Raw genomic sequence first — 254,656 nt, forward strand, 5'->3', positions numbered from 1 at the left:
TTCAATGTTCCGCATCCATTTCATGGTAGTGAATGCCTGTGATCTCAGCACTTGGGGAGTGGAGGCAGGAGGATCAGAAGTTCGTTGTCCCCTGCTGCACATCATTCGTTCCAGGCCAGCCTAGACCCTGTGTCCGAAACAAAAACGCGAGCGATGGGCTCTTTAGGGGACCTGGGGGCGTGGCTTGGCGAAGCGGGTGTATCAAAACTTGCTTTGTGCCGCTCTCTTTGTGCCAATTGTGGGTGGGACCTACGGGAGGTAGACCAATCTGGAGAGTTCCAGCGGAAACCGCTGACTTCTCTGAGAACAGAGGAGTGTGGGCAGAGCTCTCGGGAGAAGCTGGGGGGTTCCAGAGCGTGGGATTCTGGAGAGATCATACTTGCAGACCCCTGGGAGTCGTATCTCCGGGTGCAGAGGCCGCTGGGAGTTCAGCAGATTGGAGATGGCTGCTTCAGGTCAGGACATAGTCGGATGGCTTCTGTGGAACTTGCTTTTCTAAATCCAGTGAGATCCAGGAAAACAAGATTCTCCAACTCCTACAGGCAGGCCGGAGCTGCCACAATCCCTTCCCTGTGCCCACGTGCTGCGTGGGAGTCCAGAGAAGCTGCAGACTTGTAAAATCACACAGGCCCAGAACCTCTTAACGCAAAACCGGGAAAATGGAACGGGTGTCTCGGGATACATTTGTAGGTAAAATTAATGAAGAGGGGTGAAGAGAAGGCTGAATCTCCTGAAAGATGTGTGGTCCCTGCACTTAGGAGGCGGAGGGAGGAGGAATGCTACCAGTTTGAGGCCAGCCTGGGCTACAGACTAGATAACCAGAAACCTGATAATCCCAAATGTGCTAGCACACGCCTATAATCCCAGCACTCGGGAGGCAGAGGCAGACGGATCTCTGTCTCTGTGAGTTTGAGGTCCACCTGATCTCCATAGGGAGTTCCAGGACATAGAGAAACCCTGTCTCAAACAGAGCAGTAGATGACAGGCCAGGTTTGGTGGCACAAAGCCTTTCAGCCCCAGCGCTCAGGAGGTAGAAGCAGGAAGAACAGGACTTCAGAGTCCTCTTCAGCTACATAAGGAGTCTGAGGCTAGCCCAGGCTATGTGGGGCCATCGTAAAACAAAAATAGAATAAAATAAAATAAAAAACAAATAAATAGCTCGGTGCCGAGGAGAAGGCTCAGTTGGCAAAAATACATGAAGACCTGATTTAGGTGGACAGCAGCACTCTTAGGAGAGCTGCCTGCCCGAGACCCCGCACCCGGCCTTTGCCTCCTGTTTGCCGGTATGAAGGAGGCATGGCACAACACGGACACACCCACACGTGAACATTTTCTGGTTTTAATTTTTATTTAGTTGTCTGTGTCATGGACTTCTGGAAGGCTAGAGGTTCGCTCCTTCCACCCAGGATTTTGAGGCAGGGTATCTTATTTCTGCTGCTGCTCTTCCCCTATTCCAGGTTAGCTGACCAGTGAGCCAGCAAGTTTCCAGAAGATTCTCGTATCTCTTTCATCCTGGTGTAGGATTTCTGGGAGTACAGATGCATGCCATCAGTTTTTGTTGCTGTTGTTTTGGTTTGTTTGTTTGTCTGTTTTGCTTTTTTGTTTGTTTTGCTTTTTGTATGATGATCAAACTCAGGTCATGGAGACAGGGCCTCTCTACATGTCTTCATAGACCTGGTTGTCCTGGACCTCACTATGTAGAACAGGCCATTCTCAGACTCAGAGATCCGCCAGCCTCTGCCTCCCGAGTGCCTGTTTAAAGACCTCTGCCACCAAGTCAAGGCTCTTTTGCCTTTTCAAACCCAGTATTTCTCCTTCTAAATGGTTTTCAAATGGTCTGAGGACATCTGCCCTGGAGTCCTCAGCCTAGCAGGTACACAGCCACGCCCAGCCTGACCCGATGGGTGCGTCTCTATCGCCACCTGGCGGCTGCTATGAGCATAGCAACCCATCCAGGAGCTAGGCATTCCAGATCTAGGTTACCTGGGATTCAAGAGTAGGAGCCTCGCTTCTTCAGTCTCTATGAAGGAGCAACGCTGGAGTTGACCCCCCGCCTGTAGCTGTCCTCCTGGCAATAGTGGACATCTTCCCTAAGGAGGACAAGTTAGATTCGGGACCTAGGAGGGTCATTTATTTCCGATGAGCGCCACACCAAATGCTCAGCCTACCAATTCAACAAGAATCATTCTTGGGGTTGTTAAGCCCGTTCTGTGCGTGCGGACTGAGGCTGAACAGGGGCAATTGGCACCGCTACGCTGGTCCAGTGCTCTCAGGTCTTAAGGCATGCCTCGCCCCAGCCTGGGCTACTAGTACCCTCATTACCCACTAATAACGCCATAACTGATGCCCGAGGACCCCTTCCTCCTCTCTGACCAACGGCTGCCTTTATTTGGAGGGAGAGAGTTAGGATCGTCTTGCTTGCCCAGACCTCTGCCTAGGCTCCAGATTGAAAGTGGAGTCAGACCCCAGCCCTAGGCCACACTCATAGATGGGAGTTCGCAGGGGACAGGGTGGAATCCCCACCTCAACGACAAGGAACTCTCCTCTCCCACGCTAGGCCCTCATGTGACATCCCCCTGCAGAGGTCTTGGGGAGGAGAGACCCCGAGGCGGTCAGTCTGGACTCCTGTTCCCTGGCGCTACCCACCTCTACCACCCGTCTCCCAGGAAACAGCTGCAGAGTCACGTCCGAAGCCCCACAGCTGCAGCTGTGGGAACAATAAACATCTTCTAGGACATTAGGCTGCATGCTCACCCACTGGGAAATGCTTGGTCAATGACCTAGGAAGCTAAGCTAACCATGTTCCCTACTGACTTCCCTCAGACCGGCAACCAAAGCCAGCTGCCACACAGGACCTTTGTACCAGCTGTACTCTGCATCCGGTGCACCTGCAAGCCAAGGCATCTGTTCACTGTCACAGCCAAAGTCCCTGGTCCAGCAAAGGGACATCTACAAGCCCATACGGCGCGGATGGCTGGTCAGATGGGCAACATTGTCCGGGTACAAACTCAAAGTGTCCAGATGTGGGGTGGTGCTAATGGGCAGCTTTGTGCCCAGAGCCGTGTGACTGGGCAGCATAGGGACTGTTAGGCCCAGAGTAAACTGTCCCTGATGGCCTGTTGTTAGCCCCAGAGCTATTGGCTCCCAGCTCCTCACCCACTAATCTCTGGACCACAGGATCTGACAACAAACTACATCTCCCAGAGTGCCAGGCAGCAGCTTCCTGTTAAAGTTGGAGGCACCAGAGCTCAACCTGTCTGTAGCTGACCTCCCTATGGGTCAATTCTGAGGGCTCCTACACAGAAGCATGCTCTGAAACAACGAATAAACAAACATAAATAATGCTAAACACGGTGACACACACGCTTTCAATCCCAGCCCTGGGGGATTTTGAGTTTCAGTTTTCAAAACTGAAAATCTGAGTTTCAGGCCACCCAGGGCTACATAGTGACACCCAGTTTCTAAACAAGAATAGACATGATAGTTATTCCCTGAAAGAGTTACTGTGTACCTGTCGTCCCAGCACTTGGGGAGTGGAGGCAGGAGGATCAAAGTGAAAGACTAAACTGGGCATGTACTCGGAAGGTAGAGGGAGGCGGATCTCTGTGAGTTCGAGGCCAGCCTGGTCTACAGAGCGAGGTCCAAGACAGCCAGAGCTATTACACAGAGAAATCCTGTCTTGAGAAAAAGAAGGAGGAGGAGGAGGAGGAGAAGAAGAAAGAAGAAGTGGTGTCAGACGTGGTGGTGCGTGCATAATGAATGCCAGCACTAGGAGGCAGAGATTCTGCTGAGTTCAAGATTGCCTGTTCCGCATGGGGAGCTGCAGGCCAGCCAAGGCTACACACTTAGACCCTTAATTATTTCTTTTAAAAAATAATATATATGTTGTTGATTGTTTTCTGGCTGTTTTTTACTCTTTGGCTTTTTACTCTTTTGGGGAGCCCACCACACAGCTCCCAAACATACATGGAGGTTTATTATTACTTATAAAAGCCTGGCCTAGCTTGGCTTGTTTCTAGCCAACTTTGCTTAAATTATCTCGTCTACCTGCTGCCTCTGGGTTTTTTCCTTTTCTCACTTCTGTAATCTGGCTTTCACTCTTACTCTGTGGCCGGCTGGGTGGGTGGCTGGGTGGGTGGCCCCTAGCGTCCTCCTCTCCTTGTTCTTCTTTCTTTTCGCCCAGATTTCTCCTTCTATTTATTCTCTTTTCCCACCAGCCCCATCTATCCTTCCTCCTGCTTCACTATTGGTTCTTCAGCTCTTTATTAGACTATCGGGTGGTTTAGACAAAGATTCACAGCTTCGTCAGGCAGTGGTGGTGCACGCCTTTAATCCCAGCACTCAGGAGGCAGAGGCAGGTGGATCTCTGTGAGTTCGAGGCCAGCCTGGTCTACAACAGCAAGTTCCAGGACAGACTCTAAAGCTACAGAGAAACCTTGTCTTGGAGAAAAAAAAGAATCAGCTTCACAGAGTTAAACAAATATAACATAAGAGAATACAACACATCTTATATATAATTTTATGTTTTTATTATATATTTATATATTGTATATATATTTTTTAGTGGGTGGCTTCAAGACAGGGTTTCTCTGTGCAGCCCTGGCTGTCCTGAAAATCACTCTATAGACCAGGCTACCCTCAAATTTGGGGATCTGCCTGCCTCTGCCTTCTGAGTCCTGGGATGAAAGGCGTGTGCCACCACTATTGGCGGAGGGGGGGGGTGGGGAGACTTATTTTATCTGTAATTACCTGTACCTGTTTCGGTTTGTGTGGATGAGTGCAGACGCCCACAGAGGCCAGGATGTCAGATCCCCTTCCTTATAGGTGATGGTGCATCCCTCAGTGGGGTGCTGGGAACTGAAGTTGGGTCTCTGCAAGAGCAGCAATACATGCTTCTTCAATACATGCCATTGAACCATCTCTCTGGCCCCAATTTTTATTTCTTTATTTGGAGACAGGGTCTGACTATGTAACCCAGCCTAGCCTGACTCCCATTCCTGAATCAGCTTCCAGAATGTTAAGACACAGGAATGTGCCACCACGCTTTGCTAGAAATACTTCCTACAAAACTGTCTGCACTGAACATACTGACATCTTTCTCTGGTCAAGAAGTATAGTAACACTTTGCATATCGTTTTCGTCTTATATATATTCCAAGTCACTTACAAATGGGTGGGTTTTTTAAATTACTTTTATGTACTTCCTGTGTGTGTGAACCAAAGTACTTACGAAGAGGTCACAGTGCTACTACAGGAGCCAATTGTCCCCTTTCACTACGTGGGTGCCAGGAGCTGAACCAGGTCATCAGGCTTGAAAGCAAGCGCCTTGACCTGCTGAGCCATCTCGTCAGCCCACGTTTTGTTTTGTTTCGTTTTGGTTTTTCGAGACAGGGTTTCTCTGTGTAGCTTTGGAGCCTGTCCTGGCACTTGCTCTTGTAGAGTAGGTTGGCCTCGAACTCACAGAGATCCGCCTGCCTCTGCCTCCCAAGTGCTGGGGTTAAAGGTGTGTGCCACCACTGCCCAGTCTGATTTTGTCTTTTTGAAAAAGGGTCTCATGCTGTAGTTCTGGATATCCTGAACTCACTGTGTAGCCCAGGCTGACCTTGAATTCACAAGGATCCTTCACCCTCCTCTGCTGGGATTACAGGGGTGAGCCACCAAGGCTGGCTCCGCTTGGTCCTTAATGCATCTGGTAGGGAAATCACTGTCTCCAGCTCCCCTAACAGGGAGTTGACTAGAGAGAAGATCCCCACTAGATGGCGCCCGAGAGGAGCCTCTGGCCTACAAGTCTTGCCCTGACTCAGCCCTACGCAGTTTCTGTGCTGACCGCCTCTTCCTTCAACCATTTGCCTTCACTTTCCATTCTGCTCCTAACCAAGCCTCAGCTGCCCCAGGTCTGTCCCCAGGTCTGCCCCCACCCCATTAGTTATTTCTGACCAAGCTGTTCAAATCTCCCTGCACTCGGGGGAAGACTCGGAGCTGGAGAGAAGGTTCAGTGGGTAAGAGCACTGACGGCTCCTCCAGAAACCACACCATAGGCTCACAACCACGTGGAATTGCAGTTCTAGGGGAGCCAATGCTCTTTTCTGACCCGCAAGGGTATCAGGTGCATAGATATCCATGCGGGCAAACAGACATATGCGTGTAAAAATGAAAATGAAATTTTGACCAGGCGTTGGTGGCACACGCCCTTTACTCCCAGTACTCAGGAGGAAGAGGTAGGAACATCTGAGTTCTAGGCTAGCCTGGGATAGTGAAACGCTGTCTCAATTTTTATTCATTTTATAGTGTGTGCGTGTGTGTGTGCAGGCACACATATGGGAAGCACACATGTGGCGGTCAGAAGACAGCTTTGGAGACTCTTTGCGTCTCTTCTGCCATGGGTTCCGGCCATTGAACTCAGGACTTCAGACTTGCACATCGCTCCCTAAGCCATCTTGCTCGCCCTGGCCTGGAACTTTCTGAACTCTTGACCTTAGCCTCCTGAGTCCTGGAATTCCAGGCATGTGCCACCAGGCTTGTTCCCTTTGCTCTTCTCTTGACTCTGGAGCCTTTCATCATTCCCACATTCTCCTTTCCACCCGAGGGGTTCTCTGAACACCGCACCTGTCCCAAGATGTCTTCAGTGCCCAAACAGGCTGCTGAGGTTCCGACACCTGGAACTGGAGTCTAAGTGACCTGGCCAACTGGGTTCGTGCTAAGTGCGCTGGCCTTGAGACTTACCTGGGGTGACCTCAGGCTGAGGGACAAGGACAGGATAAGACAGGAAAGGACTGGACAGACAGGGCCTGGGATTGGCTGACCCCATTCCTTAGAAACATAAGCCTTTCCAGCTAGCCATAAACTAGCCACGGTGAATTGTGAGCCACCTTAACAAATCTTGAGGCACCCCAGAGGGGCGGAGGCAAAGGGGAGCCTAATACAACAGCCTCCTTTGCAGAGCACCTACTGTGTAGATGGGAGCCATGCTCAGGTCTCTGTGTGTCAGAGCTTCATAATGAACGGCCCCCAGGGCAGCAGCTCTCAACCCTGGGGTCGGACGGACCTTTCCCGGGGGCCGCATATCAGCTATCCTGCATATCAGATATTTGCATTATGATTTATAACAATAGCAACATTACAGTTATGAAGTAGTAACGAACATCATTGTATGATTGGAGGTCACCACAACATGAGGAGCTGTATTAAAGGGTCATAGCATCAGTAAGGTTGAGAACCACTGCTTTAGGGAGACCAGTGCCTTGTGGCCCTACAAGAAACAGAGGGTCCAAGAGGTTGCTCATTAAGGTCAGTAAAGCCATTTTATCTTTTTTCCCCTCTCGTTTCTAGCAAGCGTGAAACGTCTCTTTTCTTGAGACAGGGTCTCCCTGTTGCAAATCGAATGACCTTGAACTCAACTCCAGCCTCCCCGCTCCCCTGGTGCCAGGATTATAGGTGCAGGTGCGCAGGACCACACCAGGTAAGATGTTTCCAATCTATGGAGAGGAACCTGAAGGAACCAAACTATGGCTCCCACAAACTAACAGATTCATCTCATGTTTGTTCAGCTCTTTTCTCAAAGAAAAGTGAGCTGTCCCCTTCGCCCAGCCTGGTGTTGCAGTGATCCCAGAAGGACCGGAAGTTCGGTGCTTGGGTCTGGGGAACTCCGTGGGTAAGGACACTGGCTACTCTTCTAGACTAGGGTTCGCTTCCGGTTCCGGGGCCTTCTGGCCTCCACAGGCACTGGACACACGTGGTCCACAGACATTCATGCAGGTAAAACATCTGTGCCTGTAAAAAATAAATATTTTTAAAAAAAAGTCCCCCACAATCACTTGCTGCAGTGTGGCTTGCTGCAGTCTTTTTTTCAACAGACGCTGAGGAAAAAGATGTCCTGTAAGATAAAGATTGGTTTGAATTCGGAAAAAAAAAACCCAAAAAGTCGGGCAGTGGGGCGCACACCTTTAATTCCAGCACTCCAGAGGCAGAGGTAGGCGCATCTCTCTGAGCTCCAAGTTTGAGCCCAGCTTTGTCTACAGAGGAAGTTGGGGACAGGCTCCAAAGCTACACAGAGAAACTCTGACTCAAAAAGAAAAAAAAAAAAAAACAATGCCTACCTGGATACAGAATGAGTTCAGGCCAGGCTCCAAAGCTTCAAAGCTACACAGAGAAACTCTGACTCAAAAAAAAGAAAAAGAAAAAGAAAAAAAAAATCAATGCCCAACTGCCAGCCTGGGCAACTTCTGTCTCAGCCAGACACCAGCACTTGAGAGGCAGAGGCAGGTGGATTTCTGTGAGTTGGAAGTCAGCCTGGTCTGCAAGTGCTAGTTCCAGGACAGGCCCCAAAGCTACAGGTCTCAAAAAAAAAAAAAAAAGAAAAAAAGAAAGAAAGAAAAAAGATCCTGTCCTGTCTCATTATTATAAATGGTTAAGAAATGAAAATAAGCCATGCATTATGGATCAGACCTTTAATCCCAGCACTTAGGAGGCATAGGCCGGCATATCTCTGTATGTCTAAGGCCAGCCTGGTCTACAGAGGGAGTTCTCGGCCAGTTAGAGCTGCATACGGAAACCCTGTCTTAAAATAGAGAAAGAAAATAAAACAAAAGTATGGTTGCAAACATCTTCACCCCAGCTTTCCGTGGAGAATCATCCCAGCACTCCAGAGGCAGGTGAATTTGAAGCGAGTCTAGTCTATATAGTTTGTTCCAAACCAGCCAAGGAAGCATAGTGAGACCCTGTCTCGAAACAAAAAACAAGAGTGAAGGCCAGCCTGGGTCGCATGAGACCCTGTTTCAAAGACATATACTATCTAGAACATTCAGAGGGGAACACTGACCTAGCATGTGAGGCACCAGCTTCTACCAGCAGCACTGGAAAAAAAAACAAAAACGAACAAACAATGCCCCCTCCTGACCTTCCTATCCCAGCTCCCTCCCTCCTCCAGGAGAACAGCTGGGCCTCCTGGAAACCCTTCGTGCATTCCTAAACCCAGAGTAATGGCTCACTCTTGTGATCCCAACACTCTCAGGCTGAAGCAGGCCAGCTTGGGCTATACAGAGCGCGACCCCAGCCCCCACTCTCTCCAACACAAGCCCGGGTGTGCGCCTGCAGACCCTCCGCGGTCCCCTCTACAGCGCAGGAGCCAGGCATCGCGGGTCCCCAGCGACCCGCAGGTCCCCATAGGGGAATCAGGGCCCATTTCGAAAGGCAGGACCACACCTTGCATCCCCTGCGGGCTCCGCTCTCGAAACGGGAAGTCGGCGGAGGAAGTCGCGCGGGCAGCCGCCGGCCGCCGCCGCATGACTAAGTTTGGCGCGACCTGCGCTCCTTGCCTTTTATGGACGACTCGTGGGCAGCGGCCGCGGGCGGGGACCACAAGGACGGGACTCTCCAGCCCCCCAACCCCGCCAAACCCCTGACCCTCCTTCTACTCAGCTGCTCACCACCCTCCCCCATATGCAGGCCAAGCCCCGCCCTCCTTGAAGTACAGAAAGGGAAACTGAGGCCCTGAGCTAGGTGGCGAGCAGCCCAGGTTTCTGCCCAGTACTTAAAACCAAAGGACACCCAAGGACTGAGCTCTCCAGCCCCTTGGCCTGATGGATGACTGACATTCCCAAAGGGGGTGGGGAAGTGGGCAGGGCTGCACTTTAGGGAATTGAACCCAGGGCCTAGAACATTCCAAGGAGCCATAGCCACAGCTTTCCTTTTTCTTTTCTTTTTAAAAACAGTATTTGTGGCCAGGTATGGTGACACTGGCCTATCAACACTGAAGAAGGCAGAAGCAGGCTGATCTCTGTGAATTAAAGGCCAGCCTTGTCATAGAGAGTCCCAGGTTAGTCAGGGCTACATAGTGATGAGACCCTCTCTCAAAAACACCAAGAATTTTCAGCACTCTGAGACAGAGGCAGATGGATCTCTGAGTTTGAGGCCAACCTGGTTTACAGCGAGTTCCAGGACAGCCAGGGCTACACAAAAAAACCCTGTCTCCAAAAACAAACAAACAAACAAACAAACAAAAAAAACCCCACAAAAACCAACACAGTTTCACTGTGCAGCCTTGACTGGCCGGGAACTTCATCCATAGATGAGGCTGGTCTCGAACTCACAGAGATCCGCCTGCCTCTGCCTCCCAAATACTGGGATTAAAGCCCTGCGCCACCACTCCCAGCTAAGATTTGTTTCTTTATCTGGTGGGTGGGAGTGGAAACAAGGTCTCCTGTAGACCTGGTTGGCCCGGAACTCTGTGAGTACAAGGCACCGTCAGCAAAAGTGTGTGCTGTGGGGTGTCAATGCACTTCTGGCAATTTATTTTGTTTGGTTCTGTGTATGTGTGTGCCCTTAGAGACTAGACACATGGGATCCCCTGGAACTCGAGTTATAGGCAGTTGTTGGGAGCTACCTGACATGGAAGCCAAGACCCAAACTCAGGTTCTCTGCAAGAACAGTTAGCGCTCTTAAGCGCTGAGGTGGCTCTCCAGCCGCTATTATTTGTTTTTGAGATGGGGCTCCACATAGCTCTGGCTATCCTACGTAGGCAAGAATGGCTTGCTACTTTCCGGTTCTTCGGCCGTTGCCTCCCAAGTCCTGGCATTATGGACAGGCATCATCACAGCTAGTTTATTCCACGGCGCACGCGCACACACACACACACACACACACAGAGAAGCCAGGCATGGCAACACTCGCCTGTAGACACAGTGCTTTGCAGGCATAGCCAAGAGGATCACTACAAGTGTGGGGCCAGTCTGATCTATACAGCAAGTTCTAGGCTAGCCACGGCTATGTAGCTAGCTCTTGCCTCAAATAAAAGCAAGAGCCAGGCAGTGGTGGTGCACACCTTTAATCCCAGCACTCGGGATGCAGACACAGGTGGATCTCTGTGAGTTCGAGGCTAGCCTGGTCTATGAGAGCTAGTTCCAGGACAGGCCCCAAAACTACAGAGAAACCTTGTCCCAAAAAACAAAAACAAAACAAACAAACAAAAAACAAAAACAACAGCCGAACCCCATCTGGGCCTGGTGGCACAAGCCTATCATTTCAGTTCTCACTGAGGCAGGAGGATTGACGTTCAAAGCCGACCCTGGAAACCGAGTGTGACTCTGTCCCAAGACAAAAAGGGGAAAGAGACCCAGGGACATTGCTCAGTGGGATAGAAACCCTGGTATGTGCAAGACCCTGGGTTCAATCTTTATTGTTTTAAAAAAGAGGGGGTTAAAAGTTTTCCTAAGGTAGCCCCTTGGGGTCCCAGGACATCTGCTGTCTGTCCTAGGCCCTGCCTGTGACACCCCAACCACAGCTCCACTGCCCAGGCCTGGCCACCCTGGGGCCTCAATATCTTCTTCAAAGGCACAGTTTGGGATGGAGAGAAGAGATAAAGAGAGAAATGACCTCAAGGTCCTGTGCAGGAGCCTGGAGTCGGGGCCCAGACAGGGATTTCATGGACCCCAGCAGCTGGGGTCGTATCCTGTTTCCCCAGCGGGGTCCACTGCTCCCTCGGGGTAGAGGGGACAGCTGCTTTGAGGTTCCAGCACCCCCCTCCCTACTCTTCTCCCAAACTTAGCCTTTTAAGGAGAGGAAGTTAGGCCAAGTGGGCTGGGCCAGCTGAGGGGGTGGGGTAGGGACTGGCCTGGGCCTGCAGGGAGCCTGGGCTAGGCTGTGCTGGACAGGGACAGGCAGGGGGCTGATGGCCTTATCGCCAGAACTGAGATAGCCCTAGGACTGAGATAACTAGGGGACATTCAGAAGGCGCCAAGCCAAGCCAGGCCCGCCTGAGCTTAGCATCTGATAAAAGGGAATCACCTGCCCCAAAGCCCTGGCCCTGTGCTACTGAGTCAGTGAATCCCAACCTAAACCCCTGTTCCTGGGCTCAGAAATAATTAAACAAACAAATAAATAAAAAAGAATAACACTGACAGCAAAATTTCCATTCCGGCTGAGCCTGGTGGCCAAAGCCTGTCATCACAGTTACTACTGAGGCAGGAGGACTGGAAGTTCAAAGTCGGCTTCGGAAACTTAGTGTGACTCTGTCTTGAGAGAAAAAAGGGGAACTCCTTCCACTGGGGTTCTTCCGTCCCCTCATAGCCTCAGGACCCTCCTTGACTCCCATCAAGAGTCCTTCTCAGCCTGGCAGAGGTGGCTCACACCTTTAATCCCAGCAGTCGGGTTGCAGAGACAGGTAGATCTCTGAGTTCGAGGCCAGCCTTGTCTACAGAGTGAATTCCAGGACAGGCTCTAAAGCTACAGAGAAACCCTGTCTCAGAAACAAACAAAAATCATTCTCTATATTTTGGAAAAAAAAAAGTCATTCTCTGTATTGCAATGCAACTCCCCTGTCATCCTGGGGACGGGTGGGGGTGCTCTCTGAGGCCAGACCCTCCATTACCCGTTTTGTGGGGAGTCCCAGGGCCGAGATGGCAGAGCACAGGCCCTGAAGGAAAGGAAGGGGTGGTGGTTGTCTCTGAAGTGTGGGGTGTGGGTCCCTGACAACTATCCACGCTGGAATTACTGTCCTGAGGACTCCCAGCAAGGATCCCCATGGGTGGCCAGAGGGTTAAGAGATGGCCAGGGCCTCTAGCAAAGGACACAGAGCCACACCCGAGGTCGAGGTCCCCGGCTGTGCTGTCTCAGGAGACAGTCCCCCAATCCCGCCCGGTTCCACACCCAGAAACTGTCTGCAGGCTGCTGTAGGACTCCAGCTGCCTTCTCTCCTGCTGAGTGGGGTTCCCAGGGCCTGTCTGACCCCCCTCCCCCCCCCAGCAATCTCAGCCCTCTCAGTCTGAAAGCTGTTGGAACTGGTTTTGGAAAGGTTATTTGGTTTTTGTTTTGTTTTATTTTTCCTTTGGTTTTCCGAGACAGGGTTTCTCTGTGTAGCCCTGGCTGTCCTGGGAACTCGCTTTGTAGACCAGGTTGGCCTCGAACTCACAAAGACCTGCTTGCCTCTGCCTACCAAGATTTAATCTCTACTGGGATTGAAGGCGTGCGCCGCTACCACTGGCCTGTTATTTAAGTTTTGAGATAGGGTCTCTTGGAGCCCACGCTGACCCCCAACTTTTGCTATGGAGCCAAAGTTGCTTTTCTGATCCCCTGGCTTCAGCCTCTCAGATGTTGAAAACTGGAAGCACGATGTCTCTACTTTAGCTGTTCCCTTCTATCCTGCCCGCGCTGTGCTGCTGTGTCGTAGGTGGATGCTGATGTCTTCCTGGCTCCCCTTCCAGTTCCTCTTTTCTCTGACTCCAGGCCTGGGGTCACAGGTGCTGAACAGCCAAACTCAGGTTCTTACTGGTGTTCTGCAAGGACCTGACCCACCAAGCTGTCTCCCTAGCGCCTGTTTTATTATTTTTTATTATTTTTTATTTTTGGAGACAGGGTCTCAGGTAGTCCAGCATCTGACCTCAAACTCGTTAAGCAGCAGAAGTGACTGAACCCACTTCCACATCACCAGAGCTGGGGCGGGGGCGGGGTCACAGGCTTGTGCCATCATGCCTAAACTTAACTAACTTTATTTGTTTTTATTTTTTTAAGTTTTGTTTATTTGAGACAGGGTCTCTCTGTGTCGCTCTGGCTATCTTGGAACTCAGTCGGTAAACCAGACTGTTCTCGAACTCACAGAGATCCACTTAACTTTTGCCTCCTGAGTTCTGGGATTGAAGGCATGCACCATCATCACCTAGCTAACTAATCTTACTTATTACAGTATTTTCTTTCTTGAGACTTGTTCTCTGTACCCTTGTCAGATACGGAACTCCCTTGGTAATTCCTGCTGAACTTTACCCCCCAGCCATCCTACTGCCTCAGCTTTTGACTATGCCAAAATTACAACAAAACAAAAATTCTGCGCCTGGCCTTTCTGAGACTCTTAGCAAATATCTGTTTCCAGCCCCCAGGGCCTGAGTGACTGGGGTAGGGAGGGGGGGGAGCAAGAAGTAGAGAGCTCAGCTGGCGGCTGGCGCCACACCTGGCACACCCGCAGGGGGAGGGGGAGCGGGGAAGGGAGACTATCAGCGCAGGCAACACCCAGCAGTCCTTGGATGATAGGCGGAGGCTGCCTTGTGTCCCAACCCTTCACCCTTTGCTCTCTGCCCTGGGCCACCCTTTGCTCAGGGGCCCCTGGCTCTGGATTATCTATCGCCTAACCAGGAAATTTAGCTCATCAGGTGACCCCTGAACACTCTTTTCCCTCCTGCCTTTGCCCCTGCTTCCAGGCAGATGGCCTGGGCTCCTCCCAGGAATGAGCAGTAATCAAATAGCTTAAAGTTTCTGAGGTTTTGCTGGCAGCTAGCTTTGGGGATGGAATCCAGGAACAGAGAAATGCTAGGCAGGTGCTCCGCCACTGAGCCACACCCCAGCCCTGCACTGGGGATTCTAGGCAGGTGCTCTACTACTAAACCACACCCCAATTCCTCACTAGGGGAGTCTAGGCAGGTGCCCCACCACTGAGTCAAACCTCAGCCCCTCACTGGGGGATTCAAGGCCTGTGTTCTGCTACTGAGCTACACCCCAACCCTCTTTTTACTCTTAATTTTGAGACAGGAATCTCACTAAGTACCCAGACTGCCCTGGAACTCATTGTGTAACGCTGAACTTTTGGTCTTCCTGCCTCAGCCTCCCTCGTAGTCAGGATGACAGGCTTGTGCCTCCAGGCCCAGCCCTTGACAACCCTCAGAGGTATCCGGCCAGCTGCCAAGGGACAGAGGCTCAGAACCTCCTCACCTCATCCAGGTGAACACAGCCACACCCATCACTCCAGAGAGGTCCCAGACCTCCATGGTGGAGCAAAGTGCCCACACCCTAAAATCCCTGCACCGGCTACCTCTGAGGTTTCCATGGATACCTGCTAAATTACAAAGTATGCCAAAAGTGAAAAGACTTCATAAGATACACAGGTGGTTCTTCCGGGAACTGCAGGGGTTTGAATACTAACAACCCAGCCAGCGCAAAACCTAAAATCCAAGGTACCCTGGGGCTCAGCATTTGGGAGTCATGGCTGCTCTCACAGATGGCCTGGGTTTAGTTCCCAGTTCCCACATGGCTGCTCATATCTGCCTATAACTCCAGTTCCAGGAAATGGGCACCTCTTTTGTATACACACACACACACACAACCAAAAAATAAAAATAAAAACAAATCCTCTTAACTGCTGAACTATCTCTCCAAACCATCATTTTTCATTTTTTTTCCCCAAATCAAGGTTTCCTGTAACTTTGGAGCCTATCCTTTTCTTTTCTGTTCTGTTTGTTTTTGTTTTTGTTTTTCAAGACAGGGTTTCTCTGTAGCTATGGAGCCTGTCCTGGAACTTTCTCTGTAAACCAGGCTGGCCTCAAACTCACAGAGACCCATCTGCCTCTGCCTCCCGAGTGCTGGGATTAAAGGCGTGCGCCACCACCACCAGGCCATCATTGTCTTAAAAATCCAAAGTTCCTGCGATTTCTTCGACCCTATTAATCCTTTTCTTCTCATTATTATTATTATTATTTTCTTATCTTGCAAACCCAGGCCTTCCCGTGCTAAGCCCGGGCTCTCCCGCTGAGTTCAATGCCCTGTCCTCTTAGGTCTTTTATTGCACTTATCCACCGTTTTTATTGTAGGCATGAGCTGTGCGTATGCTGACACACATGCGCAGGCAAGGCCGCCGTGCAGACATGGCGTTCCCTTCTTCTGCCATGCGGGTTCTGCGGTTCTCCACTCAGTTCACTCAGTTCTTCCTTTTGTTTTCCCTTGGGACTTTTATAATGTTGACCCATCTTCCGGACCACTACCCCTGCCCCTTTCCTCCTCAAGCACTCTCAGCGGGCCCCTATTACCCTCCAAGAGCAAAGTCCCAGTTGCAGAGAGGCCTGACCAGCCCTGGGACCAAAGAACACCCTTGGCCCAGGCCTTTGAGGACACCAGCAAGTCTCCAGCCTGCTAGAGTGCTTTATCATCACCTGGCTGGGTTCCCAAGGCACATTCTGCTGTGTGGCCCTATGTGACAATCTATCCTGCGGGGGTGTGGGTGTGGGTTCTGGAGGCCAAGGCACACGTGTGGAGGGCAGAGGACACCTCCCGGGAGTCAGTTCTCTCCTTCCGCTCTGTGTGTTCTGGGGCTCAAGCTGAAGTCCTCGGGCTTTGCGGCGGGTACTCTTACTTAGTGAGCCATCTTGTCATTCGGTCTTCCTTTCTTTCTCTGTCCTGGAGCATGGTTTCCAGTTTCGACCAAGTTCTTTATTTTTGAGACAGGGTCTCAGGTAGCCTAGGTTAACCTCAAACCTTCGACCTTGATCTTTCGATCCTCCTTTCTCTGCCTCCCCAAGGCTAACATTACAGTGATATGGAAGCTAGAACCCAGGGCCTACTGACTGTAGGGCAAGCACTCTACCAATTGAGCCATCGCTGACCCTCTGCTAAGTTCCTGAGGCACTGGGTCCACCTGTATCGGAGTGTCTAACCCCAGGGGAGTCCCACCTCTTGTTTCTGATATTCTGTATGGGTAGATGTTTGCCTTCACGCGTGTCTGGCACCACTTGCATGCTTGGTGCCTGTAGAGGCCAGAAGATGCTGCTAGGTCCCTTAGAACCAGAGTTACATACGTGTAAGCTGCCACGATGGTGCTGGGACTCGAACCCAGGTTCTCTGGAACCAGTGTTCCTATCCTGATGAGCCATCTCTCCAGCCACACCTCACTCTTACCCCTGTGATGTCTAGAGCCCAAGATGTCCTGAGCAAAGATGTGGGAGCCTCCACTTCCCTGCCAGATAACAGAACCTCAACATGAAGGTCAGCACATCCCACGGCGCCAAGGGCATGATGTCTCTCCTGACCTTCCTCTCCCAAGCTGTGTCCTAGAAAGGCGAGGAGCAGTGCTGTGAGGGCTCCCCAGCAAGCCCTCACAGCCACCCAGCCCTCAGCTGACTGAACCTTCAACCTTCATGGATATGGACAGCATGGGTGTTGGCCAACACAAGAATAGTATTGCACCCACTCCATCTCGGGGAAAGCCCCTCGAGACTCTTCCTAAAGTGTCAGGAGCTCGTAGTTTCCCAACATGCCTTTCTGTCAACCCCTCTTCCAAGCCCACTCCTAGGTGGACTCCTATTCAGACTACAAAACCCACTCTCAAAGACTTCAGACCTTTAGAAAGGCTCCCTCCCAGCTACACAGTCTGGGCTGGCCCCTCCCACAGTCTGAGCTATCAGACTTCATGGCTTTCCCTGGGGGCCCCTGCGGAGCAAGGCTGGAGTCTGAACTGTGTGTGAGTCCTGTGGGTGAGTCAGTGGCCGCTCACTGAGCTCAGGACTTCCTGTGACACGCCCCTGTTCCCTGCCGCCAGCATCCACTGTGGGGTGGAAGTACCATGCTAGCTCACTTCTTTCCTCCCTGTGCGTCGTCCTGCATCACACGCACTCCCTGCCAGGACGGTGTCACACCCTGAATAGGGACACCTCCCCAGCCAGTCACCACACAGCCTCACCTTGTCCCGCCCCTTTTGATACCACACTGAATCAGTTCCTCCTCCCGCCTTCCTTCCCTCTTTTGCTTGTCTTTCCTTTCCCTTCCCATTTTCCTCCCTTCCTCCCTTTCTTCTTCCTTTCTTTCTTCCTTCCTTCCTGCTGTCCTTTCAAACCAAAACACAAAATAAAAAAGATGCTGCCTGGTCATGTGGGGAGCCTACAGGTGACAGGGTCTAACCATGTCAGGAGTGTGGTCTCATTCCTGAGGACACAGGGACAGACAAAGGAGCTTTTATTTACTTATTTTAACTATATAATCATTTTTATTGTATTAGTACACATTTATGCTTTTAGTATATATTAATTTTTACTATTTTTAAATTGTATTTTTTGTGTGTGAGTGCTTTGTCTGTGTGGATGTCCGTGTGCCTCATGTATGCCTGGTGCCAGAGCTCGTGGAGGCCAAAAGAGGTCACTGTAGCCCCTGGAACTAGAGTTCTACATGGTTGTGAGCTGCCACGTGGGTGCTGGGACTCTCATCTGGGTCCTCTGAAAGAGCAGCCAGCCAGGGCTTTTAACCACTGAGCCTTCCAATAATGGGAGTGTCTTAGTTGGTCTTACTATTGCTGTGATGAAACACCAGCACCCAAAGCAAAGTGGGGAGGAGAGGGTTTGTTTGGCTTCTGCATCCACACTGAAGGAAATCAGGACAGGAACTCAAGCAGGGCAGGAACTTGGAGGCAGGAGCTGATGCAGAGACCGTGGCTTGCTCCCTGGTTTTCTTATAGAGCCCAGGACCACCAGCTCAGGGATGGCACCATCCACAATGGCCTGGGTCCTCCCTCATCAACCACTAATTAAGCAAATGTCCTCCAGGCTTGCCGACAGCACGATGTTCTGGAGGCATTTTCTCAGCGGGGCTCCCTCCTCTCAGATGACTTTAGCTTGTGTTAAGTTCACATAGGAGCTGTCCAGCTGTCCAGCCCAACTGACCCCTTGTCTGCCTGACACACAAAGCCAGCACCGTCAAGTCACAGCCTTTCCTTTCTTGTTCATCCCCAAGATCACACATTATTGTCAACATGACAATATAAAACACTTACAAACTTAAAAAGTTCCAGAGCCTTAAAAATTAAAATGTGTTAAAAATTCAATCTCTGGTGGTGGTGTATGCCTTTAATATACCTCTTAGGAGGTAGAGACAGGCTGATCTCTGAGTTTGAGGCAAGTCTGGTCTACAGAGTGAATTCCAGGACAGGCAGGGCTACAGAGGAACCCTGTCTTAACAAACCAGAAAGAAGAAAGAAAGAAAGGAAGGAAGAAAGAAAGAAAGAAAAAGAAAATTCAGTCTCTTAAAAACAAGCAAACAAAAAATGCAAAACTCCAAAACTTCTTTTAAAAATTCAAGTCTCTCAACTGCGGGTTCTGATAAAATAAAATATAAGTTAAATACTTCCTACTTCAAAAGGGAAGAACCAGCCGGGCAGTGGTGGCACATGCCTTTAATCCCAGCACTCAGGAGGCAGAGGCAGGTGGATCTCTGTGAGTTCGAGGCCAGCCTGGTCTACAAGAGCTAGTTCCAGGACAGACTCCAAAGCTACAAAGAAACCCTGTCTCGAGGGAAAAGAGAGAGAGAAGAGCCAGGCTATCATCACAATCGAATCAAACCGAATTCCAACTGCATAAATAAATGTGCCGTGTCTGGGATTCACTCAGGATCTCCTGGGCTCCTTCAAAGGGCTTGGATGCCTTCTTTGGCTCTGCCCTCTGCAGCACATACAGCTTGTCCTCTAGGCTCTGGCTGGCTCCACTCCACAGCCCCGCTGTTCTTGGGGGTCCTTGTACTGGCACACCAAAATGCTGGGATCTCTTGCTGCAACTGGGCCACACTTTCACCAATAGCCTCTCCTGGACACTCTTCAGGCACTGTGATGAAACATCACGATCCCCCCCACCCCAAAAAACCCTAGAGTTTACAAGTGACTTTCCAAGGACATCCAGACCCTGGTGACATCAGCGGGTGACACAGCTGAATCCTTGACACAAAGCCTGAGGTGGCTCCTAGGGAGGAAGGCCAGGATCCACCGGATCCACCGGATCTACCGTGGACTAGTCTGTGAGACCTTCAGTGGGAGGGACGGAGGAAACAGATGTTTTCCCGGCTACTCTGAGCTTTCTGGGATGATCAAGGCAAAGATTCTGGCCCCTGGCAATGTGCAAAATGGGTTTGCCACCAAGTCCAAAGTGGGCCTGGATCATTTCTTCAGCCTGGTCCCTCTATGAACTGGTCCCCAGCCTCAGGTACCTCCGGGCCCCTGCCTGTGCTACACAGCTGAGTGGTGCTAGTTGGTTTTGATGTTTTGGTTTTTTTTTGTTTGATTTTGGTCTTTTTGAGACAGGATTTCTCTGTGTAGCCCTGGCTGTCCCAGAACTCACTTTGTAGACCCAGGCTAGCCTCAAACTCACAGAGATCCATTTGCCATTACCTCCCAAGGGTTAGAATTAAAGGCATGCGCCACCACCGCCCAGTGCAAATTGGCAAATTGGTTTTTTAATCCTAGTACTTGGGAGGCAGAGGCAAGCATATCTGTGAGTTTGAGGCCACCCTGGTCTACCGAATGAGTCCCAGACCAACCAGAATAACAAGACTCCGTCTCAAAAAGGCACATGCCTTTAATCCCAGCACTCGGAAGGCAGAAGTAGGGGGATCTCTGTGAGTTTGAGGCTAGCCTGGTCTGCAGAGTGAGTTCCAGGACAGTCAAGGTTATACCGAGAAACCCTGTCTTGAAAAAAACAAAACAACAACAACAAAACAAACAAGCAAGCAAACAACAACAAGCCCCTCCGAAGCCAAGATTGAACTCTACTAAGCAGTGTATTACTGCTTGTCCCCAGTAGGACGTAGTGTATACCGGTAGCATGATGATCCCCAACAGCTGGCGTGGGGCCAGACATTCTGAGAGCCTGGATAGCTGGGCCAAGCCGGTTCTCCATCAGGCGGCTCCAGTTCCTGGCCAGCCCAGAAAGAGGCTGAGATTTCTGGCTGGGAAAAGCCTAGTTACAAGGTGACCTGCCTGCAGCTGATCAAGTTTCCAAACTTGGGCCAGGCTCAGGCCCTGTAGCTGCGGAAGCCAGGGCTCGCAGAGCCTCTGTGTGCCCGTTGAACTGGGCCTCGAAAACAGCAGCACCCCCAAAATCCAGGGCTCTGTGAAGGGCCCAAAGCCCTCCTACGATACTGTGCTAGGTCACAGACAATTGTGTTCTGGTCCATTCTGGTGATGGGCAGATTGTGTTGTTACTTTATTTTATTGCTTTTTGTTTTTTTAAAGGAGTTTGTTTTATTCTGTGTTCATGGGTGTTTTCTCTGCATATGTGTCTGTGTATCATATGTGTGCCCAGTACCGTCCGAGGCTAGAAGAAGGTTCTGGATCCCCTAGGACTGAAGTTACAGACAATTTTGAGCTATCACGTGAGTGCTCTTGACCACTGAGGCCTCGCTGCAGCTCTTTGTCCTGGTTCTGGTTTGTGTTTGTTTGGTCTTTGGAGACAGGGTTTCTCTATGGAGTCCTGGCTGTCCTGGAACTCTCTCTGCAAAGCAGGCTGGCATCAAATTCACAAAGATCCGCCTGCCTCTGTCTCCTGAGTACTGGGATTAAAGGTGTGGGCCACCACCATCCAGCTTTGTTTTTTTAATAGTTTATTGATCTTTAATTTTATGTGCATTGGTGTTTTGCATGCACGTGTGTCTGTGTGAGGGTGTTGGAGTCCCTGGAACTGGAGTGACAGACCATTGTGAACTGCCATGTGGATGTTGGGCGCTGGGTCTTCTGGAAGTGCAGCCAGTGGCCTTAGCCATCAGAGCCTTCTCTCTAGTTCCTAGCTTTGGGTTTTTGTTTGTTTGTTTGTATTTGGTTTTTTTGGTCAGAAGCTCTCAAGTAGCACATACTGTCCTCAAACTAGGATTTAAGCACAGGGCCCTTACATGCTAGGCAAGTGCTCTACCACTGAGCAAACTTTCCACCATCTTAAATTTTTGTTTTCTAAATCAGGCATAGTGGTGCAGGTCTTTAATCCCAGCACACAGGAGACAGAGGCAAGCAGACCTCCATGAGTTCAAGGCCGGCCTGGTCTACACAGAGAGTTCCAAGCTGGTCACTTCTACAAAGTGAGAACCTGTTGTCCTAAAGATGTTTCTATTTAAATTTAAAGTCGTATTGATAGTGTGTGTGATGTGTGTGTGGCCGCAGACACAGACCTGTGGTGGCAAGCACACTGAGGGAGGAGGACGGCTTTTGTGACTTCCGGCTAGCCAGCCCAGGCTGCCAGGTCTGCTGGTTCAGGATCTTTGTCTGCTTGGGCCTGCTCGCTGGTCCTACCGCACTTTCTGTTGTTAACATATTCATTTATTTGAAACAGGACTTCATGGAGCCCAGACTGGCCTGGAACTCTGTATGTGTTTGAAAGTGACTTTTCTCCAATTCTCCTGTCTCTGCCTTCCAAATACTCAGATTACAGGTGAGTACCACCATGCCTGTTTTACGTAGCGTTGTCGAAGGAACCCTGAGCTTTGTGCTTGTTAGGCAAGCACTCCACCAACCCAGCCATGAACCAGCCCTTGCTTTTGTGTTTCTGAGATGGTGTCTGGTTCTATAGCCTAGCTTGACCTGAAGCTCAACACATAGCCCCCATGGTCTCTGAGCAATCCTCCTGTGTCATTCTTCCAAGTGATTGGTTTACAAGAATGAACCAACATGACTAATTTGCCAGCCCTTTTTATTTACTTACTTTTTTGTTTGTTTGTTTTTTGTTTTTCGAGACAGGGTTTCTCTATAGCTGTGGAGCCTGTCCTGGAACTAGCTCTTGTAGACCAGGCTGGCCTCGAACTCACAGAGATCCGCCTGCCTCTGCCTCCCAAGTGCTGGGATTAGAGATGCGTGTCACTACCGCCCGGCGCAACAAATGCTCTTAACCACTGCCATATTGCCATCTCTCCACACCCTTATTTATTTATTTTAATAGAATATATATGTTTTTTGAGACAGGGTTTTTTTTATGTAGCCATGGCTGTTGTCCTGGAACTTGCTCTTTAGATCAGGTTGGCTTCAAACTCACAGAGCTCCACCTGCCTCTGCCTTCTGAGTACTAGGATTAAAGGCATGAACCATCATGCCTAGTTAAGTTTTGTTTTGTTTTGTGTTTTAGATGTCTAGCCTCCAGTTCTCCCAATCATCCTGCCTCAGCTCCTGGGATAACTGGACGGATAGGTCTATGCCACCATATTTGGTCCTACACTGTCTCATTTGTTCATCGAAGGAATGGGGAGATTCCAGCTGACTGGGTAGGGGTGTGGTAAGCTAGGGGTAGCAGGCAATACCCTGTAGGCACTCAGCAGGTTGGGAGGCCAGGACTGAAGCCCAGGCTGACCCCTGGGGCTCAGTTTATGAGTCAACTGTGGCCAGACACACCTACATCTGCCCAACACTCCCTCCCAATCCCACTTCCTCCAAGGCTGGCATCCCCCTTGGTAAAAACTCTACTTCTCCACTTGTGAGGGGCATTTCCAAACAGAGTCCTCCCCAAATCTCAGGCAAGCAGCGTTCTCCACTTGTGAAGGGCATTTCCAAACAGAGTCCTCCCCCAAATCTCGGGCAAGCAGGGTTTTTTTTTTGTTGGTTTGTCTGTTTGTTTTTTGAGACAGGGTCTCACCATGTAGCTTTGACTGTCCTGGAGCAGGTTGGCCTCCAACACACAGAGATCCCCCTGCCTCTGCCTCCTCAGTGCTGGGATTAATGGCATGTACCATCACACTGGTTAGGCAGAACATTGTTAAGGCTAAATCCTCTCTACCAGGAAGGGAGCAAGCCCCTCATATTGAGCACAGGACCCAGCAAGGGCCTGACCTTCAGACTGTGACTCCCTATACATTCCAGATTACCTACCTATTTTATTGTTTTTTTATTGGGCTGGGAATGGAACCCAAGATTTTGGATGTGTTAGGGACCACTCTTTGTTTTATTTTTCAAGACAGGGTTTCTCTGTGTAACAACCCTTGCTGTTGTCCTTGAACTCACTTTGTAGACCAGGCTAGCCTCGAACTCACAGAGATCCACCTGCCTCTGCCTCCTGAGTGCTAGGATTAAACACCTGGATCACAGCGCCCAATGTAAGTTAGGGATCATACTTTACTGAGCTACACATTCCAGCACCTCAATTTGAGATTTTAGGTAGGTATTTCACCACTGAGGCGCACCCCAGCCCCTCACTGGGGATTCTAGGCAGGTGCTCTACCACTGAGTCACACCTCAGCCCCTCACTGGGGATTTTAGGCAGGTGCTCTACCACTGAGTCACACCTCAGCCCCTCACTGGGGATTCTAGGCAGGTGCTCTACCACTGAGCCACACCCCAGCCCCTCACTGGGGATTCTAGGCAGGTGCTCTACCAAGCTCTTCTAACTCTTTTTGAGACAGGCTTTTTATACACCTTAGGCAGGCCTTGAACTGGTGATCATCCTGATTGAGCATTCTAAATACCTGGACAACCTGTTGAGACCAAGGCCCCCAGGAATGCCTTAGCCTTCTGGTGACAAGCTGGTGGCCACACCCTTGCAGGCTGTTAATTTGAATCCAGGATTTAGTGGATACCCTAGCTTCCCTCCATCCCTCTGACTGCCTTTCCACTGAACACTGGGTGGTCTCTCCATCTGGAAGGAGGGACTGGAGTCCTGCTCACCCTGGGACAGCAAAAGGGCTCAACTGGTGTGTGTGTGTGTGTACAGGGGAAGGAAGACCTGGAAGTTTCTCTTCTGTTTCTGAATAAATCACTTTGAATTTGCAAGTCTGGGAACTCCCCAGAAGGGCGCGGCAGTTTTTCCTGGTGCCCTTGGGGACTAAGACAGAAGGTAGTTTTTAAAAGGATTTTTTAAAACTCTCCCAAGAAGCCTAAGAAGTTCCCCAATTCCTGGTTTAGGGCAGTGGAGCATGCTTCTAATCTTGACACTGGGCTGTGAGTTCGAGGCCAGGATATACTATAGTATGAGACTTTGCCTTAGAGAAAAGCAAACGTGAGATGGAGAGACGACTCAGGGGCTAAGAGCACTGATTCCTCTTCCAGAGGACCCGGGTTCAATTCCCAGCACCTGCATGGCAGCTCATAACTGTCTGTAACTCCAGTTCCAGGGGACTCGATACCCTCACACCGACATCCATGCAGGCAAAATACCAATGCACATAAATGAATAAATTATTTTAAATAAGAAAAGCAAACATGGCCCGGTGAGTTGTCTCAGTGGGTAAAGAAGCTTGCCACCACTAGCTGGGCGGTGGTGGCGCACGCCTTTAATCTCAGCACTCCGGAGGCAGAGGCAGGTGGATCTCTGTGAGTCCGAGGCCAGCCTGGTCTACAAGAGCTAGTCCCAGGACAGGCTCCAAAGCTACAAAGAAACCCTGTCTCTAAAAACCACACACACACACACACACATACAAAGAAGCTTGCCACCAAGCCTGAGTTCAATCCCCAGCAATCCATCAATTCATGCAGAGGGACCTGACTCTTTTATCTCAGGGAGTGCATCACACACACACACACACACACACACACACACACACACAGAGTTTATCAACCAATCCTATGGAGACTGAGTGTGAGAACATTTAACTGTTCTTTTAGAAGACCTTGCTTTGGCTCACAACTGCCTATAACTACAGTTCCAAAAAAAAAAAAAAAGGGAGAGTGAGTTCAAGGTCATTGTCCTCCCTTCACAGCTGATTCGGGTCAGCTTTGTGAGACTGTTTCAAAACAAAAACAACAGCTGGGCATGGTGAGGCATGTATGTGTCATCCAGTGGGATTCAAAGCCAGTCCAGACTATGAGAGACTGTGTAAAACAAGGAAAAAGACAAAAAGCCTAATGAGGTAGCTAAGGGGGTTCCAGCTCTTGACCTAGGTGGTAGGAGAGAGCCACCTCCCCAAGCTGTCTTCTGATCTTCACAGGTCCGCTGTGGCACACACACCACACACACAAATGAATGAACGTAATATAAATGACAAAGTTTTAAAAAGCACTCTCAGCATGTGCCCTTCCTAAGGAAACCTTACTGATTGATTAATTGATGCGTTGATTGAGACAGGGTCTCTGGACATAGTCCTAGCTATCCTGGAACTGACTCTGTAAACCAGCTTACCTTGAACTCACAGAGATCTTTGCCTGCCTCTACTTTGCTGAGATTAAGGCATGTGCCACCCTGCCTGGTGAAAACCTTTTAAAAAAAAAAAACTTTTTTTTGAGGCCGGAGAGGTGTTTTTGTTTTTGTTTTTTGTTTTTTCGAGACAGGGTTTCTCTGTAGCTTTGAAGCATGTCCTGGAACTAGTTCTTGTAGATCAGGCTGGCCTCGAACTTACAGAGATCTACCTGCCTCTGCCTTCCGAGTGCTGGGATTAAAGGCGTGCGCCACCACTACCCAGCCATGAGGTGGCTTTCAACTGTCTGGCATCTGCATTCACATGATGCCCATAAATTCCTGCAGGAACACAGACATACATATACATAAATAAAAGTAATAAATAAATCTTTTAAAAATACTTTAGATCCGGAGCATGGTGGCACACACTTTTAATCCCAGTCCCAGCATTTGGGAGGCAGAGGCAGGTGGAGCTCAGTGAGTTTGAGACCAGCTTAGTCTACATAGCAAGTTCTACTTGGAGCTACACAGTGAGACAAAGAAAATTAGCCAAAAAAAAAAAAAAAGGAAAAAAGAAAAGAAAGAAAGAAAGAAAGAAAAAGAAAAGAAAACCCTACATTTATTTACGTCTAGGGGAGCATGCACAGTGCGGTTCTGACGCAGAGGTCAGGCAACAGCTTGAGGGAGTCTCTCTCCTTCATCATTTGGGTTCCAGAGATTGAACTCAGGTAGTGCCTCTACCCACTATGCTACCTAGCCAGCCTTAAAGAAATTTTTTGCAGCTGGGCGTGGTGGTGCACGCCTTTAGTCCCATCACTTGGGAAGCAGAGACAGGCAGATCTCTGTGAATTCGAGGTCAGCCTGGTCTACAAGAGCTAGTTCCAGGACTGGCTCCAAAAACTACAGAGAAACCCTGTCTCAAAAAAAAAGAAAAAAAGAAAAAGAAAAAAGAGAAGAAAAAAAAAAAGAAACCTTTTGCTTTCCTTCTTGGCACCAGCAAGCATTCTCTTATTTGAGGGCCAACTCAAAGTATCTACATTATTCCTACTGCTCCAATCAGGGCCTGATCTGATAAAGCACCCCCTCCCCCTCCGCCCCCACCTGGTGCCTCCCCGCTCCTGGAGCGGCAGAGTAGGCAGTAGGTACCGCAACACTGTAACTCAGCAACTGCCTGGGAGGAAAGGTCTCTCTTTGACCCCAGGCTATTCCTTTTCTGGGTCATATTGTTACCTGGATCTCTTGCCCTTTCTGGGCCTGGAAAGGGCAGCCTGAAGCTGGCCCCAAAGGCTGACAAGTTAGAGGAACCCCATACCCTTATTCTAAAAAATCCCTGACGGACTCAGAATTGTCGGAGCGAGGTTGGGGAGGACCCTGCCCGCGGGTTTCCAGGAGACTCTTCCAGTGGTACCTTGGGACCAGGAGCCTTCGGCTTGCCCCCATGGAACCCCAGGAGTTAGAAATATGTACTAAGGAGGGGGTGGGGCCAGGAATTTCAGCTTCAGAGCGGTCTTTGGACCCAGTTCCCGGGGACATTCCAGAGGTCACTTTACCCAGGGAGGGGCCCTGAGTACAGAGGCCTATGACTAGATTTCAAGGCACTGGGCAGTGATCAGTCCCACCTCAGTTTCCTAGTCTGTAAAAAAGGGGTTGTTTTCTGGAACACTCCGGGCCCTGCCTCATTCATTTAGTCAATGTCTCACTGATAACTGACATCCTGCTGTCTCCAGGAACCCGCCCTCTTGGACAGAACCCTTGCCAGTGTAACAGGAAGTTCCCTTCTTCCTCAATTTCTTTTCTAAAAATGTGTAGCTTAGGGTCTTCCTGGATAGTTGGGCTCCAAAGTCCCCAGCAGAAGTGACACGTGGCTTCTGAGTGAAGGACCAGGGAGCAGGTCTTGAATGAGACTGTAAAAATTCTTTTGTCCCAAGGTCTTTCAGGACAGGGGGACTCTTGAAGACAAAAAAATGTACTCAAGTTACAGGTGTCAAGCATCGGCTGGGTCAGCCTTTGACTGCCAGCTGGGTAACTGCCTGACAGTGACAGCTCTCTGTGAGGGCAAAGTTCTCCAGAGACCAGCTTCACTTCCTCTGCTTTTCCCTTCCTCCACTTCCTCTTTCTCCCCACCCCCACCCTGTTTTCTGTGATCAGTGTCTCCTGTCTACACCCCAAACTCAATAGCACAGGCCCCCCTCCTGCCCTGCGGTCCTCTCAGGGTCCTCCCCTCCTTCAGGCCTGAGAACACCCAGGCCAGGCAGCCTCTTATTCATCTGACAGAACAGAACCCCTCAGTGTGTGTGTCGTGGGAGGAAGTGGGGGTGATGGAGCCCCTCAAAGGGCTGACTTGTTTGATGCTGTGGGGGTTGGGGATGGTGCTGAAGTATTAAGACTAGCCTGGCCAGGCACCCTGACTGGCTTCCTAGCTCCTCAGGAAGCTGAGGCAGGAGGATCAGGAGTTTGAGGACAGCCTGGGCTATATAGGGAGACACTTGTTACAAACAAACAGGAGAAGCTGGGCATGGTGGCACATGCTTGGAATCACAGCACTCAGGAAGTGGAGGCAGGAGGATCAGGAGTTCAAGCTTACTTGGCTACACAGTGAATTTGAGGCCAGTCTAGGCCCTGTCAAAAAAACAACCCTCCACACACACACACACACAAACACACAAAATTTCCAACAAACCAAGAGAATCAATTTCTCTTCCTCTCTCTCTCAAGAATGTGTAAGAGAACACTAGAAAATAGCCATTGCAGACAAGACAGAACCATAAGTCAGTGGCATAGATCAGAACTTCAGAACTGTTCCAGAGGTCGGGTGGGGCCCGAGTGCCTGCCCCTTAACTGGCCCCAGGACCAAGGGGTGACAGAGTGGCAACACAGGTCCTGCCTGCCTGGGAATCTGGTCTGTTCCTTCCTAGTAAAGCTGCCTGGTGTCACACAGAGGTTCCCACCTCATCCTGCACCCCGGTGGGAGGTGGCATGTTCTCCCCTGCAGCTCGCCAGGGCTCCTCTGGGAACACTCAGGCAGTCTTCATTGACCGGCGGTATTCGCCATGCCCCACCCCCACCTGTGAATTTCAGGGCTGGCAGGTCCTTAGGCAGCTGGCTACCTGCCCGAACAATTGAGAGACACAGGGCCAGGGCCAGGGCAGTCCCGTCCCCCGGAGGCAGGGAGGGGACAGGCTGGGAAAGTTCTCTCAGACCCAGGGCTGGTGAGTGCAGAAGACTTTTGTCAAATCTCTTGGGTAGCTCTGAAGCTGGGGGCGTGCTTCCAGGACATGCTGGGGTCACCCTTCCACCCCGAAGGCCTAGGCGACGTCAAAGTGCGCGGCTACCCGCGGAGCACAAGGAAGTCGGTCCAGCCTCCATGCAGGGCCACTGCTCGAGTCCATATATGGACGAAGGCTTTCTGGTTTCAACACCTACACTCAGCGAGCTCCTACCATGCATGTGCAAAGCCATGACAGGCTCAGAGCATCTCACCTGAAGCACCGCTCTCTCCTCAACTCAGTTTTCTGTCACCTTCTCCCGGGAAGTGTGTGTCCCTCTAAACGAAGTCAGGGCTCCTTCAACCCCGATCCCTTGTGTGCAGATATCAGCTGAATAACTTCCTGAGCAGAACACTCTTGGTGCCTAAGTTTTTGCCTGAAGTTTGATACACAGAGCCACGCTGAGGAGAACAGGGGGGAAATCTTCTCGAGTGGGGGCTCCAGGCACCACCAACGCCTCCCTGAGAGCGCTGTCACTCCCAGAGCCCCCCAGCCTCCAGCTGGACTGGAGCACAGTTCAGCTGTGGTTGCACATAACAGAGGATAGATGGTGGGCCCCAGCCCAACGGTGCCTGGCAGTCACCCAGCGCCACCAGCTAACGGCCCGGGCTTAGTCTTTCCTGGGTGTGATCAGGCAGCCCTCCAAAAGTGCCTGACTCCATGACAAGGTTTGCTTGTTCTATAGAGCGCAGTTCCTTTGTAGGTCTGGGGCAGGGGACATCCGGAGACATCTTCCTGCTCCAGCGTCAGTCACTGGACCACCAGGCTTGCCCTGGTCTGTGGAGTGTGGCCCTGAGTCTCCTGAGTGGCCAAAACCCTCCCACTACAGTTCTGCTCCTAAATCGTACCCTAACGCACCTAGCAAATTGGAACCCCACCAGAAGTCCTCCAGATTTGGCTTTCGGGCTATTGCTAGCTAAAGGGGAGTGACTTCCTGCCCATTCAATCCAGGCCCCGCGTGTCCCTCAAACAAGAGACCACATAAACATGGCCCAGGCCTCCATGCTGACCCTTGCCCACTGAGGTACTCAACGTTCACGTGACATCCACACCCAAAGGGTCCTGGGGTGGGTGGGTGACCCCGACCCCGACCCCGACCCCAGAATGCAGTCTAATAGCCGAGACCCTGAATCGGGCAGTGTCCACATAGGCGGAGGCTATTCGTGCATGTCCGGCCTATGGGGCCAGCACCTATCGCCAAAACTCTCCATCCTCTTCCTCAATCTCGCTTTCTCTCTCTCTTTCTCTCTCTCTCTTTTTTTTTTTTTTTTGCAAAAGTAGGGGAGGGGGGGTAAAAAAAAAATGCTGCACTGTGCGGCGAGGCCGGTGAGTGAGCGGCGCGGAGCCAATCAGCGCTCGCCGTTCCGAAAGTTGCCTTTTATGGCTCGAGTGGCCGCTGTGGCGTCCTATAAAACCCGGCGGCGCAACGCGCAGCCACTGTCGAGTCCGCGTCCACCCGCGAGCGCAGGCCTTTCGCAGCTCTTTCTTCGCCGCTCCACACCCGCCACCAGGTAAGCAGGGACACCAGGCCCAGCCAGCTATAGATCTCCGGTGGGCAGTCACCTCGGAGCAGGGTCATGGGAGACACTCAGGACGGACACCGGGCAAGGGTGGAGGGTGGTGTCCGGCCACGGAGCGGACACTTGCAGAACCAACTTTCCGCCCAGGGTGGCGGCCCTTTGCAGCCGCATTGCCACGATGTAGACACCGCTGGGGCGTCTCTGGCTCAGAGCACGCGGCGTGGGGACCCACTTGGGTCGCAGTGTGGGCGCTAGGAGAACTAATGCGGTTCTTGGGGGTTGAACCCTCTCTGCCCACCTTGAGGGGACACAGTGTTGGGAACCAAACGCTACGATCACGCCTTGGTGGTCCAGGAGTCTTTGTCCAAACCGGTTTGCCCATTTGGCTTGCCGGGCTGGCTGGCGGGCGGGCGCGGCGCGGCCGGCTCGGCCGGGTGGGGGCTGGGATGCCACTGCGCTTGCGCGCTATGTCTCTGGGTATTGGGGCGCGTGCACGCTGGGGAGGGAGCCCTTCCTCTTACCCCCACTTCCAAGTTAAGCTTGGGCGTGCGTTTGAGACTTGGAGCGCGGCCACCCGGGGCTGGGCGAGGGCGGGGCCGTTGTCCGGAAGGGGCGGGGCCGCAGCGGCACCGGGGTGCCTGCTCGCGCTTCCTGCTGGGTGTGGTCGCCTCCCGCGCGCTCCAGCGGCCCGCCGGCGGGGCGAAGGCGGGGCTTGCGCCCGTTTGGGGAGGGGGCGGAGGCCTGGCTTCCTGCCGTGGGGCCGCCTCCGGACCAGCGTTTGCCTTTTATGGTAATAACGCGGCCGGCCTGGGCTTCCTTTGTCCCCTGAGCTTGGGCGCGCGCCCCCTGGCGGCCCGAGGCCGCGGTGTGCCGGAAGTGGGCAGGGCAGTGGCGGCTGCGCCTGGTGGCCCCGCGGTGACCGCGGCCCTCTTTTGTGTCCCGATAGTTCGCCATGGATGACGATATCGCTGCGCTCGTTGTCGACAACGGCTCCGGCATGTGCAAAGCCGGCTTCGCGGGCGACGATGCTCCCCGGGCCGTCTTCCCCTCCATCGTGGGCCGCCCTAGGCACCAGGTAGGTGACCTTTCCCTTTTCGGGTGGCGATGCTGGGGTTTTCCAGGTGGGAGGTGGCCGTACTGAGAGCACCGTTCCCCTCCGCAGGGCGTAATGGTGGGCATGGGCCAGAAGGACTCCTACGTGGGCGACGAGGCCCAGAGCAAGAGAGGCATTCTGACCCTGAAGTACCCTATTGAACACGGCATTGTCACCAACTGGGACGACATGGAGAAGATCTGGCACCACACCTTCTACAACGAGCTGCGTGTGGCCCCCGAGGAGCACCCTGTGCTGCTCACCGAGGCCCCCCTGAACCCCAAGGCCAACCGTGAAAAGATGACCCAGGTCAGCAGCCGCTGTGGCCACCTCCGCCTTTGCCAACTTCTCAGCCACGCCCTTTCTCAATTGTCTTTCTTCTGCCATTCTCCCATAGGACTCTCTTCTATGAGCTGAGTCTTCTCCCTTGGAACTTTGCAGTTTCTGCTCTTTCCCGATGAGGTCTTTTTTTTCTCTCGATTGCCTTTCTGACTAGGTGTTTAAAACCCTACAGTGCTGTGGGTGTAGGTACTAACAATGGCTCGTGTGGCAAAGCTAATGAGGCTGGTGATCAGTGCCTGGAGTGTGTATTCAGTAGATGGCACAGTACGTCTAAATGGAGCCCCTGTCCTGAGACTCCCAGCACACTTAACCTATCTGTGTTCTTGCACTCTGCATGTTCCAAATCTGTCCTGACAGTCCCACCTTCTTGGACTATTTGCGGTTTTAGTAGTTTGACAAAGCCCTGTTTCTCCCTACAGATCATGTTCGAGACCTTCAACACTCCAGCCATGTACGTAGCCATCCAGGCCGTGCTGTCCCTGTATGCCTCTGGTCGTACCACTGGCATTGTGATGGACTCCGGAGACGGGGTCACCCACACTGTGCCCATCTATGAGGGCTATGCTCTCCCTCATGCCATCCTGCGTCTGGACCTGGCTGGCCGGGACCTGACAGACTACCTCATGAAGATCCTGACCGAGCGTGGCTACAGCTTCACCACCACAGCCGAGAGGGAAATCGTGCGTGACATCAAAGAGAAGCTGTGCTATGTTGCCCTGGACTTCGAGCAAGAGATGGCCACTGCTGCATCCTCTTCCTCCCTGGAGAAGAGCTATGAGCTGCCTGATGGTCAGGTCATCACTATTGGCAACGAGCGGTTCCGTGCCCCTGAGGCTCTTTTCCAGCCTTCCTTCCTGGGTGAGTTGACTGACCTAGTTTCTTCATCTAATGGTGACCAACTCTTGAGGCCACACTAATAATAAGTCTACTATCTCACCCTTTCCCCTCAGGTATGGAATCTTCTGGCATCCACGAAACTACATTCAATTCCATCATGAAGTGTGACGTCGACATCCGCAAAGACCTCTATGCCAACACAGTGCTGTCTGGTGGCACCACCATGTACCCAGGCATTGCTGACAGGATGCAGAAGGAGATCACTGCTCTGGCTCCTAGCACCATGAAGATCAAGGTGAGCTAAGTATCCTTAAGCCTGGACCCATGATGAGGTGTAGGCCCTGCGGTTGGCAGAGCTTGACTGCAGGTAAGGCAGCTATCCAGAATGCTCACCATCACTGTCTTGCTTTTTCTTCAGATCATTGCTCCTCCCGAGCGCAAATACTCTGTGTGGATCGGTGGCTCCATCCTGGCCTCCCTGTCCACCTTCCAACAGATGTGGATCAGCAAGCAGGAGTACGATGAGTCTGGCCCCTCCATCGTGCACCGCAAATGCTTCTAGGCAGACTGTGACTGAGCTGCGTTTTACACCCTTTCTTTGACAAAACCTAACTTGCGCAGAAAAAAAATGAGACATCATTGGCATGGCTTTATTTGTTTTTTGTTTTTTTTTTTAAATTTTTTTTAAAGAGTTTGTTTTGTTTTGGCGCTTTTGACTCAGGATTTAAAAACTGGAACGGTGAAGGCGACAGCAGTCGGTTGGAGCAAGCATCCCCCAAAGTTCTACAATGTGGCTGAGGACTTTGATTGTACATTTTTTTCTTTTTTTTTTCTTTTTTTTTTTTACCTTTTTTAATAGTCATTCCAAGTATCCATGAGATATGGCTACAGGAAGTCCCTCACCCTCCCAAAGGCCACGCCCATTCCCGCAGGGGAGGATGGCTGAGTCCACGCCCTGAGTCCACACCAGGGAGGTGACAGCATTGCTTCTGTGTAAATTATGTACTGCAAAAATTTTTTTAAATCTTCCGCCTTAATACTTTTTTGTTTTTTTTATTTTTGAATGGTCAGCCATCATGGCCCTCCTTTTTTTGTCCCCCCAACTTGATGTATGAAGGCTTTGGTCTCCCTGGGAGTGGGTTGAGGTGTTGAGGCAGCCAGGGCTTGCCTGTACACTGACTTGAGATCGGTTTAATAAAAGTGCACACCTTACAAACACCGCTTGTGCTTCTGTGGCTTTGTCTGGTGGAGGAGTTGGGGAGGGTGGGGCAAGGGGACCTGTGGTGGCCTGGGCCTTGCCCATAGTAGTTTTTAGTGGGAGGGCATAGGGACCATGACCTGTGACCACTAGTTCTGCAGACCTAATGTATCTTAAGAGTGGAGGTTGGGAAGGCAATCCTTTCTGAATTTGGAGTCCCATTGCCCCTCCTTGGGTCATGCTGGGCACCTGCATCATAAACACAACCCTGTTCTAGCAGGCTCTGTCTAGAGTACTCTTAACCGATGCCAAGGGAGGTCACCTGGGAAGGGGGGATGGGGGAATCAGTGTTCTGACTGGAGGGCAGCTCTATTGCCTATAGCTGCATGTCTTAAGGCCTCTATTTCTGTGCTGGAAGCCTTTGAGTTGTGCAGTGGGAAGTTGAAGCAGTCTTGGCTGCTCTTCCTTTACTAGAGCTGTGAGTGACACCAGAAAGTTCAAGGGTAAGACTCACCAGGCCCCGGTATCTTCCTCTTGGGGAAGAGCCTTGAGTTAAAGAACACCCTTGAAGTTGCTAGAAAGAGATCCCTTTGGGGTGGGCAGTCTTCAGGAAGTGCCCTCCCGGCTGTGCTGCTGCAGGGAGGGACCTTAACCTGGACCACTTGTTCACGCTTGTAGGGAAAACCATCTGCCCATCCATTTGCCACCCTATTCCTACTGCTACCAACCCATACATTAGCCATTCACCACCCTCATTCACCAAGCAACCACTTGGGTAATAGGGTAGAAGGCAAACCAGATGTGCCCCCCACACAGTCTCAAGGTTCTGGGCTGGAGAGATGGTTTAGCTCTTAAAGGCTAAAAAGCTCAAGACCGATAATTGGAGAGCAGAGGCCATACTAAAGAGCATGGAAATAGAATTCTCTCTGATGTGGTCTCGCTAGTGTAGACATCAAAATTCAGCTGCCAGGTGTAGACACCTGTCATCCCAGCTCTGAGGCTGACAAGCCTGAGACCGGCTTGGGCGATATAATGAGACCCTGTCTTAAGGCAATGAATCTCATAAATCTTATTTCAGAGGTGAAGGCAGGAGGCCATCCCTAGTTACACATTGAGTTTGAAGCCAGCCTGGGGTACATGAGACACTGCCTCAAACAAAAGTCCCTAAACCAAACCCTAAAACAAACTTACCTCAGGAGAACCAAACCTATGAAATTTATTTTTTTTCTCCTCCAAACAGGCTGGGCATGATGGTGCACACCTTTAATTCCAGTAGTCTGGAAGCAGAGGTAGGTGGATGTATGAGTTTGAGGTCAGCCTGGTTTACATAGTAAGTTCCGGGACAGATGGAACTGCGTACTGAGACCTTGAAAAAGAGACCAAAGGAAAGGTAATAAGAGGCTCACGCATAGACCCTGGCAGAGAGTGACCAAGGCACACAGCACAAGTGTGGATGGAATCTAGGGTTGACTGGGGACAAAGCTGGGAGACAAAACACTACCCTCAGGACAGAACAGGACGCAGCTTGGTTGCCAAGTCGCCATTTGAGAAATGGGCACACCAGTAGCAGCTGATGCTCCTTCAATCTTTGCCATTAAAGGATCCAAAGTGTAGCCTCCAAAGTATCCACTGTATCCTCTGGCCCCGCCCCTTTCCTCCCTGCCGTAGCAGGCGAACTGGCTATTCAAGGCCAGGTTCACAACAAAGGCCTGTCACTGCGTGCTCCCCCTCCCCGCCAGTGCAGAACATCACCAGAGAAGTCTATCTGTCTCCAACCTTTTCCTGTCCTCCTGCCTCCAGCTCCTGAATGCTTCCCCTAACCCCTCCAGTACTGCAACAACAATAACAGCAACAATAACAGCTATAGCTCAGTTGACAGAGTGCTTGCCTAGCATACACAAAGCCCTGGATTTGATCCCCAGCAAGAGGATCAGTAGTCCAAGGTCATCCTTGGCTACGTAGTGAATTAGAGGCCAGCCTGGGCAACTTGAGACCCCCGTTTCAAAACAAAAAAAAAAAAGGAAAAAAAAAAACTAAGTGGGAGTCAGTCGTCTGAAAGGCAAAAGTTTCTGCTCCTGAACCTTAGCTTCCTAGAAATATGAAGACTTTGCCCTACAAGGATCTAGCAAGGCAGTGGTGGTGCACACCTTTAATCTCAGCACTCAGGAGGTAGAGGCAGGCAGATCTCTAAGTGTGAGGCCAGCCTGGTCTACAGAGTGAGTTCCAGGACAATCAGGACTACACAGAGAAACCCTGTCTTGAAAAACCAAAGAGAGACAGAGAGAGGGAAGGAAGAAGGGAAGGAAGGAGGGAGGGAGGGAGGGAAGGAGGTTCTACTCTGAGCGCTCTCCTTCCACTGCAACAGGGCAGTTTCACCTCTGCAGACTCCACCCCTCCCTAGGACAGTTGGCTCTGTTCTTTTTCAGGTCACTGGCTCCCCCATGAGGTAGCTCTGACCCGAATAGATTAGTCACCTGTGCCAACTTGAATCCCACTCTCCTCCCACAGGCCACCCAGGTCCTGCCCCTACACAGGTGGGAGGGTTGGAGTTCCGGGTCTTCTTTCATGGAGCCCCATAGAGAGAGAGGGAATCCTGCTCATGATCACACTACTGTTTAAAGGGTGGTCATCTTACCTGTGGAGAAACTGAGGCAGCTCTGGGGAGACAGAGGAAGGGCTTGAACACATGCCAGGCTGGGGTGGCCCTTCCAGAGTTCACTGCATCAGGCTAGCTGGCAGTCACCCGACAGGGACAGGAACCATCACAGCCCACACTGACTGGACTCTTCATTCAGTCATTTACTGCCCAACAAAATGTGTGTGTGTGTGTGTGTGTGTGTGTGTGTGTGTGTGTGTGTGTGTGTGTGTGATAGAGCCTCCTGTAGCATAATCTGGTAGTAAATTCAGCATGTAGCTGAGACTGGTTTGGACAGGATGGTACACGGCTGTTACTTCAGCTTCTGGGTGGTAGGAAGGAAGATCAGAAGTTCAAATTCAACCTTGGATACTTGAGACTCTGTCACAAAGGAACAAAAAATAAAACAGACAGAAAATAGGCAAAGTCTCACTGTGTGGTCCTGGATGGCCCACAACTATGAAAATCAGGCAAGCCCCTCTCTGGCAGGTGCTACATTCCCAGCCCCTCACTGGAGGGTTCTAGATGAGCATTCTGCCACTAAGCCACATCTCCCACCGGCGAAACTTATTCTTGCTGTTCAGTTCAATTCTATGTGTGATTTGAGTTTATTTAAATTTAAATTTAGTACAACGAAGAATTCAGTTCTTTAGCCACACAAACCGCCTTGCAAGTATACAACAAGCAGCAGCTGCCGGGCTGGGGAAATAACTTAGTGGGTAAAGTGTTCCCTGCACAACTGCAAGAAACTGAGTCTCAACAGTCTTAGGGTTTCTATTGCTGCAACGAGACGCCACAGTTAAAAGTAAGTTAGGTAGAAAAGGGTTTATTTGGCTTACTTATACTTCCACAGCACTGTTAATCACTGAAGGAAGTCAGAACAGGAACTCAAACAAGGTAGGAGCTAAGCCAGAGGCACTGGAGGGGGTGCTGCTTACTGACTTACTTCCCCTGGCTTGCTCAGCCTGTTTTCTTACAGAACCCAGGACCTCCAGGCCAGGGATGGCAGCACCCACCATGGGCTGGGCCCTTGTCCGTCAATCACTAATTGAGAAAATGGCTTTCAGATGGATTTCACGGAGGCATTTCCTCAACTGAGGCTCCTTCCTCGCTGATGATTCTAGCATGTGTCAAGTTGACACAAAACCAGCCAGTACAGACACCCAGACATGTCAAGCTAGACATAGTGCACATCTGTAGTCCCAGCACTGCAAATGCAGGATGGGTTGTAGGGTCAGGGGACTCCCTGGAAGCCCGGGTCGACTGTCAGGTTTTACACAGCAGTAAAGAACAAAGAAAGCCTACCTTGAGCAGGGTGAAAAGTGTGAACCCCTCCAATATCTATGGTCCCCCACGATTTAAAAAAAAAATCAATTAACTGTGTATGTGCAGTCCAATGCCAAAGCACTTTCTTAGCTACAAAAATCTGTACCCAGCACAGGGAAAAAGAAATTAATATTCTTTAGAGCAGTTTTTGGGCTCACAGTGAGCTCCAAGGGAAAGCACTGAGAGTTCCCGTGTGATGCCTGTCTTCATCCACCCACAGCCGCCCCCACTGCCAACATGGGAAAGCTGGGTGCTCCATTTGTTACAAGCAATGAGTCTATCTCCACACCTCCTTGCTTGCCGGCAGTGCTGAGGCTGCAGTGAGCACCGGGGTTTCCTTTTGATGCTGTGCCCCTGTTGGTCTGCACACTTGAACTGACCACTGTCGTAAGTGATGGCACTTGGTCCTGCAGTGAAAACACTCTGGGGGTTGGGCTGGGAGCGATGGCCCAGCAGTTATAAGCACTCTGCTTTAGGAAAGGATGGCAGCTCACAACTGTCTGTAATTCCAGTCACACAGGATCTGACATCCGTGGGTACAGCATGCATGTGGTACACAGATACACATGCAGGCAAGACACCACTCACACCCATGTAAATGTTTGTCTGTGTGTGTTTATGCACATGTATGTGCCAGTGCCTGAGGAGGCCAGAAGGGGGTGTCAGGTCCTCTGAAGCTGGTGTTACAGGTGATTTCAAGTGCTGGGAACCAAACTCAGGTCCTCTGAAGATCAGTACACACCCTTTTTGTTTATTTGTTTGCTTGTTTTGGTTTTTTTTTTTTTGCCTCAAACTCACAGAGATCCACCTGCCTCTGCCTCATAAGTGCAGGGATTAAAGGCATGTGCCACCACCACCACCGCCTGGCCAGCACACACTCTTAATTACTGAGCCATCTCTTTAGCCTCTTGAAAGTATTTTTAAAAAAAAAATATTTATTTTTTTTATTATGCATACAATATCTGCCTACATGTATGCCTGCAGGTCAGAAGAGGGCACCAGACCTCATTACAGATGGTTGTGAGCTACCATGTGGTTGCTGGGAATTGAACTCAGGACCTTTGGAAGAGCTGGCAATGCTCTTAACCGCTGAACCATCTCTCCAGCCCCCTGAAAGTAATTTTTTAAAGTAATTTTTATCTATCTATCTATCTATCTATCTATCTATCTATCTATCTATCTATCTACCTATCTATCTATTCATCCATCTATCAATCTATTTGGTTTTTTGAGACAGGGTTTCTCTCTGTGTTGCAGCCCTAGCTGTCCTGGAACTAGCTCTTGTAGACCAGGTTGGCCTTGAACTCACAGAGATCTGCCTGCTCCTGCCTCCACCTCCCAAGTGCTGAGATTAAAGATGTGTGCTACCACACCTGGTCTCTATCCAGGCCAGTCATATCTTCATCACATACTACTGACTTGCCTTTTCTCAGAATGTCCTGAAGTTGGAATGCCACAAAATTGCTGGGTAGTGATGTCGCACACCTTTAATCCCAGCACTTTTAAGGCAGACACAGGTGGATCTCCATGAGTGATCAGACGGATCTGAGTGTGTTCAAGGCCAACGTGGTCTACCAAGTGAGTTCCAGGACAGGCTTCAGAGACAGCTACAGAGAAACCCTGTCTCTAAAACCCTAAAGAAAAAGAAAGAAAGAAAGAAAGGAAGGAAGGAAGGAAGAAAGAAAGAAAGAAAGAAAGAAAGAAACTATTGGGTATCTCCAAAGGTGGAGACAGGAACCCCATTTGTGGTAGTCTGATTGGCACAGGGGGCTGGGAGATCAGGCTTTCTCACTGGACTCCACCTAAGCCCTGTTCCAGGCTCTACCCACCCCGTCCTCCCAATGCTCCTGGAGTTTTCTTCTCTCTGTAGTAGTTGACAATGCTGAACTGGAGGGCTTAACCAGGAGATTGAAACCCAGCTTTTCTGTTGTGTTCAATAATAATAATAAATATTATTATTTATTTACTTATTTATTTATTGTTTTTTGAGACAAGTTTTTCTGTGTAATAGTCCTGACTGTCCTGGAACTCGCTTTGTAGTCCAGGCTGGCCTTGAACTCACTCAGATCTGTCTGCTTCTGCCTTAAAAGTGCTGGGATTAAAGGTGTGCACCACCAACACCTGGCCTGCTTCCACCTCTTGAATGCTGAAATTGTCTCTGTTTGGTTTGGTTCATATAGTGTTGGGGACAGAATCCCGGATTACATGCCGGCTAGTAGTTGGCTACTCAACTGAACTATATCCTCCTAGCTCCTTCTAAACTATTACCCTAATTAATTTTTTTTCTGTCCTTTCTTCCTTTCTCCATGTGCACTTGGGCAAGGGCATGTGTACATGGCAAAGTGCAGGCGCAGGTCCAAGGACAGCTTTCAGAAGTTTTTTTTCTCCTTCTACCATATGGGTCTTGTTCAGGTGGTCAGTCGGGGGCAAGTCCTTTTTCCTGATGAGCCATTTCACCAGCTCTAGTAAACCACTTTTAACTGCAAATTCTGTGAGGAGAGTCATTATTCATTTATTCAACAAATATTTATTCAATGTTTCGGCGTGCAAAGAACAATTCTGACTAGAGTCTTGCCTAGTTATGTGGGAAGGATACTGGCAGAGCACTTGCTTAACATGAATGAGGCCTTAGGTTCAATCTTCAGCAGTGGTAAAAAACAAAAACAAAAACAAAAAAACCATAAGACATAGTGGCCTAGGTATAGAGGGGAGGTAGACGCAGGCGGATCTCTCTGACTTCGAGGCCAGCCTGGTTTGCATAGCTAATTCCAGGGCAGCCAGGTCTACGCATTGGGACCTTGTCTTAAAGCAAACAAAACAAGGTATAGTAAGTCAGATGCTGCAGAGAGCTACTGAGAGTTATAACACAAGAGAGGGGTAAGTTCAGGTAGGATGACTGAGTGCTGTGATAGGTGGCTTGGAACGCAGTGTGCAGCACTAAAGATCGGGATCTGGACGCGAGCTGGAGTGACAGCAGGACACTGCCGACATAGGTTTAGGGACCAATCATCTGTGACCTTCTGGGTGCCGCTTGGTCACACCCAATATGGCGGCAGCACCCGGTCCATTCGGGCGCCAGAGGAAGTACGTATAGAGGGGCGCCGGAAGTGAGACGCAGCCACGCCCCTTGCCGGGGTTTCTGTGGAGCTGTGGCGGTGCCGGCTTCGAGCATCCCTGCCCTGGCAGGCTGGGGGACTGCGAGGCTGCAGCTCCGGCGGTCAGCTCCGGAGAGGTATGACCCGCGCTTCTCCCGCCCCGGCGGCTGGGGTCCCCTTGGTGCTCCCTGCCGACCCTGGCCTTTCTCCGAGGCCCCTTCTTGGCTTCTCCTACCCTTCTCTCAGGCCCCATCCTATTCCCAGGCTCACAATCCCGATGGTCAGAATGGACATTTTCACTTTGCCTCCTGAGTTTCTAGGCCTTTCCCCCATCTCCCTGGGCGTTGACTCCGCTCTCGCAGCTCTGGGACGTTGTCCTTTCTCTCCTGTTTTCTTGCTTATTTTACTCTGTACCCCAGACTTGCCTGGAACTCAGTGTGCAGCCCAGGCTAATCTTGAATTTACAGCGGTTCTCCTGTGTTAGCCTCTGTAATGCTGGGATTACAGGTGTGTATCCCCACGCCGGGTTTTATGTCATGCTGAGGATGGAACCAGGGCTTTGTGCATGCTAGGCAAGCACTCTGCCAACTCAGCCACATCCCCAGCCCCCGCTTCTTTTTTTCTGTCAGCGTAAGTGCAGCCCACTTCTTTCTGGAGCCTGATTGTGGTGTGGGGGAGGGTGATAGGGCTTCGGTTTGACCCCGAAACTCTGATCTAGGCCCTCTGGAGAGCCCACTGCCTTCTGTTATATGAGCGTACAGTATTTTCTCTGCAGACAACAGTACAGGGGAAGGGTGGAAGATCTGGCTGCTTCCCTGTTGCTGCTTGCCCATCTGAGTTTTATATTTGTTCTTTCTTAGGACTCTGCCTGTGGGTGCACTTTATTTATTTTATTAGTGTGTATGTGTGTGTATGAGTTCATGGCATGGCATGCATGCAGACTTCAGAGAGGACCACTTTCAGGAGTTGGTTCTTGCCTTTCACCTGTTTCGATTACTTTTATTAATTATGTGTATGAATGTATAAGTGTGTGTGGGTGTGTGTGTGCACATGAGTGCAGGTACCTGAGGAGGACAGAGGGATCACATGCACCTGGAGGAGGGGTTATAGTTGTTATCACCCCCCCCACACACACACGTGGGTGCTGGGAACCGAACTCGGGTCCTCTGAAAGAGCAGTGGTTGCCTCTAACCACTAAGCCTTCTCTCCAGCTTCTGCTGTCCTCTTTGTTGTTTCCACTATGGTGCATGCTCCAGAGTAGCTGGCTTCTGAGCTTCCGGCTGATCCTCCTGTCTCCTCCTGTCTGGGGACCGCTGCATCCAACATTTTATGTGAGTTCCGGCGTTTGAACTCAGGTCATCAGGTTGGTGTGGCTCTGGGCACACTCCTCCCCTCCCTCCGAGACAGGGTTTGTCTGTGTAACAGCTCTCTCTGACTGTCTTGGAACCCCGTATGTAGATCAGACCTCAAACTCACAGAGTTCTGCCGGCCTCTGCCTCCTGAGTGCATGCGCCACCACTGTCCACCATTTAAGTCTTAGGAGTTTCCTTATGTTTATCCAGTGAGACTTTCAAGTGTTTTCCAGAGTAGATAAACATGGGAATGAGAACCATGACTGGGGTCTGTTGGATGCTTCCCTTTTGAAGAAAACTGGACCCAGAAATGTCTCCTCAATGGACAGGGAAGAATGTGGTCCAGCTGCAGATGAACGAGGAGGTGTGAGATGCTAGAAGGTCTGTCTCAGCAAGAAGAGTTCCAGGGTAGCATTGCCGTATTCGCAGCTCTTGATGAGTGGTATGGGCAGGCATTAGGCGTGTCTGGTCATGTGGTCCTATGGAGTCCAGACTCAAAAGCCCCTCCCTTCCATGAGTGGGCAACATAGCCAGCCAGTAAGATTTGAGCCATTGAAATTAGATCTTGTGGTGTTGCCCAGGCTGCTGTCAAACTTAACAGGTTCAAGTCACCTTCCTGTCTTAGCCTCCTAAGTAGGAGGGACAATAGATACACAATACTGTGTCTGGCTTAATTGTGTCTGTGTATGTCAGTCTGTCTGTCTGTGCACGTGTGGGTGCATGTGGAGGCCAGAGGTCAATGTTAGGTGTCTTCCACTCGCTACCTTAAATTTTTTTCTTTTTTTTTCTTCTTTTTTTCTTTTTTTTGGGGGGGTTTTTAGAGACAGGATTTCCTTATGTAGTTTTGTAGCCTGTCCTGGAACTTGCTCTGTAGACCACGCTGGTCTTGAACTCACAGAGATCCACTTGCCTCTACCTCCCAAATGCTGGGATTAAAGGCATATCCCATGACTGCCTGACCAAAAAAAAAAAAAAAAATAGGCCAGGAGCGGTGGTGCCTGCCTTTAATCTCAGTATACAGGAGGCAGAGACCCTTTGTCACACAGCTAAACCCTATCTCAAAAAAAAGTAAGTAAATAAGTATTATTAATTTGGTTTTTCAAGACAGAGTTTCTTTGTGTAACAGTCCTGGATGTCCTAGAAATCACTTTGTAGACCACACTGGCCTCAAACTCACAGAGATTCTCCTGCTTCTGCCTTCTGAGTGCTGGGATTAAAGTGCTGACTTTAATTATTTTTGAGATAGGGTCTCGTTATGTAGATCATGGATGGCCTAAATTTACCTCATAGAGATCCTCCTGCCTCTGCCTCACAAGTGCTAGGATTAAAGATATGTGCTACCACACCCAGCCCCCCTTTTAATGTGTATGTGTATTTGCTTGCCTGTGTGTTTATGTACCTTGTGCATGCAGTGCCCACAGAAGTCAGAAGAGGTTGTTGGATCCCCTGGAACCAGAGTTATAGGTGATTGTCAGCCACCAACATGTGGGCGCTGAGAACTGGACCTGGGTTCTCTCTGTGAGAGTAGCAAATGCCCTTAACAGCTGAGCCGTCTTCTCTCCAGAACTCAGGACCTCTGGAAGAGCAGCCAGTGCTCTTAACCTCTGAGCCATCTCTCCAGCCCAAGAGTAGTTCTTTTTCTTTTCTCTTTCCTTTTTGATTTTTGTTGGGACAGGTGTGGTCAAAGCTCGCCTTTATAATCCTGCCTCCTTCTCCTAGGAGTTAGGACTACAGGTGTGTGCCACACACAGATACATGGGGTAGTTCTTTTTTTTTTTAAAAAAAAATATATATATATATATATATTTATTATGTAGACCATATTCTGTCTGTGTGTATGCCTGCATGCCAGAAGAGGACACCAGACCCCATTACAGATGGTTGTGAGCCACCATGTGGTTGCTGGGAATTGAACTCAGGACCTTTGGAAGAGCAGGTAATGCTCTTAACCTCTGAGCCATCTCTCCAGCCCCCACGGGGTAGTTCTTAAAGCGTCGTTTTTTGCTCTGAGACAACATGGGGTCCGATGAGGAAGAAAATGGCTGGTGATGACAGCACTGGGCACATGGAGAAAGAACTATTGGGAAGCATAGAATCAGTGTGTCCTGGGCCAGTGCCTGAGTCAGCCTGGTGAGCCATGAGGCCACTTCTTGACAGCCAAGCCCTTTTTAATTTTTTTCAAGTTTTTTTTTTCTTTCAGTTTTCCTGTGTTTGCTTGTATGTATGCACATGCCTGTAGGATTTCAGGAGTCCACCACCATGCTTGGCTTTTCGAATTCTCTAGCCAGTTTTGGAGTGTTCTAAGTCAATTACATTCCAGTTAAGTTGCCGCAATAGCAGCCTGCTGTCTGAAGGGAAGGCGGCCCTGGCGCAGAACGACTCATGCGGTGGCGAGTTAGCCTGGTTCTGTGTTTCTTGTTTGTTTGTTTGTTTGTTTTCTCTTAGGCAGTAAAAAGTAATCCCTAATCTAGGGAGCTGGCTCCGTTGGCAGAGTGCTGGCTGTGCAGACGTGTGGGCCCGAGTCTGCATCTCCAGCCCACATAAAGCAAAGCAGGTGGTGTGCGTCTGTGTCTAACCCTGTGTAAGTGGGGCAAGACAGCTGGAATGTCTCAAGATGCTTCTGGAGACTATGATAGAGACGTAGGAAGACGCTCCCTGTCCACCTGGGCTCCCTACACACACTCTCATCATCACATACGTGTTGGACATGTTGTTACATTACGTAACAATGTCACACACTCACAGCAACAGTGTAAACAAGGAAACCCTTCTGCACAATGGGAGTGGTGTTGCATACCTGTAATCCTAGCTCTTAGGAAGCCAAGGTTAGAAGGTGGGGCGTTCCAGGCCTGCTAGCTCCATAGTGACATCAGAAAACTGCACAAGATATTTCATCTCCTTCACCAAGTGCCCACCCTGAGTGTGGGGAGCTGGCCCTGAAGGTGGCATCTGGAGTCATGCTCCCAGACCCTGGCTATGGTGTGTTCTGTCTGTCTTTCTTCTCTTCCTCCTTCCCTCCCTCCTTCCCTCTCTCCCTTTTTTCTTTGCTTGAGAAGGGTGTGTCTGTTTAGCCCGGGCTATCCTGGAACTTGCTCTGTAGACCAGGCTAGCCTCGAACTCAGAGATTCACCTGCTTTTGCCTCCTGAAGGCTGGGATTAAAGGCGTGCGTCATCACCACTTGGCTATTATTATGATGATGATGATGTATATTTGTGTGTGTCTCTTTTGGGGTGTATGCGTGTAGTTGCCCACAGAAACCATGAGATTCCCTGGAACTGGGATTACAGGCAGTCAGGAGCCACCCAACATGGGTGCTGGGAGCTGAACTCTGGTCCTTAGCAAGAACAGTATGCTCTTGTAACCTCTGAGCCATCTCTCCAGCCATGACAACCTTAGTTTTATGAGACCTCCATAGTGAACGAGAGAACTGACTTTACACACCTTTACAAATTGGCTTCCACAAGCACTTGTGCACCAACACACACACGCTTTCTCTCTCTCTCTCTCTTCCACTGTTCTTTGACTTAACATAGGCCCTTGTGCACCAACATTCTCTCACACACAGACACACACACACAGACACACACACACACAATTAGATATATAAATGTAAAAAAGAGGGAAAATTCAGTATAGTATGCACCTATGAAAATTACTGAGCGTCTTGTGTAAATTTTTGCTCCTGCTTGAGTAGATGTGCCTGGGAAGCAGAGTGGGAGAGGGTAGACTGTGGCTCAGGGGCCTGTGTGCACTGCACGCTGTTCACTGGGAAAGGCTGTGGAGGGCTGGCATGTGGCTCAGCTAGAGTACAAGCTCGCCTAGCATGCGTGAAGCCCTGGGTTCCAGACCCAGCACTGGATAGACTGGGCCTGGTGGTGCGTTCCTGTGATCCCAGCACTTGGGAGGTTGTGATCCAGAGTCCAAGGTCAGCCTTGGCCAGTTTGTGGTCAGTTTGGGCTACGTGAGCCACTGTCAGGAAGGAAGGTAGGGAGAGAGAGAGGAAGGAAGGGAGGAAAGAAGGAAGGAAGGGAATAGAAGTGATTGTTGGGAGCCATGTGTGATGGTATATGTGTATATTGCCAGGACCATGTTCTAGCTCAGGCTGGGCTACATAGTGAGTTCAAGGCCAGCCTGGGCTATATGGCAAGCTGTCTTAATACCTAGGAAAAGCCAGAACATCCAGGATTTGGTTGACGGTGGCCGTCAGAGGTTCCTTCTCACTTTGTCTCCTGGTGTGTAGTTCTAAGAGGAGATTCTGGGGAACTCTGTGTTCTTCACCCTTCAGTGAAGAGTTAGTAAGGTTTTTCTGCTGTGGGGGCAGGATCCTCCTGTTTGTGCATCCTCAGCATTGGAATTCCAGACATATGCCACCTTGCATGGCTTTTTCTATGTGAGTGCTGGGGATCCAAACTTAGATCCTCTCCTTGTCCAGCTAGCATCTAATGACTGACTCGCCCCCTCCCTCTACTGTCCCTGACTTCCAGGACATGTCCAATGACGATGATGCTGCCCCCACAGCTGCAGAGGCAGCAGGTGACATACACCTGCTGGGTTTCTCGGACGAGATCCTCCTGCATATCCTGAGCCATGTTCCCAGCACAGACCTGGTTCTCAATGTGCGGCGCACCTGCCGGAAGCTCTCGGTCCTGTGCCTGGACAAGAGCCTGGTGCACACTGTGCTGCTACAGAAGGACTACCAGGTGAGGCAGGCGTGGGCGGGAAGTCAGCGTCAACCAGGGTGCCAGCCTGTGTTTGCACAGAAGACTGTGTAGCTGGGAATGGTCGGTCACACATTAGGATACAGTGACAGGGCCAGGGTAGAAAAGGGTAGGTGGGTATCCCATGGCAGGAGGGCACAGAGCCTGTGGATGTAGTTACAGGGATCAGCGGGAGGCCTCCATCCCCAAAGGTACCCTGGGGTGGAGTTACTACACCACAAGACAGATTGTAGAAGGTCCTTGTGAAGTGCCATGGTGGGTGGCGCAGTTGACATTGCTGCAGAAGGGCTGAAGGGCTGTCGTCCCCGTCCGTCCCCATCCGTCCTGTGTCCTGCTACCCTCCCCCCTTGCTCAGGGCTGAAGTGTCTGATTAACCTGAGACATGAGCCCACTGTGGTAGAATACACGTATATAGTCCCAGCACTCAGAGACTGAGGCAGGATGCTCACAGCTTCACAGCTCAGGCCTATTCAGTAAGACCTTGTCTCAAAGAAAAACAAACAGCCCAGATAAATGTGCCTGATGGCATAGGTCTGTAATCCTAGCATTCAGGAGCTGAGGCCGGATCTGCAAGTTCAAGGCAATGGTGGTGCATGCCTTTAATCTCAGCACTTAGGAGGCAGAGGCAGACAGATCCTCTATGAGTTCAAGGCCAGTTTGGGCTACAGAGTGAGTTCTAGGACAGCCAAGGCTGAGAAACCCTGTCACACAAACAAAACAAAACAAACAAAACGCAACAACAGTTTAAAAAGAGAGACAGCAAAAGAAAAAAGTACAGCTTAAAAAGATTATTTTTAAGTGTATGCGTGTACCCTTGTGAGTGCTTGCCCCCAGAGGCCAGAGGTATCGAACTCCCCTGGAGCTGCAGTTACAGGCGGTTGTGATCCACCTGAGAGTGGTACTCAGGCCCTCTGGAAGAGCAGCTCTTACCACTGAACCGTCTCTCCTTTCCCAGTTAGAGCTTTCAGCAAGCTACTGTTTTTCTTTTTGAAATAAGAGTCTTGCTATGTGCAGATTGGTGTTAAATTTGTAATGTTCCTGCCTCAGCCTCCCATGTGCTAAGATGACAGGTGTATGCCACCAGGCCTGGGTAGCAAACATCCTTTTTTTTTTTTTTCCTCCTTTCTTTTTTTTGGTTTTTCGAGGCAGGGTTTCTCTGTAGCTTTGGTGCCTGTCCTGGAACTCACTCTATAGACCAAGCTGGTCTTAGCCTCCCAGAGATTTCATCTGTCTCTGCCTCCCGAGTGCTGGGATTAAAGGCATGCACCATCACGCCCAGTGGTAGCGAACATCTTTCTACTTTTTCTTCCTGGGTATGGGTTTCTTCACTGCTGGCAGCGTGAAGCTTTCCTTTCCTCTGAGCAGAAGTGGGGAGTAGCCCTGGACACCTGTCTCCTGCCCTGTCCCCATTCTGCAGGCCAGTGAGGACAAGGTGAAGCAGCTGGTGAAGGAGATTGGTCGGGAGATCCAGCAGTTGAACATGGCAGGCTGCTATTGGTTGTCTGGCTCTACCATCGAGCACGTGGCCCGCTGTCACAGTCTGGTAAAGGTGAACCTGTCAGGCTGCCACCTCACCTCCCTGCGACTGTCCAAGGTGCTTTCAGCCCTGCAGCACCTGCGCTCGCTGGCCATTGATGTGAGTCCTGGCTTTGATGCCAGCCAGCTGAGCAGTGAGTGCAAGGCCACCCTGAGTCGTGTCAGGGAACTCAAGCAGACACTTTTCACACCGTCCTACGGTGTGGTGCCATGCTGTGCCAGCCTGCAGAAGCTGCTGCTGTACTTCGAGATCCTGGACCGCACACGTGAGGGTGCTGTCCTCTCAGGCCAGCTCATGGTGGGTCAGAGCAATGTCCCCCATTACCAGAACCTGCGTGTCTTCTATGCCCGCCTGGCCCCTGGCTACATCAACCAGGAGGTGGTGCGACTCTACCTCGCTGTGCTTAGTGACCGCACGCCCGAGAACCTGCATGCCTTTCTCATCTCTGTCCCTGGCAGCTTCGCGGAGAGTGGGGCCACCAAGAACCTGCTGGAATCCATGGCTCGCAACGTGGCCTTGGATGCCCTGCAGCTGCCGAAGTCATGGCTGAATGGCTCCACCCTCCTCCAGCATATGAAATTCAACAATCCCTTCTACTTCAGCTTTAGCCGGTGTACGCTGTCAGGTGGTCACCTGATCCAGCGGGTCATCAATGGGGGGAAGGACCTGCGCAGCTTGGCCAGCCTCAACCTCAGTGGCTGTGTGCATTGCCTGTCTGCAGACTCGTTGCTCCGTAAGGCAGAGGACGACATTGACAGCAGCATCCTGGAGACGCTGGTGGAGTCCTGCTGTAACCTGCACCACCTCAACCTCTCAGCTGCCCACCACCATAGCTCCGATGGCCTGGGCCGCCACCTCTGCCAGCTCCTGGCCCGCCTCTGCCACCTGCGTTCCCTCTCCTTGCCCGTCTGCTCCGTGGCTGACTCAGCACCCAGGCCTGACCGTGCGCCTGCCCCGCCGGCAATGCATGCAGTGCCCTGTGGCTTTGGCAAGAAGGTGCGCATTGGGGTGCAGACCTTTCCCAGTCCCTTCCTGGGCCAGTCGTCCGCCCAGCCTGCCTCTGTGTTCTGGTCTCTGCTGAAGAAGCTCCCTTTCCTAGAGCATCTGGAACTGATAGGGTCCAATTTCTCCTCAGCCATGCCCCGCAATGAGCCTGCCATCCGCAACTCCCTCCCGCCCTGCAGTCGGTCACAGAACGTCGGGGACTCAGAGGTGGCTGCCATTGGCCAGCTGGCCTTCCTGCGGCATCTGACACTAGCGCAGCTGCCAGGCATGCTGACAGGCTCTGGACTGGTGAGCATTGGCCTACAGTGCCAGCAGCTTCAGTCTCTGTCGTTGGCCAACCTGGGCATGATGGGGAAGGTGGTGTACATGCCTGCTCTTGCTGACATGCTGAAGCACTGCAAGCGGCTGAAGGACCTGAGGTGAGGGGCTGCGGTTGGAGGGAGCAAAGTAAGGGGAGAGGACCTGAGGTGTGAGGGACTGAGGTGGAAAATCTGAGGGGTGAGGGGCAGAGAACCTGAAGTGTGAGGGGCAGAGAATGTGAAGTGTGAGGGACTGAGGACCTGAGGGGAGGGACAGAGAGTCTGAGGTGTGAGGACCTGAGGTGACAGCGTCTCGTCTGCCACCACTCTCACAGGAACTCGGCCCTGCCCATTGTCCCACACAGTGCTACTTCAGTCACAGCCTCACCACATTAAAAGGTGTTTAGATTTATTTACTTTAATTTTTACATGTGTGTGTTTTGTCTGTGTGCATGTTTGTGGTACTACCTATGTGCAGTACCTGTGGAGGCCAGAAGAGGATGTAGGATCACCTGAAACTGGAGTTACAGAAGGTTGTGAGCCACCATGTGGGTCCTCAGGAACAGCAGCCAGTGCTAGTCCCGTTTCCCGCACTCCCACACCCCCATCTTTGGAGACAAGGTCTCACTATGTGGCTCTGGCTGGCCTGGGACTTCTGTAGCCCATGCTGGCCTTAAATTCAGAAATCCTCCTATTTCTGCCTCCTGAATGCTGGGCTTAAAGGAGTGTTCTGCTATACTCAGCCCCAAATTGTATTGTTATTATTATCATCAGTGTGTGTGTGTGTGTGTGTGTGTGTGTGTGTGTGTGTGTGTGTGTAATGTGTGTATGATACATTGCCAGAGTGCACACGTGGAGTTGGTAATGTCCTTCCACCTTTCTATGGGTTCTGAGGATTGAATGTCAGTCATTAGACATTTACAGCAAGTGCTTTTACCCTCTGAACCATCTTGTTGTCCATAGCTTATTTCTTCAGAAAAGGTATCTCACTGAAACTGGCCAGGGAGTTCCTGGGGGTTACAGACATGTGTTGCCTACCTGGGTTTTACATGGTTGCTGGGAATTTGAACTCAGAACTCAGTTTCTTTTTGCTTGTTTGTCTGTTTTTTGTTTTTCGAGACAAGGTTTCTCTGTGTAGCTTTGGGGCCTGTCCTGGAGCTCGCTCTGTAGACCAGGCTGGCCTCAAACTCACAGAGATCCTCCTGTCTCTGTCTCCTAAGTGCTGGCATGAAAAGTGTGTGCCCCTACTGCCCAGTTGAACTCAGTTTCTAATATTTGCTAGCAAGCACTATTTTTTATAAAATTTATTTTATGTGCATTGATGTGAGGTTGTCAGTCTCCTAGAACTGGAGTTACATACAGACAGTTTGTGAGGTGCCATGTAGGTGCTGGGAATTGAACCCGGATCCTATTGGAAGAATGTCCAGTGGACTAAATAATCTTTCCAGCCCACTAGCAAGTGCTATTACCAATTGAACTGTCCCAAACCTCTCGTAGTGATTCTTGGATCGTGTGTCACAGTTGGCTAGGGGCTTCAGACTAAGGTAGAGGGGATGTCTGATAGCATGTGCACTCACACCTGCAGTCCTGGCATCCCAGCGTCCAGAAGGCTGAGGTAGAACTGACCTGAGTTCCAGGGCAGCTTGGGTTGTATTAGCAAGACCCTTTCTCACCAAAGCCAGAAGCAGAGAACAGGTGACAGTGCCCTCAAACCTCCTCGACTCAGAGCAGCCAGACCACTGCAGGAGGAGGGGAGAGGGAGATGGGGCAGGAGGGTAGGCACAGGAGCGCTGGAGAACTAAGGCTGGAGCTGCTACTGGTGCCCGGTGGGGACAAGAGCAGGCAGGATGGAGACACAGATCGTCTCGGGGAGAACTCAGATTTCTGGGAGTGGTGGCCTTGAGGAGGATGGCAGGACCCATCCTGGAAAGTGGGAGGAAATAGAGCACACAGCCCTCAGATGGCCCTGCCATGGGCCTTGTCCTTGAGAGTGAGTCTGAGCCCAGCCTGGGCAACTTGGAATAAAATATTTTTTTTAAAAGATTTATTTATTTATTACATATACAGTGTTCTGCTTGCATGTATACTTGCAGGTCAGAAGAGGGCACCAGACCTCATTACAGATGGTTGTGAGCCACCATGTGGTTGTTGGGAATTGAACTCAGGACCTCTGGAAGAACAGCCAGTGATCTTAACCCCTGAGCCATCTCTCCAGCCCCTTGGAATAAAATATTGACGTAAGGGTTGAGGACACCACTCAGTGGTGGAGCCCTTAGCATGCTCAAGACTCTGGGTTAAACTCCTAGGACAAAGATGACTAGTGTTTCCAGAGCCAAGCTTGGGCTGCATTCACACTGAAATACTGAAGTGAAGGGTATTTTTGTCATCATCCAACATTTAAAGGATAAGGGTTCTGTTGTATCCCAACCCTACTCAGGAGGTGGGGGCGGGTGGAGCTCAGTGAGCTGGAGTCCAGTTTGGTCTATAAAGAGAGTACTAGGACAGTCAGGGCTAGTTAGTGAGACCCTGTGTATTTAAAAAAAGTGTTTTTTTTTTTGTGCTGTAAATAGAACATAGAACAAAGGTCTTGTTCCTCTCCCGCTGAGCCACACCCCAGCCCCTCACTGGGAGATTCTAGGCAGGGGCTCTACACTGAGTCACACCCCAGCCCCTCACTGGGGGATTCTAGGCAGGGGCTCTACCACTGAGCCATACTTCTTAGTCCTTGAAGTTTTGGCTTTTTGTTTGTTTGTTTGTGTTTTTATAACAAGGTTTCTTTGTGTACTTTGTGGAGCACTGGCTGTCCTAGAACTCACTCTGTAGACCAGGCTGGCCTCAAACTCAGAGATCTGCCTGCTTCTGCTTCCCAAGTGCTAGGATTAAAGGTGTGCTCCACTATGCCTGGCTAGTCCTTGAATTTTTGAGATAGGTTCTGTCTAGCCCTATGGTGTCTAGCCCTATGGTGTCTCTACCTATGGTGTCACTCCATCTGGAAATACAGGCCTGCACCCGCATGAACAGTGAGGGCCTTGCGCATTCCAGGGAAGTACTCTACCACTGATCTGTCTCCAGCTCTCATTTTACTTTGTCTTAAGCAAGTTGTTTAGGCTTGTTTTGAATGCACTGCTGTCACCCAGGAAGGTCTTTAACTCAGATCCTCCTGCCCTCACCTCTGCCCATCATGCTTCAGTTGTAAGCGTTCCTTTGCCTTCTGGGACAGGGTCTCTTGTGTCCTAGACTGGCCTCCTTTCTGTGCATCTGAGGATGACTGAGGCTTCTGATTGTCCTGCCTCTGCCCCTCTAGTACTGGGATTATTCTATGCCCCACCACTCTAGGTTCATGTGGGACACACCGTGTAGTGAAGTCCCTGGTTCTGGGCAGGTAAAAGGGGCAGGACTTGAAGACTCCGCCAGTCCATAGCTGCTGGTGGGTGGGTGGAAGCATCATGGGGCCACAAAGTCATGTCAGCCTAAAGGGACTTGTACGTGGCTGTCACTCTCTAGTACAGTTAGTTACTGCTTCTTTGGTGCCTGTCTCAGGGTTTCTATTGCTGTGATGACAGCTTGAAGAGGAAAGGGTTATCTGGCTTACACTCCTGTCAGGACAGGACTCAAACAGGGCAGGAACCTGGAGGCAGGAGCTGATGTAGAGGCCATGGAGGGGTGCTGCTTACTGGCTTGCTCCTTATGGCTTGTTCAGCCTGCTTTCTTATAGAGCCACCACCTTCCATGAGCTGGGCTCTCCCGCATCAAAACTAATTTTAAAAAAGTGCCCTACAGGGGGCTGGAGAGATGGCTCAGTGGTTAAGAGCACTGGCTGTTCTTCTAGAGGACCTGGGTTCAATTCCCAGCACCCACATGACAGCGAGCAACTGTCTATAACTCCAGTTTCTGGGGATCTGATACTTTCACACCAATCCACATAAAATAAAGTTAAATAAAAAAAAAAGTGCCCTACAGGTTTATCTGCCCACAGCCTGGTCTTATGGAAGCGTTTTCTCAACTGAGGCTCCCTCCTGTCAGATAACTCTTAGCTTGACATAAAACCAGCCAGCACAGGAACTGTGCTGTGAGCAGGCGCAAAGCTGACCTTTCCCTCACAGCTTCCATGGAGGCTGATGTCAGATCTGAAGCAGGAAGCCTCTTGACTATCAATCTAAGCCAGAGCTTCATTTGGCCTCAGGACTCACAAGGGAGGACACGGGGAGGACAGGGTGTGTTCTTTGCCTTGCTCCCCTCCTAGCAAGGGGAAGTCAGCAGGTCCTGTGTTGCTAACGGCCCAGAACCTTCCAGAGCTGCTTGGCCAAGCTGTGAGCTCTACTTCCTGTCCTCCTTGGAACCAAGCCATGCTGTGGCTGTCTGGGTTTGAAGCCTCTGTCTTTTCTGGTCACTTGCCCTGCTGCTCCAGCTTGATCCTCAGCTGAGTAGAGCTACAGCCCAGGAGGTCTCTGGACAGCTGGTATCCATGCCTGGGTGTCCATGTCCATGGGTCCTCTGTCTTCTGGCTATACTGGCTTTGGGAACCCGCCTGTGGGCTTTCTTACACCCCCTGTCTAGAAGTCCCAGTCAGTTGTTTGTGGTGACGGAGGCTAAGGCTGGAGGATTGCCTTGAGTCAAGGTCAGCCTGGACTAGAGCGAAACCTTGTCTTCAAAGGCAACAGCACCCCGCACCACCACCCCCAGACACACACAAAAGAATCAGATATTGTGACTGTACGCCAGCACCATTCCAGCTCTCCGAGGTGGAGCCTGGAGCTCAAGGTCAGCCTTGGCTCCACAGTGAATTTGAAGCCAGCCTGGGCTACCCAGACCCTATTGGAACAACAAAAACAAGACAAAGTTAATGTGAGCCTTGGGCTCTCTCTGCCTTAAGAACAAACTCTGTAGCTGTAGCGGGAAAGTCTGCTACAGCCGCCGCCCCTCCTCCCTCTCCCACAGCTGCCTTTGCCTCTCGCAGGCGCACAGATGGATGCCTTCCTCCTCGGCTGCATCTGTGGCTCGCTGTAGTTTCCTTACTGCTTCCTTTGTGGAGTCGCTCACACTTGTGTCTTCCTGTGCCCGTCCTGTCACACCCTGGCTTTTCCTGTAGCCACAGTCAGGGCAAATGTATCACAGATACAGGCTGGGGACGCAGCTCAGTCAACAAAGAGCTCGCCTGACAGATAAAAACAAAGTCTGGGGATCCAACCTCAGTGCCATACAAACTGGGTGTGAGGACACACCTGCAAAACCAGCATGGGAGGGAGAAGGATCAGAGATTCAAGGTCATCCTTAGCTACATAGTTTGGGCCAGCCTGGGCTACATGAGACTGTCTCAAGAAAATGAAAGAAAGATGGATCAGAGAGTATATTTGATGTATAACCCCTCTGCTGGGCCACTGCTGTTGATTTCCTTCCGTGATCAGGACCATTTCCTAAATCCAAGGGTACCAGGTGAGCCTTTGAATCTTTCAGAGCCAAGGTCTTTCTAGATTTTTTTTCATCTTGCTGTCAGTGTTTGTTTTCTGCCGGTCCACCAAGCCTTGTGTTTTTGCAGTAGGTGCAATGGTTCACACCTGTTGTGCAGGGAGGCTGAGTCAGGGGGATTGAGAATTCCAAGCCACCCAGAGCTGTATGTTGGTTTGTCCCTGGGACCTGGCATCCTCTCCAGAGGCAGGACCTGTCGGACTGGGGATAAATTTGTCTTGTAGACTCCCAAGAGCTTGATCACAGTTCATAGTGGCATCTCTACCCAGGCTCCAGCCTGTGCCCACAGCCACAGAACTGTCTGCTGTGTGAGGTACTGCCTGTTCTGAACAAACACAGGCTTCTAGAACAGCCAAATGGCGCCATTCCTCTGGATCACTGCCTTCTGAGGCAGGCGAGCCCAGAGATGATGCAGCAGGTGGCAGGAGCTAGTATAGGCTCCAGAGTCTTTGCTCGCCCGGGAGTTGCTTCCTAGGGTTGCAGGGGCTGCATGCAGCACCCACATTTTCTTGGGGAGTGTTCTGATCGCAGCCCTGGGACTCCCAGGCTCACCTGCTGCCGCCTCCACCACAGTCTGCCATGAACCCGAGCTGGTACCAGCCTGGCTCCCTGTGGGGTGGAGGTGCCACAGGGACAGGTTGTTCTGGCTGTGGGTTTGGGGCGCACCCCTGTGGTGAGAGGATCACGTGTCAGGCAGAAAAGGGTGCCACCTTTCCCACGGCTGGAGGCGGGGTGTTAACCTGAGTCACCCTCCGCTGCCTGGGCGGAAACAAGAGAGTCTCTTGAGCCGGGGCTGGCACGGTCTCAGGAGCAGCTCTCAGCTGTCAGTCTCCTTCATCCCGCTTGGCTCAGAGTGCAGCGTCAGCCCCGTAAGCCGGAGGGGATGGGCACATTCACCCCGGAGAGCTGAATGGCAAGGGAGGTCTGGTCCTTGCTGGCTGGTGGTTTGAGCCGGTTGGGAAGGGTCAGAGTTAAGATGAGGTCTGGTCTGGGTGAATCCCATTTCCTTGTTCCCTGTCTACCCTCAGGTGCCTCAGATGGTACCTCCTTTAGGTCAGTTCTCCAGCCGCCCTGGGTGCTGACCAGTCTTGTGCACAGAGGAGAGGGTAAGGGTGCATTGGCCCCACAGTTGGAGAATGAGAGAGATAGGATATTCACAGTAGGCTGAACACTGACAGATGCGTTCTTTCAGGGCAAGGTTCTGTGAGTGGCTAATTGGAAAAGGTTTAAAAGTATGTACGGGACACATTGCCGCTGTGAGTCAGATGGCCTGGGGACACCTGGGCTTGTAGTGCAAGTCCATGCTGCCACCTACTGGTAGGTAGAGGTGATGGCTGCTGCCTGGCATTGGGATTCCATATTCCATCCCCTACTGTTGATGAAGGGAGGGTCAGGGACACACACACACACACACACACACACACACACACACACACTGCTACTGGTAACTTCAAGGTTTCCAGGGGCCCTGCACCCTGCTTCCTAGCACTTTCACACCCTATAAGGAAGCACTTGGGAAGCTGAGGCAGGAGGACCACTGAATTCAAGGCTAGCCTTGGCAGCAGAGTGAGACCCTGCCTCAAAATAGAAATTATTGAGGGGTGAAAATGACCGATTTACATGATGTGCATATGCAAAACTGTGAAAGAATAAAACAAGGTTTAAAAACTAAAGGACCGGGCGTATGGGTCAGTGAAGGAATGCTTGCCTAGCCTAGCGTGTCTGAGGCCTAAGCTCAGTTCCCAACACCGTGGAAAGCCAGGCGGTGATGGTGGTGCACACCTGTAATAGCAGCACTTGAGAGGCATAGGTAGGAGGATCTCTGAATTGGTAGAGTGAGTTCAAGGCCAGCCAGGGCTGCACAGAAACCCTGTCTTGAGAGTAAAAAAAATCAGTTAAAATTAGAAAAGAAAATGTGAAGGGCTGAGGTTGTGGCTCAGCCATAGAGCCTGGCTGGCACACTCGAGTGCCTGAGTTCAGTCCATGGCATCACGCTAACAAAAATGGAAAAAAGGGGGGTGGAGGGGCATGGAGAATTGGCTCAGTGGTTAAGAGCGTATTCTTGTAGAGGACCTGGAATCAGTTCCCAGAAACAGGTGGCCCACAACCACTGGTAGCTCTGTTTCTAGGGGTTCTAATGCCTCTTCTGCCCTCCTGGGGTACAAGGCACAAACACACGGTACACATTCATGCAGAAATTCACACACATATCTATAAAATATAAATAACTATACTTTTTTATTTAAAAGGTAGTGGAAATCAAAATTCCAATGTGAGTGTGTGTCACTTGGGGCTCTATAGATGATGTAGGTGACTGTGGTATCCTTGGTGAAGGGGAAAAGCCATTTGGCCACCTCCGTGGCCTAAAGAAGCTTGTTCATTGTGTCTGAGAACAACAGTAACCCTTTCATGGAACCTGTGTGGTGGGGCTTGTGCTCTGGGATGATGGTGAGGGGCTTTCTTCCTTTTCTGCCCCTTTCCCACCCACTCTAGCCTGCTGGACCCTTACTTTCTCCCGCCTTTGTCAGCTGGTTTGTCTCTGCCGTCAGACTGACTCCCCAAGGCTGCGTCATGTGTGAATCCTCCTAAGGCCAGCAGGTGTGACAGTATGGGGATGGGACAGCTTGCTGAGGAAGGAAGGCAGATGGCCTTGAGCCAGTGCGTGCTGGCAGGGTCTGCAGACACAGTGACTAGCCGCGTCTCATCCTGGGAGTCAGGATCTCCTCAGAGAGCCAAGTCCCTGGCACTCACACCCTTCTCTCCGCAGGCTGGAGCAGCCCTATTTCAATGCCAACGCACAGTTCTTCCAGGCACTGGGCCAGTGTTCATCTCTGCAGCGCCTGTGCCTGGTGTCTCGAAGTGGTACCGTGCAGCCGGATGCCGTGCTGGCCTTTATGGCCCGTTGCCTGCATGTTGTCGTGTGTCACATGTTCACTGGAGAATCCCTCACCACCTGCAAGAGCCTGCAGCAGTCACTCCTCCGGAGGTGAGTGGCATGGCCTGGCATGGTCTGTTGGTGTGGCTGGGAGGTCTTGGACAGCACCAGTGTCCCCAGGTCCCGGTGTCCCCAGCCCAGTAGCCACTTTTGGGAGATGGAGTACCAGATCCTAGCAGCAAGATCAGAGAGCCTGATCTCCTCAGGGCACTAGTTCTATAGACGGTCTCTGGTCTCAGCCACTTGGAAGGCTGATACACAAGGATCCTGGGAGTTCAGGGCTAGCCTTAGCTACAGAGTTTATCCTGGGTTCTGGAGGCAAAGTCTTACTTAGTTCACTGTGTTTCATATGGGTCCAGGGAGGACTTCTTGATCCTGCCCTCATCGTTGCGAAGGCTCTGCCTTCAGACCTCCCGAAGCTCCACCTTCTGTTGTTGAGACAGGGCCTCGCTGTATCTCAGGGTAGATTGGAATCACTGTGCAAGCCAGGTTCCCTCGAACTTGTGGCTCCTTCCGCCTCTGCCTCTGGAGTGCTGGGATCTCAAGCCGAGTCACTGTGCCTGGCTTGTCCCTTTTGCTAGTAGCTAGCGTGCTTTCAGCACGAGGACTTCGGGGCACAGCGTGCATTGCCTGATCATTGGTGATGGTCTTGTGTCCTGTCTTGGCCTTTCTTCACTCACTGAAATGCCACCACGAGAGACCTGCTCCTGGCTCCCCTGGTTTATCCATGGTTTTGGCCATGTTATCAGGTACCAGATGAACTTAGAGTATTTAAATTTTGTATTCCATTTATACATTTGTTTATTTTGTGTATGTTTGTGGGACAGATGTGCAGGTCACAGCATGTGTGGAGAGGTCAGAGGTCAGCTTTCAGGACTTAGCTCTCCTTCCACCACAGGGGTCCTGAGAAATGGCTGTAGTAACTGCAGCTTACAGATGAGGGTACTGAGGCAGGAAGCACTGGACCAGTTGGCAGCATACAGGACGGAACTGCACATTGGGATGGAGAGAGAAGCTAGGCTTGGTGCTGCAAACCTGGAATCCCAGTGCTGAGAAGGCTGAGACAGAATAGGGTGTTTGCGTCGGCCTGGGCTACATAGTGAGTTCAAGGCCAGCTTGGGGTATACAACAAGACCATTTCAAAGACAAGTAAGGGACAGAGAGCTTAGCTTAGTTGGTAGCGTGCCTGCCTGGCAGCCACCAAACCCTGGATTCGGTTCTTGCAGCGTGGAGCTGGAGAGATGACTCAGCAGTTAGGAGTGCTCACGGCTCCTGCCGAGGGCCCGCAGCTGCAGCTGCCTGCAGCACTAGTTCCAGGGCACTCCATGGACACCTGGCCACTCTGGGCACCTGGGCACATGTGATGCCCGTAAACATGTGGACTAACATACATACACGAACTTAAATTTAAATGAATAAATCAAGCTCAGTCTTGCTAGTCCCACAGACGAGCTGCCACATGCTTGTAATCTCAGCTCTTGACTGGTGGAGGCAGGATTCGGAGTCATCCTCTGCTACAAAGTGAGTTTGAGGCTAACCTAGGCTACATGACACTGTGTCTTAAGAAAATGTAAATGGGGGGGGTGCTGTGCTGCTGGTGTGAGAAGCCCTTCAGGGTAAGTCTTGACCTGGGCCAGCACAAATCCTTTTCCTGGATTGCTGACAGCCTCAGGCTGCAGCAGAGCCCTCGAGACTGGCAGAAGAGCTGTTCCAGGGATGCCTCTGCTGCACCCTTGCCATCTGCAGGGTCCCCTGCCCCAGCGTGGCACCAGCCTCTCCAGGTGCCTCTTGGGCTCCTGAGGTAGTCATTCCTGGGTCCTCTGGGAGCCCAGTTGTGCAGGGCGCTCTGCTGCAGTGCTCCAGCAGGTGGCAGTGTTGCTCCCAGCAGGCAGCACTCAGTGTCCAGGGTGTTTGTGAAAAGCAGCGAGGGCGGCTGTCCTCTTTCTTGATGCTGTTGTTTGTTTGGTTTAAAAACTTTTTTTTACACAGGGTTTTTGTAGTTCAGGCTGGCCTTGAGATCACTACGTAGCTGAGAATGACCTTCAGCTTCTCAACCTGCTGCCCCCATCTACCTCCCAAGTGCTGAGATTATAGGCGTGTTATACCACTTTTGTGGGTAGCCCAAGCTGACCTTAAATCTCCTGCCTCAGCTACACGGAGCAGCCCCCAGTGCTCTTCTTTTCCTGCCTGGATCGCTCAGGGAAGCACTGAACTTGTACTCCTGAACTCCCCAACCCCCTCTGCTGTTGTGTGCTTAGTGACCCTCTCCCCAGGCAGCATGGGGGTCTCTTTCTCCCTGCCACTGTAACTGAGAAGTGTCACCCTTTGTGTCTGTCCCCATGCGGGCTGCTTGTGTGCTTGTGTGCCTCCGCTCCTAGGCAATGGCTTCTTTCTTACCCTCCTGTGTTTGGCTTTTTTGTTTTTGATGCCCTTCATGTTTTGGGGTTTGAATCTGGATTCTCCCCAACTCACAGGAAGCAACTGGACTTAGGTTACCCTCTATCCAGTGCCATACACAGTGACTCCGCTTGTTCTCCATGTTTTGTGCCCCCCCTTTTTGAGATAAGATCTCATGTAGCCCAGGCTAGCCTCTAATGCAGTAGGATAACCTTAACCTTCTGATCCTCCCCTCTCTACTTCTCAAGTTTTGGCATTGCAGGGGTATGCTGCCACCCTAGATTTGTGCTGTGCTAGGACCTGCGCATGTCAGGTAAATATTCTGCGGGTGAGCCATGTCCCAGCCTTGGGATTTTGCATCCAGTGCTGTTCTGGGGATTGACATCTTACCCTCCCCAGTGCTGGGATGGCGTGCGGTACCATGCCATCTCCTTCTCCCACCTTTTGCACCGTGCAGCCCCACTGGATGTTGGATCGTGTTCTTCTCATGTCCTTCTTCTATTTGGACCTCTTTGGCCCCATATGAGGTCTGAATTCAGTGTCTGGGTACCTGACTCAGTGACAGATTACTCATGGACCCTGGGGGCTTGTGGCCTCCCAGGGTGAAGGGGAGAGGTGTGCTTGCCCAGCTTATCCTAGTTCCTGCCAGTGCCATGGACCTTCCACCTGCTCCTGGCCGCAGGCACACACACCTGCCCAGCACTGCCCTGCCCCCATCCATATTACTGTCTTTCCTATAAACTTGTTCCGCACTTCTGTGTGTGTCTGCCTGCAGCACTGTGACATCAGGGTCCGGGCCCTGGCATATGGTCGTCGGCTGAACCCACCCTGAACTCCTCTTTTTGACCTCTATTTCTTAGACCTGGCAAACAAGAAGGTCCTGTAAGTCCCTGCTTCCCTGGGCTCTCCCACCTGGGCTTGTTCCTTATCAGCCCTGGGGATGGGGGACCTCGTGTCCCCTGGTCACTTGGCGCTACTGATGTCCCGCCTGCACCATGTCTCACCAGCCCCGAGATCCTGTGAGCCTCTCCTGACTTTATCTCTGGGGAGCAGCATCTTCAGCCACAGCCAGAACCATTTAGTGATAGACCAGCTCCATGGCCACCGTGATGAGCTGAGATGTGGGTGCAATTGCCAACCATCCCACCCAGTGCCATTTCCCCGGCTTTCTTCCTCACGTTCTGCCCACTATAGGCTCTTCATAGCACCTCCACATGGCCCAGGCATGCTGGCCTGAACTCTCTTCTCTGCAGCAGGGCCTGAGCTTAGGGGCATGCGTGTTAGCCCCTGGCACAGCTGTGGCCAGTAGCCAGGCCAGTGAAGGTGAGCAGAGCCAGTGCTTCCCTGGAGCAGTAGAGACCTCCATCCTAAAGACTCAGGAATCCAAAATTTGCATGGGAGGCACTGTTCTCCAGTTCCTCTCAGGCTGGTGGCAGAGGTCTGCCGCCCCATGTGGTGGCCATGCCATTTTCTCTGGAGGCCCAGTTGGCACTGCCTTCCCACGTGGGGTCTTAAAGTGTGTTTGTGGCCTGTTGCTGTATGTTGGGGCATATGGCCCTGAAGGCCGACTGACTGCCCCAGCCCCTGCCGTGTCCCCTATAGACACAGGGGCATTCTTCTAGCTTGCCAGGACCATGGTTACCAGCTCGGTCTCTGCTCTTGGCCTCTGCTGATGCGTTCTGGCAAGCTCTGCCTAAAGCAGCCCTGGGGGCTGCGCTCGAGACTGAGTGCACAGATGTGGCTCTCCGTGCCAGGAAAAACGGCTTGATCTGTGTCTGGTCTGCAAAGAAGAGAGTGTTCTCAGGTGGAAACGGGGATTGCTTAAGTCTGGCCAACGCCGAGAGCCTTAGACTCGGGCATCAGTTTTCAGAGTGGATTAGGGACTGGGGATGTGGCTTGGTTGGTCTGATGCTCGCCTCGCATGCACAGAGCCCTGGGTTCCATCCCGCCATGGTACAAACTGGGCCCAGTGGTACAGGTTTATAGTCCCAGTGCTTGAGAGATGGGGGCAGGAGGATCTGAAGTTTAGCGTCATCCTCAACTGCTTAGCAAGTCTGAGGCCAACCTGGGAAACATGAAATGTGAATTTCTGTCTCAAAAAATTAAAAAAGAAAGCTGACCATGGTGGGCGGCACTTGCCTTTAATCCCAGCACTTGGGAGGCAGATGCAGACGGATCTCTGCAAGTTTCAGGCCCGCCTGGTCTACAGAGTGAGTTACAGGGCAGCCGGGTCTACACAGAGAAACCCTGTCTTGGGGAGAGAAGGAAGGGAGGGAGGGAAAAAGAGTGGGCTTTGCACTGCTTGAAGCCCGCACAGCTTCGCTACGAGGCCCGTGGTGTCTGGAAAGTGTCTGGCTCAACACTACTTCATGGTAGTACTAGAGCAGGCTGTTGGGACGCTCCCACCTGGCAAGATGGCCGACTCAGTTGGGAGAACTGTGACCTGGTTACTGAGCTGGTGACTGCTAAATTCCAGCTCCAGGAGCTGTGAACTGTGTAGCCTGGAGAAGATGGCCAAGGAGCCTGGGCCCCACCATAGCATTGGCAGCACACAAGGGTCAGTGAGGGACATGAAGGAGCCTGCCTGGGGCTACAGGCTATTTCTGATCGGAAAACGTTTGGTGTTTCCGTCTGGGGGTGGAGCCTGAGGTGGTGTGACCTGGGGATTCTATTCTTATTCCAGAGCCTCCAGTTGTTTTTTATGTGCTATGTGTCTGTGTGTGTACATGTGGGTCCAGTTACCTGCAGAGGCCAGTAGGGAGTACTGCATCCTCTAGAGCTGCGGTTTCAGACAGCTGTGCACTGCCGTGGGGTGCTGGGAATCCAGTGCAGGTCCTCTGCAAGAGCAGCCCATGCCTTTAGCCACCGAGCTGTGTTTCCAGTCCTCCCAGAGCCTCCAGCTTTCCGGATGAGTAGAGTCAGGTCCCTTCGCCGCTGGGTCAGCCAGCGCTGGTTTGAGAGTGGCTGGGTTGTGTGGTACGGGCGCCATCAATTGTCTGTAGCAGCTCAGTGAAGAATGGCATGGGGTGTGTCTTCCTCCACTGCTGACCCTGTGCCCTCCTCAGCTTTGGTGTGAGCCCCGCCTTTTCTGATGTCTCTAAGGAAACAGTGCAAGGGAATGTTTAAGAACAGTGGGGTGAGGGCTGGAGGATTGGCTCAGCGGTTAAGAGCACTGCCTGCTCTTCCAGAGGTCCTGAGTTCAATTCCCAGCAACCACATGGTGGCTCACAACCATCTGTAATGAGGTCTGGTGCCCTCTTCTGGCCTGCAGACAGAATATTGTAAAATAAATAAATATAAATATTTAAAAAAAAAAAAAAAAAAAAAAAAAAGAACAGTGGGGTGAGGTGTGTCCAGCTTTTGGGCTCCGGAGGCTGCAGACAGGAGCTCTATGGGCAGAGAGGGGGTGACTTGAACATCAGGCCAAGCAGAGCATTTTGCCATCCCTGCCCCTCCTCTCACTCCAAGTGAGTTTTGTTTTGTTTCCTCTGAGACAGGGTCTCCCTATGTGGTCTTTGTTAGCCTGGAATTCACTGTGTGGATCAGACTGGCTTCAAGCTAACAGTTTGATCCTCCTGCCTCTGATTCCTGAGTGCTGGGATTAAACGTTTGCATCACCAATGCCCGGCTTGTTTTTTATTTTGAAACAGGGTTTTTGGGGCTGGAGAGATGGCTCGGTGGTTAAGAGCTTCGGCTGCTCTTCCAAAGGTCCTGAGTTCAATTCCCAGCAACCACATGGTGGCTCACAACCAGAGATACATGCAGGCAGAACACTGTATACATAATGAATAAATAAACAAACAATTAATTAATTAATTAATAATAAAGAAAAAAGAGACAGGGTTTTTCAAAGTAACCCAGGTTGGCATCAAACCTAGTATGTAGCTGAGGATGACCTGAACCTCTGACCCCTTGCCTCTGTCTACTGAGTGCTGGGGACTGAACCAGGGCTTCAGGGATATGAGGCAGGCACTCTATCCACGGAGCATGGCCAGCCTGCAGGAACTGTTTCCTCTTTTTCCTTTAGATTTATTATATATTTGTTTTATGTGCATCAGTGTTTTGCCTTCATATACGTCTGTGCATCATGTGTGTGTCTGATGCCTGCAGAAGTCAGAAGAAGGTGTTGGATCCCCTGGGACTGGAGTTACAGACAGCTGTGAGCCACTATGTGGATGCTGGGAAGTGAACCTGGGTTTTCTGACAAGGTTTCTCTGTGTGGCTCTGGCTGTCCTGGAACTCGCTCTGTAGACCAGGCTGACGAACTCACAGAGTTCCACCTGCCTTGCCTCCTGAGTGCTGGGATTAAAAGTGTGCTCCACCACTGCCCAGTTATAGCCAGTGCTCTTAACTGCTGAGCCATCTCCAGCCTGTCGCTGTGCTCAGTGTGTGCTCGTCACTGCTCTGTCCTTGAGCCCATCATGCTCCAGACAGAGGCTCCACGTGTGTTAGACACTGACTGTCCGGCCCCAGCCCAGCCACAACCCCTGGCTCCTTCCATTTTGCTTTCTGGCTCTAGGATCTGATGTGCGCTGGAGACTGAACTCAGGGTCTCCTGTGGCTCCCCGAGCCCTTCCCTTTCTGAGCTGCATGCTCAGCCCACACAGCCCCATTAATGGCTGGTCTCTGGTTCAGTTTCCAGGCTGAGAGGCCCGCATTGAACGTCGTCATCTTCCCCCTGCTCCACGAGGGCCTGACAGATGTCATCCGAGACGTCCCCATGGTGCACCTGGACGAGATCACCTTATTTAAAAGCAGAGTGGCTGAGGAGCCACCGAACTTGTGGTGGTGAGAGGGCTGTCTGGCCCCAGCCCGCCACTCCTGCCAGCAGAGCCTCTTCCTGTCTGAGTCTCCACAAGGGTCCAAGAAACCAGGAGAGTGGGTCCTTGTTTTGTGACAGGAAGAAAGAGTTTGCGGTTGTTCCGAGACATTCACGCCAGTCCCCCAGGTTCCCTCTCCCTCTCAGGGGTGTGCTTGGGCATGGTGACTAGTGATCAGGTGACCATGACTGATAGCACTGGACGAGCCATCCTGGCCTTCAGGGCCTGGCCACACTCCCAGGGGCTATGTGGGCTGCAGACCCCAGTCCCCCCACTTACTGCAGTCTGGGGACTGTCCCTCTGGCCCTTTGTCCATGGTCATCTACAGTTGAGCTCAGTCATGTGACTGTGTCCACATGGGGTCAGTGTGGACCGGGCTGTCACTGTGACCTCCCCACAATGACATCTGTGAGCCTTTGGCTCCTATCCTATTGACACATTAGGGCGCGGTCTAATGTGTGTGTGAGGCCCTGGGTTCCATCCCCACCCCCAAAAAAAAATGTTTTAACCCAATGATGTCTCTGGGATGTTTTCAGCCTAATGAAGCCTGTGCCAGAGGTCCCCTGGGGCGGGAACTGTGGGACGGCTCCATTCCTGAGCCTGAGGAGCTGGGCCTGTGTCTTGCAAGTGCTCGCTTCTCCCCTCCGTTCATGGGCTTCGGCTTAAAAACTCGAGGTGCTGTGGAGGTCTGAACGCTTCCTGGGAAGCCCCCAACCTCTGGCCTCAACAGAATAGCTAAAAACAGTGAAAGCCAGAGTGGGCCTAGGAGGCTGGAGCAGGGAGCACACACCTGCTCAGTCCTTACAGAGATTCATTGAGAGCCGTGGGTGTGACTTTGAGTTAGAAGGTGTGCACAGACCCCGGTTTCTGTCCCCAGCACCTTCATGGTGGCTCACACCTGTAATCACAGCATTCAGGGTAGAGGCTAGCATGGCTACTTAAGACCCTGTCTTAATCTTGATAAACAAACCAAAAAAAAAAAAAAAGAAAGGAAAGAAGAGGGAGGACCCAGTGTTTGTGGCCTTGCCCCGTTCCTCACACTAGTGAGACTAAGAGTCAGTAACCCTACAGGGAACTCGTGAGAGCCTGTGGTTGGATTCGTTCAACTAGACTCCTGCCTGGGCCTCTCTTGGTGAAGGGTCACCAGTATGCTGTGGGCATTGATCCAGGTAGCTTCCAGTCGGGACCTCAGTCCACGCAGGCCCCGCAGGCCTCGCTTGCTGCTGTGACCTTCACAGACCCAGTCTGCCCTCACCTTCCCCCTTCTTGGCAACTGGTCCTCCAAAGCTGTGGTCTCCTTGGCAACTGGTCCTCTGAAGCTGTGGTCTACTCAGCTTCCCTTCTTGGTAAGGAGCAGAGTGAACTGGCCTCTGGGCGCGTGCCCTGTGGTCTCAGGCAGGCTGTGCCTGGCAGCTGGAGCCTGGGGAGGCCTGGGGGCTTCTGACCTGACTCTGGGTACAGCATTAGGGAAACAGCCCTCAGGCCCAGGCTCTGCCTGTCCCCTGCTGTTCTAGCTCCAGTGTTTAATGTGGTCTGCAGTGCCAAGTCCTCCCTTCTCATCCAGTCTCTTGCCTGAGGGAATCCTCCCTCTCTCCCAGAGGGATCCTTCTGTTTTCTGTCTGCAGACTGATCGCAGGGGATACCCACCCCATCCCCGCAGCCCTTGTCTTCACAGACCTAACGTGCTTTCTGAGAGCTGTGAGGCTGTCCTGCCTTTTCCTGGCATTCCAGGCCATGAGACCGGCTGCCAAGTTTCCAGGGCGGACTGAGGGCCCACACCTCTGTAGACAAGGGTCCCAGAGGTGGTGGAACTCCTTCTCCGGTTTTTGGGTGTGTCTTTAAAGCATTAAGCTGACACCTGAAGGCTGCCATGTAGGCTGTCCAGGACCAACTGCTGCTTGTCCTTAAAATGAGACAAGCTGGTCACAGCCTATGAGGGAGGCAGGTTGCTTGGAGGTATCAGGTCCCAAGAGTCCTTGTGACTTCTTCCTTTAAAGGAAGTTTCACTCAGCTGGGTGTGGTGATGCAGGCTTTAATCCCAGCACTTGGGAGGCAGAGACAGGTGAGTTTGAGGCCAGCCTGGTCTACATCATGAGTTCTAGACCAGCCGGAAACCCTATCTCAAACAACAACAACAATAAAAACAACACAACAAAACAACAAACGGCAGCCCTGTTCAGACAGGACATTACCTTTCTGCTGGGATTGTCTTCCAAAGGCCAGAGCTGTCCTGTCAATCCTGTGGCTAGGCAGTTCTTGGGAGCCAGCAGTTTTAGCTAGTGGCCATCATTTGTGTCCAGAAACTGGGCTACCGGGAGGGGCCTGGCTACAGGAGGCTGGAGTGCAGACTGCCTGAGGAAGCACCCTCAATAGTAGGCCTTGTATTCTTAGCATCTCTTGCAATAGTCCTTTGACTTCAAGTGAGAATTTTCTCTCCTTTTCCACTGGGGACAGGATCCACCAGATGTCAATAGCATGCTTATTTTTGCTAAGTGCTATTTTGGCACCGGTGTTAATCGCAATTTATAGCCTGCAGCATTTGACGCTGGGAAAAGAACCTACCCTAATGGTCCCCGATTGGCAGGACTCGGCTGTTAAGTGGCAGACCATATGCTGCCTGCCGAGAAGACAGTGAGATGGTGAGTGCTCATGCCTACGTACGGGTGTCTACGTGCTGGTGCGTGTGTGTGTGTGTGTGTGTGAGCGTGTACACGTGTATGAGCGTGCATGTGTGTGCACGTGCATGTGTGTGCACATGTACCTACCTGTAGGTGTGTGTGTGCATGTATGCGCGTGTGTGAGTGTACATGTGTGTGTGTGTGTGCATGCACACAGGCTTGCTTCTTCTGGTGTGTGTTCTCTGTGTTGGAGTGAGAAGGTAGAGAGGAGGGAGATGCTTTTGTAAACAGAAATCCTCAGGCCTCCACAGCTGCCTGTTTCCCTGCCTCCTCCCATCCCTGACTGCTCCTGCCTCCACCTCCTGCCCAGGTGTTGTTCATTGATTTGTTCATTTTGTTTTTCAAGACAGGGTTTCATTGTGTAGCTCTGGCTGTCCTGTAATTTACTCTGTAGACGACCAGGCTGGCCTCTAACTCACAGAAATCCTCCTGCCTCTGCTTCCTAACTGTTACGATTAAAGGTGTGTGCCACCACTGGCCAGCTAGTCCTTGTGTTTTATGTCCTGTCTTTGATGCCATATCTCCCAACCTTGTGGCTTGGCACATACCAGCAAGCCATACTGGGCTCACTGAGTGGCTTTTCTCATTTTCTCTCCTCTAAAATTCTACGTACACCTGCATGTGTGTATGTGTGTGGCAGGTCTGTGTGTGCCCCCGCTCATGTGTAGAGGGCAGAGGACAATCTTGGGTGTCCCTTTTCACCCTTCACCTTGTTTGCTGCTGTGGACACTAGGCTAGCCCGCCTATGAACTTCCCATCTCCATCTCCCATCTTGTGATGGGAGTTCTGTGATGATCCATGTGCAACATCACGTCTAGGGATCTGAACTCACGTCCTCACGCAACAAGTACTTTACCCACTGAGCCATCTCCCCAACCTGCTTTTCTGATTCTCATAGGGAGGAATTTTATCGCCCAGAGTGAGGAGTGTTTTGCTCTTATATGACAGGATCAGGCTTTGTCCTCCAATTGGCCCTTGGAGGCCCTGTAACAAGGCCTCGAGGTCCAGGCCTAGTCTGGACCCAGGCTGTGGCCAGCGGAGGACTGGGCCCAGACACAATCCACTGGGTGTCTCTCACATGGGCATTCAGGGTAGATTCAGTGTCTGTCTAATGCATCAGACCCAGAGTTAAAAGCTTAGTTCTTAGCAAGATGACGGGAGTTGGACTGGACTAGGCCCAGAGGCTGTGGGAAAGATGGGCCCAAGCAGTAGAGCAGTGAGTGCCAAAGGCCTCTTTGAGCCAAGGCTGGACCCTCAAGGAGGATGGACAGACACCCTAATACCCCTTCTGAGAGGTGCCAATATGCTACCTCTTCTCCAGCCTTTGCTGTGACCTGCCCTTTGAAGAGGTGGAAATTGCTGAACTCTTACAAGGGAAAAAGAGAGAGAAGCCAAGTGTGATGGGGAATACGAGGTGGAAGCAGGAGAATCGGGAGTTCAAAGCCAGCTTCACCTATATAATGAATTTGAAACCAGCCCAGGCTACATGAGACTCTATGCTTGTAGATATGAGGGAGGGAGAAAGAAAGGAAGGGGAGAGAGACAGAGAGACAAAGAGAGAGAGAAATTTTGAGTGAGGTATGAAGTGTGACTGCAGGCCATGGGTCCTATATGCTGACCTCTTCCTGTGGATGTGACCAGTTCATTGGTAATTATTATTATTATTATTATTATTTTGGTTTGAGACAGGGTTTCTCTGTAGCTTTGGGTCCTGTCCTGAACTAGCTCTTGTAGACCAGGTTGGCCTCAAACTCAGAGAGATCCGCCTGCCTCTGCCTCCCAAGTGCTGGGATTAAAAGGTGTGCGCCACCACCGCCCGGCCTGGTACTCACAGTTATTAGCAGCACCCACTGCACTATTGTAGGCTTTGTGACTGGTCTCATCTGCATTTGGGCCTGCAGGGTACAGTAGAAATTGCTAGGCTCTGTGTTACCACTGCATGGGAGTCTAAACCAGCATGGGTCCTATGCTGGCTGCTCAGTGGTCACACGTACATCTCTTTGGAGGACCACCAGTGGGGGGTGCTTTTCTTTGAAAGCTCAGACCAGGAGCTTGCTTGGCTGCACCTGCCCCGCCCTAGCCAGGCCTGGCAGGCTGCCACAGGGCTGCCAGCAGTGCTGTTCAGGGAGGCCAGTGCTGCTGCAAATGCTGGCCTGGGATCTGCCTCAACCTGGGGGTGCAGATGGGGCAGGCTCAGCTCCAGCCAAAGCCCTGACCTCTGTGCTGGAGAGGTATCCATGGGTTGCTGTGCAAGGAATGTGTGTACAAACAAAGGTTTCCATAGCCATAGCAGAAGTGTGCATGCACCTGTAGGTGTGTCTGGTGTATGCACACACAAGAGCACGTGTCTAGGAAATACCACTTCTGACCATGACGCATTGTGTGTGACTTTACCTGGCACCGCCTGAGTTGAGTGTTATTGTTTCGGGGCATGGAGGGCCTTGTGACCAGGTGCTAAGTGACCATTCCCCCTTTTTGGTGACTGACTGCCCGGACTCCTGTCTAGCTGGGAGAACTGCCTGTGTGTTGGTAGATGTCACTGTGGTGCTGACACACTACATTCTGAATGGCTGTTTTTATGTAAATTTGTGGCATGTAGAAATCTCAAATAAAATGAACTTGATTTAGAAAGCCAGGCAGCTGTGTGGCCCTTCCACCAGCGCTCTTGACTGTCCATGTGTGATCTTCACAGGTTCAAGTGGGGAGGAGGGTCCTTCATTCTTTTATGTGCATTGGTGTTTGGCTTTACCTGTGGAAGGGTACAGTAGTTACAGACAGTCGTGAGCCACCGTGTGGGTGTTGGGAATTGACCCTGGGTCCTCTGCAAGAGCAGTCAGTGTTCTTAACCATCCTCCTTCGTTCTTCTTTGAGACAGGATCTCAAGTGGCTGAAGCTGGCTTCAGATTTTATATGTAGACAAGGCTGGCCTTGAACTCCCAATCCTGTTTCTGCCTCCCTGGTGCTGGATTACAAGCGTGTACCCACCATTCCTATCCATGGATATTAGTGTTGACCTTGACTTCTTCAGAACCTGTGGCGTGTGGCCTCCTCTGGGCTAGTTGGGCTTCTTTATAACATGGCTGCCAAACGGAAGCACAAGTATCCCCAGAAAACATGCAAGATCTGTTCAGCTTTGGCTCTCTCTGTCCTTGTTACCTCCACACTTGACGGGCAGTCCCTGGAGTCCACCACATTTGACAGAAGTGCCCTCCCCCCAGTACCCAGGGGCTGTGGGCGGTCTCCTCACAGAAGACCTGGCGGGGCAGGAGGTGCCCATGTTAGGAAGGGATCTCTGTACCCTGGGCGGTTTAGCTCAGCAAGGCAGGGACTGTGGCCTATGTACATGGCCTCTGTACATGGGGGAGCCTTGCCTCATTTTGAAGAGGGCTGACATTAGTACATGCCTCCCTTAGCCAGTGTCTGTCTGTGGGGCCCACTCTCTGGCAGCCAAGGGGCCGTGGGCTCTTAGGAGCACTACTCTGAGGTAGGCTACCCTTAGAACTGGCTAGTGGGCAAAGCCACCTGACTTCTGGAGAGCGAAAAAGCCAGTAGTGCACGGGAGGCAGAGGCAGGCAAACCTCTGAGCTGGAGTCCAGCCTGCTCTACAAAGGGAGTTCCTGTTACACAGAGAACCCTGTCTAGGCAGGAGAGTTGGCCCAGTTTTTAAGATTACTGGCTGTTCTTCCAGAGGACCAGAGTTCGATTCCCAGCACCCACGTGGGGACTCACTGTCATCTGTAACTTCAGTTCCAAGGGATCCAATTCCCTCTTCCAGCCTCTTCAGGCAGTGCATACATGTAGTGTATAGATATACATACAGGCATACTCATGTCCATATGCAGTCACACAGACAGCACACGTAAATGAGGGTTGGGCTGGAGAGATGGCCCGTGGTTAAATGGCCTTGTTGCTCTGGCGGAGGACCTGGGTTTGGTTCCCAGCACCCAGCACCGTCATCTGTAAGTCCAGTTCTAGGTTCTTTGATGCTCTCTTCTCAGTTCTCTGGGCACTAAACATACATGTGGTACACAGGCATGCCTGCAGGCAAACACTCATACACACAAAATAAGACAAACTATAAAAATAATAAATCTTGGGGAAGGGGAAAGCTGAGTGTGTTGTGATAACATGAACTCCCACAGAGTCTCTGCCAGAATCACAGCCTTCATAAAGAAGCTTCAGATATCCGGTTCAAGGACATCCATCTGATATGTGTAGCTTTGGACGAGCATAACCAGAGTTATCCCTGTGATCAGAAACAACTGTGTTTAAATAATTTGTGTGCCCTCATTTTACCTTTAAAGGTCTCCCTTTAGTACTGGGCATCGTTGATCCACTCAGCCCACTGTGGGTGGTGGCGTTCCCTAGGCAGTGACCCTCCTGAACTGGAACTATAAGGATAAAAGAAGGTCAGCCGGGGGCTGGAGAGATGGCTCAGTGGTTAAGAGCATTGCCTGCTCTTCCTAAGGTCCTGAGTTCAATTCCCAACAACCACATGGTGGCTCACAACCGTCTGTAATGAGGTATGGTGCCCTCTTCTGGCCTTCAGGCATACACGCAGACAGAATATTGTATACATAATAAAAATAAATTTAAAAAAAACAAAAAAAAAAGGTCAGGCGGTGGTGACACATGCGTCTTATCCCAGCACTCGGGAGGCAGCGAGTGGCAGAGGCAGGCAGATCTCTGTGAATTTGAGGCCGCCTGGTCTACAGAACAAGTTCCAGGACAGGTACCAAAGCTACACAGTGCTGGGATTACAGGCTTGCGCCACCACTGCCTGGTGGCAAGGGCTCGCCTTTCCTTTCTGTGCTGGGTGTTTGGTCACAGCGACAGACATGAGGTTGTAACAGTGGTGCGCCCTGTCTCAGGACTCAGGAGGTGGATGGAAGGGGATCAGGAGGTCAAGGGTAGTCAATCGGAGACTAGCCTGTACTATACAAAACTCCAAGTAACAAGACAAAACAAAATAGATGATTTCATTTACTGTCTTGGATGCACTCATGGTTTTTATGTTGTGTATTCTACAAGCAATCTTTCCTTCTTCATTTCCAGATAAATATTATAACTTTGTTTTTGTGTGTTGTATGTGTTAGCTCCACCCTCAGCCCCTCACTGGAGAATTCTAGGCAGGGGCTCTACCACTGAGCCACACCCCTGCCCCTCACTGGAGAATTCTAGGCAGGGGCTCTACCACTGAGCCACACCCCTGCCCCTCACTGGGGGTCTCTAGGCAGGGGCTCTACCACTGAGCCACACCCCAGCCATCAGCTGAGAATCCTGTTTATTCAAAGACGTTTTCTTCTCACTCTTCAGTGCTCTGTTCTGCATGTATGTGTGTCCTCTGCCCACTTCTCTAAGGCATCTGACTTTAGGTTTGTGGAGTTCCAGGAAAGTCCCCATATGTGCACACACCCAGGGCCTTCTAATAGAGCCGCAATCAGAGGCTGACCAGTGCCAAGCTAGTAATACCAGGACAGATAACAAGGACAATGGATTTATTTATTGAGCACCTACTGAGTGCAGGGTGCTATACCGAATACTTCTCATCATTAGCCTACCCTATAAAGAAAAAAACAAAAGCATTTATGTGCCAAGGACTGAGACAAGAAGTTAATAATGATCAGGCCCCTAGACCATCCCACCCCAGGCTAGATGCTGTCTGCCCCTCAAAAGCGTGTCTCAAACAAGTAAAGGCAAATACTACTTATGTGAGCATGCTCGGGCTGGAGAGATGGCTCAGCTGTTAAAGCCTAGGCTCACAACCAAAATAAGAGCATGCTTGGGAAATCACAGTATTAGCTCCTCATCACCTGTGAAAGTGGTAAATTAAAACGTTAGGACGTGGAGAGATGGTTCTGTCAGTGAAGTGATTGCCATGTGAGCGTGAGAACCTGAGTTCCAAGCCAGGTGGTGGTGGCACATGCCTTTAATCCCAGCACTTGGGAGATAGAGGCAGGAAGATCTCTGTGAGTTCGAGGCCAGCTTGCTCTCCAGAGCTAGTTTCAGGACAGCCAGAGCGGAAACACAAAGAAACCCTATCTCGAAAAACGAAAGAAAAAGAAGGCAGGACACAAGATAGGACGATCTACACTTTAAATCCTGGCACTCAGGAGGCAGAGATTGATGGATCTTTGTGAGTTTGAGACCAGCCTTATCTACATAGTAAGTTCCAGGCTAGCCAAGGCTATATCATGCTACCGTGTCACAAAAACAGAAAAGAAAAGGACTGGAGAGCTGACTCAGTGGGTAAGAGCACTGGCTGCTTTTGTACAAGGCCAGGTTTGATTCCCAGCACCTGCGTGGTGGCTCCCACCATCTGTAACTTCAGGGCATCTGATAGCCTCCTCTGACTTCAGTAGCACCAGGCATGCACATCCATGCAGGCAAAAAGGATGGAGAGCAACTGAGGAAGATGCCAGATATCACTGTCTGACCTCAAACATACAATTACATGTGCATGCACATATATGAACACACAAAGAAACACGCACCTCCAGACACACACAAAGGAGAACGCCTTCTGTTGACAAGTCTGTGAGGGGAACAGAGATGGGAATGTCAGTGGGCTCTGCTAAGTCGTGTGGAGGACACTGAGCTGCCGTTACTGAGTTTATGAACTCGTGTCTATTTGATCCAGCCATGCCACCCCAGGATTATTTCACAGCCCATTGAACAAGCACAAAGTGACAGATATATAATGTTCATTATCACCATCCCATGTAATTTGCCAAAGTCTGAAAGTATTCTAAATGTCCAACCACAGGGGCGGGTTAAATAAATTATCACACGCTCATCCAGCTGCAAAGTATGATTGAGGAGATGAATAAAAAAATGGCGAACAGAAAAACTTCGAGGGCTGCAGCAGGCTCAGTGGGAGACCACAGACCCTGAGTTTTATCCCCAGCACTATCAAGAAAAGCTAAATAAGTCTTAAAAATTCAGCAGTCGCCGGGCGCTGGTGGTGCACGCCTTTAATCCCAGCACTTGGGAGGCAGAGGCAGGTGGATCTCTGTGAGTTTGAGGCCAGCCTGGTCTACAAGAGCTAGTGCCAGGACAGCTCCAAAGCTACAGAGAAACCCTGTCTCAAAACAAACAAACAAAAAAAAAACAAACAAAAAAGAAAGAAAGGAAGAAAGAAAAAAATTCAGCAGTTAAGAGCATTGACTGCTCTTCCAGAGGTCCTGAGTTCAGTTCCCAGCAACGACTTGGTGGCTCACAACCATCTGAAGTAAGATTAGTACCCTCTTCTGGCCTGCAGACATACATGCAGACAGAACACTGTATACATAATAATTCTTAAAAAAAAATATTCACCCTCCGGGCTGTTGAGATGAATTGGTAGGTAAAGACACTTGCTACCAATCCTGACATCCTGAGTTCAGTTCCTGGGACTTACGTGGAGAAAATCAATTCTGAAAAGTTGTCCTTGGAACCCCACACACATGCCAGAATTCAAGGCCAACTCAGGGTACAGTGTGAAGTCCTGTCAATAAACTAAGCCATTGCCAGGCAGCGGTGTGACACACCTTTGATCCCAGCACTCGGGGCAGAGGCAGGAGGATCTCTGTGAGTTCGAGGGCAGCCTGGTCTACATAGCAAGTTCCACAACAACCAGGAATGTTACACAGAGAAACCTTGTCTTGAAAACAACAAAAATTAAGCCATTGAAAAGAATAGCCAGGGATTGCGTGTGTATCCTGAAAAATCTGTCTCTCTCTCTGCCTATCTGTTTGTCTCTGACGTCTCACTAGGTAGCCCTGAGTAGCCTGGAGCGCACAGACATCTTCCTGTCTCTATCTCCCAAGCACTAGGATTAAAGGAGCACACCACCATGCCTTGCCCCTTTTAGCAGAGCAAACGCAGCGTTATTATAAACAGAGAAAGAGTTCCTGAGAGGAGGGGCTCCACCATCTTCCCACGCTCAAGCTCTCTTCCTGGACCCCAAACACCGTGAGCAAAAAGGCCCCGGGAAGCTGCCTTCCTCCCGGGAAACTGCACAAGGAATCTGGGGCCCTTCTCCCCAGAATGCGCCTTGCTCTGTTGCTCTGGCAACAGTAAGTACCTCCTTATCAAGCTGCGGAGAAATCCTGAAGGCCCCACCTGTTTTTCAGTTTGTGATTTAGGGCTCTGGGTGTTTTTAATTGTAGGAAGTGAAATGAACAGTGCTCGCTCCCTCTGCAGGGGAGAGATAAAGCCAGAATCCGCCAGAGCGCGCGCTGTCTGCTGGGAAGAAATCTCTTTCAACTCGCGGGCAGTTTGCCAGTGAGGCTCCGGTGGCAGTGAGGGAGCTGGCAGTACACGTGGTGACAGACTCGGATGGAGGAGCTGCCATTTCATGGGGGGTCCTCTCCCCATCAGGGAAGGCTGGGTCCTGGCCAGCCAGCATTCTGTCAGGCTGCGGACTTAGAGATCAAGGGACTGAGGCTAAAGCCCATGTGTCCCCTGCCCCAACCTTTTTTCTCCGCACTCTACTGGGCACTGCAAGTCTGGGGCTTGAACAGGATGGGGCAGTACAGGTCTTTAACCTCAGCATCCAAGAGGCAGAAACAGATAGATCTCTGTGAGTTCAAGACCAACCTGTTCAACATAGTGAGTTCCAGCCAAGACTAAATTGTGAGACTCTGTCATCATATAAAATACAGTTCAAGGGCCAGTGGGATGGCTTTGCAGGTAAAGGCAACGGCCACCAAGACTGAGAGACCCTTGGGACCCACATGACTTCTTTTGTTCTCTGACCTCCACACATGGACACATGCACATGCACCCCACATCCACACATACACACACTCATTGTAATAATAATAAAAATGCAGTTTGGCCCACTCTGACCCGGGTCCTCTAGCTTCCTTCCATCTGAAAACTGTCTCATCTGGTTCCTGAAGTGGTCTGCTTGCTGTTGGAGTCTTGGAGTCAACTCCCGTCCCCTGCATCAGAATGTATTTGTTAGCAAAATACAGAAAGTCTAGCTCAAAAGTTTGATAGGAGGTTTAGTTGGTAGGATGCTTGCCCAACCACCTGTAACCCCAGCTCCAAGGGATCCAGTGCCCTCTCTGGCCTCTGTGGGAAACTACACCCATGTGAACACACATATGCGCGCGCACATACACACACACACACACACACACACACTCACAAAATCTAGAGAGATGGCTCATAAGAGTACTAACTATTCTTCCAGGGACCTGGTTCAGTTCCCACATGGTGGCTCATCACTGGCTGTTACTCCAGTTCCATGAGGATCCAGCGCCCTCTTCTGGCCGCCATGAGCACTGCACGCACACAGTTCACAGACATACATGCAGGCCAATCACGGATACACATAAAATGGAAATAATTAAACCTGGCTGGGCATGATGGTGCACACCTTTTGTTTGTTTGTTTTATTTTGTTTTTCTTCTTTTTTTTTTTTGAGACAGGGTTTCTCTGTGTAACAGATCTGGCTGTCCTGGACCTCGCTCTGTAGACCAGGCCAGCCTCGAACTCACAGAGATCCACCTGTCTTTGCCTCCCAAGTGCTGGGATTGAAGGCATGAGCCACCACCGCCTGGCTTGTTTTGTTTTTAGAGACAAGATTTCTCTGTGTAGCTCTGGCTGTTCTGGAACTCCTTCAGCAGACCAGGCTGGCCTCGAACTCACAGAGATCCACCAGCCTCTTCCTCCCAAATGTTAGGATTAAAGGTGTGCGCCACCACCAGCCGGCCAAACTTTATTATTTTTATGTATGGGAGTGTTTTGCCTGCATGTATGTCTGTGTATCATGTGTGTACAATGTCCACAGAGGCCTGAAGAGGGTGCTAGACCTCTTCTGAAGCTATAGACCATTGTGAGCCACCATGTGGTGCTGGGAATTGAACCCAGGTCCACTGAGAAAGCAGCCAGTGCTCTTAACCATTGAGCTTTGCCCCAGCCCCGGGCCGGCCAGTTTTGGCAGATGAGGTCCTGATGCTTTCACCTTCCCCACAGCCTCTTGCTGCTTTCTTAGGGACCCCTCAGGAGCAGCCCCACGCCCTGGGGAGTGAACTGGGGTCAGAGAGTTTGGTTCTGCTCCCCAAGACTCAGTGTGGACAGTGGTGTGTAGGAGACAGCTGTCCAAAGAGCCAACCTCCTGGGCCTGGGTGGCAGACTGGGGGTAAGCAGGTGGCCGTGGTGATGGAATGTCAGATAGACTGCCTTCCTGCAGGTTATCAGGGCAGAAATCAGACTGCAGAGACAGGCAGAAACCCCGGGACATGGTGATTGGCGTGTGGGCTGGAGCTCTTGGTGGTGTTGCTATGCATGAAGCATGAAGGAGTGAGACAGGGAGGGAGCCACTGGACACTGTGGGAGCTCCGGGTGCACAAGCTCAAGACTGGGAGCCTATCCCTGCCTGTGTGATGTTATCTTGATGAGCAGGGGCTGGAGGGCGGGGCTGGGGAAGCTCCTTCTGATGCCAGACATGCCAGTAGTAGGCAGGGAGACTAAGGTGAGTGCTCCCTACTAGAACCTCAGACTGTTCCCCGAACACCTGGTACCTGACATTTTATCCCAGTAATACCCAAGACTGTTTCCCAATGGTATGGACACAGGAGTGCTCCCCAGTAGTAGTGTGTACCCTCCAGAAGTGTACTCTGATAGTATGAGCACTCTTAAGTAGTACCAGAAGGCATACCCTGAGAGTACCCCAGTAGTTCTGGAGTATATTTTCCAAAAAAGCACCCCAGTAATCCTATAATATACTTCCAGAGAATGCTCCTCTATAGTACCAGGAATGCTCCCCAGTCATAGCAGAATGTATTCCCTGAATGTACCCCTCGTAGTACTGAGGAGGACTCCCCAGGAGTATTGAATACTCTCTAAGAGTGCTCCCCTATAGTACTGGTTACTCCCCGAGAGTACTCCCCAAGAGTGATCTCACATAGCTGGTCCCGAAGAGTGTTCTTTGGTGGCATTTGCTAGAACCCTCCAGTAGAACCCCTCTGTAGCTTCCCAGCGTGCTTCTCAGAAAGACTCAAGGGTACTTCCCCCCAGTACCTGAGAGTACTCCCCAAGAATGCCACCCACTAAAAGTACTTCCTGTTACAGTCCCCAGTGGGCCTCTACTGCTGTTGTGCTGCTGTGTGGACGAGACACACATGCACAATTGCCTTCTGAGAACTACGTATCTGTTCCTAGATGACAGCTGCTGTCAGCTTTGGTCAGAGAAGCATCTCTTTGGCAGTGGGCAGCAGGAACTGCAGAGACCCAAACTGCTCCATACCACAGTTCACATTTACATCAACGTGTCTCTCCCCCCCGCCCCCCGCCAAGGCTCGGGCAGAAAGATCTAAGTGCCAGCGGATGGGGTGAAGTGCTGTGGGATGCTGACTTCCTTCCGGCTGATGTGGTACTGTGTTACCTGTGCAAGAACTGGATGGGAAACAGAGTCACGGAGTGGGAGGGGCTGATGAGGGCCTCCCCTTTCAGTAGACAGTTCAGTTCATAGTTGTGGAGGCGGTGAGACAAGTTTGCAAAGGTGTAGCCCTTCACTCCTGCCCTGGTAAACAGCTCTAGTGAGATTCTCTAGATCTCTCTCCCTCTCTCTCTCACACACACATGCACATGCACACATACATGCATATGCACACACGTGTGCATACACTCTCACACAGGCATGCACATATGTTTGTGCATATGCACGCAGGGCATGAAAACAGGAGGAGGACATGTTGGGAAGACTAAGGTGGGACTCAGTGGGAGGAGGGGGGGACAAGAAAAGGTGGAGTAACTATAATCAAAACACATTATATGTGGATGAAATGTCATAGTGAAATCCATTATGTATGGTTCAAACACCAATCACATGAGAGGGCTCCCCAACAGTACCTGAGGGTACCCTGCATCAGCACCTGTGCGCACTCCCCAAAAGTGCTCCCCAAAGAGGAAGCCAGAACATCTGAGCTTTGGCAGCCCCTTCCCCCATGGCAGAGGGAAGCAGATCTTCCACAAGGGTGAAGAGCCACGCCCCTCAGGACTGCTTGCCAGCCTGTCTCAGAAGACACCAAAAGGCAACAGCTTCACAAGCCCCGCCCTGTGGCCTCTCACCAGCAGGTGAGGGGCAGGAAGGAGGGCGGGTTCCTGGGGCACCAGAGTGACTCCACAGTAGTGAGAGTACCCCATGGGATCCAGTGCCGCTGGGCCTGTGGGGTTCAAGGGCAGGCCTCTCCCCAGCCTGGCTCCATTGTTCTTGCTGTGTGACCTTCAGCAGCTTCCTCAGCCCCTCTGAGCTGCACTTGGGTGCTCACATTGGAGCACAGAAGGTACACACACAAACTTGGGTCTTCCTCACGTAAACAGAGACTGCTTGTTTGTTTCCTGGCCACTCAGACCCAGCTAATCACACAAAACTGTATTAATTACAACACAGCTTGGCCAACAGCTTAGGCATATTCCTGGCTAACTCTTACATCTTAAACGAACCCATTTCTATTCATCTGTGTATCACCACGAGGCTGTGGCCTACCGGTAAGGTTCCAGTGTATCCTTCTCTTTCGCCAGCTACTTGGTGTCTCTTTGACTCTGCCCACTCTCTCTCTATATATATCCCTTCCAACCTGGCTTTACTCTGCTAAGCCATTGGCCCACACAGCTTTATTCATCAACCAATAAAAGCAACACATATACAGAAGGACCTCCCACATCATCCTCAGACCTCAGTTTCCCCATCTGTGAAGTGGAGTGGCACAGGGGCTGCCGTGAGAGCCATGGGGAGGAAACGGGCACAGCAGTGCTGGGAGCCCTGCCCAGCAGGAAGTAGGACAGCACTCACTAAGTGCTCTGTACAGAGTAGGCCCTCGGCACACAATGGACACTGTGATGCTGTGCTCGGTTGTCAGGGCGACCACATCTGGAATTAACTAAAACCCAAATGCCCAAATGACAGGGCACACCAGCGAGGGGTTTCCTTTTCTTTTTCAAAAAAAAAAAAATTTACTTAGTTTTATGTTATGTGCATTGGTGTTTTGCCTGCATGTACGTCTGTGTGAAGGTGTCAGATCCTCAGGAACTGGAGTCACAGGCAGTTATGAGCTGCCGTGTAGGTGCTGGGAATTGAACTCAGGTCCTCTGGAAAAGCAGCTGGTGCTCTTAACTGCTGAGCCACCTCTCCAGCCCTGGGAATTTTTTTTCTTTCTTCCTTCCTTTCATTCATTCTTTCTCCCTCTCTTTTTTTCTTTCTTTTCCTGAGGCAGGGTTTCTCTGTGTTAACAGCCCTGACTGTCCTAGAACTCTCTGTAGACCAGGTTGGTCTCAAACTCACAGAGATCCAACTGCCTCAGCCTCCCAAGTGCTGGCATTAAAGGTGTGCGCCACCACCACCTGGCATTTTTCTTAATTAAATCGTTTGAAGTGGGAAGACCTTAAGATTCTAATCTGAATCTTTGAGGCAGGGAGAGCTACCTCTGTTCTGGACCACACCTTCTGCTGGCAGCCTAGATAAAAGACACGGAAGGAGGAAGTTGGTTCTCTCTCTGCCTGCTTGCTCTTGCTCTCACTAGCATGCCCATTCCCTCAATGGCATTAGAGCCTACTGCTTCCGGATTCCAGCGTACACCAGAGACCTGCTGAGACACCCAGCCTGGTAGACTGAACAGCTACTGGATTCTTTGACCTTCCGTTCCTAGGCAGCCATTGCCGCACTAGCTGGACTACAGCCTGTAAGCCACTTTAATAAACAATGAAAAAAATACATATATAGCTGCTGGTGGTGGCACACGCCTTTAAACCCAGCCTTTGGGAAGCAGAAGAAGGTGGATCTCTGTGAGTTCGAGGCCAGCCTGGTCTATAGAGCGAGTTCTAGGACAGGCTCCAAAGCTACAGAGACCTAAACCTTGTCTCGAAAAACCTAAAAAATAAAAACTAGCTAAATAAATAAATTATAGATTCTATAAATTCTGTACTTCTAGAGAACCCTGACTAGTACAGATACCAAGCACATAGTAGGCGCCTAGAACCAGTTAATTCGCAGTATCCAGTAGGTTCTGTGTGCTTGGCAAGCCCCCACCCCCAGGAGGACATGGTTTCTCTCCGGAGGCAGGTCAGTGGAGCAGAGGCGCCAGGCCTCTTGAACTGCCTTGGGTCATGGAGGTCAGCGGCTAAGTGGCTCTGAAGATGAGCAGGGCTAATCCTTCTGAGATGGGCGTGTGGCTTAAGAAGATTGGAGTAAAAACACAGACCCACAAACTCCACCTCAGATTAGAGGCCAGAGACTCCCGGAGGCGGGGCTGTGGAGACGACAGAGCTGACCCCGCCCCCACCACAGGACCACAGGATTGCTTCATCCTTGCTACCCGAATGGCCAAGACTCCTGTTCTATTGGACGTGATAAGAAGGGCTGAAAGACCAAGCATGTCAGTGTACACCTGTGATTCCAACCCCCAAGAGATGGAGATGGGGGGGTGTAGGTCATCCTCAACTATATAGTGAGGCTAACCTGGACTAAATAAGACCCTTTATCAAAAATGAAACAAACAAACAAGAAAAAAAAAAAGCAACAAAACAAAACAAAACAAAAGAATGAGGCTCCAGAACCTGTGAGGTCACTTCAAGGACTTCCGGGAGAAATGGCCGTGCACGGCTCCTCAGGCCCTGTGGAAAGCAGGCTGTACAGCCGGCCAGCCCTGCGTCACCATGGGAGATGGACCGATACAGCTAATCTCTTCCTTCGGAAGCCATGCCCCCCCCCCGCCCCCCCCCCGTGAGTCTCTTTATCTGTCCCTTGGAAACATGAACCTATCTGCTCCACGCACAAAGCTTATTTTTTTCTTTGAAATAGGGGTATGATTGTATAATTACATATTTCCCCCTTTTCTTTCTTCCTCCCAACCCTTCCTGCCCTGTACATCTCCCCTGCTCTCAAATTCATGTCTTTAATTTCTTAAATTGTTGTGATATGGATGTGTGTGTGTCGGGGGGTGAGTTCAGTACAAATAATGTTATTTGTATGTATATGATTTCAGGGCTTATCACTTGGTATTGGATAACTAATTTGGGGGTTCTTCCCCGTGGAAGACTATTCTTCCAGCTCCCGTGTATGTGTATATAATTTTTGTTTTCAGTGCCAGAGAAGAAAGCCAGGGGCTCATGTGCACTAGACAAGAGCCCCTCACTGGGGGATTCTAGGCAGGTGCTCTACCACTGATCCACACCCCAGCCCCTCACTGGGGAATTCTAGACAGGTGCTCTACCACTGAGTCACACACCCCAGCCCCTCACTGGAGGATTCTAGGCAGGTGCTCTACAGCAGAGCCTCCAGCCTTTAACCTTCTTGCAAACTATGGGTAACACACATACCATCCCGTTCTGACCTTGACCACCAAGTGCGTGTCAGACAATGTGTGTGGTGCGGCCATCACTACCACTCACTTCCAGACGTTTTTCTACTTTCAAACTGTAAACCTGTCCCTATTAAACACTGACTCTTCCTCTCTCCCCAGCTCTGGGACCCAGCGGTTGATTTTCTGTGCACATGAATTGGAGGATTCCAGGGCTCTCGGATGAGAGGAATCATTTGTCTCGTGTATGTATTATTTCACCTAGCAATGTGTCCCGAAGACTCACTTGACAGAATATGTCGAAACTGTCAAGGTCATCCTCAGCTACCTAGTGAGGCTGCCCTGGATTATATGAGACCCTGTCTCAAAAACAAATGGCAAAAAACAAAACAAAACAAAAAACCAAACCAAAACAAAAAAGAGATGTGTGAGCCTTCTGAGGAAGGTGGCCACGCCACTGGCCCCTCAACCCCTGGATAGCAGGCTGCTATGGTGGCGCACACCTTTAATCTCAGCACTCTGGAGGCAGAGGCAGGTGGATCTTTTTGAATTCGAGGCCAGCCTGCTCTACATACCCAGTTCCAGGCCAGCCAAAGCTACATACTGAGATTTGTCTCAAGCCCTCCCCCAAAATAAATGGGTGGGGGCTGGACAGACAGATCGGGGATTAAAAGCACCGACTGCTCTTCCAGAGGACCTGGGTGTGATTCCCAGGACAAGGCAGCTCACACCTGTGTGTAACTCCAGTTCCAGGGGATCCAACATCCTCTTCTGGTCTCTTCAGGCACCAGGCACTTGTGTGGTACAGAAGCATGCATGCAGATAAAACATAAAGAAAAAAAAAGGGGAAAAAAGATCAAACTAAAAATAAAATATTTTTTCATTCTTTCTTTCTTTCTTTTTTTTTTTTTTTTTTGAGACAGGGTTTCTCTGTAGCTTTGGGCCTGTCCTTGGAACTAGCTCTTGTAGACCAGGCTGGCCTCAAACTCACAGAGCTCTGTCTGCCTCTGACTCTGACTTCTGGGATTAAAGGCATGCACTATCACTGCCTGGCTGGAATTTTTTTTCTTTTTAATAGCGGAAGGGCATTACATCATGTATAGGTACACATTTTTGTTAGTTTGTTTTTATGTGTATGTATGTGTGCTTCTGTGAGTTTATGTGCCCCTTATGTATCCCAGAACTATGGAGCAGTGGGGACCTAATAGATAGTTGTAAACTGCCCTGTTGGTGCTGGGACCCGAACCTGTGTCCTCTGGAAGAGCAGCCAGTGCTCTTAACCACCGAGAGCCCCTCTTGGTCCCTTGTTTTGTTTTGGAAACATGGTCTCATGTATTGCATACTGGCCTAGAGCTCACTATGTAGCCAAGGATCACCTTCAACTCTGGACCCTCCTGCCTCCACCTCCCAAGGGCCGGATGAGAGGCCTACACCCCTCCGACACACAGAACCTCAAGCCTTGCTCTTAAACTGTGTGCAAAGCTGCATGTCATGTTTGTCCCCCTGCAGGGCCCCTGCAGGAACCTCCCAGGCCGGCAGAGCATCGGGTATGGGGTGGAACCTTCTGTGTACACTGTGGGGGGTTATGCAGTTGAGTGCCAAGGAAGAGGCTGGAGCTGGAGGCTGAGGGGACAGCCATGGTCTGGGAAGACGGCATGTCTGCAAAGTGCTTGCCTTACAAGCATGAAGACTTCAAAACGAAAGAAATTGCCAGTAGTGGTGGATCTCTGTGCGTTCGAGGCCAGCCTGGTTTAAAGAGCGAGTTCCAGAACAGCCAAAGCTACACACAAAGACCCCATCTTGAAAAACCAAAACAAAACAGGCATGAAGATTTGAGATTGATTCCCAGACCCCATGTAAGAGAGCTGCACACTGTGGCGTGTGCTTGCGGACTGGAGGCTCTCAGAGGATCCCTGGAGAGCCTAATCGGTGAGTTTAAGGCCAGGGATGAAAGGCGTGCGCCACAACTGCTGCGGGACCCAGTCCTAGAGGAGTGGCCGACACACAAACAGAAACGCATGTGTGCATCCACATCTACACACAAGATACACAGAGATAGGCGCGGACAGGTGGCTGGAGAGATGGTTCTTCCGGAGATCCAGAGTTCAATTCCCAGCAACCACATAAGGGGATCTGATGACCTCTTCTGGAATAGAGTACCAGATATATAAAATAAAAATGTATCTTAAAAATTTTTATTGTGGGGCTGGAGAGATGGCTCAGTGGTTAAGAGCATTGCCTACTCTTCCAAAGGTCCTGAGTTCAATTCCCAGCAACCACATAGTGGCTCGCAACCATCTGTAATGAGGTCTGGTGCCCTCTTCTGGCCTCCAGACATACAAGCAGACAGAATAATGTATACATAATAAATAAACAAATATTAAAAAATTTTTTTGATTGTTGCCGGACGGTGGGGGTGCACGCCTTTAATCCTGGCACTTGGGAGGCAGAGGCAGGTGGATCTCTGTGAGTATGAGGCCAGCCTGGTCTACAAGAGCTAGTTCCAGGACAGCTAGGACTGTTACACAGGGAAACCCTGTCTCAAAAAAAAATGTTTTTTTGATTGTTAAAAAAAGATACACACACACACACACACCCCAAGAGAGAAAGAGAGAGAGAGAGAGAGAGAGATGCCGCCAAGGCAGCTCTGGATGTTTTGTGCAGGGTTCCTGAATTCTGTGCTGGCATGGACACTGGAGATTTCCACATGGTCCACAGAGCTGTGGGGCTCAGTGGTAGAAAACTTGGTCGCTTGGATACAACTGTGGCTTTTATCCCCAGCACCGCCCAAAGGAGAACAATAACAGTACTCAACTAATCAACCAAAGAGAGAAGCAGGTGGCCAGAAAGAGAACGAGAACAGGCGGAAAGCCCCGTTTGGTGGTGTGCTCCTCACGCCCCGTACTTGGTGGGAGGAGAGATGCGACACCCGCAGGTTGTCCTGGCTTTGGCATGTGTTCAGAGACACTTAAGGACACGCACGCATACTTGCACAGACGTTAAAAAATGTAATTTTAAAAAACAGGTGATGGGCATGGTGGCACGTGTTGAATCCCAGCACTTGGGAGAGGCAGGAGGAGGTTGAAGGTGGGTCTCTGTAAGTTCAAGGCCAACCTGGTCCACAGAGTGAACTCTAGAGTAGCCAGAGCTATCTAGAGAGACTCTGTGTCTCAAAACAGCAACAGCAACAATAAAACCAGAAAGATGAGAAATGGTACCCAGCATGGCATTCAGTAGCTTACCAGCCCCTGGGTGCCTCTTGAGGAACATGGTCACTATGTGACCCTATCTAGATGTGACCCAGCTTCCTCCCACCCTGGACCTCTCTGGGGGAAGGGTGAGTGGGGGAAGGTCTGTCACCTGTGGAGAGTTCAGTGGCTGAGGCCCTGATGCAGCTGTTAATGCCACAGGTGAGCCTAGGACAGGCAGAGAGGAGGCTGGGCTTTAGCCTCTGTACCCTTTTCCCCACCCCTCAAGAGAGCCACAGGTTCATAACTAGCTAGCTTCTGCTTCAAAGGTAAAGTCTCATATAGCCCAGGCTGGCCTTGAACTCACTATGTAGTCAAGGATGACCTTGAACTTCTAATTTTCCTGCCTCGACTTCCCAAGTGCAGGAATCATGGGGGTACACCACTGTGAATGGTTTACGGGGTGCTGTGCACCTAATCCAGGACTCGTGCATGCTAAGTAAGCAATTTATCAATTGAGCTCTTCTGGACTCTCTCTCTCTCTCTCTCTCTCTCTCTCTCTCTCTCTCTCTCTCTCTCTCTCTCTCTCTCTGTAATGGAGGATCAAGGCAGCAGGGGACAGACACAGGAATCGATTCCAGAAGAAGCCTGGTACTGTGACCCCTCACCCTTTCTACTACCAATCACCTAGGCGATCCTTCTCCATCACAGCTTTATGAAGTTGCTGGGAGCCTCTGCTGTGGTTGCCATAGAGATGGGGCAAGTGGCCAGCAGGTGTCACCAAAGCCTGCAGAATCCAGAGAAGCCACAAAGATGGTGGGGGGCACCAGGGGTCTCCACAGGCCTCTTCTAGCTGTATGCTAAGAGGAATCAACCCAGGCTGCTAAAACTCCATCTCTTGGGGCCAGCAACCTGCCATCGGGAACACAGCCCAGGATGGCAGAGAGAAATGTCTCTCTGTCTTCTGTAGCTATGGAGAGTTCACACCCACAGGGTTCAAGGGAACATGATTTGATGGAGCCTGTTTCCCTTATGAAAGTTTGCCTAGCGCTGGCCTGGAGCAGGCGCAACACAGAGACTGCGCTTGGTTTTTTTCTTTTTGTTTTTGTTTCTCTGTGTGGCTGTCCTGAAACTTACTCTGTAGACCAGACTGGCCTCGAACTCAAAGATCTGCCTGCCTCTGCTTCCCAGGTGTTGGAATTAAAGACTAAAGACGTACGTATGTCACCACCACCTGCCTCAGGGGCTGCTCTTGTTTTTCAGGTCAGAAGCCACTTCACTCTGGGTTTTTTGTTTTTTTTTTTTTTTTTTTGAGACAGAGTCTCTCTGTAGCTTTGGAACCTGTCCTGGAACTAGCTCTTGAACTCTTGTAGTCCAGGTTGACCTCGAACTCACAGAGCTACAACTGCCTCTGCCTCCCGAGTGCTGGGATTAAAGGCGTGCGCCACCACCGCCTGGCTACCACTTCACTCGGGTAGCCAGACACAGGGAGGCTCTGTCTTGTAGCCACCACCCATCCACACAGAGACAGACCCCTACCTTTCTTCTGGGCCACACAGCCTCCTGACATGGCCCTGGACTCGGAGCTCTGCGTCTACAACACACATATTTTTGGTACTTAGTCACCATGGCCCTGAGGGAGGCCAGAAGGCCCAGCCCACACTGGGTTCTCTCTCTCTCTCTCTCTCTCTCTCTCTCTCTCTCTCTCTCTCTCTCTCTCCTTATTCATCTCCCTGAGAAGTCGGTGGGTTCCTGGCCTGGGGACTCAGTGCAAAGTCTTTCTCAGCCCCCCCAGGAATGACTTAGACCTACCCCCCAGTTGGCAGAGCACCTCCCTAGCATTCGCAAAGCCATGGGCTCCATCCCCAGCACTGCACACACGAGTGCGAGGCCCACGCTGCTCTTAAGTGAACTTTCAGCCATGCCATAACCTTCTTTGCCATAGGGAGCAAAGCCAAGAGGTCGCAGTAAGTGGTATTGTGGATCACAAGGGCAGCTTCGACTCCGTCCCTGGACCTTCTAGGGCAAGTACACCTGCTACGGTCCCTGGGATTCCATCTGAAGCAGGGAGGACCCTAAGCACAGAGCCTTGGGAAGAAGCCTACCTCAGCCACAGAGAAGATTAGACACTTTTATACTTGTATAAATAGACATAGGGATGCATGCCTATAATCCGAGTACTTAGAAGGTGCAGGCAGGAGAATGAGAAGTTTGAGGCTATCCTAAGCTACATGAGATCTTGTCTCAGAAAGCAAAGCCAAACCACTGTACCTCTTCTGGTTAAGAACTCAATACTTGGGGCTGGAGAGATGTCTCAGCGATTAAGAGCACTGGCTATTCTTCTAGAGAACCTAGGTTCAATTTCCAGCAGCCACAGAGCAATTCACAACTATCTGCAACTCCAGTTCCAGGGGACCCAACACCCTCACACAGATATCCATGCAGGCAAAACACCAATGCACATAAAATAAAAACACATAAATTGGGCGGTGGTGGCACACGCCTTTAATCCCAGCACTTGGGAGGCAGAGGCAGGCAGATCTCTGTGATTTTGAGGCCAGCCTGGTCTACAGAGCGAGTTCCAGGACAGTCAGGGCTACACAGAGAAACTCTATCTTGAAAAAAATAAAATAAAAACCCAGCAGCCACCCTTTCTCTCTGTTGTCATCACACCAAGACCCACTGGGTGTGGAGAGAGGGCCCACAGGGAAGCTGTGGTCCAGGCAAGGCCCAGGAAAGCCAGGTGGCTCTCACCTGACCCCCCATGAGGCTGCAGTGTTGAGGTTTCCTGGACTGTCTCGGTCCAATTGGGGAGTGACTTGCAGAGCAGGATAGGGGCAGAGAGAACATCCACACATCCATCCATGCATCTGTCCATCTGTCTACCCATCAATCCATTCCCCTGCCTATATATCTATCCATCATCTGTCCATCCATCCACCAAACCACCCATCATCTATCCATTCATTCATCCCCATCCGTCTGTCCATCTACTTACTATATATCCATCTGACTGCCCACCCATCTCACTCACCATCCATCCATTTTCAAGCTCCTGGAATTCATGTATCCTCTCTCTCCCCTATCTCCCCATCTATTGATCCATGCAGCCATCCCTCCATCCCAGTGAAGGCTTCCTTCCAGCCAGGCCCTAGCAAAGAAGGACACAGTCAGCTGAGTATGGTAGGTCATATCTGTCACTCCAGCAGCTGTGAGGCTGAGGCAGGAGAATTGACACAAGGTTAAGGCCAGCCTGAGCTATACAGGGAGACTATCTCGGCAAGATGGCTCAGTAAGTAAGAGGGACTTGTTGCCAAGCTTGACAGCCTGCGTTTCATGCCCAGGATCCGCAGGATGGAGGGAAGCTCAAATGTACATGAGCACACACAAATGTACCATAATAATAAATAAAATGTCATAAAGATTAACCTCCCCCCAAGAATGAAAAATCAGTGCCGGTAAAAAAAAAAAAGCACAAAACACTAAGGAATGAGGAGTAAACTCTCTGCCTCGCCTGCTCTGCGCGCCTCCAGCCTGCACACCCTCTCCCGGACCCCTTTCTTGGCTGAGGAAATGAAGTTAAGTTCAAACAAATACTGCATCCACCTAGGTCCCCAAAGGGGACAAGTACTGAAGAGCTGCAAGCTGAAGCTCAAGGTCAGGTGGTTCAAGGTCAAGTCAGCTCTGTTCTCAGAGAGCAGCCTGACGTCCCAAGGGATGCTGTGGAGGAAGGGGCCACACCTGAGAGGCTTTGGGCATTGGTAATTGAGTGTCTCAAACTCACTCTGTAGACCAGGCTGGCCTCAAACACACAGAGGTCTGCCTGCCTCTGTCTCCTGAGTGCTGGGATTAAAGTTGGGTTTAAATGTGCACCACACGCCTGACTTTTTCTTTGAGACAGGGTCGCATGTAGCCTAGGCTGGCCTCTAACTTATTATGTAGCTGAGGATGACCTTGAATTTCTGATCTCCAGCCTCTACCTCCTGAGTGTTCTGGTTACAGGAGTGGATAGGTCACCTTGCCTGGTGCGTGTGGTGATGGGGATGGAACCAGGACCCCTCGTGCATGCTACGCCAGTGCTCTACCAACGGAGCCACATCTCTAGACCTGCAAAGATCACTTTTGGGGGCTCCTGGAAGACTCTTTTCCAAGCCTGGGTTCGTGATTGTTTACTCTGCCTCTGCTGTTGGCATTGGGCCTCCCCCTAAGTACCGTGTTGTGTTTATATCTCATGGATGATCAGTCTTCATAGAATGGCTCCATCTGGAGATCCTTGGCCAAGGATGTTGACAAAGATTCTTGCAAACCAAGCTTTACTGGGAAGTTCCAGGTGGACATGGTTTTTCCAGGACACCATCTGTTTTCTGGCTATGTCCTCTTTCAAGGAGGAGAGCATCTCTTTAAGATTCAGGAAGTGGGGCCTGGAGAGGTGGCTCAGCGGTTAAAAGCACTGGCTGCTCTTCTAGGTCCTGGGTTCGATTCCCAACACCCACGGCAGCTCACAACTGTCTGTAATTCCAATTCCAAGGGATGTCACACCAATGCACATAAAAAAAAGTTAAATAAATTATTTAAGGGGGGAAAAAGATTCAGGCAGTGGGGGCTGGGTGGGAAGATGGCTTTGCATTTAGAGCACTCATTGCTTCTCCAGGGGACTGTTCAGTCCCAGTGCCCACCCCAGAGGGTTCACAACCACCTGTAACTCCAGCGCCAGGGATCCAATGCTCTCTTCTGGCTTACCTGGGCATCTACACTTTAAGTGTACAAATCTCCTCCTCCACAAATGTACACACACATAAAAATGATAAAAATAAGTCTTAGGCCTAGTTTGGTAGCACACACCTTTAGTCCTAGCCCTCCTGAGTCAGAAGCAGAGGCAGGAGGATATCTGTGAGTTACAGGCCAGTCAAGTGCTACATAGTGAGATCCCATCTTAAAAACAAGAAGAAGAAATTGTAGGCTGGTGACGGCTCACACCTTTAATCCCAGCACTCAGGAGGCAGAGGCAGGCCGATCTTAGAGTTCAAGACCAGCCTGATGTGAGTTTCAGGACAGCCAGAGACTACCCAGAGAAAGCCTGTCTCAAAAAACAAACAAAAAAAAATTGAAAACAAAACAAAAAAATTAAGAATGAAGTGTGATAGTATATTCCAGTAAACCCAGCACTCAAAAGGCTGAAGCAGGAGGCAAGAGGATTATCAGGTTCTGTCTCCAAAAGAAAAGAAAGAAAAACAAATAAATCCACTGGGTAAGAGAAGGCAGGCCGGCCTTGCCTTCTGCCAAAAACTAAGGCAAGGCTGCTTAAAGCAAGCCTCAGGCCAGTGCTGCGTTGGCCCCAGGCTCTGTCCGAAATGCTGGGGTGGGGGGTGGGGGTGGGGGTAGCTGAGCCAGTGTTTTGGGGTCACAGGAGTTGGAAGGGGGTGCTCAGAAAGAAGCTGCTTGCCCACAGACCTGTCCCAGTTTCCTCCAGGACCCTGCAGTGGCTCCTCTTTCCTAGGACCTAGACCAGCTCCGGCCGGTGGGAGTGGACCCTCCCAGTTGTGACTAAGGAAAAGGTAAAAGGTAAAAGGTAGTCTTATCTTGACCCACGCCACTGCTCCTGCCTCCCAAGGCTTGGGATCACAGGCATTTGAACAGCCCTGCAGCCAAGGCTGACTTTGAAGTTCTGATTCTCCTGTCTTTCCCTCCTGAGTGCTGTACATTTTTTTATTATTATTGTTTATTCATTTATTTGTTCATTTGCTTGTTTATTATGAGACCTCTTACCTTGATCAAAGTCTGAAATTTCAGAGAAACGTTTCGGGGGGAGGGGGTGTTTTTTTTGTTTGTTTGTTTGTTTTTGTTTTTTGAGAGAGAATCTCACTGTATAACTCTGGCTGGCCTAAAACTCCCTCTGTAGACCAGGCTGACCTGTAACTCAGAGATCCGCCTGCCTCTGCCCCCCCCACCTCCTGAGTGCTGGGATGAAAGACGTGTGCCACACCTGTCTTCCATCTCCATTTTTAAAGTGTGTGCTCCTCTTCCCTGCCTAGGCCGTGGATTTTCTTTTCTTTTTTTCTCCTCTTCCTTCTCCTTCCTCCTCTTTCTCCTTCTCTCCTTCATCCTCCTTCTTTTGGTTGTTCAAGACAGGGTTTCTCTGTACTGTCCTGGCTATCCTGGAACTCACTCTGTAGACCAGGCTGGCCTCGAACTTAGAGATTCACCTGTCTCTGCCTCCCGAGTGCTGAGATTGAAGGTGTGTGCCACCGCCACCCAGCCATGGATTTTCTTTCAGCCGTCCATGCATGATGTATGTTACTTTCCCCTTAGCCACTTAGTAACTACCTTAGTTCTGAAACTTGGGCTGGCATAGCAAAGAAGGACCTGAACTTTTCCATTCTCTACCTCTGCAGTGATGGTATCACAGACACTCGCTTTATAGCAGGAATGTGTCTTAGTGTAGGCAGATTTGTCCCAACAGCTAGCTCCTAAATCACAACATGGAGATTTCCTGTTAATTATGGAAGCTTGGCTGATAGCTTAGGCTTGTTCCTTACTAGGTTTCTCTCTCTGTCTCTCTGTCTCTCTCTCTCTCTTTCTTTCTTTCTTTTTTTGACAGAGTTTCTCTGTAGCTTTGGAGCCTGTCCTGGAACTTACTTTGTAGACCAGGCTGGCCTTGAACTCACAGAGATCTGCCTGTCTCTGCCTCCTGAGTGCTGGGATTAAAGTTGTGCGCTAGCTAGTTCTAACTAGTTCTTATAACTTAAATTAACCCATATATATTTTTTAATGTGACTCGGTTACATTTACTCTGTACTCCTCATCCTGTTTCCTCTCCATCTGGCTGGCGACTCCTCCTCCTTATTTCAGAAGCTCTTCCTGTCCAAAAGTCCTACCTATACCTCTTGCCTAGCTATTGGCTGTTTAGCTTTTTATGAAACTAATCACAGTGACATATATTTACACAGTGTTGAGGAATATTCCACAATATCTTAGGGTTTCTATTTATGTGAATAGACAACACATATAAAGGAAAACATTTAATTGGGGCTGGGTTACAGTTTCAGAGATTTAGTCTGTTATCATCATGGTGGGAAGCATGGCAGACATGGTGCTGGAGAAGGAGCTGAGAGAGCTACATCTTGATCCACAGACAACAGGAAGTGAACTATGTCCCACACTGGGTGTACTTGAGCATATGAGACCTCAAAGCCCACCTCCACAGTGACACACTTCCTCCAACAAGGCCACACCTCCTAATAGTGTCACTCCATATGGGCCAAGCATTCAAACACATGAGGGGCCATACCTATTCAAACCAGCACAGAGTGTCGAAGAATTTTGAGGTCATAGTCTCAGAACTAAGGTACATCCCAGGATTAGGGGAGGCTAGGCTCCAGGCAAGCTCAGGCTTCTGCAACAAAGTCCCTTTGTTAGACAGCAACCCACACACTCTTTTCCCGGGGAGGACTGCAGAGGGTACTCATGAGCCCAGGTTCACACAGGCATGGATGAAGTGATATGATCTTCCACACACCACACACACACACACACACACACACCCGTACATGTGCACGCACACAGAACCCATTTTTCAGATGAGAAGACCGAGTGAAGAGTCCACAGGGTGCTTGACCAAGGTCTTGGGTAAGAGACTCAGGTGGGATTTGTCTCTAGTCCTCGCTTCTTACCCATTTTTCCTTCCTTGATCCATTCGGGCCCCACCCCCTCCTGCCAGCACTGACCTCTCAGGGGTTCCCACAGCTACAGCTGATCAGGGGTGCTGTGGGCTGCCATTTAGTACCCCGAAGAAGAATGGCTGTTGACTGAAGAGAGGCGGAAGCATCCGTGAATAATTCTTTCACATTAACAAAAACGCAAATAAGATGAAAGTTTGAAGGAATACTAATCAAACCAGCCAGCTGTGGAGGGAAAGCCGACGCCTACATTATTCAAGCTGGGCTCCTATGCAAGAGCCTAGGGGCCCCTGGCTCAGTGTGCAGGGCTGTGTTGATGTCCTGAGCCACCGCTGTCTGTGATGGTGGACAATTAGTTCTCCTACCTGGCTTCAATGCAGCCACCTTCTCAGATCCTGCGTCCGAACTGTGAGCCAGGCAGGCCCTGTCCCTTCAGCTAGCAATGCCCTTCTGAGTCTGCCCGACATGTCTATTCATATGTGAAGCCCCTACCATGTTCACTGAAATCTGCTGGGTTTTTCCATGGGAATGAGTGATGACAGCCAAGGGCGGGGCTAGGTGATGTCCCCTGCAAATCCCTATGTTCACATCCTAAACCCCACGGGGAATCGTTCGTGAATTCCCATGCGTGGCTGTGGTAAAATACCTGGTAACTTGCGGGAAAGGAGATTTGTTTGCGTTCTTGGGTTCAGAGGAATTCAATTCAGCACGGTAGAGCCTTCAAGGACGAACAGGAGTTTGTTAGGCAGAGGAGACACAGGAACTGGAAGGACAGGCCCCCGGATGGCTCACAGGTTAAATATTAGGCCTGAGGCATGATAGCTAGGCCCAGGGCCCTTTCACTCAGAGATAAAACCTTTGCTAGTCAGGAAACTGCCTCACCAGGCACCGGTGTCCCCTCGAACTTGGGCTGGCCATGTGAGGCTCGGGGACTCAGTTTCCCTGGGCTATGGAAAGGCACTATTTCCCTACTCCAGTCAGTCTCGCGGGAGGGCTGTGTTGATTGGATCCTGGAGTGCAGCAATTTCTTCCCCGTGGAAAGCGTCTATCCCGGAGGGGAGGCTCCTTGGGACTCAGGAAACAAGCAGGGAGTTTGAAATTTACCAGAAGCACAAGGCCCCTCCCTCCCCGAGGTTACGCAAGAGGGAAGGATGGGCTGCGGCAGAGTTTAGACTCGCGGAGCCACCGGGCAGTGGGGACTGGGGCAGTCCCTGGAGAGCTCACACCTTCAGCGTCCCTGGACTCAGTGATGCAGCTGCCTTGAGTTCTCCATGCTCCTGTAAGTGACCCCAGGACACTCCCTGGGTTGCTAAGTTGGACTCTGATAGACCCGTTGCTTTGGTTCCCTGTCTGGGATTTCTAACTGGAGGGAACGGAGCACTTACTCCCCACGTCATTCAGATTCTCTGTTATGGTTTGAGTCTGAAATGCGCCCCCGCCCCCGCCCCCAGGCTCATGGGTTGGGACACTTGGTCCTCAGTTGGGGGCATTGGTTTTGGGAAATTGAATCTTCCGGAAGTATGGCCTAGCTGGTGACAGTTCACTGGGGGTGAGGGTGGGGTTGGCAGTTACATTTGCCCCCATTCCAGTGGGCTCTCTGTTTCTTAGCGAGTGCCATTTGCCTCCACCATACACGGCCATGACTGCCCAGCTCTCCTAACTACCGCGGACTGTACTTATCACTTAATTTAGCCAGGTATTTTGCCGTAACCATGAGAAAAACAGCTGATATGGTCTCTCCTTCTGCATCCTGAGCAGGCTGGGGGTCCTTCTGTTATCCTTCCTTCTTACCCGCCCTTATATCTATTTTTAAGGTTTTATTTTTACACTTGGGAAGCAGAGGCAGGAGGATCTCTGTGAGTTCCAGGCCAGCTAGAGCTGGCTATACAGTGAGAAGAAAAAAATTATTTTATTTTTGGTTTTTCGAGACAGGATTTCTCTGTGTATCCTTGGCTGTCCTGAAACTCGCTCTGTAGACCAGCTGACTTCGAACTCAGAGATCCACCTCCCTCTTCCTCCCAAGTGCCGGGATTAAAAGCATGTTCTGCTACTACGTGGCTAGAAAAATACTTTTATTGTTTAAAATATTGTGTGTTCATGTGTGTGTGTGTGTGTGTGTGTGTGTGCTGGTGGGTGCATGGGTGAAGTAATTGAGGAGAGGAGCTGGAGTTAGCGATGGTTGTGAGCCGAGATGTGGGTTCTTAGAATCCAACTCCGGTCCTCTAGAAGAGCACCGTGAACTTTGAACCTCCGAGCCATCTCTGTTTCTCCTTCTTCCTTCTCGTCTGCTTTTTTCTTTTGGAGACAGGCTCTTTCTGTGTAGCGCTGGCTAGCCTGGAACTTGTTATGTAGACCAGGTTGACTTAACTGACAAAGATCTGCCTGCCTTTGTCCCAAGCGCTGGGATTCCTGCACCACCAGGTAGTGACAAGCCCCTGCTTGGCTTGCTTCTGTGTACCCTGGAGAGACGCCCTTTGCTTCGGGGGCTGGCTCACTTCTATTCCTGGCGCGTTGTCGGATGGAACTCCTGTGCCTGACCCCTCCTTGCCGCATGCGCTTCCCCAGAGCAAGGCAGCCTCAGCTGTCCGACGGCTTCCCGGTGGCTTCAACATGTGAAAGCTGCCCTGGAGGCCGAGGCCAAGCCTGACTGTCCCTTCTGCCATGCTTTGGAAGTCACACCGTGTTGTTGGTTACGAGATGCACGAGGGAGCGTTGAGGGCATATTGTCATTGACGAAAGGGACGTTGTGTGGCCGCCATCTGAAAACAGTGGGTCACAAGAGCTGCTTGGGAAGGCTGGCCTCATTGCCATGGGAGGACTCTTTATTTATTCATATTTGTATGTGTATGTGTGAGTGTGTGTCTCTGTGCCCGCCACAGGCTGGCAGGAGCTGGTGGAGGTCAAAAGAGGGCATTGGAACACCAGGGCCCCTGTGAAGGGTGGGAGGATAGACAGGAGGCAGGAGCCTGAGAAAGGAAGAGGAGAATAGAGAGAAAATGGGAAAGATGAAGGGGGAGGGAGTAGAAAGGACAGGAGGAGGGAGAATGGGGGAAAGGGGAGGAAACAGGAGGGTGGGGGGGAGTCCCTGCCCTGCATTCTGGATTTGTGACCCAGACACATCCGGAGACAGATCTGGCCTCCTGGACATGACCACATGGTGACCCTCTTGCCTCAGAGGTCTTTGGGTCTTTAGGTCAATCCCTGCCTTCGGCAGACCTGCTGGCAATATGGCTTTGGGGAGCTCTCCACCCCTTCCTTGCTGTAAATCTGAGATTGACCATGTCCTAAACATATAGAGGACCCCCTCCTCCCCTCTACAGGAGAGAAGGGCTGCTGGGAAGGGAAACTGATGGAGACAGGGACAGCAGCCAGTAGGGTGTGGCCTAGATCCAATCACTCTAAGGTGGACTTGGTGGTTGTTTGTAAGAGTCAGAATTTGTTTCATTTTGTTTATTGAGACAGGGTTTCTCTGTGTAGCCTTGGCTTTCCTGGAACTCACTCGGAAGACTAGGCTGGCCTCAAACTCAGAAATCTACCTGCCTGTGCCTCCCAAGTTCTGGGATTAAAGGCATGTGCCATCCTCACTTTGTTTTCTTTTTATTTATTTATTTATTTATTTATTTATTATATATACAATATTCTGTCTGCGTGTATACCTGCAGACCAGAAGAGGGCACCAGACTTTATTACAGATGGTTGTGAGCCACCATGTGGTTGCTGGGAATTGAACTCAGGACCTTTGGAAGAGGAGGCAATGCTCTTAACCGCTGAGCCATCTCTCCAGCCCCCCCCCCTTTTTCACTTTGTTTTCTTTTGGCAGAACCTCAGGTGTGACAGACAAGTGCTCTGCCACTGAGCTACATATACTGACCCCCTTCCCAGTTTTTATTTGGCGACCCATCTCATGTATCCCAGTCGGGACCCAAACTCACTAAGTAGCTTAGGCTGGCTTTGAACTCTTGATCCTCATGCCTACACATTTCAAGAGCTGGGAATATGGGCCTACACTGCATTATGCTCAACTTCTGTAACTCATTTAAAAATTAATTTATCTTAAAATTTTATTTGCCGGGCTGTGGTGGCACACGCCTTTAATCCTAGCACTTGGGAGGCAGAGACAGGCGGATCTTTGTGAGTTCGAGACCAGCCTGGTCTACAAGAGTTAGTTCCAGGACAGGCTCCAAAGCTACAGAGAAACCCTGTCTCGAAAAACAAAAAAAAACAAAACAAAAAAAAATTGTGATTATGTGTGTGCATGAGTTAATGGCAAGTGAGTGCAGTGCTTACAGAGGCCAGAAGAGGGCGTCAGATCCCTTGGAGTGAGCATTACAGACAGTTGTGGGCCACTCCATTGTGGTTGCTAGGAACTCGACTCTAAACCACTAAACTATCTCTCCAGCCTTTAAACGATTTTAAAATTACATTTATTTGCTCATGCCTCAACTGTGTGAAGAGCTCAGTGGACAATTTTCGGGACTGGGCTCTCTCTCTCTCCAACCACGTGCGTCCTGGAGAGTGAGCTCCACGTCAGGCTTGGCGGCAGTCACTTTTGCATGCTGGGCCACCTTGCCAGCCCCTGGTGACTTTTATTTAAGACAGTGTAAGCTAGGCATGGTGATACACAATTTGTAATCCTAGCATTGAGGAGACTGAGGCAGGAGGATTGCCATTTTTACAGGTCAGCCTGGGCTACATCGTGAGACTCTGTTTCAGAAAGGAATGGTTGGCAGGGTGGCTCAAACCTGTAATCCCTGCACTGGAGAGGGTGAGGCAGGAGGATTGAGAATGTGAAGTCAGCCAGGGATACTGCTTAGGGAGATCTTGTATCAAAAACTGAGAAAGAGGAGTGGGCAAGATGGCTTATGGGTTAGGAGGCACTGGCTGCTCTTCCAGGGCCTCTGACACGCTCACACAGTCATACGTGCAGGCGAAATACCAGTGCACATAAAATGCAAATAAAACCGCTAAACCCTGCCTCATAAGGTGAAAGTCAAAGACTCACGCCTGAGGCTGTCCTCTGACCTCCACATTCACACACACAGGGAAGCACGCGTACACAGGAATCACACACACAGGAAACAAACATATGTGGGGCTGGAGAGATGGCTCAATGGTTAGAGGCACTGACTGCTCTTCCAGAGGACCCGGGTTTGGTTCTCAGAACCCACATGTGGCTCACACCCATTAGTAACTCCAATTTTAGGGGCTCCGACACCCACCTCTGAACTCCGTGGCATCATGCATGCATGTGGTACACAGGTATATACGTCCAGGCGAATGTTCATCCGCATAAAATACAATGAAAAAAATTAAGCTCTGTTTTTCGAGACAGGGTTTCTCTCTGTAACCCTGGGTGTCCTGGAACTCACTCTGTGGGCACTGACCTCAAACTGCCTCTTTCCTCCTGAGTGCTAGGATTAAAAGCATGCGCCCGCCATTGCCACCAGGCTAAATTTAAATTTAATTTTTAAAAATAATTATGTCTGAAATTCATTCGTTTGGGTACAAATAAAAATTTAAAATTATCACCTACTCCCCAAAGCATTTGTTGATTGATTGATTGAGACACAGGATCTCACTGTACAAACCAGGCTGGCCTCGAACTCACAGAGATCCAATTGCTTCTGCCTTCCAAGAGCTGGGATTAAAGATGTGTTGCTACTATGCCTGACCCAATTACCAGTATTTTCTTTTATGTTAGTTCAAAGCTTGTCATCCCCTCTCCGGGGATCCTCCTTTCTCGCTCCCCATTGTTACTAAAGCAAGTGTTTTATTCTGCTTACTTTAGCAGTGTGTATACACCTATGTCTGTGTGTGTGGACAGGGACAAGCACAGGCACTCCCTGAAGCAAGAAGATCCCCTGCAGCTGGAATTTCAAGGATTCATGAGCTGCCTGAGGTAGGTGCTGGGAACTGAAATCAGGTTCTCTGCAAGAGCTGTATGTGTTCTCTGGACAACCCCGACTGTCCTGGCACTCGCTTCTTAGACCAGGCTAGCTGTGAACTCACAGAGATCCACCTGCCTCTACCTCCCGTGTGCTGCGATTAAAGGAGGGCAGCACCAGTCCCTAGCTTTTTTGTTTGTTTGTTTGTTTCTGTTTTTGTTGTGAGACAGATGCTCACTATGTAGACCGTCTAGCCTGGCTTCAAACTCATGGTTCTCCTGCCTCTGTCTCTCAGATAGAGAATTGCGTTGTAAATCGGCTTCTCTTTGGTATTCAGTAACAGCCACACAGGACAGACTAAGACAGCATGCAGGAACAGATGACCAAATGAACACAATGTAGTCAATTTACACAGCAGAGTATTACCTACACTTAAAAAGGACATTTTGAGAGACGCTTCAATACGGGTGAGCCTAGGAACATCACACTGAGTGAAGTAAGCCAGTCGGGGAAGAACATAGGCAGCCATTGACATGACTCGGTGGGAGAAAGTGCTTTCTGCAGGGATAACCCCAGGACTCACCCAGTAGGAGAGAACTGACTCCCCAAAGTTGTCCTCTGAGATCTTATACATGTCATGGCATGTACACACACACACACACACACACACATACACACACACACACACATACACACACACGGTCTCAACAAAATAAACCAAAACTAAACCAGAGCAGTAAGTAGGTGACAAGGCTGGAGAAGGGACTGGGGAGCTGTATGTAATGGGGACAGAGGTTCAGCTGGGGAGGAGGAAAGGGTTCTGTGGATGGATACTTGTGATGGCTTTATGGTACTATGCACGCAGTTAGCATGTAGGCCTACAGAGATGACTCAGCAGGTAAGAGCGCTTGGAGATTTTACTGTTCAGTCCCCAGCACCCATGGCAGGTGTGTCATAACCCCCTGTAAATCCAGCTCCGGGGAAACCAATGCCCTCTTCTGGCCTGCTAGAGTACTGCATCATATGCACAGATACACACACCCATACACACTGTGGGGTGCACAAAATTAAAACAAAAATAAAATATTTTGGAAATGGTTAAAGTGGCAGGCCAGTGACATGTCTCCACCTTTAGTATTTGTCACCAAGCCTGATAGAATTTGACACTAAGTGACCACATGATAGAAGGGAAGAACCAACTCCTGCAAGTTGTCCTGTTGCATTCCAAGTTGCACTGTGGAATGAGCGTGCTCTGTACACACACACACACACACACACACACCATATAAGTAATTACAAATAAAACTAGTTAAGCTGGGTGTAGTGGTACAGATCTTCAATCCCAGAATTTGAGAGGCAGAGGCAAGAGTTCAAGGCCAGCCTGGTCTACATAGTGAGACCCTGTCTCAACAACCCCCTCCAACCCTCCTCTCCCTCCAAAAACAAACCCAAGCAAACAACATGGTTGAAATAGGCCCTAGTGTGAAGACCAGAGTTTGAATGCCCAGATGCACGTGTGGCAGCTGCCAGTAATGCCGGCATTCAGAAGGCAGACGATTCCTGGGGCAAGACAGTGAGCTGAGCGCAGAACCACCCAGCTCCGGGCTCAGTGAGAGAGCCTGCCTTGATAGAGCAAGGAGAGAGAGAGAGAGAGAGAGAGAGAGAGAGAGAGAGAGAGCGCTCAACAAAGACACTTGACGCCAGCTTCGAGTCACCACACATGTACACATCTTTGCACACACAGAAGGTTAAAATGGTAATTTTGTTTCCCGAGGCAGTCTCCCCATGCAGCGCAGGTTTGTCTTGACTTTGAGCCTCTTGTGTGCTCAGATGACAGGCCCATGCCCTGGAAAGCTCCCATCTCCATATAAGGTCATTGTGAAGTATTGTTGCTCTAAAGGTGAAGTTAACTTTTCCCAGGTCGAACCCTGACAATGGGTCAAAGTAACTATCCCAGGAGCCGGAGCCAGTGGGGGTAAGAGGATTTGCTGAGCAAGCAAGAGGGCTTGACACTTGGAACCTTTGTTCTAGGGCTTGGGGGGGGGGTGGGTATGGACACCAGAGGATTGCTGGGGCTCCCAAGCAGCCAGTCTAGCTCTCTGTTCAGTAGCAGACCCTGTCTCAAGGGAAGAGGGTGGAGAGCAATAGAGCCAGTAGCTCCAGACACCCTGCACACACGCTACACCCCCCCCACCTCACCCCTACACACAAAGCACCAATTGCCTTGAAGTCCAACTTGGTGAACCAAGGAGTTTACTGGACTGACGTATAGGGGCTACTCACAGGAGTGTGGGTGACCCTCAAACAGCCCGGTGGATTACTACTCATGTAACCTTGGGAAGGCTCTGACTGCTGTAAGAATTTTTATTTGTCTTTACTTGATGTGTCTGAGAGCCCATGGCTTCCCTCTACAATAGGCTGTTTGCAATTTTGAGGAGATTGCTTCCACACACAGGAATTAGGGGTGGGAGTGTCCTTCAGTCCGTAACAGAGCCCCCAAGAAGAGGGCGCTGTACCAGGGGAACAGAGTCTTGCAAGGGGCATCCTGGAGGAGAATCAAGGTTTCCAGCAAAAATAATCAAGAGGGCAGATCTTTTTGGCCAGAGCAGTTCTAGAAGTTTCTTGGAAGATAACGTACCACTGAACCTGGGCACACGCAGGTGTTGGTGGGGTGCCCCTGCCTCCTCTCTGGGGAGGGAACACAGAGGTGTACTGCCCTGAAGCTCTGAAGAGTGTGCGCCTGTCAGGTTTAATCTTGGTGGGTTTGTTTTTGACTCTCAGTCGATGGGAAGGGATTGAAGTGGGAGTGGGCGCCGGCTGGCACGGAGAGGAGAGAGCGGGTTTCAAAGCTGTAGCCATGGGAAATGTTTTTCTATCCTGCTTGAAAGAAAATGCATGCCAACGAAAGATAAAAGGGAAAAGGCAGCGTGTGTGTGTGTGTGTGTGTGTGTGTGTGTGTGTAGAGGGAGAGGGAGGGAGGGAGAGAGAGAGAGAGAGAGAGAGAGAGAGAGAGCAGACAGACAGACAGACAGAAGCATGGGGGGAGAGAGATACTGGCTCAGATTTGGTCAGGGTCAACCCACCTCTCTCTCTTTCCTTACTTAGACTGCCCCCATTTCCCTGGGTTTTAGGGCCCTGCTTGATGAGGTGTCTCTGCCTGGTAAGGATGCCAGACAGCAGCATGTAACCGACAGAGGGAATGGGTGAGAAATCCTAAGGTTCAAGGGGAGAGGGGAGTTGTGATTCTCCAGGTGTGTGGACTTCCAAATCTGTACTGAGGTCCGTGGATGTGCACAGGAGGAGCACCCACCTTTCTACCACACCCACCCCTGTCCACCAGAGACTCTTCTTGATTTTTGTGGTTTAAAAAAATGTATACTTAAAAAAAACCATTATCTATTGTGTGTATACTGGGCATGTCTGCAAGTCTATTCTCTTTCTGCCGTCTGGGTTCCTCCAGGGATGGCCCTCAGACCTGGGCAAGTGCCTTTATCTGCTGAGTCATCTTGCTGGCCCTCTTGATGAATTTTTGAGAGAGGGAGAGTCAGTCTCTAGATGTAGGTAGGTCTCGATCAGTCAAACGGCGGAGGATGACCTTGAACTCCTGTCCCCCTAACTTCCACTCTCAGGGTCTGGGGTTATAACTAGGCACCATTATAAGTAACTGGAAAAGAAAATGAAGACTAGAATTTTATTTATATTTTCCTTCTTATGGAACGAGGTCTCACTATGTTGCCTTGGCTGGCCGGTGTAGATTCACGGAAAACCACCAGCTTCCGGCTTCAGAGCGCTGGGACTGAAGGCCCCTATGGCTGGCTTGGGGTGTAGCCTACAGGGACCGAAGGCCCCTATGGCTGGCTTGGGGTGTAGCCTACAGGTAGACTAGGGAGTGGTTGGTCACAGCACTACAAGGGAAATAAAAGTCCGATGAGACCCCGAACTCCCAGCCCAAGCAACTTCTTAGCTGAGCGGCTGTGACCTACCTCCGGCATCTCCTCCATGAATTCTTTTAAGACAAACTTAGACCAGAGTTCTGAGTCGGCAGTGGCTACCCTGAGCAACGTAGAAGAAGCTGGGAGGGCTCAGTCACAGAGGGTGGGACAGCCCCAATTTGGAAGCGACCAGCCCAGATTTGGAGGCACCACGTGGGTTAGGGAGGCGGGAGGCCAGGAGCTGCCTCTGGGCGCCAGGCATGCTGTGGAATTTGCGCCACGGCTCCCTAGCATGCTCGGGCCTGCCAGCCAGCCCCGCAGAGGCCCAAACAAAGCTGGGAGCCAGGAGAAAGGGGGAGGGGAGGGAACTTCTGAGATCAGGCAGCCCCCTCCTGGGGCACCGAGTCCCCACCTAGGTGCAGCGCCCCTCCCCAAACACACGTGCTGCCAAGCCCTCCATTAGTCACCCCGGCACTCACACACATAAATCCGATTAGTCACACCCCGCACAGACTCGCTGCGGAACACACCCGGTCACACCCAGACAAAGACCCGAGGTCCCCAAAGAGGCCTAGTTTGTCCATCGCGGTTTGTTACCCATTCCCCAGGGACTAGCATGGCGTTTTGCGGGAGAGGGCACCGCATTCTGGGGTTCACAGGCGTTTTCGCAGCAGCCAACTCCCCCTTACAGGGCATAGCACTCCTTAAATAACCACAGTACCCCTTAAGCTCCTTCCAAGCTCCCCTTGGGGCATATATGCCACAATATACACCCACCAGTGTCCTTGGCCACCCACTCTTCCGTCTCTCTGGGGGTGCGTGGGTTGACACTGGGCCCCCTCCCCCACGCCAGTCCTGGGACAGGTCTAGCAGGAAAACATTCCCCCCAAGGTCACCGCAGCTCTAAAGCGGGCGGCCGGGGAGCTGATTTATTTGCAGTAACGCTATCTCTCTGATTCCGGAGAGGGAGGGGGAAAAAAAAAAAGAAAGAAAAAGAAAAACGCTTGCGGTGGAGTTTAACCTTGGATGAAACTGGCGGCGCTTTTTTTTTTTTTTTTTTCCGAAGCACTTCGATGGGGCCTTGCACGGACTGCTTGGCCCGGAATGTGGATCTGCAGCCTCTGGCTGCTAGGCTACCACCCGGTCAGTTCTCATATTTCTCTGCGCCCAGCCCAAATCCCCTGGCCCCCCTAAAAGTGCTTTTGAGACATCGTAGGGAACCCAAGAGTTCCGTGAGTGAGAGCAAGGTTTCCACGTCCCTGCACCCCACATCTGACACACTGATATGTATGGGGGGGGGGGTTGAATGCTTGCCCCCACTGTTGCTGACCCCACCCTAAGCCCCATGCACTCAAGGAGACCAGCATAATGGTCTGTTGCCTGCCCCTTTGCAAAGAAAATTCTTGTGGCATTATTAACCAACCGCAAAAGCATTCACTTTGGTAGTTCCTCCCTTAGGGGTAACCGTCACCCTATGGCCGCCACCACCAGATGACCAATGCCTGTTTTCCGGGTGGTTCAGTTCTGGGTATCAGAGGCGGGTGGTGGACTTGGGAAAAATCAGACCCGAAGGAGATGCTTCGGGGTGTCCTTGGCAAGGAGTCAAGGGAAGTCTAGGAGGTCCTGCCTCCAAATACCATGCCTGTAGCCACCTCGGTCGGTTCTTGGATGCTCCCCTTCCCCCCCCCCCCCAAATAAATCCCGTGTAAAGGCCTGGTATTAATATGGAATCCAGAGCTCCCTCCTTGGCATAAATGACCACCCACCCACCCACTCATCGAACTTTCCTACATGAAGTGCCCGGGCCCAGACACCCCTACCCCAGATCGTGATCTGTGAGGCCCGACACTCGCGGTGCTGGCACCGAGTGGGTGAGGCAGCTCTTGGCGAATGGGGAAGCTCCTGGCTTGATTCCCTGCGTGGTCTCGGGGTCTCCAGGCCGTGACCAAGGAGAGAAGAGTGCCTGGCCATGCCTCGGGGAGGAGGGCCAGAGCGCAGATTTATGACCCTACCCGGTCCCCGCGCTCCAAAAGCAGCTAGCCAGACAGTGGAATGTAAGACCCGACCTGGGCCAGAGGAGGAGGCCAGGGTCGGAGGCGGGGCTGAGAGAAGCAGAAATCCGAAGTGGCCGGGTGCCACCGCCCCGGGGTTACCGGTTGCGCGCCGGGGTCTGGGTGGCGTGCGAGGCTCTGGCACCACATCTTTGGTCTTGCTGGTGGGCCTGGGCTGCCCTTGGCTGGATGAACCTCTTCAGGATACCCAGCTGCTGATGGGCCAGCCGCAGCGAGAGATTGCGAGCGTGGCTGGGCCCGGCGCGGCCTCTCCGGGTTTTAGCGGCGCCCGGGCCGGGAGCTCTTGGGTAGCCGGATTTAGGATCTACTGGATACACGCGCATTAGACTACTGTGGCATCTCCACGGGAGGCACAACACAGATTTCTCTTGGGGTCCCCTTAAGTCTCCAGTGGAGTTCCACTCCTTGGGAGAGCTGGATCGGGGCAGGGGATAGAAGGTGGTTTGGGTGTCCTCTCTGAGAAATGGAAACTACCTTTGTTTCTTTTTCCTTCTTCCCCTTTTGGAGGAGTATGGGTGGAAACCTCTCCACATCGATAGCAACACCGGAATTGTGGAAGATGAGGGGTCAACCTTTCGTGGGGCAGAAATGAGGGAAGCGCGGGGTTCCCTGGAGCTGGACAAAGGCGCACCGCAGGGGAGGCAGCCGCGCTCAAGGTTGGCCTGTCCTCTGGTTTTACAACAAAGAGCTTTCAGTTTGGTCCGTGGAGGATTCGTTCAGAGCGTCCAGACCGGGATCTGGAAGAACACACTAAAATCCTCAGGAGTGGCCGGGGACAAACATGCCGGACCAGACAGGCCAGCCCGGGTCTGTTGTCCGGGAACTGTGCCCTGGGTCTGCGTGGAGGTCCCCCACCCCCAGCTGATTTTCCATCCAGTCAAGTACAACACACACACACACACACACACACACACACACACACACTGCGTCAACACAGTTTTTCTGGCCACGGATCCCGCCGGGTAAACAAGCGGGAAAGATGGGGGGGGGATGGGGCGCTGAAGATGGCGCCTGGACCCGTGGTCCGTACGGTTGTCACCAGCTCCGTTTTAGGACGAGTATACCAGGCTTTTGTAGTTGAGTGTGGCTCAGCCCGGCCTGGAGGTCATTTCCCCAGACCCGGAGGCTCTCTGGAGTGGTGGTGGCGGTGCAACCTCTGCTTTTCTGGAAGTCCCCACGCCCCAACATGGCTCCCGGCCGCTGTTAAATGTGGGGGGACACGGGCGCGGAGACCGGGGCCCTCCGCAGACTTGTACTTGGCTGCGTGGAGAGGTGCGGGAGGGACTCAACCTGTGTTCCCCTGCCCGGGGGCTGGGAATCCGGCGCCACCGGTTCCCCAGGTCCAACGCACCGGTGGCCCGAGGGCCGAGTGGCAGGTCGAGAGGGGACCCCGGGCGCCGCACATTCCAGAGGGGAGAGGGCCACGTTCCACACCAGCCAAGGCCCTAATGAAACTCTGGGTCGGTATGCCATGCCGACAGGGCGCACGCTTGAAAAATGCAAACGCCATCGGCAAATCGGAATAATTTTTTATTAGCAGCTAAATGATTTATGGCACAATACCCCGCCGTCACAATTACGGCGTCTTGGAGCATCCAGGGGTGAAAACATTAAACATTTATAAAAATAGGCCTTTGTTTTTTTCCAACCCCGCAAGCCTTCTGCTCAATCCCCCACCCCATCTCTCTCTCAAGATACGTATTTTTTCTTGAGCTGTATTAAAATAAGGAAAACATTCTGGATCCCGGGAGGGATGAGGGGGTTGGGGGAAGATCAGGGCCTGCGTTCTGAATATCGGAGGGCGATGGGGGTGGGGGAACGCGTAGGGATTGAGGCGTGGGAGGGCTTAACTGGGAACCCACAAAGGCCTCTGGATAAGGCTCAAGGGCACTAGACGCCCCCCACCCCCTCAGTCCGTTCCTCTCTTGTTTCCAGCAGCCCGCGCAGTTTAACGGCATTTATTTTATTTCTTACCATCAACCTCCCCCCCTCCCCTAAGGCACACAGACACAATACCTCCTTTCTCTAACCCCCCTTTCTCCGTCTTTGCTCCTGGCCGTCCCCGGGCTGCACCGGGCGTCTCCGGTCGCCCCTGGCTGCCACTGAGACCCGTACGCCCAGCTCCAAGCGCGCGGACACCGCCGCTAAGTTCCCCTTGGCTCGGGCTATTTTCGTTCTTTTCTCTCCTTCTCACTCCTCCCTCCTCCCCCCCCCCCCCCACCGAGCTCCAGCTTCCAAAAGAGGGCAGCCTAGAAACCAGCGCAGGAAGCTCCAGGAAGGGCAACTTGAAACTGCCCTCAAGAGGCCGAATTTTTTTTTCCCTTCAAATTTATCCTGGAATTAAATTAGACACCCCCAGTTCTCTCTCGAATCTTCCCCCCTCTTTTTTTTCTTTCTAAAAGTGGAGAAAAGAAAATAGAACGGATGAGCGCTAACTAGCTCATTAAAAAAAAACCTCAGAAAATTTGCCTTAAAAATGGATTTTCTTTAAAAAAAAAAAAACAGCAGCAGCGCGAAAACGCTGAGTCCGCAGAGCAGGGCGAAAGAGCGGGCTCCTTTTGTTTTAATTAAAATCCTATAACCACGGTTGCTCTCGAGGCAGGATCTGCAAGCTCTCTGCCTTCCCAAGCTTCTTTTCCAGGGTAGGTAATGCCTAGCTGGGCTCGGGCTCCTGTGGGGCTTGCGGAGAGGGTGCGGGGGCCCCGCCACCCCCACTTAGGACCCGTCCCTTTGGCGAGGACCACATTCCCTGCGTCCCCAGCCAGGTAGATCTGCCATACGCAGTTCCCGGCCACTCAGTCCCGAAAGTTTTTTTTTTTTTTTTTGCTGAAGGAGCAAAATTAAAAGTACAAAGTCTGGGGGATTGGGGCCCCCCTCCCTCTCTGGCCGCCGTGGCCAGCCAAGCACTTTTGGGCTTGGCTTGCTTCCTCTGAGCTCAACAGATTTTTTTTTTTCTTCTTTTCCCGGTCTCGCCCTCCCTGGAGGGGGCGCGGCGGATGGAAGGCGAGAGAGGCCCCCAGCCAAGAGGTTTTTAATATTACACCTTAATAGGTTTCAGAAGGCCCCGTGGAGAAATGCTAATAGGGCTGAAATGTCAGAACCGAGAGGGATTCAGCTCGCGCTCCGCCGATCTAATCCTTTTTTCTGCTCTGGTTTTTCTTGGGGGATGGAGTGGAGGAGGAAGGAGGGGCGCCCACGCCAAAAGGGGCTTTGGGGAGGGGCGCGCGCTGCGCACTCAGCCGCAGAGCCCCACAGCCCGGGTTTCTATAGGAACCCTTTTTATAAGATGCAACTCACCGCTGCCGGCCGCCGCGGCCTGTCCAAAATATTAAATAGTAAAGCCTTCTGCCACCGCGTTTCAGGGAGGGGACCCGCAGGCTGGGGCAACAGGAAAAAAAAAAAGCAAAAAAAAGGCCTTGTCGCCTGGCCACCCCACCCGACCGCGACTGCTGGGGGGGGGGGACAAGGAATGAATCGCTGCTTTATTTTAAAAGAAAAAAGAGAGAAAAAAAGCAGCCCTTGTTATTTCCGCGTCTGAACTGCGCGCTTTGGAGTGGCACCCTGGAGAGAGAGCACTGGGCGCGGGGCGCAAAGAGCAGCCCGCCAGCTCCCGGCCTTTCCCGGCTAGCTTGTCACCTCCTCCCGCTGGAGGAAGCTGACAGGAGGCCTTGCAGAGCCCGGGATTGCGGCGACAACCATCTTCCTCTATTTTGATCACTCAGCCCAGACGCAGGAGGAGGGGCTGGGATGGGGGGGGAGAAAAGGGAGAAGAAGGAGAAGGGGGGGCTGCTGGAGCTGGTGAGGGGGAGGGCTGCCTAGAAACGGCTCGGAAAAATTCTCACCACCAGTTTTGATCATTCAGCCCCGCCGTGGGGAGCCTGGAAACTGCTGGAGCCCCGAGGTCCGTAATTGGTTTTATAGGAATGGCTGAGGGCCAAGGTGTTTACATGCGCGTGATGGGCGGCGTGCGGGGCCAATGCGCTGCGGCCGGGGGCTGGCCTGAAGGGGGGGGCGGGCACCCGGGAACAATGCGTGTTTCTTCGCCTGCGAGGCTCCCCTCCCCCAACCCCCTCGCGCCCCCCCTCTGCTTTTTTTTTTTTTTTTTTTAGATCCAGCGAGAGGAACTTGAAAGGGGGGTTGTGTAATGTACCTTTTCCAATCCCGGGCTGTATATGGAGATTTGGGATTCTTTAAACCGGCGCTACCTGGATTTTATTAAAAAGCGGGGAGCTCGGCGGGAGGAAAGCTGGCTTTTCCGGGGGCTGCGGGAGCAGGGCCGCGGGAGGGCGGAGGAGTTGGCGCGCCGCGCGCCCGGCCCGGGGAGCGGTTTTCTACCAAAAAAAGGAAAGGCGGGCAAAAAGTGTGAGGCAGCTGCGGGTGGCGGAGGGGAGCGGCGGCCGAGGGATGGCGGGCAGTACGGGCGCCTAGCCGCGCCGGGAACCGCGGCGGTCGCCGGAGTCGCCGTCGGAGCCTGGAGCCCGGAGCCCCGCCGCGCCAGGTACGCTCCGGGCCCCGATGCTCCCCAAACTTGTGCAGCGCACCCCTCGGACCCGCTGGGCATGCGTTTCCCGAAACTGTCGGGGTCCCCAGAAGGAACGCTGAGGGCAGGGACCTGGGGGAGAGGGCGCGCCGCTGCGCCCTGAGCTCCCACCCGAGCTCCCAGCCTGCAGCGCCGCCGAGGGCGGCGGTTCCCTACTCCGTTCCCGGCAGGCGGCGAGCTAGCCGGGGGACGCCGAGACGGTTTCGATTATAGGCTGTTTTTAATTAAAAGCCGGAATTCAGCCATTTTAGCTGCATTTAAGAGGAGAAAAGTAGAGGAGGACGCAGAGGAGCCCCGCAGATGGCCACGGCAGCTTCTCGACCATCGTAAAGGCTGCTCCATAGGGCTTCACCCCGACTTCCTTAAAGTGGGGCGCCTGGGCAGTGCCGTTTTCAAAACGTTGCCTTTAAAGAATATTATCTTTAAGTACATGTGAGAAGCTCCTTGCGTCTTTGAGACACGTATTCTGGACTGTGGCGATCGTAGATTTTTTCAAAAGTAAACGCGAACCTGGTAACTAGAGCCTGATGATAGCAAGGGAGGGCGAGAGGAAGAGGGGGTGTTTGTAACCAAAGCCACGTTAAAATAGGCGTCCTTAGCAAAGTTGGGGGAAGAGGACTTTGGGGTCGACCCGGGAGCCCGTGGCTTTGGCTTAGTCCTCCGCTACTAGAGCGCCCCGGGCCTCCTGGAATCAGGATCTGGAGCTGCCAGGGGCTGGCGGATGGTCTGCGAGGAAAGGATGGCCTCTCCGAGACCTCCTTCTGCCCCCCACGGGAGAACGACAGATCTTTTAAACAAACAGCTTAAACTGGAATTAGAGGGGCTTCTATGCGATGCTGGGGAGGCGCCCCTGTGCTGGCCCGCGCTCCTATGGTTTTTCCTTTGTAGGTTATTTTGGGGGTGTGTGTGGGTCGCAAAGCTAGAGTAGAAGCGAGATCCTAGGAGCCCCCTTCTTTCTTCTCTGATGAACCCCAAATCCACACCAGGCTACGTCCTCCCGGCCTTGTGATTCCCAGACTCGGGCGTTGGAAAATGAAACTAAATCTTGTTTTGGAGGAGTCTTTTTCCAGTCCGCGGGCGAGAATGCCACGTCCCGGGGACTCGGATTCTGCGACTCCCAGTGGCCCAACGGGGGCAGCAGGAGGGGGCGGTGATCTTCCTTTAAAAATAAGCCCGCTTTTGTATCTGACCTTGGTAAACAGCAACAAAAAGCCTCGAAATCGAACACTCTTTATTATTATTATTTTTGGCGGCTCACAAAACTCGGGGAAAAAAGGAGACGAGGTCCCCAAAAAGGTTAAATATTAAACTTTGAGGATCAGATAGTGGCATGGCGTTATGGACACATTTCGACCAACTCTAAAGAGTTTGCAGTTTTAAACCCCCGAGCATGTGACGCCTGGAAAATAAAGCACTCTTCGGGTTTGGATTTAGCTGAACGGGCGCGGTCGGCTGAGTGGCCTTTCCCAGTTTCGGGAGGACTTAGCAGGCAAGAGTCCGGGTTGGGACGCAGCTCGCCAGGGCAGTTTTCCCGAACCAGATCCCTGGGAACCCCGAGCTGGTAGAGGAAGGACCATAGGTCGTGGCTTTTCGCGGAGAGGGGGCTGCTACTTCTGATTTTATTTCTGACCATCAGCTTGGTTCGCTACTCTCCGACCCTGAAGGGCGAGGCGACTTTCTGAAACTTGTTTTCTTTTTTTTTCTCCCCTCCCCTTTTTTCCCCTTTCCTCCTCTTCTGTGTCTTCCGCGGCCCATCTTATTCCCTCGCCAAGACGCCGTGTGCGCCTCCTCGCGCATCTCCGCTCGGCCGCCCGGAGGGGACTCACCGCGGGCCGTTCGTGCGCCCCGGGCCGCTGGCCCGTGGTTGAGCGCAAGCCCCGCTGGCCGCCGCCATGCACGCCGCGGAGCGCCCGCCACCCGAGGACACTAGGACTACATCGAGGCCGAACTTTTAAGTACAACTGAAAGAGGCCGGCGGGCCGGGTGGGGAGGCTGACCGCGGCACTCCCGCGGAGGATGGATGGCCGAGATTTCGGGCCCCAGCGGTCCGTCCACGGCCCCCCGCCGCCGCTGCTGTCCGGCCTGGCCATGGACAGCCACCGCGTGGGCGCGGCCACCGCCGGACGCTTGCCCTCCTCGGCCTTGCCAGGTCCCCTGCCGCCCGGGAAATACATGGCCGGTCTCAACCTGCACCCGCACCCGGGTAAGTGTTGCTCACTGCGCTGGCACCCACCCTCTGCCTTGAAGGGGATCCTGGGGAGGGGAGCCCTGGGCAGACCGCTGCGACTGGAGCTGAGAGTCTGTCCTGTTTCACCAGGGTGTGTTGGAGGCTCAGCTCCCAGCGCTGAGGTCGGTCCCGAGGCTCTGGGAAGACAGTCTCGGTTTCTGTCCCTGGTGTACTGATAGTCTCAGTCTTCCTGAGGCTCAAGTGTCTGCAGAGTCACAGCCGCCTTGGGGGAATCCCAGTCCAAGGGCTCTTGAGGAAGTGGAGTTTGCAAGATAAATAAATAATAAAAATTAAAAAATAAAAATAAACGTAGGCGACAAAACAACGTGTCAACTCCGCACCTCGGGAGACGCCCGTTCCCTGGTCCTTTTCTTGGCGAGCTTCCTCGTTACATGGGTGGGTCTTGGGTTCGGTCCCCTCGTGGAGCCGCGTCCCGGGCGGTTCCACAACTCGGAGGGTGGGGTGGAGGAAATAAAGGAGAATGACCCCAGTTTTAGGAACCTGATCTCTGGTGAACTCTGGGGACTCTGGTTATTTGGAAGAAATGAGTGTACCAGATTTGTGCAGCCCAGCCGCCAGTCCGGCTGAGCACCGGCTGCACTGGGTACCCTGCGGTGGCGCACGGGAGGTTGTGGCCGAGAAGGCCCAGTCCCTCACCGGTTTCCTCGGGCTACTCGGGGAGGAGCAGGGGGCCAGGCAGGGCCGAGGCAAGCCTTGGCCACCGTGCTCTGGGAGAGAGGGAGCCTGGGATCTGCAGACCTGCCTGGTGGTGGCTCCGTGAGCTGGTCCCTCCCCAGTCGCTCCTTGCTTCTGCGCCTGGCTTGAGAACACACCAACTCTTCCTTTAAAAGCACTACCTTGTCGATTTCCCAGGGATCCCGTTCTTCTCGTCCTTGAGACAAGTCTTGGAACAGACACCCTGGGGGCCCACAGCCACCACTTAAGTTTCTCCCCCTGCCCGCCAGGGTGACCAAGGCTCGCCGATTTAGCCTCTGCCTTTGATTTTTCTCCTGGAACTTTTCGAGAGTCGGAGTCCGGGACTCAGCGGGACAAAGGGCCTTTGTGAAGTGCCTGGCGGGGGAGGGGCGAGCGGAGATCCCTGTCGGCGGGGGCGCAGGGACCCGGGTCATCTCCCCCGGTGCGCGTGTGCCCCTTGAGAGCTGGAGGTGCGTCCGCGCGGAGGGTTGGTGGTGACAAGACCAGATTCGTACAAGAATGGTGCCCTGTGACCCAAGTGGGGCATCAAAGATTATTCCCAAAACACGATTTGGGGATGGCCTTGGGATACAAAGGCCATTTGGGCCAACCCCTCTTCTCTGAGAGGGACCGTTGGAGATTTCATGAATGTGTGAATTTGCGTGCTTTTTGGGGTCCCTGGGTTAGTTGTTCTGGATGGAGGTGGTGGCAGGGGCTCCTCTTGTGGCCTGGGAATCTGACCTCAGGGTGTTCCTGGCTGGCCGAGTCTCAGCTTGTCGCCTGCTCCAGGACTGCCTGGGATCTGGCCCAGACCTGGCTGAGAGCAGCGCCGACGGCCACTCCTTGCCGCCGTTCTAAGTGCACTGCCCTTTCTCAACCCTGGTAGCATAGCACAGTTACACTGCCTCCCATGCCTAACCCGCGATCTGGTGGATGGGATGACAGACTAGGAAGTCCAGCTGGAAGACTCCTTGGAATCCTGTGTCGTGTCCTTCTCTGCTTGCAGCTGTGCGACTTATGCACAGGGTGGCTTGAGGGCGTGGAGGAAATGGAGGGAAAGCCACTGCAGTCCCCCTGAGGCCTCGCTTACCAGAGAGTGAAGAGTGGGGGCCCTTGACTTCTTGCTAGCCCCATTTGTCCCCAGCTCCAGATGGGGCAGAGAGACCGAACCCCAGGTCAATGCCCAGAGCTGAAGCCATACTTAATCCCATTAACCACGACGTGGGACTGCACCCCATTCAACCCCTAGAGCTGGTGGGGCTAAAGGCGGAAGACACCCCTCCCCCACTCTGCTTTCTTTGCGGGGTGCAGGTGCAAGATCTTTTCGCAGGGCACCACCCTGTGCTTTTTCTGGCTGCTAGCTCCTTGGATCTTGCCAGCCTTCTCCGAGCCATCTTTATTTGTTTACTTTTGTATAAAAAACCAGAGAAGCTGAGCTGTTTGCCAGGGTCACACAGCCTGAAGGGAGAAGGGGGTGTTTGTTACCATTGGTCTGGTCCCATGGGGGAATGTGTGCATGTGCCCATGGCTGCTAGGGTGCAGAAGCACCTAATGAAGTCCACCAAGAAGGAGCTTGTCTGGTAACCTTGCCAGAGGAGGGCTGTTGAGTGAGGGTCCGCTGGAGGAAGAGCGGTCTGCTCTGGTACGGGTTTGGCTAAGGGCTCTCTAGTCCCTTCCTCGGGTGAAATAAAACAAAAACCAAAACCAAGAAACAAATGGGGTGCCAGCTATGGAAGCTCATACCTAAATCTCAGCACTCAACATAGGCAAAGACAGAAGGAGCAGGAGTTGGGGGCCAGCCTAGATACTGTATCTTGAAAACACGCACACGCGCACACACACGCACACACACACACACACACGCATACACACATGCCGGTTTGGATCAAAGGCTTCTTCCTTCGTCCTTTGCTCTAAGTCCTGCTGTTGAACTACAGTGTTCACAGCCTGTCAGTGAGATGGACCAGTGGGCTGGACTCTTACGCGCTGGAGTTGGGACCCTGGAAGGACCAATCTTTCATGTTAGGGTCCTGTTAGCAAGATCTCACACCTGGCTACTTATTTTCTCTGAACCCACACCCTGGACTGAATGAAGGGTGGGACTCAGGGATCTGGACCCAGGAGGCACTGCACTTTGACCTGGCCCTTCAACAATAGGCCATGGGCTCCCCCTCTGGAATCCACCCCAGTAGCCTACTGGGCTTGATTTAGAACGATTAAGCAGTTAGGACAGGCTGGGGAGACAAGGAATCCAGAAGATAAGGATTCTTTCTTCCTTTCTTTCTTCTTTTCTCCTTGAACCCTTCTTTCTTTGGTCAGAGGCAGCAAGGGATGGCATGAACCTACAAGGGTCCCTTGGGTTCCCTGTTTTTTGGAGTGGTCACCTCCTATTCTGTTTTTTTGTTTTGTTTTGTTTTTCTTTTTATATTTTAAGTGCGTGTGTGTGTGTACGTGTGTGTGTGTGTGTACGTGTGTATACAAACCCCACTGCAGAGACAATTGGCTGGAGTCAATTCTCTCATGCCCTGTTGGGCCTAGGATGGAACTCAGGTGTGGCTACAGGCCTCTTTACCCTCTGAGTCATCTTGTCGGCCCCTTTGGTACTTCGGCAACCCAAGCCTTGATTTTCTTTCTTCCTCACTTGTTCATTTGCTTAGCAAATGATTTCCAAGCGTTTCCTGTTCACCAGGGCACCGAACTGGAGCCTGGGACCGAGGCAGGGAAGCAAACAGACAGGAGGGTTTGCTCTTCCTTGAGGCTCACTTTCTAGTGTGGGAGCCAGGCAATAAACACACAAATCAGGGGGAGGAAATCATTGTAAATGGGGACACAGGCCATGTAGGAAATAAAACGTCCTGGGTCTGGTCTGGCCCTTGGAGTGAAGGGCCAGGTCAGAGGGCTTGACCTCAGCCATCCCTAGAGTGAACTCTTTTGTGTGTCTGAAGAGTAGAAGGATTGACAGAACGCAGAAGAGAGCCTGGTGAGAGCCCTGGGATCAGTCTGCCCAGTGAGAGGTATACTGTGGGGCGGGGCAGATCTTACCGGGTCCCTGAAGACCAGCAATGAAGTCTTGGAATTTTAAACAGCCATTTTACAAAACTGGCCTGGACTCTTAAAAAAAAAAAAAGTCAGTGGTATGCAAGGCGAAGGTGGGCAGAGAGCCGGGACTGCTTAAGACAACAGAAACAAATCTCCATGGCTACAGGCACTGTACTGCTCAAGACCCAGGGAAGAAACGGCTCCAAAGATCATGGAGGCAGTCGGTGAAATTGGAATATGGGCTGTGCATTAGCTGACAGTGATGGGTCAGTCCTGTGTTCCTGAACACCAGTCGCTGCCTGGCTAAGTGCTGTTTTTACTCTTCAGGAATAAGGATGCTGAAGTATTTAGGGGCAGGGGGACGCCATATCTGCCACTGTCTTGCCAATAGATCGGGCAGGTGGAAAAAAAGAATATTTTGAATTTAGGTGTCCAGGCATGTTTGCGGGGGACAGCAGGCCATGTCAGATAACAAACGAAGGAAGATGGGAACCCACGAAGGTCACAGTAGCTGTGGTAACTACGTCAAACTTCTCTGAACTTGAAATTCTTCCACAGTAAGCATGTTAAGGGCAAAGGGGAGGGCTTCTCAAAATGGCATAGTGGATAAAAGAGTTTGGTCCCTGGGATCCATGTGGTTGAGAGAACGGATTCTGGGGAGTTTGTCCTCGGAACTCCAGACAGACAGACAGACACACACACACACACACACACACACACTCACGGAGAAAGAGAGATCGAGATAGAGAACACTAGAGTTTTGGTTAGAAGTGTCCATAGGAAGGAAGTTTGGGGGTCACGATGGGGTGAGGCACTATTTTTTTTTTTTTTTAAACAGTCTCACTGTGTAACCCTGGCTGGCTTGGACTTCACTATGTAAACCTGGCTGGGATTAAAGTCATGCGCCACCATGCCTGACTTCTTTTTCTTTTCAGTGTTTGTCTGTGTAGCTCTAGCAGTCTTGGTACTAACTCCAGGCTGGCCTCGAACTCACAAAGATCCACCTGCCTCTGCCTCTAGAGTGCTGGGATTAGAGGTGTGCACCAACAACTTTTTTTTTTCTTTTAAAGACAGAGTTTTATGTAGCTGGGGCTGCTCTGGAGTTTACGATCCTCCTGACTAAAACTCTGGAGTGCTGGGATTTAAGGAGTCTTTATGGTAATTGCCTGGGGGGTGGTGTTGTTATGGCTTTTTTTTTTTTAAGTTGGAGTCTATTTAAGCCCAGGTGGGCCCTCCAATTTGCTAAATAATTGAGAAAGACCTTGAACTCAAGATTGTGCCTCTGTCTTAAGAAGTGTACCACGTGATTGGGTTGTGGGTGATCTTGACTCCTTTTGGTGGATCAGCTGTTGTCCAACCTGATTACGCTTCCACCTCATGATGTAGTATGCAGTCTAGGTTTTAGGCCCTCTCCACAGGTATTCCAGTGTCCACTAACCATGCATGGAACCCTGGGGTCGGTCCCAAGATCTGCCTGCATTGGTGACATATACTTTGGTTTTTGTTCTGTTTTTGTTTTTTTGTTTTGTTTTTTTGAGACAGGGTTTCTCTGTGTACAGTCCTGGCTGTCCTGGACTTGCTTTGTAGACCAAGCTGGCCTCGAACTCACTGAGATCCACCTGTCTCTGTCTCCCGAGTGCTGGGTTACAGGCGTGCACCATCACAGCCCAGCATGGCATATACTTTGTAATCCTGGCCTTCCTTGGGTGCAGATAGGTTGAGGCCTGCTTGGGATTTGTGAGACCGCTGTTTTAAAAACAAAAACAAAACAACAAAAACAGTACAAGACCAAAAGAAAAGCCAAAATTTGGTGTTAAGTTTTTCCCAGGGTCCTTTTTTTTTGTATTCCTGGCAATGAAACCCAGTGCCATAGGCACACACTACTGGGTAGACCCTCAGTCCAGGAAGGCCAGAGGTGCTTAGCATGCCTGTTGTGGAGAGAGGCCTGGCATCTACCCTTGATGGAAATGAAAGCCTTCAAGTAGTGAGATCCTGTCTCAAGATAAAAGGAGAACTGTGGAGATGTTGCTCAGTGGTAGAGCCCCTGCCTAGAATCCCCCAGTGAGGGACTGGGGTGTGGCTCAGGGGTAGAACACCTGCCTAGAATCCCCCAGTGAGGGGCTGGGGTGTGACTCAGTGGTAGAGCTCCTGCCTAGAATCCCCCAGTGAGGGACTGGGGTGTGGCTCAGGGGTAGAACACCTGCCTAGAATCCCCCAGTGAGGGGCTGGGGTGTGACTCAGTGGTAGAACTCCTGCCTAGAATCCTCCAGTGAGGGGCTGGGGTGTGGCTCAGGCTTATACACCCTTCCTAACAGTTTCGCACATTTCTTAGCAGGTTGCTGAGGTTCTGATCCTACTTGATAAGAAGCTGCTTCATCTGGAGGCTGGCTTTTCTAGGGCAGAGGGTTGATTTGTTTGTTTGTTTTTATGACATCTAGTTTCGTGTGTGTATTCACACAAGTGTGTGTTCAAAAGGGCGGTTTGCCTGAGTCAGTTCTGTCCTCCCATTTGGGTCCAGACGACCGAACTCAGGTCCTCGACTTTGGAGGCCAGTTGCCCTGTGAGCCCTCACCCCAGCCTAGGCCTGATATTGAAGTCGCGGTTTTCTGCCTGCCATGGTCTGTGAGTCTCTATTTTCCCATCTGCACAGTGAACCAGTTAATACTGAAAGCTTCCTTGCCTGGTCAAGTCCGATGGAGCAAGCTCAGGCCGGAGGCTTGACCCAGGCCCAACCCTCTGCAGAAGTTACTGAGAAAGTGATTGTTGTAATTACGGCCATCATTAGCGGGTGACTCACAGATTCCTCAGGCTCATCCACACCTCTCTCTGGGCTTTGGAATTCCCTTCTAACTATCTCTGGCTGGAGCACAGTCCTTAGCCGCGTGGGGCCAACCTAAGTTTTTTTTTATTATATGTTGGGTCTGGTGATAGACCCCAGGGCTTTGCAGCTACAATCGAGTGGTTTCCTAGGCCCTCACTGCTTACTTCTTTCTTTTTTGTTTGTTTCTTCGAGACAGGGTTTCTCTGTAGTTCGGAGCCTGACCTGGAAGTAGCTCTTGTAGACCAGACTGGCCTCGAACTCACAGAGATCTTCTGATTGTCTCTGTGTCCCCAGAGCTGGGATGAAAGGCATGCACCACCACCTCCTGGCTCTTATTTACCCCCCCTTTAAAGATTTATTTATTATGTATACAGTGTTCTGTCTGTCTGTATGTTTGCTGGTCCAGAGAGGGCACCAGATCTTATTATAGATGGTTGTGAGCCACCATGTGGTTGCTGGGAATTGAACTCAGGACCCCAGGAAGAGCAGTCAGTGCTCTTAACCTCTGAGCCATCTCTCCAGCTCCCCCCCTTTTTGTATAATAGCAGACTAAAATACTTCTATTTTGTGTGGCTCAAGCTGCCTTTGAACTCCTGATCCTCTTGCCTCCACGTCTGAAGTGCTAGGGTCACAAGTATGTGATGTCATACTCATATCCAGCCTTAAAATACTTTCATCTTAAGTTCTGGTTTATTTGACTTTTTAAAGGGTCTGCCTGGGTAGCCCAACTGGGCATGGAATTCACTGTAGCTCAGGTTTGTCTTAGAACTGGGATCTTTCTGTTCAGTATTGCCACGCCCAGTGGAAAATGCCTTTAATCCCTGCATTTGGGAGACACAGGGATCTCTGTGGAGTTGTAGGCTAGCCTGGACTACATACTGAGAGAGTTCCAGGCCAGGACTATATAATGAAACCCTGCCTTAAAAAAATCACCACCAAAGCAGGGCTGAGCATAGAGCTCAGTGAAGGCTTGCCTAGCACCGGTGAAGCACTGGGCTTATCAGTCACATTAACTGCTCTTGGTGCTGGCGTTCCCTCGAAGGTGGTAGGGTATAGGGTAGTTCAAGGTCATCTTCCTCCTTTGAGTACCTAGTGAGGTGGAGCCAACCCTGCCTCAAAGAAACAAACCAAACTGTGTGTGGTGGTGCTTATTTGTAATCCCAGCACTGGGAGGCAGAGGTAGGCAGATCTCTGAGAGGCCAGCCTGGTAGACAGAGTGAGTTCCAGGACAGTATAACTGGGACTACACAGAGGAACCCTGTCACAAAAAAAACCAAAAAGGAGAAAAAAAAGAGTATTAAACAAACAAGCAAATAAATCAGTAAATAAAATGGAGAGGCTGAGAGATGGCCCCGCAATGAAGAGCGCTTGTTGCTCTCGCAGGGGAGCCGAGTTCGAGTCCTAGCGCCTACATAGCAGCTCAGCCACCTGTAATCCAGTTCCACAGGATCTGATGCTGTCTTTTGACCTCTGTGGGCACCGCATGAATGTGGTACATCTACATACGTGGAAAACGCCCATACGTGAAAAAAAATGAAATAAAATGGAGTATGATCATAGAATCTTCCGGGAGATGTGTTTGAGGGTTAAATGATCCAAGTAAAGCGTTTAGCACTGTGCCTGGTAGAACGTGGACCTAGTCAGTGTTTATTGTTATGGCTTAACCCCTTCTCTGATTCTACCCCAGCCCTGATCTCTATGGAATACAGTTTTTATCACTATGGCTTTATAAATTAGGTTCCTACAGTCAGTGATGTCATAAAATTAACATTTTCCTGGAGTTACCTTATTTTTTTTGCCTGCCAGTCTCTGGATATAGCTTTTATTTGCCTTTATCTCCTGCCCAAGTTGCCCTTGTCTTTTCTTGAAGGTTGCAGGGTTCCAGTTCTGGATTATTCCATCTTCCTTCTCCTGTTGCCCGTTTCTCGGCTCCTTGTTTTCAGGGCCTTCCTGTTTCCTGCGCTCCTTCCTTATCGTGTTCAGAGGCAGCTTTCTGAGATGCCCTGTTTCCAGGGCAGATCTGAGGCCGGGTGTGCCTGGAAAATGCCTTTCTTCTACCCTGACATGTTAGTGGCTAGTGATTTTACTAGCTTCCAGTGTTCTAATGCTGCTTTTGGAGGTTATGACGCTGTCTCCCCCTCCCCCCTTTTTAAGGTGGTGCTGGGGGTCAAGCCAGTACAATGCTGTGTTATTATTTGTTTAGCTTGTGAACAAGTCTATGTACTTATTTTTTAGCCATTGACCGTTTCATTCATGTACATAATGAATTTTAGTCATTTGACTCCCCCTCCCTCCTCCACTCTTGTCCGCTTCTTTTGAAGCTTAGCTTCATCTTTCCAGATCTTCCTCCTGGTTGCATGACTCTTTCTTTTTCTTTTTCTTTTTGTGCATGACCAATCAGTTTCATTAGATTCTTTCTTGAACCTGGGTGGCACCTTACTTATAGGAGTAACTTAACCACACCACCAAAGAAAACAACACACCACCCCCTAGAAACCATTAACTGCCCACAGACCCTCAGAGCCTCATGCCACACCCACACCCCACTCCCCCACCCCGTTTAACGTGGGCCGCTCACGTTGACTCTTGATCTCTCTACGCCAGGTGCCCCTCCTTCTCTAGATGGCTTGATATCTTCTAACTAGTGCCTCCCAGTAGTGAACCACGTGGCTGTGGAGACCCCCCGGGGAGGGCTTGGCCTCTTCCTAAGTGTGTGGGTTGGACATTTTGCCTAACTGACCCGCCGTTTTCTCTCTGCTAAAATGGCTGGTAATAGTCACTTTTCATGACTGCATGGAGGCTAAATGTGTTTAGGCGCAGAAGCACCTAGAGTGTTGCCTGGCTCAGAGAAAGCCCAAGCTGCGAGTAGGGATTTCCTTCCCATCTAGCTGTCTCAAGATACCGGGCACAAGGGACTGCTGTGGTCTCCTTTTGTGTTTGCTGTCCTCCGTGCCCAGCTGCCTGTCAGTCTTAGAGTTCAGTTCTCCCCGTGTGAAATTGTTTCTGAGATTCTATTTTTATTCATCTTTGATCATTTCCTGCCTACCATTCTCTCTCTGTGCTAGGACCGAGATATCTTGAGGCCCCTGCTCCGGTAAAAGCTTTTTCTGTTTCTTTTCTTTTTCTTTTCCCGGCTAGCCTGGAGCTTGTGTTATAGACCAGGTTGGCCTCAAAGTCACAGAGATCCATCTGGGTCTGCCTCCTGAGTGCTGGGGTTACAGATGTGTGCCTCTGGGTCCAGCTTTATCTTTTAATATCTTTTTTTTTGTATGATGATTCTGTGTTCTCTCTCTCTCTCTCTCTCTCTCTCTCTCTCTCTCTGTCTGTGTATGTGGTGTGTGCGTGTGTGTGTGTGTGGTTCAGAGGATGACTTTGGGGAGTAGCTTCCTCCCGCTTCTCCATTTGGTCCCGGGATCTAACTCGGGCTGTCAGGTCTGGCTACAATCATTTTCACCCACTGAGCCATCTCACCGGCCCATGCTGCTCTTTGTGTTAGGTTATTTCCAGACAGTGTGTGGACCAGGCTGGCCTTGAACTCAAGAGATCTCACTGCCTCTGCCTCCTGAGTGCTGGGATTAACTGCTACCTGGTTTTCTTTTCTATTTTTTGCCTTTCCATTTCTCAGTCTTTTAAGGTGTCTTTAATGAGATTTTCTAACCCATTAAACATATATGTCATTCATGTACAGAATATATGTGTATATATACATATACATACATAAACATACATGCAATATATGTGTATTTCACCCCTCATGTAGCCCAGGCTGGCCTCAATTTGATATGTGGATGAGGGCAATCTTCAACTTCTACTCTTCCTGCCTCCATCTCCAGAGAGCGCTGGGATTATAGGTGTATACTACCACAGCCAGTTCAGGGGCTAGAATCTGGGTCTTCCTGGATGTTGACAAGCACTCTACTCAGCCCTATTGTGATTGCTGCTGTTGTTATTACAGCATCCCATTCTCTCACGGCTGTGTTACTTCTCGTGGCTTGGATGGTAGTGACTATATTTTTTTGTGTGGTTTCTTTTTCTTGCCTTCTCTCTGTATCCTGTAGGTCATTTGTCCTCTCTTGTCTCCCTGCATTTTAAGAAAGAAGGCAGTGGTGGCATAAGCCTTTAATCCCAGCACTCAGGAAGCAGAGGCAGGTGAAAACTCTGTGAGTTCGAGGCCAGCCTGGTCTCCAGGACAGCTAGCTAGGGCGGTTACACAGAGAAACCCTGTCTCGAAAAACAAAGCAAGCAAACAAAAACCAAAAATTGAGACAGAAAGGAAGGAGTACTAACCAGTCCGATGCTTGGGAGGTAAAAGCAGGAGGGTCAGGACAGACTTCAGTGTTAACCTTAGGTCTGTATGGAGTTTGAGGGCAGCCTGGATTGTTTGAGAATGTGTCTGAAAACAGGGACAGGTAAGAGCCCTGAGTTCGGATCCCAACACCCACCCAAAAGCTGGGTCAGGCTGTTCGTGCCTTCCCGTAGTTGGGTGGTTGGAGTGCTTTGGGGCGTGGAGACAGGAGGATTGCTGGGGCTTGGTGGCCTCCAGCCCGACTCCTGGTTCAGCAAGGAAGCTGGAGGGTGAGAGGAGGCCACCCAACCCATGCTATCTCTGTAAAAAGATACTCTCTCCGCTGATGGCTGTTTGGAGGCAGCTGTTGTTACGTGGCTGCCCTTGAGTTCTACCCCTCTGCAAATGCCGGGGAGCCAGGCATTTCTGGTGCCAGCTTTTGCTGCTTTTCTTTTTGGCCTTGTATGATTCACAAATGAGAGTATTCTTGCTGCTTAGGCGCTAGCGTTTCCCGTGGCTCTTCCTCTGCCTAAACCCAACCCCGAGCATTCCTGTCTTCTTAAAAGTTAATTTGCTAATTTAAACTAACCTTTGTTATTTGAGATAAGGTCTCAGACACTTGGGTCGCACCTGTAGGTGAGGCTGGCCTTGAGCCTCCTGCCTCAGCCTCCGGGGAAGGGGGTGGAGAGAGCCGGGATCACGGGAGTTCTACTCCTTTCTCCCCAGTGAATTCCAGCCTTTTATAGTTTCATCTTTGTCAGCAAGGGCTTGTGGGAGACTTTAAATTCTTCCATGGTGAAAACAGCTCCCCAGGTATGGCAGACAGCCAAAGACCTTTACTCGGCTTTCCCTGTGCCCTGTGTTCTATCACCAGCACTACAACCAAAGCAAACGAAACCCCGCCCAAATCAGCTGTGATCTTGAGCCCCTCCCTACCCCCTGGGTTTTAGAGCCGCCTGAGCCTCCGAATTGGGAGGATCAGAAATATTCTAATTTGATTGTCTTGTCTGTTTATTTGAGACAAGGTCTCTCTCAGCGTCTACTGGCCTCCAATTCCTTGTGAAACTCCTGCCTCAGCTGTCCACATGCTGGGATCTGGGGCATGATCCATTATATCTTGCTAGTTTTTTGTTTTGTTTTGTTTTGTTTCTCAGGATGAAACCCAGGGCTTCACATACCCCAAATCAGCAGTCTGCGGCTGTGTTATATCCTGGTTCAGTTTATTTATTTGTGTGTGGTGTGTGTGGTGTGTGTGTGTGTGTGTGTGTGTGTGTGTATTTATCCAGAGGCAGGGTGTTAAGTGGCCCAGGTTGACTTGGGTTTTTCCTGTATAGCTATGTAGGATGGTCTTCTTGCTTCCTGGGTGCTGGGGTTATGTGTGTCACAAAGCCTGGTTTATGGGTGCTGGTGATCAGGGCTTAGTGCAGGCTAGAGTTACAGCCTTTTGCGTGTGTGTGTGTGTGTGTGTGTGTGTGTGAGTGTGTGAGAGAGAAAGAGAGAGAGAGAGAGAGAAACAGTGGTTGATTGAGAAGTGCATGCTGGTGGGTGGGTGGGTGTGGGTGTACGTGTCTGCATGTGTGTGTGCGTGTGTGAAAGTGGGCCATTAAGAAGTGTATGTGAGGATGTGGGTGTACATATGTGTATATGTATACACACACATATGAAAGTGGACAAGCAAGAAGTTTGTGTGTGTGTGTGTGCGCGTGTGAAAGAGTGGGAACGCGGGAAGTGCACGTAGCGGTCAGAGGACACCTTGGGCCTGGGCATTTGGTTGTCTCATCATGTGGGTCCCAGGGATCGAACTCAGATCATCAGGCTTGGCGGCAACCCCTTTCCTACTGAGACATCGTGCCAACCAGAGAAGGAATTCTTAACTCTGCCGTTGTGCTAATGCTTCTGTTTGGTGTGATGCCTCATTGTAACCTTCCACTTTGCCCAAGCAGTCCCTGGGAAGTCCATCCATCCCTAACTCCGTCACTCCTGAGGCTGGAGTGGTCCTTAGGGGATGCATTCTTTGCAGGAGGAAGTCCCTCTGTAATTATCTGCTTGCTGATTGTGACCAGTCTGGAGCCTTCAGGGCCCAGGCTGAGTGGACTGTTTGCATATCATTGGTTAAGCTGGTCTTGACCTCTCTCTGGGAGCCTTTGATACTCTTTTTATTTAAATCTTAAGCATCTACTTTTCAGGCAACACTTCCGGTGGTGGGTGAGACAAAGCCGGTGCACCCCAGGGAGGGTGCCCGATTTCTTGTTGTTGAGGGGCTTGGATTTGTGGGGGCGGCTGGAGGTTGCAGTTTTAGGGCTTGAGGGTGAGGGGCAGGTAGGGTGGGGAGGCTGGGACGGGCTTTATCTCTCTGGGACTAGCCCTTAGGCCCTCCTCCTAGGGGCGGGGCTTATTTTTTGAGGCTAGCTTTTGCCTCAGCCCAGGGAGGCCAGAGGAGGTAGCCGCAGCCACAGGTCCCCAGCTGCTGCTCCTGGAGTGTACAGGGATGCCAACACACCTGCCGCCCCAGCTCTTGCTGTCACTTGGTAAGTGTCAGAACGCCGGGGTCCGGAGAGTTCCAGTGTCTTTGCCTTCTTAATGCCCTTGATTATTTTACAGGGTATGGGAAGGCTCAGAGAGGTTGGGTTGCCTGCCTGGGGTGTCTCTAGGAGGCTGGGGGTGAGTGGGGGTAGGGGATATTGAGAGGGATTTTTCTTACTAGCGTCACTTTTTAAAAAGAAACATTGCTTTGAGGTTGGAGAGATAGCTTAGTGGTTAAGAGCAGCGACTGTCCTTTCGGAGAAACAGGGTTCAATTCCCAGCACCTACATGGCCGCTCACAACTATGTAGCTCCAGTTCCAAGGGATCTGGCATCGTCGCACAGACAAACATGCAGGCAAAACTAGACATGTCTTAAGAAGCATGACTTTTTATTTATTTGTCTGGGCGTGTGCCAGCGGATGTGTGCCAGGGTGCACACGTGGAGGTCAGAGGACAGTTTGCGGGCGTCACCTCTCTCCTTCCACAGTGTGGATCCCAGGGATGGAACTCAGTCTACAGACTTGGCAGCGTGCTCTTCATCCACTGAGCCACCTCACCAGCTGGACCAGTTGGTGTGTGTGTGCGTGTGTGTGTGTGCGTGCGTGTGCGTGCGTGTGTGTGCATACGCACGCACGCTTACCTGCCGTGGCTTGAGTACAGAGGATAGCTTTTAGGAGTTGGTTCTCTTTTCATTGTTGGATCACCCATGGCTTGAACTCTGGTCACATGGCTTGTTCGGTAAGCACCTTTTCTTTTTAAAGATGTATTTTTTTATTGTGCATACAGTGTGTATTATTTTTGCATGTATGCCAAAAGCCAGAAAGAGGGCACCAGATCTCATTACAGATGGTTGTGAGCCACCAAGTGGTTGCTGGGAATTGAACTCAGGTCCTCTGGAAGAGCAGTCAGTGCTCTTAACCGCTGAGCCATCTCTCCAGTCCCTCGGTGATCACTTTTACCCTCGGAATTATCTCACCCGTCCTGGACTCAACTTTTATTTATTTATTTGCCTCGCTTTTTTTCCCCCCTTTTTTTTTGTAAATTATATCCGTGACAGAGTTCCTGGGAATTAGTCAAGGTATAAAATATCCTAGGCTTCTGAAAGCTCTGGTTGGTTATTGGCCGCTCGTGCCCCTTTCTGCCCCTCCCTCTGTGCTCATTCCCGCTCCCATTGTCCCCCCACGGGGAACAGCTTGTGCTCTACCACCAAGAGTCCACAGCTCTTACCTTATTCTGCGACAGGGGCTAGGCAGCCCACGCTGGCGTTGAACTCGCTCTGTAGCCCAGGCAGACTGACTGCAATCCTCCTGCCTCCGCTTCCCAAGGCTTGTGTTTTCTCTTCTTCTGCCCCCCCCCGCCCCTCCCTCATCTCACCTCTAGCTACACAGTTCAGTGCGTGCGTACTGCGCAGCTGTCTTTGTTGTGTCCCCCCCCCCCCACTTCTTCCTGTCTCCCTCCCCCAGCTCCTGGGACCTACTCTTCAGCTTCCTCTTTTAGTGACGTGGTGGCTCTGGGTTCCTTATCACCAGGTCCACTATGTAGTGTTCTCTCTTTTGCTTGAGCAGGTGTCACATTTTCCCTCCTTTTTCAAGGCAGAGTAATACTCCACCGCACAGCCGTGCCGCAGATTTGTTTACCCTCTGGCCCACTGAAGAACTCTTGGGCTGTTTTTGTCTGTGACTGGTTGAGAGCATTGCTGCATTGCTTCTGGTGTACAGGTACTTCAGATTAGACAGGGTCTCTAGCCCAGGTTGGCCTTGAGCTGGCTGTGTAGCCAAAGATGACCCTGTGCACTCCAGATCTGTCCCCACCTTCCAAGCTCTGGGATCAGAGGCAAGCACCGCCTTGTCTATTTTTTTTTTTTTTTTGGCTTTTGAGCCAGGGTCTGGCTGTGCAGCCTAGCTGCATCTGGGCTACATCTGGGCTACAGGTGAGCTGAACATCTATACACACAGCTTGAATAGTGTGACTTTAGGCGCCCAAGCCTGCGGCCCAGTGGGACGGGAAGGACTGGAGCCGCCGGGGCTAACTTCCCTGCCGCCTTTGGCAGGGCCTGTAAGCAGGGAAGGGAGCCATGTGGACAGCCTGATTACCCCATAAGCTGGAGCTGTTTGGGAAAGGGGAGGGGCGGGGCGGGGCGGGGCGGGCCTTATTCTCTGTGTCTGTGTCATTATATGAATCCGGATTCCCAGCTGCTGTGCAAAGACCATAGGTGCCGAGTCCCGGGTGTATAGCCTTGGGAAGCCGTTTTCTCCTCTGATGAATGGCTTCCAGGGTGCCCAGTGCACACCTGAGACCCAGAGACAAAGGTAGCACCGATCTGAATACGGACTGTGGACTTCTTATTTCTTTTCTCTCCCTCCCTCCCCCGTTCCCTCCTTCCTTCCTTTCTTTCGTGGTTTTTCGAGACAGGGTTTCTCACTGTCCTGGAATTTACTCTTTTTTTTTTTTTTTTACAAGAATATGCACAAGAATGGAATTTCCTCTTGTAGACTACACTAGTCTCGAACTCAGACATCCTCCTGGCTCTGCCTCCGAGTACTGGGATCACGTTGGGTTTTCTTACATAGTCCTACCCCTGATAAACTCTTAACTTCTAAGAACTAAGCAGTGATGACCTCCTGCACAGGAGAATCAGGGTTGGAATGGGGCTCCTTTGGGTAGGTGCTTGGCTAGCCTGCGGGAAGCTCTGGGCTTTCCCAGCAATGCGACAATCGGGCATGGTGGTGCAGCCCTGAAATCCCAGCACTCGGGAGGTGCTGGGTCATCTTCCACTACTTAGCAAGTTTAGGATCAGCCTGTGCTACATGAGACCCTGTCTCAAAAATAAAAACGGGTCTGGAGAGTTGGCTCAGCAGATGAGAGCATTTCCGGCTCTTGCAGAGGACTAGAGTTTGATTCCAGGCAGCCCACCACCCGTAGCTCTGAGGACACCTCGCTCGTGTGCACACGCCCACATGCACATATACATGCATAGTTAAGACAATGAGTATTTAAGAAGACAATTATAATAAGTACACTCAGAAAAAAAAAGATTTCATTTTTACTTACTGCGTGTGGACGTCTGGGTGCAGAGGCATGCCTTCATGTCCTCGTGAAGGTCAGAGGGCAGCTTGGTGAAGTTGTCCTCCCCCCGCCACCATCTGGGTGCTGGGGATTGAACTCAGGTTGTGAGCTTGTTGGCAATTCTTTTACTTGCTGAGACATCATGCTGGCCCACAAGTACACTTTAATACAAGTAGTGTGACTGTGGTTTCTCCTAAAATACCCCTTCCCTCCCTCCCTCCCTCCCTCCCTCCCTCCCTCCCTCTCTCCCTCCCTCCCTCTCTCCCTTCCTCCCTCTCTCCCTTCCTTTCTTCCTTCCTTCCTTCCTTCCAAGATGGACTTTCTTTATATACCAAGCTGGCTTCAAAATTGAGATCCTTCTGCCTCTCTGCCTCCAGACTGCCAGCGTCCCAGGTGAACCTTGCTGTGTAATCTTATGTTGTAGCCACCCCTCCCCCCCCCTTTCTGAGCTGGTTTCATGGAGCCCAGGCTGGCCTAGAACTGTGCTAGCTATGGGGTCACTGATGACCTAGAACTTGGGGTGCTCCTGCCTCCACCTTTGAAGGGCTGGGATTCCAGATGTGGCCTCTCCACCCCCATCTTTCTTTTGGGAATGATGCGAGATGTTTTATTTGACAAATTGAAGCGTCTGGAATAATGTAGCGCCGAGTTTGGACACTGGAGGGGCGCAGGCCGTGAATGAGTTAAGGGCAGCACGGACGGCGACTTGGATGCATTTGAAAGATTGCTGCTTCACTTACGGGCAGACTAGACCAGAAGAATGCAAGATTTCATCAGGCTTCTTCAGAATGGCACGGGGTTTAAAACTTTCCCGTTTGTTTACTTCTGGGATTTCTTTTCATCTAACACGTCTGGATTATGGTTGAGATCACAAATAGGGTCAACTTCAGGCTTCTTACGATTTTCTCCAGAGCGCAGGCAGGATGCCACCGGCTCTCCAAGAGGATTGTATCCCGGCCTTGACAGACAGTACCCCTTACCGTCTATGGAGGTCACAGGCGGTGTGATAAGGAACAACAGTGTGTGGAATTCCCCCTTCAGCGCCTGTTGGTCCGGGCAAGCCACGGCGGCTTTGCTTTCTTCGCTTTCTCCTTTGTAATTGAACGCGTCATGACTAACTCCTTCCGGGATGAGCCTGGGTTACAGGAGCTGGTGAGGTATGCGCTTGGCACACGGCCTGGTGTGTAGGAAAACGGCTCGGGAAAGTTGGGAGGTTTATGAACACCATTAAATCTTTGCACAGGAAGCAGAGATACCCAAGCAGGCACTCGGCCTGGCTGTGAGTAGGTGGCCTCTTGTTAACCCCAACTTCTGAAGACGTGCTTCTTTCTTGAAGTGCTGGGGATGGAACCCAGGGCTTCATGTATAATGTTCAGACACTCCACAAATTCTCTCCAGCCCATCAGTCTTTAATTTTTAAAAAAATTATGTGTGTATATACACACACACACACACATACACACACCATACACACACGGCGCACACACGCACGCACACACACACACACACACATAGGTTTTTCAAGACAAGGTTTGGCTGTGTATGTGCAAGCTGGACGTCATTCCTCAGGAAGTTGTTCATTTCCTTTGAAGCAGGGTCTCCCAATGGCCTGGAGGAGGCTAGGCTGATTGACTGAGCCCTAGGGGTCGGCCTGTCTTTACTTCCTTTAGCCTTGGGATGACACACCTGTGTCATCCCGTCTGACTGTGTGTGGGTGTGGTTTTTTCAAGACAGGGTTTCTCTGTGTAGTCCTGGCTGTCCTGGAACTCCTGTAGACCAGGCTGGCCTCGAACCCAGAGATCCACCTGCCTCTACCTCCTGAGTGCTGGGGTTAAAGGTGTGCGCCACCACCATAGCTGGCTGCCTTTGACAATTTTGTGTGAGTTCTGGAGACTGAATTTATGTCCTCATGCTTGTAAGGCGCTTGCTTGACTTACTAAGAAATCGCCCCCGTCTTTTTATGTAGCCGAGACCTTGAGTTTGAAGATGCCTTGTAGAGAGAGTTACTGGCCTGTGTCACCCAGCTCAGATGAGTCACGGTTTCCTCCCTGTCTGTTTCCCTCTGTTAGTTGCCTAGGCTAGCCTGGAACTTACTTTGTAGCCTAGGCTAGCCTTCAATTTGACACCTTCCTGCTTCTACTTTTTGTAGTGGGATTATAGGCATGGGTCCTTAAAACAAAATTGTTTTATTGTTACTTTATGTATTATTTTGCCTGCGTGTATGTCTCTGTGCCATGTGAATGCCTGGGGGCCCACAGAGGCCAGAAGAGGGTGTTGGTTATGAGCCACCATGTGGATACTGGGAACTGAATTCTGGTCCTCTGGAAGAGCAGTCAGTGCTTTTAACCACTGAGCCATCTCTCCAACCCCTTGGTTGGAGTCTTAATTTTCTTTTGGTCTATCTGCCTGTCCCCCCCCCCCCCTTGAGACAGGGTTTCTTTATGTAGCCCTGGCTGTCCTGGAACTCTGTTCTGTAGACCAGGCTGACCCCGAACTCAAATATTGCCTGCCTCTGCTTCCTGAGTGGCGATACTACTACTGATTTGAGTCTTAATTTTTTTCTTTTTAAAAATGATTTCTTTAGTTTTATTTTGTGTATATTGGTATTTTGCCTGCGTGTGTGTCTGTGTGAAGATGTCCAATCTCCTGGAACTGGAGTAACAGGCAGTTGTGAGCTACCCTGTACATGCTGGGAATTGAACTCAGGTCCTCTGGAAGAGCAGCCAGTGCTCTTAACTGCTGAGCTATTTTTTCCAGCCTTAATTCCTTAATCTGAAATTTGAGTAACAAGGTTCCTAGGCCCCAGGGTTTCAGGATAGTGAACTGGGATCTGGGAAGGGCCCTGAGGCATGTGGGCAAAAGACACCTGAGCTTTGGAGGCAGTGAAGGGCTTGCAACCCCCTTCCCCACTCCCCGAGACAGTTTTTTTGTAACCCTTGCTGTCCTGGAACTTGCTCTGTAGAACAGGCTGGCTTTGAACTCACAGAGATCCGTTCGCCTCTGCCTCCTGAGTGCTGGGATTAAAGGCATGCACCATCGTCGTAGCTTGGAATTTTGATATTTTGAGTGCTTGGAATTTTGATACCACTTTGAATATTCTGATCTTGGAAGCTAAGCAGCTTTGGGCCAGATTAGTGCTTGGATGGGCTAAGAACTTGAATCTTTTGGTAAAAATGACATTCACGAGCGTGAGGCTCTGACTGATACCCAGCACCCTTGTGAAACCACAGAAGAGGCGTCTCCTGCCTAGAATCCAGGTGCTGGGGAGCCTGAGATAGGAGGGTCCCTCAGGCTCACTGGCCAGCCATTCTAACCCAGTCAGAGCTCTAAGTCCAGGGAGACACCTTGTCACAAAAAATAAGATGCAGAGTGATTGTGGAGGACGTCTGAGGTCAGCTTCAGGATCTGCATGCACACACACACACACACACAGTGTACAATTCAAAGATAGCGTGTCAGTAACTTAGAATCACTCACTTCTCATCTGAGGAAGGATAAATAAATTGTGTGTGGGTAGAGCAAGTGGACCCCCTCAGACCCTGACCTCGGAGGAGTCAATTAGCCAGTCATTCGTGACAACAGCTGGTACTTCATGGCACCCCGTGGCAGACAGAACCCAAATGCTGTTCCAGACAGAAGCTTCTTGAAGCTTTCCACGCATCAGCCTTGGAGGGAGAAGGTGGTGATGCATTATGTATTTCCCACAGCCCGGGGCGGTTTAGAGATTGGCCAGAATGACAGCCACGGGTTGGGAGTGGTGGCGCACGACTGTGGTCCTGGGCTCGGGAAGGCTAAGGTGGCCTGCATAGTGAGGGCTAGAGCAGCTTGGGCTATGTAGTGAAATCTTGTTTCAGAAAAAAGAAAGACAAGGGGGCCATGGAGATGGCTCAGGGGGTAAGAGTACTTACTGTGAAGCCTGGGGACCTGAGTTCAAATCCCAGCCCCCACACTCGCAGCTTGGACGACATGTGCATATGTTGAATGGACACAAATACGTGTACATGTGTGCACACGCGCGCACACAGAGTGAGCCTAGGAGGCTAGGACGTGACTTCGGCTCATCCTCGGAGTCCCGCTTTGTCCCAGTTCTTCCCCAGGGAGACCGACCTTCCACATCCAACTCCTTCAGTTTCTAGCTGGGAGAAACCTTCAGCTCAGAACATTGCTGAATTAAATCTAAATTAATTGAGATTTAATAAAACAAAAACCATAGAGTTCTTCAGTCTCCATAGCTGCATTTCAGATGCTCAGGCCTGACATGTGGTCAGTGGCTGCCACGTCCAACAACACAGTGTCTGCTGGGCCCTGGTCCTCTCTGTGTCGCTGTACATCATTTATGGACCTAGTCCTGTACCTCGTAGACCCATCTGTGCTTCTGGCTTTGTTGAAGATGTCAGGGAGGTGTTGAGGCTGATGGGCCTCGTGGAACTGTTCTGTAGGAGACATTTTAGGTACTGTGAGTGGAACCCAGTGCCTTGATCATGCTAGGTAGGTGCTCTACCACTGAGTCACACCCCAGCCCCTCACTGGGGGACTCTAGGCAGGTGCTCTACCACTGAACCACACCCCAGCCCCTCACTGGGGGATTCTAGACAAGGGCTCTACCACTGAGCCACACCCCAGCCCCTCACTGGGGGATTCTAGACAGGGGCTCTCCCACTGAGCCACACCCCAGCCCCCAACCCTGACCAGGTTTGACTTATTCTAGTCCAGGGTGGTTTTGAACTTTCCCTCCTCTTGCCTCAGACTCCTCCTACCTCCTAGGGTAGTAGGAGCTACCCTACTCCTCCTGGGTAGCTCTAATGACTGTCTTGTGCTATCTCTCCTGACTTTGTGCCAACTTTAAGATTGCGGCTCCATGCAGTGGCTTACCTGGTCACTGGAATCCCCCCAGATGCCCCTCCTCCCAGCCTGGGAGGCAGTAGTTGGGGCGTCTTGAAGCCCTGATGGTGACAGGAGCCGTTGGTGGCATCCGGGCCCCAACGCTTCTCTGGGTGCTGCTTGCTGGCTTTCACAAGCCCAGGCAGGGGCAGGCCCGGGCCCTGCGCTTCCGCACAGCCTGGGCAGGAAGAACTGGTGGCTGATGTAAGCCTTTGCGCAAACCCCTGGCTACTGGCTTCCGGAGCCTTCTACCCGCCATCTGCCACATCAAGGAGGAAGCCTAGGGCTTGGCAGGGCCCCGAGACCCTACTTCTCTGGGCTCGGGCAACATGAATATGCTGACCGGCCACAAGGGCCCTTGGCCTGCAGAAGTTGGCGCTGGACTCTGGACTGCAGGAGTTGGTGCTGGACGGTGGAGAGGGACTGGGCTGCAGTGACGGTGGCTGGACACAGACCATGGTAACAGGCATGTGGTCAGAGGGTGTATGCCATCTCTAGCTACTTGCTGTCCGGACTCGGCGGGGAATCATCGAGAAAGCCCTGCCTTTTGCTTACTCACTTTTCCGGCGTTTACCCCAAAGGGGATGGGGTGTATTTTGGAATTCTATCTCCTTTGAGAGGTGGTCATTGGGCTTTATGGATATAGGGCTTGCATGGGAGGGCTGTTGGGGACCCAGAAGCTGGAATAAGTGCATACATGGGTGGAGACTATGAGTTCCCTGTGGCTTAGACCTGGGGCCCCTGGCGTCTGAGCCACACATCCTGTCTGTGTGTCCAGTGTAATGTTACTTGTTATGCTGTCTGCAAACAGTGCCCACCTCTCAGGGACTAGAGAAGGCCTTCGTGTGTTTATACAGAACCCTCTGCTGGGGACCGGCCAGGATGGGCACCTGGGGCGTGCTTGTTAAGGGTGCTGGGCCTAGTTATGTGTTCAGGGCTCACTGCCTGTCTCTCAGGGTACTGGGGAGAGCTCGACATCGCCCACGAAACATCTGGCTTATTTACTATTATTGTTCCTGAAACTATCATTATATAATTCTTGTTAAATGCATGCCTCCCACCCAATTTTTGTTTTTAAAATAGGATTATTATTATTATTATTTTTGTAATGCTGAAGATTGAGCCTAGGTCCTCATGCATACTAGCTAGTATGTGACATCACATCCCCAGTCTGAGGATGGGTGTTTCAAACAGAGTCTCATCCTATAGGCCAGACTACCTGGAATTTACTGTGTAGCCCAGCCTGGCCTTGAATTGCAACAGTCCTGTCAGATGATGACAGGTGTAACTATCAGGACAGGCTCCATCTTTATAAGGACTTTTTATTTTTTTTTATTTTATTTTTTTTAAATTTCTTTATGGTTTATTTAACTTTATGTGCATTTATGTGCATTGATGTGAAGGTGTCAGATCCCCTGGAACTGGATTTTCAGACAGTTGTGAGCTGCCATGTGGGTGCTGGGAATTGAACCTGGGTCCTTGGGAAGAGCAGTCAGTGCTCTTAACCGCTGAGCCATCTCTCCTGCCCCGGGACTTTTTATTTTTTGAGGCAAGCGCTGGCTGTGTAGCCCAGGCTAGCTTGGAATCTGCCATCCTTCTGCCTCTGCTCACAAGTGCCGGTGTTATACATGCATGTCACCATTCCTGATGTTTCCTGTTTGCCTTGCTCCTTGCCGTGGCCCCACACATCACACCTCTCAGGGTGGGCTCTGAGATGTCCTGCTGGGTGTGCAGGCAGTTGCTGCTCCTTGGCTATGCCAAGACTTTTCCTCTTTGGCCTCAGCTTCCCCATTAGTGGGCACATGCAGTCCTCAGACACTTGTACATCCTGGGTGACCTTGGGCTCCTTGGGGATGTCAGTGTCCGGTGCGGAGGTCAGAACATGAGCTCCTTCTCCAGTGGCCATCGTCTTCCTTACTCCGTGGGTCCCCTGGGTGGTCCCTGGGGGCCTCCTACTCCCATTCCCAACTGGCCTCAGGCTTGCATCAGCAGCCAGAGTGGTAAAACTTTTCTGGGGGATGGAGGGGTGCTGGGCCTGAGGGAAACCTCGCTGTCTTCCTTGGTTGCTATGGTGATTGGGCCCATAGGACATGGCCCAGGCTGGCCAAGGGATGAATGCCTTTTGATTTCTGGCAGTGAAGGATTCGTGGTCCAGGTGTCACAACCTGTTTTGCTGGCTGCCTGACAGGGACCCCCTTCCCCTTTTCTCTGCAGGCGAGGCCTTCTTGGGCAGCTTTGTGGCCAGCGGGATGGGGCCCTCGACCCCTTCTCAGGGAAGCCCGGTATCTCTGCCCTCTGACCTCTCCTTCCACTCCCCCACCCCCAGCAACCTGCCCATGGTGCAGCTGTGGGCTGCCCACGCCCATGAAGGTAAGGAGTGGGCCAGATGGGAGGGGCTGAGGGCTGCTGGGCCACTGTCTCAACCACGATGACAATTTTACGTCCCCAGCACCATTCTCAACAACTTTCTCCCCATGGCCTCCCCGTTTCCCCTTTAGTGCGCTGTGCTCATCTTGTTACCACAGGGCCTTTGCACAAGCCAATTATGCCTCTGCTTGCAGCCTCTCACCCCGGCCCACTGGCTCCTCCTTCAGCCATTGGCTCCTCTCCCCGCTTCCTGTAGAAGACAGGGTTTACTTGTGCGATTATTCCCAGGTGGTGTGCGCTCTGAGGGCAGCAACTGTGTTTATTCGATGAGAATCCCCCCACACTTACCCCCTTCTCACACCCTGACTATTGTGGGGAGCCATAGACCTGGATACTCTGGGCTCCTTTTCTGGGGGCTAGAGCTAGGGATTAAACCAATATAAGGCGTATCTCCTCCACCTCTGTCTCTGGTAGATTTGGGGTATTGGTTGGTTGAGGTTGGGGTCCTCTTATGTCTTGTGGACCTTGTGAGCTCCCCTAGAGTCTGGGGTGCTGTAGTTGTGGGAGACCCCTGTTGTCTGCTTTAGGCTTCCTGGGCCCTTCCCTGCCTGCTGGGGTTGGAGACATAATGAGTGCCCAGCAGCCTGGGGTTGTGGGCTAGAGTCCGAAGTGTCCCTGTTAGGTGTCACAGCATGGTCTTTTCTGTATAGAGGCCACTAAGGCCTCTTAGGACAGGCACCTGAGTCCAGGAATGAGTCTATACACCTTGCACGCTGGGTGTTTGCCCTGGTCTGGGATGATGGTTGCTTGTGTGGGCGGGTGTTCTGAGTCCCTCCCACTGAGCTCTGCCTGGGTGAGTGGTGAGCAGGGGCCTGGAAGAGCAAAGGGCACCTTTCCAGTGTCACCAGCTCGTTCCTCAGTTCTTCCCGGCCTGCTGATAGCTACAGCAAACACACGCCACTGACGTGATCTGGTCCTGGGGCTGCATTCTTGGGCCCCCTCCATCCTCTGCAGCAGCAGTCTGGGAAGGGACTGCAGTGCCTATCTTGGTACATGAGAGTGGAGGGACCCGCTGCGTGCAGCTGAGCACTCGTTCATGTTTACCTGTAGTGCTGTGGACTGGCGTCTGTTCTGGTTTTGCGATTTGTGTTGCGGATTGCCTTGTCTTGCTCCGTTGTGTTTTCAAGACAAAGTCTTGCTGTGTAGCGCTGACTGGCTTAGAATTCACTGAGTCGAACAGAATGACCTTGAATTCACAGCAATCCTCCTACCTCTGCTTTTCAAGTACTGGGACTGCCCGTGTGAAGCCACCACTTTGGACACCTCCCATTTGTTTGTTTGTTTGTTTGTTTGTTTTGAGACAAGAGGTCTTACTTGCAAGGGTCCTCCTTGCAAGACTGAGCAGCCAGACCTGCCTGGCTTCTGTGTTCAGAGAAGTCAAGTAATCAAATTTCTGAGGCACACAGCAGAGCGGGGAGGCCCCATGAAATCCACTCATCCAGGGTCCACACTTTACTGAGGTTGTCTGGACGTAGGGTCCAGGGCCTTCAATTCAAAGCCAGGTTTAGCTACTGTTTGATCTCTTAGATAGTGGTCCGTTGTGAGTCTGTTTTTTTGTTGTTATTTTTCTTTGTTTTGCTTTGCTTTGCTTTTAATCTGTAAAATGAGATAAGAGTGTTGCTTTTGAGATTCAAGTGAGAATAATGACTCCTTGCTTGGTTCCGTCCTTAGTTTTTTTCTGGGGTATTTGAACTTGTACCCAAGCCCTTGTGGATTCCCTGGGCCTCCAGGAAGTCTTGAGGTGGCAGGGCTTGGAGGGAGACAGTGGCCACCGTGGAAACTGGTGTTAACTGCTCAGCGTCTTGTACCAGGGGGCTGCCTGGTCACCGTGTTTTTCTTTTTCCCAGGAAAAGAAAATACTAGAAGGAAGTTCCCTGTGGGGGGAAGCGTGACGGACTAGTCTAGACCTCTCTGTCTTCTCTCCTTAGGCTTCTCCCACCTGCCCAGCGGACTGTACCCATCCTACCTCCACCTGAACCACCTGGAGCCCCCCAGCAGCGGGAGCCCCCTCCTCAGCCAGCTGGGTCAGCCCAGCATCTTCGATACCCAGAAAGGTCAGAAACAGAGCAGGGTGGGGCTGTTGCCTGGCAGGGAGGGTCTGGCAGAGTGATTTCCTGGGATTCCTCTGGGGATCCTCTGCAGGATTCTAGGTATCTTCCATGTTATTTTTGCCTCTTTCTTGGGAGGGGTTCCTCGATGGAACCCAGGGCCTTGCAGGTGCTTGGAAAAGGTTCTACCACTGAACTGCAACCCTCCCCCAGTCCCTTTACTGTATTTCCTTTTATTAAGACAGGGTTTCTCTACGTAGCCCTGGCTGTCCTGGAACTCATCTTGTGGACTAGGCTGGCCTTGAACTCACTGAGATCCACTTGTCTGGGCCTTCCTAGTGCTGGGAATAAAGGCACGAGCCACCACACCTGACCTTCACCTATATTTTCTTTTTCCTCCCTCCCCTTCCTCCCCCTCCTTCTGCCTTCTTCCCTCCCTCCCTCCTGCCCCCTGGGTGTAGATCAGAGAGCAACTTTTGGCGAGCTCTCCTTCCACCGCATTGGCGGGAGATGTTACATGCTAAGCTGTCTTACAGTCTTTCCTTCATTCCTTCCTTCCTTTCCCTCCCAGTCTTCTCTTCTCTCTCTCCACTCCCTGCCTCCTTTTTTTCTCTTTGCTCACAGCCGGTAGTCCGTAGTGGCCTAGACTCTGCTACATAGCTGAGGATGCCCTTAAACTTAGCGGCCACCTGCTTTTACCAGGATTACAGGCGCAGACCTCAGGATGCCCTTTTGAGACACAGTCCCAAAGGCCCCTCGCCTGTCACTGTGTTACACACAGGGCTTCTCTGTGTAACAGTCCTGGCCTGTCCTGAAACTTTTCGTAGACCAGGCTGGCCTCAAGCTCACAGAGACCCACCTGCCTCTGCCTCCCAAGTGCTGGGATTAAGGCGAGCGCCACCACCGCCCGGTTTGCCCACAGCCTCCTGATAAGCTCTGGACACTTCTGAAAGCAACCTTTGGCTCCTCTCCCTGTAGAAATGAGGAAACAGGCCTGGGAGGATGAGATGGCTGAAGCCAGGTTTCTTCTCATTTTCCAGGCACGCCTGGCCCTTCCCTCTGAAAGACCAGACCCCTTACACGTTGCCTCTCAGGGGTGCCATGCTCCCTTGGTTGAGGGGAAGGAATCTTGGGGCTTGGAGTGGGCGAGGATCCTGGCTCACTGTGTCTGTTTCTCCCTAGATGGCTTCTACCTGCCTGCGCCCGGGACCTCGCATTCTCACTCCTCCTCCTCCAGAGCTCCTGGGCCAGCCAAAGGCTCCTCCCGGGAAGGTGCGGGGAAGGACCGCTCAGGCCGCGGTGGAGATCCCCCTCCGTTGTTCGGCAAGAAAGACCCTCGGGCCCGGGAGGAGGTGACTGTGCCCCGTGGGGTGGTGGACTTGACCCAGGAGGCCCGAGCCGAGGGCCGCCAGGACCGTGGGCCCTCACGCCTGGCTGAGCGCCTGTCACCCTTTTTGGCAGAGGCCAAAGCCAAGGGCTCTTTGCAGCCGTCCGCCCTGAGCCTCTGCAATGGAGCGGTGGACGCAGGGCTGGTGGCCGAATTGGGCCGTGGAGGTGCCAAGGAGGTAGCCAGGCAGGAGGAGAGTGCCCGGCTGCTGCGGCGGGCTGAAGCTCTGCTGCCCACGGCCAGACCCTGTGGGTCACCACTGCCACCGCCACCGCCATTGCCCCCCAAGGGCCCCCCTGCACCCCCTTCCTCGACACCAGCTGGTGTCTATACCGTGTTCCGTGAACCAGGCCGTGAGCACCGTGTGGTGGCACCCACCTTTGTGCCTTCTGTGGAGGCCTTTGATGAGCGAGTGGGACCCATCCAGATAGCATCCCAGGCTCGCGATGCCAGGGCCAGAGAGCGCGAGCCAGGCCGTCCTGGGGTCCTGCAGGGTCCCCCTGGATCTCCACGACTGGAGCGACCAGAGGTCCTGCGGGAGAAGAGTTCTGTCATCCGCTCCCTCAAGCGTCCACCTCCATCCGACGGACCTCCAGCCCGCTCCTCCCGCTCCTCCCCGGATGCCCGTACCTACCTGCCCCCCAAGGAACTACTCAAGCCTGAGGCCGATCCGAGACCTTGTGAGCGTGCACCCAGAGGCTCTAGCTCCTCTGCTGCCCAGCAGGCTGCCAAGTTCTTTGGCCTGGAACCATCCCGACCTCCTGTGCCGGAACACAAGTGGAAACCTTTTGAGCTGGGCAACTTTGCCACCACGCAGATGGCTGTCCTGGCTGCCCAGCACCACCATGCCAGCCGAGCCGAAGAGGAAGCAGCTGTTGCCACAGCATCCAAAAAGGCCTACCTGGACCCCGGGGGTGCAATGCCCCGTGCCTCGGCCACCTGCGGTAGGCCTGGTGCTGACCTCCACCCGGCAGCCCATGGACATGGAGAGGCCTCGGCCATGCAGAGCCTCATCAAATACAGTGGTAGCTTTGCTCGGGAGGCCGTGGCTGTGCGCCCTGGTGGCGGTGGGAAGAAGAGCCCTTTCGGAGGCCTGGGCACCATGAAACCGGAACCTACACCCACATCTGCCGGTCCCCCCAGAGCCCAGGCCCGACTTACACACCCCGGGGTCCCTGCAGCTGGAGGGGGCCGGCAGCTGAAACGGGACCCAGAGAGACCTGAGAGCGCCAAGACCTTCGGGCGGGAGGGCTCTGCCCAGGGGGAGGCTGAAGTGAGACACCCGCCTGTGGGCATTGCCGTGGCTGTGGCACGACAGAAGGACAGTGGGAGCAGTAGCCGCCTGGGGCCTGGGCTGGCAGACCAGGAGCGCTCTCTGTCACTGAACAATGTCAAAGGTAGGTGCTGGGTTCTGTTTGTTTTGTTTTAGCGGTATTGGGGGTCGAACCTGTAGGATCTCTAATGGACAAGATAGGCAAGTGTCCTGCCACTGAGTTATGTCATGTCCCTTCTGTTATCTTTAGGGGGACAGTCTTGTAGAGACTCCAGCTCACTTTGTTGTCAAGAGTGATCTTGAACTTTTGATCCGCTAGCCTCCACTTCCCGAGTGCTGGGGCTGTCGGCACGGGCACCTTGACACTGGTTCATGCAGGGCTGTGATGGACCCCGGGACTCACTGCATGCTATGCAAGCGTTCTAGCAATTGACTCACTACCCCAGCCCCCATTTCTCCTTAAGTTGCTCAGATAGTACTTGATCTGTAGCCTAGATGGGTTTTGGATTTGTAGTAGTTGGGATTGGGATTACACCAGGCCCAGTCCCGCTCTTGTGGGTACAGGTGCCATGCACCAGTGTGGAGGTCAGAGGGACAACTTGGATGCTCGTTTTACCTTCTGCTTTGAGACAGGCTCTCTCGTTTACCTATTTATTGTGTATGTGTGTTCATGCATGCACACACACGCACATACACACACATATGAGTGCACCACGACTCACATGTGGAGGTCCGAGGACGAGTTGTCAGAAATAGTTGGTGGTCTTTGTGGGTTCTGGTGCTGGAACTCGGGTCTTCAGGCTTGGCAGCAGGTGAGTCACCTCGCCGGCCCGAGACAGTTTCTCTTGTGGGACTGCGGAACCAGGCTAGCCGGTCCTGGCTCTGCCACGGCTTTCTTCTCCACTTCCCATCTGGCGTGAGGGGCTCTAGGATCACAGACCCAAGCTATCACGCCCAGCTCTAGGATCACAGACCCGAGCTATCACGTCCAGCTGTACGTGCTTCTGGGGGTCTGAACTCAGGTCCTCACACTTGTACTTTGCTTTCTGAGTCATCTCCCTAGTCCCTAAATCTTGGTTCTGTCTGCCTCACAGTCTCACCTGGTTTTCTGCCCCCCCTTTTTTTTTTAATAAAAGAGAGACAGGGTTTCACTGTGTGGCCCTGACCAGGCTGGCTTTGAACTCACAGAGGTCCATCTGCCCCTGCCTGTGGAGTTCTGGCATTTAAGGCAAACGGCTCCACTCCTGGCTGGTGACTTACTCTTTCCTCCCAGGCTTCCCTTTCCGCCACCGCCGCTCCCTCCCAGTATTGCTTGCCTGTCGCGGCTGCTATTGAAACTGTGATTGCCTTCCCCATTAGCCGTGTAGACGTGTAGAATGCAGGAGAGGAGAACGAAGAAAAAGACCATTATGTTTTCCCAGCACCTCAAACACTTTCCTGACTTTGCCTGCATTCATTTTCCCGTGCAATTTGTGTCTACCTGCAGAGTGGCTAGTGCGGCACGGTCTTGGTCCTGTGCGCTGTTCCCGCATCACAGGGTGGGTTGTTTCTCCCGAGATGGCGGACTCTTTACAACTATCATTTTTTTTTACGGCCTTTAATATTCCGTGGAGAGCACATGCCAGCAGGTACCACAGTTAGGTTTCCGGTCCCCGGTGGGCATTTTACGTTTTTGCCTGCTCTCTTTTGTCTCAAGAACGCTGTGTGGAATATTTTTGCACATAGTGCCTCTGTGCTGTTTTGAGTCCCTTTGTTCTGTCCTCGAGATTCCCAGGAATAGACTAACCTTAAGCCCCCATTCTGAGTCCTCCAGTGGGGTAGAGCCGGGTGTTGCCTCATTCAGTACCTCTGGTGTCCAGTCAGCGTGGGGCTTGGAGCATAGCAGGTGCTGGGCGAGCAGGTCAATGAGTGAGTGTTTCTGAAGTAGAGTGGCTTCCTGACAGACTCCAGTGAGTCTTTTTTAGTGAAGTAGTGTGTGTGTGTGTGTGTGTGTGTGTGTGTGTATGAGAGAGAGAAAGAGAGAGAGAGCGTGCGTGTGTGTGAAAGAGCGATCGTATGTGTGTGTGTGTGTGTGTGTGTGATCATGTGTGTGCTGGTGCCCTCAGATGTGAGGTGTCATTATACCGCTTATACCTGATGAGTCATCCTGCCAAACCCCTGATTGTGTATGTGCGTGTGTGTGTGTGCATGTCTGTGCATGTGTGCACGAGTGTGTGTGAACATGTGCTTGATGGAGATCAGAGAATAACGTCCTCGAGTTGATTCTTTCCTACCATCCTGGGTTCAGGGGATCAAATTCAGGTCACCAGGCTTGTGCGGAAAGCAGTTATATCCCCTGGATCGTCTCCAATAGCTTTTTTTTTTTTTGCCATTTCTATTTTCTTATTTATTTATTTATTTATTTATTTATTTATTTGTGTGAGTGTGTGTTTGAGTTCGTGTGAGTGTGTGGGCGTGTGTGTGCAGTGTTGTGCATTTTAAGGTCAGAGTGCAATCTTGGGTGTCCTCACCATCTACTATGTTTGTGACTGTGTACGCCCAGGCAGCTGGGTTGTGGGCTCTGGGGGACTCTCCAGTCTCCCTCCTGTCTCGCTGTAGGAGCTCTGGCATAAGGTCGTCTGTGTGTTTGGGGTGTCCGAACCTCTGTCCTTGCACTTGCACAGCAAGCACTGTATCTGTTGACCCATCTCTCTGCCCCCCCCTTTTTTTTTTCTTTGAAGCAAGGTCTTGTTAATAGTTGAGGCTAAGGCCAAACTAGCATCACACCTGTAACCCTCCTGCCTCAGCCTCCCTCACAGGTGTGAGCCACCACACTGGGTTCATTTCATCTGTAGCGAGGTTGAATCTTTCTCTGGAATTTAGCAAATTGGAATTTAGCAGATTGGCTTGTATTTGAGTCCTCGTGTGTTTTGGAGAGCCGTCTTCAGTGTGTGTATTGAACTCTGCACTCTGTCAGCTAAGGGCAGAACCTGCTGTCGTGCTAAGGGCCTGTGGTTCAGGCCTCAAAGGTACGCGAGTGAGGCCTTGGCAGGCTGAGTGAAGGCCGGGAAAAGTTCAGGTCCCGCTGGTCCACCCTTGTGACTTCTCAGGCCAGCATTGTCTCTTGTTCCAGCTTCTTCTCTTGGGCCACAGTCCAGGGCCACCCACAAAACTCCTGCAGCTTCTAGTCTAGACACCATGGCTGTCCTGAGACCTGGTGTACACATCGCCTGTCACCCCAGGGGTTCTTCCCCTGCCTTGCCTGCCTCCTGCTGCCTTCTGGGTTCCTTACAATTTGTAAGTCGCTTGCCTTGTGGCCTCTCCCTTTGGGCTAATTTCAGCCCTACTTCTCAGATAGTCTAGCAAGGTCTGGGGTTCTGTGCCACACATTTTTTTTTTTTAATGTTTATTTATTTATTATGTATACAGTATTCTGTCTACAGGCCAGAAGAGGGCACCAGACCCCATTACAGATGTTCGTGAGCCACCATGTGGTTGCTGGGAATTGAACTCAGGACCTTTGGAAGAGCAGGCAATGCTCTTAACCACTGAGCCATCTCTCCAACCCTGTGCCACACATTTGTAATGCCCCTGCCATTCGGGTTTCGGGGCCTTAGCCTGCCTCGGTGCTGGGGTCCTGGGCCTGGGTCTTTCTCTCACCACTATTTTTATTTTTAGAGATGGGGTTTCACTGTGTAGCCCTGATGAGGAACTCATTATATAGCCCAGGATGGCCTTGAACTCACAGAGATCCTCCTGAGCCACCATACCCAGCTGCTAGCAGTAGCTTTCATAACCCAGTGCTCCAGCTGGTCCCTGCTGCCTTCCTGGTAGAGCATTCTATTCTATTCCAGTGTTGATTCCATGTGTGCCTGGCAAATCCCCAAATGTCCCTGTGTCTCTTGAGATCATCTGAACCTTTGGACTTGGAATCAGATGTGGCTTCTTGTCTGCCGTCTGTGCACTCTCCCAGCATAGAGGTCTAAGTGAGTAGTCCTCTGGTAGTAGGGGTGGGCGTTGCAGCAGCACCTGCTTATTTTGGGATGGGGCGATAGCAGATGAGTGTTTCCTGAGTAGGATTCTGTAACATGGTAGGGTACTCCTTGTGTGTTGGGTGGCTTATGATTTAGTGTCCGAAATACCTGTGACTACGAGGGTCGTGTGTGTGTGTGTGTGTGTGTGTGTGTGTGTGTGTGTGTGTGTGTATGTGCAGGAAGAGGATGTGGCTGGAGTTTGGACTGGAGAACTTGTTTGTCTCTGCTTTCTTTAACTGCTGGGAATGAAAACCACTGTCTCATGAATACTATTTACTTACTAACTCAGCCACGCCCCTTCCCCCATGGACTCAGGGCAGGTGCTCTACCACTGAGCCACACCCCCAGCCCCTCACTGGGGGATTCTAGGCAGGGGCGCTACCACTGAGTCACACCCCAGCTCCTCACTGGGGGATTCTAGGCAGGGGCGCTACCACTGAGCCACACCCTAGCTCCTCACTGGGGGATTCTAGGCAGGGGCTCTACCACTGAGTCACACCCCAGCTCCTCACTGGGGGATTCTAGGCAGGGGCACTACCACTGAGTCACACCTCAGCCCCTCACTGGGGGATTCTAGGCAGGGGCGCTACCATTGAGCCACACCCTAGCTCCTCACTGGGGATTCTAGGCAGGGGCTCTACCACTGAGCCACACCCCAGCCCCTCACTGGGGTCCTCTTCTAGGCAGGTGTTCTGTTGTTGAGATCTCCTTTTCTGTTCCCTCTCTTGCTTACCCCCTTTGACTCCTCTTGGCCTCCACCATTTCTTTGCAGGCTCCTGCCCCAGGGTGTTCACAGCTGCCTTTCCTCCTGCATAGCTCACTCTTCTTCCAGAAATCTATTCTTCCTGGTGTCTTCTGTTTGTCGGCTGCATTCTTCTCTGTGGGATTTTTTTGTAGAGAAGAGGTGGACTGTTGGAACCTGAACAGTTGAAGTGCATACACCCGGGTGCAGGTCGTGGGGCAGTGACTCAGCCACAGGTAGAATGGCCGCGCTGCGCTAGGTTCAGCGAGGGAGATGAGTGAGGAAGGTGGTGGAGGAGAGGGGGCAGGATGGCGTGTTCCTTCCTAGACGATACGTCAGTTGAAGTTGAGGTTATGTTGAGTAATCCAGTGGAGGGAACAGAGTGTCCCTAAGATGGGGGAGGGCTGCATGTGATTGACGTGCAGAGATTGGCGCGTGGGGGGGGGGTGGGGAAGACACCTGGACCCCATGGAGTTGGCCCAGGGCAGGGACTTGGCTCTGTGGGGTGACTGTGTCCAGAGTGAACTGTGAACAGGCCTTCAGTAGCTACAGAGTCACGTGGGTAGGGGTGGAGCCCTCAGAGCATGGGGTCAGGTGTGGCGGTCATGTCACATTTCTTTGGGAGCCAGCCAGTTTGCAGAGTGGCCTGGAGCCCTGCCTAGTGGCCTTGGGCATGGAGGCTGCTGTGTTGGTGTCTAGTGGCAGGTGACACTTGGGACAGGAAGTAACCCAGGGCAATTCAGTCACCGTGTACAGAAGGCTCGTGGCCCCAAGCCTAGGCTACACTCCAGGCACCTCCCCATTCTGGGGCCCTAGTGTCAAACGCCGTACCACAGCTGGTCTCAGACACAGAGACCGGTGGCACGCACCCTTCCCAGATGGCTGAGCCCTTGGGAGTGTGTGAACCTGGTTGACGTGGCGTCTCCCCTGGGACAATGAAGCATGAGCTTAGACCCTGATTTCCAGGCACAGCTGTGGAGCTCTGGGTGGCTCTCGGAGCTCTCTGATGCCTCAAACCTGCTGTTCCCTTCCGAGTTACAGTTTCTCCATGGTTCCTGGGCACAGCCGCTTCTAGTTCTGCCGCCGTCGGGCTGTGTGTGTGTGTGTGTGTCTGTCTGTCTGTCTGTCTGTCTGTCTGTCGGCCAAAGGTGTCTTCCTCATTTGCATCCACCTTTAAAAAGAAATAAGATTTCTCTTAAGGGCTAGGATTAAAGGTGTGTGCCTGCGTTGCCTGGCTGGCGCTCAGTTTTTAAATATGAGCTCAAGAGATTCAAACTCAGGTCTTCATTTTCGCAGTAACCGCCTCACCAGCCCAGCCATCTCCCCGGCGCCTAGTCGGTCCTGTCACTCTTGCTGTTACTCTGCTCTTTGGGGAGGGGCTGCTCTAGTTACTTCTCTGGTGGTCACTGTGATGGGATACCCAACATTTACTTAAGGAAGGAAGGAAGGCGGTGTTGATTTTGGCTTGCAGTGTGAGCATGCAGTCCATTCTGGTGGGGCAGGCGTGGCGGCAGGAGTGTGAGGCATATGGTCACGTTGATCTCAGCCAGGAAGCAGAGAGAGCTGAGGGCTGGGGCTCAGCTCACTTTACTTGTGGATGTATGTACACGTGTCTGTGTGCATGTGTGTTCAGGTGCATGTACTGTGTGCATGTGTGGAGACTAGAAGAGGGTATTGGGTGGTGTCCTCCATCCCTCTCTCACACTGTCTTTGAAGCAGGGTCTCTCTCTCTCACTCCATCTTGGCTCACCTGACAGCCAGACAGCCTCAGAAATCCTCCAGTCTCCAGTCCCTTGGAGCTGTGGTTACAGATGTGTGCAAGACGCCTGACTGGTTCTGAGGGTACCGGGACCCAAACTCAGGTTCTTATAATGACAAAACAGGTGCTCTTAACCGCCGAGCTGTCTCTCCATCCACCTCTCTCTCTCTCTCTCTCTCTCTCTCTCTCTCTTTTGAGACATGGTTTCTCTAGCTTTGGAGCCTGTCCTGGAACTAGCTCTTGTAGACCAAGCTGGCCTCGAACTCACAGAGCTCCACCTGCCTCTGCCTCCTGAGTGCTGGGATTAAAGGAGTGCACCACCACCGCCTGGCACATTTCTCTCAAAAAAAACAATTTACATTTATTTATTTATTTACTTATTTATTTATTTAGTGTGTATGAGCACACATGTCAAGGTCAGAAGACAGCTTTCAGGAATCTGTTTTCTCCTTCTGCCTTGTAAGTCCTGAAGATCGAACTCAGGCTGTCAGGCTGGCCTGCGTTTCTCACTGAGCCGTCCCCTGGCCAGGCTGTTCTTTATTCAGTCTGAGTGCGCAACCCAGAGCATAGTTCTGGCCGCATTCAGAAGTTCTTCTGACTTCTCATGAAACCTCTTAGGAAGTCCCTCGCAGACATGCCCAGGCCTGGCACATTGACTGTATTAACTAACCCTCACAGGAGGGTTCCGGTTAGTGTGAGAACTCCGTGGCCTCGGAGGCAAGGAGTACCCTGGCTGGGTCTCCCTCCCGTCTGCAGGTGGCTTCGCTCCAGCTTCCTGCTTTCCTTCACTGCCCTTCTGTACGCCCTCCAGTCACTTTGTCCTGGTGGCAGCAAAGACTTGGTGAATGCTTCTGTGGACCGTGGCTCTGGAGAAGAGGGTCCTTCAGGTGGTCAGGGGACACCTCCCTCCCCTGTCCCACCTCTGCCCTCTTACCACTTGAAATTGATCGGGGTGTTCCAGTGTTGGCCTTGGGTGTTCTAGGCAGCCCTGAGGTTCACTCTGGGTAGACTTGCTGGCCCACCCCATCTGCCTCTAGGGACAGGCCTGTCCCGTGCTAGGCTGTTTGACTGTCTGTAATGTGGCTGGTCCTTGGCTGTCTGAACTCACGTAGCTGTACTCTGCCCCAGCCACTGTTCTGTGCTCTGGATGGCGGCATCTCCATCTTCCTGGGGAAACCAGAAGGGTGTGTGGTCTCTTCAGGACCCTGAGGTTTGAGGGGTGCAGGAATGTAGCTGAGGTACCAGAGCTGAGTTCTGCATCTCAGGTGAACCTTGGCCCGTGAGGACGAGTTGCCCATGGCCTGCTCTATACTCTGTGACCCTGTGTTCGGGGTCTGTGTCACCTGAGACTTTGCTAGACTGGGCCAGGGATGGCTACTTTGATTGTGTTGTCACGTGACCAGTTTTATTTATTGGTTTATCTACACCGAGGCTCCTGTAGCCCAGATTGCCTTCAAGGATAGCTTGAACTTAAAATCCTCTTCTTCATGTGTAAGCCATGCCTGATAGCCCCCATGGGGCGGGGATAGAACCCAGGGCTGCTAGGCAGTAGTTTGCCGGCTGAGCCGCATTCCCGCCTCCCCTCCTTTATACCACTTGTTTATTGTGTGTGTGTGGGGGGGCATGGGCATGTCACCCCAGGTGTGTCAAGGTCAGAAGGCAGTGGGAGCTGGTTCCCCTACTTTCACCATGTGGGTTCTGGGGATTGAACTCAGATCATCAGACTTGGCAGCAAGCTCCTTTTACCTGCTGAACTGCCCCAGTTTTCTTCTTTTTCTTCCTCTTCATCATCATCATCATCATTGCTTTTTCTTTTTTTTTTTTTCTTCGAAACAGGGTTTCTCTGTAGCTTTGGAGCCTGTCCTGGAACTAGCCCTTGTAGACCAAGCTGGCCTCGAACTCACAGAGATTCACCTGCCTCTGCCTCCTGAGTGCTGGGATTAAAGGCGTGCGCCACCACCGCCCGGCTTATCATTGCTTTTTCAAGACAAGGTTTCATCGTGTACCATTGGCTGTCCTGCAGTTCGCTCCGTAGACCAGGCTGGCCTTAAACTCCCAGAGATCCGCCTGCCTCTGTTTCCCTAGGGCTGGGATTAAAGGTGTGCTCCACCACTGCCCTTTAAATACATTTGTCTGGGTGGAGAGGTGGGTTAAGAGGGCTTTCTGCTGTGGAGGACCCAAGTTCAGTTCCCAGCTTGCAACCATCTGAAACTCCAGTTCTAGGGGATTTGACAGCCTCGTCTGATCTCCTGGAGCATCAGGCCGGCATGGACACACACAGGCAGGCAAACACTTGTATGCATAAAATAAAAATGAAAAAAAAAAGTATTTTGTGTGTTCATGTGTATATATAGGTACGCACATATCAACATGCCGCTATGCACATGTGGAGGTCGGGGGTCAGTTTGTAGGAGTCCGTTCTCTCTACTTTGTGCGTTTAGGGGATTGAACTCTGGTCTTCGGGCTTGGCAGGAAGTAGTATCTTGATCCACTGAGCCTCCTTTCTCCCTTCTTTAAGAAATAGGATCTTAGCCAGATGGTGGTGGCGCACACCTTTAATCCCAGTGCTCAGGAGGCAAAGGTAGGCGGATCTCTGTGAGTTCGAAGCCAGCCTGGTCTACAGAGTGAGTTTTAGGACAGGCTCCAAAGCTGCAGAGAAACCCTGTCTCAAAAAACAATAAACAAACAAACAAAAAGAAACAGGATCTTCCTATGAAACTCCTGGAACTTGATATGTAACCCAGGCTGGCTTTGTACTCACATCTGTCCTCCTGCCTCAACCCAGTGTTGGGATCACAGGTGTGTGCTACCGTGCCCAGTTGTTTGATTTTTTTTTTTTTAATTTTCATGCCTTTATTTTTGGAGATAGGGTTTTTCTGTGTAACCCTGGCTATCCTGGAACTTGCTCTGTAGACCAGGCTGGCCTCGAGGTCAGTGATCTACCTGCCTCAGCCTCTTGAGTCCTGGGGTCAGAGGAGACTACTACTGTGCTGTGTTTGTTAGATTTTATTGTGTTTGAACTGCTGGTGTTATTCCCACCACAGCTGTTGTATGAGCAACAGGCAGGCTCCTGGGGTGGGAGGGACGGGATGGGAAGTTTCTGGGCCAGAGACTTCTCAGTGGGGTCCAGGATCATAAGGATCTGTGTTGCTGGAAGGTTCTGTCTCATGTACAAGGGGAGGGCAGCGGTGGAGAATCTGGAGGCTGCCGGCAGGGGACTCACTGTCACTTTTGGACCCCAGGGCATGGCCGGACTGATGATGACTGTGATCGAGCCAGACACCGGGAGGATCGGCTGCTAGGGACACGGCTGGACCGGGACCAGGAGAAGTTGCTCCGGTGAGGGCTTGGGGGACCTGAGGGTGGGGGCAGGGTGATAAGAGTCTTCTGAGTTTCACCATGGTCCTTGAGAGCCAGACCATCATGGGCAGAGCCTCGTCTGTGCCCAGGCTCACCCTGTGTGCTCCTTGGGCTGTGTTCCCCCTCCCCGATTCCTGGGCCACCAGTTGTTCCCACACCTCTGTTCCCCTTTTCAGAGAAAGCAAGGAGCTGGCTGATTTGGCCCGACTACACCCCACCAGCTGTGCTCCTAACGGTCTGAACCCCAACCTCATGGTGACTGGGGGCCCGACGCTGGCAGGCTCAGGACGCTGGTCTGCTGACCCCGCAGCTCACTTGGCCGCACACCCTTGGCTGCCTCGCTCAGGCAGCACATCCATGTGGCTTGCTGGACACCCTTATGGTGAGTATCACTTCACGGGGGTTCTTCTCCTCGAGGGAAGGCTGGGACCAGCTTAATCTCTCTCAGCTTCCCAGGAGAGGTGGGGTAGTCACTCCTGCTCCCAGTCAGCTTGCATTCTTCAGGGTTCTCTGGGATTCTCAGGGGAGATCAAGGACTGTGGTACTGTTGTGGGCTTGGGACCTCCTGACATTGATGTGAACTTGGGTTTCTCCCCCCAGGCCTGGGACCCCCATCTCTACACCAGGGCATGGCCCCCGCTTTCCCTCCTGGCTTAGGGGGCTCCTTGTCATCGGCTTACCAGTTCATCAGGGACCCTCAGTCTGGCCAGCTGGTCGTTATCCCTAGCGATCACCTGCCTCATTTTGGTAAGTGACAGCTGTGTCACAGCCAGGTCCTGGCCTCTCGTGGGGGTGGACAACTCTGCGTCTGGGGTGGGGACAAGGGGGCCCAAGATAGCTGACCTCAGTCCTATCCAGAGAACAGATCCTGGGAACTCCGTGAGATTCAGTTAGGGTCACCTGTGGGGCCTGGGTGTCCCTGTCCTTCTGGGGCCCACTCTGCAGACCAGGGATTGCGGTCCCCCTGGTGGCTTTGGTACCATCCTACAGGTTGGCTTGCTCCCACCGTGACCTTCGAGGACTTTCTGTCTACTTGGGGATTTGGTTGAGGTGTGGGCATCTGTACATGGGGAACGGTGTTCCAGGCCCGGGGAAGCCAGCAGGAGCCACGGCTCTGGTGTTGCCTGGCTGACTGCATTGGACCTCAGCATCTCCCTCTAGAAATGGGGTGAGAACCCACACAGGAGCTGGGGCCGTGGGTGCAGCCCCCCCTGTTGTCTGTCTTCACAGCTGAGCTGATGGAGCGAGCCGCAGTGCCTCCTCTCTGGCCGGCCCTGTACCCGCCGGGCCGCAGCCCCCTGCACCACGCCCAGCAGCTGCAGCTCTTCTCCCAGCAGCACTTTCTGCGGCAGCAAGAGCTGCTGTACCTGCAACAACAGGCAGCCCAGGCCCTGGAGCTTCAGCGGAGTGCACAGCTGGTGGTGAGTCCTGGCCCCGCCGTGGGAGAAGAGAGTGGCGGTCAGGGAGGGCTGCCTGGAGGAGGCAGCATCCGAACAGAGGACCAGAGGGAAGATCAGGCAGGAAAGCTATGTGTGGTGGGTGGCACCTGCTAGGGACAGGACCCAGTGAGCAGTGGAAAAAACATGACAGAGATGACCTGTAGATCTATCACAGATGCTTCAACCGGATACCCAAGGGATCTCAGAGGGCTCTCTCCTGCCTCTCTGTCTCCAGGCAGGAGCTGCTCTGGAGTAATCAGTTGGGTAGTCAGTCACACAGAGGTTTTTCAGGCTCTGTGTTCTCCAGCTAGGGACTTAACCTCTCTGGTCTTGAAGTTTCTGCTTCCGGGAAACGGGAGTCCTAGTAATGGCTAGTTACTTAGCTCTTAGGTAGCGGGCAGCCGCGGGAGTGTGTCTGATGTACTGCCAGGCCCCTCTGAGTTCTGGCTATTGGAGAGCTAGGTTTTCCTTTTGCTGTCAGTGCCTCAGTGTTGCTTGGCTAAGGCAGCTCAGTGCTGAGCAGGTCAGCACCCAATGCGAGCCCAGCGTGGGGTGCTGGGGTCTGGGTGCTTGGGGCTCTCACCTCAGCTGTGAGGGGCCCAACTGGGCCAGAGTCCTGGTGTCAAGGGGTGTTAGCTGTGGACCCTCCTTGTAACAGCCAAGGCTCTGTGCCCTGCCCTCCAGCCCACTGGGTTCCATAGAATGCCCTGTTCATTATACGCGGGACACAGTGGAAGGTCTGTGGTACTGCCTGGGTGGCCTGGACCTTGGATCTTGCCTGATAGTCTCTGGAACGGGAGTCTCCAGGGACAGGGCAGGTGGTGACGGCTCCTGCCATGCTGGCCCTACCCCTTGTCTCATTCCCCAGCAGGAGCGATTGAAAGCCCAGGAGCATCGAACTGAGATGGAGGAGAAGGTGAACAAGAGGAGCCTGGAGACCACGGGCAAGACCGGCCTGAGTGCTGCTGGCCCAGGGCTGCTGCCTCGCAAGCCCACCGGCCTGGCTGCGGGCCCCACAGGCACCCACGGCAAGGCCGTGAGCCCACCCCCGTCTCCCCGAGCCTCCCCCGTGACCTCTCTGAAGGCCAAGGTTATCCAGAAGGTCGAGGACGTGTCTAAGCCGCCGGCCTACACCTACCCCGCCACACCTAGCTCGCACCCCAGCAGCCCACCGCCCGCCTCCCCACCACCTACCCCAGGCCTCACCCGCAAGGAAGAGGCTCCGGAGAACGTGGTGGAGAAGAAAGACCTGGAGGTGGAGAAGGAGGCGCCCAGCCCCTTCCAGGCCCTTTTCACAGGTGGGTGTGAAAGCAGGACAGGGGCCGCCTGGCCGCCACACCAAATTTGAGTGTTCGCTGGTGGCCTGGTTCAGTCCTTCATTCTTGTCTGTTCACTGTGTGTTCATTCATTCACTGGCTCATTCATTCACTCATTCATTCATTCATTCACTCACTCATGCACTCATTCTCTGGCTGAGTACTCCGTATATCCCACTGTCCAACTCTGGAATGAGAATGTAGCTGAGATTTCTTCCCGGTCCCTTGTTAGCGTAGAGGTGGGGGGAGGGCGGGACATGGGGACACAGCCCTGACAGCCTCCATGCAGGAGGGCTGCTCAGAGCACAGTGCCCAGTCAGACTGCTAGACTTTTTAATCCTGCGCGCAATCACTGCAGAGGTTCCCAGCTGGGCAGCCTCTTTGACCCCACATGCATGTGGTCCCAGTGTCCTGCGTCCATCAGGACAGGCTCTGGGCTCTGAGGTATGGGTCCCATTTTCTGGGGGCAGGGCAGGTCGTGAGCTTGTCCTTGGGAGGATTTGGGTTTTGAGTCAGAATCCTGTCTTAGTGCCGTGTTGGTTTGGACAGGAGGTTGGCCCTCTCTGGAACCCTTTGGTGTAATGCTGATGCTAAGGAGTAAGCATTTGCCTAGCCTCGAGCATACTCTCTGGTAAACTGTTGTGTGTGGGGGGCCCCTGTTGGGCACTGCCCAGGCCCGAGGTCCGGCCTGATGCAGCCACAGTCACCCCACTCCGCCCTGCCTCTTAGGATAAAACTGGATTACCATGAAGGATTTTGCTCTGTTCTGTTTCAACATAGTGTCTCAGTGTATAGCTCTGAACTATACACTGAACTCACAGAGCTCTGTGGACTTCTGGCTCCCAGATTCTGAGATTAAAGGCTTCTGCCACCATACCCAGCTGCTATGAGATTTTTGAATGCATGCTTTATCGGGGTGATACACAGTCCAGGCTGACTGACAGACCTTCATAGACCTTGTTTAAGAATTTGATTCTGGTTCCTCCCCGGTTCACCTTTACGACTGTAAGGCCGTTGAGGACAAGATGGTGGCTGCCTTACATGTAGAAGGTTCTTGGGTTGTTTCAGGCTCAGCAGGGGCGGGTGTTCCCCACCACGCAGCGGGTCCTGCAGGCACCGTTGGTTCTAGGTGTCTTCTGTCGCAGGTTGTGAGGATAGGTCAGAGCCCTGGGGAGCCCCTTCTCTGACTTCTTCTGTCCTTGGCAGATATCCCCCCCAGGTACCCATTCCAAGCCCTGCCGCCACACTATGGGAGACCCTACCCATTCCTGCTGCAGCCCACCGCGGCTGCTGACGCCGATGGCCTCGCCCCGGATGTGCCGCTCCCGGCTGATGGGCCCGAGCGCCTGGCACTGTCTCCCGAAGATAAGCCCATCTGCCTGTCACCTTCCAAGATCCCAGAGCCACCCCGGGACAGCCCAGAGGAGCAGCCGCTGGTCGACCGTGAGGTGAAGGCTGAGGTGGAGGATGTCGAAGAGGGCCCCACGGAGCTGCCTCCCCTCGAGTCACCGTTGGCTCTGCCTGTCCCAGAGACCATGGTGGCTGTAAGCCCCGCAGGTGGCTGCGGAGGCGGCCTGCTGGAGGCCCAGACGTTGAGCACGGCGGTCCAGGGCTGCCGGGAGCCCTCTGAAGCCTCGGACTTTGCACAAGTGGCTGAAGCACAGCTAGAACTGTCGGGTAGGACGGAGCCCCGCATGGCTGCCCTGGAGCTGGGGACACAGTTGACGCCTGAGCCACTGGTGGAGACTAAGGAAGAGCCCGTGGAGGTGCCCCTGGACGTGCCAATGGAAGGGCCCATGGCAGAGGCAGAACCCGAGGAAAGCCTGCCCCAGGTGTCCCTGACTGAGCCTCAGCCCAGCCTGGAGCTCTCTGACTGTGACTTGCCTATCCCAGAGGGCCAGTGTCTGAACCTGGAAGCCCAGGAGACTGCACCTGCCCCGGGCAGCACTTGCTATCTAGAGGAGGGCTGCTCTGAATCACCCACGCCAGGCCTGGAGGACCCGCTGGCTGGCATGAATGCGCTGGCAGCTGCAGCCGAGCTGCCTCAGGCCAGGCCTCTGCCCTCTCTGGGTGCTGGGGTCCCAGCCGGGGAGAAAGTGGACGCTGCCCCCAGCCTAGGCCTGGAGCACAGCTTCCTGCAGGGCATCACCCTGCTGAGTGAGATAGCCGAGCTGGAACTGGACCGCAGGGGCCAGGAGGTCACAGGTAAGCTCTGGGTTGAAGGTTTCTGGGATTCTTCTGAATATTGGTAAAAGCCAGTGGTGGTGGTCCACACCTGTCATCTCAGCATTCCCGAACCTGCGGTGGGTCTCTCTCTGTGGTTCTAGGCTAGCCTGGTATACACAGCACGGTCCAGGTCAGCCTGGGCTACAGAGTAGATTTTATAAGTTTAGTTTTTTTTTTTTTCTTAAAAACTTCCAAGGCTCCCAGAATACGTCTTATTCACATTCTGTTTGTTTTTGCTTCTGCTTTTAATTTTAAAACCAGGCTTAGTGGCATTGGCCATCATCCCAGTTACATGGGTGACTGAGGCAGGAGAATTGTGAGTTTAAGGCTAGCTTGGGCTAGATAGAATGCAAGGCCAGCCTCGGCAATTAATTGAGACCCTGATCTCATGATGAAAAGTTAAAAGAGGGCTAAGGTTTAGCTCAGTGGTAGAGCACCTGCCTAGAATCCCCCAGTGAGGGGCTGGGGTGTGGCTCAGTGGTTGAGTCTCCAGTATTAAAGTGAATGTGGGAGGAGTGAGAAAACATAGCTGTTTTGATGGACTTAAGCCTCCAGTTCTGTCTCCCTTCCCTGGTATTGTATGAATACGTGCAGGAATTTTTTAGACGTTAGACTGGCTTGGAGAGAGGTTGGGTCAGGGTGGTGGGTGCGTCGGTGGGTAAAGGCACTTGCCACCAAGCCTTGATGGTCTTGAGCCCAGACCTACATAGTGGAGATAATAGATTCCCAAAAGTTGTCCTCTGAGCTCCACATGTGTGCTGCAGCATGTGCGTATGCACGGGTGTGTGTGAGACACATGCACACACAAGTAAATCAGTGCAGTGCAATAAAGGGAATGTAGCTCGCTTGGTAGAAGGCTTGCTCAGCATGCATGACGTACCGGACGTTCCATCCTCAGCACCGCTTAAACCAGGCATGTACTCCGAACATGTGAAGATACAGAGGCAGGAGGATTCAGACTTTATGGTCATCTTCAGCTACATACTGAATTTGAGGCTCAGCTTGAATACTGTGTTAGACCCTGTCTCTGTCCCCCTCCTTTACCTACCCCCCCCCCAAAAAAAAGGGGTGGAATTTGCTCCTGGAACCAAAGTTTGAGCAACGCTGAAGCAGCATTAGATACAGCTGAATCTGGGTACTTGAGTCATCTTGAGATTTTTTTCCCCGTGCATCCCCAAATTGGTTCTTCCCTTTTCTGCCTCTCTCCTCTTCCCTGTTCTACTTTTCTCTCTGTTGACCTCATTTTGTCAGGCCCCCTGCTCTCACTGGTGCCTCCAGTAATTCCTTCCGTGCCTGTGGGCCTCTCAGCTACCCAGAACCCTAGTATGAACTCAGACTCCGCCCACTGGAGTTCATGCCTTTTGCAGTACAAAAGCCTGCAGCTGGGACCTGGAGAGACGGCCCAAGAGTAAAGCATTTGTCACATAAGTGCAAGGACCTGAGTTCAAATCCCAGAACCCATAGAAACCTGGCTACAGAAGTATGCATTCCTTTGTTGCTACAACAAAATTGGAGGTAGAGCTTGGGGTCCTTGAGTTCAGTGACCTTTGACTTATACACACAAGAATGAAAAAAAAAAACCCTTTTCAAACAAGGAGGGAGGCAAGGATTGACACCCCACTTGGTCTCTGAACCTCTCGTGTACTGTGGGAATGCATGGAGTGCACTCCCATGTGAATTCACTCACACACACACACGCCGGGCAAAACACATAAAATAATAATAATAAAAAAATAGTCGTACATGGTGGTTTACACACTCAAGTAGCAGAGGCAGGTTAGATCTCTAGGAGTCCTAGGCCAGCCTGGTCTACATAGTGAGTTTCAGGTCAGCTAAAGTTGTATGTCTCAAAACAAAAACAAAATTGAAAAGTTTATAATTATATATAAATAAAAAAAATTGGGGGGAAAATGAAATAAAAACCGAAACCACTGATTTTCCCTGAGAGGTGAGAGATTTTTGTGCTGTATTGGATGTTGGCAGCAGCAGCCCTGATGGTTGTCACCAGTTCAGGAGAGCATTGCTGCCATCTAGTGGGGAAATGCAGGGCGACTTCACTGATTCAGCCCCCGTCCAGCCTGCATTGGGAAGCCAACTTCGAGACCTGGTTACTAAGTGCTGGGATTATTCATGCTCACTCTTTGGGACTTCACATGTGGGTGATTGTGTGGTTTTTTTTCTCAAGCATGCTTGAATGGTACACAAAAGTTGGTTAGCTTTTAGATCCAAGAGAAAATGTCAGTTTGACAAGGGGTGCTTGCTGCTAAGTGAGGAGCTGCGTTTGATTCCCTAGAACCGAGGATGGAAAGGGAGAACCAGTTTCTGAAAGTGTCCTTTGACCTCCACATTCCTACTATGTAGATGTAGCACGTTCTTTTTTCCCCCTCCATTTCTCTCTCTCTCTCTCTCTCTCTCTCACACACACACACACACACACACACACACACACACACACAAATAAAATAATATTAAAATAGCTAGGCATGGTGTTGCAGATCTAATTCTAACACTTGGGAGGCTGAAGCAGGAGGATTGTAAGTTTGAGGCAGGCTAGCCGCAACCAGACATAGTCTTCTGTAGCTCAGGCTGCCCTCAAACTTCTTGTGTAACCAAGGATGACCTTGCACTCCTGCACCCCTTAGCCACTACTGCCTAGGTACTGGGATTTTGTGCCGGACACTGAACCTAGGGTTCTGTGCGTTCTAGGAAGAATTGCATCGACCTCGTCAACACCCCCAGCCCTCCATTGTGTTTTAATATTTATACAGGAGGCTGGGTGTGTTAGGAATGTTAGAACATGACAAACAGTCCTGGAACTCCGGCACACTGTGTCACATCCTTGCCCAGAGACTATGTGTCGAGGGGCGAGGGAATCTTTATTAAAATACATTCTTTTGTGTGCATGTGTGCATTTCTGATGTACACGCACGCACGTGTGTTAGCGTTGATGTGTACGTGCCACGGCATGTGTGTGGAGGTCTGAGAACAGCCTCTGGTGTCCGTGTTCCCTTTATACCTGTTCGCCACAGGATGTGCCAGGCTAGCTGGTTCTCTGAGTTTCAGGGGATTTTCCTCTGTTAACTCCTGTCTCGCTGGAGCTATAAGCAAGTGTTCCTGTGCTGGGCTCTACGTGCATTCTGGGCATTTGAGCTCAGTGCCTCACGGTTGCCCACTCAGCATTTCCCCAGCCATTTCCCTGGTCCAGTTTGTAGTTTTTACCTCTCACTTTTGTTTGTTTGTGTTTTCTGAGTCAGGGTTTCACTGTGTACTCTTTCTTGGCTGGCCTGGAACTCTCTGTGTAGACCAGGCTGGCCCCAAACGTATAGAGACCCACCTGCTTCTGCTTCCCAGATGCCGAGATTAAAGGTGTGTGCCCATGCCTGGCCTTTTAAAAATGTCTATATATTATTTTTAAATGTGTGAGTGCAGGCGCAGAGGACTTGGGTCCCCTGGAGTTGGAATTACAGGTGGCTGTGAGCTGTGGAGCATAGGTGATGGGAACTGAACTCAGCCCCTGAGCAAGAGCAGCAAACCCCTTACCTGATCAGCTTTGCCTTTTTTTAGTATGCTTCCCCACCCCCCCCTTTTTTTGTCTTTTGTTTGTTTGGAAGGCGGGAGTAGTCTCTCTGTGGCCTGAGCTCAGGCCTTTTGCCCAGGTCGTCCAATGCTGGGATAACAGGTGTGAACCTGATTCCCTGGACCTGTTTTCTGATGTGGGAAACAGCACATTCACCAATGTCATCCTGGGAAGGAGCCTCTGCCAGCCTGTTGTCACTCCAGAGTATTCTTGGCCTTTCACACACACCGTAGGGACAAAGCCATTCCATGTCCCAGGTCCAAGCGTCCTCCTGTGTTTTGACAGTGTCCTGCATCCCAGTATGGCTTCATTTCAGTAGATCACAGTGCTCCATGGCCGTGTGGCCACAGCTGAACCAGCGCTGACTGCAGTTTCTGGGGGTTTGGTCTGACCTCAGGATGGCTGGCCGGGTGGGTGCGGCCACATCGCCAGGGGTCCAGGTCCCCGTACTGACTCTCTTGTCCCTCTCGCTTCCCCAGGTGCAGAGCCAAACCTGGCTGTGCGACCCTCGCTGGAGAGCCTGCTGGCGGCCAGCAGCCACATGCTGAAGGAGGTGCTAGACAGCCCCTTCTCGGACCCTCTCAAGAACTTGCGGCTTCCGCGTGAATTGAGTTCCAACAAGAAATACAGCTGGATGCAAAAGAAGGAGGAACGGGTGAGGCCCGAGGACCTCTATTTCTCCTGCGGGCCCGAGAGGCCGAGGCTGGTGGGCGGGAGTCCCGCCGGCCATCCTTCACCTGTGGCCCACAGTGCGCCATTTCCCCCTCTCATGGCCTCTGTATTCTTGCACTGTGTCAGGCATGTCCCTTGGGCTCCCTGTGATGCGTTGGAATGGAAGCCGACTGGCGGTGAGGCTGGGCTGCCCTTTGTTGCCTGTGTGGTCTTGGGTAGCTGCCGACCACTGCAAGTTCATACGTGTAAATGATGCACTTGTCCTCACTAAACCATGACTTAGGGTGTAGTTACTTAAGTGTGGGCTACCACCTGGCCAAGTTGGCATGAGAGGGTCCTGAACATAGAGAAGAGGCAGGTCCCCAGAAAGTAGGGAATGGTGATGGAGTCACCTGACTTGATGGTTTGTGTCTGTAACCCCAGCAATTGTTAGGCTGAGACAGGAGGATTGCTGAGAGGTCCAGGCCAGGCTAGGCTACTTAGTGGGTTTGAACCCAGCACCACGTAAATTAGACTTGATGGTGCTTGCTTGTGATCACAGTACTCAGGAAGTAGAGGCAGGAAGATGAAAAGGCCAAGGTCATTCTTGATCACGTGCTGAGTTTGAGGCCAGCCTGAACTCCACGAAACACTGTCTCTAAAATCCAACCAAAAAAGGGCACATCGGTGGGGTTCAAGTCAGTCATCGACACGGGGTGGGACATTAGGAAACATCAGCTTCCTCATTTGTCTCCCCTTCCTCCTGATGGCCCCTCCAGATGTTTGCTATGAAGTCGTCCCTGGAAGACATGGATGCCCTGGAGCTGGACTTCCGGATGCGCCTGGCAGAGGTCCAGCGGCGGTACAAAGAGAAACAGCGTGAGCTGGTCAAGCTCCAGCGCCGCCGGGATTCGGGGTGAGTGTCTCCCCAGCTTGTACCCCATCCTGGACATCTGGTTGGTAGGTCGATTGTGGTAGTGGTCAGGTGTGTGCGTGGACCCAAGTGCCCCACTCCGCGCCCCGCCAACCCCAGGTTCCCAGCCGAGCCTGTGAATTCTTTTTAAGGGACAGGCACGAGGATGCCCATAGGAGCATGGCACGCAGAGGCCCTGGCAGGCCACGGAAACGGACCCACACCCCGAGCGCCCTGTCGCCCCCCTGCAAGAGAGGGAAGAGCCACAGCGGTAGCGGAAAGTAAGGCTGGCCCCTCGGTGGATCGGGGACTGACTGGTACCCAGCTCGGAGGGGAGGAGCAGGGCCCCCCTCTAAGGCGCCCACCACTGAGCGCCAGGGGACCTGGTAGTGTCTGGTGCTCTGATCCCTAAACGGCAGCTCCCAGGGAGCCCGGAGCGCTGCCCAGTCCAGGAGGGTGAGCCAAGAGAACGAAAAGAAAGATCGTCAGTGGCTTACTTAACTCTAACCTAAACACTTGGCCCCACCTTCCTGCCCCAACCACTTCTCCACCACCAGGGACTAACTCTTGCTTCTTTCCATGGCTTCTTCCTACGGAAGTACCACTTCAACTCCAGCCTTCTAGGACAGGCTGGATACATCCCTGACCTGCTGGGATCCCACAGGAGACCAGGGTTGCTTTCTGGGGACAAGGTCCTCTTGGGTGGCACTGCAGCCAACTGAGTTTGGCTTGAAAGCTGGTTTGGGTGAGGGTTCTTTCTCTCCAGGGCCAGGCTTCCTGTATACCTGTAAATGGGCCACATGAGGTCCATTGAGGAAAGAGGTTGCGCAGTTTTCTGTGTGGGTACACAAGGGTGCGGGTACTACTAGGTCGGCCAGAGCTTGGAAACAAAGGGGTCTGGAGGGCTTGGAGTGGCCACAGGCGAGGCAGTAGTGTGTGTGTGTGTGTGTGTGTGTATGTGTGTGTGTGTGTGTTCATGGTCTCGTCATGAGAAAATGGCCCCCACCTTGCCACATCTTGCATTTAACCTTGGATGTTCCCGAATGGGGAAAGAACAGAGATGAACATAAGTCTGTCACCAGCCACAGGAGAGGAGAGAAGAGAGGCTATGGGGCCACCAGCGATGCAGGCCTCGTGATCAGGAGTGTCGCCATTATGTCGCCATTTCTGCTGTGTCCCAGCCCCACCGCTCCTGTGACAGTGGGTCCAGTGTCCGTTTTCTGAGCCCCCAGTCTCTCTTTCCTCAGATATTTAAATAGCAGCCATGGGGGCACTGGGATAATAACAGTGTAACGGGTGGGCGGAGTAACGGTCTAGCACGCACAAAGCCCTGGGTTCTGCCCCCATGCACAGGGTGTGGTGGCCCATGCCTGTCACCCCAGTATGAGAATCTGGCAGGTTCATGAGTCGAGAGACACATCTGTGTCCCTGCTCTCCAGAAAAGGAGGTTCAGTACAGGGGGTTCCCTCCATACCAGCGTTTGATAGAATCTCCCCTCCACCATGGTAGATTTCCTCACTATTTTCTGACCTTTGCTGTTGGTGCAATTTTGGTAAAGAGATGTCTTACTGGTTCGTGTGTGTGTGTGTGTGTGTGTGTGTGTGTGTGTGTGTGTGTCTGTCTGTCTGTCTGTCTGTCTGTCTGTCTGTCGAAACCGCATCAGAGAGAGAGGCTGGTGGAGGATGCTGACGTGGAGTTGTTCCCAGCAGTCATCTGCCTTCCCACACTGCTTGTCCTGGTGTCCATCACTGTTTCTCTCCACTTCTCGAGCCCAGCCCTTTAGGGCCACCTGGGTGGACGACCCCCTCCCGGTGAGTGTGACCTGGCTGAGGTGCTGACCCCCGTGGTGTGCTTGACTTTCAGGGTGAGCAGCAAGTCCCTCCTGACGTCAGAGGACTACGACCTGGGAGCCGGGATAAGGAAGAGACACAAGGGGTCTGAGGAGGACCAAGATGCCCTCCTTGGCCTGGGGAAAGCCCGGGGCCGGAACCAAAGCTGGGATGATCACGAATCCTCCTCTGACTTTATGAGTCAGGTCAGTAAACTCAGTCTCGCAGACTCATTGGGACACAGTCCTCAACCTAGGGGGCTGGAGGTCATACCGGAGACAGTGAGCCTTTTTAGTGGAGGTCTGTTGGTCCCTACTGCTGTAGAGAAACGGCTAAGAACTAAATTCCTCACTGTGGGGAGAAAAGGAAGGCCCAGGGGGCATCAGGGACTGGGCAAAGTAACAGGAGGCAGAGGTAGGGCTAAAAGCAAGGTCGGTTTGTGTGCACTGAGACGCTGCTTAATCGAGCGGTAGGATAGATGGCAAGTGCGGAACCAAATAGCGGTTACTCTGTTGTCTAGCAGTGTAATTGTTTAATGAACACCTTGGTGTTGCACATGGGCTTGGTGCCATTGTGCTTCAGTCTGAGTTCTCCAGGGGTAACTTCTCATTTCCCCAGCACTGTGGGGCTGCGGAGATGGCTCAGTGGGTAAAGCATCTGATGTCCAAGTGGGATGAGTGGAGTTCGAATCCCTAGAACCTTTGCACAGCTGGGTGGGCATGGTGGTTGATCTGTAACTCCCAACCTTGGGAGGATCCTGGGGCAAGCTGGCTGTTGAGACCAGCCAGAACAGCCGACTCTGGATTAAAATAAGTTAAAAAAACTATCAGGGCGTGGTGGTGTGTACAGAGACAGGCATAGCAAGTTCAGGAGTCCAGCCTGGTCTACATAGCAAGTTCAGGAGTCCAGCCTGGTCTACATAGCAAGTTCAGGCCAACCAGGGCTTTATAGTGAGACCCTGTCTCAGGAGAAGAAAATCAAAGTAAATAAAATTTTTACCCCTTTAGTCCCAGCACTTGGGAGGCAGAACCAGACAGATCTCAGTGAGTTGGAGTCCAACCTGGTCTTCAGAGCTAGTTCCAAGACAGTAAGGCTGCACAAGGGAACCCTGTCTTGAAAAAAAGGAGAACAGCAGAAACAACAACAAAAAAACCCCAAAGTAAAATTTTAAAATTAAAGCAAGAAAAGATGGCCCGTTTTTGTACGCCAGGGTCTCTTTTCCTCTCGGGTGAGAGATCATTTGTTAATTATCTTAACACCGCCCTTCCAGACTCCCCCCTCCCCAAGCGCTACCCGATGCCCTGAAATGGCAGAGCGCTGGTGCCTTTGAAACCGCATGTTTCGTTTCAGCAAATGACTACCGTTGGCGATAGACGTGCAAGGAGAGATTCAGTCTGAGAAAGCTCTGATCAGTCTCCCTGGTCCAGCCGCTCTCTTGGCAGCGCCGACCCATTTAGTTGGGCAGGCTGGTGTAGACTGAGCAGCAGCCTCCGGCAGCTGCCGTGGGAGGTTGAGATGTAAAGCAGATCTGCCGTGCTCTGGGCTCCATTTCTCATCTTGGCTCTCGTTGGCTCAGCTAGCTACCTTCTCCCACCCATCTGCAGCCCTGCGTTCTCTAAGTTCTTCTATAGGCGCTCCCAGGCAGGGCTGTGGAAAGCCATTGCCAGCTAGGATTGTTACCATGGCAACAGCTTTTAATAAGTGATTACCAGGCCAGGCATCTTTTTTTTTTTTTTTTTTTTTTTTTTTTTGAGACAGAATTTCTTTGTAGCTTTGAAGCCTGTTCTGGAACTAGCTCTTGTAGACCAGGCTGGCCTCAAACTCACAGAGATCTGCCTGCCTCTGCCTCCCAAGTGCTGGGATTAAAGGCGTGTGCTACCACCGCCCGGCTAATTTTTTTTTTAAATTTTATGTATATGAATGTTTTGCTTGCATGTATGTCTGTGTACAACACACACATGGTTCACTGTCCATGGACACTGGAAGAGGGCGCCAGATCTCCTGGAACTAGAGTCACAGATGGTTGTGAGCTACCTTGTGCGTGCTGGGAATCAAACCTGGATCTTCTGGAAGAGCAACCAGTGTGCTTAACCAGAGAGTTCTTTCTCCAGCCCCCAGGCTAGGCATTTTTAATAAGTGCTTTATTTATTTTTTAAAAAGATTTCTGTTGTTTTTAAATGTATATCACTGTGTGGGTATAGGTGTGTGTGCACATTAATGTCGATAGATGCCCACAGCATCCAGAAGAGAGAGAGCATCATATGCCCTGGAGCTGGAGTTATAGGGGTTGTGTGTGAGGAACTGAACTTGGGTCCTTTGCAAGAATACTACAGGATCTTAACCACTGAGCCTTCTCTCCAGTTCCCCACTTTATTTATGTGTGTGTGCACGCGCGTGCACTTGCGTGCGTGTGTGCACAGGGGGTCATGTGTGTCAGGTGTGTATGGAGGTAAGAGTCTATTTTCTCCATTATGTAGGTCCTAGGGAATTGAACTCAGGTTCAAGACTTGGCATCAGTACCTTTACCTGCTGAGCCATCTCACTGGCCTGAATAAATGTTTTGTGTACCTTACCCTGGTTATCTTTCTAATAGCCTCGTGATAGGCACAGATGGCCCCATTTTAGACTCAAGGTCTGAGGACTAGTTCAGTGATTTGCCACGAATCAAGCGGACACAGGACAGGAGTTAGCCCAGTCTCATAAGCATTGTGACCAGAGACTCTCTGTCCTGTTTGGCCCTGTGTCTTACTCTGTGACCTAACCTTCCTTCCCCAGCTAAAGATTAAGAAGAAAAAGATGGCGAGCGACCAGGAGCAGTTGGCAAGCAAGCTAGACAGAGCCCTCTCCCTCACAAAGCAAGACAAGCTGAAGTCACCCTTCAAGTTTTCCGACAGTCCCGGGGGAAAATCGAAAGCCAGTGGGGGCTGTGGCAGGTTCTTGACACCGTATGACAGCCTGCTGGGCAAGGACAGGAAAGCGCTGGCCAAAGGCCTTGGCTTGTCTCTGAAACCCTCCAGAGAAGGTAAACACAAAAGGGCTGCCAAAGCCAGGAAGATGGAGGGGGGCTTCAAGGCCAGAGGCCAGCCCAAGTCTGTCCATTCTCCGTTTGCCTCGGAAGTGAGCAGCCACTCCTACAGTAAGTATCGCCTTCAGCGCCCTGCTGTCAGCCGCCAGCGCTGATCTTACCTGCTCCTTGACCTTTCTCGCCCTCCTCTGAGGGACTCTGGGGGGATCCCGAAGCTTTGCACTGTGTTTAATGCCAGATGAGTGCCCCTCAAAGCGGAAATGCCAGTGAATGCCAGTGGGTTGGATAGGCACTTGTGATTAGTGGATGTCAGTGGCCGGCCTGCCACTGGCTGGCCTTGCACCATAGAGTTTGTAGCCACTTAGCCTAGAGTGGCCTGGAGAGTGACTTCTTTTCACTGCTAGGGGTGATGGGCTCCATTGCCTGCAGGAAGCTTGTCATGTGTTCTAGACGGAAGTGCGGCCATGGGTGGTGGGGCTAGTGGGTCATGGAAGGATTGGGAGAAGAGTATGGGCCTAAGTGAGAAGAGACAAACTGGGGAGAACCAGGTTCTGTTTGGGCCACTTGCCCATGACAGCTCACTACCATGCCTGGACGTTGTTTTCACTGTGGCCTTGTCCACTGCAGTATGGCCTTGTCCACTGCAGTAACCACGTGTGACTAAGGAGCCAAGGAAATAGAGCAGCCTGTGGGACGGCCTTAGCTTTTGTTGCGTTTAAATAGAGACTGGTCTTGTGGTTTGTCAGAGCAAGGCAGCTCTCCTTGGCGTCTTGTGGGCCTCGACCCTCTGCCTGCCAAGGGAATGGGTGCTCTCTTGTTCCGTGTGGGTGAGTACCTGATGCCCAAGACAGGCAGGACTAACGATGCTGGTGCTTCGGAAGGAAGGAGGGGCTTCCGTCCAGTTCTATGGCACAGAGGTTTGCTCTGGCTGTCTTTGGGGCTTGCTTGTCTTCTGCCAGATTCCCTGTGACTTTGCTAGACTCTGCTTCCTGGGATGTGTGTGTGTGAGTTTGAGTGTCAACTGAAAAAAAAAAAAAAAGACCCGTATATCCCCCACCCCCTTTCTGCTGGTAGTGCTTGGAAATTGATCTATGGTCTAATGCTTGCCAGACAGGAGCGCTACCCCAGCCCTAATCCCCATCTCACTACCTCCATCCATTGTCTCCCTCTGCCCTTCCTCTCAGTGCGAGGTCTCTTTATGTAGCCTTTGCTGCTCTTGACCGTGCATGTGTCCCAAGCTGACTTAATTTTCAGTCCTCCCACCTCTACCACCCGAGGGCTGGGATTCCAGACACGTGCCATCATGCCCAGCTTGCTTACTGAGTTTTTCTTTTCTTTCTTTCTTTCTTTCTTTCTTTCTTTCTTTCTTTCTTTTCTTTTTTCTTTTTTTTTTTTTTTAGCCAGGCTGTGGTGGTGCATGCCTTTAATCCTGACAGTTAGGAGGTTCAGGACAGCCAAGGTTACACAGAGACCCTGTCTCAAAAAACAAAACAAAACAAAATTTTATTATGTGTGGGTGCTCATGGGTACATGTGTATGTGTCCCTGGAGGTCAGAAATAACGTTGGAGTCCCTAGATCTGGAGTTACAGGCAGTTGTGAGCCAACGTGTGGGTGTTGGGAACAGAACCTGGGTCCTTTGGAAGAGTAGTGAGTGCTCTTAACCACTGAGCCATCTCTCCAGCTCAGTGTTTTCTTTTCTGCTTGCTCCTTCCCTCCCTCCCTCCCTCCCTCCCTCCTTCACTCCCTTTCTCCCTTCCTCTCTCTCTTTCTTTTTTTCTTTTTCTTTCTGGAGACAGTGTCTCTCATATGTAGCTTTTGTGGGCCTAGAATCACTGTGTAGACCAGGCTGGCCTTGAACTCATAGCGCGCTCTCTGCCTCTGCCTTCTGAGTGCTGGGATTAAGGCACAGACTTTAAATGCACAGCATTAACGAGCTTTGTTTGGAGTTTGGGTGTCTTCATTGTCTTCCTGGGGTGTGAGCTGTGAGCTGCCTTGAGTCAGCCCATGCAGGGAGGTGGATGCTGTGCCTCCCGCAGGGTTAAATTGCTGCATTGTGTGAATCTTGTGCATTTTTGTTTGTCTTTGACCTGTGGGTGCTCAGGACCGATGCTCCAGTGGGCATGAGGCCTGCCCGCCCCCTCGGCCTTCTGCACCAGGAACATGGGTGGTGTTAGCAGAAGTGCTCCTCACAGCCAAAGGGTGTGATCACTTAGGTCCCGGCTCACAAACAGGCACAAGGAGAGGAGACCGAGGAAGACTTGTGGCGGAAGTGGAAGAGTGGTAGCTTCTTGCATTTTCAGTTGAGGTTGGAGGGCAGGAATGTCACGTGCATTCTTGTGGGAGGCTCAGTTGGTGTCACCTCTTGGCATCCGTGGCTTTGGAAGGACCAAGTTAGAACATGAAGGGGGCTGATGGTGCGGTGGGTAGCAGTGTTTACCGACTGGTGGTCTGGTGGAGTTTGTCACCCCCCACCAGACTTAGTGGACCACCCGAAAGTTGGGGTCCTGGTTGTGGTGAAGGTGGGTCTTATCAGTCCAGTGCCTTTGGGGGTAGACACCCCGTGCCCCTGCGTGCTTTCTCTTGGACTTGAAGATGTTAGGTACTGCCAAGCTGGAGCTGAGTTTTCGTGTTCATCTTGTTCTGCGGAGGCTTTTAGCAGATCAAGGGATTACAGTCTTGGCTGTGGGGCCCTTTCTTCTTGTCTTGCTCAACAGCCCAGCAATAGCTCAAGATGGTGTATGTTTGGGTTGAAGTTGGAAGGGACTAAAGAGCCTTCCCAACTCTGTCAACACAACCATGTGTTTAGACCAGAGACTTAGAGAAAGCCATCGGCAGGAAGCCGGTCAGCTGGCCCTCTGATGGAAAAGAGGGATGTGGTGGCGGGGCTGATGGAGAGATCATTTCATTGTTTTGAATGCCCTCACCAACGGCCCATTTCAGTCTGCCGTTGCTGTAAAGTTTAACAAGGATCTGGGGAGAGATGCATAGGATTGGTCCTTGTGAGCCCCAGGGCTGTGTCCCATGTGTAGGGTGGACAGAAACCGCATGCCTCTGGCCAGTAGAAATTGTAGAGTCCTTCCTCAGAATTTTGCTCGCATGTCATTGCCCCAGCCCTCCTACCCAACGATTGGAGAAGTGGATGGTACAAGAAGTGGATGGTACCCAAGGTGTGTGATGGCAACAGAGGAATGGGCCTCCAGGCTGTTCACGACAGATCAGAGGAGAGCTGGGATGTCACACGTGCCCAGGCCTGTGGGCAGTTGCACTTGGTCCTAGCACATTTCTGTTTTCAGGACCACTGACAGGAAAAATAGACAACCTGAGCTCCTCCTAGTGCCCACAACTTACCTGTTTGCAAACAGACTTTTAAGGGCTGGGAAGATGCTCAGAGGCTGAAGCGCTGGTTGCACAAGCGAGAGAATCCAGCAGCCCCCAACACCCACATAAAAGACAAGTGTGGTGGCGCATGCTTGTGATACCAGCGCTGGGCCACCCGGCGCTCCGGCCAGCCAGCCTGGTCTGCCTGGCAATCCTAGGTCCCATTGAGAGACTCCTGTCTCGAAAAGACAAGGTGGGGGCAGTGAGATGGGTCAAAGGCCCTTGCTACCAAGCCTGGCTCCCTGAGTTCAATCCTCGGGACCCATAGGTAGGAGAGGACTGACTCTCATAAGCTGTTCTCAGACTTTCTTGTGTGTTCCGTGGCATGCTCATGTTCCCACACATAAACACACGCACACGCAAGAAATTAAAACGTAAGTTTTGCTTGTTTGTTTGTTTTTGGTGGCAGGAGTTGAGGATCCAAGGTCAAGCTTGACCTCTGGTTCCCGTCTTTACGCATACGCACACATATGCACTCCACACACATGCACACACGACACACACAGCACATACATCCTCACAAAATAAACAAAACCTACTTTAACTGCAGATACGGACTCAGACGAAGATGAAAACTTCTTGAAGAACGAGTGGTCTGCCCAAGGCCCCTCCAGCTCCAAACTGACCTCATCCCTCCTATGCGGCATGGTGGCCAAGAACAGCAAGCCGGCCACCGGCCCCAAGCTGACCAAGAGGAGCCTGGCCGGCCCCCGGACTTTGAAACCCAAGGCGGCCAGCAGCAGGAAGCAGCCCTTCTGTTTGCTGCTCCGAGAGGCCCGCTCCTCCTTCAGCGACTCTTCCGAGGAGGATTCCTTTGATCAAGGTTACTAGCGCCAAACACAAAATAACCTTCCATGTTTTTAGAGCGAACGTGAGTGGGAGAGCGAGCGAGCGAGCGAGCGTGCGAGAGTGTGTGCAGCACAGCAGGGATGGCTGCAGCCGTCTAGGTTTTTGGCAGCGTAGTCTGCCCTATCCGCCTATATATTTTTGTGTTCGCTTTTTATTTTTACTTACACTTGTGATAACGCCACGGGCCAGCCCTTGGGGAGGTTCTTACACGGACTCGTTTCTAGTCTCCCAGAATTTCTCACCCTCCTCCCTCTGCACCCCACTGACCCTTCCCCAAGGGTCTCCCCTCCCCCAATCCCAAAGCCTAACTGTCCTCTCAAGACCCCCAGGCCGGCCTGGGCTTTCTCTTGGCGTGAGCCTGGCGGAGGCTTGCCCAGGGAGCATTTTGTAAAAACGGACTTCTCGTGTGGGCGTGTGACTTGCTGTTTGTACCGCGATTTTGGTAATACCAAGCTTTATTAAACATACCGAGTTCATTTTTAACTAAACTGTGTGCCTCGTTTCTCTTGCTATGTCCTTAACGAGATGTTAGGTTGCCGTTCCCCCCCTTCCTCCCTCCCCTCCTCTCTTCTGCTCCTCCTCCCTCCTCCCCACTCCAGAAGCCATAGACATGGGGGGACCGCTCTTCTGTTCCTCCCTGGTATCTTCGGCATCCATTCCATTTTTCAGGTGTACAGTCGAGTGTTTCATCTATCTGTTTTTGTATTTTTTTGTTTTTGTTTTTTTCTTTTTTTCTTTTAAAGCTGCTTGTCTGTGTTTTATTTTTCTGGAAGCTTCTGCTACTACCCACCAGTGGTTAAAGGATAAAAAAACCAAGAACTTACCAGTACTTGTCTGCTAACACGTATTTCTGCTTTGAAGGGCATGTGGGCAGTACAGGACCAAGGCCTTTTGGCCTTCTCATTGATTTTTGGGGTTTTGGTTTTGGTTTTGGTGTTTTCCTTGTTCAGTTTTGAAAGCGTTGGCTCGGTTGCCACAGTGAGGGTCAAAGATGGTCTTCCTTGGGGTTGCTGAGCTGAGGTCTGGCCTCAGCTCAGCCTAGGGGGGGTCCGCCACCAGAGAACATTCTGGTTCCTACTTCCCAACTTCAGAGTTGTAGCCTGCGGTTAGAAATCCGAGAGCCCTCAGGCCCTTCAATCAGAAAATGCCCCTGCAAGGGAAAAAAGCGAGACTGCCCGTCACCCCCCCACACACACACTAGGATCTGCTTCAGGGTAAATTCCCTTGAGAGCGAGAGTTTGGAAATCCCCACACGGGTAGCAGCATGCTACCCGTTCCCCGGGCATGGCCCCAGATGTGGGGAGGAAGGTCGTAGGACAGTTACCCTCGGTACCAGGACCCTGCCCCTTTCTCTCAGTCTTCCCTCAGTTCCTGGTCACCCTCCTCTCCTCCCACACCTGCCTTCCCAGTTGGCAGAGATGGATTTTGGGTTAACCGAATGGTGGCACCAAAGGAGCCTGGTGCTTTTTGGGCCGTTCCTGTCATATCTGAGCCAAGACAACCTGGGCTACAAAGACAGGTCACCTGTCTCCTGTCACAGCCCCCCCCCCCCCCCGAACTGGCCTTCTGCAGATGAGACTGGTTGGCCCCTTCTCCCCTCCCCATGACTTGGGGTGGGTACCTCAGGGTCCCAGCTCCAAAGTTTTTGAGCTCCTCCTGTTCCACCACAGCCCACAAAGAAGCAGGCTTCCCCGGTCCTCCTAGATAGCATCAAGGGACCAGAGCCCAGGCAGGATTTGGAGGGGTGAGGGCTCCCCAGATCTGCCCAGAAAGGACTGTTTGGGTTCTAGGGCCTTCCTGCCCCTTCGGTACTAAAACACTTAATTGGCGTGGCTTTTCTCGTATGTCTGCTTTTCTCCTCCCAGCAGCTTGACCATCCCTCCAACCCTTGACCCCTACCCATGATGCTTTGAGTGTCTGTTTCGGTCTCTCGCATTTGCTCTCACGCTGCACTTGGACGCAAAGCGAAGGCTGGGAGTAGGGCAGACGGCGTAGCGGGTTACTGAGTTTGAGTCCGAGCCTGGCTCGTTGCTCCGTAGGTAGGCAAAAAACGTTTTCCTTTCTCTTCTCTGTTTATCCCCCCTCCTCGGGGTCTGCCCCCATCGGGTCTGGCAGCAGCACATCGCTTTGGCCTTGATCAGGTTTTGGGAAGTCAAGAACCCAACCCTTTGCCCTGAGCCAGGGTAGTAAAAAAAATTTACATATATTGACATTAAAGTTTTTGCTTTTCCTCCTTCATTCCCTTGAGATTTTTTGTTGGGATTTCTCTCCCCCTCTGCCCGAGCAAGCTCTGTGGATCCAGGTATAGACAGCTCCAGAAGTTCTTGACACCCCTTCTCCCTTCAAGGTCTCTCTGCTTTCCTTGTCCTCATAGATGTTGGTCCAGACAGACTAGACACTGCCTGAGTGTTGACAGGCACCCCACTTGTGAGGCCCACAGGAGACCTCTGGATAACCCAGTTTCCCTCTTGGGGGAAAAAAAGCACCCATTCTGGGCTTCTGCCTTCCGGAATGTTCTGCAGCATCAGAATGCTGAGACCAACCTGCTCCTGGCTTTCTGGGATCTGACTGTGGCTCCCAGAAACCCCAGAGCAGGGACTCAAACTTGCCTCCCCGATGGTAATGCCCACTGCCTGAGATTCCTGGGAAGAATGTTCTGGACTTCCAGACTCCACAGCTGAGCAGCCAGGACAGAGGGGGAGTTTTTGGAAAAGGGGAAATTCCCAGTTCCCATCCCAGCCAGTCACCCTCCCCATTCCCTTGCCCACCCTACCCAAATTGGCCAACTCCAGGGAGGCCTGATGTGGGGGTTACCCAGGCGCTGCCGAAAAAGTCTGCCTACACTTAGCCTGCTTTGCCGCGTGGCCCACTGGGGCGGAGACAGAACCATGTGACGTCGCAATGTGATTGATCGCAAGTGCGCACTGCCTGCCTGCCCCTGCCTGCCCCGCTGGCATCCCCAGCCTGCTTCATCCATCACTCTGGGAACACCTCCCACCTCGCACCTTCTTAACCAACCTCTCTCGCTTGCTCTCCCTCCCTCCCTCCCTCTCTCTCTCTCTCTCTCTCTCTCTCTCTCTCTCCTTCCCTCTATCCAGCCCCTATGCAGACCCTCCTTTAGCGATTCCCACCTCCCCTCCCAAGCTGGCTGGCCTGGCAGAAACTAGGATTCTCTGCCCTCTGGCAGTCCCATCTGCAGCCGCTAGTTCATCTAACAAAGCCGTGGTGTGGGACCTTAGCAGGAAGAGCAGAGTCTGACGATTGTGTCCAACCGGATGTGTGTCTTACCATTGCCTCCCAGCCCTGCTTGGACCCCAGCACACAAGCCCTTGAGGCATTCACACCTGGTGCCACCTGCTCCTTGGTGCCATTTCCCTTGGAAGGTCATAAGCCAGTCTGTACCTTAGGGTGTCCTCACTTTGTGGCGGAGAATGTGGCTGCCCGTCTGGAGTAGCGCTGACGGTTGCACTGTTTTCCGTCAGCCCCACTGCCAGCCTAGCGGGGGATGCCAGCCCTTGAGCCAGCAGGGCCAGTTGCTGGGTGAAGTTGTCCTGTTACCCAGCAGAGACGTGGGTAAGACCTGGACTGGACATCTTTAGCCTGCACTGCTGCCTGAGGGCTTGGCCTTGCAGTGGATAGGGGGTGGGGGGGAGCTCATTTCTGAGTGGGTTGGTCTGTCTGCCCCCAAGCATTTGGAGCCTAGATCCATAGCTGACACTGTTTCTTTTTCTTTTTAAAACTGGGTTTCACTGTGTAGCCCAGGCTGGCCTTGAACTCACAGCTCTGCCTCAGCCTCAGTGTTTGGACCAAAGGCATGTTCCACCACACCAGGCCATGCCACATGGGATCCTGTGTGAACCCTCTTAACCAGGCCGGTGGATCACCTCAGGCTCAGAGGGGCTCCCTAGCGTGGGGGTGCTAGATTGTAGCTTTGTTTAGGGACTAAGCTACGAGGGTCCCCTAGACTCCAGGAAGGAGAGATAAAATTCTGCTTTCTGCCAACAGCCCTCCCCACCTTCCCCAACCTCTTCCTGTCCGAAAGTGCTATAGGCCCCTTGTCTAGATTTCCCGAGCTGAGCCCAGCCCTCTCTCCGCTTCTCCCTTCCTCTACCTCTCTGCTCTTTCCTCTTTCCTTCCTCAGCCTCCGTGTCTATGTCGGGGCGTGTGTGCGCGTGTGTGGACCGTGACGAGCGCTGTCTCCTGTTTTTGTCCGTCTGTGTGTCTGTCCCCTGCCCACAGCACAGGTGCATGTTGGTGCTGCCCTCCCAGAAGCCCATCCCGACACCCAGAGCCGCCCCTCTCCCTTCCCCAGGCTGCCCAGGCTACCCCTGTGTGGCCTTGGGCCATGGGTGGGACTGTGGGCTGGTTCTGGACCCTCCCCCAGCGACCCTTGGTGAGGACAGAGACTGGAGCCAGGGTGGGCGGTGGGAGGAGGTGGGGGCAGCTCACACCCAGGTCAGGACCTTGATTTGTTCCTTGTTTTCTGCACGCCAGATGACAGCTCAGAAGAGGAGGAGGAGGAGCTGGAGGAGGAGGAGGAAGAAGAGGAAGAGGAAGCCCTTGGTAGCTATAGGCTGGGTGCCGGGGAACATGCCCTGTCGCCGGGCCTGGAGGAGAGTGGACTGGGCCTGCTGGCTCGCTTTGCGGCCAGTGCCCTCCCCAGCCCTATTGTGGGGCCACCCCTGTCTGTGGTGCAGCTGGAAGCCGAGCAGAAGGCCCGCAAGAAGGAGGAACGGCAGAGCTTAATGGGTGAGTGTCGCTGGACCCATCACAAAGATAGAGAGACTGAGGCTCAGTGCGGGCGGGGCAGAGGGTTGGGTGGAGCTTGTGTCACTTGACTCAGCCCTTACCTGAACAGAATGGGGCTGCTGACCCTCTTAGACTTTTACCTTCTAGCAGGGGTTACCGTGGTCAAAAGAACAGCTTTCTTCACCCCCGCCATGCTGTCCTTAAAGATGCTGGTATCTTGAGGGTCTCCAGGTGCTCAGCGAAGGCCGTGACCCAGGAGAGGCCACTCTAGGCTAGCAATCTCTAGGGAGCAAAAGAGTGAAAGAGGGGTACAGGTCACTGAAGAAGTTCTGTGAGTCCAGCAAGCAGAGGGGGTGGCCTTGATGGCCTCCTGAAGCTAGGAGCTGGAGGAGTCAGGGTTGGCAGGCTGCTTTAGTGGGTTGAGGGCATGACATGAATTGGGCCCGGAAGCTCAATCTGACCCCAACCTCACTTCCATTTTATCCCTGAGTCCAGGCCCTGTGTCCCTGATGTGTCCCCAGCATTGTTAAACCAGATAGGATGGTGCACGCCCATAATCCCAGCACGTGGGAGGCAGGAGAATGATCGGGAGTTCAACATAGCAAGTTAGAGGCCAGCCTAGAGTATATGAGTCCCTGTCTCGAGTGGGGCCGTGGAGTAGGCGTGAGTCTGAGTCCCTGTCTCAAGTGGGGGCCGTGGAGTAGGCATGAGTCCTAGTTCCTGTCTCAAGTGGGGCCGTGGAGTAGGCGTGAGTCCGAGTCCCTGTCTTGAGTGAGGACCGTGGAGTAGGCGTGAGTCCGAGTCCCTGTCTTGAGTGAGGACCGTGGAGTAGGCGTGAGTCCTAGTTCCTGTCTCAAGTGGGGGCCGTGGAGTAGGCGTGAGTCCTAGTTCCTGTCTCGAGTGGGGCCGTGGAGTAGGCGTGAGTCCGAGTCCCTGTCTTGAGTGAGGGCCGTGGAGTAGGCGTGAGTCCTAGTTCCTGTCTCAAGTGGGGGCCGTGGAGTAGGCGTGAGTCCTAGTTCCTGTCTCAAGTGGGGCTGTGGAATAGGCGTGAGTCCGAGTCCCTGTCTTGAGTGGGGCCGTGGAGTAGGCGTGAGTCCGAGTCCCTGTCTCGAGTGGGGACCATGGAGTAGACGGGAGGCCTTTCTAGAAGAGACTGAGAAGCTCCCTGGGGGTTTTCCCAAGTCATCCCCAATTGTCCTGCCCTCAGCCCCTTTCTTCGCCCCTAAGACTCCCCACCTATTGCTCTGCCTTTCTGAGACTTTCACCTTTGCTGTACCTGTCTTGTTCTCTGAGTGTTAGGAATTTCGGCGTATACTTCAAATCATTATCATTTGTTTCAATAGACGGTCATTTATTTATTCTTCAACAGTTGTACACGAATCAAAACAGTGTATCTTGGTCATATCTACCACCACTCCACTAATTGAAACATTTTTTTTAAGTTATATTTTTATCTACTTTGCTCGTATGTGTCTGGGTGCACGCGTGGCACAGCAGACAATGCTGAGGTCAGGTTCTGGGAATTGAACTCAGGTCGTCAAGCTTGGTGGCAGGCACCTTTTTCTGTTGAGTCTTCTTGCTTGGCCTCTGGTTGTTTGTTCAGGCTTTTTCAACCCTTCCTCAATTTTCCTGGTATGTGGCTTGCTCAGATCTTGCCTCTGGGTAGGAATCCTTCTGGAAATTGTACCAAAAGTATCCTTCCTGAACCTGAATCTACTGTTTCTTCAGCTTCAGGCCTCCAGGCGTTTTAGTAGATAATCTATGGAGGTCACCTGGTGTGTGGCGTGAGGTCCTCTGAACCAGACGGCGGAGGTCACCTCTCCTCCCATTCCATTTGTGGTGTCCTACATCCCGAGTTCTCCCGCAGCAGCTTCGAGCCTCAGAAGGAAACGTTCGTGCTAGGGCAGCTACACGCAGACCATTCTCTAGCCAGCCAGCCATGCAGGGTGCTGAGCCGCCAGCGAAGATAGCGCAAGATCCTTTAGTCTCCTAGAGTCGCCTGTTGGGTCACATCGTCACCAGAAAAATAGTAACAAAGGTTTCCCTCAGGGCAGCTGACTCCTGAATGACTTTCGGAGACACGAGTTTCTCAGTACCTACTCAGTTATACATCCAGGCTGTTACTAGACCACTAGACCGCTTCTTATCACAGGCGCTGACGTGAATGGAGAGTGAGACTCCTCTGCAAGAGCTGCGAGCCCTCTTCACTGCTGGACCCTCTCTCCAGCCGCTGTTACGTGCATTCGGGTCTGTTGCCCATGCGTATGCTTGTTCACCCTTAGGGAAGAAGAAAGCATCAGCTTCCATGGAGATAGATGGAGTTACAGATGGTCGTGAGCCACCACGTGGGAGCTGAGAACCAAACCCAGGTCCTCTAGAAGAGCCGCCGGCGCTCTTAAGCACCGAGCCATCTCTCCAGCCACTGCCCCCTCCCCATACTTTTAATGCCGTAGGGTCTGTAGTAATTTATCTTCTTGTAGTGCTGATACACCCCTTGATCGGCCTGCATAGAACTTACCTGTTGCGTGAATCCCCTCTTCTTTCGTTTTTTTTTGTTACGTTTGTTTTGTGTCTATGTGTGTGTGGACCTGCCGTGGTGCTCGTGTGAAGCTCAGAAGACAGCTTTCAGGAACTGGTTCTCTCCACAGTGTGGATTCAGGTCATCAGGCCTGAGGTCAGGTTTCCTTACTTGCTGAGCCATCGCGCTAGCCCAGGTTCATTGATTTCTGTTCTTTGCTTCCTGCTTTTTTCTTTGGGCACGTCAGTCGTCTGCAGCTAGTTCCTGGTTTGCAGGGTAGACGCTTGGGTGGTCGATTTGAGACCTTGCTCTTTTCCAGTAGAAACATTGTTCACAGCTATAAAACCTTCCTAAAAACACAGATTCTGTTGTCTCTCACATGGGCTGTTGCTTTGGGGGTTCTCAGTAGTCAGGGATCATTCTAAATTTCTCTTGGGATTTCTACTCTGATCCGGTGATGACTCAGAAAGTCATCTCCAGACATTTGAGGGTCCTGCTTGAATTCCATTCTAGTTGGAAGAGCACGTTCTATTATTTCAACGAAAAGAAAATTAATCTGAAGGGAGTAAACACATAGTACGTACTGATAGTCTATTACCTGTTAGTCACGCCCGTGGGATTCTGTGCAGTTCAGATGTACTCTTTCCGTCATTCTGCTAGAGATTGGGGCTAACATCTGCAACTATAATGTGCAGAATTCGCTTTTGCTTCTTTTAATTCTGTCAAGTTTTGCTGTGCACATTTATAGTACTGTTACTGAGTGCATACATCTTTCTGATTATTCTGTTGCTTTCTTGATCATCATTGTTACCAAGTATTCCTTTCTCCCTCCGGGAATATGCCTTGTTCTAAAATACACTTTTATCTGATATTACATAGTCATTCTGGTGTTCTTTTTTTTTTAAGGTTTATTTATGTGTATGAGTGTTCTAGCTGCATGTCTGCCTGCATGCCAGAATAGGGCACCAGATCTCGTTATAGGTGGTTGTGAGCCACCATGTGGCTGCTGGGAATTGAACTCAGGACCTCTGGAAGAGCAGCCAGTGAGCCAACTCTTAGCTGCTGAGCCATCTCTCCAGCCCCCTGGTGTTCTTTCTTTAATTTTTAAAAATGTATCGTTGTGTAGGTGATGTATACATGTGGGCATGTGTGTCCCAGTGCATGTGATGGAATGGGAGAACCGAAGTTGTCTTCTGATCTCTGTCCTGTGCTGTGCATACACCCACTGTCCTCCCTCTCTCCTCCCTCTCTCCCTCCCTCCAAACAAACAGACCAATCCTTTTGTTCTTTCTAAGCAGCTACTTCTTCCCATCCTGTGGATTTGACTGTTTCTGACATTGCACAGCGATGAGACCCTATAATACATAGCCTTGTGTGCTTGGACCTTTCATTCACCACAGTGTTTTTGAAATTCGTCTGTGTGGTGACAGTTGCTAGGATTTCATCGATTTATAAGCCACGTGGTTCATCTCTGTACCACATCCACTCGTTAGTTGATGCATATTTGAGTGGTTTCCATTTTTAGGCTTTTATAGCTGTTGCTGCTTTAAATGTCTGCATCATGCAGGTGGTTTTTTTTTTCTGCTTTGTTTTTTGTTTTGTTTTTGTAGGCGTGAAGAGATGTTTTAATTCTTCTATACTTGAATTGCTCAGTGATTTGGGGACTTTGTTTAGCCTTTTGAGGAACTAATAAACCTTTCTCTTTTTGTTTTTAAAGATTATTTTTTTAACTATGTGTGTGTGTGGGGGGATGTGCACTCGAGTTCAGGTGCACACAGGGGGCAGGAGCTGACGGCTATGAGCCTCCCATATGGGTGCTGGGAACTGAACTTGCAAGAGTGCTACATGCCTGCAACCTCTGAGTCAGCTTTCCAGCTGTTTGTTTCTTTTTAGTTATTGTTGTGTGTGCGTGCGTGCATGTGTGTGTGTGTGTGCATACCACTGCATGCATGTGGAGGTCAGAGGACAACTTGATAGGTTCAGTTTTCTCCTACCTTTGCCCGTGTCCTGAGGATCAAGCTATGTTGGCTAAGCTTGTGCCACAAGGGCCTTAACCAGCCAGGCTGTCTTACTGAGCTCACTGAACTATCTTACTGATAAAAGACAATTTAAGAGGAAAAGAGAGTTTATTTTGACTCGCAATTATAGTTTACAGTCTTCAAAGCAGGACAGTCAGGGTGGCAGGGACATCACAGAGCTGAGCCCATTTTCAGCCACAGTTAAGAGCAGGGAGAAAAAATAAATGCCTGAGCTTTGTTGCTCAGCCTGGGGGATGACGCCACCCACAGTGAGCTGGATCTTCTTACCTCAGTTAATGTAATAAAGACGATCAGGCCCCTCTAGCTCTGGGTCTCTCAGTAAACCCTTATACCAGTTAACAGTTTCTTTGATGGTCTCATTTCTTTAGTGAAATTTCCATGCATTGAAAACTGATTTGGGGGCTGGGGATTTGCTCGGTTGGTAGACTGTTTAATATGCACAGGTCTCTGTCACTCACACGTAAACTAGGTGTGATGGTGCACATTGATCTAGAGGTGGTGGGTCAGAAGTTCAAGGTCATCCTGACACATTGGGCTTGATGCTGAAGCAGGCTACTTGAGACAGAGGTGGGAGGGAAGGGATATGAATTGGGTTTTTTTTGCTCTTACTCTGTAGCCCAGGCTGGCCTGAAATTCACGCTCTTCCTAACCCAGCTCCTGGATGCTCAGGTCGCAGGCTTATGGTGCCTAGCTGCCGTGGCGGCATCGGAGAGTTCCTTGGTCAGCCCGTGTTAGTTTCATCTTAGTTAGGGTCAGGTTCTTTGTGTCTTGTGGGTTTGTGTGTGAGCATTATGGAGGAGGAGTTGGTCAGAGCGAGAGCTTCTTTATTTTTCCTAAGTGAATATTTCTCTTCTTTCAGTAAATGGACATTTGACAGGACTTATTCGGTCTCTCTAGTCTTTGTTCAAGTTGTGTGTGTGTGTGTGTGTGTGTGTGTGTGTGTGTGTGTGTGTGCGCGCGCTTGTGCGCGCATGCATGTGGAATGTTGAGGCTGGAGGGTAACCTCCCGTTTCATTCCCCAGTTACCACCTTTGCTGAGGCAGCACCTCTCACTGCCTGGCACTCACTCCCTAAGGAGGCTAGACTGGAGCCCCTGTCTCTGCACCCCCAGCTCTTGGGTCACAAGTCACTACCACACCTGGCTTTCTTACATAGACGCTGGGAATTGGTCTCAAGTCCTTGGGCTTGCAAGACCGAACCCTCTCCCTGGCCTCCAAAGCAATTTCTGCTGACCGAGCTGCTCTGAGTCTGCTCTGTGGGTAGCTGGCTGTAGGGCTCATTCTTAGGTTTGGCTAGGCGCAGTTTGGAACGGCCTCTCCTCTGCTATTTCTTTAGGTCTCTTTCCTGATCTCTGAGGTCAGCATTCATTTCGTTGGCATGCAGTTCTTCCATCATCCTTCCACCCCGCCCTGAATTCCTGAGTAGGGGGTGCAAGGCCAAGATCTGACCCCTGCAGCTGCATGCTTTTCTCCCAGGAGCACTTTCTCCAGTGTTCTGGTTTTCCCACAAGGGGCCCTGCACTGAAGATGACCTTGAACTCCTGGATCCTCCTGCCTTTGCCTCCCAAGTGCTGAGATTATGGACCTGTGTCTGTGCTGGGGACAGAACCCAGGGCTTTGGGCTTTCTAGACTAGCAACTCTTCTGTTGTTTTCGAAGACAGGGTTTCTCTGTGTAGCCCTGGCTGTCCTGGAACTCCCTGTGTAGACCAGGCTGGCTTCAATCTCAGAGACCCCCCTGCCTCTACCTCCCAAGTACTGGGATTAAAGGCGTGCCCCACCATTGCCTAGGTATAGGCTAGAAACTCTTGACTACTGTGCCACACTCCAGAGCCCCCAAAGCTCAAAATGCCTGAGCTCTGTGGCCTGAATCCACCCCTGCCTCCACCTCCCGCTGCTTCCCTGTGCATTTCATCAGGGAGAAGCTTATTAACAAGCTAATTAACAAGCTCTTTAAGCTTTGAAGGGACTTCTCAAGGGCCACCTCCCACCGCATCCCTGCCACTGTGGCTGCCTCTGAGAGCGCTGTGCCTCCCATGGGGGTCCCTGTGAGCAGACTGCCTGGGAGTCAGTAGGGCTGGGCTTGGGCCCTCAGCTCCTCTGCTGGAGGTTGCTGGTCTTCTAGGGGACTGTCAACCCGGCAGGAGATCTGGTTTCTGGGATGATAGATATACCTTTTATTTTAGCCTTTGTTTCAAAGGGATTTGCTACCAACTGAGCCCCTGAATGCTGCTCCCGGGGGCTAGCTCTGTATTTGAGGTTTGGGGACAGGAGAGACCCCAAGAGAACTCAGCTATTTTTAGGCCAGAACAGGCTGAGATAGGCCACAATACGGATGGCAAAACTAGAAGAATGGAGTCAGAGGGACTGTGAACAGAGAGGGAGCACCCTGGGGGATCAGGTAGGTCGTAGCATAACTGTGTTTCCCAGTTTAAGGTGGTTATGCCCTGGACTGAGGGAACAGTGTCTCAGAAAGCCAGGGCATAAGGAAGAAGGTCTCCATTGTGTAGGAAAATGTTGAGCCACCTGAGGATGGGGGACGGGACCGCTCAGGAGCCTCCCAGCAGAGAGTGGGCCTGACTGATTAAGGACCCCGAGAGCAGGACGGGGCTCTGTCAGGGGGAGGAAGATGAGCCTCGAGCTTGGGGCTTTTCCCTCCTTGTGCAGCCCTTGCATCAACCTGCCTGGTATTGGGCTTTTCTGAGAGACAGTGTAGAGGCACATGTGGGCCTAGGGCCTACATGTCTTAGCAGTGCTCTTGGGTTGGGTGGGGAGCAGTCATGGGATAGGGGAGGGGGCTCGGGTGAGCCCTTGTCTTTCTCTGAGCCTCAGTTTACCTCCTCCTGATAATAGGAGAGGGTGCCACTGGTTGGGATGGACCTGTGGATTTTTTACTGGTGGCCTTGCAGGCCTAAATGAACTGGAAGGCCTATGGAGACCCTACCTACCAGCTCCCACCTCCTCCTTTCCCCATCCAGGTACAGAGTTGGAGTACACAGACTCAGAGGGTGAAGTTAAGGTTCCCAAGCAGCCACCTGCTGGGCTGCTGAGGCCCAAGAAGGGAGTTGGGGAGCCAGGCCAGTCTATGACTGCCCCTGTACCTGGCGCCCGGGCCTCCAGCTCCACCAGCCCAGACAAAACCAAGCTGGCCTCAGAAAAGGGACGTAAAGCCCGGAAAATACGTGGCCCCAAGGAACCTGGCTTCGAGGCAGGGCCAGAGGCCAGTGACGATGACCTGTGGACTCGACGCCGGAGCGAGCGCATCTTCTTGCACGATGCCTCAGCCGCCGTCCAGGCGCCCAGCAACACGGCACCGGCACCCAAGCCCAGCCGCTGTGGCAAGGGTGGTGCCCCAAGCCCACGCAAGGACACCGGCCGAGCCAAGGACAGGAAGGACCCCAGGAAGGTAAGGGCTCAGCACAGGTCCCCTGGTCTCCATCCTGTGGCTTATGATGTCAGCAGTCTGCCCTCGGGAGGTCCCACTACGTTTGATGGTCAGGAAGAGCCTTGTTTCCCCCTCCTCTTCACCCATCATCTAAGAACAATATGCTAAAGATGAAAATTAATACTGGGGACCCGAGTTAACTATAACAAAATAGCTAACACAATCAGTTTATAAAGAAGAGGTTTCTAGGTTTGGTGACTCTTGTATGTAACCCCAGCACTTGGATTATTTGGGGTGTGTGTGTGTGTGTGTGTGTGTGTGTGTGTGTCATGCCACATGTGTGGAGGACAAAGAACAACTTTGTGCAGTCGGTTCTCTCCTTTTCACGCATTTGCAGAGTCTGACGATCAAAACCCTGGCCACCAGGCTTGCAGGAAGAGCCTGTTTGCCTACTGAGCCATATTATCAGCTCTTGTTCAGATTTTTAGACAGGGTCTCTTGTAGCCCAGGCTGCCCTGAACTTCTGGTCCTTCTGCCACTACCGCATTCATGTAGTCTTGAGGTCTGAAGCAAAGTTTCGGTGTGCTGGTCCCCTAAGCCGCGGCGTTTAACTCCAAGCCTTCAACAGAGATTTATAATGTCAGCGTGTGGGTGCCGCCTTCTGTGACCGTTTGCTGGACACCTAGGTTATTTCCAGTTCTTTATTTGAATGTCCCCGTTTGAACGGCATTGGTCAGTTCCCACTGCACCTGCAGGGCCGAGTACCTAGACCTCTATAATGAGATACCCAGGAGGAGGTCCTCCATTGCAGAGCCCTGGGAAGGCTCACACACATCCACAGGTGGCTGGGCAGCCGCTAAGCCCTGTGCCCTTTCAGGAATATGGCTGCTAGAACTCGTTGGTAAGGTTTTATTGTTCTTCTCGTTGGGTTTTGATAGCATTTCAATGAGTAATTAAATAAACGTGGTTCCTCCGTGCCATTGGACAGCTCTCAGTAAAACAGAGCCTCTATAAGATGCCAGTGGTGCTCAGAGGGGACGTGTCGTGCAGGACTTTAGTGAATCAGTGTTGAACAAAGCTAAATATAGAGTGTTCGCCTATACCTCAGGTGGTATGTGTGTTATGCCACAGTTTTTAAGAAGGTTAAAGGTTGGAGGCTCAGCTGTGAGCTGCTTACTTAGGATTCCGCAGTAAGACACAGTGGGTGTGGCTCTTTGGTAGAGCCCCTGCCTAGAATCCCCCAGTGAGGGGCTGCAGTGTGGCTCAGTGGTAGAGCACCTGCCTAGAATCCCCCAGTGAGGGGCTGGGGTGTGGCTCAGTGGTAGAGCCCCTGCCTAGAATCCCCCAGTGAGGGGCTGCGGTGTGGCTCAGTGGTAGAGCACCTGCCTAGAATTCCCAGTGAGGGGCTGGGCGTGTGGCTCAGTGGTAGAGCCCCTGCCTAGAATCCCCCAGTGAGGGACTAGAAACATGGCTTAGTAGTAAAGCCCCCTCCTAACATGCTTAAGGCTCTGAGTTTATGAAACATCCCCAGTAAAGAACACAAAAAGTTCGTATGTGAATGTTTCTGCTTGGTTACCTGGGTGTGTGTGGTTTCTGGGAAGTTCTGTGAGGCCATACCGGCTGCCAGTAAGGCTTGTTGCAGAAGCTCTCACATTTTAGCACTTTTTTTTTGTTTGTCTGTTGGTACAATAAATTATACGGTAATGATAAATTAATTGTGAGGACTGGTAGGATGGCTCAGTGGGTAAAGGCAATTGCTACCAAGCCTGAACATTGATAACCTGAGTTCAACCCCTGGAACCTCCATTGTGGAAAGAGAGAAGTGATTCTGGCAGGTTGTCCTCTGCCCACCATGTGCACACTTGGCACAGACACACCCCCACTCGCATACACTCACATGCACGCACACACATACAATAAGTATATAAAACTTAATAAAGGAATAGTAGTTGGTGATGAGAATCGAGAACACTTGTATGGAGAGAGGCGTGTCAGCTCTGTCTCAGGTGTGACATGATGAGGGTCCCATGGTTGTGGGAGGTGCTCCGCCGGCAGGGACCCTGCAGGCATCAGGGCTGGCAGGAAAGAGGTCCGCACCAGGTGAAGGATGAACTCCAGTCCGCACTGCTTGGGCAGCTCTGGGTTAGAACTCCTGGAGTCTGGCGTCTCTGTTTATCTCTTCCACGTTTAAGCACGTCATTTCCATGTGACAGTTGTTACTACAAAGCTTCTGGAATGGCGACCTAACTCCCCTTGCAAAGTAGCAAAGCCCCTGTGACCTTTGCAATGCGAATGAGTCCGATTGACAGATAAAACAGAGCTGGGGGTGAGGGCCTAGAGGAAAGATTTGCAGTCAGCATAGAATGGCTTCTCCTGATGGAGGATGCAGAGTCCCTGGGACCTCTTTCATAGGATGGTTCTCTTCACTGAGAGACAGAGCTCAGGACTGGTGCCTAGGCTATTGGGGGGCTCAGGAAGACTGACTCCATAGCAGAGCGAAAGATTACCAGGATGTCAGACAGCATCCACCCCAGCCTCTCGGGTGAAAAGGAGTCAGTCATTTTCTTTCTCTGAAGAAGAAAGACCCGGACCTCCTAATGCATTTTGGGAGCTGTGGCTCCCCCCCCTCCTCACCTGAGCAGCCTGGCCACCACCCACCCCCCCTCACCTGAGCAGCCTGGCCTCCACCCCCACCTCCTCACCTGAGCAGCCTGGCCTCCCCCCCCTCACCTGAGCAGCCTGGCCTCCACCCCCACCTCCTCACCTGAGCAGCCTGGCCTCCACCCCCCCCCACCTGAACAGCCTGGCCTTGCCCCCCCCACCTGAGCAGCCTGGCCTCTACCCCCCCACCTGAACAGCCTGGCCTTGCCCCCCCAACCTGAGCAGCCTGGCCTCCACCCCCCCACACCTGAGCAGCCTGGCCTCCACCCCGCCCCCCCACCCCCCACCAGCAGCCTGACCTCCACCCCCCTCCCCACCTGAGCAGCCTGACCTCAGTGCCCTCTGACAAACTCTCTCTTTTGTTTTCTCTTCTAGAAGAAGAAAGGGAAAGAGGCTGGGTCAGCAGTCACGCTGCCACCAGCCCGGGTGCCCACCCTGCCCGACTCCAGGGCACCTCACACAGGGCCCCTGGCAACTGCCAAACGGAGCAAGGCCAAGGCCAAAGGGAAGGAGGTGAAGAAGGAGGTAAATTGAGGCTGGATCGGGGCTCAGTTCCAGGCGTGGGCACGCAGTGTCCTTACCCGTTGTTGTTATTCATTATGTGTGTCTCCCCCAACCCCGTGCTGGGGGGTGGATGTGACAAGTCAGAATGTCCTCTGTGTGCCGGCCCAGTTCTCAACCAAGCCGGCACACAACCAAGGAAATAAGTTCCTATCTTATTGGGAACCCAGGAACACCCAAACTACTAGCCTGAGACCTGTCCCTCAGCAGCGCTCCCCTCAGGGGTCCTAAGGCTTTTGTTGACAGAGGGCCATAGCGTGCCTGCCTGTGCCATCACCACAGCCCAGCTTCCCCTCAGTTTCACTGTACGTGACCAGAGCTCAGTTTCTCTTAAGGTGTCCACTGTGATAGCCTGAGAGGGTACTGAGCACTGAGTACCAGGTACTGTGCCGAGTACACAAGGCTTGGGCCACACTGCTCGGATTCATTGCCTCAGCAAACTGACCCTGGCCCTGGTTTTCCGAGGAACACTCCCAGAGCGACAGCGTGACCTGTGCCTTGTGCAAACCTATCAGTGTGCGTGTTCTCCCCCAGAACCGAGGAAAAGGGGGTGCGGTGAGCAAACTAATGGAGTCCATGGCGGCAGAGGAGGACTTCGAACCAAACCAGGACTCAAGCTTCTCTGAGGATGAGCACCTGCCCCGAGGTGGGGCCACAGAGCGACCTTTGACCCCAGGTGAGTGTCCTGAGAGGCTGCGGTGGTGGCGGTGGGGTTACCTGGCAGTGTGGGGGTGGGGGGGCTCAGCTCCAGCCAAGCCAGCCTGTGGTGTGGACAGTGAGGGGTGGGGTAGGCAGAGGAGACTCACGCAGTGTCTCAGTGATACAGGTCCCCACCACTAAGGGGTTCAAGGTGTGTCTTACTGTAAACTCGGTTGTGTGGGAGACAGGGGGACAAGCCAGAAGCTGCTGGCAGCGAGCCTCAGCTGCCTTTGGGACAGCATGGCGGTGGGGTGGGGGACGAGGGCAACAGAGGCAAGTTAGAGCATGCTGGGGTTTAGGTGGGAGAAGGGGCGGAATGTGGGGGTGGGGTCGTTTGAGCAGATGCATAAGGATGGATACTGATGCTGGGGCTCTGTGAGGTGGGTCCCAGGAGTATGAGCGACCACACACTTGGGCGTGATGGCTACGGTTTGGAGGTGTTTCAAGGGTGCCCTGAGGAGGGCACTTGGTCTGAGCTAGGGGGAGTGACGATAGATGTGAACTGTGGGGAGCGGGTTGGGAGAACTAGGCTATCCCTGTTGTGGTGACGGATCCAGCCAGCCACATCTTCACATCCGTGTCTAAGCGACAGCACTGACCCCAGCAGGCGTGTGTGAGAGTCCAAGCTACAGCACTGTGCTGCTGGACAAGGACCAGAGTGGTGCAGCCAGGGCCCAAGTGGGTGACTGAGAACCAGGAGGTCTCCCCTGTCTCTGTGTAGAGCTAGCGGTCTCTTTTCTGCTGCCCAAGGCTGGCATTCTCAAGCCCAGCTTAAAGGGTGTGTGATGTTCTCTCTGTCTGTGAGCATGGGTCTTGTAGAAGCCCATGGGACGGGGATGTGGGACTTTCTTTCATTGTGAGACTCCAGAGCTGCCTGATTTTTATTTATTTATTTATTTGAACTCCACACAGGCTGAGTCACATCCTCAGCCCACTGGCTGTAACATGAGGGCCGGCTTGTTGGGGTATCTTCCCACCCGGTACCCCACAGCTGGCAAGTCCCAGAGAAAATAAACCACACAGAGATCTCTATAAGTTATAAAACTGATTGGCCCATTAGGTCAGGCTACTTATTAGCTCTTATAACTTTTGTTACCCCATTATCCTTATCTACGTTAGCCACACGACTCAGTACCTTTCTCAGCTGGGCAGGTTACATGCTGCCTCTTCGGTGGTCTGGGCAGGAATGGCGGAGGGAGCTTCCTGCTTCCCAGAATATTCCTGTTCTCATTGCCCCGCCTCTACTTCCTGTCTGGTTGACCCACCTATATACTTCCTGCCTGGCTAATCAGTGTTTTATTAAAATACATGATTGATGGAATACAGACAATTCTCCCGCACCACACAAGCTGAGCCACATCCTCAGCCCACTGGCTTTTTGGGGACCCTTATTCTTGGATTCTAGGCAGGTTGTCTGTGGTGGAGCCACACCCCAGCCCCTCACTGGGGATTCTAGGCAGGTGCTCTACCACTGAGCCACACCCCAGCCCCTCACTGGGGATTCTAGGCAGGTGCTCTAACACTGAGCCACACCCCAGCCCCACACTGGGGGATTCTAGGCAGGTGCTCTACCACTGAGCCACACCCCAAAACCCTCACTGGGGATTCTAGGCAGGGGCTCTACCACTGAGTCACACCCCAGCCCCTCACTGGGGGATTCTAGGCAGGTGCTCTACCACTGAGCTCTGCCCTCAGCCTTCTTTCTAACTTTTCAAGGTGGAATTCCACTAAGTTGCCCACGCTAGCCTGCGCTTACTGTGTAGCTCAGGCTGGCCTTGCACCTTCAGTCTTCCTGTCCCTTGTACCATTGGGATGCCCCCAGTTGGGGTCTTTCTCATGTTTGCCACTGACAGGGGCCAGGTGCATAAGGGTCTACTGAGAAGAGAAGGGGGGCTAAGACTCGGAGTGGGCTGTCTCTGTGGGACCTCAGGTGGAGAAAAAGAACACCGTTGTAGGATCCTGGCAGAGGGGGCTGGGCATAGTGTAGAAGGAAGGAACCCTCAACATCTGCTAGGGTACTTCCCAGCCTGGAGCCTCAAGAGTATTGATCTATGGGATGAAAGGGTTTGTTTTGCCTGGCTTGGCTTTTACCTGAGGCCTTCCCAGTTGTCTGTAAAGCCTGGGAAGAGGGGCTGCCCATCCCCCACCCCGTGTGCACATGGGCCCCAGTATGTACAGCGGACCGCCGTGTCCACGCGTGCCCTACAGCTTTGCCTGGACACCCCACGGCCTTCCTTTCCTAGAAGGGGCCTGTGGAGTCATCCCGGAAGGCCTGGGATAGTCTCCCCTAGACATCCCTGATGCTCCCTGGCTTCACCACCCATCCCTCTGCAGCCCCCCGCTCCTGCATCATTGACAAGGACGAGCTGAAGGACGGCCTGCGCGTGCTGATCCCCATGGACGACAAGCTGCTGTACGCGGGCCACGTACAGACGGTGCACTCGCCGGACATGTGAGTGTCTTCTGTGGGGTTCTCTGGCTCCGCTCCCACGCCCACGCCTGGTTCTGCCTCGGGGCCACCTGGGCAGGTTGCTTCTCCCCTCTGTGAGCCGGGAGAGCAGCAGTGTAGGGGGCTCTGGGGAGTCACTGAGGCCAGTAGTTGGGAATTTCATCAGAGTAGACCCCCAACTTCTGCTGGGTGGAGCTAGGCCTTTTGGGACCCAGCAGGAAATAGGTTAGTGAGATGTGTAGCTCCTTTGGAACGGGAGGTCTGACTGGGCATGATGTCCAACCCCTGAATTATATCAACGAGAAAGCTGGGAACGGGAAGGGTGAGAACACTGTCCATGTTTTCATATAAGTTAATAAATACCCCAAGCCGATTCCCGCGGACCAAGTGGCCGAGCTGGTAGTTGCTCTGTCTGGGGTAGCGCAGCCTCTGGAAGGAAGTGGGTTCTCTGACCACTGCCTCATTGTACGTTTGGCCCTGGCCTTGCAGATACCGCGTGGTGGTGGAAGGCGAGCGTGGGAACCGTCCCCCACATCTACTGCTTGGAGCAACTGCTGCAGGAGGCGGTGAGTGGGAGGGGGAGCGGTGATCCCCATGCCCGGAGGGAGGGACCTTCGCTCCTGGTCACCCTCTGACCCTCAGCCCTGTACTCCACCAGATTATAGACGTGAGGCCGGCCTCTACACGCTTCTTGCCCCAGGGGACCAGGATTGCCGCCTACTGGAGCCAGCAATACCGCTGCCTCTATCCAGGCACAGTGGTCCGAGGTGAGGCACCCAGCTCCTAATAAGTCATTATCAGTTCATCTGGTCGATGCAGCCAGCTTCCGGCTGACTTCATTGGAGAGGCAGTTGCTGGTTTGCATAACTGAACTCTTTCTGGTTATGGCTTGATCTGGGTCCTATTCTGATGAAGTGGGCAGGACTCAGGCTCTTGGAATCTGGCTACCCACCAGCTTCTTGGGAAGGTGTTTCACCTTCACGAATCCTGTCTCACCCTCATGGTTTTCCTGGTCAATCGGTGACTGGCTTGGCTCATAACATTTGTTGAGGCTGCTGCAGGGAGTCCACAGAGGTGGGCCCATTGTAATCCTGTTCTTGCTGCTAAGGAGTGAAGTCGGCTTTCCTTCTCCATGGACAGTGTATCACCATGGATTTTCCATTGCTGGAAAGCCTAGAGAAAATATCAGGGCGGAAGGACCTCTGTTGACTTGCTGTCTAGGTGGGCTAGATTGGCTCTGTTGATTCTGGGTCTGTGTCAGAGTAGAGCGGCACAGTCATGTGACCAAGGCTGCTCACAGGCTACACGGGAAGCAGAGAGTGAGGAGACCAGTCGCCAGGCACAACCTTTAGAAAGGCTGTCCCCGGTGACCTGCTCCTCCGCTGAGGCCCCACTGCCGAAGGTTTCCACCCTGTGTTAGCACCAGTCGCTGGGTGTGAAGTAGTCAACACGTGGGAAAGCTGGGGTGTTGTTCACCCCACAGAGTGGATGGTGGGCAGATGGAAATACATAGGGTGGGGGCTGGGATGAGGACTCGGGGGCTCAGAATGCTTGCTTCAACATCATGAAAATTAGAGTTCAGATCCCAGCCCCTGTGTAACAAGCTGCATTTCCTATACACACTTGGAATGCCAGCTCTGCGGGGTGTGGAGACAGGAGGATCACCGAGCTCACAGAAAATGTGGAACCCTGGTTTCAGGGAGAGATCCTGTCTTGAAGGAATAGGTGGAGAGTGATAGAGAGGATACCTAGTGCCCTCTGCTGACCTCTGCACACATGTGCGCACGCATGCATGCATGCACACACACACTCTGTCGTTCACACAGTCACATATATACAAACAAATGAATAACTACATATTCTAAAGCCAAAAGAATAAAAGGGTAAGGGGCTGGAGAAATGGCCCAGTGGTTGAAGATGCTTGTTTCTCTTGGAAAAGACCCAAGTGGGGTTTCTAGCAGCTCATATAGCAGCAGCTCACAAATGTCTATAACTAGAGTTTGGGGGAACCTGACACCCGCTTCTGGCCTCCGTGGGCTACTGCATACACATGGTACACAAACACATGCAGGCACACACACATACACGTAAATAAAAATGAGTAAGTCTTAATAAAGAAAGAAGTGGGTACATGAGAAGATAAAGGTGTGTCAGACAGACAAGGGATCAGATGCTTGCATAGCTCTAGCTGTAGTCATCCCAAAACCAGGATACCTGGGGATATTGGTGTTGGTTGGACCAGAAGGCCAAGCACAGCACACCGCTTGGCTGCTTCACATTTTACACATCAGAAGACAGTATGCCATTAAACAGCAGGTGTTCGGGACAGTCTTGGGCACTACAGGTGCCCATCTGTAAGTCACTCATCAAACACCAGAAATCATGTTACTATGGTAAACATTTTATCAGGAGTGGCATTCTGAGACGTTCTGTCTTCAGTATACCATGAAGGGCCGGGTTCTGCCAGGGCCCTTTGGAGTGTTAGGCCCAAATCTGGCCAGCATCCTAAGGCTCCCCTTGGCCTCGTCTGCGTGACAGTCTGTCTCATTCATGGTTCATCTTTTCATTTTAACAGATTTTTCAGTAGGAGCTTGTTTGTTTGGGGATGTGGCTTCATATAGCCCAGGCTAGACTCAAACCTTCTATGTAGACAATAAAGACTTTGGCTTTCTGATTCCTCCTGCGTCCAGCTCCCAAGTCCTGGGTGCATTTGCCATCTCACCAAGGAGACGCAGGGCCAGGGATGGAGCAGAACTTGGTGTGTTCGTGGCAGGCACTGTGCCAGCCGAGCCCCAGCCTCTCGTAGTTCTTGGAGAAAGAGTTCGTAAATGATAGTTTATCTGGTCCTATGTGTTACCATCTCTGTAGTCTACCCTCAGTTTAGAGACAGTTGAGCTGCGTATAAATTCCACACTGGAAATAATTTCCTCTTAATACTTTCCCCTTCACTTTACCCTTTTCTCTGTCTCTGTCTCAGTCTCTCTCCCTCCATCTTCCCCTTCTTTTCTTTCTTTTTTGGTTTTTCAACACAGCATTTCTCTGTGTAGCTCTGGCTGCCCTGGAACTGGAACTTGATCTGTAGACCAGGCTGGCCTCGAACTCAGAGACCCACTTGCCTCTGCCTCCTGAGTTTCTCAGATTAAAGATGTGTGCCACCACACCTGGCTATATGTGCTTTTTATATTGAGCTTCCAGTATTATTTGAAAGTTCAGCATGTTATAATTCTTAAATCTGGATAAAGCAGTTTCTTTGCGTGTGTGAGGAAGTAGAATTCTGATACCCAGCACCCACATAAATGCCAGGATAGCGGTCTCCCTGTAATCCCCAACATGTGGGAGGCAGACCTGGGATCCCCAGAACCAGCCACTTAGCCAGATGAGCTGAATCGGTGAGATCTGAGTTCATTGAGAGAACTCGCCTCAGTATGTGAAGTGGAGAGAGATAGAGGATGCCCGTTGCCAACTGCTGGCCTTCACACACAAACACACGTGTGAACTTGCACCTACCCAAACGCGCACTTCATACACACGCAGTAAAATAGTAATTCCTATATCATTATAGGAGTCTCGTTTTGCTGTTCTCTCTCTTTAGAACTGTTTAGTCTTCTCATTGTCTCTAGGTTTGCGATCTTGTGAGGATGCCCACGTGTGCGTGAGTGCAGGCTTATACATGCCAAGACATCCACGTGGAGGTCAGGGCACAACTTGCAGGAGTCTGTTCTCTCCTACCGTGTGACTCCCGGGGAATGCAACTCCTGTCTTCAGGCTTGGCAGCAAGCATGTTTACCTGCCCAGCCTTCTTGCCAGGCTTGGCTTAGAACTTTTGATCCTCCTGCCTCAGGCGCTGGAGTGCTGGGATTATGGGCATGCACCACTACTGCTGGCTTGATTTTTTTTTCCGCTCCCTTGAGGGTTAATTTGCAAGCAAACCTTTGCTCCATCAGCACACATGTTTTTGAAGACTCTCAGAGAGGGTGATTTGTTCATTTGTTTGAGATTCCCTTGGCTCCTTCTCGCCTTCTGTGTCCCCTCCTGGTCTGGGTTAGTTTTTTGTTTTGTTTTGGTTTGGTTTTTCTTCTTCTTCTTCTTCTCCTCATTAGAGATGGCCCTGGCATCTTTGTTGATCCTTCATGAGGAGAGATTGAAGAGCCAGTCTGGAGCTCTGCATGCTGGTGGGTGGGCGGAATCTTCTGCTCAGGGATTCCCCAATACTGGCCTGTGTAGGTCCTTCCCCCTCAGCTGGCCAGTGTCACAAGGCCCGTGTCTTTGGGGATGTGGGCTTGGCGTTTGCATATTGCGAAGGGGCTGGTGTCCCCGCGTTCAGTGTGTGGATGTCCCCAGTACCCTTCAGTCTAGAGCTGTGAGGATCTCTGATTTGAGCTGCTTAGGCAGGCTCCTTCATTAGGTGTTGAGGACTCCTCTGTTCTTGGCCTTGCTGGCCTCTACTCCTTCCAGAACAGCCAAGCCAAAGCCGAGCTATCCAGGCACTGCCACCACAGATACCTGGGAGGCTGAGGCAGGAGGATCACAAGGTCAAGGCCTCTTCCTCAGGCTACAGAGTGAATTCAGAGACCAGCCTGGGCAACTTAAATGAGGTCCTGTCTCAACAAATAAAAGTAAAAAACAGGCTTTGTGGTTGAGTGATGACTTGCATGAGACCACAGTCAACTGTGACCGCCCCTATGGAATCTTCTGGAATGTAGATACATGCTCCACTTCCTGTCTTTGATATTCAGAGCTGATGTACTGGTAACGCTTTTACAAAATGGTTTTGGGGAGAGGCTTAGGTGTGAGCAAACCCAGGTATGTGTGCAGTCAGCTATCTCTTCACCCTAAAGTCTGAGACACGCAGCTGGAAATGAGAGAGCTGGCCTTCTGTCCTTGACCTATGTGGCTCTTAATGCCCACACCTGCACAACGGTGTATATATATCCCATGGTCCTCTAAGGCGGTGCCTCTGGACTGGCCTGCAGCTACAGGAGCCTCCCTGACTGGCCTTTCCCTTCAGGGCTGCTGGACTTGGAAGATGATGGAGACCTGATCACTGTGGAGTTTGATGACGGAGACACAGGCAGGATTCCCCTCTCACACATCCGCCTCTTGCCGCCTGACTACAAAATCCAGTGTGAGTGATGAACTTACTCAGGGGGACGAGGGGGTATCCCTGAAGGCCCGGCCCTTGCCTGTCTACCCAGTAGCATATTCTGCCTGCTTACTGTTGCCCAGGTTCCCTCCACATATCTCTGGGCTCAGTTTGGCATTTGGTTCTCTCTTCTTTATTTGCATTGCTGGGGATGAAATGCAGGATCTTGTATAAGCTAGCCAGGTGCTCTACCACTGAGCCACACCCCAGCCCCTCATTGAGGGATTCTAGGCAGGGGCTCTACCACTGAGCCACATCCCAGCCCCTCACTAGGGGATTCTAGGCAGGGGCTCTACCACTGAGCCACATCCCAGCCCCTCACTGGGGGATTCTAGGAAGGGGCTCTACCACTGAGCTACATCCCAGCCCCTCACTGGGGGATTCTAGGCAGGGGCTCTACCACTGAGCCACACCCCAGCCCCTCATTGAGGGATTCTAAGCAGGGGCTTTATCACTGAGCCACACCCCAGCCCCTCATTGAGGGATTCTAGGCAGGGGCTTTATCACTGAGCCACATCCCAGCCCCTCACTGGGGGATTCTAGGCAGGGGCTCTACCACTGAGCTACATCCCAGCCCCTCACTGGGGATTCTAGGCAGGGGCTCTACCACTGAGCCACACACCAGACCCTCACTGGGGATTCTAGGCAGGGGCTCTACCACTGAGCCACACCCCAGCCCCTCACTGGGGGATTCTAGGCAGGGGCTCTACCACTGAGCCACACCCCAGCCCCTCACTGGGGGATTCTAGCCGATCTGAAGTTCTGGATGCTGGTGGGTGGGCAGGAGTCCTCTGCTTTGCAATTTCCCCTGAGCTCTACCACTAAGCCACACCTCCAGCACTAGAGGATTCTAGGCCCTACTGCTGAACTCCCTCACGTGTGTTGGCTGCAGGGTATCCCAGTGCATGTCAAGAAACCTGATTAGTACCTGAGCCACCATCTGCTCTGTCCTGTAGGTGCTGAGCCATCCCCGGCACTCCTAGTGCCCAGTGCAAAACGGCGTAGCAGGAAGACCAGCAAAGACACTGGGGAAGGCAAGGAAGGGGCCACCACAGGGCCTCAGGAGGCCACAGCGGGGAAGGCCAGAGGACGAGGACGGAAACCTGGCGCCAAAGCCAAGAGTGGTAAGTTGTCCCTGGCCTGAGAAGTACGGGGATGAGACCACTGTGGGAATAAGATTCTGGGGCTTGGGGCTTCCCATGAATGATCAGTCTCTTGTCTTGTGAGAATTCCATGCTGCTGGGCAGTTTTACCTGGTTCATACACTGATTAGAAACGTTGGCGAGCGTTTGAAGGACCTGGTCCCTGCCCAGGGTTCCTGAGGGCTTCTGACTAGGATCCCAGCTCACCCAGCAGGAAGTCCCGCCTCTCTCCCACCATTCCCCACTCTTGACCTCTAGTTGTCCTCTCTATCAGACAGAGCTGCTGTGCTGGAGGAGGGGGCAGCCACGGATGAGGTCCCCAGTGCTCCCTTGGCCCTGGAGCCCATCAACACCCCAAGTTCCAAGAAGAGTCCCCCAGAACCAGTGGACAAGCGGGCCAGAGCCCCCAAAGCTCGCTCAGTCTCTGCACAACCCAGCCCCATGCCACCCACCTTCTCCAGCTGCTCAGCTCCTGAGCCCTTTGGGGAGCTACCAGCCCCTGCTGCAACCCCGCTCATCAGTATGCCTGTTACCATGCCTGCCACTCGCCCCAAACCCAAGAAGGCTCGGGCTGCCGAGGGGTCAGGCGCCAAAGGTCCCCGGAGGCCAGGGGAAGAGGATGAACTGCTCGTCAAACTGGACCATGAGGGGGTCATGTCCCCTAAAAGCAAGAAGGCCAAAGAGGCCCTGCTCCTGCGGGAAGATCCAGGGCCCGGGGGTTGGCCGGAGTCCACGGGGTTGCTCAGTCTGGGTAGCTACCCGCCAGCTGTTGGCAACGGTGAACCCAAGGCCGCCTGGCCCAAGGCTCTGGAGGGAGACCTCACTCAGGAGCCCGGGCCAGGGCTTCCATTAGAGGATCCTGGCAACTCCAATAGCTCAGACAAGACCCAGGCTGAACAAGATGGGGCTGAGGAGTCAGAGACCAGCAGCAGCAGCAGCAGCAGCAGCAGCAGCAGCAGCAGCAGTAGCAGCAGCAGCAGCAGCAGCAGCAGTGGTTCCGAAACAGAAGGCGAAGAAGACACCGAGAAGAGCAGGGAGGACGGCCGGGGTGCAGCGGGTCGGACCTGCAGTGCTGCCAGCTCCAGGGCATCCTCTCCTGCCTCCTCGTCCTCTTCCTCCTCCTCTTCCTCTTCCTCCTCTTCCTCCTCCTCTTCCTCCTCCTCCTCCTCTTCCTCCTCCTCTTCCTCCTCTTCCTCCTCTTCTTCCTCTTCCTCTTCCTCCTCCTCCTCCTCTTCCACCACAGACGAGGATTCTTCCTGCAGCTCAGATGATGAAGCGGCCCCCGCACCCGCAGCAGGTCCCTCCGCGCAGCCAGCGCTCCCCACCAAGGTGTCCAAGCCACCCAGCAAGGCACGCTCCTCGGCTCACTCCCCGGGCAAGAAGGCAGCCCCCACCGCCCAGCCACCGCCCCAGCCCCCACCGCAGCCCCAGCAGACTCTGCAACCCAAGACCCAGGTTGGGGCTGGGGCCAAGAGCCGACCCAAGAAGAGAGAAGGTGTACACCTGCCCACCACGAAGGAGCTGGCCAAGCGGCAGCGGCTGCCATCCGTAGAGAACCGGCCTAAAATCGCTGCCTTCCTACCCGCCAGGCAGCTTTGGAAGTGGTTTGGCAAGCCCACCCAGGTAATTTCCTAGAAGGGAGCTGTGGATGGGGGCAGCCTTGAGTTACGTAAGAACACCCTGGGCTCCAAAATTCATTTTAGCCCAGAGTCCGTGTCCTGTATAGTGTGGCCCTGCCCAACCTGTTCCACAACCTTCCCTTTGGGGCTCCAGTGTGGACACTGCAGGGACCCACACAGGCCCTCCTGTTGTGCTCCAGCCGGAAAGGACCCTCCCAAGCCCTTCAGCAGCTAGCCTGCTGTCATTGCTCCTGCCTCAGTATCAACAGCTTATAAACCTCACGTTCAGAGAAGTGCAGGCTGGGTCTTAGCAACTGTGCCTGGCTTTAACCCTGTGTAGCCCCTGAACTATCCTGTGTGTGGTGGGCCAGGGGTCATGGGTCCCCCCCTCTACTCTCACAGTCAGGGCTGCCCTTCCAGAAGCAGGTTCCAAGCACTCCCCATCTTCACCGTGAATCATCCACCCATCTATGTGTACAAAAAGTATACATACATGTGTACACGTGTGCCCACGCCTACTCGTGCAGAGGCACCAAGTGCTCACATGGGTATACATTCAGGCACGTAATGGTGCATTTACGGGTGCTGCTACACGAATAGAAGAGTGCCAAACCCTACGCCACCCCCACCAACCACACTGCACCTGGTGCCTGGCGTGGCACCATATCTGCTGTTGTGGAAAGTGGTCCCCGGCTAGAGGAAGTAAGCCAGTAGGGGGTGGATCCGGAGTCTCTGTGGTTGCTGATTGTTTCCTGTCTTCCTGGTCAGCTGTGACGTGAACAGCTTACCTCTGCCACATCCTCTCTCTACCCTGTGTTCTGCTCCAGCACACAGGGTCAAACAGCCGTGGACTAAATCCTCTGAGAACATGAGCCAGAAGTAAATCTTCTCTCTTATTTAAAGTCTTCTTTTCTTTCATTTTTTTTTAATCTGTCAGGTATTTGGTCAGCAGTGAGAAAAGTAACTATCATAAATAGACCTTAGAGACGGGCGGTGGTGGCACACACCTTTAATCCCAGCACTCAGGAGGCAGGGGCAGGCGGATCTTTGTGAGTTCGAGGCCAGCCTGATCTACAGAGCGAGTTCCAGGACTACACAGAGAAACCCTGTCTTGAAAAAAAAAGTAGACAGATCGACAGACAGATAAATAGATCATGGACACATGAACACTGTGCATAGGAACATACAGGAATAAAGTCATGCATGTCCACGTGTACATACATGCAGTATATGTGGGGCAAGTTTCACATGTACATCCATGCCTCAGTGGAGGTGTTGTTAGTAGCTGTACTAGATGCTTCCGTGTGGTATGGTTAACAGTCCTCCTGATCAGCAGCCCACCCCGTACATGTGGGTGAAAGGTCCCGAGTACCTGTGTGTCGCCCAGCTTTCCTTCCCAGTAACAACAGAGTACCCTCTGTCTAGCCAAGGACGAACTTGCATTTCTGCCTCTGTCTCCTGGGTGCTGGGATTGCAGGCATGTCCTACCGTGCCCGGGTTATGACATGCTAAGGATGGAACCCAGGGCTTCATGCATGCAGGGTGAACACACTATCGACTGGGCACCGAGACCAGTGTTAGGCACCGTTCACTCTGGTCCCTGGTGAAGTGCTGGGTGCCCTAGTGAAGAGGCGAAGAGGCATATGTGGGCATAAACTTCTCACACCATGTGCAGGAAGCAAGGAGGAGGGAGAGTCCTAGGCCTTGAATTCTCTTGAGGGCATACCTTAATGACCTAGTGACCTAGTAACCTTGATGACCTAAGTGACCTTGCTAGCCCCGCCTTATTGTGCCCTCACCACTTCCTAGTAACCCCATCCTGGACAGCCAAGACAATCTAGAGCCTTTAGGGTCTCTTAGTAGCCAGGCTCATGTGTTGGTTTCCCTACCCACAGACGCACCCTGGATTTGCTCTTAGCGTCCATGTGCCTAGGTCAGGGCGCCCAGGGCTGTGTGAATAGCTCTGAGGAGATGCTCCTATCAGTTGGGAGTTATACTCCCATCAGTTGGGATGCCCCTATCAGGTAGGGTAACCTGCCTACCCCACTTGTGTCCCCCTAGCAGGTTTAGGAGTTGGGAGTTAACAGTGACCTCCCTCAGGGTTTGAGGAGCCCCTGGCTTGTGTGGTGTCAGTTCCTAGGTTCAGTGAGGCTGGAGAGGCAGGGGTACAATAATGTCAGAATCGGGTCTGTTTGGGAAGGGGCACTTTCTTTGTCCCTTCCCCTCTCCCATCCCTCCTGAGTTTTCAGTGGCAGATTGATGAATTCCAGGTTCAGTGAGATAATGTCTCAAAAAATAAGGTGGAGCCACGGATGGCGGCGCACGCCTTTAATCCCAGCACTCGGGAGGCAGAGGCAGGCGGATCTCCGTGGGTTCGAGGCCAGCCAGGGCTACATAGTGAGACCCTGTCTCAAAAAAAGAAAAGAAAGAAAAAAGGAGGAAAAAAAGGTGCAGGGGCAGGAGAAACGTCCCAGACGTCACTAGAGCACTTGGTGTTCGGTCAGGAGGCCCAGAGTTGAAATCCCAGCACCTCCGTTGGCGGCTCCCAAACACCTGTAACTTCAGTTCCAAAGAATCTGAAACCTTCCTCTCACCTCTGTGGACATCTGCGCACACACGTGCACATACACTCAGACACACATAAAGCCAGCTTTTATTTAAAAAAAAAATAGACAAGATGGAGCACAATAAAGACACCTGTGGCTGTCGCACATGCACCTGCACGCATACACCTGCATGTACATACATGACATGCACATGCACACACCCATCACTCCCTCTAAAGACAGGAGGAGTAGGGGTGTAGTGGACAGCTTTTGTTGCTATAAGAACACTTGAGATCATCCAGCTGTAAAGAAGAAAGTTTGTGTGGCTCATTGTGTCCACCTGCCATCCGCTGGCTCCTGCTCCGTTGCGTGGGTCTGCACTAAATCAGGGGCACGTGGCTAACCTGCTTACCTCTTGGCTTCCAGGAAACAGGAAAGAACCAGAGGCTTGATAGACCTTGTGACCCGCTTACTTCCCCTTGGGCGCCAGCTCTTAAGGGCTCCGCTCCCTTAGTAGCGCCACCAGCTGGTCATTAAATAAAAGCCCTCAGTGTGTGAACTCAGGTGGAGTTGGGGCTTTCAGACTCAAGCTAAGGCATCCCTTCCAACCAGACCCCCAGGATTGGTGGCAGGGGATTTAGGTCCAGGATGAGGGAATCCAGGCCTGCCCAGACAGGGCCTGGCTGGTGGGATGGCTGGGCACAGTGCTGGGCTCTGGCCCTTGACTCATCCATCCATCCCACAGCGGCGAGGCATGAAGGGCAAGGCTCGCAAACTCTTCTACAAAGCCATCGTCCGAGGCAAGGAGATGATTCGCATCGGGGACTGCGCGGTCTTCCTCTCGGCTGGCCGCCCCAACCTGCCCTACATTGGCCGGATCCAGAGCATGTGGGAGTCTTGGGGCAATAACATGGTGGTCCGCGTCAAGTGGTTCTACCATCCGGAAGAGACCAGCCCGGGCAAACAGTTCCACGAGGGCCAGGTGAGCCCTTCCCTGCTGGGAACTGGAGAGAGTCTGGTCTGTAAAGGCAGACCCATGGTGTCTCGTTTCTGTGGCTGTGATCAAACACCCTGACAGAAAGCAGCTCGGGACGAAGGGTTTTCCTTTAGCTGGCAGCTCTACTACGTAACCGCCCACCTCTGTGGGAACAGCTGGTCCTATCACAGCCACAGCAGGGGCAGAGAAAATGGATGCATTCATACCTAGAGCTCAACTCACTTTCTCTACTCCTGCAGTCCACGGCTCCCTGCAGGGAAGCTTGCTGCCTACAGTGGGCTGGCTCTTCTCACCTCAACTAACAAAGTCAAGATGGTCCCCAGCAGATGTGCCCACAATCCAACCCACCTGTCAGTACCTTATTGAGACTCCAGATAACTCTTTCCAGATTGTGTCAGATTGACAGTTAAAAACTATCGCCAGGCAGTGGTGGCGCACACCTTTAATTCCAGCACTCGGGAGGCAGAGGCAGGCGCATCTCTGTGAGTTCGAGGCCAGCCTGGTCTACAGAGTGAGTTCCAGGGCTGACTCCGTAGCTACTGAGAAACCTTGCCTCAAAAAAACCAATACACACATGCATACATACCATCACACAGTTTGAGGCTGGGCATCTGGGTGCTGAGAACAGTGGCCCTACAGGTGGGGAGGTTGAGTTCAGGGGAACTGGTGTAGTTAGCCAACCTGAAATCTCAGATTGCTCAGACTGCTGACCCCCATCCCTTTCTCTGTCCCCACAGCACTGGGACCAGAAGTCGGGGCGCAGTCTCCCTGCAGCCCTGCGGGCCTCCAGCCAGAGGAAGGACTTCATGGAGGTGAGATGGCAGCAGTGGGCTGGCGCTGGGGTGCAGGCTCTGCCCCTTCAAGCCTCTGGCTCTGTGTCTGTGGCTCCGAGCTACTGGGGTCCCCTTCTCTGTCCCCGCTACTCAATGACTCTGCCTTTGGCTCGGTGCCTCCTAGTATCGTTTAGGGGCACATCTGTTCTGTTCTTCGGTTGCTTCTCTGTGTGTCTGCGACTGTGAATGTTCATATCTGTCAGGGGAGGCCCATGGTGGGCACTGGGAGTCTTCCTTGATCATCAAGCCCAGATCTTACTGGCCGGTTAGCCCCAGAGGTCCCGTCTCTGTCTTCCGAGGCTGGAATTGCAGGTGGGCTACCACGCCCACCTGCTATGTATATGAACTCTGTGGGTTCTGAACTTGGGTCCTCATAACTTGCTTTTAAGATGAGGACCTTGATTCTAGGAGTTAGCACAGACCGTCTGTCCATTCTTATCTTTGGGCCCCGTCTGCTGCCATCTGTTTCTCTCTTGGTCTCTGTCAGTCTCCGCCTCTCTCTCTTGTGGTCTCTCTCTCCATCCTTTGCTGTCTCTTTTTATTCCCGTTTTTCCCTCTCTGTCTCCATCTCTCTATAATGCTCTTCGGGTCTGCACCCTTAAAGCATCCCAGGGCCCCCCCGATCCAGGAAGGTTCCCTCCAGCCCCTAACACCTACGCTGTGTCTCCACAGCGTGCCCTGTACCAGTCCTCCCATGTGGATGAGAACGACGTTCAGACAGTGTCCCACAAGTGCCTGGTGGTGGGCCTGGAGCAGTACGAGCAGATGCTGAAGACCAAGAAATACCAGGACAGCGAGGGCCTGTACTACCTCGCGGGCACCTATGAGCCCACCACAGGCATGATCTTCTCCACGGACGGCGTGCCTGTGCTCTGCTGAGTGCCGCCTACCCAGCGGGGCCCGCAGAGACCCCCCCCCCTCCCCACCACTGCCATGGCGCGGGACCATGTGTGTTGTGTGCATGCCAGTGTGCTCGTGGGCGTGTGCATGTGGCCAGGTGGACGCCCCGGGCAAGTGCGAGTGTGTACATGTGTGTGCCTGTATGCATGCACGTGTGTGCGCACATGTGCACACATCTAGACCCTTTCCGGTCATCCCTCCTCCCCCCTCCGGCTATCGGGGTCCGGCTCTGCTGTCCCGTCAGGGTCCTCTCAGAGGGGATTTCCCTCCAGCACTTTGTATGCGCTTGGTGAGACTGCCCTCCGAGCTCTGGGCCTGTGGAGACTTTCTGATTCTGTGGATGGGGCGAGGGAGAGTTCCAAGGACCCAACCTGCTGCTTGGTATAGAGTTCAACCACACCCAGCACGGAGCCCATCGAAGGCCTTCTATCATGGGCCGGGAGGGCCCCAACGCCAGCCAGCTTCACCAATCACTGGGCATCTGGACGCCTGCATGCCCGGCCTCCACCCTCTCAGGACAGCCTGGACTTGGGGATCAAGGCAGGGGAGGGCAGCCCAGGAGCATCACCAAACCTGGTGGGCCCCCCAGCCCAGACCCTTACACTACAGAAAACCCCAATGGTGCTGAAACCCGCGCCCACGCCCGGCATGGCCTGCCCGGCCCCCTCCACCAGGAGGATCCGAAAGGGTTAACTGTACAGTTTATTGTAGCCTGCCCCTGTATCATACACCTTTAAATGGAGTCAACTTTTTAATTATATATATAAAGATAAATATATATAAATATATATATAAACTTTTTAAAACTGTGAAAAATAGCTATGAAATTATTAAAAAAAACACATTCTGACGTGCAGAATATTATTTTTTATTTCCTGTTAGATTGTGAGTGTCTAGCACCGGCTTCATGCCTCCCCCCCAACTCCCCTGCACCCTCACCCCTGCCCACGTGTACTGTATGTGCCCCCAAATGGACGAGAGATGGAGACAGATGGAGGGGCCCCGAGCCCAGCCCCCAGCTCAGCCCGAAGCACTTAACCAGCCCCCTGTGCCTGCCAGACCCCAGTGGGGTCCCCGGAGGCTTTGAGCAGACAATCTTGAAGGAAGGAAAAGCCAGACTTCGGTTTTGTTTTGTTTTGTTTTGTGTGGGGGGGTAATTACTGTTTCCTGATTTTTTTTTAACGTTTCTTTTGGAATTTTGTTTGTTGGCAAATTCTGTGTGATCTTTTTCATAAAAAAAAGAAAGAAAGAAAAGAAAAAATTTAATTGGAAAAATACTATGGCTTGGAGTGACTTATTTGGGAGCCTGGGATGGTGAAATCGGTGTGGAGGATCCAGGGTCCTTGACCTAGAGCGGCGCCCAGAGACTAGAGCCATACAGCATTGCCTCTCAGTGACAGGAACCCCACACGCTGGGGGCAGAATTGAGGGTGCAGCCTTCAGCTGCTGAGCTAGGCACAGAGGTGAGCTTGGTCAAGCATTTTGGAAAGGTCTCGAAGCCAGAGTGGTCTGTCTTGTTTAGAACTCAAGAGCTAGAGGCTGGAGAGATGGCCCAATCGTTACGAGAACTTGTCCTTGCAGAAGACCCAGGTGCAGTACCCAGCACCCACATGGGAGCTCACAACCATATGTAACTCAGTTCCAAGGATCTGACACCCTATTCTGACCAGACATTACTTGGTGCACAGACATACATGCAGGCAAAACATACATAAATCTTTAAAACAATTTAAGAGCTACAGGATGGAGAGGTCGTTCGTAATTGCCTTCCTGTGTCCCATCCCGGAAAAACAACAGGCTTGGTGATGGACCTCGGGATTGCAGGGCTGAGGTCGGGGAGGGAGGGTGGCCTCCGTGACTAGCCACTCTAGCCGAATAAGCAAGGATGGCTTGTGGGGCCAAGCCCACATCTGGATGGGTCAGGGTCACACACCTGTGTCTGGGCACGGTAACAGTTCTGGGGCCTGCGGAGGCTGAAGGACTGGGCCCTGGCCAACCACAAGTGTGAATCTGCATGGATGGCCGCAGCCCTCCTCCTGGGCTTGTCTAGTCACAGTTGGGGAAGAGGACAGAGTTGGGTGAGGTGGTGACAAGGGTTAAGGTTGACCGTGTTGCTGGGAAATAGAGCAGTGTGGTGGGCGAGAAGAATCACTCTCCTGCCATCTGGCGGCCTCCTGTGGCATCACCACCCTGGTCTAGAGTCATCAGGCTGCCCAGCTTGGACCCCCCAAGAGTTGCACACCGTGTGGCCTTCCTCCGAGGCCCCATTTTCCGATCCCATTTCTTGGATCAGTGAAAGGATTGCTTCTGGGTCTGGGGCGGTAGCCTAGTGAGTCAGAGTGTATGCTAAATAGGCATGAGGACCGAGTTCAAATCCCCAGAACTCATTTCAGAAAAATCAGTATGGCCAGTGGGTGGTAGCAGGTGGATTCCAGGGCTTGGGGCCAGCCCGTCCAGCCTAAAACGCCGAGGAGCAGGTGTGCTGAGCGACCATAGATGGCAAGGAAGGCAGAGGGCATGAGCGGTGGACACTGGATGTCTTCCTCTGACCTGTGCACATACACACGCACACACCACACATACACACGGGGCGGGGGGGGGGGGGATCGATCACCAGAGCTGGAGACAGCACCTGGAAGACTCCATTCCCAGGCACGAGCAGCCCCTCTCCGGGCCCCAGATGGGTAGCGCCAGCACCAAGCCACTCCCCTCATTGAGCCATTCTTCCTGTGTGCCAGATGCACCGTTCCCCCATCCTCATGGGGCCAAAGGTCATCACGGCCTGTGCAAGCCCCAGATCCTTAGCACTAGGTACAAGAGCAGGTCCCCGACCAATCACCAGCTCTAAAAACACCTGGCTCGGGGCAGGGGCTGCTTCCTAGGCGGGATCAAAGGTCTGAGCACTGTGGAGAAGACTGAATCTACCGGGACCCCATTTCAGTCTCCCCACACTGCCCCAGTGGCTCAGTTCCCACCGCTCCCCCCAAGACACCTCACGCGGGACAGCGGTAGGCAGTCTCTACCATCTTTAATGGCCAGTGCGGTAGTCAGAGGACACGCAGGTAGACGGGACACAGCAGGGATGGGTACAGGGTGGTCACAGCTGGGGAAAAGTGTCCAGGCTCAGCAAAAGCCGCCTTTGGCCAGAAGCCCCACGGGCAGTTCTGCCACCTGGCGACCCTACTCCCGAGTTTGCTGTCACTTGCCAGGGTTTCAAGTGTCGTGACTTGATTCTCAACAAACAGGGGCAGCAGGGTGGCCTAGGTCAGGAGTGCATCCCAGCTGTCCCTGCATCACGGATAGGTTGAGTGGAGCCGGGGAGGAAATGGAGAACTTCCCTGTTAAGCGTGACCTTTAGCCTGTGCACTAGGGGTGGGTGTGGGGGACGTCCTCCACCTCAGGTGGGAGCACCCAGGTCAGCTCTGTAGCTATGACTATGGGAGGCCTGTGTAGACCCAGGAATGAGGTTTCCAGATGTGTGTGTGTGTGTGTGTGTGTGTGTGTGCACGTGCATATGTGTGTGCATGTGTATGTGTGTGTACATGTGCGCGTGCACACGCGCGCGCACGTGTGTGTGTGTGTGTGTGTGTGTGTGTGGTGTCTAAGAAAGGGACAGAATGGAACTGGGGACTGTCCTTTCCTTCAGGATGGCTAATACTCATGAGAATGTGCCACCTACTCAATAAGTGAAAACCACATTGATGATCATGGATCTTTGTAGCAGACCCCAAGGTGGGGTCGTAGGGAAGGAAGTCACTCAGACTTGTGGGCAGCCATTCTGGGTGGCTTTGAGTCTGAATGACCCCCAACACGCTGACGTGACAGATGTCGGGCCTCTGGACATAGAGAGTGAAGAGCAGGTGTCTGAGCAAACACAGAACGTGGGGTAGGAAGCGCCCCGGGTGGTGAAGGCAAGTCCCAGTTGCAGTGGGCAACTGGAATGAAGTGGCGAGGTGGCATTAGTGGCTTAGGAGGTGGCCAGGACCCCGCAGGCACTGAGGCAGGGGTGGGGAGGGTCCTCAGGCCTTGGGGTGGCTGGCCTGAGCAGCCCTCCCTGGGCAGTGGGCAGGGTCAGGTGGGTCTAGCTCAGGGGCCAACAGGGATGGAGTCGTTGGCGGTGGCCGTTTGGAAGCAGCTGCTGTGGGCATCACGGGTGAGGCTGTAGGTGCAGTAGGCCACAGCAGAGCCCAGGGTCAGCCCCGACATATAGGACACGGTCATGGTGTTTCCTGTGGGGGGCAAAGAACAGTCATGGGAGCTGAGGTCACGCTGTGCTAGCCAGTCGCTGTGGCCATGACTTCTCAGGTGTGTACTATGGTGACAACTATCAGTGTCCAGGAGCCTGTGACACCCCGTGTTAACATTCCTCTCCTGGAAACCCACTGTCTCCATTTTGGATCTTTTAGGAGTGATCTAACGGAGTGCCTCAGGCCTTGCCTACTTCTCTGCCCTTCTCTTTCCTTCCTCCCCTATTCTCCTCCTTTGTTCCTCCTCCCCTTCCTCTCCCTTCCCCTCTACCTCTCTTTCTTTCTCTTCTCTATCTCTTTCCAGTCTTAGAGATAGAATATGTAGCCTTTCACAAGCTAAGCCAGTTATCTACCACTGAGCCACACCTCCAGTCCCACTCTGGGGGGATTCTAGGCAGGTGCTCTACCACCGAGCCATGCCTCAGGGCCTTTGCACGTAAGGTTCCCTCTGCTTGGATGTCATTCCTGGCGGCTCCTGAACCTGTCTACCTCACGTCGTCTTCCAAGATTCTGCTCAGAAGTGACCCCCTCAGTAAGTTCTTGCAAGATTGTTCTCCTTGCATCATAGCTCCCAAACCCTGTATCTGCCCCCACTTTTCAAACTGACATCACCGCTAGGGCTTAGCACTGTGACACACGCTACATCTGTTATCTCTGTGTTCACTGACTTTCTCCATCTCAGGACTGTGACCCTGCAGATGGGGGCAGCATCATGTCCCCACTGCCTAGGAGAGTGCCAGACAAACAGGCTCCCTGCGTCACAGCAGAATTAGTGAATGAATAATTGAATGAATAAATGAGCTAAAGAAATTACTCCCAGAGGTCCTCATACCTACAACCTCCTTACCACTTAACCTTTGGAACCAAATATATTTTCTCACTCACTGGCTGTCCTTGGCTTCTCCAGGTCTCAGTTTCCTTGCTAAAAGGGCACCAGACTATCAAGAGGGAGCCCTGGGTGTCTCTGAGGTCAGTGAATCGTACCTGCCAGCTCCCGCTGCTTGGGGCTCACTTTCCCGGCTGCCAGGATCATGGGCACACTGCCAAAGTAGCCATTGCTGATGCCCATGAGCAGCGAGAAGACGCAGGGCCAGGCGGGGTGGCGGAGGGTGGGCATGCCACTGGGGTAGACGCACAGGATGAACAGAGGGATAAAGACCACGCGGAGGCAGGAACAGGCAAGCAGATGAGTGCCCCGCCAGTCCACGGGTAAGGCTGCCAGGATCTGCAGAGAGCAGGGAGCGCCGGTCAGCCACCTGGCCAGGAGCCTGCCTCTCCGCCAGGCCCTCAAGCTACATCCCGTCCCCGGCACCTGCGACTCCAGTTCACTCCGCGAGGCCCACCAAATCACCTGAGCCTCTTTCCCTCTTCAGTACTGGTGAAGGAGGACGAGAATATGCCAGCGAGCACTCTACCGCTGAGCCACGTCCCCAGTGCCTTACTGCGGGGATTCTAGAGCACTTCTGAGGGGCTGTGGGCGTGGCTCCGTGGTAGAACGCTAGCCTGACAAGGGTAAGGCCCTGGCTTCCGTCCTCCATAAGTCATAAAACACAGAAATGGCAAAACTGACCACAAAGACACAGGGCTCATCTGAGCTGCAGGGTGGCTGGGGTCCCACGCCAGCCCTGACCACCAATCCTGTCTACTTGTGTGACAGATGAGCTGCCCAGCTGGCAGCTCATGCCCGTGCCATCCTCAGAGGGATCCACCAGTGACCACGAGGCAGGGGCTGCACCACACAGGACAGGGTTAGAGATGGTGACACGCCATGGCTTCCACCCTCCCCACTTGGAACTCACATGACCCTCAGCCTGGGGTTGCTCCCGAAAGACCAGAGCCTTCCTGGGGTTCCCCAAAGCCACCCCGTGCCTCACCTTGCCCACGAAGTCCGACAAGTTGAACACGGCCATGACGAGGATGGGCAGCCACTCGCCCAGCACGCAGTGGCGGATCTCGGACTCCAGGCCAGGGAACAGGCACAGTGTAATGAAGTAGGTGACCGCAATGGACAGCATGTCGGCCCAGATGACCCGCGCCACAACATATCGGTGCAACAGCAGGGCTGGGGGAAGCGCAGCGCGTTAGTGGGTGATGCTGTCTCCAGCATGTGGAGGGACAGTCACACATGCCACTGGGCCCCACGGTGCCTCACGCTTACCCCTGAAGGTGGGCCAGCTCCGTTTGACTCGCGGATGAGGCACATCAAAACGCATGTAGGCCCCACTGCTGCTGTGGGTCACCTCATGGGCTGGGCTGTCCTTCGGGGACCTGCTGCTGGACAGGGATGGGGTTTGGTGCTCCTGGGTGGAAAAGAATAATGGGAGTCGTGAGCCAGGTACCCAGGGCAAACGGTGGAGCCACAGTCAGCTAGCACATTCAGTTGGCACCTACTGTGTGCACTTCCTTATCGAGGGACAATGCCTACCTTACCCAGCCGGCACTTTGAGCCCTGAGGTGGGCGGGGGCAGAGGCGGTATGCAGCATGCAACCACCAGAGGGCACTCTAGCTTCCCAGAACTGTGGATTGGCTTACCCAGACCACAGATAATTCAGGGAGTTGGTATTCAGGCCACCCTTGCAGCAGTGGTCTGTGCTGGGGTCCTCACAGAGAGGCACACCTGAGCTGGGCTGGAAGGGAGATCATCCCAAGATTCCCCTGCCTTCCATCTACCTGACTTCCTTGGATCGCACTTGCATCCCCATTAGGTTCTGTCTGGGGATCTGCCACACACCCTGGGCTCTTCTCCCTGGCCACAGCTGGAAAACCATTACCTCCTGCTGTCCTAACAGGGTGTCCTAGCAAGTGGGCCACAGAAGCTGAAGAGAGCCTCAGGCCGCAGACGTGGAACGCCACAGCTGAGGGAGGGCCACAGATGACCTGTGGTGCCATGAAGGCTGAAAGGGCCGCAGAATGGAATGAATGTCCCAGAGTACAGAAGCAAGCCTGCAGCCCGAGAGCACGGGGCCATGAATGAGGTCACTGAGGAACTCTTCAGGCGCCTGTGTGGGAGAAGGAGGCCATGCCGGCCACAGCACTCACAAAGTGGATGTCTCCTGAGGCGACATCATGGTGTACCCGGTAGCCTGCCCGGATGGGGCGGCTGTCACGAGGCCGTGTGGTGTAGTAGAGCACGAAGCGGCTGCGCCGCACCAGCAGGTGCAGCAGGAAGCAGAGCAGTTCCAGCCCCGCGGAAACCAGGAAGAAGATGATGGTGCTGGCTCGTTCATCCGGGAGCAGAAGTTTCGTGAGGATCCGGCTCAGAGAGATCATCACCCCAGCAGTACCTGGAGAGGAGGCAGTGGCCACTGAGTGTTCTCGACGCCTCTCACTCATGCCACCCTCCACCGGTCTCTTGTCCCGTCCCTACCCCATCCCATCCCATCCCATCCCATCCCATCGGCCACCAGTCTTTCCTCACTGTGTCTACCCACTCCATCCATCCATGCTCCAGTCCCAATACGCAGTACCTGATCCACCATCCTACACAGCCCCACCCACTCATCCTGCCCAAGGCCCCAACGTCTCTTCAAGCATTCCTCTAACCATCGCAGCCCCATCCCTGTCTCCCCATCCCCAGCCCAGTGAATCTGATCTCACTAGCTGCACTTCGAGACTCACTGCCGCCTATCCATCCAGCCTGCTTCAGCTCCCCTTTCCCCAGGACGGCTGCTGCTCCCACCAATCCCTCCCGGCCCTGTCATCTCACACACCATGGGCAGTATCACTGAGTTCTGCTGGGTGTCATGCCCTGAGGTGAACACAAGGCCCTGCTTTCCTAGGCTTGATGGAGAGAGGCTGCAGATAAGCCACGGAAACAGGAGGAGTTTGTTGGAGGGAGTTGGAAACAGGAGGGTCAGCAGTTCAAGGTCACCTTTGGCTATACAGTTTGAAGCCAGCCCGGGCAACAAATAAAGTCTGCTGACTTGGAAAGCCACCTGTGTGCTGGCCACCTTCCAGAAGTCGGCTCTAGGTGGTGTGGTTTGATGCTCCAGGCAACGAATGGCAGAAGAAACCTACAGAAGGCTGCCAAAGAGGAGATGCAGAGAGCAGCCCCTGAGGATGATGGCTGGGCCCAGTTTCTTGCTGGATTGTGACTAACTAATAAAGGACAGGACGGGACACACTCGGAGTCTGTCTGGAGGGCGTATCCAGAGGCCTTTTGAGGGCTGGGCACTGGGCGAATTTCAGGCTTGTGCAAGGGTGCTGTGTATTAGAAAGGGGCATTTGGATGTGGCTCAAGACAAAAGGGTTTAAGTAACAGAGTGATAAGCAAGGGTAGCTGCTGGTGGTGGATAGGGACGGGGATCTGGGGAGGACTTGATCTTGAGTGTGTGCATGTGCTCACACACACACACACACACACACACACACACACACACACGACAGAGTCAGAGAGTTGCAAATTTCTAAAATTGAAACACTCCCTCCTTAAAAAAAAATGGAGGAAGGTTCAGAAGACTCAGGAACTACAGATCAGAAGTCTAGCTGAACCCCACCAGGTTCTAAGGGCCTCTCCTAAGGGTTATCCAAACTGGAAGAACTGCTGGGGAGAGGAGAGTCTTCCATCAGCAGAGCTGCCCACAAGCTGTGCTGGGAGCCCAGGGACACAGTTAACACTGGGGCTGGGTCCTCTAGTGATGGAGCTGTCTCTGAGTCATTGTGCTCCTGGAAGTCAGCTCTAGTAAACTCACAGGTGCCACAAAGTGCCTTCTACAAAGCTAGACAGGGTGGAACTCTGTTTTGTTTTGGTTTTGGTTTTTTGGTATAGCAATGGTGTCCTATCTGGAGATCTGGAGTGAACAGACATTTAATTACATTTCTCCAGGAAAAACCACACAACGGCCATGCAAACATACCCGCCTGCATGCTCTCTGGACTCTCAGAGGAACTCCACACGCCAAACCCTGGCATACACAGGTGTGCCCACGTATCTCTCCCACCCAGCGGTCCTCGCCGTGGACCGTCACCATTCCTGACCCACCTCGCTAACCAGGGCATGCCCGATAGGGTCCCCAGCCTGTGCTCCCTTGTGGGCCTCAGTACTCACTCTCGCCAGTCATCACCCCTTGCGTGTACCTCTTGGGCAGTAGTCCCGTGTAGCCATAGAAGCTAGATTGCTGCACTTAAGAGAGAGAGGAAGTGGTCAGATACCATTTGCCACTGGCTGACGCAGAGGCAGTATGGACCTCCTGTGCTGTGTTGGCACTGGAGGCCAGGTTAGCTCAGAGCAGCGGTGAGGCTTAACACAGCCACACGGCACACGGCAAGGAAAGGGTGTTGCTCTGAACTTGGTGCACACAGAGCAGTCGCTTCCCTGCCTCTGGGGTTCAAGGTCACTGACAAGTCCTGCCTGACGCGAGCAGAGATGACACATGTCCCTTACTCGATGAGGCGGTGCAAACTCTCAGTCTTTTTTTCCCAACAGCAGTGACAGTAGAGGTGATCGCTTGAGATGGGACTGTCAACCTAAATCCCTGTGTGGCTGTATGGGACCCAGCTCCTGCCCCTTTTCTGATGGGGTTGGACCATGTGGCAAAAGCAAGGGCTGAGTGTGTGGATGTACCCGTGCAATGTCAACACTTGGGGGCTGGAGGCAGCAGGATTGGGAGTTCAAAGCCAACCTGGATTGCTTGAGACCCCGTCTCAATTATAACAAAAACAAAAACGAGAAAGGGGAGTGAGCTGGGGACGTAGCTTAGCCAGGACAGAGCCTGCCCACCATCCATGATCCCCTGAGTCTTACGCCCAGCACCGCAGAGTCTGGGTATGGGGGCACATGCTTGTAATCCTAGCATTAGGAAGGTGGACATGGGAGGATCCGAAGTTCAAGAGAACCAGGGGATTGCATTCTAAGCCTGTGCCACATGTGAGTCACCTTGGTGTGCATGTGTGTGGTGTGTATTGCACTCTGGGGTGTCCATAGACACATGGTCAGCATCTGAACTGACTCAGCCTCGTAGGGTGCATTACCTATACAACAGGGCCACAGAGCTCTTGGGCTCAGCCCTCCTGGTGCATCCTGGCCCCACTCCCTACCTGTGCATCCAAAGGCCACAGTGCCCACGGCGGCCAGGTTGATGGCATAAGCCTGGTCGTGAGAGAAGAGCTGCAGCCACACATCACATATGCTGATGAAGAGCAAGGGGCCCAAGGCGAGGAGGTAGCCTGCAGGGAGCAGAGAAATTGGGAGGGGCATGGTGAGCGCTAGGTGGGGGCTCCTCGCCTCACCCCATTATCCCAAGAGCTGGGTCTCAGACACTGTGGCTAACCTGTCCCCTAGAACATTAGGCAGGTAGAAGACTCCAGGAGAGTCTACGGGGAAATGCTGGGGGCTTCCTGGAGGAGGAGGCATCAGAGCTAAGCCTTGGAGCTAAAAACCACTGTGCAGAGAGATGGACAAAGGGGAGGGTTTATGTAGGGATCTGGGGCTGTAACTGGGCGGGTCACAGGAGCCTGGGGAGGTGCTTGCCATTGTGCTGACCCTGACTTCCAATTACAGAGCTCACAGTGGTCCTAGAAAAACAACACAGGTTTCACAGACAAGGCTAGGGAGCTGGGTGGGCTCTCAGGAGGGACGTGGAGCCTCTGGGAGGGGACAGCGCAGGGTGGCCTTGAATACCTGTGGTGATCCTAGTGTGCAGGTTCAGCCTCTCCACCACAACGTTGTTCAGAAGCACAGCCGCCAGCGCCACCAAGATATAGGTGAGGCTCATGTCGAACACAATGGAGGTCCCTGCACAGAAGAGCCACAGTGACTCAGAAGAACTTCCAACCTCCACACTCACCCCTTCAAGGGCTCTTCGCTCTCCCCAGGGGGTTGATTGCTACCCTGAGGTCACTCAGCCATTGCCAGTGCAGCTGAGAGTCACATCCGTGACAGTTGTCCCTCAGCCTGTGATGTTGGTCCCTGGCTAACTCAGCCTCCACATGTAGGTCCATAGTCCACCTTTACACCCTGCCAAGGTTTAAATGTGAAGTATTCCCATGGACTCTTACACGGGAACGCTTGGTCCCCGGCTGGTGATGCTGTTTGGGAAGGGCTGTGGAACCTTCGGGAGATGGAGCTTCACTGTAGGGAGTGAACCACCTGGGAGGGCCATGAGGTTTTATAAGGGGGGGTACTTTCAGTTCACTCTCTGCTTCCGGAGTGTGACTGCCGTGTGACCAGCCAGCCTCTCAATCCCTCCACTGTGCCTTCCCTGCCTTCCCTCTCAGAGTGGACCACACTCAGAAAACCATGAGTCAGAACAAGTCCCATTCTCCCTTCAGTGGCTTTTGCCAGGCCTTTTACCATAGCAACAAGAAAAGTCACTACTCCACTCCCCAAATAAAGGCCATGCAACAGTTAGTCATCTACCCAGCACAGTACAAGTTCCCTACTGTGTCCCCGAAAACCACATCGGTCCATTTTCTCCACGCAGGGCCCCCACCGTGGGATTCCCAGAAGGCCCTGGACCAGGCAGAGGTCCTGAGCCACCTGTGAGGGTGATGCGGATGGCAGAGGGACCTACCTGGGTACTTGTGGTGAAGATAGTCCACGTCGGTGATAAAGCTGTTGTATGGCAGCAGGAAGCCCACGCCAGCCAGCAGCATGGCAAAGTAGATGGCATGGTAGCGGTCGTCTGGCACAGGTTCCTCTACAGCTGAGTGGGGAGACGCCACGAGAGACTAGTGAGCACACTCAGGCCGTGGCCATTGCAGCAGGGCTGGCGTCCACCACGGCCATCACCACTGTCGACCACCATGGCCCCTGCCATCCACATCACTGTGTTCAAACATGATAGCCACAGTGATACCTAATCTATTCATTTATTTATTTTTTCAATTGGGCATGTGTGTGTATGTGCGTGTGCACTCAGACACACGCATGAGTACAGGTGCCCACAGAAGCAAGAGGGCATCACATTTCCTAAAGTTACAAGCAGTTGCAAGCCACCTGGCGTGAGTGCTGGGAACTAAACTTGGGTCCTCTGGAAGAGCAGAAAGAACCCTTAACCTCTGAGCCACCTCTCCAGCCCTTTAAATTTTTGTATGGTGGCACATGTCTTTAATCCCTGCACTCTGGAGGTAGAGGCAGGTGGATTACAGATGTGCACTGCTGTGCCCAGCTTTTATATGATTTCTGGGATTTGAACTCAGGTCCTCACACTTGCTTGGCAAGGGCTTTCCTCTGATTCCCCAGGCTCAGTGATAGCCAATCTCGATTGTCAAAGAGACAGGGTTCAGACTCACAATGGAAAAACAATCTCTGGCCGTGTCTGACAGAATGTCTAGACTGGGTTAAATGAGGGGTAGAACCCACCCTGAATGGGCTGGGGTCCTGGACTGAGTGGGAAGCCAAAGTGAGCTGAACGAAGCTCTTGTCGCTCTGCTCCCTGACTACAGACACAGTGTCAGGGAGCAGCTCATGACCTCTCCTCCATGTCCTCTCCACCATGGTCACTGCATCTTCTATACTGCAAGCCACAACAAACTTTGCCCTCTCTTTAAATTCCACATCAGGTACTTTGTCACGACAGGGAGACAAGTAACAAGCCCAGCCACTCTGGTCACCATGGGTGCTGTCACCGTACCTGCTGTCCGCCATCGTCACAGCCGCTGTCCAGCCATCACAACCACCCTGGTCCGGGCCACGGAAAGAGCAAACCTGACCAGATAATGGGGTGGCCTTCTGAAGACCTGTGATGGGGTCAGCCAGTGGCCATGCAGTGTGGGGCTGGCAGGAGTTAAAGATTTAGTGTTCAGAATGGGCATATGTCTCCCCAGACGGGATCCTGGGATTCGGGAACCAGGGTGGACATGGCAGTGACACCTGTCATTGTCCCTTTAACAACTACTGATAAAAACGCTCATTTCTGGGGCTGGAGAGATGGCTTAGAGGTTAAGAGCATTGCTTACTCTTCCAAAGGTCCTGAGTTCAATTCCCAGCAACCACATGGTAGCTCACAACCACCTGTAATAGGGTCTGGTGCCCTCTTCAGGCATGCACGTAGACAGAATTTGTATACATAATAAATAAATATTTAAAAAAACAAAGAAATAAGCTCATTTCTGTCCCTGTTGATCTGGTAGGTTTTTTTCTTCCTTTTCCTTTCTTCTTTCCCCAACCCTCAATAAGGCCTCAGGCTGGCCTCCCACTCACCACATAGCCAAGGATGACCTTGGATTTCTGATTCTCCTGTCTCTACTCCCTGAGTGCTGGAATTACAGGCATACACCACCACACCTGATCTATCTGATACTAGGGATGCAACCCAGGGCCTCACACATGCTAAGCAAGCACTCTACCAGCTGGACTAATACTACATACATGGGACCATGACCTAGAGTGTTCCAGCTTTGACACCAAGACACCACGATTCTGTCATTTGAGGCACAAAGGCTTGTCACTCTTACCATGACTCAACAGTAAAGGAAGACCTTTGTAGATGGGGGATTGATTGATCCTCACCATCAAGGGAATGGCGAATCAATGCTGTCTATAGAAACAAGAAAGAATATGCCTGGCACCAGGTGTGGTGGTGGCACACGCCTTTAATCCCAGCACTTGGGAGGCAGAAGCAGGCAGATCTCTGTGAGTTTGAGGCCAGCCTGGTCTACAAAGTGAGTTCCAGGACATCAAGGGTTGTTACACAGAGAACCTCTATCTCAAACAAACAAACAAACAAATAAAAGAATATGCCTGGCATATGAGAGGACCTCTTGGCCTCTGGTGGCACTTCTAATTACAGCTAATGGGAGACCCCCAGAACCCAATGCAAGCAAGGTCCCTAATGTCCCAAGCCTTCAGAAATAAAGGCTCAGCCACCTGCCAGGGCCAGGGCGGCAGGCAGGTGTCTGCCTCTGCTGCAGCAAAGGGACCCTAACTGGGCCAGTGAAAGAGCACAGCCTGAACACACGCCGTGGTCACGCGACCTCTGGAAGCGCAGCCACCTCTCCAGCCCAGGTGGTTCGACCTTTAAAATGAGTTGATGCTTCTCTGAGGAAGCGTGCTCTCACTCCTGGGAGTCTGAACGAGTCAGCCATCAATAAATTGGATTTCCTGTGACTTGTTCCCATTTCCTGTCTCCTCATGTGACACCCCCTCAGGTTCCCACTACTGTGGTGCCTCTCCATGAGGCCCTCACAAGAACCAAGCAGAAACTGGTTACAGTTTAAAAAGCCTCTATTCATTATAAAGCACCTGGCCTAAGGTGTTTTGTTATAGCAACAGAATGTGCGCTTAGACACAGTCTTCACCAGCCCCACTTTAGTAAGCTGGTTTGTTTCTTTCTTCCTTCCTTCCTTCCTTCTTTCCTTCCCTCCCTCCCTACCTCTCTCCCTCCTTCCTTCCTTCCTTCCTTCCTTTTTCCTTTGGTTTTCGAGACAAGGTTTCTCTGTGTAGCTTTGGAGCCTGTCCTGGAACTAGCTCTTGTAGACCAGGCTGGTCTCAAACTCACAGAAACTCACCTGCCTCTGCCTCCAGGGTGCTGGGATTAAAGCTGTGTGCCACCATTGACAGGCCCAGTTTCTTATAACAAATATCTATAATCTATACATATGCACAGATCCATATCGTATCTATAACTATGCTTCCTCCTATCCATCATCCATCTATGCACACATTCATCCTGCGATTCACCCACCCATCCTTCATCCATCTATCCACCATCGAATCAGCTGTGCATCACCACATCCAGCAGCAATGCGTCCATCCATCCATCCATCTGTCCATCCATCCTCCATTTATGCACCCATCCACCTGCCCATCCATCCTCCATTCACACATCCATCCATCTGTCCATCCATCCTCCATTCACACATCCATCCACCTGTCCATCCATCCTCCATTCACACATCCATCCATCTGTCCATCCATCCTCCATTCACACATCCATCCATCTGTCCATCCATCCTCCATTCACACATCCATCCATCTGTCCAACCATCCTCCATTCAAGCATCCATCCATCTGTCCATCCATCCTCCATTCAAGCATCCATCCATCTGTCCACCCATCCTCCATTCATGCATCCATCCATCTGTCCATCCATCCTCCATTCATGCATCCACCCATCTGTCTGTCCATCCTCCATTCATGCACCCATCTGACCCACTATCCATCCATTCATCCTTCATTCAAACCACTCACTCAGTCACACACCCTTTCCTCAGTCATCCTTTTATTCATTCATCTAGCCATTATCTATCCATCTACCATTCATCCATTATTTACCTATTTATTTATTATTTACCTATTTGTTTATTACATATTATTTACCTATTATTTACCTTTTCAGATGTCTATCATTTATTTAATTTATTTGTTTTGGTTTTGAGACAGGGTTTCTCTGTGTAGCCCTAACTGTCCTGGAACTCACTCTGTAAGCCAGGCTGGCCTCAAACTCACAGAGATCCACCTGCTTCTGCCTCCCGAGGGCTGAGATTAAAGGTGTGCACCAACACCACCCAACCAGATGTCTATTATTTATTTGGTTTTATTAAGACCAAGTCTAATTATGCAGCCCAGGCTGGTTCAGGGTTATAGCAATTCTATCTCAGCTTCCAAAATGCTAAGATTATAGGTGTGAGTCACCATACCTGGCCTTCTGTCTGTCTGTCTGTCTATTATCTATCTATCTATCTATCTATCTATCTATCCATCCATCCATCCATCCATCCATCCATCCATCCATCTATCTATCTATCGTCTATCTTCTATCATCTTTCTATCTCTCAATCATCTATCTAACTTCCTCCCTCTCTCCCTCCCTCCCTCCTATTGAGCATTTCCTGATTCTCTTTCTCTAACTGAACCCTGGTGGGTAGCAGCCTCCAACACCAAGGGCACCATAACTGCAGCCTTTACAGTTCACATCAGCACCGATGCCTGAGCACTGCCCAGAGTGCCTATGCCCTGTCTGCCAGGGCCCTTTCCCCACCGTGTCTATTGTCATACCTGGGGGCTGGCACTGAACTGACTCTGTTCCTCTCGGCACAGGAGAAGGTGTACTTCGTAACCCAACACGGGGCTCAGCCAGCAGAACTTCACCACACAGGGGCAAAGGGGCCAAGAATATTTCCAAGCCAGGAACAGAGCTACTGCAAACAACCACCCGCACAAAATTCTACCTCCCAGGTGGGTCCCGAGGTCCCAGGATGGCGCTAGGGAACACTGTGAATTTCGCTGCAGTCGCATTGAGGCCTGCACCGGGCACCGTCCCTCAAGTATGCACGAAGCCCCCAAGCAGGTGAGGGACGGTAGCAGGGCTGAACCTGAGCCCGTCCCACTGCAGACCTGCTGCCAGTCCAGCTGCAGAGTAGACTGAGACAGTTCTTCAGTTTGGGGAGACAGGCTCAGGGGCGTTTAGGGCTTTGCCCCAGAATACACGGTGGGACTGAGAAGCAGCTATCTGAACTTCACACCCAAGCCCCATTCCCAGCGGCCAGGAACAGTTAACAAATGAAAAGGGACTTCTGTTCTACAGCCATGGCCTGTCGCTGTGGATGGCCAGCAGCAGGTCACATGACACAGTGCAGAGCGGGGGCATGGGTGGTAATTGTTACCCTAGCCACCTAACTCATCCTGACTGAGTCTCTTAGTCTCCATGGCAACCTGAGGCTCCTGCTGTCCCAAAGGCTGCCTGGAGGCCATGTGGCCAGTCATGGCCCTGAGGCAGAGGGCATCACTTACTTACCAGAGTCCGTGAAAGTGGGGACACCCCTGACTCTGACACTTGGATCCTGAGCCCCCTCTGTTGTTGTCTCTAGCTGGAAGTTGTCAAAGCTGAAGCTTGTCACCACACTCTGGCCAGATGTGGCAGCCACACAGGACTCCTTGAGGCGCTGGCTTCTGATGGAGCCCATGGCAGTTCAAGCTGTGAGGAAAGGAGCCAGGCAGGAAAAGCGGTAAGGGAGGGGACACCATGTTCCCACAGCTACACCATCAGGCTGCACACCTGGGGAGCTGTCCTGTCCATTCACCCCACGCCCACTTATTTACTTGTTTGAATACACTGTGTCAGCTAGGGATGAAGTTCGGGTACTCACACATGCTATACAAGAGCTCTACCACTGAGCCACATCCCAGCCCCTCACTGGGGGATTCTGGGCAGGGGCTCTACCACTGAACCACACCCCAGCCCCTCACTGGGGGATTCTAGGCAGGTGCTCTACCACTGAATCACACCCCAGCCCCTCACTGGGGGATTCTAGGCAGGTGCTCTACCACTGAATCACACCCCAGCCCCTCACTGGGGGATTCTAGGCAGGTGCTCTACCACTGAATCACACCCCAGCCTCTCACTGGGGGATTCTAGGCAGGGGCTCTACCACTGAGTTATATCTGCTTTGTTCTGAGACAGGGTTTTGCTCTGCAGCCCAGGCTGACCTAGAACTTGTGATCCTCATGCTTCAGCCTCCCAGAGCTGGGACTACAGGAATGCCCCACTACACATCTGCCTTTATTTCTTCCATCCTTTTAAAAATATATTTTAAAAATTGTTTTATTATTTTTAATTCTATGTGTATCTGGACATGAGTGCTGGTTCCTGAGGAACTCAAAGTGTTCAGATTTCCCTGAGACCTGGAGTTAGGAGCAACAGTAAATCACGTAACTTGGGTGCTGGGAACCAAGCTTGGTTCCTCTGCCAGAACGGTCTGTGCTCCTAACTGCTGAGACATCTCTCCAGCCCAGTTTCTCCTTTGATGTTTCATCACGAAGGATACAAGCTCAGCAATGAGGTGATGTGACCTTGCCTGTTGCTATGGAAACCGGGTAGGAAGAGCAAAGGCTACAGCCCAGTAGCCCAGTTCAGAGGTCTTTGTCCCAAGGGCAGTTAGGTGGCCTTCATGCAGGAGAAAACACTGGGCAAAGAAGACATACATAGAAGGAGTGGAAAAATATATTGGCGTTGGAATGCCAGGACACAGTGAGCAATCAGAAACAACGGGTGACATAACGGAGACTGCTCGCCAGCCGAGAGCTGAGACTCTCATTCATCCTTCCCCTCTGAGAGGAAGGTGCTGCTATGCATGTCTTAGCCAGTCATCAGGAGCGAGCGATGCAGGGTGAATAATGCCCGCCCTACTCTCGTGGGCAGAAAGTAGTAGGGTCCAGAATCCAACCCAGGTTTGTGTGATAATGTCTTTCTAGGATACTGAACCACGGCTCCAGTTCAAGAAAATTCTAGGTAGGGGCTCTACCACTGAGACACATCCCAGCCCCTCACTGGGGGATTCTAGACAGGTGCTCTACCACTGAGCTACACCCCAGCCCCTCACTTGGGGAGTCTAGACAGGTGCTCTACCACTGAGCTACACCCCAGCCCCTCACTGGGGGATTCTAGGCAGGTGCTCTACCACTGAGCTACACCCCAGCCCCTCACTTGGGGAGTCTAGGCAGGTGCTCTACCACTGAGCCACATCCCAGCCCCTCACTGAGAGGGTTTACCAGGTGTTCTAAGAGTAAGCCACACCCATCGTAGTTTAACCTCAGTGTTTCTTGCTTGAGTTCAGATCTGCCTTATCTTTGGAGGAAAGGGAGCCCATGGCTGGGAAGAGCCCCAGTGCCTAGGTGCCCCTGTGTGCATGGGTGTCTATGTTTTCTCCCTCTAACCTTTACCAGGTGAGTTTTAAAACACTGCTGAAATGTGGTCTGAAGAGAAAACACACCCGCTCTTCCTAGAGCACGTAGTGAGGGGCACACTGCGGCACTGGACCCAGACCATGGTCAGAGACAGCGCCTCACTGTCAGCAAGCACAGTGAGAGAAGTCGCGGAAGAAGTCGAGGCCCCCACCCCTAAGGGACCCCACCTTTCAGAACTACATCAATTATCTGGACCTGTGCCACCAGCATGCCCTGTGCCATATTCACCTGTTTTCATTTCTTTGCCAGGTCATTTCTGCAGCTCTTCTGCCTCAGTTTACCCCTTTCCCAGAGCCCAAGGTGTTTTCCCCACCAGTTACCAAGTCTTCCTCCTGGATGAGTCTTCTCTCCACTCTAACTCTCAACAAAGTTGTGTTAGGGTCAGGGACTGAGACTGGTGTCTCCTTGGGACCTCAGAGCCTGCTTCATACTTAAACTCTGGGGCCCAAGGAGCTCTGCCCATATTGGTGGCTGACCCTGGAGTGACATGCACAAGAGGCTTGGAACTTCTTCTGGGAGCTGGGAAGCCAGGTGACCCTCCCCTCCAGGCTCGAGGCTACCCTAAAGGGCACCTCTCCTGCTACTTGGTCCTTGTAGCCACATCTGGACTTGGAAGAGACTTAGAAGGGCTTAGGACATAGTTGCCCTGGGCTTGAATGACAGTGGTATTGGGTACGATCCTGGTCCTGTCCGTCACTCGGCACACACCTGCCTGATCTTCAAAGGGGTGGGTTATGGAAGGCTTAGAATTACCGGATCAGACTCCAACCCACCAACCCACCCTCCCTAGACAGAAGGTACTGGGTAGGGGGCCACTGTTGGAATACCACTCACAGTGTCCATGGATCCACCCAGGATGGAAGCTCAGTCCTGGAGGACACCGAGATTCAAAAAGCCTGGCTCCTGCTCAGTAGGGGCTCCCATGATACAGTATCCCAGTCAAGTCTGACCAGCATGAGAGGATTCTGCCTGACTGAGGCCACACCATCCGGGAAGGCGGATGTGTTCGGCATCCTGCCAGGCTGCTTGCTCTGGCTCAGTCAGCGTGGCGGGCAGCTGCCACCCACACTGTCCCCATGGCTTTCATCTCTCTCCTCTCCCAGCCCCGCACATTTAGCATCCAGGGACTTGGATCTTCCCTCCATCTATATTCGCTTTAATTAAAATGTAAGGGCATGCAGATCGACCCGGGAAAGGAAGCTCTTCTCTACACTCCCGACTTGGGATCTCCTCTGTGCTTGTCACAAAAGCATCGGAGATGACACAGGTCATTTCTCTAGCCTCCAGACCATCCTTGGCACCAGTTCACCCACCTGGAGACTGCGAGTACTTCACAGAGAGGGAGTGGGTGGTTGGTGGGAAAAGCTAAGCTGCTCACACTTGGCGTTTTAATACTGATACAAGCTACCCCTGAGCACCGAGTGGGCCAAAGAGGGCTCCTAGCTCTCAGCAGTCCTGTAAAACTAGGCACACAGCGCCAGTCTGCAGAAGGGATGACCAAAAAGGAGAAAAGCCAAACTCACAGCCAAACAGCTCTAACTGGTCCCTGACCTGGCCGACCACCAACCGGCCCCTCCCAGTTACTGTAGCGATTGAATAGCTTGCCCCACACCTGAAGCCAGCAGAAGGGGCAGGGAACTAAATTTCACTTGGAAAGCCAACCTGCTCAACCTCATCGGGCCTTGAACTTCTGGCTCCAACCACAAGTCCTGCTTACTAAATGCCCTTGGATGCCCCTGTCCCGTGCCCACACGTTGGTTAGCGAGTCTCCCTGCGCATCCTAAGGCTCCACTCCCCGCTGCAGGATTGTGGGTTTTGAGTCCCTTGGGGCAGCTCCTCTTTGAGAGCCAGGGGACAGATGAATGTAACATCAGTGCCACAGACCGATCAAGGCCTGGGATGCCCGCAGGGCTGAGGGGCAGCTTGGACTCACCTCCCTCTATGCTTTAGGTTTGTGCACAGTCCCGATACTAGCAGACCCTGATGTTTCTTCGGCAGGCAACCCCAGCAGAACCAAAGTTGGACTCGGGGCTCAAACGGTCCCCAGAAAAGGGGAGACCTCTACGGCAACTCGGAGGTCGTGACCCAGTGCCCAGGCCCCGCCTCTGCCATAACCTTTCCCAAGAACTATAAGTGGACTGGATGTACGGAAAGGATAGATGGAAGGAGGTGGGTCCGGAAGCAACTTCAGGTGCAAGGACCCCTGGGGTGAGATCAAGGGTGACCAAGGGAGGTTGTAGTGCCATGACCCGGCTTGGCCAAAGCCACCCGCGTTTGTCCCCTTCTAGAGCCTGCGTCCCGCGCTCGCTCCCAGCTGGGATGCAGGGGGTCTGGCACTGGGCGAAAGGACCCCTTTTCCCAGGACAAGGAGTGCGGCAGGGATCCCGCGCCTGGGAGGGAGGGTGGGGAGGTGGCGCGACTGGGGCCGCGCGCCGCAGACAAAGGCTCCGACAGGTCCCCGCCGGCGTCTCTCCGCCACCTCCGTGGCGACACTCACCTCGGCCGGCCCCAGCCTGGGATCCTCGGTGGCTGCCCGCCGCCCGCGCCCGGACCCTGCACGCTACGCCCCGCTCCTCGAGGCCTGGGCCGGGCGCGGCGGGCGTCCTCCTGGGTGTCCCGGTCCGTGGGCCCGGGTCCGCGAGCGCGTGCTGGGGGGGGGGGCGGCGCAGCAGCTGCAGCGAGCAAGCCCGGCCCGTGCCCCGCCCTTCCGCATGACCCCGCCCATACAGCTCCGCCCACCATATGGCCCCGCCCAAGCCCCGCCTCCAGCAAAGCTTTCTACCACCCAGACGCCCCGCCCCATACTCTGATCCCGCCCCATCACACTACTCCCACTCCACATGGCTCCGCCCAAGTCCCGCCTCCAGAGGAACCTACCACCACCCAGACGCCCCTCCCTATGTCCACGCCTGCGCTTCACCCACTGAATCTGGCCCTAACTCCCATTTTCGCTCCTATTCACTCCGCCCCTAGCCCTACCCTTCTTTCCTATATTCCCCGCCCCATTTTCTTTAACCATGCTCCACCCACTCAACATGGCTCCGCCCATAGCCCCGCCTCTTAACTGCCTCCACTTCTGCTCCCACTTTTCTCTGCTGTCTTCACCCTGTTCCTGCTGTGCCCTTGGCCAGTCCCAACCCAGAGCACAGATCCCGCCCCCTTCTTCTGCCTCCCCCCCATCCCCCGCCGGACTACTGAGCCCCAACTCCATTCTTTCCACACCCTTTCTCCTCCCCCCTCCCTGCCTGAGTCCACCATTCAACTTCATTTGCCTATTCCCACAGGCTTACTATTCCCACAGACTCCCCTCCTCTGGGCCCACTTTGTCACACCTACCTGATTCTGCCTCCAGGTTTCGTATATGATTGTGTCCCTCCCCACCACCTGCTAGCCCCGTCCCATCACCTCCCATAGCCCCGCCCCTCGTGACCCCTCCCACAGCCCTGACCCTCTGCCCTGCTTCCCTTCCTCTCCCACCCACCCCACACACTGTACGTACCCATCCCTATCCTGCACCATGGCTCTCAGCGGAAGCGCTGCCCTCTACCCACACACCCCCCACTTGGCTCTGCCCGGCTTCCTTCTCTACAACCCATATCTGACCGCCTAGCACACAGGGTGGGCTTGGTGTCCTAGCTAGGCTCTTCACTGACCAGCCCTTTCAACCTTCCTGTCACGTTGTCTTCTGGAGCTTAAGGTTACTATTTGTGACGCTGACCTGGGGCCTGCGCTGATTGCTGCAGAGGGATCTGTGGTGACCCCGGTCCCAGTCATGTGTCCCATGGGGGCTGATAAAAATGAAGCCAGGAATAAGTGGGACCTGTCTGTGGGGATCAGGGACCTTCAGGACCAAGGCACGGAGAGATGCCGTTCCTGGATGCTGGATGCCCCTCCTTTTACCTGCATTCCCACTTAAATTTGGAAGCCTGTTTGGTTCTGTTCATGCCTGGGTTCTTTCTTACCATCTTGCCAGCCTCCCTCAAAGAGTTCTGAGGAGTGCCTTTTTTGTTTGTTTGCTTGTTTTTTGTATGTTGTTTGTTTGTTTGTTTGTTTGTTTTTGGCAGCCTTTCCTTTCGGAGCCCAGGTTGGCCTGGAACTCAGGATCCCTGAGCCTCGGCTTCTTGAGTGCTGGGATGATTAGAGTACATCACCACACCCGGCTCAACGGAGTGTCAGGTGTACATTCAGGAACAGTGTGTGTCCGCTGGCCTTCCTCTGCAGCTCTACAAGCCCCAGATGAAGATGGTCTCTTGGAGGTTCTAGTGAATCACGGTAATCTCGCTGTGAAAGACCCCCAGCTTCCCACGGTCTAAAGCTTTGGTGGTATGGATATAGCTCATCTATGGCACATGTCTGTTATCCCAGCACTTGGGAGCTGGTAACAGGAGGGATTAGAAGTCCAAGGGTCAGCCTGGGCTACACGAAACCCTACTCTACCCCCCAGTTAAAATAAAGCTTTGCAAGGGACTCCTGGAGTCCAGGAAGCCACTCCTGTTGTCCTGGGTATGGGAGACTTCCAAGCAGTGTTCCCTCCACGAAAAGAAATGCTAGGGATAGACAGGTATGGTGCTCCATCAAATTCCCGAGATGTGGCAAGACGGAGTGGTGGAGCGCGCTGCAGCCCATGGGGAAGGAGACAAGCCACTGTCCAGTGGCTAGCGAAGGCCACTCAGGGAAAATGGCATCTGAGTTGAGATACTTGAGCGATGGAAAGGACCCTAGGGGACTGTGTCGGCGAGGTCTGTAGCCAGGGTGCTTTAGGTGAGAGTAGCAAGAACACGGTTGCAGAGGCTGGGAAAGTTAAGAGAGCTGTGAAGCTGGGTGTGGTGCAGTCCCTGCACTTGGGAGGCTGAAGCTGAGACAAGAGCACCATGATCCCAGGTCAGCCTGAGCTACAGAGATCTTACCCTGACCCCTGAAGAATAGAGAGAGGGAGGGAGAATGAAGAAGGGAGAGTGAGAGAGAGGGAGGGAGGAAGAAGGAGGGGAGGAGGGGTCAGGAACAGAAATCAGACAAGGCCAGGAGGCCGTTGGAGCTTGTGGAGACATTTTATCAATGGAGGGGATGAGAACAGATTCAGACTTTGACATCCTTATCTTCCTGAGAAGATGAAGCAGGAGGAACAAAAGTTAAAAGGTTAGCCTTGTTGTAGAGTGAGCTGGAAGCCAGCCTGAGCAATTTAGGGAGAATCTGTCTTAAAATGAAAGGTAAGAAGAGAGCTAAGGGTATGGCTCAGTGGTAGAGCACCTGCCTAGAATCCCCCAGTGAGGGGCTGGGGTGTGGCTCAGTGGTAGAGCACCTGCCTAGCATAACGGGGCTTGGTACCATCCCCAGAAGAAAAAAATCAAATAAGTAAATAAATTGTTCTCTTGCTGTTTCAAACATCAATTGAAATAATTCTTCTGGAAAGTACTTTGGCCTAAAAAGCATGCCTACCCTTTGGTTCAGAAAACCTAACCCAAGGAATTAGTTCTAAATATAGAAAGGCTTTACATTCTAAGATGCTGGTGGCAATAGCGAGCACTGCAGGTGGCCTCGTAGTTGAAGGAGGTGCAGACGTCATATGCCTCCCAGCAGGAAACAATGTGCGTGCGAAATCGAAAAACCCAAGGAAATCAGTAGACGCGTGTAAGCCCACAGAAAACTCTTATCCCCAAGCTATGCACGTGGTTCGAAAGGATTTAGACTAATGTGGAAGCCAGCAGCGTGAGAGTGTGAAGTGACACAGAAAGAGGAAGTGGGGCAGGATCCAAAAGATAGCGTCCACTCTCCCCGTGTAAAAACCAGAGAAGTCGGGTAAGACGGCTTTCCGGGAAACGGTAAATGAGCAGAAACCTACCATCAGAAGAGAAAGGAAGCTGGGGGCTGGGAGACGATGCAGTCAGCAGAGTACATTGCAGGGTAAGCGTGAGGACCTGAGTTCAAGTCCCCAGAGCCCACATAAAAAGTGGTGACATGTGCCTGCAACCCCAGTGCTGGGGCGGCAAAGACAAGAGAGACCTGGGGCTCATCCTCCAGCCATTCTAGCCAAACCGGCTCGCTCCAGGGTCAGCGGGAGACTCTGTCTCCACAAATACACTGGGGTTGACAAATAGGCTCAGCAACACACACACACTCACACAGACATATACACACACACACTCACACACATAACACACATACACACATACACACACATGCATACACACACATACACACATACACACACACACACCACAAATAAGCAACTTAAGTAGAACAAGGTCTGGAGTTACACACTGGGCATCAATGGATTCATATAAAAATCCTATGAGAGCTTTTTAAAATAATTAGTTTGGGGACTGGAGAGATGGCTCAGCAGTTAAGAGCACTGGCTGCTCTTCCAGAGGTCCTGAGTTCAACACAACTGTCTGTAACTCCAGTTCCAGAGCATTTGACTCTCATACCAAGGAACATAAAATAGTAATAATAAATTAAAAAAATAATTTATTTGCATTTTATTTACACTAGTACTTTCCTGCATGTATGTCTGTGTGAGAATATCAGATTCCCTGGAGAAGGAGCTATAGACTGGTATGAGCTGCCACGTGGGTACTGGGAATTGAACCTGGGAATTGGACCATCCGTGCTCTTAACCACTGAGCCATCTCTCCACTCCCCCCATTAAAACTTTAAAGGTGATGGAACCCCAGTGTTATGTAAAAGCACAAGGAAAGAGAGACCCTTCAACCTGATGAGGATTACCCCAAGAAAACAACAACCACTTCATCCTTGAATAGTAGCAAAAAAATTCTAAATGTAGCAACAAGAATTGAGGAAATTTTGGAAAACAGGAACATGCTACATTGCAAGCGACAGGATGGTCCCTCTAAAGGATTTTTTTAAAAATTTTATCTGTGTGTTTTGTCTGCATACATGTAAGTACATGGGTGTGTACCTACTGCTCAAGGAGGCCAGAAGAGGCCATCAGATCCAGGTCCCCTGAAACTGGAATTACAGTTATGACTCACCGTGTGGGTGCTGGGGATTAATCCAGGGTCTTCTGCAAGAACAAGTGCTCTTAACTGCTGAGCTGTCTTTCCAGCCACAAGAATATTCTTTAGTTGCATGTGTATGTGTGTGTGTGTGTGTGTGTGTGCGCGTGCGTGCACACACACGTGCACGGAGGATAGAGCTTGTGGCCTCACAAATGCTAGGCAAGTGCTCTCCCACTGAGCCACACTCCCAGTAATTCATCATTAACCTATGAGAATGGGGAAGTCATGTGATTATTTGCATAGTTGTTAAAAAGAAAAGAAAAAAACTTTGATGAAATGTTATACGGCTGGTGATGTAATTAAGTTGGCTGGATACTTGCTTAGCATATATGCAGCCGTGGGTTCAAACCCTAGCACTTCATAAAATGGGGCATGATGAGGTGCACCTGCAGTTCTAACACTTGGGGGTTAGGAGCAGGAGGAATAGAGGCTTAAAGTCATTCTTGGCTACTTAGTAACTTTGAGGCCAGCCTGAGCTACATGAGACCTTCGTCTTCTACTCAAAAAAAAAAAAAAAATGCACAGGTTCTATGCAAAACACAGCATGATTTACCAAGCCCCCTTGGGTTCTGGTGCCAGCAGGGTTTTATATAGACTCTCTTGCAGATACCGAGGGACAACTGTACATTTTATTCATAGTAGTAAGCTGGAGACAGGCCATGTGTTACACATGGGAGACGGATAAAAGCCTGCAGCCCTCCCCACGCGGCACCCACTCACAATGGAGAGTTAAGAATTCCTCGTGCCCTGCACCTGTGTGCGCCTCGGATGCGTTTCTGGAGCGAACAGACACAAGGGAGCACATCACGTGGCCCCATTTCTGTGAATTCCTAGAACAGACGAGAGGACTCTAAGGCAATCAGGTGCTAGCTACCCTCTGAGGGGGAGGTGGGGCTGGAGGGTGCTATGCGGGGAGGGGGAGGCGGTACTCTGTGTCCTGGGGACACAATGTGTCATGCACAGTGTGAGCATTTGTGCAGCAGAAGTGCTGGTCCTGCCTGGTGGCTGGCTGCGCCTGTCATTCTGGCACTCCAGAGGTGGAGGCAGGAGGATGAAAAGTTCAAGATCACCCTTGGTTGCATAGGGCGTTTGAGACCAGCCTGGGCTACCTGGAATTTGTCTAAACAAAACAAAAACAAACAGGGCTTGGAGAGATGACAGGGCATGAAGATCTGAATGTGGATCCCCAAGTCCCCATGTAAACAGCCAGGCACTCCTGCAACCCCGCCCTGTGGAGGTGGTGACAGACACAGGGGGATGGCTAGGACTTGCTGGCTGCCCGCATAGCTTTTGGTTACCTGTAAGACTCTGTCTCAAGGGAGTAAGTCAGAGATAGAGCAGGACACCTGACGCCCTCCTATGGCACACAGGTGCACACATCTACACTCACTTGTATATACAACATTCATACATACGACACACACACACACAAGTGTGATGGTGCACATCCATAACCCCAGCACTGAGGAGGTATAGGCAGGTTGTTCAGTTGTTAAAGGCCATGACCCATGGCCAGACCTTAGACTCAGCCTGGGTTCCACACGCAGCATCCGGGTTCTCCATCCCTCCCTCCTTTCTTCTTTCCCTTCTTTCTTAATTTCTCCTTCCACTGTGTGGGTTCTAGGATTGAGCTCAGGGCACCAGGCTTGCCGGCAAGTGCCTTTAACCACTGAGCCACCTCACCACTCTCTCAGATAATCATTTATTGTGAAAATTCTAAACGTAAGCTAAAGAGAAAGGAGTCGCGATGAGTGTTCACAGCGTGTTCCGTTTCTTTCCTCAGCTATCAACCGCCCTCCCCATTCCACAGCCAGCCTCTGGCCCTTCTTATGTTTAATAAATTTCCAAGGCTTATGTCTGTCATGCCTACATTAAAGAGGCCAAGACAGGAAGATTGCAAGTTCAAGGTTAGCCTTGGCAAAATGTTGAACCTGTCACAGAAAAAAAAAAAATGAGGAAGAAAGGAGAGAGAGACAGAGCAATTGCAGATGTGAAGATGCTGTACCTGCAAGCTGTCTTTGACTTTGGCAGACATGCCCTCCCCATAACAAGAAAATGCAATTTTAAAAATTAAAGAAAGAAAGAGTTCGTGGGTATCCCCTACCGCCCCCAAAGCTCTTTCAGGTCTGTCCTTTGTCATGTGATTTCTGTGGACATAAACCTAATTTATTCTCAACTTATTAGCTTAAAGCCATTAGGATCTTTCCCATCAACTCACAAGCAGCCAGAAGCCTGTGGAGGAGGCCTGCTCAGGACAGGGGGAGAGAGAGGGGGAGGGAGGGCCATTGCTCTGGTCAGAGTGAGCCAGCGTGGGTGTGGCCTTCATACTGACACCTGCTCTTGTTCTCAGGGACATTGTGCCCAGGGAGCCCTTTCACAGATGACAAGAGGACAGCTGGTAAAAGGGGAAGCCAGGGCTCCACTTGGGGGAGGTTGGGTGTTATAACCAGTCACAGTGACACATCCGTGTGACACACTAACCACACTTATCCTCACAGAGACCCAAGAACTTGGAATTTCTGGGCTCCTTTTTGGGGAACCAAGTCCAAAGCACTAAAATCTGAGCTTGGGCAGAGCATCCCTAGCAGACTGGCCTCGGGACCTGCTGGAGCAGCAGGCAGGGACCTGAGGATCAACTCCCTGGTGGCTCGTCCTACACTCCAGCACCATGGACAGATTCCCAAGGCCTCCGGGGCAGAAACCAGAGCTTCTGCGTGGCTCAGCAGTAAAACGGGGTCCTAGAAAACCCAAGGGAGGGGCATAGAGAGCAAACAGTCAGAGAGTGTTTGCTTAGTGTGTAAGAGGTTCAGTCCCCAACCCTGAAAATAATAATAAAGACATAAGGCTTGCCTAGTCTACATAATGCTCCAGGTTCAGTGCCCAGTACTGGGGTGCGGGTGGGGGTATTAAAAATTAGTTTTTCTGGGGCTGAACAGACAGTAAAGTGGTAAGAAGAATACTGGTTACTCTTTCTAGAGGACCTGGATTCAACCCCCAGCATCCACATGCTAAGTAGCTCAACCAGTTGTAACTCAAATTCCAGGGCATCGTGAGCGCCAGGTACATGCATGGTGTACAAGCAAACACGCAGTCAAAATATACATGCACATAACATAAAAAATAAACTTGTTTGCCCATGAAATCTACTCAGTCTTGATTTTTGAAGCACTTGTGTCGTGGACTATGTAGACATCGCAATCCCACAGTGCTGGGTAAGCATTTATCGGGGCGTGTTAGCACACTCTTGTAATTTCAGCAGCTGGGGAGGCGGAGGCAGGAGAATCAGGAATTTGAGGACAGTTTGGGCTATACGATGAGTTCTGAGCTAGCCTTGTTTCAAAAAGATCAAACAAATGAAAATGACAAGAAATAAAAATAAAACAAAGAAACAGGACGAAAAAGAACTTAAAAATAGAAAGAAAGAAAGAATGGGAGGAAAGAAGGAAGGAAGGAAGCAACAGAGGCAGGGACTGTCCTAGGAGGGCAAGGATGTGCTGCCTGCCACAGGCTGCCAGGCTCAGGGGCGGGAAGGGGCGGGCAATGCCTACTTTGCTGGGATCTGCATCTTACCATTGCTAGCACAGAGGGCGGCCCAGGATCTTGGAGGACTCAAGTCACACAACGCAGCAGGGCAAATGTCCATCCTTTCCCAGCCCCCCACATCTGTCCTTCCAGTGCTCCCCGAACACCACTCCCGAGACTGCTAGGTCTGGCAATCCGACAGTGGTTCCCCTGCATCCGGCTCTTCCTGGGACTCCCAGGGCGGGCATCAAGGCTGCGGGTGCTGCTGGAGGCTGGCTTGGGATCCAGGAGTTGCCTGGCCCTGCTCCAAAGGCTTCCCAGCTGGAAATAACTCTTTATTAGTGGCTGCTGCGGGTGCAGATGTCAGGGTTTGGAGGGGATGGGGTGAAACACTTCAGGGGCACCTAGGCTTGTTGCCGCCACAGGGGTGCCGACTGCATTCCTTCCCGCTGGTTGTACTCCTGTGAACTCGGGCGCCTGCCTTGGGCAGCTCCACCTCCCCCCAGTTTATCCCTCAAAGCCTAGCTTCCCGGTCCTATGATTTCCTCCCCTTTATCGTTCCTTTTTTCTTTCTTCTCCTCCCTCCCTCCCTCTTTCCTTCCTTCCTTGGTACATAGCCCAGACTGCTCTTGAATTTCTGATTCGCCTGCCTCCCCCTCAGCACTGGAATTCCAGGCATGCCCCACCATGCCCAGCCTCGTAGTCTTTTTTGCCCATGTTATCCACACAGATTTCCCCTCCCGGAGAAGCCCCACCCCACCCAGAGCCTTCTCATCTTCACTTCCTTTGTGTTCCTTCATCTCTAAGTTCCAGCAGCACTCCTCCTCCAGGAAGCCTCCTATGTCTTCCCTTTGCCCCGGGATGAGGCCCAGAGAGGTGAAGACATTTACCCAAGGTCACACAGCAGAGGAAATAAGAAGAATGAGCAGAAAAAAGACTTGAGGAAAGAGGGTGAAGTGAGATACCCTGAAATGACCTCCGTCCCCATGTGAAGGGAGGCAAGTACACAGACTGTTGCAGACTAGGCCACTTTCTAGAAAGCTCACAGTGTGTCCATTTCACAGGCCAGAAAACTGATGCCAGAGAGCCCCGACCAGAAACCACGGGAGTGGCAGAGGCAAGACTGAACCCAAGCCTGCCTAGCCTGCGCTGTTCTCTCATAATTCATCACTCCTTGGTGGTCCGGGACTCCTAGCCCTGTTGGGGACCCTCCGGGAGGCGTCCTGCTTACCTGAGTCCTTCTGTGTCCCCTCCCTCCGAGGCTTCTCCTCGTGGCGGCAGGTCTATGTGAGCCGCGCACACTGCTTGAGAAAGCTCTTGTACTCTCTATTTACAAGAGCAGGCTTCTGAACGAATGAGCCAGGGAAAATGTTTGGCTTCCGTGGGTGGGAGCTGGGGCCATCTGTTCCCAGGCGCTGAGAAAACACGGTAACTACAGCCACAGTGCCCAGCAGAGCCTTGCAGAGCGGGGCCCTGGCAACCATGGGCATCCGAAGGCAGGGCAGTGCCCCTCTGTGGGCCTCAGTGTTTGGGTCTATAAAAAAAAAAACAGGGGACTCATGAGCTCTGAGACCCCAGGATACCGGCCCTACTGCTTCCCCCTCGCTCCCTTCCTGCATCCTCTTTATACACCCGACCCCGCGAAAACAACCGCCCCAGAGTGGAGAAGGCCGCTGTCGTCCCCAGCAGGGCGCTGGGCTACCTAGGACCAGCTTTTAGGCTTTTTATGACTTAGTGCCCTCATTTGTCCTCGGGCTGAAAATAGAGAATCATTTTCCAGTCCAAAAATTTATGATGTAGGAGGGTAAATGAGAGAGAGATAGTCCCTTCCATCAGGGGACACATCTGTCGAGGACAATGACTTTCCAGATGACACTCTAAATGGTTCACCATGTCTGTCCGGTGGCCAGGTGGAAGGAGATTAGACTAGATAACTTGATATCCACATGGGCTGGGGTATGTAGTTCAGTGGTAGAGCCCCAGTCTAGAATCCCCCAGTAAGGGGCTGGGGTGTGGCTCAGTGGTAGAGCCCCTGCCTAGAATCCCCCAGTGAGGGGCTGGGGTGTGGCTCAGTGGTAGAGCACCTGCCTAGAATCCCCCAGTGAGGGGCTGGGGTGTGGCCCAGTGGTAGAGCACCTGCCTAGAATCCCCCAGTGAGGAGCTGGGGTGTGGCTCAGTGGTAGAGCACCTGCCTAGAATCCCCCAGTGAGGGCCTGGGGTGTGATTCAGTGGGAGAGCCCCTGCCTAGAATCAGCCAATGAACATCTGAGGTGGGGTCAGTGGAACCAGTAGAGTTTTTTTTTTCTACCATGGGCAAGGCCATGGGGTTGATTCCTAGCACCACAGAGCAGGGAGGCAGAGAGACACAGACAGATAGAAGCGAAAGACAGGGAACTATCTGCCCTACCCCTAGAGCCTTGAGCTCGCTACCAAGTGCTCTGGAGACTGTCGCACCAAGGGGACAGGGGAGTGTTCCTGAGGACAGAGTCCTCCAAACCTTGTCCTTTACCTCACTCTCCAGAGAGAGAAGGTGACAAGCATAGAAGGTGCTCTGCTCTCACGTGGGACCCGGGACAAATGCTTTGGGCTTGCCTGAGTCAGCCGTGTCACTGTAAGTTAGGATGAGAGTGGGAGCCACGCCACAGGAGTGATGGGGTCATAATAACTGACATGTGACAATTATGGTTCCAGAGCTAACACCACACTGGGCATGAGTCCTAGGTGGTCAGTAGCATGAACAGATGTCCTGGGCACTGTGTGACTTGTTGCAAACCTGTGGTGTGGGATGAGGGCACTTGTTTGGGAATGAGGACCCTGCCCAGGGGGTAAGACTTGTGTAATGTGGGTGAGCCTGTGTCCGGTGGGTGAGCCTATGACTGGTGGGTGAGCCTGTGTCCGGTGGGTGAGCCTGTGTCCCGTGGGTGAGCCTGTGTCCCGTGGGTGAGCCTGTGACTGGTGGGTGAGCCTGTGTCCCGTGGGCAAAGCCTGTGCCTGGTGGGTGAGCCTGTGTCCCGTGGGTGAGCCTGTGTCCCGTGGGCAAAGCCTGTGCCTGGTGGGTGAGCCTGTGTCCCGTGGGCAAAGCCTGTGCCTGGTGGGTGAGCCTGTGTCCCGTGGGTGAGCCTATGTCCCGTGGGCAAAGCCTGTACCTGGTGGGTGAGGCCTGTGCAGGATGGGTGAGGCCTGTACCCCGTGGGTTAGGTTAGCGCTGAGTGAGTAAAACTTCTTGGTAAGGCTGGATTCCGTCTCTTGAGGAACCCTATGGCGTATGAGGACACCTGTCCTGGCCAGTTCTACTTACGAATGCTAGTTAGAGCTGTGACCATCATCTCTGGAGACCTGATTTCATTTTTTGGTAAAAATATCAAGAGGACTGTTGAAACTCCAAGATAATTACAGATTAACTAAATAAACTCATGAGAGTTCTCCACTCCCTGACTCCTCACACTGAGTGTTTTACCGTTATCGGCGTAGTAAAGGTTACTTCTACGCTTGCCTTCAGGGTGGAGTCACCGGGTCTGTTTTCAGCACCACAGACAATGAGGTCACACGGTGCGATTACCTTCGGGTCAGCTGTGGTGTGATATTTACACCTTAGAAATTAACCACCGCTTGGGATGGCGAGAGGGCAACCAGTGGGTAGGGGAGCTTGCTGCCAAGCCTAGCAAAATAAGTACATTCTCTAGGACCCACATGAGAGACGAAAGACTTCTGCAAGTTGTACTCTGACTCCACATGTGTGCTGTAGTACACGTGCACACACATGTGCACACACACACACACACACATTTTTTAAAAAGATAAACCAGTGATAAAAATCAGGGCTCTTCTCACTGAACATCCACCGCTACCCCACACCACTGTAAACCTTCCCCACTGAGTGACTGCTGCCATCACCTTTGTGAGAGCCCCCGAAACACATCCCAGGTCCCTGTCCATTTGGCTGCTGCCTGGACAACTAGGCCCCTTGGCAGTTCCCTGCCCCTTCAGGATGGTAGGACAGCTCCTTTCCCAGCATCCCTCTCAGAACAAAGCAAAGCCAGAATCTCCAAACTCTTTCTCCTTTTTTCTCCTTTTCCTTCCTCCCTTCCTCCCTCCCTCCCTCTCTTCCTCTTCCTCTTCTCCTTCTTCTTCTGTTTGTTTATTGAGACAGGGTTTCTCTGTTTAGCTCTGGCTATGCTAAAACTCACTCTGTAGACCAGGTTGGCCTTGAGCTAACAGGAATCCACCTGCCTCTGCTCGGGATTAGAATTGGAGATTCGGCCAGCACACCTGGCCGAATCTCCAAATTCTTTTGTGGCTCCCATTTGCCCTCAGAACACCAAAGCTTCAAGTTCCAGCCAGGCCAGCCACTGCCAACTTTGCTCATCTCTATCACCATCCGGACTACCAAACAGGCACACAGCACTGCTCCTGGAGCCCAGGTTCCAGTGCCCTAATGTTTCAGCCTTCTCCAGGCTGCTGAATCCCAGTCTAAGCAGCACAGAGGTTCCTGCTTCTACTTTCCTGATACCAGACACATGGTTGCTGCTTGTGTCCCTTAGATTGAGAGCCAATAAGGGCATGCGTTTCGGGGAACACAATCAGAGCAGACTGGTAGGCATGGAAAAGTGGGAGTGTTGGGTGGGCCTGGGCTGACCAAGAGCAGTGATTGGAGGCCAGGTCAACCGTTCCCACTAGTCCTTCCAGGTTGTTAGGGAGAGGTAGACAGTCGCGTCCACTTCACAGTTTATTACTATTGTTTAGTGACAGGGGTTCAAGTGGCCTAGGCTAGCCTCCAACTTACTATGCAGTGGAGATGACCTTGATCTCCTGATTCTCCTTTCTGTACTCTGCCTGTTGGGATTACATACACCATGGCACTTTTATGTGGTGCTGGGGTTTGAACGCAGGGCTTCATGCATGCTAGGCGAGAGCGCGAGCCTGCCCTTGCCTTTTAAGACTGGACTACGGAGTGGGAGTCTTTCGTCTTTTGACCCCCAGGTCTTGCTCACGTAGGGCCAAGCTCCACACTCTCTTCGCTCTTGTTCTTGCTGGTTTGCTGGACCCTTTCCCTCAACTGGCAGGATAATCAGATGTTTGCAGTGGGAGAAAGACGAGCCCTGAGCATGGCTGGCGGTGGAGACAGCCCCCACACTGGAGATTCAGGGGGAGCATGGTTGGGTTGGCAGAAAGAGTTTCTCTCGGCTGAATTCTCTAATCCTCTTCAAGGATTAAAGAAACTTGACGCGCTTCCCTTGATAATGTCCTTTAAAGATTTAATAGGCTTGAAACTGTTCAAGAGAAAGCCCTGGACGAGGAGGAATCTGAAGGACTTAAGCTCTTGACTCCCTGTGTGACCTTGATCTGTGGTTCCTACTGTAAAGTGCTTGATTGGTAGTAGACAGGTGGTCCAGGATGAGCTGTGTTTAGAAAACTTGGGGCAAATCATAGGCCGGCAGAGAGGGGTTTGGGTTGTAGTGAACAGTAGAGAGCTTGCCTAGAATCCCCCAGTGAGGGACTGGGGTGTGGCTCAGTGGTAGAGCCCCTGCCTAGAATCCCCCAGTGAGGGGCTGGGGTATGGCTCAGTGGTAGAGCCCCTGCCTAGAATCCCCCAGTGAGGGGCTGGGGTGTGACTCAACAATAAACGTATTCATCCACTGATGGGTCTAGGGCTGAAAGGGCTGTCTGGCGATGGGGTCTGGGCACGAGGGGTGGGACACAGCCTTTGAAGGATAAATCTTCTTTCCCATCCACTGTTTCTTTTGGAGCATCCTCTGTCTCTCTGCCTCCCCGTCTCCCTGCTTTCTGACTGCCATGAGGTAAGCAGGTCTCCTCCATCTCTCCCTCTCTTTCACACTCTCCTGCTTTTTGTCAGCCCAAAGCAAAGGAGCCTGCTAAGTGTCCTGGAAGCCAAAAAATCCCTTCCCACTTGAAGTCATTTCCCTGGGGAATTCTGTCACAATTACCAACACAGGCAGAGGAGAGGCTGGACCTCAGAGGAGACTGGAACTAGGGACAAAAGTCCCAGGGAACCTTCTCTGCCTCAGAGCATGCCCACCTTCTGGCTTGTGGGAATCCTGTACCTCTCAGCCAGGCTGGCTGTTCTCTTCCGCAAGCAGGGAAGAGGAGGGCAGTGGGCTGAGGGCTGGGGGCTGGGGAGGACTGAGTGTCTAGGCGGGTGGGGCCCCTGCACTTGGAGTGATGGAGGACTGTCCTGCAGCATCCAGACCGTTGGTCCTCAGTCCCTTTGCGGGTCAATCAACCGCTCACTGGGGTCGCCTAGGATCATCTGAAAGCACTGATATTCACATTACAATTCCCAACAGCAGCGGGATTACAGCCATGAAAGAACAGCGGAAATAACGTTACGGCTGGGGCCAGGGGGTCAGCACAGCACGAGGAGCTGTAGCAAAGGGTCGCAGCGTCAGGAAGGCTGAGAACCGCTGCGCGAAAGTGCTTTCTTTAGAGGAAACAGAGTCTGAAGTTTGGGGGAATGAGAGTCCAGGGGCTTAGAGGGAAACGGAGACAAACCTATTCTCGGCTCTTTGATCCATATCTCTATTGTCAATTCCATGACAACAGGGGACAGCATTTTTAAGCCGAGAGTAATTTTCGAAACAACGGTATTATTGTTTTTTTTTTTTTTTTTTTTTTTTATATCTGCACAGTCCCGAGTGCTCCCTTTTTAGGGTGTGGCAGGCACAGTGGGTCACTCTAGGGTTCTGATGCCTTCAGGTGGGTCACAGCTGTAGGCCTGGGCTCCTGGGGTAGTGACTGGCCAGGCCACTTTGGATTCTGCTGCCTCCTGCCCTGCCCTCCCTCCTCTCCCGCGGTCTTTCCTCTCGAAGGACCTTGGAGAGCCCCTGAGACCTTCACGGGAAAGCGGCACTCGGACTCTCCCTGTCACTCGAAAGGATCATCTTCAACTTGAGAGGTCACACACAGTGCCGCGGGCCCCTCACACACATGCTCGGTGTCACGTGCATACAGAACAGCACACTCTGAGTTACACACAGACACACTAACGTAGCGGCATGTACAAATCACACACAGGTACAGGGATACACACTGATTCACATACATGCAGTCACAAGGACAGATATACATGCATGTATATGGTGACACATGTGCACACTGACACACCAATTCACACACACACATGTTCACATACACGTAAGTCACACACATGCACAGGGATGCAGATTGACTCAAAGGTAGATTTTCAATACAAATGCACATCGACACAGCTTGATTCACACACAATACATTTTCACACATAATAAATCACATGCACAAACATGTAGGCATATAGTCGTGGTGTGGGAAGTCCTTCTGGATGTGTGTTGCTTTTATTGGTGAATGAATAAAAAAGCTACCTTGGCCTGTGATAACGCAGGATAGAGCTAGGCGGTAAAACTAAACTGAATGCTGGGAGAAAGGAGGTGGCGTCAGTGAGAAGCCATGTAGCCTACCACAGGACATAGACACCTCCATTGGAGCCCACCAAAATTTTCCGGTAGGCCACGACCTTGTGATGATGCACAGATTAATGCACATGGATTAGTTTAGGATATAAGAGCTAGCTAGAAACATGCTTAAGCTATTGGCCAAACAGTATTGCAAATAGTACAGTTTCTGTGTAATTAATTTAGGTCTGAATGACCGGGAACACACAGCCTCCAACAACATAGTCTGCCACCCATTTTTATACACACACACACAATCACAGAAGGAACATTTGTTGTTCACACAAAAGTAGTTTTTCCTCTCACACCTTACAGGCAAGGGGGTGTAGGCCTGGGTCCTAGGGTTAGGGTTCAGGGGCATCAACCCCTTTCTTCCCAGAAATTGTTTCTTAGTAAACTACCTGCTGACTTCCTGCAATCATGGGCCTTCTGTCTGCCTTGACTTGCCACAGTCTCCTGACCCATGGCCTCTAGGACTCAGGCTGTGTGAAAGGTCAGGCCCTATGAAGTGTGGGCCTTCTGTTGAGCCTCTAATAAGAGAGATTTCCTTCCAGACATCTCATGTTTCATGACATTAGAGATTTGTAGCCTTTGTGTGTGGTTTTTCTGGCAAGTGGCTCCTTTTTTAAAAATGTGTGTTTTTATTTCATGTACAGCAGTATTGTGCCTGGATTTGTGTCTGTGATCCCCTGTGAGACATCCAGTCCCAGGATCCCCTAGAACTGGAGTTACAGACAGTTGTGAGCTACCATGTGGGTGCTGGAATCGAATCCATGTCCTCTGAAAGAGCAGCCAGTGCTCTTAATCACTGAGTCAACTCTTCAGCCCCAGGCAAATAGTTCTTATCAGAGTCTCTCATTACTATTTTTAAAAGACTTATTATTTGTGTGTGTGTTGCAGAGGCCAGTAGAGGGTATTGGATATTGAATCCTCTGGAGCTGGAGTTATAGGCTGTTGTGAGTCACCTGATATGGGTTCCGGAAATAGAACTCAGAAAGAGCAACAAGCATTCTTAATAACTGAGCCATCTCTCTAGTCCCTCATCATCACCATCATCACCATCACCTTCATCATCACCATCTGTTGCACCCGCCTTGCCAGCAAGGAAGACGCAACACAGGACTCTTCTCACTGTGGTTTATTCAGGACCCTTGAATAATCTTCTCACCCTCTCGCCCCGGGGCAAAGCCAGCCTACAGCTTAAATAACCTCTGGGTAGCCAACCCCAGCAAGCCATGTGGGAAACGCAGATAGGTCCAGAAACGCGGAAGCAAGCCAGATCCTTAGCGTTAGCCATATACGGAGTGGTTCACAGCTGAGAGCACTCACCATTGGGAAGGTGGAAGGCGGAAACCAGCGCCACCTTTAAGGCATGGCATCACGCAGCTCTCTACAACCATCACTGTCATCATCACCATCACCACCATCATCACCATCATCACCACCATCACCATCATCACCATCATTACCATCACCGTCATCATCACCACCATCATCACCATCATCACCATCACCATCATTATCACCATCACCATCATCATCATCACCACCATCATCACCATCATCACCACCATCACCATCACCATCATCACCACCATCACCATCATCACCACCATCACCGTCATCACCATCATTACCATCACCATCATCACCACCATCACCGTCACCACCATCATCACCATCACCATCATCACCACCATCATCATCACCATTACCATCATCATCACCATCATCACTACCACCATCACCATCATCTCCATCATCACCACCATCATCATCATCATCATCATGTCAAGATAGGGTCTTACTCTGTAGCCCAGGCCTCCTCCTAACTAACTCAGTCTCCTGAGTGTTGGAATTACAAGTGTAAGCCGTCACACCCAGCTCCTACTAGGTTCTCTAAGGGATTCCTGACCTAAAAAGAAGATTCCACAGTTTTGCCTCCCAGAAAGAGAAGGAATACTGATTGCACAAAAATAACTTCGGCCTTTACAGCTTGAGAGGTGAGAGGGTTCAGCCCAGGGCCAGGGCCGGAGCTCTGGGCTGTGCTCTGCCAGCTTGCTGAATAAACCTGGGTAGGCTTGTCACCTATGAAACGGGGAAAATTGTGTGTGTGTGTGTGTGTGTGTGTATGTGTGTGTGTGTGTGTGTACATCAGAGGTCAACCTTCAGTATCATCCTCAGGAGCCATTTACCTTGATTTTGCCAACAGTCTCTCCTAGAACTTGGGGCTTGCAAATTCAGCTCGACTGGCTGGCCAGCAAGCCCCATGATACTCCAGTCTCTGTGTCCCAGTTCTGGGATTACAAGTGTGTGCCATCCTGCTTGGCTTCTGTAGGCTGTGTGCTGTGACTCAAACTCATATCTTCATGCTTCTGTGATAAGGATATTAGAGACCAAGGCATCTTCACAGTCATGATGTTAATAGGATTTGACAATTTACTAAATACACGTGACACATTTCGGTCTTCTTCCCTCCTACTCTTTCATCCTCCTCACATTCCCAGTGAACCCTTTTTTCTTCACCTATCCTCTGTCTTATTTTTATGTTTTTTGTTGTATGTGTGTGATCCCCAAGTTTCATTAGGGTAGCCTATGTGAGCATGGGTGGGGTTATTTCCTAGAGCATAGGCAACTTGCCAATGACTACACCACCGAGGAAAAAATCTCCCCTTCCAGACACCACTAAGAGGGAAGAGCAGCTGGGATGAGCAAGGTCTCAGGAACTCCTTCCCCGCCCATGCTGGAACATTGACTGGCTTTATCGTGTGTAAGTCTTGTGCCAGTAACCACAGCTGCCGTGAGCTCATGAGTGCAGCAGCCATCCAGAAGACACGCAGCCATGTGGCATCCAGAAGATACATGGCCATGTTGTATCTGGAAGAGACACGGCCACGTCGTATTCAGAAGATATGCGGCCATGCTGTATCCAGAAGACATGTGGCCATGCCGTATCCAGAAAACGCATGGCCACATCGTATCCAGAAGACATGCGGCTGAGTTTTGCAGCTCTCCTCCTGTTCTATGGCTCTTATGTTCTTCTTTCTCCCTGTGCTGCGATGCTCCTTGATTCTTGTGGGGGTTGCTATGGATGCCCTGTTTAGGGCTAAGCTCTCAACAGTCTCTTATTTACAGCACTTGGACAAGCTGTAGGTCTCTGAATTAATTCACCTATATTGCTATACACAGTAGCTTCTCTGACCAATGCCAAGAGTAACACTTATCTGTGGGTGCAAACATCACTATTTAGAAATCACTTTGACACCATGTCCCTGTAGTAAAACAGTTCTTCCCTAGGGCATATGACTGCTCAAGCCGGAGCTCTTGACCAGGGTTATACCACAAGTGAATTCCCTCCTGTAGAGCAGGCCTCAAGTCCACTCAGAAAGGGGTTGGTTACTGCCAGAATGGCCATACCACTGTGGTACCAGTGGGCACATCTTCCCTGGCAGGTTGGTCTTGTAGTTCACAGGGGTCTCAGCTAGGTAAGACAAGATGGTTAGCACCCTCCAGCCCTGTGACTGCCAGCAGGAAGGAAGCTTCTAGCTCAGTCCAAGAGTGATCTCTGTGTGTTTTACTACCTACGTGTATTCCCTGGTATCTTTAAATGATCCCCAGCACCTAAATATTCACTGACAAACACTACTCTCCACAGTCCAGGGTGAACAGTTATGTTACCTGTGAACAATGACAAATCTGCCTCCTCATTTACAAAGTTGTTTTCTTAATTGTAGTAAAAGATAATACAACATAAAATGTGTCATTTTAACCGTGTGTGTGTGTGTGTGTGTGTGTGATTAAATATATATAGTTTGGTGGTACCAAGCCCATTCACAGTGTGGTGTGGTGCACACCATGGTGACAGAGCATGTCACCATTCCAGACAGAAACTGGGAGGGACTAGTTCTTCTTTTCATTGCTGTAACAAAATACTCAACACAGCAGCTTAAGGAGAGAGGGGTTCACATTGGCTCACAGTCTGAGGGTATACAGTCCATCTCAGCAGGGAAGGCGTGGCAGTGAGAGCTGGTCACATGGCACCACAGTCAGGAAGCAGAGAGAGATGGACGCTGGTGCTCAGTTCACCTTTTCCTTTTTAATTCAGTCTAGGCACCCTCTGTGGATGGTGGCATCTACATCCAGGGGGGGATTCAGGGTGCATCTTCCCCGTTCAGTTAGACATCTCTGGAAACATCCAGAGGAGTTTGCTATACAAGCAGGAGAACCTGAGTTCAGCACCTATGAATGTGGCTGCATGTAGCCTGAGTGTTGTGTATTGGGGGGTATGGAGACAGGGAAATTGCTATGGCCTGAGAGATGCCAGCTGGGTCCAGGGTTCAACAAAGAGACCCTACCTCAGGGAATAAGGCAGGAAGTAATAAAGCAGGACTGTCGGTGTCCTCCTCGGGCCCCTGAGAGTGGCCACACCACACACTCACGTGTGTGCGGGGAGGAGGAACAATGAGTGTGTTTAATGAAGAGTTCAAACATAAAACTGAATGGCAACTGGAGAAGGCCAGAGGGCCAAACACGGAGTTCTGGAGACTTCTGGATACACGTGCGTCTCTTCCCTGGCCTCTTTCTTTCCCCGGTTTATTTTCAGCACCTCAGAGCATTTGGGTTGCTATTGAGAGTTTTCTCTCAGAGCTCTTTTGCAGCTAGCCCTCCCCAGCTTATGCAAATCGCAAGCCCCCACACCGACTGCCACTGACAGAGATGGGGAATGCCACGACCGTTCAGGGTTTCACGGCCAACAGGAGAGGCAATGGTGGGGCTGCCAGGCTGGGTGGAGCGTGCAGCCGCGCCTGTGGTGTCTCATCCAGCCAGTCAGCACCTGCCCCTGTGCTGTGGGTTCACTCCTGAGACACAGGGGGCCCCAGAGCGCTCCTTTTGCTCTCTTGTTAAATTCAGTGTTTATGTGGTGGTGGCACACGCCTTTGACCCCAGCACTTGGGAGACAGAGGCAGGTCTCTGAGTTCAAGGCCAGCCTGGTCTGCAAAACAAGTTTCAGGACAGCTGAGAAACCCTGTCTCAAACCCTGTTCCCCGCCCCTAGAAAAAAAAAATAACAAAGAGAGAAAAAGAAACAAAACATATCAAATGGGACCAGACATCGCCACATCTGCCCATCTACTGATCTGGGACCAGACATCGTCACATCTGCCCATCAATTGATTTGGGACCAGACATTGCCACATCTGCCCATTTACTGATCTGGGACCAGACATCGTCACATCTGCCCATCTACTGATCTGGGACCAGACATTGCCACATCTACCCATCTATTGATCGACATCGGTGTCATCTTCTGCATGTATTGTTTGTCCCTGCTGGAGTTGGCTTCTTCCTGTTAATTTCTGCTCCGACCTTGATCATCTTGGCTGTGGGGATGAAGTCATGGTGTCTCTCAGCCAATTCTGGACCAAGTTTGTCAGAATTCTGGCAGCTTCTGCTTCTTCCACACCTTAGAAACAGCCGCCATTTAACCACAGGGCTGACTAGGTACCGCCATGTTGGATGGAATGGAGCAGCTGCATGGAGAGGGATACATTTGGGTGCTCCAGAGCTATGCTGCCCAAATGGGCCTTTTATAAATCATTGTGTAGCACACCTTTAATCCCAGTACTGGGAAGGCAGGGGCAGGTGGATCTCTGTGATTCAAGCCCGGTTTGGTCTACAGAGCAAGTTTTGAAATAGCCAGAGCTGCATAAAGAAACACTGTCTTGGGCTGGAGAGATGGCTCAGTGGTTAAGAGCATTGCCTGCTCTTCCAAAGGTCCTGAGTTCAATTCCCGGCAACCACATGGTGGCTCACAACCATCTGTAGTGAGGTCTGGTGCCCTCTTCTGGTCTGCATGGCAGACAGGACACTGTATACATAATAAGCAAATCTTTAAAAAAGAAAAAAGAAACCCTGTCTCAAAACAAAACAAAAACAAAAAAATAAAACAAAACAAAAGAAACCACACAAAAAAATATAAAAAAATGAAGAAATCGTGTGTGGTGTGTGGTGTGTGGTGTGTGTGTGTGTGTGTGTACACGTGGCACATGGTGCCACAATGAACTATGGAGGTCAGATTGGCTACACTGTGAACTGGTCCTCTTCTTCCATCTTTATATGGGGATCAAACTCCGGTTGACAGGCTTGCGTGACAAACACCTTACCCACAGAGCCACTTCACTGGTCCCCAAACACATAATTATTTGTGTGTTTGTACATGACAGGGACTCATGTAGCCCAGGCTGGCCTTGAACTTTGAGTCTCCCTGTCTCCACATTGCAAGTGATGGTTTACAGATGTGTGCCACCATGCTGGGTCCCACATGCTGCCTTTAAATAAAGAACCACAGGTTTCATGGGGGTGTGAGCCCTGGTTTTAGGGTCATGGCAAGTTGGGTTTAGATCTTGGTAGTGGGTCTGTGAGCAGAGTGGCCCTTGGGGTCTTGGGATGAGGCCATATCTGATCAGGGAAGGTTCTCAATAGGATGACTGGTGACCACCTAAGAAGACAGGATAACAGGGAAGCGGAGGTGGCTCAGCAGGTAAAGGGCTTGCCGTACAAGTGTGATGATCCTGTGAATCCCCAGCACCTATATAAATGCTGGGCGGGTGCAGCAACCTACCTGGAAACCCAGCAAACAGAAGGCAGAAACAGGATCCCTGTAACATCCTGGTACCAGCGAGCTAAACTGGTGAGCTCTGGATCCACGTGAGAGACCCTGCCCCAGTATGTAAAGTGGAGAGCAATGGAGGAAGATGTCAGCTCGGGACCTCCACATCCAGGCACACCTGAACAAAGGTGTGCATCCACATGTGTGGGAATTTGCGGTTATACCACATATGCAGGCCAAAAATAAAAAGACAGGACATGGATACACACAGATACACGGGAGGTGGCCACGTGGAATAAGACGTAGAGATTATTTTGAGGTAGTTGTTGGCCAAGGAATGGCTGGAGTCCCCAGAAGTGGGAAGGGGCAAGCAGGACAGAACACAGACCTCTGCACCTCTAGTGTAGACTAGAAGCTTCCAGAACTCCTAGAAAGTGAGAGTAAAAAAAAATACAATAAAAAATAAAAAAATTAGAGTGAAGGTCTGTTTAAATTCGATTCATGGCTTCCTTTCTTCCTTTCCTGCCTTTCTTTTTTATAGTTTACTTACTTATTTTTATCTCATTGGTGTTTTGCCTGAATGAATGTCTGTTTGAGGGTGTTGGATTCCCTGGTATTGGACCTACAGACAGTTGTGAGCTGCCATGTGGGTGCTGGGAATTGAACCCGGGTTCTCTGGAAGAGCAGCCACTGCTCTTCACCACCGAGCCATCTCTCCAACCTTACCATGGCACTTTCTTGTGGCAGCCCCAGGACACTGACTTAGCTGGTGACAGGGCCCCCATTTGTCACACTAGAGTAGTGTGATAATTATTTCTTTTATTGCTGTGACAAAATACTCAACAAAAGCAACTCAAAGAAAGAAAGGCGTTATTTGGCTTACAGTTTGAGGGTACACAGTCCATCGTGGCTGCAGGAGCAGAAAGCAGCCTGATCACATGACATTCACAGCCAGGAAGCAGAAAGAGACATGCTGGCGCTCAACTCACTTTCTCCTTTTTCATTTAGTCAGGACCCCCACCTAGGGAATGGTACTGCCCATATATAGGGTGTGTCTATCCACATCCCTTTCAGGCAATGTCCTCACAGATATGCCCAGAGATGTATCTCCCTAGAAGTCAGTCAAGTTGACAGATGAAGATGAGTACCACAATCTAACACAGGTCCTGCATTCTTCAATGCTAAAAAAATAGAAGAAAACCTAGGGTTGGGGGCTGGAGAGATGGCTTAGAGGTTAAGGGCACTGGTTGCACTTCCAGAGGTCCTGAGTTCAATTCCCAACAACCACATGGTGGCTCACAACCATCTAGAATGAGTTCTGATGCCCTTTTCTAGTGTGTAGGCATGTATGCATACAAAATACTGTATATATAATAGATAAAATAAAACCTTTAAAAAAACATCTAGGGTTGGAGAGATGCCTCAGCTGGTAAAGTGCTTGGTCAAAACATAAAGACCTGAGTTCAATCCCCAGCACCCACGTAGAAAAGCAGAATGGGGGGGGGGGTCTCATGCTTGTAGTGCCAGCAGTCAGAGAGACAGACAGACAGATGCCTGGGGCTCACTGGCAAACCTAATCAGTGAGCTCCAGGTCCAATGAGAGACCATGTCTCAAAAAGACAAGACGGGAGGCCTGGGGAGGTGATGCAGTGGGTGACGGTGCTTGCTCTCCAGTTGTGAGTTCCTGAATTTGAACCCGCACACCATGTAAAAAGCTGGGCATTGCTGTGTGGGGGGAGGGGAGCAGAGATGAGCAGATTCTGAGAACTTGCTGACTGGCTAAGCCTAGCCTTCATAATGAGCTTCTGGTTCAGCAAGAGATCCTATCTCGAGCCAGTAGGGCTCAATGGCGGAAGGGATGGAAAAAGATATCCGATGTCCTTCTCTGAGCTCTGTCCGCGTGCACTAGAGTGCACCCACCCACACACTCACATGCATGTAACGCACACACTCACACACGCTGAGGACCAAGTCGCCTTCCTCTGGAGAGCCTCATGCACATTTCTCCTCCTTCCAATATGCAGGCACTCACTGAGCAGACCCCTGCCCTGTGGGCCACCCCAGCCAACATAGGCAGGGAGCATTCTAGCACAGGGTGGAGCTGCCCAGGCAGGGAGACAAAGGGCAGCCTGGCCCCCTAGACAGGATACATATCTGCTGACGGGGAGAAGTGGGGACAAGGACTCAAAGGTGGGTGGAAGACTCAGGCTGGCATCCAGACTGTTTTATTTTTTTATTTTTTATTTGGCCACTCAGGGCCAGGTCTAGGCCACAGGGCTGCAGCCTGCCTGCTGTACCATCTGTGACAAGCTGTGGTCACAGCCAGTGCCTCCCAGGAGGGCCCTGCTAGGTGGTGCTTAAGCAAATGATAAATTAGAGAGGACAGTTTTTTATCGACCTGCCCTTGGCCTTGCAGGGAGGAAATTGTCTGCTTCTGTTGCCCGCTGGGGGGAGGGAGGGAGGGAGGGAGGGAGGGAGGGCGGGCCAGGCCCTGTACCCAGAGGGTCATCCCCCAGGAGCTGTTGGCATCCTGAGTGCCCGTGAGGCCACTGCCAAGGCCTGCCAAGGTCATTGTCACAGGGGTTGGCCTCTATGTCTCCACATGATTTGATCAGGGTTCCAATCTGCGTGGTTAGAACTAAAGCCATCTCAATTCCTTCCTCACAGCGAGAGCTCTGACCTTGGAGCAGCATCCAGGGGACAGAGATGACTCAGGATGGCCCCCCAGACCCAAGCCCCACGTTTCTCCTAGGAGGATATAAACAAATGTCCATTCACTCTGGATAGGACACCAACACAGGCTGAGGAAATCACTCCCAAAGCTCCAAGGGTAGCTTGGGAGCCAGAGAGTTTACTGGGGACCTCCCAGGAGCATAGGTGAGAGCTCCTACCCAGGAACCTGGGTGAGGGGTCCCCCACAGAGGCCTGGGTGAGGGGCTCCCCACAGGGGACTGGGCAAAGGGTTCCCAATAGGAACCTGGATGAGGGGCTCCTCATGGAAGCCTGGGTGAGGAGTTCCCCACAGAAGCCTGGGTGAGGGGTCCCCACAGGGGACTGGGCAAAGGGTTCCCAATAGAAACCTGGGTGAGGGGCTCCTCACAGAAGCCTGGGTGAGGAGTTCCCCACAGAAGCCTGGGTGAGGGATCCCCACAGAGGCCTGGATGAGGGGTCCCCCACAGAAGCCTGGGTGAGGGGTCCCCCACAGAGGCCTGGGTGAATGCACATTATGTACACACAACGCACACGTTCACATTTCCTGTAGACACACGAGCAGAGGAACCACACAAATAGCCCACGAAGCACACGAGTCATACACCAGGCTCTCATGTGTTTCCCCCAGGAGTCTGCTTGTGTTCTTTGGTCCTTCTCAGTCAGGTTGGTTCTGCATGGCTTCCCACGGCTCCATCTATGGCCTCAGGCATTCTAAGGGCATCTGCACCCCTTGCTCAGCCTTCATCATTTCCAGGTCACAAACTTTTGGGTTGGGTTTTGGTCTCTCCTCTCCTCTCCTCTCCTCTCCTCTCCTCTCCTCTCCTCCCCTCCCCTCCCCTCCCCTCCCCTCCCCTCCTCTCGTCTTCTCCCCCTCCCTCTCCTCTCCTCTCCTCTCCTCCCCTCTTCTCTCCCTCCCTCTCCTCTCCTCTCCTCCCCTCTTCTCTCCCTCCCTCTCCTCTTCTCTTCTTGAGACAGAGTCTCAAGTAGCCCAGACTGGCCTCAAACTTCAGTAGCCAAGGATAACCTTGAATTTTTGATCCTCATCTGCTTCCACTTCCTGAGTGCTGGGATCTTAGGTGTGTACCCCACACCTGACCTTAGGCCTTTTTGTCCAATTTGTTGGAGAGCAGATGGGGGGAGGGTGACTGTAAAAATACTTTCAGCTGGGTGGTGGTGGTGCGCGCCTTTAATCCCAGCACTTAGGGAGACAGGTGGGTCTCTGAGTTCAAGGCCAGCCTGGTCTACAGAGTGAGCGCCAGGACAGTCAGGGCTACAGAGAGAAACCCTGACCCTGGGGAGTGGGGTTTAAAAAAAGGCTTTCATTAATAATGCAGGGAGAATAGAAGCCGCTGTGGAGGCTCATGTGGTTAGGAAATCAGTTTATGAATCTACTTTTGACAGGAAAGTTAACCGGAAGACACATGCTGGGTATTAACTCATGGCAGCTCTACTGATGGCATTTTTGGATGGAGTTTTTTTAGCCCCATTCCTGCTTTTGTTTTCTTTTTCTTTTTGAGACAGGGTTTCTCTGCAGCTTTAGAGCCTGTCCTGGAACTAGCTCTTGTAGACCAGGCTGGCCTCGAACTCACAGAGATCCGCCTGTCTCTGCTTCCTGTGATGGGATTAAAGGTATGCGCTATCACTGATCACTGCCCGGACATCCTATCCCTGCTGTTTAATAACCTCCAGTCCCTTTTTCTTTTTCCTCCCCTGACCCCAGATGCTTTAGCCCAGGCTGGCCTTGAACTCACTACTTAGTTGAGGATGACCTTGACCTGATCCTCTTGCTCCTTCCTCCCGAGTGCTGAAATTTGAACCCAGGACCTTATGCTACTAGACAAGCACTCTGCCAACTAAGCTAAATTCCCAGCTACAATTCCCACTTTCAAGCAAACAGTACATTCACTGTGTTGAGCAGCCACCACCTCTACCTGTCCTAAAACCTTTCCCTCGCCTAGAAGAAAACCTTGATTTGCCCCACCTGTCTTCATGCCTGCCCACTGCCCTGCGGTTGCCTATGTGAAGGGTTTTGCTCTTCCAGAACCACAGAATACACAAGCTTTGGTGGAGGCTTTGCCGTAATGTGATGTGCACAGCTCATCTGTTCTGTAGAATGTGCCAAGACTTCATTCTCTCTCTCTTTTTTTTAAAGCTAAATACTATTCCATCATGTAGATGAATCTCATTTTCTGTTGACGCCCTGTGGCTGTTAAATGCTGTGGGAACATTTGTGTGTCAGCCCGAGTTTGGTCCCCGTTCCTGTTCTGTCAGGAACGCGCACAGGAACGAAAGTGCCGGGTCTGGTGCTCAGTGCACGGGGATCTGTACAGTGGCTGCGCCGCGGGGGGGGGGGGGTGTCATCACGAGGGTGGCAGGCTCTCTTCAGCCCCTCCAGCACTCACTGCTATCGCGTACTTGCTGACTGTGGCCAGAACAGAGGCTGTGGAGAACCACCTACTAACCCTTTAAAGCCCCCTCCGGGAAAAAAACAAAAAACAACAACAACAAAAAACATCTGGGTGCAGCCTGGAGAGATGGTTTAGCAGACGGTTTGCCAAACCACCCTGGTGACCTGAGTCCCTACACAAAGGCAGGAGACAATTGACTCTGGGGAGTTATCCTCTGACCTTTATGTGCGCTTGGTGGCATAAAGTTTCACACACTTGTGAGCATAAATTCATAAGTACAATATACACTCATAAACACACACACATATGCGTGCTAAAAAAAAAACCCTCCAAACACCTGGACACAGTGTGTGTTCGATATCCCAGTGCTCAGGAGGTGGAGAAAGGTAGATTTTTGGGACTTGATGGTCAGCCTGTCTAGCCTAGTCAGCAAGGCCTAGGCCCCAGAGACAGATCCTGTACCAAACAAACAAACCAACCCAAGGTGCTCTCTGACCTCCACACACATACATACAGCCATACACATGTACCATCAACACTGTCTTAGTCAGGTTTACTATTGCTGTGATGAAAGACCATGACCACAGCAAGATGGGAAAGACAGGGTTTATTGGGCTTACACTTCCACACTGTAGTCCATCATTGAAGGAAGTCAGGACAGGAGCTCGCCCAAGGCAGGAACCTGGAGGCAGGAGCTGATGCAGAGGCCATGGAGGAGTGTTGCTTACTGGCTGACTTATCATGGCTTGCTCAGCACCCAGGACCACCTGCCCAGGGATGGCACCACCCACAATGGGCTGGGCCATCCCACATCAATCACTAAGAAAATGCCCTACAGGCTTCCTACAGCCTAATTTTATAGAGGCATTTTCTTAACTGAGGTTCCCTCCTCTTAGGTGACTTTAGCTTGTGTCAAGTTGATACAGAAACTTTGGAGCAAAGAGGCTGGGCATGGTGGCGCACAACTGTAATCCCAGTACTCAGAGGGCAGTGAGAGGCAGGGGGATTGTCACAAGTTTGACGCCAGTCTGGTCTATATAAAATGTTCCAGGAAAGTCAGGGCTACATGGTGAAAGCCTGTCTCAAGAAACCCACAGTCCAGTGTAGCCTTTAATCCCAGCACTGGTGAGGCAGAGTAGGTGGACCTCTGTGAGTTTAAAACCAGCATTGTCTACAGAGCGAGTTCCAGAACAGCCAGGAATACACGCTGAGAAACCACATCTTGAAAAAACAAAACAAAATGAAAGAAAACAAAACACCTTCCCCCCCCCCCCACTGTAATCATTGATTAGCACATAGAACCCGGTGTATCCCTATCTCCTCAGAGACTTGGGACTGTGTCAGGCTGTTTGGTGTCTTGGCACATATCTACCAGCTCAGCTACTCAGCTGACAGAGGCTGGAGAACCCAAAGTTCAAGGCCTAGTCTGGTATGGTGGCACACATCTTTAATTCCAGCACTCAGGAGGCAGAGGCGGCAGGATCTCTGTGAGTTCCAAGCCAGCCTGTCTACAGAACGAGTTCTAGTCAGGGTTACACAATGAGATCCTGCGTCAAAAACAAAGAAAGAGAGAGAGAGAGAGAGAGAGAGAGAGAGAGGAGGGAGGAAGGGAGAAAGAAAGAGAGAAGGAAAGAAAAAAGTTTAAGGCCTAAGCTACACAATGAGATCATTTCAGAAATGACTTTTTAAACTGGGTGGTGGTGGTGTATGTCTTTAATCCCAGTATTTGGGAGGCAGAGGTTGGTCTTGAACCAGCCTGGTCTACAAAGCAAGTTCCAGGGCTAAATAGAGAGACCTTGTCTTGGAAAACCAAAACCAAACCAAACCAAACCAAACAACATCAAAAAACCATCAACAAAAGTTTTTAAGAGGTGTTGGGCTCGGGGAGGTTTCTCAGTTGCTTAGCTGGTGTCTGCCTTGCAAGCATGAGGACCTGGGTTCAGATTCCCAGAACCTAAGTAAAAGGGCACGCGATGGTGCCTGCGCCTCTAGCGATGGGGGATGGGAGACAAGAGACAAGTGGGTGTCTGTAAGATCTTGGGCCAGCAAGCCTGGCCTGTGGGGGAAGAACCAGGCCAGTGAAACAAAAGGTGGAAAACGCCTAAGGACCCACAGGAGTGGCTGCCCTCCAACCTCTGCGCCTAAGGATCCACGTGAGTGGCTGCCCTCCAACCTCTGTATGTGTGCCGTGCCTGTGTGCACCCACACTAGCCACACACGGACAAACAAAAGAGAGCAACAGAATGGGGCATCAAGCAGCCCCGAGTTCAGACCCTAAGATTCACGACAAACAAGCAAGTCCACTCTTCCTTGCAGGTGGGACAGTGTCACCTCCCATCCGTGGAACTCAGATCCCCAGAAGCTGAGCCCTGCCCTAAAGATGAAAGGAAGGGGTAGCCCCTTGAACTTGTTCAAGGCACAAGGCAAAGAAAGTGAAAACCGACAGAAGCAGGTGTTCCTAGAACTTAGAACATGGACGGGCTTGTTCAAACAAATAGGCTTTACCCACGGGAAGAGGCACCCATCACGGTCTCCAGCCCTGCCTGCCGAGGTCACTTGAAGCAAAAAATGACTTGGCCACTGAGACACATTTCATCTGCTGACGTAATTGAGGGCATAAATAATGCTACTGACAATAAGCGACCTGAAGGGAGGGGGGGATGGACCCGGCACGTGTCCCTGCCAGGAGCCATTTGTCAGCCTGGTCCTAGAGGTCTCACAAATGACTCTGGGTCAGTGTGGGCGATATGTCAACAGCGGAAGGCAGCTCTGCAGCCACACGAAGGGGCAGGGTGAAGCCAGCAAGAGGCTGGCTTCCTGTTGTGTTCACTATGCTCCATATTCCAGAAGGCAGCCTCAGAGACCTGGCAGAGCCCCGCCCCTCGCTGGTCCTCTGGCTTTTTCCCAGCCTCCTCCATTCTCCCGGGCAAGGGGCACTTGGGGTCCACTTAGCCACTGTCTTTCTCTCCTTGCTTAGGAAGGGCCCCTGCGATTCTATTTCTGTCACCAGTCGGCGACCAAATGTTGAGTCTGTTGGGACATTTCATACCATAGCGTGGGGTGAAGCACAGCTACCTGTTTCCCCACCTCTGGAGGACAAAGTACCCCAGAAACACACCCTTGATAGCACCCAAGGTGAGTGTTGATGTAATGGAGGCACATTCTCACCATGTCAGAAGCAGAAATAGTCGTTTTAGGGGGCTGTGGTGTCCCCCATAGACATCATACACACACCACATTAATAAACACTAAAAACAAAAACCAAAGGCAGAGCTGTCTTGTGCAATATTTGTCTGGGATTTTCAGGCCAGCCCCCACTGAGACTCCAGGGAGTCTAACTACTTAGCTTTAAGGATGCCCCACCCTGGCCAGAGGACCCCCCCCCCAATGAG

At 52.0% G+C, this 254,656-nt stretch overlaps 4 protein-coding genes and 2 long non-coding RNA genes across 11 annotated transcripts; 3 read left to right on the plus strand and 3 right to left on the minus strand.

The window, feature by feature from the left end:
• Positions 1-1,329: 1,329 nt before the first annotated feature.
• Positions 1,330-9,398, minus strand: LOC125402221 (uncharacterized). Of its 3 annotated transcripts, none has more exons than XR_014999856.2 (6): positions 9,201-9,398; positions 8,818-8,851; positions 8,609-8,716; positions 4,750-4,871; positions 1,984-2,090; positions 1,330-1,526 (listed from the first exon to the last, which is right to left on the minus strand). It is a non-coding gene; the product is annotated as an uncharacterized LOC125402221 (long non-coding RNA). The 3 variants fall into 3 exon arrangements; XR_014999854.2 differs by having other exon boundaries at positions 1,984-2,117; positions 4,756-4,871; positions 9,201-9,396; XR_007232568.3 differs by having other exon boundaries at positions 4,756-4,871; positions 9,201-9,389.
• Positions 9,399-30,238: 20,840 nt separating this feature from the next.
• Actb (actin beta) lies at positions 30,239-33,861 on the plus strand. Its single transcript, XM_087903317.1, has 6 exons — positions 30,239-30,362; positions 31,318-31,446; positions 31,534-31,773; positions 32,226-32,664; positions 32,757-32,938; positions 33,062-33,861. Exons 2-6 carry the CDS (start codon positions 31,324-31,326, stop codon positions 33,203-33,205), a joined length of 1,128 nt encoding a protein of 375 aa, XP_087759443.1. The 5' UTR covers positions 30,239-30,362; positions 31,318-31,323; the 3' UTR covers positions 33,206-33,861.
• A 7,049-nt stretch (positions 33,862-40,910) lies between these two features.
• Fbxl18 (F-box and leucine rich repeat protein 18) lies at positions 40,911-70,736 on the plus strand. Its single transcript, XM_048436836.3, has 5 exons — positions 40,911-41,034; positions 46,735-46,950; positions 48,386-49,929; positions 58,043-58,261; positions 65,243-70,736. The coding sequence occupies exons 2-5, from the start codon at positions 46,738-46,740 to the stop codon at positions 65,397-65,399; spliced, it is 2,133 nt and encodes a 710-aa protein (XP_048292793.1). The 5' UTR covers positions 40,911-41,034; positions 46,735-46,737; the 3' UTR covers positions 65,400-70,736.
• A 39,515-nt stretch (positions 70,737-110,251) lies between these two features.
• On the plus strand, positions 110,252-203,955 carry Tnrc18 (trinucleotide repeat containing 18). Its single transcript, XM_087903318.1, is given in 31 exon segments — positions 110,252-110,646; positions 112,461-112,891; positions 136,442-136,597; positions 138,583-138,708; positions 139,885-141,486; positions 151,119-151,215; positions 151,413-151,618; positions 151,837-151,983; positions 152,467-152,657; positions 153,544-153,973; positions 155,198-156,196; positions 160,274-160,449; positions 161,225-161,361; positions 161,511-161,639; positions 163,222-163,393; positions 165,963-166,323; positions 170,142-170,414; positions 174,935-175,189; positions 182,722-183,149; positions 186,165-186,314; positions 186,885-187,026; positions 189,384-189,501; positions 189,988-190,024; positions 190,026-190,064; positions 190,157-190,265; positions 194,507-194,623; positions 195,598-195,765; positions 196,058-197,406; positions 200,694-200,930; positions 201,683-201,757; positions 202,451-203,955. Coding segments are annotated over 30 exon segments (8,820 nt in total). The 5' UTR covers positions 110,252-110,646; positions 112,461-112,704; the 3' UTR covers positions 202,658-203,955.
• On the minus strand, positions 133,517-134,399 carry LOC125402226 (uncharacterized). Its single transcript, XR_007232571.3, has 2 exons — positions 134,219-134,399; positions 133,517-133,779 (listed from the first exon to the last, which is right to left on the minus strand). It is a non-coding gene; the product is annotated as an uncharacterized LOC125402226 (long non-coding RNA).
• A 1,734-nt stretch (positions 203,956-205,689) lies between the features above and the next one.
• Positions 205,690-233,435, minus strand: Slc29a4 (solute carrier family 29 member 4). 4 transcript variants are annotated; one of them, XM_085683563.2, is made up of 12 exons: positions 233,322-233,435; positions 232,139-232,411; positions 219,604-219,783; positions 214,438-214,569; positions 213,546-213,659; positions 212,963-213,091; positions 211,974-212,048; positions 209,966-210,210; positions 209,084-209,225; positions 208,800-208,987; positions 207,910-208,150; positions 205,690-206,907 (listed from the first exon to the last, which is right to left on the minus strand). In XM_085683563.2, exons 3-12 carry the CDS (start codon positions 219,770-219,772, stop codon positions 206,765-206,767), a joined length of 1,578 nt encoding a protein of 525 aa, XP_085539689.1. In that variant the 5' UTR covers positions 219,773-219,783; positions 232,139-232,411; positions 233,322-233,435; the 3' UTR covers positions 205,690-206,764. The 4 variants fall into 4 exon arrangements, with proteins under 4 accessions (XP_085539689.1, XP_048292804.1, XP_087759446.1 ...); XM_048436847.3 differs by lacking the exon at positions 232,139-232,411; XM_087903320.1 differs by lacking the exons at positions 232,139-232,411; positions 233,322-233,435 and adding an exon at positions 224,050-224,186.
• Positions 233,436-254,656: the final 21,221 nt, after the last annotated feature.

Source organism: Myodes glareolus, chromosome 2, assembly GCF_982192425.1.
Source record: "Myodes glareolus chromosome 2, mMyoGla1.1, whole genome shotgun sequence".
Classification (NCBI taxonomy): domain Eukaryota; kingdom Metazoa; phylum Chordata; class Mammalia; order Rodentia; family Cricetidae; genus Myodes; species Myodes glareolus.

What these genes read in the sequence shown, in the direction of transcription:
- Actb (XM_087903317.1), top strand. Translation starts at nt 31,324, where the DNA reads ATGGATGACGATATCGCTGCGCTCGTTGTCGACAACGGCTCCGGCATG. An exon ending in ACCGTGAAAAGATGACCCAG is followed by an intron (nt 31,774 to 32,225) that starts GTCAGCAGCCGC and finishes TTCTCCCTACAG; the next exon opens with ATCATGTTCGAGACCTTCAA. An exon ending in CTAGCACCATGAAGATCAAG is followed by an intron (nt 32,939 to 33,061) that starts GTGAGCTAAGTA and finishes CTTTTTCTTCAG; the next exon opens with ATCATTGCTCCTCCCGAGCG.
- Fbxl18 (XM_048436836.3), top strand. Translation starts at nt 46,738, where the DNA reads ATGTCCAATGACGATGATGCTGCCCCCACAGCTGCAGAGGCAGCAGGT. An exon ending in TGCTACAGAAGGACTACCAG is followed by an intron (nt 46,951 to 48,385) that starts GTGAGGCAGGCG and finishes CCCATTCTGCAG; the next exon opens with GCCAGTGAGGACAAGGTGAA. An exon ending in AAGCGGCTGAAGGACCTGAG is followed by an intron (nt 49,930 to 58,042) that starts GTGAGGGGCTGC and finishes TTCTCTCCGCAG; the next exon opens with GCTGGAGCAGCCCTATTTCA.
- Slc29a4 (XM_048436847.3), bottom strand. Translation starts at nt 219,772, where the DNA reads ATGGGCTCCATCAGAAGCCAGCGCCTCAAGGAGTCCTGTGTGGCTGCC. An exon ending in GCACACTAGGATCACCACAG is followed by an intron (nt 213,092 to 213,545) that starts GTATTCAAGGCC and finishes TGCTCCCTGCAG; the next exon opens with GCTACCTCCTCGCCTTGGGC. An exon ending in TGTCGGACTTCGTGGGCAAG is followed by an intron (nt 208,151 to 208,799) that starts GTGAGGCACGGG and finishes TGCTCTCTGCAG; the next exon opens with ATCCTGGCAGCCTTACCCGT.